This window comes from Haliotis rufescens, unplaced genomic scaffold (assembly GCF_023055435.1).
Source record: "Haliotis rufescens isolate VD_foot unplaced genomic scaffold, xgHalRufe1.0.p SCAF_1, whole genome shotgun sequence".
Classification (NCBI taxonomy): Eukaryota; Metazoa; Mollusca; class Gastropoda; order Lepetellida; family Haliotidae; genus Haliotis; species Haliotis rufescens.
Genome location: NW_025963779.1, coordinates 63,075,731 through 63,355,394, shown reverse-complemented (window position 1 = coordinate 63,355,394; position 279,664 = coordinate 63,075,731). Strand labels below are relative to the sequence as shown.

At 40.0% G+C, this 279,664-nt stretch overlaps 12 protein-coding genes across 26 annotated transcripts; 7 read left to right on the top strand and 5 right to left on the bottom strand.

Annotated features, from left to right (window-relative positions):
• Window positions 1–1,452: 1,452 nt before the first annotated feature.
• LOC124112556 (cephalotocin receptor 1-like) lies at window positions 1,453–14,538 on the bottom strand. The gene is made up of 11 exons (XM_046472706.2): window positions 14,085–14,538; window positions 13,282–13,465; window positions 12,798–12,899; window positions 11,709–11,772; window positions 10,408–10,502; window positions 8,802–10,273; window positions 8,245–8,422; window positions 5,493–5,585; window positions 5,084–5,138; window positions 4,311–4,399; window positions 1,453–2,776 (listed from the first exon to the last, which is right to left on the bottom strand). Exons 6-11 carry the CDS (start codon window positions 9,264–9,266, stop codon window positions 2,724–2,726), a joined length of 933 nt encoding a protein of 310 aa, XP_046328662.1. The 5' UTR covers window positions 9,267–10,273; window positions 10,408–10,502; window positions 11,709–11,772; window positions 12,798–12,899; window positions 13,282–13,465; window positions 14,085–14,538; the 3' UTR covers window positions 1,453–2,723.
• A 32,788-nt stretch (window positions 14,539–47,326) lies between these two features.
• LOC124112557 (synaptotagmin-4-like) lies at window positions 47,327–76,716 on the bottom strand. Its single transcript, XM_046472707.2, has 4 exons — window positions 76,509–76,716; window positions 64,311–65,110; window positions 52,883–53,006; window positions 47,327–52,060 (listed from the first exon to the last, which is right to left on the bottom strand). The coding sequence occupies exons 1-4, from the start codon at window positions 76,543–76,545 to the stop codon at window positions 51,753–51,755; spliced, it is 1,269 nt and encodes a 422-aa protein (XP_046328663.1). The 5' UTR covers window positions 76,546–76,716; the 3' UTR covers window positions 47,327–51,752.
• A 12,636-nt stretch (window positions 76,717–89,352) lies between these two features.
• On the bottom strand, window positions 89,353–104,339 carry LOC124112558 (zinc finger protein 564-like). 2 transcript variants are annotated; one of them, XM_046472709.2, is made up of 2 exons: window positions 104,300–104,339; window positions 89,353–98,674 (listed from the first exon to the last, which is right to left on the bottom strand). In XM_046472709.2, the coding sequence occupies exon 2, from the start codon at window positions 98,602–98,604 to the stop codon at window positions 96,322–96,324; it is 2,283 nt and encodes a 760-aa protein (XP_046328665.2). In that variant the 5' UTR covers window positions 98,605–98,674; window positions 104,300–104,339; the 3' UTR covers window positions 89,353–96,321. The 2 variants fall into 2 exon arrangements, with proteins under 2 accessions (XP_046328665.2, XP_046328666.2); XM_046472710.2 differs by lacking the exon at window positions 104,300–104,339 and adding an exon at window positions 104,034–104,293.
• A 3,357-nt stretch (window positions 104,340–107,696) lies between these two features.
• LOC125372014 (MAM and LDL-receptor class A domain-containing protein 1-like) lies at window positions 107,697–115,516 on the bottom strand. Its single transcript, XM_048380831.1, has 6 exons — window positions 115,420–115,516; window positions 114,349–114,519; window positions 111,956–112,224; window positions 111,014–111,086; window positions 110,278–110,331; window positions 107,697–109,472 (listed from the first exon to the last, which is right to left on the bottom strand). Exons 1-6 carry the CDS (start codon window positions 115,454–115,456, stop codon window positions 108,898–108,900), a joined length of 1,179 nt encoding a protein of 392 aa, XP_048236788.1. The 5' UTR covers window positions 115,457–115,516; the 3' UTR covers window positions 107,697–108,897.
• A 7,098-nt stretch (window positions 115,517–122,614) lies between these two features.
• Window positions 122,615–129,540, top strand: LOC124112585 (chymotrypsin-like elastase family member 2A). The gene is made up of 7 exons (XM_048382315.1): window positions 122,615–122,783; window positions 124,313–124,354; window positions 125,486–125,687; window positions 126,439–126,535; window positions 127,364–127,535; window positions 128,892–129,022; window positions 129,373–129,540. Exons 1-7 carry the CDS (start codon window positions 122,741–122,743, stop codon window positions 129,538–129,540), a joined length of 855 nt encoding a protein of 284 aa, XP_048238272.1. The 5' UTR covers window positions 122,615–122,740.
• Window positions 129,541–130,163: 623 nt separating this feature from the next.
• LOC124112559 (piRNA biogenesis protein EXD1-like) lies at window positions 130,164–141,785 on the top strand. The gene is made up of 7 exons (XM_046472711.2): window positions 130,164–130,248; window positions 133,724–133,868; window positions 134,530–134,657; window positions 136,615–136,695; window positions 137,345–137,458; window positions 138,770–138,888; window positions 139,368–141,785. The coding sequence occupies exons 2-7, from the start codon at window positions 133,751–133,753 to the stop codon at window positions 139,540–139,542; spliced, it is 735 nt and encodes a 244-aa protein (XP_046328667.2). The 5' UTR covers window positions 130,164–130,248; window positions 133,724–133,750; the 3' UTR covers window positions 139,543–141,785.
• An 8,188-nt stretch (window positions 141,786–149,973) lies between these two features.
• Window positions 149,974–213,007, top strand: LOC124112560 (SH2 domain-containing adapter protein F-like). 14 transcript variants are annotated; one of them, XM_046472714.2, is made up of 7 exons: window positions 149,974–150,189; window positions 175,472–175,554; window positions 199,284–199,386; window positions 201,298–202,017; window positions 202,388–202,541; window positions 203,940–204,059; window positions 205,021–213,007. In XM_046472714.2, exons 2-7 carry the CDS (start codon window positions 175,528–175,530, stop codon window positions 205,199–205,201), a joined length of 1,305 nt encoding a protein of 434 aa, XP_046328670.2. In that variant the 5' UTR covers window positions 149,974–150,189; window positions 175,472–175,527; the 3' UTR covers window positions 205,202–213,007. The 14 variants fall into 14 exon arrangements, 9 of the variants coding, with proteins under 9 accessions (XP_046328670.2, XP_046328675.2, XP_046328669.2 ...); XM_046472719.2 differs by lacking the exon at window positions 149,974–150,189 and adding an exon at window positions 152,376–152,517; XM_046472713.2 differs by lacking the exon at window positions 149,974–150,189 and adding an exon at window positions 158,464–158,645.
• Window positions 213,008–216,447: 3,440 nt separating this feature from the next.
• Window positions 216,448–226,349, bottom strand: LOC124112562 (transmembrane 6 superfamily member 1-like). Its single transcript, XM_046472720.2, has 8 exons — window positions 226,101–226,349; window positions 224,285–224,486; window positions 223,492–223,574; window positions 222,906–223,021; window positions 221,976–222,062; window positions 221,423–221,515; window positions 218,966–219,085; window positions 216,448–218,221 (listed from the first exon to the last, which is right to left on the bottom strand). Exons 1-8 carry the CDS (start codon window positions 226,297–226,299, stop codon window positions 217,991–217,993), a joined length of 1,131 nt encoding a protein of 376 aa, XP_046328676.2. The 5' UTR covers window positions 226,300–226,349; the 3' UTR covers window positions 216,448–217,990.
• Window positions 226,350–230,911: 4,562 nt separating this feature from the next.
• On the top strand, window positions 230,912–257,785 carry LOC124112563 (28S ribosomal protein S27, mitochondrial-like). The gene is made up of 10 exons (XM_048399247.1): window positions 230,912–230,988; window positions 232,976–233,065; window positions 234,007–234,077; window positions 244,120–244,184; window positions 245,405–245,519; window positions 246,332–246,410; window positions 246,727–246,875; window positions 247,881–248,132; window positions 251,879–252,028; window positions 255,732–257,785. The coding sequence occupies exons 1-10, from the start codon at window positions 230,916–230,918 to the stop codon at window positions 256,119–256,121; spliced, it is 1,434 nt and encodes a 477-aa protein (XP_048255204.1). The 5' UTR covers window positions 230,912–230,915; the 3' UTR covers window positions 256,122–257,785.
• Window positions 257,786–259,532: 1,747 nt separating this feature from the next.
• On the top strand, window positions 259,533–262,328 carry LOC124112565 (pyroglutamylated RF-amide peptide receptor-like). The gene is made up of 2 exons (XM_046472724.2): window positions 259,533–259,733; window positions 260,295–262,328. Exon 2 carries the CDS (start codon window positions 260,297–260,299, stop codon window positions 261,284–261,286), a length of 990 nt encoding a protein of 329 aa, XP_046328680.2. The 5' UTR covers window positions 259,533–259,733; window positions 260,295–260,296; the 3' UTR covers window positions 261,287–262,328.
• A 2,237-nt stretch (window positions 262,329–264,565) lies between these two features.
• On the top strand, window positions 264,566–266,883 carry LOC124112533. Its single transcript, XM_046472692.2, has 2 exons — window positions 264,566–264,636; window positions 265,310–266,883. Exons 1-2 carry the CDS (start codon window positions 264,573–264,575, stop codon window positions 265,873–265,875), a joined length of 630 nt encoding a protein of 209 aa, XP_046328648.2. The 5' UTR covers window positions 264,566–264,572; the 3' UTR covers window positions 265,876–266,883.
• Window positions 266,884–269,820: 2,937 nt separating this feature from the next.
• LOC125372399 (pyroglutamylated RF-amide peptide receptor-like) lies at window positions 269,821–272,490 on the top strand. Its single transcript, XM_048382309.1, has 2 exons — window positions 269,821–269,867; window positions 270,540–272,490. The coding sequence occupies exon 2, from the start codon at window positions 270,542–270,544 to the stop codon at window positions 271,550–271,552; it is 1,011 nt and encodes a 336-aa protein (XP_048238266.1). The 5' UTR covers window positions 269,821–269,867; window positions 270,540–270,541; the 3' UTR covers window positions 271,553–272,490.
• The last annotated feature ends 7,174 nt before the right edge of the window (window positions 272,491–279,664 follow it).

The following is a 279,664-nucleotide window of genomic DNA, read 5'->3' as shown; positions in this document are numbered from 1 at the left end:
ATGAGGGCATTATCAAGTTATAGTGATCCGCTCATTTCTGATAACATGCGGGTGGTTTAGTGATACATCTATCCATTTTAGCTATAACATCCGAAAGGGAGGAAACAGTGTACACCAGAATGTTTCAAGCCGTTAGAGACCAACTGCCAGCTGATCTACGACCCAGTTCCTTTTTTATGGACTACGAACATCTACTTGGAATAGTGTCAGAGCTATCGTTCACTCAAGATAGATAATAGATCACCCGAGTGTCCTGTTCGTGTTAAGTGTATTTATGTTTCTGAAAACATTTATAAGTATTGTTCATAAAATACATCTATAAAAATATAATCATGCAAAACTATGTCTGGTGTCTGCAATGGTCAGGAGATGGAACAGATTATACTATAATGCCCATTGTTCAGCCAATTAGTACCTGTGTAACAACTGACTGCATTTGAGCTCAAATGGGGGATTTTAAACCAACTGGAAACTCACCGTATTTAAATGTCCAAGAGAATGGTGTTCAAATACACACGCTCCGTAATCGGCTTCCAAACCAAACATATTCTAGGCCGTGGCCTGAAGGTACCGGTGGAGCAGTACAGCTGTGTCTGACAAAAGTTCACCATCTACTGTACATCTACTGTTCCTGCTATTTCTGTTACTTAAACTTAAATTTACTTAAACAACAACAACAATATTGCACTCATTGTTGCTTGCTGTGTTGTCTGTGTGGTTGCCTGTATCGTTGCCTGTCATATCTCCATCGGTGTTTACTCTGTTGGCAGCTGTGTCAGTGACTTCATGGGTCGCTGGGGTCGTGTCGTCTCTGTTACCTGTGTAATATCTGTTGTCTTATTTTAAGTTCTCTTCTTTGGAGGTGTATTGCTTCAGATGATGTGTTGGTAGAGTTTTGTATCTGACGCCTATTTCTTATGAGGTTGGCACCCTGTGGTGTCGTCAACATATAAGATCATGGTTCAATACATGTTGCACTGACTATGTCTGGATGCCACAGTTCTGTTGTGTGGTCTTGTACTCTTGTATGGGGTTTCAAGTCAACTGCATGTCTTACGTATAGGTCTTCTTGCCTCTATTCTAACCCGTCTACAATATTATCTCTTTCCATGGTACTAATGCAGTGATCATCAAAAAATATCGTTTTTAGTTATGTTCTAAGAATATACCTGGCATCTCTCACTCCCTTTTTGGACAGTCGACCGTGGGCAGTAAATATGATCTTGCCAGAGCAAATGCGTGTCACCCACCACCACCACCCCCCAAAAGTAATATCCAGCTCTGAATACAATTTGTAACAAATGACATTCCTGTTGAATTATTGATTAATCTCAGGCAATTTATACCGATAATTGGTTAACATTAAACATAAAATTGTATGTCAGTATAATTTGACCTCTCACATAAGCCATACATGAAAATAATATTCTGTGAAACATGAAAACACAGTTGTGCATTTAATCATGTTTATTTCTGAGAAGTAGAGGAAATAATAAACAATAAAGAGATATAAGAAATCTTGAGTAAAAGGACGTTATTCATTTGCATAATGAAACCAGACGACGCGTTATATTATGATACATTAAGTACAGACAAGGACGATACATTGCACAATGTATACCTATCAGTTCAAGGATGAAATGTGATTGTCAGGCTAACATACTTGCAACGAGAATACAATGATCAGACTTGACATGCATGTGTATACGACGAGTGGTTGCGGTGGACAGCACTGTATGCAGCTAGACTATTTCTCATCGATTAATTGTGTTTATAGAGTTTGGGTGAGACTAGCAAACCGGGTGTGTAGATGTATCAACAATAATGTAGTCAGCTATATAGGTTCTAGTGAGACGTTGTGGTTGTGACATCATATGCTGACATAGAGCATATCATTCATTACAGACATGCCAATAGGAAATATGTAGTGAGCGAGTGGCATGTCACGTCAACAACGTTTCCACATTCAAGTAAATACATATGTATATCAAGTAGGGCAGTTACAATAACCGTAGCTCTAAGCCTTGGCCTAGGATGCACTGACCACCATCTCCACCTAAGGATATTTCATCAACAAACAGGAAATAATACAATAATCTTAAAAAATAGTCAAATAAACACACATGAACAGATGTGTAAGGCGGAGACGTCTGAAAAAAAAACATGATTGTTTCACAATGTAAATCATACTTAATTGTTTGTTTCATAACAGATTGAAAACGTCATGGGGTTGTGAGTATTTGTTTATAGTACTACTTGACATCGTCGAAGCCCGTTAAGATCCGGGTTGGAACTGATCGTCAGCAAGCGTAGTTCGTAGTGAGAGGCGACTAATGGCTACCGGGTTGTAAGACTCGCTGATTTCGTTGAGGCATGTCATCATATTCTAAATGATGCTCATGATAGCCATCACTGGATTGTCTGGTCCAGACTAGATTAATTACATGACGCCGCTATATGGCTGGGGTATTGCTGAGTGCGGCTTTAAACAACAAACAAACTTTACTTCGTTCTTTTTGGGGACAAAAGAAACAATGTCTACATGTTTACAGAATGATAAAAATGTATGTACCCTGTGCCTGAATAGTTAATGTCCATGCGTGATTAAAACATATCGAGGTTATAGAATGAGTTCCACAAAGAGAAAAGAGAAGATTCTATCCATCAAAGATCAGTCTTCATTTTGTTCCGGCCATTGTTTGGGACTGAGACGATTCTGACTTCTACAGTCCAGGAGAAGACGTTTCCCTCCGTCGTCCAATGCAGTTGAATATGGCTGAAAATAGATCAGTATTCATTGAACTAAAAATACATTCGATATACAACACACTGATTGGTGTGTCAACGATTCGAAATACTCAGTATACTGACATAATTATTGTTGCAAAAAAACCATCTGCGCTGCCCAGTCAAACCCACCCTACTTTTCGGAGAATGTGAAGACATACTGGAAGGTACCAAACCTAAGGCACCGAGAACGGTGGGGAGTCGGACAACTTGGGATGCAAGCGTGACATTTCGAAAGCGACGTCTGCATATTTGCCATGTTTTTCCTCATTATTATTATTATTATTATTATTATTATTATTATTATGCAAAGAGGGTTTGGGTGATCCTGGCACAGTCAGGCTGGCTTGGCTCATCATCAGCTCGGGGCCCTCTACACGCAGCCCAGACAGCGAATTGGACTTCTCCCAGGAAGCTCTGTCGAGTCAAATCCACCCAGAACCTTTAGGTGAAAACTCTCCACACTGAAGCCTTCTGCATTACCCAGATTGTCAGAAGGGTTGTATTCCTGGTACCAAACCAGAGTACTCTCCCAAAGTATTTGCCATGTTTTTCCTCAATTTTGTCAATGACATTAGTGTCAAAAGGGACAAAAAAAAATCAATGATATAAATGATGTCATTGGATATATAAAAAAGGACAAGATCAGGTTTGTTGGCCTTGATATATACGTCTGATGCTGTATACGGGCCTTTTCCAAAGGATTTTGTATTTATCATTTTCCATGACGCCCTCTACATATTCAGGATCATACCTTGGATGGACCTCTGTGTCAAAACCACAAGCATGGCGAAGACGCTAATAAATTGATCGAGCCACTCCATCATGTCGCTTAAGATATGTTAAGTAGAATCAGTAACATCGACAGAAATAACGGTCCACAGGGATTAATCGGCCTTCCTTGAAAGGGTCAAAATCAGGAATGACACCCTATGCACGTGTGTGGCGCTACTGTGTGGGGCACGTGCAAACTATAGGATGTGTTTTAGTGTTTCTTGCATAGGATCTTTGTCGCCAACACTTATCTTTGTTCTAATACTTGGCATTTACATTTAGATTTCATTATCCCCCACATTTGTTTAAGAGTATATAATCAAAATGCGTGTATCCCTCTGATGAGACGGGGTGAGGTGAAATGGGGTTTAATGACGCGTCCAAGATTATTGCACTTCTATAGTCACGTGCATGCACGTGTGTGTTTGTTTGGCTGCTTGTACTAGTCCGGACTGAAGCCGATGGATAGTGCTACCTCACTGAGATACCATGCCGCAGTTTAACAAAAACTACCTCACTCAGACACTGGCCGTTCTGACTCCGAGCCGACCAGTCCAGTTTTAGCCCCTTGAGGCTGAGCGCTAGAAAAGATAACAACACGTATAATCTTTTAACGTCTTTTGGTATGACGGGGATCGAACCCCAGACATTTCGCTCTCCGGACGGACGCTCTACAACTAGACCAAGGAGGCGGTCTCATTGACTTGAGATTATTGGGTTACAGTACAATATCTATTTATATTTCGTACCATATATAAAGGGATTTAGACAGGCGTTTGCAGTCTCCAGGAAGAGTAAAGCTGTGTAGACGATAATTGTGCTCCGGGTATGATATGAACTGCGAAATAGAAAATAATTTTAATTTAATAGGACACGTGGAAAACATTTTTTTGGATGAAACGTGTATATGATGAATAACCAATTGGTCGTACCTTTTTCATCCATGAAGTTTACAAACAAAATCAAACCTGTAAGCGAATAATTCAATACCCGAACCCATTGTATTTACACCCGTGACCATATCTGTTGATCATGATACCTCCGGTGAGCACATGAACAGAGTAGTTTTCAGTGGTCACTCTTCGTGCAAAGGTTCCTCAGCACGATACCCGTGCTCGTAGTTTCACAAAAGTGGTAAACGTCTGAGACCTGCATAACTTCGGTCTTCCCTCCTACATTTACTGCTATAACTGGACAGCTGTTGATAGCGACGTCAAACCCAACTCACTCACTAATAACAACAGGGTGTGATGGTATGACACAGTGTGATTGGTTATTACACGTTGTTTGGGCGTCATACATTGATTCATGACGTGGAGAGTCCATGTCAGAATGTCATCTTGTCTGATAGCATATATTACAGATAACAGTCTGTACTCACATTGTCAATAAATACAAGGTTTGTTTGTTCGCAGATTTACGAGAGCTATGCCATCAGTGGTGCGCGGAATTTTCAGATTCAAAACCTAACCTCTACGTAATTAGTTCTGAATAACATATATATAACAAAACGTCACATTACCCAAGGACCCAATAGAATACCATGAACGGAGCACAGCAGAGGAAGAATACCACATCTGAAAAATAAATATATTTGCATATGCATTACAAACTCGCTCATATATGTGGGATATATTCTGGTCTAATAGCATGTTCTTTTAAACAGATTCTGTATCTTTCCATATTAAATCATGTTTGTAATTATACTCTAAAACACGCCGTGCAACTATAGATGTATATATCTGCAATACTGCTAAAAGTGGTGTTAACCCAAACCCACTCACTCACAATACAAATTCAAAACGATGTCAGGAATCTTTATGTTTGATCTATTCTAAGACAGCCTGATGAAAATCATTTCAGAGAGGCGAATATCAGCTGCATGAAATGATGCAACGATGCATATCTCGGACAAGGCCAGTTCATAATACCGTAAGCCAAAACTATTCCAATATCTCTGCCAAGAAATTGAAGGTCTGTGCAGGAGCCATCGTCACGTGTCATCTTCGTATAGGCGATTGTTCCTGAAGACATAATAACATTGAAACATTGTAAATTGTAAGTATTCAACAGTGTCGAAATGCATTTCAAGTTATCCTTGGTTCCAAACAAGTTGAGTTCCGATATTCGAGCATAGTGTCAGTACGATCCTTTTCGGTCCATAAAGTTACACCATCTTCAACGACAGTTCGAGATAACAAAGTTGCTTGTCCAATGCTTAATATCGATTGACTTGAATATAATCGATCAATCGCGTAATCGTGTGATATCAAGAATCAGCAAAACCAAACTCTGTATCCTGTATATCCTCTACATAATAAAGGGTAAGTAAAGTCATCATAGCAATTTAGTAGATTTTAATACTTTAGAACATAAGTAGTGACAAAGGATTGACCAAAATTAAATTTGAAAACGATCGGGCCGACATCTAGTCTGCCTGGTGGTTTATTGGGTGGTATTCCCACTTTTCCAGTACCTATTGTTGTAGGTACAAATTCACCCGAATCTGGTGATTGGTAAGGGAAATAAGGGGGGCATCTCACATATGACACAAGTAATTGGTGAAAATCTCACAAAATATTATGACACAATTAATTGCTGAACTATGTTCACATACACTGTGCTAAGTGAAAACAAAATAAAAAATTATGTCAATGCGTGGGTGAACATATTAATCATTTCATTCCCAATTGTAAGAGGGGTCGGCACTTGGCTTTTGCTGGATACAAGTTTATGATAAGACCGGACTTCCATTCATTGGAAATGTTACCGAAGAGGATGCCCAACTACCATTAACGCCAAAGATGACTTTGGCACGAAGCACAATAATGTTTCTGAGCAGTGGGTCGACGCCAACAAATCATCTCGAGGGTCGGCATCCAAATCTGTACAAATTCACTGAGATACTGCAGATTGAGCTGGATGATAATGCGATCACAATCCACAGTTAGTCCGAAGCCACCCAAGAAGAAGAACACACACACACGCACGCACACACACAAAGACACTGTCGAAACAAACACGATGGGGATTATCCTTGTCCAGGTATTTTTGTAGTATAAACAGAATAGCAGAAACAGAATGTGTATATCGTGCTGAGATAACACACATCATTCAATGAAAACCTTTATCACGCACCGCTGTACAGTCTATTTTTAATTTCAATACTTGTAGGCCACGGGCCTTTTTGTACAGACGAAATACAATTTAGGTGCAAACAGTATAAGATATAATACACATTTCTTTGGTTGATGCATGTCATCGTATCCCAATTGCGTGGATCGATGCTCATGATGTCAATCACTAGATTGTCTGGTCCAGACTCGATTATTTTCAGACCGCCGTCATATAGCTGGAATATTGCTGAGTGCGGCGTTAAACAACAAACAAATCAAATCAAAATTAAACTTCAGAATATTTGGAAAGATGTAAAATTTAGAGCTTATTTAACTTTGCCTAAGATGGCTATAAGCTGGACAAACTAGCAAAATGTTATATTCATTTTCGATATGGTTTAAGTTACAAACTTTACATTTTCACAATTCATGGGGAATATTATAATGTCGTCCACGTTCAATTTCTAAATTGTGAGAACTAAGCCGAAAACGAGTCAATGTGGTTCTGAATTTATTTACTGTATTACTACTCAAATAGTTCTCACATAAAATGGATATTTTAAACTGTGCATGGTAAGCTATTTTGGGGGCTTTCAGATATATCACTATGCCAAACCTAAAAAAAAAGTTGTCTTTTAACCGTTGACGTAACATATTTAAAAGTACGGTCTTATTACCACATGCTTGAAAGAACCAGACATCACCAAATCCTAAACTAAAAATAACAGTTTTAAGTTTCGTTACCCAATTTACATGACCTTGTTTATCGTACAAGCGCAACATCAACATATTGTAACATTTTTGGGGTAAGAGAGATTCCTGCATATTTAAAAGAGACAGCCAATATTTGACACATTTCAAAACAGCAAGCACCTGGATAGAGTATCTACCACACTCACCTAATAGTGGTTCTATGTCACTGAACCCCCAAATTTCGGCCCCCCTATGAAGGTATTGGTGTTATCTTTGCATCAAATAATTTGAAGTAAAAGTTCCAAGAACTAGGAAGACAATACCCATGGCTGTTAATCGAAACATCATGTTGGTCATCGGTGTCCTTGTTGACATTGGGTCGTACATGTCCAGTCTCACACCACGTAGAGACACTGGCTGTTTAAACACCCAAATGCGCCTTCTCCGGGTATGTATGTCCACCCCATGCTTTTCAAGCACTATTATGTCGTTGTTGGTTCAACACAGCTCCAAGTAAACGCAGTATATCTTGTTTTCGGAAAAACAGTCAGGAGCCTCACATACCCTTTCTGTGCCCGGGGGCCATTGTTAACGAACCCGGCTGTACAGGTACGTCGGTACCTTCAGGCCACGCCCCCGCGTATGTTGGAATCCCATTTCAGAGCGTGTGAATTCAACACTTTCACTTGGACATTTAAGTACTTTCTACTAATGTTAGGAATTCTTTTCCTTAGGATATTGACTTAATATAACGAATTACAATTGATATCCGCAAGAAATATTTTCCACTATATTTGCCCTTCAACGTTAAGAAACACAACAAAAAGTGTAAGAACACAGAAAAGGTACGCAAAAATTATTTTATAATATTTACCTTTTTTGCAGCACCATACAAACAATGATGGTAGACCGAAAAGTATCATCATTAGTAATGGAAGTACAAAATAGACAGCCATGTCCACAAGCGGCAGGACAATACTAGCTTCTGGATCCAAAACGCAGAAATATGCCTGGCTTACGTGTCCCATTGTTACCAGACGGAAGACGTAGAACTGAAATGAGACTAGAAGATAGAACCCCTGAACTGATTTCAAAATGCATATGGTGTACATTCTTTTCTGCCAATCAGTTCTATTCAAAATAACTAGAGGGCACTGGCCAATAGTACTGTCTAAGTATTTGAAAAAAAAAATTTAAGTTTCAAATCAACCAAAATAGTATCGCAGTGAAAACAGTTTAACATCAAATCAAATGCAGGTTGTTGTTGCCGGATGGTCAAAACGTCACTTCGATTAAAATGGGCTCGATTTTTAACTGTGGTACAATGTCTAAAACATATTCTTCCCCTACCTCGCATTGACATGGCTTGAATACTATGTTGCCAAGATCGGCTTATAATAAACGCACAACCTCATTCTCAACGTTGCTTACCTTGAGGCCACACGCGATGAAGGAAGCTACCAAGGAACACAGAAGGAAGACGATACGCAAAGCCTTGATGGAGCGACTGCAGGTGATGGTGAAAAGATTATCAATATTGAATCCTGCAAGGATCAGATGGGACACGGTGGGCCCAAACATCTGAAAACCTGCAAATATTTTACATCCATAATATCCACCTTTCCAGAATACGGTTGCATAAGACCCAATACTGATTCCGCTGCGGATGCACAAGCCCAGTACATCAGCGACACAAATGGCAAGGAGGTAAAAATACATCCTGTTGCCTGTCTTCCATGATTTGTAGAGAGATCTGATCATCCATATGTTGGTACAGACTCCGATATACAGTAGAACGCTGGATACTACTATTTCCGTTGTGTTCGATGGCGTCGTCAAGTCTGAATCATAATCGTATGTGTAGTCACTGAAGTTGTTGCCATATTCCATATCCATGTTTAAGAACGAGACGTATTTCTTTCACGCAAGTCCTCACACGTTGAGCTCTAATGGCGTGGAATGAGTATAGCAAACCAAATGACTAACAAATACTACAATGTAATTGTAGATTATTAAGGTCGTCAGGATACATGGGCGAGTTAAACATCACGAAATGTTACAAAGGTCAATAATTACTCGGGTGACATTTCCTTGACACGTATAAATTGCAGCTTAAAAGGTCATCATCATGGTTGTGCATGCCTATGGATGTTAGAAGTGTACGGTTTGAGTCCGTGAGTGTGATTTTAACACCAATTTGATAATGTTTCAGTTATATCACGGCATGTCAGCTTAATGTGGAAGGAAAGCCCGAAGTGATGCAGGTCTCAGACGTTGACCACAAAGGTAAAACCTATGAGCACAGGTATGTTGCTGACAGAACTAAAACATAAAAGGGGCGAACAAGGATTCGAACCCCAAGATGACAGGTTTCTGGCGTGACCAAGGGACCTTGTATGGCTGGATGGGAGTGAACGAAATCATTTCAGTTACATCATTATCAATGATAATATTATTACTTGGTTGACATTTCACTGCTACGTTTAAATTGCAACGTGAAAGGTCACCATCGCTGGTTCTGCATTCTTCTGGGTGTTAGAGTTGTATGGTTGGAATAGGTTCGTGAGTTGGTTTGGGTAAGCGATTGAGTTGGGTTTAACACCACTTTGCAGAGCATTCCAGTACTGGCATGGCGTGTCAGCACAGGTGTGGTGCTGACAGACCTAGAAACATGAACGGGGCAAACCGGGATTCGAACCCTATTGGCATAGGTTTCTGGCGTGACCAAAGACGTCAGGACCACCTGTGCACATTGTATGGCGTGAAGGGAGTGTACGGAATCATATTAGTTATATCATTATCAAGGACAATACTCCGATGAGTGTCCACTAATTGTCCAGCGAAGGTACCTCACTATATATGCACCGGACTTTGCTTTCTTCTTTGGAGTATGCAGAAAATACCTGTGGATAGGAAAGATATAATACAATGAGAAAGAAGTAAAAACATCATACGATTTGTCGAGGCGTTTTGATTTTAAGATTAAAGAAAGCTATAGATACAACAATTAACCAACTATGTGATAAAGGATACATACCGTATACAAGAGGGTTAACGCAGTGGTTTACCATAGACAGATATGTTAAAGCATCCAATATCTTCAAGTTAAGGTTCTTATCCCGGAACAGTCCACTGAAAATTTAATATATACAATTACATATATCATAAATACATTAACACAATGTTGTAATTTCAATTCCAAACGCACATTCTAATACTTATCACACTATATGAAGTGAGAAATAACATCAGGGCAACATTGTTCATTAACTATTTCATTTATTGACAAAGACCGTGTTCCCTTTATGTCGTGCAATATTCCTGCAGCTCAATCCTTTGGTCTCAACGTTTCACACATTTTGAGGTCAGTCGAGCATGCTCTTTCACACTGCGTCATACGGGTCTTGTTGAAAGGTCTGTTGATCAAGGTTGAACATTTAGTACATTTGTACAGCTCTCAAAAGTGTTATTGTAGACATTTGGAGGACAATCCCAAATTTCTAAAAAAAATATGTCTGAATGAATTCCCTATTTCGACTTCTTTTACATGTTCCCGTGTTTGTTCAGAACAGTTAACTTGTCTTTTGCATCTGTTGGGACAGGATATGCTCTCATGTTAGCGATCACTGGGGGGCATTACTATTTGGTCGTTTCGCCAAAATGGTAAACGTCATTAGTCGATGATTATTGCATATTTTAGAAATAAACGACTCGTGGTCGTTGTTTATCGTACAATAAAACACTTCAGGGGGATTAAACAATGAGGGGCGCAGCGATGATCATTGCTTGTTTTTTACCGGAGTTATCATTATTATATAGCGTTTCTTTAAGGATTTTACTAAAATGTACAAGGTCTAAAAATATTTACCACAATTCTAAAAATGAAAATTTTCGTTAAGTGCATTTTACGAACAGGTGGGTTAAGTTTGGTGATTCCCGCATATTCTCACAATCCTCAGGTCGATTATCTGTACATTTTCTCCCAACACCGATTGTCATATCTCTCCCACTTTTGGATGCGATCCTTCAGCCACTGTGTTTATATGTGTAGCCCAGTTACATCTATGGGTAACAACTTACAAGACACTTCCCTCTACAAAATAACGTCGTCCAATATATGACGTCATAAAGTTGCGAGTTCATATTCGACTCTCCGAAATGACGTCATGATAAAACAACACCTATTCATGAAAGGCGACCCAAAACATGATGATCATAAGCAATCTCCACGTATAGCTCCACAACAGAGACAATTGAACGATTCCCACAGAGACACGGACCCGTCACGCCACGTAATAGACATGCACACATGCATTGATGAGACTAAAGACAACACACCTGTGTATGACAAGAACAATCTTCATAATGCTGAATGGTAGCCAACACACAGTAAAAAGGCAGTCTGCAAAACAAAATATGAAACTGGCATCTGATATTATATTTCTGTGACTGTTCCATATTCTCTGAAATGTGAAGACTGGTCAGCTGAGAAAAACATGTTTTACTAAGTAGATCCTAGTACTAATTCAATTAGTTAGAAATAAATTATTATTGGCGCACTGCTATCAGCACCCTACCATTACTGTCATCTGAAAAAAGATTTGTCGATCAATGTTAAGAACGAAAAAAACACCAAAAGTCAGAATACGGGTATCAATATAAGTCAACTGGTCAAACAATCTCCCCTGAATATAATTCTGTATGTGTATGATTAGTATCTACAAATATACCAAAGTAACAGTCACAGTAGTGGATTTTGTGCACGTAGACGGAACCAAGTTGATGAAATGGCCACGAGAGGGGGAAAGTCGCCATTCAGCTTGTCCCGAAATGACACGAATAGTCACTAATAAGAAGGAAAGAGTTTCGTATGTAGTTGTATGCTGTTTTAACATTATTTCAGCAACATCTCGGCAGGCAACACCAAAAATGGGCTTCACATATTGTACCCATATTCTGGATAATGAATCCCCAGTCCTTACAAAGAACACGTTATAACGACAATTCGCCCTGACCGCAACTGGACGGAATGAACATATGTGAACATATGATGACTGCATAATTCCAATGCAATACATCTCCAGTTAATCAGTATATACATTATGCTTCCTTAAAACAAGCATGAAGGGTGGATTTGATAAGGAATACTAAAGTGAGTGAGTGAAAATTGTGTCACGCCGCATCAGCAATCTTGCAGCTAATGGCGACGAGCTTTAGCCAAACTGACTATTAGATACAAAACGAAAGAAAGTTAATATTTCAGCAATATCACGACGGGGACACCAGAAATTGACTTCAAACATTGTGGCCGCGTCACGAAATAGAAACCAGGCCATCTGCGTGATGAGAAAACACTTTAACCACAAGGCTAACACGTCGCCCTTAAAACGAAGAGCATAATCGTTAATATTAATACTTTCAATTTACCTAATGTTGTGGTATATAGGATATCAGATTTCAAACCCCAAAGGTCTCTCTTAGGGTCGTCTCCATCGTTTCGCTGTCGATCACCCTTGTCAGTAGGATGAACTGAAAAAATGAATTCAATCAATCCATGTCTATATTCACACCCACGTATGGCCCATCAAATAATGTAGAAAGTCATACTCTTTAAGGGATTATTATTGTTTCACGTCAATTAAATATTTAAAAAGTCGGTTATTTTGGGGTACCATTTTTCCAATACAGCACATTAAGCTCCGATTTATTGCGACCTACGCAATTGTGATACGGTGACATGCATCAACCGAGTCACCGAGCCTGCAACAATGTCATTTTGCTTCAAAGATTTTTCTTGGCCACTTTTTTCTTCACTAAAATTCCCCACTCCCAGCCCCAACATGATTAAAAACATGTAACATATGCTGTATTTCTACAGTAGCACTTGTGAGTCATCGTTACCAATAGTTACCATTGTGCCTGCAGATGAACGCAGGTGTACCACAGGCAGTCACAAGAAGCGCAGGTAACCAAAATACAGCGACGGCAATGACTACTTTATATATCAATTCTTGTTCCACCGTGGTTCTTCCAAATGGGGTGCACTGTCGAAGTGAGGCAAATATGGGGTGTATCTCAATGTGATATAGATACATCTGCAAGACGAAGAAAAGCATCCTATGAGACACAACAGAATGTACATTTTGCATACATTATGGTATATGTTACAAGGATGTATCTGCATCGACGGAAACATTTAAATACAAAACGCAGATGGCGCAATATGAATAAGGGGCGGGCCCCGTTGAGCTTCTTCACAGATCAACACTCTCACCACGGGGCATACATAAAGCTTTACGTATGAGATGTCAATATTCGCATTGAACTACAAAATCCCTTTAATGTCCAGAGCTGGCTAATTCAGTTATTGGGCATTTAAAAACTACCATAATGTATTCAATAGGAGTTATAATTAAAACAAAACGGAATGGGATTTATAATTTATATAAGTATAATATATATACTGATGGAAAGACCTAAGAAGACATACGACAATATTGCAGCTTAATGTTTACCGTTGCATTCAATACATAATTAATCTTATCAATACAACACATTGAATGTGATGTTTGTATATGATATGTTAAATAAATTGCCGAATAATTTCATGATTTCTATAAGTACATACAATATCACATGTCATACACACGCTTCACGTTTATCCGTTTCCTTCGATTTTCTTTCTCAGTTTATGATCATGATAAATACATGTACCTGTCCGCCGATGAACAGACCGGTCATTAGTGCAGCACACGCGAGTTGGCAGAGTCTTATTGATGATGGAGACTGTCTGTGAGTCACAGCTACAAGGTTGTCTATGTTGAAAGTAACAAGAACTAAATGTGCAAGGAAGGTTCCAGCCATTGAAACAGACATGATGATTTTGCAACCGATTTCCCCAGTGTTCCAGGACTCTGTTGTATGCAAACCGACTTCTACACACTGTCTCAAGATCAGCCCCAAACAATCTGCAACGCATAGAGCCAGGATGTAAAACTGCACTCGGTTACGGGAGATCCATGTCTTGTGTAGATGGATCAGAACACCCAAATTTGCAAATATCCCGGTGTAGAGAATGACACTATCACAAATGATATTGTTCTTTGTTGATTGGGAAAATTCCATCTTTGGTCAAATGCTTCAACATTAGTTTGTAAAGATAGCTGCAGGACATATGGAGTTGTATGATGTACGTGCCATGAAACCATTCAAGAGATACACCACTGGGTAATTGTGTTAATTGGCCTTATCAAAAGCTCTGTTGCCTGCCCAATTACAATCATGATATTATTGTGGAATGCGCATAATGTCCTTGTTTTCAGGAATTGCAGGAATGTACACAGTCAGGGGGTGTTATTTAGTTTCATCACGAATTATAGCTTTATGTGAAATGTAACCCCAGCAACTATTCTGAATGCTGACAATAAATAGCACAGATCGATTAAAGCAGGTTAAATGAGCATGTAAAAGACTGACGAATGTGCATCAAGGCAAGTTTCGTAATTCCGAATAGCATCCAGTATAAACGAAGCGGTTAGTGATACCTACACAGACAGACTAAAAGGGTTCGTGAGACGAAAAAGTCAAGGAAAGATTGAAGAGCGCATCACGGAACCGGGATTGGATTCAGAGTTTCCATACTCTCATCGGGGTTATTGGATTTGTATCTTGATGTGACAAGACATGTATCGGGATGGTGCATGTGATGAAAGAAAACGTGGATGTTTTTCAAATAGGAGGCAGTTATATTCTGCTGGTAACCATGGTGCTGTCGATTCTTTTGTCCGGAAAACCTGGCATATTTCTACATAGGTGACGTAGACCAGAACAAAAGAATGAAAACACTTTTGAATTATGTTAATATTATGAACAGCAAACGTCAAAGTTCGAATCTCAAGAACATCTTAAACAAAGCCCGCTGTGGCAACTGTGGGACATGTCAACATAGCTGTGTAACGTTTTGAAACAACGTTATTTTCCATGTTCGATGGGATTTAAATTGTTCTGCTAGAAATGTCATTTATGTGATTACCTTCATAGGGTACAAAGAACATAATATTGGACATACTGAATATTTGCGAGGTCGAATTCAAGTGCCCAAGTATCAAATAAAATACCCAGAACTACTGTTCATACCTTTAAATGCACATTTAAATTTACATTTTGTTTTCTTCTTATAAAAAGTCTACAACTGGTACACTAAAATGAACTCTAAAAGAACAATAGTTTATAGATAAATTCAATCATGTATTAAATAGAACATAAATATTGTATCAAACGTGCGCAGTCCCCTCCTATTGATGTACTGCCGACAAAAAATAAGGGAAGTGATGAACTGATAAAGTGAAGGTGGAATGACGATAAATGTTGTTAAAAAAATTCAGACGTGCAGATCAATATCTGGTGTGTTCACCATGGGCGACACCTGCATGGCACTTTTATGGCATACTGTATGTATACTTGCGTGTGGTTGCCCTTGATATAGCCTACTGTTCCGCCGTTCTTGTGATTTAGCCGGCCAGTCCAATGTCCGTTTGCCTTCTCGTCGGGGATAATCGGTGACGACCTGAGCACGATGTGGTCTGACATTGTCATCTTGCAGTTCAATAATTCTTCCGATAATTCCAGCGACTGTGACAACGACGGGAAGCTAAATTTCGTCAACATATCGCTAGTCAGTTAAATGTTCATTCACAAAAAAACAAATCAGTTCGCCTGTCAAGTCTGATACCGCCCTACACCATGACACTACCGGCCCAATACCGATCATGGGTAAGAGTTGTTGCCCTGGCATACCGTTCGCCACTACGTCACCAACAACGTTTTTTGCCATCCGTTAATCGGTTGATTCGTCGGTAAACATTTGATGTAACACGGGTGAATGGCGCACAACCCCTCCCTGGTGTTGACTACCCCACCCCAATCTTTGCCGCCTATGGTAATCTGTTATGTGACACCATTACGACGTAAATTGTAATAACGCGGTAAATTGTAATAACACTGCGGTAAAATGTAATACTGCGGTAAATTGAAATAACTTAAACTGCGGCAAATTGTAATAAAACTCCGGCAAATTGTAATAACCAATGCGCTAAATTGCAATAACTTCACAGTATAACATTTTACCGCAGTGTTATTACATTTTACCGCAGTTTATTACACTTTACCGCGTTATTACAATTCACGTCGTAACACACACCCATCACAGGACGCCTAATTGTCAGGCGGGCTGCATAGAAGCGGTTTGTAACGGTAGATGTTGATAATATTTCCAAGGTGAACATTGTCACACTACACAGCCCATTTGTATAACACATGTAACAAGATCATCATCCGATAAAGTGTAATCAAACCTTTAGTGGAGTGCTGATAAATCAACTATGTGATTGCTTCACAAGACCCTGATCTTGACTATAGTTGCCCTGTGTTTGTGTCTGCGTCTAAATGTCATGTTAATAACACTTGACCGTCTGGAGTCTAAAGCTTTGAGAACTCAGGGGCCAATGCGACAAATCCAATGTCAGCTGATTGTCCAGAGATGCCTCGTCGACAACAGGTATCTATATAATACTTCCTTTAAATGAAACCCAAGAGTAAGAACCATGCAGTCTCAGAGAGTGTTAATGGTTGTGTGGAATAGGTCATGTTTACTGATCTAACGGCAAATTTCCGTTTGGGTAAAACATACAGTGATCAGCTTCTCAGCATGGTCTTTGCAATAATGTTTTTAACCTAGTTTACTCCGGCTGTGACAACCACGTGGGTTCTCGATTGAGTTCTCAATTTAATTGTGAACAAGAAAATGGACCAAAACATAATGAAAGTAGTTTTGACTCAATACTTTCTGTCTGCACGGTATTCTAATTTCACACACATATAAACTGATGCATCAAAAGAGGCATCCCATGGTAGTACTGCTGGGGATTTTCGGATACGATTTCTCCATCTCTAAGGTGTTCCGATTCTGATTATCTTGGCAGCTGAACTTTTGGCCATTTTCAAACTCAGGGGTGCGTAAATGAACATGACCACAAAGCAGTTACCATTACAGACTCCATGGCAACAATTAGAGCCATAGAAGTTGGTTCAAATGGATCCAGAGATGACATTGTTTATGAGATGTTAAAATTGGATACGTTTCTAAACACGAAGTACATTGCATGTGTTATTGCTTGGGTTCCAACACATGTTGGATTACATGCGAATGAGATCGCAGATCATTTGGCCAAATCTGAATTATGCAATCCTGAAGTTTATGTATTAGATTATTTACCAAACTCTAAACATTTTTAAACTGTTTTAGCGAAATTTGTTACATAAGTTGGCAACAATTGTAGGATACCGGCACTACCGACCGACACATGTACAAACTTAGACCATCTGCAAAATCTGGTCATAAACTTCGCTGTCGTAAAGGGCGTGATAAGGTGAGTGAGCTTTTAGTGAGCTTTTAGCAATATTCCAGCAATATCACGGCGGGGGACACCAGAAATGGGCTTCACACAATGTACCCATGTCGGGAATCGAACCTGGGTCTTCGGCGTGACGAGCGAACGCTTTAACCAATAGGCTACCCGACCGCCCCCGTGATAAGGTAATTCTGACACGACTCCTATTCGGACACTGTGGGTTAAATGTAGGATTTGGTTGGTTGGTTTGTTGTTTAACGCCGCACTCAGCAATGTTCCAGCTATATGACGGCGGTCTGTAAATAATCGAGTCTGGACCAGACAATCCAGTGATTGACAGCATGAGCATCGATCCACGCAATCGGGATCGATGACATGTATCAACCAAGTCAGCGAGCCTGACCACCCGATCCCGTTAGTCGCCTTTTACGACAAGCATAGTCACCATCTCAAAAGTGCTGCGCTTTAAGTTGATGTTGCGCTTTCTTTGGCTACATTTTTGGGCCCAAACATCATGTATGGCAGCGGGTAGTTTTACATTTTGTCTCTTCATCTGAAAAATATTATGTAATTTCGATTGGGTTTCAAATGGTTCAAGCAGATTTAGTTCTGTGATTTGTAACCATTTCACAATTCTATCATGTTGATTATTGCAAGCATGCCCTATCCCGCCTCTAACAAAGTATGCCTGACAGCCCACAGCATGCTTCCTGACAGGCGACGGCGGCATGAAAACAAACCAGACAATCAATTGATGGACCATAATCCAGTCACAAGATTGCACATTTACCGATTTTGTTTAAACTAAAAACCTTATGTTACTTTTGAATTACGTCTGCTGTGAAGGAGTGCAGAGATTCTGCTACTCATAAGTAAAGAAAAAAACGTTTGAGAATACAATGTGTGAACAGACACAATACAACACTGTATTTATTGAAACTAAAAACCACATGTAACAGTTACTTTCTAAATACGTCTGCTGCATAAAAGTGTAACCAAGAATTTGTCGAAATGCAGATATGTACCGGATTTTGATTCAATGTAGAACTCAGATGCCCCCCATGATCAATTTTGTGATTAAATTCTCCGTGTAAACATACGATATTTAGATTTTTCTTAAAATACATGAAATAATGCTGTGAATGGTATTTTCGTAAAGTGTAATAAATTGCGATAATTTCAATGGTCCTTATTTTCAGAGGTGTCGTTTGCAGTAACTTCGCTTTGCCAAATATCACAGCGGGATATATCAGAAAATTCCCCGCAGAATTCAAAACGGTGAAGCGAATGTGCGTGCGTGGTGTATTTTTAGTTTTAAGCAAGCTGAAAGGTGTGGGCTGATGAGCTGGGACATATACGAGTATGTCCCTGTGACATCCAGGGGGTTAAGTGAGGCTGAGTGTGCTCGTCTCACGGATTGCTATGTTCGTGTTATTTGTCTATAATGGGCAACAAGGAAGGAATAGACTCACAGACTGAATGCGTGACGAGGTGGATAATCAGGTCTTGTATATCGATCGTATTGTACCGTCTAACTGCTGGGGTACTTTTGTGTTTAAGTCTGTGTCTGACTGAAATAGTTTTAACATGGCCATGGAAACAACTTTAAGTTATACGCCAGGATTGTGTTGGGTCCTAAACCTTCACAACTTTTGTCAATCATACATGCACTGTTATGGGGCGGAAACAACAATGATAGTAAATGGGAAAATCTAGGGTTCAAACCTGAGACAGGCGGATTCTAAGTGATGCAACACATTTCATTTTACCTTGATCTTGTCAATACTGCGGAAATATTAGGTGATATTTGAACTTATAGTTGTTATGAAGCAAGATATACAAATGTTTCTAAAACATACGTCAAAGCACGTAATGAACAATATTTAACATTCGAAGCGTTATCACCGAATTGCAGGAAAGAATTCGAACTAGAACTAACGAACAGCTGAAGAGAGTGTTTTTAGGGATGTGTTGAGGTTGAGGAACGGTTTACAGGGATACAGAGAGCGCGCAAGAACTAATATTTTAGCAAACATTTCAAACATGGGTGTGAAAAATAGCCGAGTTAAACATAAACCAGATGTCGATTGTTTACATGGCATGACTAACACGCTACTGCCAAGTGTTCCTTGGCTGAGTACACACCAACACAGTTTCAATTGCAAGCCTTTGTAAGGGTATGTTTACCCCCTATTGTTTAAATCCTGCACATGTGAACTTCCAACATCAATAAGAGCCTAAAGTACCCTGTGATGTTCCAGGAAACAATTATAGATACCGGATTTAATCTTTCCCAACCGATATGCCATTAACCCAAATGTTTCAGTTACGCTTGTCATCCCAAACAAGGCAAACAGTTTAAGCCAGAAATCGATGACGGTTTGTTAGTAGTCAAGCTCGCGGTATAAATCAATCCCAATGCTAAAGAAAGAGGCCACTTGAGAGGCCTCATATACTGAAATTAAAAGTAAACTGGTAATGGTCAGTTTGAGTCTGGCCAAACAGTGACCATTGAGATCTGATGTGATATACCACATACCAAGTGATTAGCTGCTCAGTCTGTAAGAGGCGTCGGGGAAGCGGACAGGTGAAATTGGCCGCGTTTGTTATGCGTGTGTGTATGTGTATTTTGGGCAATATATCATTGGTATCATTTGTTGGTCATAAATGAGTTTGTATAAGTACGTGGTTATTTGTCTTGCAGCATAATACCATGGTACCGAATCTGGTCCATGTATGAGCATATTGTATTACCACGATGTTTAAAATGTCGTATTGACTGCATTATTCTCCTTGGGTGACAATGACATCATGATTTATATCATTCTAGACCTGCACTAGCAATACCTGTAACGCCTTATCACCACCATCATCATCATAATCATAATCATCTCCCTCATCGTCATCATCCTTTACACCAACAATATTATGATCTAAGCGGTTGTATGTACTCACGGTTAATGGAGGAACGTTGTGTATACAGGCCTTGTCGATTTGAACACACATGATCATCAACAAACGAAACAATACATATAGCACAATCATATATTTCTTCTTGTCAAATAACATGGTTTTTTTTCTAATAGAGTGACCTGATAAAGTTGATATTTTGTCACGAGAGTCCCTTGATGGGATAAACATGTTATTTGTCGAACCAAAACAGAAATATTCTATTTTTTGTATTTTCTTACCAATCATAATCTTACGTTGAATCAAAGTGTTATTGACGCACTAATGTTGAACAAATGTTATGTCACTCGAGTGATATATCGATATCATAATTATAGATAAATACAGCATTTCAACACTAAATACATATTACATGCATGTACGCTCCTTCTATCAATATGGAATTATCGAATGTAGCGGCTGTATTGGCAATCCTCTTCAATCATTATTTTTTCTCATAAATATATCATTCTTGATCATTAATTTCTGAAGCCATAGCCATATGGTATTTGATCTTAATATAATTGACCTCATTATATGGTATTTTGAACCAGGTACAACAGTACTTTTAAGTTAAAAAAATACCATATAATGAGCTCACTGTTGTACCTGGTTAAAAATACCATATAATGAGGTTATTGTAGGAAATGCATTACTTTTTCGCTTTTCCCGCCATAACGTCTATCGTTCTGAACATGTGATCTACAAAGAAACTGCAAATGAAGGTTAATAATCGATAGGGATATATCAGAAAAAGTGTGTTTGACTTTGTAGCTCAGTATGGCAGCATTATATTATTGCAGGCAGAGATAAATACCACGTTGCCATGGAAACGTGCAGTTTTTAACCGATTATCTGCAGTAGCATTGTATGTTACAAGTTTACATGTATGTTACACTACAGTAGGTATATGCTCACAGTTTACAGTGTATATCTGTGTTTCTTAAGGAAGACGATATGCGGGTATGTCAATTTTCATAATTGTTTTCATAAATATAATATTTTATACCAGTATATCAACATCACATTTATAGTAGAACATTCTACATAAAAGTGTAATAGGAATGTTTTCTTTTATAAATAAACAGTGATAAGTCTACAATAAGCATTTGAGGTTCAAGGTCAACTATATTGATAAATACATTTTGATAATAACCTGCGAACAACGAGGCATTACGGAGTATCTGTCCCGAGGCAATTATTGTTGTAAATTTCAATTTTATTTAACGGGGGTAGATAATCGGTAATTCCGAGTTGCTTGTAGATTATTCTTAATATTACCCATAATCGTTTTTCTGAGAATATATAGAAAAAGGTAGGTTTCCTGATCTCAGATGGATACCTCAGCTTACTTACTCATAATATTTTTTTCAACGAGGTCACATGTCGTTATGAAAATTGGATGACGTCGTCCTCAATTATTTGCGACAATGCATTCATATGACAGCACTTGCTATGGGCCTCTTCCGAAACAATGAAAACAATTCAACAAGTGTGACAAACGCGCACTCACAACTCAGTACATTACAAAGTAGGTCAAAATATAGTTTGAATAAAGACTTTATTGGAAACATTTAGAAACAGTTGAACTTCAGTTAGATCTGGTAAGTTAAGATTAAAGTTGAACCAGGGAAATTGTTAGATATTGATCTATCATTGATGAATGAGCATAATTTCTTATCAATATTTGTTTGATGTTGTTATGTAAACCTTTCGGCCCAAAGCAGACAATCATCATGATTATATTCAAAATTCTTTTGTTACCAAAAACAAAAACAAAACATATGTACGAACATGGACATGTACATGCACAATGGAAGTGAGAAATGAGAATCCGTTGCAAATAATATATTGTTGCATTCTGATTTGGTTCCACTGCATGTGGCTTGTACACATGCTTGTTTTTGTATGTACTACAATGTGTAAAGTTCCACTGCATGTGGCTTGTAAACATGCTTGTTTTTGTATGTACTACAATGTGTAAAGTTCCACTGCATGTGACTTGTACACATGCTTGTTTTTGTATGTACTACAATGTGTAAAGTTCCACTGCATGTGGCTTGTACACATGCTTGTTTTTGTATGTACTACAGTGTGTAAAGTTCCACTGCATGTGGCTTGTACACATGTTTGTTTTTGTATGTACTACAATGTGTAAACGTTCCACTGTGTGTGTAAACTCACAACTGCCGCAGGGCATAGCCCTGTTTTAGTCAGGATTTAGTCTTCAAGTCCACGGATATGATTTTAGCAGACATATCGACTGGTATTCGAGCCGTGGTATACGTAAGGAATGCAATGTTTCGCCACCTTTAAGCCACAATGTTTCGCAAAGGTACCAAGGGTTTATAGATAGATATATGCGCCTAGATATATGAGCAACCCATGAAAAATTCATCTTGCGAAACATTAAAGGCAAACGTGCTGCTGGAGGTTGCAATGTATTTGCCCAGCCTCTATTTTTGCATGTATACAAAACACAATATAGCCCTTCGGCTTCGACCTGATGTTCCAGTTTTCCACTGGAAATGGATTTTCTGTCGACCTTTCCCCCAGGGTACGCTGCCCTGCTAGTTGTAATAAATATTAGATTTAGAAGAAATAGATGGAATATAATTTGATCTAATGTTGTCTTGCAGGATTTATGTATGCTATCTTTTTATGTATTTTACATCTCTCTCGTGATATAACTACTTGATAATACAGACGAATGGCTTTATCTCTCATACCGTGGGATTCCACCAGCAATCAAAGACTTTTCTCTTGATCTGAAATGACACGTTACCAAACTGATCCAGCTAAGTAATCCGATTTGCATGTATATGTAATAATGGTAATTTAAACAACACAGAGCATCATATACACGCTAGTGTGGTCTTTAAAGATGGATGAGCTTACTGCCAATAGCGCTCTCCGAGTCTTTGTTTCGACATTGGTTGTACATTTTGATTTAGGTAAATCACTTTTGGATAAAGGGGGGCATGGCGGGCCCAGTCGTCTATGGCGCCACGATTCGCCGTGCAGAGTTGCGTCCCTTGGGCACGCCAGAAACCTATGATTGTGGGTTTTAAATCCCGGTTCGCCCCAATTATGTTTCTAGGTTTGTCAGCACTATACCCGTGCTCGGGGGTTTCACCGAAGTGGTAAACGTCTGAGACCTGCATTTCCTCCCCGTTAAGCTGACACGCCGTGATATAACTGGAAAACTGTTAAAAGCGGCGTTAAACTTAACTCACTCACTCACTCTTTATAAAGACTGCAAAACTATACCCTGTTTCAGATGACTTCTTTTCGGGATAGAGATCTTTTTATAAATAACTCTTTTGGTTTTCAAATAAAAAGTATTGAATTTACACGTTTGTCATGTGCACCATATGAGAAACTATAGATTTGTTTGCCCTCTGCGTCAACAGTTTCCATTCGGAGTTAGTCGACTAGTCAAATGAAGGAAGCCAAGAACGCTTACTGACATTGATCGGTTATTGTGTATCTCAGTAAGATTAACATCTCAATTATTTTAGCTAACACGAAATCAATAGGTGCTTCTACAAGTTTCTGTATATATGTTTATTATGAAATTAACATTGTTCAAACACATATTAACTAAGGGCAAAAGAAACTATACCTCTCAGTTGATATTATCATACATGAATGTTTGATTTTCAATTGAAAATATCTGAAGCTAGCGATATCATATGCGACAAATGAACTGTGCTGTGGACAAGTCAGCTCTCAAAGAATACTTCTACAATGTTTTATTTGTTCAAATATAATTCTATTTAAAACCTTTCAAAACTACAAAAAACATAATTCTCATAATACATAACTGCTAATGGGTAGCTTAGACATTTTATCTTGGACAATCTAGAAATTTGCTTTTTTCGACACAAATTTACAACATTTTAAACATGGTAGGGGTCATGTTATTGCATTCATTGGCAACCGTGACGATCCGGGTTGGAACAGGTCTTCGGCAACCCATGCCTGCCGTAAAAGGCGATTATGCTTGTCGCAAGAGGCGACTATAGGGATCGGGTGGTCAGGATCGGTGATGCATGTCATCGTATCCCAATTGCATAGATCGATGCTCAAGATGTCAGTCACTGGTTTATCTGCTCCAGACTCCATTGTTTACAGACCGCTGTGATATAGCTGGAAATTGCTGAGTGCAGCGTTTATCAAACAACAAACAAACAGTCCTCATTTTTTACACAAATATACACAGTCACAGATTACGTGTTGCAAACTGTTTGCAGGAATGAGTGATGGTTAAATAGACATAAAACCAAATTTAACAACAGTTCTTTCAAATACATATTATTAAAACACAAAATAACTCTGTATACTTTCTTCTCCCTCAGTTGATGTCGAAGTAAAAATTACTACTTTAAAATTGTGTGTTTCGATAAAAAAAAATAGTTCTCAAGAAATACACCAACAAAATATGATTGCTTACTAGTGTAGGGAATTTGGTACAGCCAAATATGCTTTATTTTACATTAAAATTGAAATAACATTTCTTAAGAGATGGTATTTGAAGCCCCATTCCTTCTTGTCCCTACATCTGTGTGAACTCATACTGTAGAAATACATTATCGATCAAGTTGCAGACAGTAATGATAGACATAGAAGCTGTATGTGCTCGTTAGGGGCTGTTAGGCCAGATAACCTGCATCTCGTCATGAATACATAAGTGCCGTAATACGTCGCTAACTGTGTTAATGCAGCCAATTGAAAAATCCAGGGACCTTCATGAAATCCTCGAGGTTTCAATAAGGACATGTACACATATATTAAATATGGCTGGTGCATGAGAGTCATTAGCTGTGTCAGATCGTGTGGTCTAGATTTGTGTATTTATGTCTCGAACTGATAAGCATTGCACATATGACACTTGATTGTTGTCGTTACTTTTCCGCTCATTAGTAAAGGCATAGCATTCGGTGTGCACACGCATTCACCCAACCCCACCGGCATCTGACTGTCAACCTGCGCGAGACCTGTTCACTGGAGACTTGGGTAATGTTTCATTCCCCTTTCTACCACTACAACCCCTTCAGCCCTTCCCCTTGTAGCCGATAATCTTATTGCCATTACATCACATTCTCGTACAGGCATATTGGTGCTTATCTAACGGAAAAAAAGACAAGAACCAATTATTTCAACATAGGTGTCATCTTGACACCAATTACTCTTGCCAGCGCAAAAACAAAACGGTGCTTGATTTAAAAACAAAATTCATGACTTTATTAAATAATTGACTTAAATTGAAGTTTATATGTATATATCATCAAGGATATGTTACACGGTTATATATTTACAACAATAAATATCAGCTTTCCAAATATATAGGGGCCCGTACAGTGTTCACTAATAGACTGTGCGCACATCACAATTAATGTTGTCAAGTATAAGGTATTAGTAAGGATAACTTAAATTATATGATATTTCATTACCGTTTGTTCTCAGCTGCCTTCAGCTAGACATATTTATGATGACCTATTAGTCATGTGTCCGGCGTGTCATTGTCGGTAATTGTGTTTCCAGATTTGTCAATCCCGTCCGACACTTGTCTCCATGGAAACAGAAATCGTTCTGTCAACAACCACTCTGGCGAATCAACGGCTGTCTTCGTCTTGGTAATAAAACTCCCCAAATCAAAAACAAAATGACAGAGGCACACTGTGTGGCTTTAACTCATCCCTGTAAGTGCTCGAGCTCGTTACCATCATCGTTATGACCTTCACAACCACTCTCTAATGACCTTCACAGCCACTATATAATGACTTGCTGGACGATAACACGACATTTCCAGTAGACTATGACCTATACACAAGTGTCATGTGACTGATACTATAGCCATAAGAATTTGGAATATCTTGGTTTCTATATTTCAGAGTATGTGACAAAGTTTTATCGTCAGTATTCATCGGCTGAGGCTTCTGGTGGACGATGGTGTTTCGTCGTTGAATGGTTAACGTCGGACGAAGGAGCGGCTTGTGTCCTCTGCCGCTCCGATTGATATGGTGTCGCATGTTTGCCTCAAGGAAGCCGCAGTAAGATCGATTGTTTTCAGTGCAGAGAATCAAGTGTTTTCCCCTCGAGATGGTGGAATGTACACCATCACCATAGAAACCCGACCATGTTGACCTATTGGCGCCGAGCACACTTAAATGGTTCAACAAAATCATGGTCCTAAAACAGCGGGTATTGGAATGGCAGACAGCAATATTTCAGCTGCGTCATGACAGACAAACCAGTGACTGATAGGAAGAACAACCATCGACGCCATCGGAGTACGATGACACGCAATCAATAAGCAACGTTCACCAAGCCAGTGCCCCCGATAGGTCCACACGGGAAGAGGTAAGGTGAAATGGGTTTTACGTTGCGTGCAAGATTATTGCACTTACAATGCGACGTGTATGCACATGTGTGTTAGTGTGTTTGTATGCCTGCTTGTATAGTGTATGAATCAGGAATTATTCCGATATTATAGTGCTAGCCCACTGAGATACCATGCCGCAATTTAACATAGATACCCCACCCAGACACAGTACACGGATTCCGAGCCGATCAGTCCTTGTTTTATGAGCTTAATGTCGAGCGCCAGTCAGGGTAACAACAAGTACCATCTTTTAACATCTTTGGTATTGCGGGGCCGGGGATCGAACCACCGACCTGGACAGACGCTCTATCCACTAGACCACGGAAGCGGTCCCAAAAGGAAGAATGACTATAACAACTCTCATTGAATGAACAATGTGGGTGGAAGTTGTGCATTGCGCTGTAATCTGTACACGTGTGCTAATTAATCTATAAACAAAACCAAGTTCCATTTCCTTAATGACAAAACGCCGAATGGTCCTTAGCAACCAACCCAAATCATTCGACCTGCCTCACTTTGGACTTTCTACACGCGGTGATGTAACTTTCCCAAATATATAAATATACTCACTCACTCATTCGAAACATTCTTAATCCCTCTTTGAAAAATATTTCTCTCTCAACGTCGAAAGACTTTTCAAGGACTTTATTCACAAGCAAGTTATATTGTGAGTTGGTAACGACAAATATTCATTTCTCTGATATTTGCAGTTGGCGCTCTTTATCCTGACCTCGTCGCTCCAGATCACACACTTTGGCCTTGTGACTCTATGTGCCATGTCCGTGTCACGATTGACTAGAGTCGTGGATGCCGAGTGTGCACGGTATTTGGACGTTTGTCGGAGCTGACTGTAGCTGAAGGCGTCAAACCCTTTCGATTCATCAGTCATGAAAACCATTAAAAGGTATTCGTTGAAGGGTTCAGACAGGACTCGTTCAATTCAATTAGATAAAAACTGAAAAACACAATTGGATATCATTGCCAAACGTACTTTTGTTCCATTAAAAAACAATATGATGATTTATAACCTCTCAGAACGAACTTGCAGGTGTTTGTGACGGGTGCCAGCTGTGGGGCCGGATACGCTATCCTTTTCGCGAACACCTGGTATTATCACTAATTTGATAGTGATTAATGAACATGTGCTCATTATATAGTCGGAATCGTAAAATGGACTCTTATTTTCTAAGGATTACGAAAATATTATGTCTCTTCTATTCAGTTTGTAAGTTTGACACCCCACCGGCAATATTGCAGCCATTAAGCGATAGCTGAATCTTGAGTGGCATGAAGCAGGAATAGGTCAGCGGGGTATATAGGATCGACTGCTGTGTTCCAAATGAAAAAATGAATGATTTAGGGACATCCACAGATTACACATCAAGTCTGTGGGAAATTATGGTCTATACTAATCAGAAACCAATCTATACTTATATCTTTGATCGAGACGAATTAATCCCCTTATTGGTGTGGCAGAATCCTTCAGATTATGTATGGTAGTTTGACTAAATACATTTGTTTTCCATTTCTACCTGATTGCGTTGTTTTATTTTCGGAAAAAAACCCACCTGACCCCATATGCTGTCGCAACTTATTCACAACGTCAACACCTGAGAATAATGAGTCTCGAAGACCTGCCGAAACAGATTCCATAGGGCGTACAAGACTATAGAGTGATGAAAATAACTGGAATGGATCCCTGAAAATCAGTGATGACACCAGGTGTTCGCGGAAGAGCTGAGCATGTGCTACACCACCGGTAGCACCCACCACTAACACAATTTCCGTCAAACAATAGGTACCAATTGAATTGGGAGGTGTGAACACTCAAAGTAAAGGTCATCACACGGGATTTCATCGCACGTCATGTTGACAAGCGAGGTGTCACATGTAGTAATTCATATCGATCCATAAAAAAACAACCACTCAATCGATCTAATCAGTCTAACTCTTCCCATCATACGCACAGTTTCATTTGGTGCGATATCTATATCAAAGCTAACGACCGACAACATCAGACCGCAAGTTGTGTGAAAGAACATAGTAAGACACAAGAAACACCCTGACAAAGAAGTAATATACTGACTTGAAATCTCAAATCAAAGTTGCATATTGGTCACCAACAGAGAATTCGCAACGTGCTTGCGGACATTTCGGAATACACCTGGTCCTAGTAAAACATGGGCGTGCGTTTGTTGTTTGAATAAGGCGAAATATTGGTTTCTCATGTCACGATGTATTTATATTGCTCAACGGTGTAGTCGGTCGTTAATGACAACGCCTTAATGCCATCTACTAGCCTCTGCACTGCTGTTGCCATTTCCAAGGTTTACTCTTCCCAAAATAGCCGATAATAATGTGTTCGGGAGTGAGATAGATTAGTCGGTGTTATTGTCCGCCCTCTTCATGGTGTCTGCTGCCAGGGACGTTCGGGCGATAAGTTGGAAGGGTAGCACCTACGCTGTGAACATAAACATCTGGTTTTCGATGATAGGTGTTTCGAATTGTATTTGGATTTCTAACTTAGGATAAACTTGTCGTTCATTTAACGTACTGTATAGTTGTGTCATTACCCTTGATGAATGACATAACTGAATAACAATAATATCGATTTATAACTGTTAAGTGAAAATGTTTGATTTGGTCGCTAATAAACATTCGCGTATACGTCTTTCAAATAAAAACTCAATTGTACAAATTGTCATAATCATAAGCTATTTTACACTTTGGCGATCATCTAGAGAATTTCTGTGTGTTATCTGCAACAGATCACTAACATCAGTCACGTTTAACATAGTGTATGTGAAGAAACCAGAATAAATTTAACCGTGGTGTTAACTGATTGCATACTGACAAATGTATAAGTTACATATTCACTAATATAAAATGGACCACTGTACCTGTATTTATAGAAAGGGTTTTAATTCATTACAAAACACAAAAAATATTAATCTGCCGGCTCCTTGATAGAGGAGTTAACAAGCAAAGTTTACATAATTATGTATCACATGATCAGCTGAGGAAGGGACATAAGAATGGCAGTTAGTGAAAAGGAGTTAGTTGGAACCTCGCGTTGTTGGAATGTACTTTCTGGTAACGAAGTACAGCCTTTTATCCTTTCTCCCATCTTCGTAACACGTGTAACCAAGGATATAATTCCGTCTTGTTATGGAAATCAGTTATTGGGTAATTATGTATTAGGTGATATAACAATTCGGAACGCTGTTTTCACAGGCCGAGTTGTCCATTTTCTCATAACCTTATCCAACCTCGGAATAATATTTGATGAACAGCTTACATTCTGCTTGTAATCTAAGCTAGGCTGTGTTGGGTTTATATAAATAGACGCAATCATTTGCCATCGCCCAAAACATTATTATCCTTCCAAGCGCATGCGTGAATATCTGTTCGGTGACGTCTTAAAAGGTAATTGTGTGTAGGAAGGACGTGTTGGTCAGTATTGCTTGCATGATTAGTTGCTTCCAGATACTGATGGAGGAGGCAGTGTGAGTGACTGTGATATGACAAACCGACGACAACCGGCCAATGTATCACTGATGGGACAGGACCACATGGAACGATAACATGATACCTGTTTACTGTAAACCAACGATGTCCGAATGTATACAATACTTCACAGAAACTGTATTATAATACACTTGACCTGCACAACATTCACCGAACCTGTACAAAACTACGACGAACCTGTACAACACTACACTGAACCTGTACAACACTACACTGAACCTGTACAACACTACACTGAACCTGTACAACACTACACTGAACCTGTACAACACTACTCAACATCTACAACACTACACCGAACCTGTACAACACTACATCGAACCTGTACAACACTACACTGAACCTGTACAACACTACTCAACATCTACAACACTACACCGAACCTGTACAACACTACACCGAACCTGTACAACACTACACTGTACCTGTACAACACTACATCGAACCTGTACAACACTACACTGAACCTGTACAACACTTCTCAACATCTACAACACTACACTGAACCTGTACAACACTACACTGTACCTGTACAACACTACACCGAACCTGTACAACACTACACTGAACCTGTACAACACTACACTGAACCTGTACAACACTACACTGAACCTGTACAACACTACACTGAACCTGTACAACACTACACTGAACCTGTACAACACTACACCGAACCTGCACAACACAACACTGAACCTGTATAACACTACATTGATTCTGTACAATACTACACTGAACCTGTATAACACTACATTGATTCTGTACAATACTACACTGAACCTGTACAACACTACACTGAACCTGTACAACACTACTCAACATCTACAACACTACACCGAACCTGTACAACACTACACTGTACCTGTACAACACTACACCGAACCTGTACAACACTACACCGAACCTGTACATCACTACATCGAACCTGTAAAACACTACACTGAACCTGTACAACACTACACTGAACCTGTACAACACTACACTGAACCTGTACAACACTACACTGAACCTGTACAACACTACACTGTACCTGTACAACACTACACTGAACCTGTACAACACTACACCGAACCTGCACAACACAACACTGAACCTGTATAACACTACAATGAACCTGTACAACACTACACCGAACCTGCACAACACAACACTGAACCTGTATAACACTACATTGATTCTGTACAATACTACACTGAACCTGTACAACACTACACTGAACCTGTACAACACTACACTGAACCTGTACAACACTACACTGAACCTGTACAACACTACACCGAACCTGCACAACACTACACTGAACCTGTACAACACTACACTGAACCTGTACAACACTACACTGAACCTGTACAACACTACACTGAACCTGTACAACACTACACTGAACCTGTACAACACTACACCGAACCTGCACAACACAACACTGAACCTGTATAACACTACATTGATTCTGTACAATACTACACTGAAACTGTATAACACTACATTGATTCTGTACAATACTACACTGAACCTGTACAACACTACACTGAACCTGTATTGCACTACATCGTCCTTATAGCACTACTCGTAAGTTTTGCATCGCGGCATTGAAGCAGTATAACATTTCACTAGACCTGCGCATCACTCGACTGAACCTATAGAACACCACCACTATTCACCACACACGATTCCAGCAGACTTTTTTCCCCAGCATCAATGACTGCCTGTTTGGGAAGATACGCTGTGTTCATAAGAAAAATGCAATACAGAACCCAACCAGTGACACTTCCTGAGGTAAAATCTATTTGCATTGTAGAAGTAAGGTTTCCCTAGCCCAACACGTCCCCCTTGACGTGTCAAGAGGACCACGGCAAAGGCTTGTCATTCGCACCTAATTCAATAACATAGGCTTCAGCTTTCATGTCAAAAACATTATTCTGGCGTAAACCCAAATCGATGTGTTGGATAATGACAAGGTTCTATGGGTCCCCGGCAGCTGGGCGGTGTTTTTCGTCAAAGATATATCGATATTAGATCAAGTCTTACACTCACTTCTAGAGCTTCCAGCAAGAAAGTGGAGTCATCTGTCTTGCTGGCAGCTAATTCCGACACGGCATAAAACGTCTCCGCTGCTGCTTGGCTGTAGGATACAACCTTGGTATTTACTGTGCAATTATTGTTGTGTATTACTGAGAATTATCTAAGTGAGAGAGTGAGTGTGGTTTTGCGCTGCTTTTAGCAATATTCCATTAATATCGTGGCGGGGAACACCAGTATGTGGGGAATCGAACCCGGGTCTTTGGTACGACGAGCGAACGCTTTAACCACTAGGCTACCCCACCGCCCAGAATTATGGTATGTCAGAATGGATTTCCATAGACATTGTTCATGTAAACCTTCCACATATTCCATTCAAATGTTCCGGCTGTACTGTCCTCTAACTATAGAGAAAATGTATTTGTCTTATAAAATAAACCTTGTTTTCGTATTGAAGGCCTATTTAGCCCCTGAGTGAATGATGGTTTAGGTCGTAGTCAGCAATATTATATCTGATTTCAGAGATCAGTTCATAAAGTGCCTTTTATTGTGCCTCTTACGCCCAAAAGAATCTGTTTCGGAAGATCGTCGAGACCGATTATTCTCTGGCGTTAACCTTTTATGTTTATTATTTGAGTCTTGCCCAGTGTATGTATATTTGTACTTGCGGTTTATGTTAGCGACTCGTGATAGTAGAGAACCACGATAAGACGAGTACTATCACACTCAATTGCCTATATGGAATCAGTTAGATGTAAGATGAAGTACACTGTATAATGAAACCCTTAACACACGCATAAACCATTTTAATATCTCATGTTCCACAAGACTGACATGCAGTCGGCTTTATTTAAACTCTTTAAGGTGCTTCTAGTATTGATTTCATTAATAGTGATACTCTTATCGCATCCTGATTGAAATCATCAGCCACTTTAGAATGATCGATGTTGCGGAAAGCACTACACAGCAGCAAACGCGTCCCTGTCCTTGTAGCGCATTCCTTCCGAATGTATTAAAGGCTTGCTATGGTTGAATCTGTTTATGGGTGACGTATTTCCTCTCAGTGTGAATATGTCGCAATGCCCCAGTTGATAATTGGGAGCTGACACGTACGTCGTTCACTGATGTAAATTAATATATTATTTCTGTCTTTTTAACACCCAACCAGGTAACCTAGATGCAGTCTTGCAGTTCGTTTATGTTGGGAAGCTGAAATTCATGATGAAAACAGAACTCATTTGAAATTATAATAATTCAATGTTAATTCAATTACATATGGACATTAAAACAACATCCACGCAATTTCTTATTACAGTGATATATTTTCTGTGGCAGTAGAGGTCACTGGAATTTTGCAATGCACATAAAACCGTTCCATTGACTAAATAAACGTTTGCTATAAGTCCGTGGCTATTACCCAGGCAAAATTACCCAGGTGCATGCATAGGGCGTTGTGATCTCACCACGACCATACACTGTGAAGACTTCTAGTTGAGCCGTAATCGTTTGCAAACCTAATAGGTATAATAGCTGTTTTCCAAACAACCATTCAATGTAATCATGGTTGGCATTTGGCGATGTTGAGTCTATGCACTACGAGATTAGTTTTTCTGGAAGATACACAATCCAAAGTGTGGCCAAACATGCCCCAGGGACACGCAAGCTGAAACACATGGCACGGAACTCTTGGTAAAAAGAGCACCTGGATGATCTTGAAGTGGGTACAACTGTACGTCACATCGGACAGAACAGACAGTACTAGTGACAACGTGACTTTACCTTACCCCCTACAAGTGTATCTACCCGTGAAGATCCGGGTTAGAATGGGTCTTCAGCAACCCATGCTTGTCGTTAGAGGCGGCTTCGCTGGTCGTAAGAGGCGACTAAAGGGATTGGGTGGTCAGGCTCACTGACTTGGTTTGATGCATGTCAACGAGTCGGATGAGTAGATCGGTGCTCATGATGTCAGTCACAGGATTGTCTGGCCCAGACTCGATTACTTACAGACCGACGTCGTATAGCTGGAATATTGCTGTGTTAAATAATAAACAAACAAACAAAACGCAAGTGTATCCTAAACAGACTCACCTAAAACGGCACAATCCATTTGATGAAGTATATGTCATTATTCATGTCAGGGTTACCACAGTTTGTGTAACTACCATCTCAAAGAGGCAAAACCGATTTCTAATATATACGATGAGATGGAAGAGCACCAACCATATATATGACTGTTGACATTTTACCAAAGATAACTCTAAAAATACATATGTCCAAGATATAGGGCTTTGATGTCGTTTCCAGCAGGGATACATCTAGCATTCGTACACCATCCAGTGAAGCTATGTCCAAGAGTATCAAATGTATGAATGATATCCTTCATGTGATGATGCTACAGAAGTTGACAATGATGTCGTAAACAGTGTAAATATGACAGATATTGATGTTTTTGTCTATAGGAAAAATGCCGAGTTACAACATAATTTCCAGACTATTGATGTCAGTAAAGTAAACGAGCATAACTTGAATGTTGTAAGTGATATAAACAATGTTGGTGTGAATGTTGGTAATGATACTGGTGGTTTCAAACATTTGTTTCAAACATTAGTTTCAAATATCGGTTTCAGACCAGTTAATAATGATACTGGTGGTGATGTCAACTATAATGATGCTCAATATGATATCGATGGTGTTGTAAGTATTGGTTTTCAACATGTAGATAGGAACCTTTCATGAAATATTCTCTGATGTTATTATTATGGAGGATGTCAGCAATCTGGTCAGTTTCCTAACGTTAGATGTATGCGACCTGACAAATATGACCGTGGGGTCTCTACGTACCGGACTTGCGTAGAACTGGGATTTAAGTCAAGTTTAGATTTGAATCCACACATCTGTTCGGCGTACCTAAAGTGCAAGTCTCCCGTTATGGATAAAGAAGTTTTTCCTTCGCTGCGGCCACTGACTGGAACAATCTACCCACTGATTTCCGTGAATGTCCTACTTGATCTGCTTTTAGAACACCAACCAATACCTATATCTTCCTCCAAGCTGTCTACTGAAGTGACATCTCTGATCTGCGTTTTGATTATAATATTTGAAAATTGCGCATTATAAATGAACTACTATACTATAGACAACAGTCAAGAGAACACAGAAATTCGAATTACGTCCCTTGGAATCTCACGAGAATGTAGTTTACCAAGACTGTATTAAACTGATAAACCCAAACCATAATGTTTGCTTACAAGGGACAAAAACAGACAGTTTAGATGACTTGAAACTATATGAAAATATAATATTTACTTAAAACATAGAACAGGTGCTATCAGGCGAATTCATTGTGAAAATATGTGAAACATTATCTGGCATTGAGGGTTCAGAGATTTTTAATGCACGTGGTGACTCGTTTTGTTATACAACACAGTAATTAATGCAATGTCTGAATGGAACTGTGTCACCTTCGTGGGCGATTTTAATGTAAATACTGATCACTTATGTTGCTATAACTGTTTCATAAACAGTTTTGGAAAGACCTTTTATGATGTATGAATTAGAGATCGAAATTGTTTCAGACAAATTGCAATTTCCACACTTGAGAGGTACTTAAGACACTGGTAAAGTTAACAATGCAAGCTTATTATTATTGATATTTGCAAACAAATTAATATGTTATTATGTGACGGTAGATAAGGCAATGGTATGCTGATTGGTAAACAGGCAGTAAAGATAAAAGTGTTATTGAGTATATCTAAATATCACCATTTGTTAACCTCTTGTCACTGACTTTGAACGCGGGAACATAATCATTATTGTTTAACAGTGGGAATTTCATTGAGCATCATTATTGTCAATGATGCGTGGTTTTGTTTTAAATTTCTTCCACATGTCAACCATAAAAGTTTTTGAAAGCTGTATGAGGCCTTAAATAGTGTAACCCTGCTCAAACAACCCCTGAGTTCGAGTGTACCTCACAAGTTGTGAAATGAAGACACCTAAGGCTGGAACTGCTGGAATATTGCACAACCTAAAGGGAAAGTTGATGACGATATATAAGATGCCAGAAAAATGGTAATCAAATATTCAATCGAGAATAACAGACAATAGTGAGTGAGTATGGTTTCACGCCGGTTTTAGCAATACCCCAGCAACATCACGACGGAGGACACCAGAAATAGGCTTCACACATTCTAGCCATGTGGAAACAGACAACTAAGACAAAATTGTTATGGATGAGCAACTTCTTTATTACAATCCATAACAATTGCTCATCCATAACAATTTTGTCTTAGTTACCATTCCAACTTCTAAATGCCACTCAAAGAAGTTGGAAACAGACAGTAACGACAGTTAAAATCATACATGCCGCAAAGTAAGTTAAAAGAAACAAGGCCTTAGCTGAGAATGACCACATTGTTGAGAGTATCATCGAGAGACTGGTTACTAGTATTCTCTGAACTGGGTCCATATTTTTGCTGGAGGACTGAAGTCCGAAGTTTCATCTTAAGCTCAGTAGCATTTATGCTGAGTCAATTACAACGGAAATGTTTGAGCCGAGATAATAAATCTGCCCTGCAGCAGAATATCTGCACTTATACACAGAAGATGTAATTCAAAATTAACATATCGTTTTCAGTAAAATCAGTAAATGCGCTATAGCGTCACTGGATTGTCAGGCCGATCGCTTGATTGTGTGGACCGTTTTCAGGCAGTCGTCACATGGCAAACACTTTCTTTTATTTGCAAATTATCGATTTGAATAAATGGCGTTGAACCCTTTTGCCTCAAAGGGTTGTGATATCAAAGAGTGAATGAAAACGATATTCTGTTCTGGTTCCAACATATTGTTCTGCTTGACACAGAAGACACTATTCTTTTCGAATAGACTTCATGTTGATGACAAAAATCATAAGACATATTTCACGAATATTGCACGAAACGGAAGCCGTATTGTAAATATTTAGAAAACAAAATTAGTAAAATGTGGTGGAGGATCACGAAACAATCACAACTTATCAAAAACCTTATTATAAAGTAGATTGAAATGAATCCATGGCAAGAATGTGAACAACGGCTACTTGACAATGTTGATCTGACTGAAGTGTTCACTGATCCCCAAAGTGTAACACGAATTGAGTAGTCACAAAAGTTGAACATCATTTGGTATTCAAGAAGTGACATTCTTGCCTATAAAGTCAACGTCCTGTATCAGTGTGTCTCACAGATTGGTTTTTAAACAAAGTGTGGAAGGAAGACCAGAAAATAAAAAGGTTTGCATGGTTATAATTTGTAACAGTTCGTAGCATTGTTAATACTAATTATCTCATGCTGTATGTGTTCAAAATGTGGCATTAATCCTTTCCTACATTGTCTGTATATTACTTGTTTTGAGTACAATATTCAATGGGTTGTCGTGTTTGCCTTGAAATCCAAACAAAACATTTTCTCTGTTCAAATCAATGGTTCCTTCAACAATGGATTTTATCCAAATGTTCAGATTCTCCCAATTCTTTCTTACATGTTCACAATCATATAACATATGGATTATAGTTTCAGGTTGCTTTGTACTGAAAGTACACATAGGATAATGAACATATCCAATTTTGTATAAATATTTGTTAGTTGTAAGAATATAGCGAATACTTTTAGACTGAAACCATCTAAAATCCTGCATCTTTGTACCATCAATATATGTTCTTGCCAATCCGTTTCACTAAATGTCTTATTTGGTATACTTACCCATTTTTCAATGACATAAAATTTACCAAACTCCTGTGCTGATAAAGGAGGATAATATTATCAGCATTTGAAAAACAATTCATATTTTGAAAAGTATCTTGTGCTTCCGAAACAAATAACATCCATTAACTTTATTCTTCATCAGACCAGGAAGAGTTTAATTGCCTAGTCGGGTATACTCGAAAAATACTGTTGTTTTTCTCACCTCTAAACATTTGAATAATTATTATCTTCTAGAAAGGTAAACAAATACATAAAACAATTATCAAGGTTAATTATTTAGCTCTTTACGATACTTAGAAATATTATATTGTTACATGTAAAAATACTGTATGTAAATGCTCTCGTCCCTACGCTGTGAGGACGAAAACTGAACTAAACTGAACAAATGGCATGGCAAATCTCGTTACTGTGCCACGTGATGGAAAGATCTGATGATTGATTAATTAATTAATCTGGTTTGATTAATCGAATGAAACGCTCTCAGAGGGTATTAGTCGTGGAATTACACGATGAACGTGATAAGGAAAGCGTGATGATTATCAGAATCGGTGACACAGGGGCCTTGAAGCCGAGGATAGGATGTGGATGCCACGGAGAAGACACAGGACGCCACGACATGTGACAAGGATACTGGGTCATTTAACAGGAATCTACGAAGAGTAACATGAACCAATAGCGTGAACCAAGAAACCATTATGTGCCATAACCCAGAACATGTAACAAGAAACTGTTGTGTGTAAAAGGAACCAAGGACACGTACCAGGAAGCTATTATGTTCAACAGGAACCCCGAATATCTGACAGGTACCTTGTATGCGTAAACCCGCACATGCAACAAGAAACTGTCATCTGAATCAAGAACTCAGAACATGAGAGAAGAAACTGGATCATGTAACAGGAACTAAGAAAATGTAACAAGAAACTATTATGTGTAACAGGAAACTAGGTAATATAACAAAAAACTATAATGTGTAATAGGAAACTTGGCCGTATAACAAGAAACTATTATGTGTAATAGGAAACTATAACAGCAAAAGGAAGCTTGGCCATGTAAAAGGAAACAAAGAAACATTACTGACATGCGACGGAGTCTACGCAGTGTAGAAGGAAATTAGAACACGCACTAAAGGACTAGGACATGCAACATGAGGCATGGATTTGGAGACGAATACGAATTGGCTTACAGGAGAACGCAGCTCTAATTGCGTTTATATATTCTCATTTAAGTGCCCGTTATTCATAAGCCTAAATGTATTCTGACGTTCTTAATGATGGCGTTTATGTAAGCTATAACTATATAGCATTATAGGTGATTGTTTAAATGAATAACAAAGCGCGCTAACTGAGGCCGCCACATTGATATATTGCCTTCTCTATTTTGACATTATAAATCCCAGAGGCGGATACAGGATTTTGACAAAGAGGATGTGCACTCGACACGATCAGTATCAAGGGAACAACCATACTTGATAGGCATACATGTCAGGTGTCTGAAAGATGGGGCGGAATACGGACCTCTGCACCAGAAAGTGTATTTTGTCAGAAACAATGGATCTATTCATCTATACATCGGTACAATACTTACGTGAAATGTATACCAGTACATCACACTACCCCTTCTTCCGATCATGGTGTTTCCTCAAAACATCTACTAACCTTAATACTCAGGGTATGTGTACAACTACGTAGAGTACCAAAATGCGTGTGTCGTGGAGAGGTCCCTACAACTATCGGTGTTCCTTAGAATGGCATCGTACTTTGCTGCATACCAGTCTCATGTGTTGTGCAGACGATGGAAACGGCAGCAGGCAGCTATGACAACTATGCATGAAGTCACTTCGCATGTTGATTTGCAATCTCTTAACAGTTGTGGTTAGCGGAAGTGGTCGTTTCAACCTTCTGATCACCTACTCATGGTGGAACTATAGAGAATGCAAGAGTACGTTGTATTGAGTGAAATGAGGCCCTCGCTGTAATGGTATTGTGTACCATTCAAACGTATGACAGTTATATGTCATAGTCAGTGACCACTTATGCCAATGCATCAGTTCAGGAGGTCGGGTAGACAATGGAAATTGTCAAAGAACGACAGCTCTTGTGGCTACTAGCTGGGTAGAGATGGTATGGCACTATTTTCAAGTAGATCTGTCTTTGGAAACTAGAACATCACTTTTAATATGAAACCCGTTAATTTTCAAGTCGCGGTCATCTGTCAGGAATATGTCGCGTTTGAGCGAATTCCAGGAATATGCCAGGTAGTGTCAAATGACAGGAATATAACAGGTAGAGTCTTCTGTGAGGAATGTGTCGTGAACAGAATGTCAGGAATATGCCAGGTAGTGTCAAATGACAGGAATATACCAGGAAGTATAATTGTCAGGAATGTGCTAGGCAGCGTCAAATATTAGGCATATACCAGGTAGCGTCAAATGTCAGGAATATAACAGGTAGAGTCTTCTGTGAGGAATGTGTCGTGAACAGAATGTCAGGAATACGTCAGGTAGTGTCAAATGTCAGGAATATACCGGATAGCGTCAATTGTCAGGAATATGCCACGCAGTGTCATCTGTGAGAAATATATCATGGAGAGGCATCTGGAATGAATACGTTAGGCACTGTCAAATGTCGGAATATGTCAGGTAGCGTCAATTTTGAGGAATATACCATGTAGCGTCACCTATGAGCAGTATGTCAGACAGAGACATCAGCAAGGAATACGACAGGCACTGTCAAATGTCAGGCAGGAATACCAGTATACCGGGCTCTGTCAAATGCCACGAATATGTCAAGGAACGGTCATCCGTTAGGAATGCGTCAGGTAAAGTCAACAGGTGAGGAAGATATCTGATGGGTGAGCAATTTTTCAGCGATATACGTTGAATATATCAATGAAGAGAGAATCGAACCCATGGTTTCCACGTCACAAGAACAATCGCACTTATCATTGGTATAACCTGGCTGCCGAATACACTTCAATAAACAGATACGCTTCCCCATAGGGTATTTATACAGCCTTGCTGTATATCTTACAAAATAATCCAGGCCATATATTCATATATTTCTAGGTCCAGAATAAGCCAATAACATTATTTACCCATTTCCTCTTATATCTTCAGTACAATACATAGCTGTCAAATCGACGTGACATCTATGACGCCCTGTGTCCCTGGCAGATCTCGCATCGTTAGCTCAGCTGCTTCAGGCGAACGTGCTCAGTAGATGCTCCGTCTTGTGTGTCAGAGCATCGTCGACAGCGAGGCTGTTAACGTCATCCTGGGGAGATGGGAGATGGGAGATGGACACTCAGGTTTTCAGACAGTGTCTGTAAGAAGCTGGGAAAACTTACCTTGAGAGGAGAAATGACAACATTGAACAGTTATTGAATCGAAGAATGACTGATTAAAGTATGATTAAGATCCAACCATGCATTTAATTTCTAATTATCATTCGATGGATTTATGTTTTGGACTCTATTTTCAGACTCATCCAATTATTTAAATGTACCGAAGGGCAGTATAACCCATGATGTGTTGGCAGACCAATGATCACAACCGGGACCAATCTAGGACTCTTACGAAAGACCAGCGGATCCTGTCATGACTAAGGGACGCAACTCTCCACAGCTAGATGTGATGCTATATACTGCTACAGGCTACCAGTGTAACACATTCACGATTGACAGATTTTCTTATTTTAATTACACAAGCATATGTTCCTCCAGGTACGTGTGTAGGTATGCGATAATGTTTAAAAACCTTAGCATGTCATATTGATAACATTATTCCGAAGAATAATCGCAAAATAGTGTTACTTGGTATACATGTTTACACAGTGTCATACAAACATTGTATAAGAAACACACCTTACAAGGTCATCACAGGAGGACACATCACTGTCATAGAAGCTTGTTACTAAACATCAACATATCTTAATGCTTATGTTCGGCAGAGCAAAATGGTAAATGCAGAATTCTTTTCTTCTTATTCATACATTGAATAGCGATCCATAAACGCCTGGGGTTACTGGTGTAGTCAATAAATACATTCATGGCGGTCTCCATGTAGACACTTCTTATGGCCCCGCAGAGACGATAGCCTCTGGCCGAGCCTTTCATCTTGACACCATTGGTGCCAAGGAGATTCAGTTTGGAGAGAGTTTAATGGTCAGTGGTCACAAGAGACGCAAGGCATACCAGTGTGTGTTAAGTATTCTTAAGATCACCTGTGTCAAGATAGTCAAGTAGTTGAAATCTAATTTTGTTTGATGCAGGGGCAGATTTGTTTTGATATCCTGGGGATAAATCAGTCCAATGAAGCTGTCTATTTGACACGTGACCACTCACCATCTCACCTGCGCTCGATAAATCGATAGCAGAAGAAGACGAAGAATTGCTCTCAGACACTGCAACTCAAAAGGTCTCCAATAGAGTAATCTCACTGGTACACAAGTGGGTATTGTACAGAAAAGTAGGGTGAAATGGGGTTTTAGACATCATTGTGCATTGGGGTCATATACGTTGTGGTATTAAGACAGCAAAATCTGCGCTACCACCTGTCTTCAGCTCACTTGGACTGGTTTTTTCATTGCACAAGGCCAGCATTCAGATGTTTGTTTTATCATATTATTTACAAGCATTACAAGTTATATATAAACAAATGACACCACTGGAGAATACTTGTACAAATGTGTAAGACACTGACGTATTGCGATAAGGAAAAACGACACTTGGAGGGAATGAGGCATATACATCAGTTTACATATGTATATGGTATCTTCCCAAAAATCAAAATCAAATCTTGCGTACATGCAAAGTCTTGCGTATATATACGGTAATACAGTTATAATCAAATAAGTTGAGTAAGATTGAACACAGTTTTAATTGGCAAAACTTTTAATTTCAAAACTGTGTTCAATCTTACTCAGCTTATTTGATTATTACTATATATATATATATATTTGAGTACTCATTGAAAAGAGAAATTATTGTACTTAACAACGGATATATGTAGTGGTATTAAAAGTATCAGGGTTAAACAGGGATCACCACTGTCCAGGTTTTTTTCGACCCTGCATCCGTCTTTCACGTTACGCATGGTTATTTCCACCACACGTATCCACACGTAGCCCATGTTGAAGGCGTGCAAAAAGGTGACTCCATGGGGGTTCGCAATATTATGTGACGTCACAACAGGGGCTTTTCCATTCGCAGGGCGTATGTCATCGGTATCTGCAAAAATCGGTCTGGGATCGAAAAAAAGGCGGGACACGTATGTAAAATGTACGGATACCTATGCGGATAGGCGAAGCTGTCCCAGGGTAATTTCTATTTGATCAGTTTTTGAGTACCAGAGCATGCCAGCTTAAAGTCGGGGAATCCAAAGCGATGCGCACCAACGTACACCATGTTGGTGAATCCCACGTAAACGTTGACAAGTTCGTGGGTTGAACCTGATAGTATAACCCACGATCATCGGATCATGTCACCGTAAAGGGACACAACTCTGTACAGATGTTGAAGCTGATGAGCCATCAGTTCGCTCTATTAATACTACTGACAGTTCAACATATATGTCACCGTTATCAATTTTGAAAAATGATTTTTATCGATCTGTTAATTTATTCAGTGTACAGCATATATCATATCTTTATTTTCCTCATTTTAAAGTGTATAAAACAACAGCTCCCTCCATATACTCTGAAATTTCATATTCCATTGTTTGTCTTTCAACTACCTAAATGTCAACACATATTAATGTGTGTCGTTGTAAAGTGTGGCACATTTGTCTATTTCAGGACGTCAATTTCCTCTCACAGATTTCTGTAGATAAATAGGAGGTGATTTGGCCTGAGGGTGATTGGATGATGTTCCATGGCTGATCATCATTTATTTGTCAAAATCATAAAGGGATTCTACGTCAGGAATCTATGCCATTTCTTACGAACTCGTTTCAAGTCACAAAACACCTATTCGACATACGAATCCCGGCATGAAACTTAATACTGATATAGATCATTATCATTTGACAAATGAAATATGTCATTGCAATCCCTTGATGCGATGTGTCTTCCTGAATACGGTAACTGTCATGAATGGTACTATCACTGATGGGTAAATATGGGAACACGCGAGTCGGTGTACAACGATGGAATCAATGCCGGAAAGAAAACATTTATCTAGCTCGGAACATTTCAAATGCATTAAATCGTCAAGGCTCTGGGAAAGGCAACAGCTAAATGGCAACTCAAACTGACTCAATCGACTTCATTATCAGCTTGTCTTCAAATCTCATGACATCGATTATTTTCACGAAAAAGTGCATTTATACACAGGTGCTTATAAAAGTAATACCATTGGCACCCAGTGGTGTTGTCGAGTAAAGCGTGTTACTTTTCTCTATTTCTTCTAAACCTCTGGCTGTGCAGATCCTATCTAGTTTACTTTTTATCCAAATTCAAATTGATAAATGACATCAAGTCATCACGAAACGCGTGTTGATTTCTTTTGTACACACGTGATACTCGGTATAGAAAAAGTATGCAAATGCGAAACGAAGAATAAAAGAATTCGTGTTCAATAGAGGTCTCCGTTTATTTCAAGCCTAAGCTCATTCGAAATCGACTAAATATAGCTGCCACTTCTACGGAAGAGAAAAACAGATCTCTAAAATCGATGCTAAAGGAGTCTTCATATATAATGCCGTTTTCAATAAATCTATTCTGAGGGTAACATCGCACCAGGCGAACATGGCTGTGCAGTACACGTAATGAACAAACTAGTCTATACTGTTGAATTGTAACCTTAGTTGAAATGCCTGATATTGTATTGATGTTACAGTATTGTCAATTCTTCTTGTGTCAGATCGACTTTACTTCCAGATAACAGGGAGTCGTTAACCAAATCTATTATTCACACAAAGCAATTTGATAGAATTCATCTGAGGGCAAACCTAACCTTGCCAAGGGGTTTATGGCATAAGCTCCCATATGTAATTGTCGGGTCGCGCCAAGTTAATGAGACAATGAGTGGAATGGCAATTACTGCCTAATGATCGTCCATGCACAGATTGTCTCATCGAGACCCGTTGCCACAGTCAACATGTGAACCTGAAGGCTGACGTCAAAGATAGTAACCCTGACAACGTGGGGTCATCAATGGTAACCTTAGAAACGTATTTTCAAGTCTGTGAAGGTAATATTGGCTGCCCTCACATCCCACGCCATTCTCTTCTCGTTGTTTAACACAAAGTAAACATTCCGTCAGAATTCTCTGCAGGTATTTTCCTTGTATTGATTGTTAATAACTGTTCCAGCCAACGTCGGGGAAATGGAATTCTTAAAAATCATTTCTATGTTTTTTTAGACTCGTTTTTATGCATACATTTCTGAGGCTGAAAATTGAATTATAATGTCTGTAATGTCCTTTTCGTGTGCCTCACTTTGAAGGTGTATTCCCAAGACTTAACGCTACACACGCTGGACTATTTTAGTCCTCTCTACAAACAATGCAACGTTGAAGGCGAGAGAGAAAAGCCTTCAACAAAGTCTGCACTCCGATTGAGTAAACCAACTTCATCCGGATCTTTGATTCTGTATCAATGGAAGTCAAATTCCTAGAAAGAATGCTAGGGGCTTACGGAAGAGGAATGAGATACGGTTGAGCGGAAACTTATGAAAACAGGATCGGCTGACAATAAAGCTATTTTAATTAAATGTTCTCTCAGAACGTTACGACACTTCACTACAGTCAACATTAGGGTTGAAATCCTTCGAGAGGCTTTGCGATCCCGACAACACATTGGAATGAGTGAATGTTTTTTTGTGACGTTAACATCACAGTTGCAGCTAAATGACGCTGTGGGGTTAACTCCACTTTGTACAGTATTCCAGTTATGTCGTAGTGTATTATGGTAATGCAGGTCGTTTCCCTTTGATAAAATCCAAGAGCATGGTTATGGTGCTAAAAACCTGAGAAGCATAACCAGCCCCAAATTTTGTATATCATGCTTGTTCGAGGCAATCATGGCATGAGAGATCGGGTTTAGATTACACACGATTACATCGGGGTAATTATAATATTAGTTGCTTTCAGAAATTATTTTACACGTTTCTAGGAAAACCATTGTGTTTATTTGTTGAGTTCTTCCTACGGGTGCTGCTTTTTCGTGTTTCTTGAATACATTACACTAGGTGTCTTCGTGGAGATTTGTTGTCCGAAGAATTGTGGACTGATGAATCATTCGTGACCAACTCATGTTATTCCGGAACAAGTCGAATAGCGACTCGTGCCCCTCTCATGGCTATTTTTGCGACCAGGTTCCATCTTAGCGCAAACGGGCATGCCTAAAACAATTGTCAACTCGTTGCGTAATGGTTCACATATGTTTCACCATATATAATATATATTTCAGATGCAATTTAAAGCGCATCGGGACATGCGGATTTATACAGTATGGTTGGACACTTTTAACAATGTCTTGGGTATATTTTTAGATGCAAGACATATGTAAAATCAAAAATTATTCCTGAGGGATTCTTTGACCAAGACCTTGAAGTCATACGCGCATTCTGATTGGTTTGTCGTATTTTCGCACATAGCATTTATCGATAGGGGGACGAGTCTTCTTGCAGGCAACGGAAAGGGGCGAGTGGTGACGAATGCTGATGAAAAACAAAACTTCCGAGGTAATGTACAATGATGGCCAGGAATGTGAAAGAAACCCAGGTACGTACACATGTCTATTGCTCTGAACATTTCCAATGCATTCAACAGTTGGGAATCGGAGCAAATCCACAGTTAAATGGCAACTAAAACTGACTTCAACGACTTCGTCAGCAGCTAGATCTCAATTCAACAACACACCAAATCCATAGGCATAGGTGAGATCACTGTTCACTGATATGAAATGAAAACATAACTTGCGATTCAACAAGAATAGCTCTCTTTATTACACGGAATCGTTACCGCTGGATGACATACTAATGTAACTCCGGAGTAGCCACAAACCAGTTGTGTAACGGTCAGCTGACGTCCACCATGGATGCTATCTATCTGAACGTGATGAATAACCACAACCACACCATGCAGTGTTCAACATCAGCGTGGAGTTGGATACGAATGTCGGTGGCTTTTACAGTATTATAAGTATTTACAATTATGCCTGGTTCTAATAAACTCTTTCATAGGAATATAGAAGTGTTGATAGACATCTATCATTGTGATCGTCACATCTCTCGTCTAAGAATGTTTACAACCAGATGTTCTCAGGCAATTTTGTTTTAAAACATGTAATATAATTATTGGCATGTTTTAGTTCGAATAGTTGGGGTTTTATGTATATTTAACAAAACATTAGGGAATATGAACATTTTTTGGATATTTTAATGAAATTGTGTACCCTGTGTGCACTACAAAATGATATCCCTAAAAAAAATGCATGATCCCTAACATTTTTTGTTCTGTATATAAGACACGATATCGAGTTGTGTACCAGTTTGATCAACTTCTTTTATAGATGTTTTAAATCGGGATGTTAGTATCCAACTCCACAATACATGCTAAGAATACAACACTAAGAAGAAGTATTGTAAATTATGAAGATTGCAAAGTTTGGATGTTACCACCATGACAACAGTATTCGTACATGTACCCAATAGTATGACGCAGCTGTATAATTCTAAATGAGTGTTAGATAGCAAACATGGCACGGCATGGCCACAGTAATCTCCCCCTACAGTGCAGGTAGCTAGTCTGTTTGTGTTTGTATTGCATTGCTCTGTGGAAATGAAAGAGTATATTAAGAAACACCATTTCCTTCTACACAAATGAAGCTAACATGCTTTGATCTTCCCAAGAGCCCTGATCATATAGGCAAAGCATATAACGCATTTGACAAATGTGATCTCGATCGCAAAATTATCATCATTTTTCCTCCGTGGCAAAACATACCTTCCAACGTGTTGTTGTCTCGTTAATGACCCTTTAATATGCTAAGTGTTCCAACATATCTGCACGATAGATAAGCCATATAGACGTCACTATAACTAATGGAGATATGCCAAATAAACAGTTAATAATTAATGTATATCCACGAGAAATTTAAAGTATGTACTCTTGGTGTTATCAGAGTATTACATTTGGAGCCTATTCCTTATATTCACATTAAATTTATTTGGCATATCCCAACGATTGAAAATATACATAAATATATAATATATACAAAGATTTTATTTATATTTTTGACATGATTTTACATATGTTTTTCTTCTACGTGGTAATGACAGATACACAAAAGGTAACAAAATATAATCCGGGAGAGGGTAAATTAATTACATATACATGTACAGTAACTAAGAGGTCTGATCCTTGTACAATTATTTCTATGATAAAATATATTTATATAGTGTTCAGTCTATAAGAACAATGGCGTTACAGTACATGTGCATTTTCGATACGCTGTAACAGTGTCACCTTCGAAAAGGCTATTCTCTAGTGTACGTCACATTTGGTAACAGTGCACAACAGCATATGCAAAACGTATTTTCTATTGGTAATTATACTGTTTGAGTTCAACAAGTGAATGGTTTCACGAACAATCGTTAAGGATGATAGAGAGCAGGTATATAAGGAAGTAGTGGGAGACTTGGATAAACAGAAAATAATAATCGTAGAACATTGACCGTAACTAGGACCGATCACTATGGGAACAGAACACGTCAACATGTAATTTGTATATACAAACGGTGGGATTTCGTAGATCCGTGACAATTTTACAAAATAATCATCGAGGATCGTAGCTCATACAAAAAGTGACAAACATCTTCAATGCTAAATGAGCATGACATTGGTTTGTGCTTCCGGTCAAGAAGCACAATAAGTGTTGGTTTGTTTTGGGTTTTTTTTTGGAAAATCGTTTAATTTTAATCATTTTACTTTAATAGACTGAAATATTCAACTGCCTCGCTAAATTACCTGATATTTTACCCATGAGTTGGAAAGGCATATCATTGCGCATGCGCAGTGTACATGTTAGTCTATATACGGAAACCGGTAAACGTTGAAGTGACGGTTAAAAAACAGCAATAACATGTACTTCCGTCTCAGGTAAAAACAACAGAATATCACATATTCACAACAAATACCGGTGGTTATATTCATAGAACATCGGAATGGTGGTATCTTCAAAATCTCAGCTGGACATAATCCTACAGAGTGATCTCCCCTTGTTACGTGGGTAATTTGAAATTTCACCTCGTTATAAATAGGGGACATATGGTACGTTGTGAGGGTTTCTTTAGATGGGACAGCAGGTGGGGGAAGGGGTTGGGAGGGGAGAGAGAACAAGGGGGAGCGGATGTGGTGGAGGAAGAGGAGAGGGAGGAGAAGGGAAAGGGTTATGAGAAATTCTTATCTTGTATTGGGTTTGATTGAACTTTGTAGGATCATATATGCCCTTAGGTACGTACAATATCACAACATGTTTCTTTATCTACAGCGAATATATATAGCCTATACACAAGTGACATCTGCCAGTTGTCAAATTGAGCTATAACAACGATATGTAAGCGGTATGAACATGGAAACGTTAACAGACGAGCAACACAGCTGTAATAGAGCCACCTTACAAGAACCATGACACCGTACTGTTATGGTCACTTGTTGGAATACAATGCTGTAACAGATATATCCTGTTCCTTGAGCTTGGGTGATGGATACGATTGCTGCTGTCACACTGAGCTGACATTCAGAACCACTGTGACCAACTAGCAGGAACAGCGTTGGTCATTTGTAGTACATATATAGTTATAGCGGCTGCTTAATAATGTTTTTGTCACATTAATGTCCCGCTCAACACTTGCTTCATTCGTGATCATTCGTGCTGTTCCGGGACAAGCTGAGGAGACTCGTGCCTCTCTCGGGGCCATTTTATTCACTTGGTTCCGTCTCCGGGCAAAAGGGCATAGGGAAACATAAACTCAGTTTGTTGTACCACATCCGACTTTGTAATTTTACATGGAAATAAATATAACACGGATGCCATTGACAACCGCTTGTTATTTAGTGTGGTAAAACATTTTTTCTGTCATTTTGGTATACACCTAGATGCACATATACCTTTAAGCAAAATATTTAGAAGGGGTTATTTGACCAAAGTCATCATAGTCATACGCCGTTTCAGATTGGTTTGTCTTGACAATGACATTGATTGACAGGGGGACGAGTCTTCTTGCAAGAGACGGAAAGGGCCGACTGGTGACGAATGTGCTTAATCATAAGAACAACATATTCCCCACCCTCCAGTGAGAATAATGTGATTGATCACCGCAACAGGGGCGCGACGCTACATCTAACTCTGTATTTCCACTCACGTCAGACTGAGGGCTGTTTGATACAGCCACACTTCAACAGCATTCCTATTCGTTTTAAGCATTGTACAGGCATAATCATAACAAATATTTACATTATCAGAAATGTCTTGGTTTAAATTTCCAAAATGCAACAAAAGTGACGAGTCACTTCGAGAAATCATGTTTAATTTGTTTAAGATGCTTGATTTTGTTGGTAGTAGTACGTTTAAAGACGTTCCGTTAAGGACAAATATACAAAGGCTACTATATATCCTTAATACGTATTACTACTGTTGGGGTTGTGCTTAATTAAATACAAGCTGGTCCAGACTCGATCACTTACAGACCGCCGTCATATAGCTGGTATATTGCTGAGAACGGCGTTAAACAACAAGCAAACAAAACAAACAACATAATTAAATATAATTGACAGATTTAAATTAGCACGAATCGATAGATGAAAATATCATACAATTTGTTTGCACAATTCTGAAATATAACTTGTTACTACAAGACCACAAACTGATTTTCATAAGCACGGTTTGTAAACAACTGTGAAATTAAACATGATTTTTCATCAAAACAATTGATGTTGAACGTGTTTAGTTATGAGTTGAAAGTACTAATTGCTTTTGTATTTTCACAAGACATTCCACCCAAACGGGTCCGCCATGGATCCGATGCACGTTACTAAACTGTTCATCCACACCTGAACCGGAGATATTGTTCCGAGAAAAGTTCAAAGATTTGTAATTAAATAATACCTTTGAGAATGTTTTCATATGTTTCATATGAAATCGACATTACAAATGTAATAATAATTTGGATCAAACGTATGTTGCTGATCAGCAAAAAGCATGTCAGAGAATCTGTCAAGACGATTAAAAATTTAGCACTGTCTGAAGGTGGTTTTGTCCAATCCGTATAATAAATGAACCACAATCGCTTCCTTTCACAAATAAAATCTCAGTCTTTCATCCCGTCTTTCACATTGGCCCAGTCTCTATTCCTTCAGTTTATGCCACTCGGCAATCTGTTTCCGTGGGCAATTCATGACCTCGTTCCAATGATTGGCCTCTTGTCCTACGAGTTTGGCTCCAATTTCGAGGCGACCAATGACTTCGTTTTTCGTCATGCGATCCCAATCCAGTACCAGCAGCTCCAGGCTGATGTTTTGCAGGCCCTCGTTGTAGGGCACATCGAAAAGGAAGGATTCGTTGAAGACTGGGTTCAGTGTACGCTTCTTCACGTGGGTTTTCTTCTTGGCTATCCGTTGTCCGTTGTAGAGAAGGTAGATCTTCACGTATGGATCTGGAAATATATGTATCCAGTGTTACATGACATTCGCTGTATGTGCTACATGTTGACATTAGAGGGGCGTTAAGCTTAAGCAGTTGTGCAGTAACTTCTTAAAGGGGGACTTGACTTGGGTCATTTTGAAATTTGATTCAGGTTAATGCAAACAACACATAATTGCTCACTCAAATTCTTTTCCCGGCATCTGTCCACCAGTTACTGATTACACTGAAGACAATGTCTGAATTTCAAACATGTCTGGATTATAGATCTAAACTGGAAATAGGCACAAAAATGCCTTGAATGTTTTCCTCTAACATATCTATTTGACTATATAACTGCCTTTCTTTGCCTATCACAATATTTCTGTTCTTGTTTGTTGTTTAACGCCACACTAAGCAATATGCCAGATACATAACGGTGGTCTGTAAATGTTGACATCATGAGCATCGATCTGAGCATTTGTCAGCGAGCCTGGTGCCGTTAGTCGCCTCTTACGACAAGCATGGATTACTGAAGACCAATTCTAACCCGGATCTTCACGGGTCGTCTATCACAACACAACATAGACAGTTTGTCTCATCATAGAAAAGCATGACCTTAGAATCATAATATATTCGTATTCAGGGGACTCATTGACGTGCCTTTGCGTGTGTTTGTGATGGGTTACGCAGGTGGGACCGGATACTCTCGCCTTTTAGCGAACACCTGGTATCATCATTATTTGATAGTGATTCACAAACACGTGCTTCTGATGTAGTCAGAATCGTGTAATGGGGTCTGCTTTCAGCAGGGATTTCTCATCATAATGGAAAGGGTGATGTCGCTTTTATTTACCTGAGAGTCCAGTGATGTCCATCTTGGGGAGGTTCCTGGCTTTAAGGACGACCACTCCGAGTCTGTTGGCGGCTGGCTGGTAGCAGAGAGACACGAGCAGTTCACCGCGGCCTTGGCTCCGGAACTGAAACAGATCGGCATCCCATCATAAAAATGTCTACGTTTCGTACTCTTTCTCGACACATTATGTTGTTGAAACAAATAGGAAAGAATACCCACATGGATATCAAACTGTTATTTCAAATAGTGAAATGTATGACGTCAACACCTGGGAATAGACAGTCTCGAGTATAGGTTGAAACAGACTCCATAATAAAAATAATGTGAATGGATGACTGCAAATCAGTGATGACACCAGGCGTTTACGAAATGGGTAAATATGTTCTGTTCTGCCGGTAGAACTCGCTACTCACGCAATTGTTAAAGAAATGGCCGCAACAATATAGTATCTGTATTTCTACCTACAGAACCTTTACAGATAATGATGCCTCTCCACGTCGATGAATGTGGTATGTTTCAAGAAAATCATGTTCCCCTTTCCTAAACGCCCGTCCCAAACCCATCCTCACAGACCCAGCAGTGGGGATTCTTGGAGATAAGACACATGGCCAGAGTCTCCTTAGTTATCGAGAAAAGACTATCAGACCACTTATCCCAGAACGTCTTTCTCTCATCGAGTTTGGTTGACCTAAAGGCTCTCGTAAGGACGCTCGTGACGGAATGGGTAGTTTGCGGAACAAATTAAATAATTCAGGCTCAATCAATATGTCTGCGGTAACCTGGCCCCAATTCTCCCCACACATAAATCTTCCATTCGTGTTCTCAAAGCAACGATATCATTCTCAGGAAGGCGCCACGCTCTTGTGGTGTGTTACTTCACATTGGTAGGAGGCGGTAAACATCCGGGCAACTCAAAGATGCTCTGCTGCTACCTTGTTGTGCAGACGGCATCCTGACGTGAGGCAACTAACAAATACTGTACTGTAGATATATACTTACAACACAATAAAGGCAGAATGGCATTTCCGGTTATCAATATTCATATTTTTAATATATTCATATGTCAGTCAATGCGAAGTATGTTTACACTGATTGTTAAAGGGACACTCTGCTGCACGGTCTGCTGCTCATGTTCTCTCTAGTTCAGGACAAGGTGATAACACCATGTGAGAAGCTGAGACATTGTCTCTGTGTAAGTGTGATAATCAATTAACTGCTGAATTGATACAAACTTAATGAAACTAAAACTACCCAACACATGTGGTGTTTAAAGGGCAAGTAAAGTCAACATTGCAACATTGCAGATTTTAATACTTTTGGACAAACCTAATCACAAAAGCTTGACCAAACTTAAATTTGAAAAAACGTGAACAGCGTAAAACAGCGATAAAAACGACAAGCGAAATCGTCCCCCAAACGAAATTGTCCTCTATGGCAGGGATTCCCCATCCTTGAGGTCGCAAAAAATCACTTATTTTCACTTTACTTTACGAATTGTAATCTGATTGGACTGCCAAATAACCCGAGCTTATTCTACCAATCATACAAGCGTGACATTTTGAGGATATTGTACACAAACTCAGGTGTCTTTCTGTTGAATTACTGTTCCAGGAAAATGTAATGTTGCAGCAACCAACCCTAAATCTCCCCCAAATCCCACAACATCACGCTATTCAGTAGAGGTAACATTGCGCAGCTTTTGGCATTATTTAGGGTCAAAATCCAAGATGCACTGTCAAAATAGCACTGTTTTCAAACTGCTTTATTGATTTTCAATTGCCCCCTTCAGCAACACAGATATTCCGCTTGATCGTATATTCTGTCGGTAGTGTGATATAATTCAGACTTGAACACTAAATATGTTACGTTCATCGATAATACAACCACGGAATTGTATATCAGCCGTAAATACATACGGACACTTTGCGGTGAAGTCCCTAATTTTTAACCAACTAATTAAGCCTCTGTCTGGTTCCAGCTAAAAGTGATAACATTTGCATTGTAAAGACAGTATTTTCATTTCCTCCACTTGGAAGACATTCAGAGAAAATAATTTCTATTTTCCATGTGTGGACACGCCAATGTAACATGGCATCACGGCCGTGTCATTTACAAAACAATATCTGACCATAGCATCAGCAGCTAACACCAGAGCACAAATATCACATGTATCTCTCTCTCTCTCTCTCTCTCTCTGGTATGACAGGAGACATAATCGAATTGCCCTGGAATACTCCCAATATCCCATAGGGTTTAAACAAGACCGCGTCTGTGTGTGTGGTTATCCTCCCTTGGGGAACGGTTTAGATTTGTTGCAGAGTAAATGAAGAGATGGCACAAGAGTGGGTGTACAGAGCATAATTCAAGTCTTAATGCAATTGTGTTCCTTTGGGGCTCTCATAGTTTCCCATCGGGTCTTATTTCATGCGAAATGTCAGGCCTCTCCCAGACAACGATAGATCATAATACAATTACTGTGTCGGGGGTATGTATTTCATTTAAATGGTCAAACACTTGCAGTTTTTTAAACATGCCACATATTTGTTGCAATCTGAAAAACAATGCGTTGAACAGTCCTGAATATGTTTGCATTATACGTAAGTCCGCTTTTGTAACCCAGTAACATTGTATCATTTGAAAAATATGAATATTCATGGCGTGCCCCGATGTAATAAATGTTTACTACGTATAAGCCAGCTTGGAGATAAATCCTTCTCGGATTTTGGAGGAGAGACCCAATAAAGAAGACAATTCTATCTTATTCCGACGTTACCTCTCACTATCTTGTTTCTTTAAGAAGTAATACGTCACATTGGAGACGTCCTCGGTAGCCAGTGAACCTTTACAGGGACACCTCAGAGTCATGTGGCTGGTCTGTCCGAGTCAAATAGCTATATATAAAGATTTTATAACTTTATGTGCGATGCATAGACGAAAGGTAGTGATAGGGTAGCCAAAGGCGGTTGTTGCGATCCTTTAATGAAAGTGCACATAATCCCAGTCTCAGTGGAGCGCCATCGTTGTTGTCTCACAACATATCCTGCCCTGAAGCTACAGCTGGAGGTAAATGTTTGTCTCGATTAGGATGGTGCACGTTTTAAAATGTTAGTTACACTTAAAGTTTAGTTATATTCTCAGAATGCACGAAGCCCAGAGCCATGGAAAATGGATAAGTATTAATGATAAGTACGAAATACGGAAACACCAAATATCAAGATTGTTGCCACAGTTACGTATTGTGTATATATGCAGATGTAGATACTAACAGTTATCAATTCTAGGTTAGCACGGTTGTTGTTCTTTCCTTATAATAATTATTATAGACGACCCAGTCGTATAAGGCACCGCAGTTCTCTGTGCGAGAGAGACGTGCCAGAAACCTACAACCTTGGGTTTTAATCCCAGGTTTGCCCTTGTCAGCATATCCGTGTTCGTGGTTCACATCAATGTGGCCTGCATCACTTCGGGCTCTCCTCCCACATCAACGCGGCGCTGTACTCAATTCCTTCCCTCACTAACAGTCATATCCGGAAAGCAATTATTTTGTCGAAGCAACGAGACCCGGAATAACTAGTTTCAATCTTATGGTGTCCGTATTGGGCGACAGACACCCACATACTCATCACTATTGCATGAGAAATGCCAACAATTGTTTCCATTTTTCTAAACCCTATTATTACCAGTTGTGGCGATTGTAGAGTATTGTACCCTGCAGCACCGCCTCCATGTCGGGCATCAGAAATCAATGTTGTTTCATGTCGTGACGCTGACGGTACAATGGATTTAATCGACGCACTGGCTGTCCAATGTTCTACACCAACCAGACAGTTATAATGGCTACTTCACAATCTCCACATACACATGTAGCCGGGGGCTTGTACAGAAAGACATTCAAACGTGACGATAAACATCCTTATGTATTGATTTCCATCATGGTGTCCATTAAACACGTCATCAGTTTGCCTTTTCAGTGGCGTAAGAGCTCTATAGCGACTTTACATATACCATATACCATGAAAATTTAGCTCGTTTTCTTGATGTTAAAAGCCTGCAAATATTTAAAATCTTGATGAGGTTCCAGACGGAATGTGTCAGTATTTGTTATTACATTATTCATTATTCATTATTTCATCATAACTTTACAGCATATTTTGATTCAAAAACAATTTGGTTGAATAAGGAAACTGGTACGAATAATTAAGAATAGAGTTCTTAGTAATTCTTAGAAGATTTCGCGCTCGATAAGCCACTTTGAGACCCATTAGTTAGCCCAATACGTATGCTATCTGATGAAGATGTTCCCGGTGACACAAACGCCCACGGCCTCCTTACCACTGTCAGGGATCCCTTCTGCCCACAGAGATGAGAAATAGAGCAAGGTTCATCTTGCATTGGCAGAAGAGTTTATTGCGGAACACGCTGGTGCCAAGGTCGTTCCATGTCTGCAGTGTCACAGTAGGACCAGCATCACGGTATCACGTGTGATTATGAATTGTTAAACCCCAATCCTTCTCAAGGTATTGATTTTCCATTTTAATGTTTTCAGTTAATGGATTGTAATATATAGTATATGCCATCAAACCAATCTAAATGTAATGAGTTTTAAGAGTGCATTCTATGAGCATCAACCGATAGCTTCATTTCATATATCGAATATTCGCGTGGTATTATTCATGGACGGATATCTCCCTCCGTTGAATGATTCCTTCATGTCTTGTCCAGACTGAAACAGCTGCTCTCTATCCGATCAGGCAAGTGTGGAAGATGCTACGAAGAGGATGCTACTCTTTTATTTCATCCACGAATGACGTTGTCATTGATTTCATCCCACCTCTACCACATTAATTGAAAGTCAACATTTGCATATCTCCATATAACATTCTGCATGTCTCGCAAGGGAGTAGGGGTGTGAATATCGATCTTGCGCAGGAAATGGAACCCATGCTAGACTTGTGGTGGTAGTGGCAGCCTCAGGTTTTTGTCAATGAATATTTCATGAAAACATAACACCCATTTCCAAATTTTAATAATTGATTTCTTGTTTACCAGAATACAAGGATCAAGGTTTGACTTTCCGATGTTATTGGTGCACATGGCCCGAACATGACAATGGTGGACGCGTAAGTTGGTATGGTTCAGATACAGAGGATGTTCATTTCAACATTTCCAAGTCGTATATACGTTCTCGAATATTCCTACAACACACAAATCAACTGAAATGCGGTACGCTAATGCCACAACTTACCTCTGCGATAGAAGCGATGCATTTAGTGCAAAAAATGGTCATAAAAGTTGCAAACGCCGACAAAGCATTGATAGAAAATATGCTTTTTGTGTATCCCTGTCGCCAACAAACGCCCACGTTTACTTCATTTGAACAGTTCATCAACCCTCCCTTTGACAGACCATTGCAACACAATATACACAATGATTCAAATCCTAAGCCTAAGTATCTAGGTCCACCTACACCATTCATCACACTCACGGGTTCCCAGAGGGGATGACTGCCATTACTTCACGATATGAATAGAGGGAAATATAGCGACATGTTCTATTTTGAGTTTACTGATGTACACCAGCACACAGAAGAAGCCAAAGTTAATTTCGCTCTATCAAAAATGACGATCAGTTGATAGTTGTACGCAAGAATCCTTTCCCGATCCGCAGATGTGATTTGGGTATATTGATTGTTACAGCTCTGGGGAACATCGCGCCTAATCGAAAGTAAAGCAACATGGAACGGAACTTTTAAATAACACCAAAGGACAGCCTTAAAGAGTTGCCTACAGGGACAATTGGACGGAATTCTTTAAAAACATGAACAAAATTGACATGTATTTCAAATCTTTGATAGGCATTTAGTAGAAGTTGTGAAAATGGAAGACGAGATATTTTTCATGGACTACATACTGTTGTTATCTTTGTACAGTAAACCTACCATTTGTAAACATATTAGCATACACACTCAAACACACGCACACACACACACACGCGCGCGCGCGCACACACACTCACACACTTGATGAAAGGGACAAAACGTTGCCCTCAACCGTCGTTACAATATAAGCGACAAAAATCATTCCATAATTTTCATTGCACAATTCCGAAGCAGCCATCATAAGAATGTGTGATGATACCAGGTGTACTCGAAAGGTTGAGCGTCCCCTGTCCCACGCGTGGCACCCGTCACAAACACATGCAAGGGCAAGTCAAACAATAAAGGAGTTATCCATAAAAGTTTCATGTCTTAACTATGTATTTCCCACTGAATGAATGCGTTTAGTTGCATTAATTGCTTTTTCAGATAATGGTCACTGCCATGGCAGAATACATGGTAATTTACAAACTCAAGTGAATATTGTTTAAATACCCCATACTAGTTTCCAGAAGAGTAGCAGAACTTCTGCTCCTCAACGACTTAATCTATAGTCTATATACATTAACATTCTCTGTATGAAGGCACAGATCGACAACAAACCATAATTTTATCAATATGTCATTGGGCACTAATCCGTATTTACTTCAGGGAGCCGTGACAGATCAACGCACCGAAGAACCCTATTCTGAAGAGCGACAGCCGTAAAGGACAGAACAGATTATCCATATGACCTGGCCGTTGATATCTTCACTAGATGACCCGATTATGTACATGCTCCAAACAGACTGTGACGAACTCTAAGTAAAGATCAGAGACGTGGGAATATTATAAACTAAAGGACACAATCACAACTGTTGCTGGTAGGTTGTAGGGCAGTAGGTGCAGTGTTTCCCTGAGAGTGCGGTGACAATATGGTGGTCTGATAACCACCTTCGCCACAGGGATGAAGAGCAACATTCATTTTGTTCTCAGCAAAGCAGAAAATTGATCTGAATATGATGATGATGATGAAGATGATGATGACGATGAATTTGCAATCGGGTGAATCAGTTGGTTTACGGAGCCTTTTGCCGTAGCACAGCAACGTCACCGTATGGAACACAATTGTAGGCATTGGGGAATCGAACCAGAGTCTTGCTGTTTTGGTCGTGATCTTTAATATGTTACTGTATATTTAAGAGATAAATCTATGGTGTTTTCAACGTAGAGGTTTCTAACGTAGATAGATACCTGTAAACGTCATACGAAACCTAACGCGATAGCGTGAGGCTTCGAATTCGAAAAATATTACAGGTATCGAATCGATGTTCGAAACTTCTAATTTGTAATAAAAGTTGGGTTGTCGCTTTCTTACCATGGCACAATGACAAAACAAACCCGAACTCTTTGGCTATAGCGGAGATGATTAGTGGCGTGGCATCGGTTGATCCTAATATTTTCAGAAGGTTGAAAGGGGGAATTCAGACTTCAGTGATTATCGGTTGTAATCTGTATGTGTATGTGTACCCGAACCATAGTTTTATCAATTTAATGATAATGATAAAAAAAAACACGTAGGCAGTACGATTGTAAGCATTTTGATGTTGTTGAATTTTACCACACACTATCTTAGTATTTGTTCAATTTTTCCCCCTGAAATATATTGCAACACTTGCAGTGTCGGAACCACAACACATAAGATCGGTATTTGGAAATTGTCAAAAGGAGTGGGATTGGGAAAGAAGTGATTCTTATATAATGTTATCTCGTGGTTTTGCTGTCGCCAGGCGGATCAATCATAATGCAGTATTCTAAAATGCCATGATAGAATTGTAATTTACCGTATACGTTTTTCACTAAAATACTCGCGGCGCCAAACGAAACGTAATGCTATGTCTTCAGTGAAATTACAAAATGACATTCCATATATAAAACATAATCTCCTTATCAATATTCAATGCTGCTGAAATATAAACTGCCTTCAGAATAAAATATTCACATTTTCAAGTCGCTGAAAATCTGGTCATTATGTCACAAGACACATGATCAAACGACGTAATGTTAATACCGAAGAGATCTTTTCATTCCCGCGAATTGGAATGCTTTCAATGTGATATAATCCTCTGTCAGGTATTTAGATATGTAACGTAAATATAAACAAGACTGCCCATTCGTCAGTAATATCAATTGATTCCAACTGCGTAATTCGTTCCTTTCTTGAACGCGAATACCATCTTCTGATCAAAAGTAATCAAGGCAATAGACAGTGTGAATTATTTTTTCATCTTGAATTTTCTGTATAGCTAACCCTGGCCGTGGACGACCTTCAATGTCAAGAGTTTGTTCTCCTGCAATGTTTTCAGTGTGAGTCAGCGCGCTCCACAGGGAAAACATAACACCATGAGCCATGATCCCTGACACGACAAGGCGTCACGGTCAAATAACGAATCGGTCCAGGGTGGTTTGGTATAAATCATAGCATGTGTTTTCTGAAGAAGTTCACGTAAAATTGTGTCGTCTCAGAATCAACTACAACCTTGACTGAATGGTTGTATTGTCACAGAGAGACACATTCCCCCACTGACACATGACCATCAAGACACCGGATAAATAATTTCTGTTCTCTTCCTTCCAATGACCTTTGCGATATTATGAAATTCTAGTATTCACTGAAGCAATTACCATTAGTTTTTGAAACTTATATCTTGATGTTGAATTATTCACAACATATTCTGCTCCTATTCTGCTGATTATCATTGTACACATAATGTCAGGGACATTGCAATTGCAATGTATTCCTGAGACTACATTACGATCAGCTAACCATACTTATGAACAACCATCCATAATCATCCAACATATGAGATGCTGTAATGAGTACGCATGCAGATTCGCAACAATAATTATCTCCAAGCACAATACCCGTGCTCTTTGGTTTAACCAAATTGGTAAACGAACCTGCGCTATACTGTAATTTCCTCCCACAAGAAAGCATCACTTCTTAATGTAAAAGAAATACTGGCCACAGTGACGTAAACCCCACCTGCAGTTATACCTATTGACAGCTGTGTCTGTCTGCTCTTGATAAAAATCTATGATGGTAGCCATTCGAATGCGGAACACTATGACATTATCCGTAAAACAACTCTCGTAAATAAAATGCAATAAATATTCCCCTGTGAAATATTCATTACCACGGCAATCACCTCTGAGGCGTGATGTTTTTATCGACTTGTTTAGCTGGAAGGTCTCTACATTGTCACCCTGTTGCGCTGCGAGAAAGGTCACAGATCAATGGCGTTATCAGATCCGTCGATAGATTTAGCCTCCAGCTACAAGTTTTGGTAAGTGAGTTGTTGGAATCAACGATCTTCTACTTTCCGGATGGAAGGAGATATATGCCTACTCTAAGCCAAGGTCATGTGACTAGGGCTCCGCGAGTGGGTATTATATTGTCAGCCTTTGATGAGCTCGGGGTGGTATGGCAAATTTCATTACATTCGATGTACGGTATGTGTGGTTCACTGAAGGTGTTTACTCAGATTTCTATGCCTATTTGCGGCAATATTTATTTTGCTATGAGGTCGTGAAACAAGTCTGGGTCACTTAACTAGTTTGTATGCGTTTCCGATCGTCTTCTGAAACTGTTTGTGGTTCAACAACACTTGCTATGTTCATGATGTTAAATGTCACGAATTGATTTCTGCGGTTGAACAAGGTGACGTGCAGACATAATTGAACGAATGATAACATCCTGGCAAATTCCTGATACATGACCTCAAAAGCTATTTAAGGTTCAATAGAGCTAATAACGAAAACTGAAATTAAAATAACACTGAGTTTCCCAATTCCATTTAAGCATTTTATATCAAATTAAAATTCTTTCAAAGTTACTATATATTCAATTCAATCAAAAACACTTTATCCAAAAATGTTTCATTATTCAAAGAAATAGTGTATGTTCATTGAATGTCTAGTAGGCCTTTCTGAAAAGCTTATACGGACCAGTTCCTTTTCATTGCAATAAAGCTCCTCAAACGTGAACACTTAATCTATCTGCTCTTTTAGCAACCACACGTAGCCAAGTATTGGTTGCAGAGAGGATTGCGCCCTAACGTCACACGTGGTGCCACGGGAAGCGTGCTCCTTTGTCAGTCATGCTTCTAAAATGGCGGCCATTGGCTCTGTCAAGGAGATTAGTTGTGATGGAAGTAATATCGTTAAGTGCCTCCTTCGGAAGAACTTAAATGTAGGAATTAGAGAGAACTCGCTGGCTGGAGTATGAACGTGGCTGTCAATTATTGAATTAAACTTCTCCATGCAGTTCCGATCATGGGACTAGTTCCAGGGTTTTGCGTATACGATCTGATGAATGTGATATAGTTTAAGTGGATCTCAGAGGAAATAGTCACTTTCATCATTAAAAGCCGACTTGAGAACATAGGCAAGGGTCGGTTTACAGTTGTGCTACAGTAAACGCGTTACGCATGCGGAGAGAGAAACCCCAATGGAAATATGTTAATGTGCATTTGCTGCTTAAATCCTGTCCGGAAAACCAGAGCTTCATACATCCTGTTCCTTTTCACAACCCGCAATCCAGGACGTAACGGAATCGGGGTGGATTGGTATTCACCGTAAACAAACCCCTCTCTAACGTCATGCTACATGATTACATTATTTAAGCAAATCTGGCTTTGGACAAACCATATCCGGAAATTACAGTCTCAGGCTGATTAGGTTTCAGAACCAGGTGTGATGAGATGTGTGTGATTCAGCCAGAAGGTGTTGTTCTCATGTAGGGTTTCCTTGATTCGCGCCTTTCGTAACTGTTGGCATGGAAATCGAACTGTGTTATAAAATCTACACTTCTTGGTAAAATGTAAAGTGAAAGTAGGTGTTGAAATATCGCCCGCGTGAAAAGCAATTTACGAAGCCACGATTCCTATTTAATTACATGACTCGTGACATTACCCGATGGTGTGTGCCGCATGCGTGCCATTACTACAATTTAACATGGATTGTATGCATATCCTCTGACAGTTGAGTGTCTGTACATCATAGCCTAAATACACAGTGATGTGACACAGTGTGTTTGTAGAATCGCAGACCACCTAATCAGGTATATAGAAAGGCTTATAATATTTCCACAATGCAAGCTACTCAGACCTGTTCAACAATCCACAATCACTGACACCACTTTACCTCTCACAATAAACATCACCATGAGGACGCACAGATCGGTTCCATCAATAGGCAAATGTATGGAATCGATTCCGGGTCTCCCGACAACGAACAATTTAACAAGGTAACCCATAGACCCACTGAAGAAGAAGCCTACGTGGTGCCACGACTACTCGAGAAGCTCTTCTCCATCTAAGCATAACCTCCTCCCATTACAAGAATGTGGGCTGTCTATCAAAGTTAATCTTGTTCCATCCCACAAAATCCTAAATAAAACAGAGTTGCCCATCCCCGCACAATACACTGCCCAAATCCTAACGTCTAGACGAAGGCGGACGTTTTGAAGATAAATGCTTTTAATATTTGGTTTAAATGAATCAATATTCTTACCTTGAGATGGCGTGGAGAGATCTCCTTGCTAAGTGGCACCTCCTTCTCGCTCACGTCCACCCCAGCTAGCGGGTATATCACCTCCCCGATAATGTCATCCCGGGAGAAGCGGTCGAAACTAAGAACTACAAAGTGGAGGGTAATCCCAGGTATTTGGTTAAGGTTGATTCCATAGAAGGTGAAGGTCTCGTCATACACAGGGTTCAAGGTCTTCCTCAGAACCCTGGTCTTGCACTTGTGCTTCTTTTCCGGAAGTAGCTGCAGCTTTACATAGGGGTCACATCCGCCCAAACTCGGGTCACGTGGTGGCAGTTCAACCGCCTTGATCATTGTGACCAACAGTGCAGTCTTCTGCGCATCGTAGGTGACAGCGAAGTGAAGAGAACCTAGTTTGGTCGTCTTTTCTTCCAAATGATGCTCGCGCATGACGTCTTCTTTTTCGGGTGTAGCTCCATCCTTTTCGTTCTCCACGTACACTTCCGTTTTGATTGAACTTGGGTCACCACCAGTTGGCGAGAAGCCAGGAGGGGTTGTTCCTCTTTGAAAAGGATCTCTTTCTGGATCTGGAGGAGTTATTGGACTGGTGGCTTTAGACTTCATGATAACCTTGCCTCTGACCGGCGCACTCTTCTTCATGCTTCCCGAATTGCTTTCCTGGAGCCCCTTCTTGATAGCTGAAGAAAGCCTGTTCTGGGCATTGCGCATGACGCGGCGTCTGTAGCATTTGTAGGCCACCACCGACACTGTTATGACGAAGCCTACAGCTCCGATCACAAAACCGGTAATAGCGCCATTAGAAACTGCAACAAAAGAAATAAATATTACTTATTTTCATGTTTTATTAAATTAAATGTTTCAATGTGATTTAATCCACATCCAGTTAATAGTTTACCCAAGATAAATTTTAAAATATGAAAGGCTCATATGAATGACGAAAATCATATTGGCTATCCAACATGTAATTTGTGTCATCAGAAGTCTGTAATACGTGTCAAAGTGATGACCTATTAGAAATATCAGACGTCTTCGTAAACAATATAAATCAAGAGCATGGTGCTTTGTATGTGTATGTATTATGAAAGGCAAAACTGCGGGTTATAATAAGTCTTTCTTTTTACCGACATCTGAGCAGAACCTGGTTTTTGCACAATTATCTGACCATAGCCCTGCCGACTGTAGTGTAGGAGACCATAAGCTGATAACCCACATCAAAGTCGACCAAGAGTATATATCCTGTTTAATTTACCGTTTCCTGTTGTGTCAAGCAGAGCTAATTATATTTGTTACGTTGCCTGGCAACTAATTCTTGAACCTCTTTGAAGCTACGGCCTAGATGGACCGCGTTTTCAGAAACGCTATCAACTTTCTGTGGGGTAATCAGAGTTGTGATGAGATAGAACGCAGTCCTAGGAAGAGCCTTTATAGAACTTAATTTTCACTTGTGGTTGTTCAAATCAATGCCAATCATGACGGTGTTGCGGGATTGGTTTTCAGGCAAGGCACGAATAAACACCATTTCAAAATTGATTGACCTCTTAAGTTAGAGTGAACATGTCTTTTGAGAGCATGTTCTTCCGATGGAAACATCTTTTCAAAGAAACTTTAAAGGCGGGGTAGTGTTTTTTTCTTTGTTGCGCAGTAAATTGTTACTGGAAGAATTCCGCTGTTGATATAGGGCAACGACAGATAAAGTTTTCCCTGTTAATTTTAACAGGACGCAACAAACTTGATTGGAAACAACGTTTTATGTGGAGCGTCAAGATAAGCGTCAAGAGAGAACGTGTGCTGGATTTTCCACGTTCTCGCTTAAAGGGACGCGACTGTGTGAAAATAGTGTTCTTCCCTGCATGTGTATGTGTGAATATATATATTTAGACAGGGTGTTAAAAAGTCCAGGCCAGTATAATGGGGAGTTCATTTGTTGTTTTGTAGTTAACTTAGACAACTTTTCCCCACTTTGTAAATGTTAGAAAAAACCTGTTGTTTGTCGTGTGTACGAGGGGATGCCATATCCTGGTTGGGGACTATCGTTGCATTAGTATGGGTTATTCTGTAAACAACCGTTTAGTTCTGTTCGAGTCGAAGTTTTTACTTAATAAGAGTGAGTGAGTATGGTTTAACGCCGCTTTTGGCAATATTCCAACAATATCGCGGGAGGGGACACCAGAAATTGGCTTCACACATTGTACCCATGTGAGGCATCGAACCCGGGTCTTCGACGTAACGAGCGAACGCTTTGACCACTAGGCTACCCAGCCGAACTATTTACCTTAAACCTCTTGTTTTGCAAAACCTCCATTTCCAGAAAAAAACAAAGTTATCGTTTCCTATCTCGTCATATTATTTCAAACACGTCCGTTTACATAAAAGTACTCATATGCATATCGACAACAAAAAGGGGGGGATAACACTAATTTGTAAGGTCAGGCAATTTATCATGTTCAAAGTTTACTTCTTTGTTACTCCAAACTTTGTATATTTCGAAAACACCTGATGTCATCACAAATTGTCAGTGAAGTTTGCATTCAATACTAATGGAATCTGTTGCGATGGATAATCGAGACTGGTTCTATAGCGGTGACGTTTCTTTTACACACAGCACCCAGATAACGACCTCTCTGTATTCGTGTCCATGTCCAGACCAGTTCCTCGGTTCAGTGTTCCACAGAGAGTACAACGTTCACCAAGCTATTAACTACATGCTTGGCAAACCCATAGAGACAGTAGGGAATTCCTATCACTGACCCACAGACAGGAAGCTAGTTCGGCAGGGCAGCAAAATACTGTTTCCTTGCAAGGATTAATGTATATCGGTATATTCTAAATTATTTGTTTATATCGAACGGCTATTGTGTACATGAAGTGTGTTTGTGTGTGTTTGTGTGTGTGTGTGTGTGTGTGTGTGTGTGTGTGTGTGTGTGTGGTGTGTGTGCCACGATCTGGTAAAACAAGGTTGGAGGCTACAAACACCTTGTTTGCACTGGTGTTCCAGTTTTGGATAAAGGACTTCTCGGGGTGGTTTACCTGTAGTTGTATCTGGCTGACAGAGAATAGGCAAATACACTGCCGAGCAAAAGAAAGTATACACCCAAATGTGTACTAACAAAAACTTATTCGATGTGTTTGGAACGGGTATCAAAAGCGATACTACATGTAGAATATCAATGAGCATCCCACAACAGGTATGTTCAGTGTCGTTTTGATAACGTTTGTCAAATTTTTTGTCAAATCCAATTTTCAAGTGTATACTGTATTTTGGCTGGCAGATAGGCACCATGGCCGAAAATATGTCCATAGCTTTCTCCCGACCAGGGAATGTGTGTGTGCGTGTGCGTGTGCGCGTGCGCGTGCGTGTGTTGGAAGTGGAGGGGGCATCCTTAATGCCACATTGCAACGTGTACGTGTGTTGGGAGGGTGTGTTGGGCTGTCGACGTTAACTCGAAATCGAATCAACTGCAGGGGATAAGATTAATCGGATTGCTGTACCTACACTTCACGTTTGACAGGAACAATTATTTTGATGCCACGTTGAGTGACATTAGTCGTGTTACAGCTGAGAATTTGGGGTACCCCTCTCCGAACTTTATAGTCTTGGTGCAGCCTTAAAGGATACCCTTGTAGTCAATTGGTCGTGTTTCTGTTATGCCAAAATAACATAACACTGCATCGGACGCCAGATCTTCTAAATGCCACATCGCAACACCTATAGTAATTTCGAAACGTAAAATGTGAGTAATATGATTCCTCTGAACAAAACTCCAAGATGCGTGTGTCCACACAACACTAGGGTACCAAGAAACCATATTTGTTGGCATTTAACAATGAACAGATTTTTACATTGTTGCAAGATATTTAGACATCCCCGAATATCATACGGTAGGTGCCCTAGATGACAAGGCCGTCCAAGCTCCATTTATCAAACAGAATAATCTAGTTCCTGTGTGCGGCCATATTCTCGCCGGCTTCTAGTGTTACAATAAAGCTATTTGGGTGCGCGTGCATTTATTATTAACATGAGCAGTGACTCCCGTACAATGATCAAGCAGCACAACTGAGAATTTACGACGCAATTAACTGGCCGTGTCTGTTGGATACCCCGGACAATCGGCATGCGAATGAGGAAACTTTAATTATTCAGATCACTGTTTTAACAATCTAGAGGAGTCTTGAGTGCGCCTGAAACGACAGTTGATGCAGTGGTGTGGTAAATGTAGTCTTAATCATCTGCTGATGTTTCCATTACTGGTGACGCTGAGTTTCATAAATGTAATTTTGTCGATGACATGTGTATTAGAACTGCTGTTTCGCCACCTGTCATCTGACAATCAGTGAGTGAGTTGGGTTTAGCGCCGCTTTTAACAGTATTCAAGTTATATCACGGCGTGTCAGCTTAATGACGTTTTCCACTTCGGTGAAACCATCGAGCACGTGTATGGTGCTGACAAACCTAGAAACATAATCGGGGCGAACCGGGATTCGAACCCACAATCATAAGTTTGTAAAATGATAGGGAGTGATAAGAGGCATGGAATGTATAATGATAGGAAGTGATAAGAGACACGGAATGTATAATGATAGGGGGTGATAAGAGGAATGGAATGTATAATGATAGGGAGTGACAACGGACACGGAATTTATAATGATAGGGAGTGATAAGAGACACGGAATGTATAATGATAGGGAGTGATAAGAGGCATGGAATGTATAATGATAGGGAGTGATAAGGGACACGGAATGTATAATGATAGGGAGTGATAAGAGCCATGGAATGTATAACGATAGGGAGTGATAAGGAACACGGAATGTATAATGCTAGGGGGTGATAAGGGACTCGGAATGTATAATGATAAGGAGTGATAAGGGATACGGAATGTATAATGATAGGCAGTGATAAGGGACACGGAATGTATAATGATAGGGAGTGATAAGGGACACGGAATGTATAATGATAGGGGGTGATAAGGGACACGGAATGTATATAGATAGGGAGTGATAAGGGACACAGAATGTATAATGATAGGGAGTGATAAGGAACACGGAATGTATAATGATAGGGAGTGATAAGGGACACGGAATGTATAATGATAGGGAGTGATAAGGGACACGGAATGTATAATGATAGGGAGTGAAAGGGGCATGTAATGTATAATGATAGGGAGTGATAAGGAACACGGATTGTATAATGATAGGGAGTGATAAGAGACACGGAATGTATAATGGTAGGGAGTGATAAGAGACACGGAATGTATAATGATAGGGAGTGATAAGGGACACGGAATGTATAATGATAGGGAGTGATAAGGGACACGGAATGTATAATGATAGGGAGTGATAAGGGACACGGAATGTATAATAATAGGGAGTGATAAAGGACACGGAATGTATAATGATAGGGAGTGATAAGAGGCATGGAATGTATAATGATAGGGAGTGATAAGGGACACGGAATGTATAATGATAGGGAGTGATAAGAGGCATGGAATGTATAACGATAGGGAGTGATAAGGAACACGGAATGTATAATGATAGGGGGTGATAAGGGACTCGGAATGTATAATGATAAGGAGTGATAAGGGATACGGAATGTATAATGATAGGGAGTGATAAGGGATACGGAATGTATAATGATAGGCAGTGATAAGGGACACGGAATGTATAATGATAGGGAGTGATAAGGGACACGGAATGTATAATAATAGGGAGTGATAAGGGACACGGAATGCATAATGATAGGGAGTGATAAGGGACACGGAATGTATAATGATAGGGAGTGATAAGGGACACGGAATGTATAATGATAGGGAGTGAAAAGAGACACGGAATGTATAATGATAGGGGGTGATAAGGGACACGGAATGTATAATGATAGGGAGTGATAAGGGACACGGAATGTATAATGATAGGGAGTGATAAGGGATACGGAATGTATAATGATAGGGAGTGATAAGAGACATGGCATGTATAATGATATGGGGTGCTAAGGGACACGGAATGTATAATGATAGGGAGTGATAAGGGATACGGAATGTATAATGATAGGGAGTGATAAGGGACACGGAATGTATAATGATAGGGAGTGATAAGGAACACGGAATGTATAATGATAGGGAGTGATAAGGGACACGGAATGTATAATGATAAGGAGTGATAAGGGATACGGAATGTATAATGATAGGGAGTGATAAGAGACACGGAATGTATAATGATAGGGGGTGATAAGGGACACGGAATGTATAATGATAGGGAGTGATAAGGGATACGGAATGTATAATGATAGGGAGTGATAAGAGACACGGAATGTATAATGATAGGGGGTGATAAGGGACACGGAATGTATAATGATAGGGAGTGATAAGGGATACGGAATGTATAATGATAGGGAGTGATAAGGGACACGGAATGTATAATGATAGGGAGTGATAAGGGATACGGAATGTATAATGATAGGGAGTGATAAGGGACATGGAATGTATAATGATAGGGAGTGATAAGAGACACGGAATGTTTAATGATAGGGAGTGATAAGAGACACGGAATGTATGTGGAAGGGAAGGATGAGCCAAACTAATTGGTTTGTAAGGCATATTGTAACATAAGCTGTAGTCTATGTCACCATATTGTAAGATAAGCTGTTGCCTTTGTCATTATATTGTAACATATGCTGTTATCTTTGTCACCATATTGTAACATATGCTGTTGTCTTTGTCACCATATTGTAACATATGCTGTTGTCTTTGTCACCATATTGTAACATATGCTGTTGTCTTTGTCACCATATTGTAACATATGTTGTTGTCATTGTCACCATATTGTAACATATGCTGTTGTCTTTGTCACCATATTGTAACATATGCTGTTGTCTTTGTCACCATATTGTAACATATGTTGTTGTCTTTGTCACCATATTGTAACATATGCTGTTGTCTTTGTCACCATATTGTAACATATGTTGTTGTCTTTGTCACCATATTGTAACATATGCTGTTGTCTTTGTCACCATAATGTAACATATGCTGTTGTCTTTGTCACCATATTGTAACATATGTTGTTGTCTTTGTCACCATTTTGTAATATATGTTGTTGTCTTTGTCGCCATATTGTAACATATGCTGTTGTCTTTGTCACCATATTGTAACATATGCTGTTGTCTTTGTCACCATATTGTAACATATGTTGTTGTCTTTGTCACCATATTGTAACATATGCTGTTTTCTTTGTCGCCATCTTGTAACATATGCTGTTGTCTTTGTCACCATATTGTAACATATGCTGTTTTCTTTGTCGCCATATTGTAACATATGCTGTTGTCTTTGTCACCATATTGTAAGATAAGCTGTTGTCTTTGTCACCATATTGTAACGTAAGCATTTTCCGTTGTCCCAAAAATGTACGATAATCTATTTTCTGCTGCCCCTGTTTACATACTGTTTGCGTTGTCTACATATTGTAAGGTAAGCCATTGCTTCATGTAGTCCTGACGTGACACTCTAACACTCCCCCTCCAGGACGCGCCCAGTGTCTCCCAACACATAGCTTCACGTAATCCACGACAGCTAATTAAAACCACACCTGTTTCCTTGTTGAAAATATAGATCGAACTTGGCATGCAGTCTGCCAATACCTTTGTACAATGAGTTCTTCAGTAAGACCTTTAGTGACACTGAACCAGTGTCAGTGCATCATTGCGTGGACGTATTGAATGCCCCTACCCTGCGAACAACAGTGATAGCCAAACTCGGGCGAGAAGCTTCCGCGCGAGGAATTAGCAGCCTGCATTGATGGAATTGTTCTCCAAGACATTTTCCTATTTAGAAAGGACCAAACAGTATGAGACAATAGGGGGTCGATCGGTACGTTTTCCTTGTCGCTCAGCAAACGCATTTTACAGGTAAACACCATTGCTTATCGCAAGATGGCTGCATAACCCGGGAGAATAGGAAACAGAAGGGGTTAAACACTATCGTGCATATCAATATAGTTTTGTTTTCAAACGAAAACCCCTGCAGCAATTCAGGAAACTTGTTATTTGTTAATTGTTTATCGATCTCTGATTATTTGTAACGGGACATCGATCTGAACGCAAAGCCGATTTTCCACTAAAAATAGTACTGGTGGTGCTTCAGAATTCAGATACAGGACCCTTGTCTTTGAATCTGTGTCACTCCGAGCCTCCTGTCCTACCAAGCAGTACCGTAGTAACAGCGACAGTAACAACAGACACGCGGCAGCATCCGTAGCAGTGGCTAGTGACGGTAGTCAGATCAGTGTCAGAGCGTGCAGATGCTGACAATAATTCCCAACAAATGACACATATTCACATGGTACAGCTCATATTACGGCTAGATGGCATATCATGTCCTTAATGTGATTTCCGGTACTGTGATTTTTGTTTAAAAGTTTTCTTGCTTTAATAGAAGTTCTCGTGAATCGATCATCAGCAGAGGGAGTTGAATGAAGCTTGGTCCGGTTGTAACGTGACCGCGCGGCCGCGTGCTGGGCAGTATGCCCCGTGGGCACTATATAACAACCTCCCAGGGGACACACATGCACAGGTTGCCCCACACAATACAATTATAACACTCCTTGACAAAGGGTTGCCATGGAAATGACACGAATAGAATTATTATCCCATCGGGCGTAAGGCTTCACAGAGATCAAGTGCATGCGTTGCCTGGTGAAATACTTAATTATTCCTCTCGTCTACTTTTTGTTGTTAAAACGTAAAAAGTCAATAATGTAATGTTGTTTGTAATCGGTTAGATAACACTTGATTTATTTATTTGCGTGATTTTGATTATTGCATTATTTCCCATTTTGATTGCATATATGTTCATACAGTTGTGTATAGAGGCGAGACATTGGTTCATACAGTAGGGTATTGAGGCGAGACATTGGTTCATACAGTAGGGTATTGAGGCGAGACATTGGTTCGCACAGTTGGGTATAGAGGCGAGACATTGGTTTATACAGTTGTGTATAGAGGCGAGACATTGGTTCATACAGTTGGGTATAGAGGCGAGACATTGGTTCATACAGTAGGGTATTGAGGCGAGACATTGGTTCGCACAGTTGGGTATAGAGGCGAGACATTGGTTTATACAGTTGTGTATAGAGGCGAGACATTGGTTCATACAGTTGGGTATAGAGGCGAGACACTGGTTCATACAGTTGGGTATAGAGGCGAGACACTGGTTCATACAGTGGGTATAGAGGCGAGACATTGGTTCATACAGTTGGGTATAGAGGCGAGACATAGTTCATACAGTTGGGTATTGAGGCGAGACATTGGTTCATACCTATGGGTATTGAGGCGAGACATAGGTTCATACATTCGGGTATAGAGGCGAGACATTTGTTCACACATTTTGGTATAGAGGCGAGACGTAGGCTCACACAGATTTGTGCAGAAGCGAGACACAGGTTCATACAATTAGGTATAGAGGCGAGATATAGGTTCATACAGTTGAGTTATAGAGGCGACAAAGGTCCCCGGACAGTTGGGCTGTGTTTAGTCTGAACCAGTCGTCCAGGTCAGGATAGGCACACTGAAATTACATGACTTGAATCCACTTGAACGTTCTCACTAAAGGTCTGGGCAACCAGTGGCGATGAGTCTTGAGAAGATTGAAGGCATTTCTGAGCAATATGATGCTTAGTTTGTCGCAAGGAGAGAGGATGTGTTTCCGGGAGCGAGTTGGCACACTGCATCGCCAGTTTAGCTAATATGCCAGCATCGGAGGACATCCAAAGACGTTATGTTGACTTAAACAAGAGACAACGTGATTCTCATGTAATGGGGCTTCGTTTCTGAAGACGCGCTTTTTGGTCTGATTGCGGGATTATTTGCACTGCCCAGGAAATCAATAGGCAAGTCTGCTTTGGGGCAACTTTAAACAAGACTGGTTTGAGGCTAATTTTGCCGCGCAGCATTCCAGCAAATATAACTTCACATTCATAGGAACTACTAGCACTGATAGACAGACTGCAAAAAGTGCGATTGGATGATAAATATGTTGATGGGTTTCCTGCCAACTTTAATACAGCGGAGCAAGAGTTGAACCCAAAAATACAAATTAGTTGTGGTCGTAGCAGTGATGGTGGTGTCATGATTGGATCGTGATGGTGGTGGTGCTGAAGTGGTTGCGATGGGGCGGTGATGGTTTGAGGGATGTTAGTTATGGTGGTGGTGGTGATTGGAGAATTGTGGAGTGACAACAGTGATGCTGATGGAGATGAGATGTTCATGGTGTTGTGGAGATTTAATAGAGTAGTGTAATGGAGTAAAGTAATGAAAGAGTGGTGGTAGTGATGCTGTGGTGTTCATGTTCGTGGCGATGATGATGATGATGATGATGATGATGATGATGATGATGAATGTCTGTGCATGTGAACTAAGGTCTATTTAATTCAAAACACGTTTTTCGTTTCTGTAGAAAATAATAAAACTAATACAATTTACTTTCGCGATGATTTAAATGTCTGAGAATACTGCTTTCAATTGAATTAGAGTGTTCTGTATCTTATCACACAAGATTAACAACGCAACCTGCTATCTCTTGACATTTTCGCTGAATTCAGCATTCCCGCGTTCAAAGCCAGTCTGACCATTTTCGACACAAGGCGACATATTGATTTCAACATCGCAACAAATTCCTTCAAACAACACACGATATCTTTAAACGTTTTAAATCAATAAAACGGAGCTGCGCCAATAATAATGAAGCTGGTGGAACATCAAGGGGAAGACAATATCGACGGGGTTTAGTACTTTCACGGTACCATATGGAGAGTTTCGACCAAGGCCTTTCACCGTGGGCGTACTGCGTCTTGTTAATATATCCCCCAAACCGCCATGAGCTAGGTCGTGACAGGATGGAGGATGTTGTTACGACACACGACAGCAGTTGAGTTGTTATAATCTGCTATTGACGTCGTTAGATGAAATCTGACGAGTGCCACTTCGGCATAACGTGACATTATTTTTTATACAACAATTATTTATACAACAATCATATTCTATTCTAAATACAAGACTTAACATTTGAGTAACCGGACCTGAAAACATTAATTGAATTTTTCTGAATTTTGTAAATGAATGGATCACCCGAATATTCATATTATTGTTTTGATAACGATTTAAACCTTTTTGCTGAAAAAACGTTTAGAAAATGAATAAGAACAATTGGTCATTGGACTGTAAACTATGTATATATAGACTATCTAAGATGGTTTTCGCGAAACAACCGAATGAAAGTAAACTGCCGGGCGATAGACAGTATAGACACATGTGTGATCGGGGCTCAACATAAAACAAAGGAGAAATAGTTATTTGATGGTGATCTATTTCATACAGGTATCATAGGCGATATTACATGCACCATATCAATGAGTTTCTCACAACAGGCGACAGTTTTCAGCCGAGTACGTTTGTTATTTTTTGGTCAAATCTAATTTTCAAGTGGACGCCTTCTTTCAACAAAATGGGCATTATATATCACGAAAGCAGTAATTGTGATTTTCAAAGTGTTTCAGAGCGTATTTCAAAATCACACAAGACGGCAAGCGGACATCACCGGCTGCGTGGGAGTGTGCTGTAGATGATGGGTGTGACAAGCATCCGAGGGTGTTGCTGCTTCAATGTCGGGGGTACAGAACCCGCCGATTTCGACACGGGACAATTTTACAAAGACTCCCGATGTTGTTCTATAGACTTGATGACCTACTTCTATAGCTTTACTATGGCCACATCTCGATATTGATGAACGTTGGTAATCTGTTTTATTCGAATGTGCATAATGACGGTTAACCTTCCATTTAAAAAATTATCATGCATCAAAAATGGCACTTACATGAAAAAAAGAGTATTCATAACGATTTACAAAAATAACACCCATCCAAATACAATACGACCGCCACAGTTATGTTGAAATATGAACGACCATATCTGTTTCCCGCAAACCAATGTTAATCTCACATACCTACGTGTGTTAATTGTAATATAAGAACATATATCTTTTCCAATTCAAGTGGATGACATTAAATATACGTGTATTATTAATAAAGATTAAATATGTGTGACCATCCCTCCTAGATACAAATCCACACACAATCTGACACTCAAAACATTCGACAGTGGCAAGACATGAAAACATGGAACGGACATTCCGACACAACTGAGATACGACATGGAGGACTTACAATGTTGAAGAGGGTGTTCTCCTTGCTGAACTGGCATTGTGTAAATAGGGATTGAAATTCACAAAAATCTCTGCAATATTGGGATGTCACACAGCAAATATGGCTTCAGCCTGTTGAAATATTCACGCCATATTCTTTCCTTAACTTCCAAGATGGCGTCGTTTGGCCGTGCGCGGCAACAGTCGGGAACTAGTGACTAATTATGAAATCGGTCCGAATATCGATTCGAAATGCTTCTCCCGTCTTCGACAGTCGTGACGTCAACAGGGGCCTGGCTGCTGATTGGCTGCTTGTATCGTCTGCGTAAGCAAAGAACTTAGGTTGTTGATGTGACGCGATGAATAAATTATTGATTTTTGACAAATTCTCGATTCTAGACCGCTATAATGTTATTGACGAAACGCAGGGAAATTTATCAATGGCTCTGTGTTGCCAAATAAGGGAGGATTTCCGGTTTGTCATGGATACGAACAATGGGCGTGTGGGACCCAGCCGGTACTGGTTGTGATTCGTGCTGTTATTTCGGGCCTGATGTGAAAAATAGGGTTTTTCCTGATGATAAATGACTCTTTCAATGACAAAAGGAAGGGGATTTCAGCTCGTGAAAGACACATTTGCTTTTTAATCAACCTGTAATAATTGAGGATTATTTTATGTTATCGTTCTGTCGAATCGTGTTATCTTAAAACTGATCTAGAATAGAAAGACAAAACTACTGACGCATATGAGCTTTCTTCAGGTCTGACGTGAACTTTGCTATCGTATAAGACAAAATATGTCTTAATATATTTCAACTTGATTTTACGATTAGGGTGCCATGAAATGTATTTGTCATCTGTGTTTCACTTAAATAATTTGATATACTCTGAAACCCCGCTACGTTCGACCCATTAGTCAGGACAATTATGTTAAAAGGCTTTACATACAAAGGGACATTACTTTATGAATTTTAATCATTCAGACGATGTTACTGAAAATGATACTGTCTAGATTAGCGAGATTTCACTGTATGTATCTGGGGGCAAGGGGTGCACGGGTGGCCCAGTCTTCTAAGGCGTCCCTTTGGCACGCCAAAAACCTATGAGTGTGGGTTCGAATCACGGTTCGCCCCGATTATGTTTCTAGGTTTGTCAGCACCATACCTGTGCTCGTTGGTTTCACCGAAGCGGTAAACGTCTGAGACCTGCATCACTTCGGGTTTTCCTCCCACATTAAGCTGACACGCCGTGATATAGCTGCAATACTGTTAAAAGCGGCGGTAAACCCAACTCACTCACTCACTCACTCACTGTATGTATGTATCTGGTAGAGTATTAAGAGAGTGGAGAAGAGAATATGGCCAACTTTTACCACGTTCCAATCCCCTATTTACGCCAAGATTAGCAAAACCTCACTATCAGTAATCTTAACCTCACAATCTGCTGTCGCGGTTCAGATGTTCATATACCTTCACTAACTGTGATCGTTGTTCAGATACTCTGACCCTCACCATCTGATAAGGCTGTTCAGATCTGCTATAGCACTTCAGATACTATAACCTAACCACTTGCTATCACGGTTCAGATATTCTCAACTTAACCGTCTGGTATAGCGCTTCAGTTATCCATATAACCTAACTGTCATTTTGGTTTAGATAATCTTAACCTCACTATCTGCTATCGCCATTCAGATATTCTGAACCTTACCATCTGCCATAACGCTTCAGATATTCATCTATCCCAACTAATTGCCATCATGGTTCAGATCTTCTTAACACTACCAACTGATATCGTGGTTCAGATAATCTTAACCTCCCACCTGATCTCAGGGTTCAGATATTCATAAGCCCATACTAACTGCCATTTGGTTCAGAGAGTCTTATCGTCGCCGTCTGTCCTTACAGCAAACTATCTCTGTCAGTTATATCGGTTCAAATTGTCTTAACACACTATCATATTTCGCGTCTCAACAAACTGGTAAGTGCATAATTTGCCTGTTCCTACACGTACATCTAGGATGAGTCACCATAATCAGAAAAACACGTACATCAAGGATAAGCATAATTTGCCTGTCGTATATTTTCGGGTAATAATCGAATATTAGAATAGTTTTGTCTTTTGGCATTTTTTAAGAACCCATTTTTTCATGTAGTGATACGTTCACCATACTGAAACAATAAAACATTTTGAAAGTCTCCGTATGAGAGATTACTTTGACATTAGTTCGTGTTCATAGCCATAAGCCGTTCGGTTGTACTGGCTTGTACTCATATCAAATCCATACACACAGCACAACCAACTGTTCAAGGGCGGTGAAAGTACATACGGCATTTACTGCCAGGTACCGGGCCGCTCACTGCCGCGGTGTGGTGTTAATCAAGACTGTTAATCGCTTACCAGAAGAAGAAGATGTTTATTTCTCATGAATCACCGTGGTGACATAAAGAAGTTGACAAGAGAGACATATATACAAAGAAATAAGACAATACCTAGTGGAGAATACACAGTCCATATTTTACATACTGGGCTAGTCGTAAGAGGAGAGGTTTATAAGAACAAGTCATAAGTGAAACAAGTATTTGGATATTTACAATAATAGAATGGGAGATATTTATTTCTTAAATGATCCAATTCATGGCATTCTAGTATAAAATGGAATTCATCACCAATTTCATTTTTACAGAGAGAGCAAAGCCTATCTTCCCTATTGAGGTTATACCATCGGCCAGTCTCAACTGGGAGTCGGTGGTTGGTGGTTCTGAATTTAGTAAGCCAGATGCGTAAATTATGAGGTAAATACAATAAGTAGTCTTCTACTGAGAGGATATCTTTATACAGATTATAATAGCGATTACCAACCAGCACAATGTCACCAGCACGATGTGTTAATTTAGCTTTCAACCACATCAGAACTAACAGAAATGTTCTTAATGTGGGTTCTACATTATAACAGATGTCATGTTCGTCTCTTCTCGCGTGAAGCGGACACGATAAACTAAAACTACTGTGACACGGTGTCCACCACAGCTGAGTGTCTATTAGGTGTCGCGTCACCTCCATCTTTCATACACTCAAGGGGGCACGGGTGGCCCAGTCGTCTAAGGCGCCGCGATTCGCTGTGCAGAGTTGCGTCCTTTGGGCACGCCAGAAACTTACGATTGTGGGTTCGAATCCCGGTTCATCCTGATTATGTTTCTAGGTTTGTCAGCACCATACCCGTGCTCGTGGGTTTCACCGAAGCGGTAAACGTCTGAGACCTGCATCACTTCGGGTTTTCCTCCCACATTAAGCTGACACGCCGTGATATAACTGGAATACTGTTAAAAGCGGCGTTAAACCCAATTCACTCACTCACTCATACACTCAAGGCAGACAATCATACAATACCTATATTTTCTTCTTTCCCCATCGTATGAAAATTTACCCTTATGTTAATAACAACAGACTAAGCCGCATTTAACAGCAACCCAAACGCCGCCAAATATTCAGGAGAAGTTACATGGCCACGTTTGAATCACGTTCATTACGCAAGATACAAACATTAAACGATTTCTAATGCGTTCTTTTGTTTCACACAGTACTCATCTCTGCGAACACGCCAGTAACCTTTATTATTTGTTTCTACATCAAAGCGGACCGCCTCCGTGGTCTAGTGGTAGAGCGTCCGCCCAGAGAGCGGAAGGTCCGGGGTTCGATGCCCGGCCGCGTCATACCAAAGACGTTAAAAGATGGTACTTGTTGTTACCCTGTCTGGCGCTCGGCACTAAAGGGCTAAAACAAGGACTGGTCGGCTCGGAGTCAGTATACTGTGTCTGAGTGGGGTATCCATGTTTAACTGCGGCATGATATCTCAGTGTGCTAGCACTATAAATCGGCATCAGTCCGGACTAGAACAAGCAGCCACCCACACATACACGTGCATGAACGTCGCTGTGCAATAATCTTGGACGCGACGTTAAACCCATTTTCACCTCACCTCACCTACATCAAAGCATATAATTGTTATTCTGGACGGTGGGTGTAAACCAGGGGTTAACGAGTTCCGTCGAAAGACCCGGGTTCGATTTCAACAGTATGAAACCCATGCCTGGTATCTCCCACAGTAATATTGCTGGAATATTGATAAAAACGGCACCACTCAAATCACGGACTGTGCTTCTGTTATATGTGGCCACCTTTGTATTTGAAATAAACTGAATATGTAACTAAAATTGAGTGCAGTGTAGACAGATCAGTGAATACAAGTCAGCGAGTCCAGTGGCGATTATTCAACCATTTAACACGGGTTACAACCAGATATGTTGTGTGCTTTACCCAGCAGGCATTCGGCGCCAGACCTTCAGACAAATAAACTGAAAAAGGGTTATTTGCAAATGTATCTTTATTCCCGCCATTAAGACAAAATGCGACACTGTCCAGGTTCCGACACGCTGGCGCTCGGCTCGCTGTAGAATAACGATCTAAATACCAGGCAATGTACATTACAAGCCGCAAGACATACACTGCGCTGTACAAACTCCGCTTCAGTCACACACAGAGGGTAAATACGAACGCGCTTGTCAGCAAGTTAGAAATCCAACAAAATGAAAAGGGGACTTGGATGTTTGAAACATAAAGTTACAAATGAACAGATGTTGTCTAAATCATTATGACAAAGTTTTCTTTCTCACAATTTGATCGCATGTTTCGGACAAAAAGTTGAACATGGGTACAACCCCATTTATAGATTATAATCTATAAGTAAACTGTAATCTCGGGACCAAGAATGTCGTAACTCGTTATGCAGATTTGCGTCCCTTTGCCATGGTCAGGATCAGTAGGTGATTGACGCTAGTCACAGATCTACCCTAAATATGGCCATTGGTTTGTCAGCAACACACCCAGGCTCGTGGGACTAACCAATGTGACGTCACTTATGGTTTTCTTTGGAGAGGAAGCTCAGTTACTCGAGTGAGTGAGTGAGGTATTGTTTTACGCCGCTTTTAGTAATATTCCAGAAATATCACGGCGGGGAACACAAGAAATGGGGTTGTACCCATGTGGGGAATCGAACCCGGGTCATCGGTGTGACGAGCCAACGCATTAACCACTAGGCTACCCCACAGCCCACAGTTCCTCGAGACGTTAAAAGATGGTACTTACTGTGTATAATTGCAATAATCTGGAACGAGCCGTAAAGGCACCGACCATTTGAACATTTGATGGGGGGAGGGGGTATTTTTGGATTATGTTTGGAGACAAGATATTTTTCAGATACAACTGCAAAGCTACATATATTTTTTGTCGTAAAGCTATGAGCCTAAATATTACTTTTTTATATAAAACATATTGTAACAATGTATTAATGTAGCTGACACTTTCTTTTGTTTCAACAGTCTGAATCATAATTATTTATCAAGCATTTATTTTTTTTATAAAATCCCAGGAAGCCCAGAATAGTAAATGATCGGCCACTAAAAATTTGTTCACTTCACCTTCCGACTTCTCTTACATGCCTTGATAAATAAATAAATATATATATATATATATATTTATATATGGTCGGATCATAGGTTTTCGGGCATCATACTTTTTCGAACGGCCATGTTTATAACAGGGGGTGTAGTATCACAAAGACACTTTAAATACTCAGATGATGGCTTGTTTTTAAGAGAAATGTATCTTTTATGAGTGAATGGGATGTTCTACAGTTGTTGGTGTGATTAGAGAGACATCTAGGAATGTTTCTTAAACGCCCGAAAACCCATAACACGGGGATAATTCATATAACTATTGTCATGGAAGAGTTGTAGAGGATCGGTTCTGGTTTCTGTGTTATATTATGTGTATGTGAATGAACAAATATGTTTCGACTAATACGTTATACAGGATGCGATTTTGAAAAAAAGCTAATTTATATGAAAATACAAAGTAAGCTGTCCTTAACATTTTTCCAGCTGAAATATAGGAGTTTTACGCCGCTTTAAGCAATATTCCAGCCATATCACGAAGTGGACAGCCGGAATTGTATTCCACATTGCACAGACATAGTGTGACGAGACGGACGTTTTACCCACAAGGCTGCACCTCCTTCGTAGTACAACTGAAGTACTGAGTCGGGTTGGCATTTAGAAGTCTCCAAAGGTCATTTAGAAGTCTGTAAAGGTCATTGAGAAGTCCCCAAAGGCCATTTAGAAGTCTCCGAAGGTCATTTAGAAGCAGAAACAGGAATAACTTACTTACTTACTTACTTAATTAATTACTTACTTCAGATTCGATTATTACTCCAAACACCACCAACGGTGGTTGAGAGTATGAAATATAACACATAATATAAACAAACACGATCAAGAAGGCAGTTCAACAGTTCATACAAATGTGTGGACCCCTTCGAGGTCAGACGCCGACCTTTATATCGAGCTATATTTACTCAATATCAAATTGCATTTGACTGTTTTTCCTCTCAAGACAGAGCATGACATCATTCTCCCCTGTTTTGAAATACTGGGTTGTTGGGTACTTGGTTCTCCAAGAAGTACAGTGCACGGGTCCAAGGTCGGCGGTAATTGGACCTATGTTTACTGTTAATATAATGGCTGAAGGTTACTGGAAGGTGAATCAGATATTTTACAGACTCTTCGGACACAAGGACTTATTTTATGCTTAACAATGACGAATTTATCTGAGAGATTCTTGTATCTTACGTGCACATGAAGGGTCAATAACGTGTATTAGAATAACTCGTTCATCCAGGATAAGTCATGTTAATCAGAATAACACGTCCATCTAGGATAAGTCATGTTGATCAGAATAACACGTTCATCTAGAATAAGTCACGTTGATCAGAATAACACGTTCATCTAGGATAAGTCATGTTGATCAGAATAACACGTTCATCCAGTATAAGTCACGTTAATCAGAATAACAAGTACATCTAGAATTAGTCACGTTAATCAGAATAACACGTTCATCTAGAATTAGTCATGTTGATCAGAATAACACGTTCATCTAGGATAAGTCATGTTGATCAGAATAACACGTTAATCCAGTATAAGTCACGTTAATCAGAATAACAAGTACATATAGAATTAGTCACGTTAATCAGAATAACACGTTCATCTAGAATTAGTCATGTTGATCAGAATAACACGTTCATCTAGAATTAGTCATGTTGATCCGAATAACACGTTCATCTAGGATAAGTCATGTTGATCAGAATAACACGTTCATCTAGGATAAGTCACGTTAATCAGAATAACACGTTCATCCAGTATAAGTCACGTTAATCAGAATAACACGATCATCTAGGGTAAGTCATGTTAACCAGAATAACAAGTACATCTAGAATTAGTCACGTTAATAAGAATAACACGTACATCTAGAATAAGTCACGTTAATCAGGATAACACGTTCATCCAGAATAAGTCACGTTGATCAGAATAACACGTTCATCTAGGATAAGTCATGTTGATCAGAATAACACGTTCATCCAGTATAAGTCACGTTAATCAGAATAACAAGTACATCTAGAATTAGTCACGTTAATCAGAATAACAAGTACATCTAGAATTAGTCACGTTAATAAGAATAACACGTTCATCTAGGATAAGTCATGTTGATCAGGATAACACGTTCATCCAGAATAAGTCACGTTGATCCGAATAACACGTTCATCTAGGATAAGTCATGTTGATCAGAATAACACGTTCATCCAGTATAAGTCACGTTAATCAGAATAACAAGTACATCTAGAATTAGTCACGTTAATCAGAATAACAAGTACATCTAGAATTAGTCACGTTAATAAGAATAACACGTTCATCTAGGATAAGTCATGTTGATCAGAATAACACGTTCATCTAGGATAAGTCATATTGATCAGAATAACAAGTACACCTAGAATTAGTCACGTTGATCAGAATAACACGTTCATCTAGGATAAGTCACGTTAATCAGAATAACACGTCCATCTAGGATAAGTCATGTTGATCAGAATAAGACGTTCATCTAGGATAAGTCACGTTAATCAGAATAACACGTTCATCTAGGATAAGTCATGTTAATCAGAATAACACGTTCATCTTGGATGTTACGTTAATCAGAATAACACGTACATCTAGGATAAGTCATGTTGATCAGAATAACACGTTCATCTAGGATAAGTCATGTTAATCAGAATAACACGTTCATCTTGGATGTACGTTAATCAGAATAACACGTTCATCGAGGAAAAGTCACGTTACTCAGAATAACACGTTCATCTAGGGTAAGTCATGTTGATCAGAATAACACGTTCATCGAGGAAAAGTCACGTTACTCAGAATAACACGTTCATCTAGGGTAAGTCATGTTGATCAGAATAACACGTTCATCTAGGATAAGTCATGTTAATCAGAATAACACGTTCATCCAGGATAAGTCACGTTAATCAGAATAACACGTTCATCTAGAATTAGTCATGTTGATCAGAATAACACGTTCATTTAGGATAAGTCATGGTTAATCAGAATAACACGTTTATCTAGGATAAGTCACGTTAATCAGAATAGCACGTTCATCTAGAATAAGTCACGTTAATCAGAATAACAAGTACATCTAGAATTAGTCACGTTAATTAGAATAACACGTTCATCTAGGATAAGTCATGTTGATCAGAATAACACGTTCATCTAGGATAAGTCATGTTGATCAGAATAACACGTTCATCTAGGATAAGTCATGTTGATCAGAATAACACGTACATCTAGAATTAGTCACATTTATCAGAATAACACGTATTGCGATGACCAAACTACCCCTCTGTCAGCCACATCCCACTCAATGCATTGGAGGTGCTTTGTGCCTATTGTATTTACTAAAGTGAACAATGTCATTAATATATACATATATTATATATACATTATGTAATCGTCCATAATAGAGGTTGCAAGTAAACGCGACACATCGTCCAGTGTTGTCAGGCTGAATCAGGGGAAGTGCAGACCGAGGCCAAACAGCTCCACATCGATCAGCGAGACAGGGAAATTACTTTCCCCGCAGTGCCTAACATGTGAGTAATTATACAAAGGGATGCGCACGAGACACGGTAAGGAGCAGTTGTAAATGTCATCGCCGCTGTTAGACGCCGGTCAGGTGTCCGAACAATACCAGTAGGTCAACTAATTGCGGACTGACCCAGGAGCAAACACAGTCATCTAACACCTCAGTTTGGTCACCTTTGCCGCTCGACCTATCCGGAAAGACATGTGGTGACGAGTGATTTAAGGGTGAACACCATATCACTGATGTCACTTGCAGTGTCTGGGACAGACAAACCACAGTGGGGGTCTTCTCTGTTCTTAAGTCCAGGGACCATACTCTGTCCGTGAACAAGCACGTGATACTGAGACCTACTCGGAATTGCATCTCGAGACTAGGAGCCGATTTGAGTGCCCGTTTGTATTCCGCATCGCATAGGTCTTCTCTGCCCTTAAGTCCAGGGAACATATTCTGTCCGTGAACAAGCACGTGATACTGAGACCTACTCGGAATTGCATCTCGAGACTAGGAGACGATTTGAGTGCCCGTTTGCATTCCGGGTCGCATAGGTCTCCAGTAACCTATGAAGGTCGTAAGAGGCAAGTTTCATGTCTCTGTGACTTGGTGGATTGCGTGACCTCGTACCCACAATGGAGTGGTGTGATCCTCATAATATGAAATAGTGATGTCTCTGGTCCAGATTCCATTATTTACAGTCGCCGTGATTACTATTGTCGCGGTTTTAGATAACAAACATATGCTGCATGGGAAGAGAGGGCCGGAACACTGGGGACCTTGCCTGACATTGAGGTGAGGTGGGGTGAAACGCGGTTTAAACGTAGCGTCCAAGACAATTATTACACTTATACAGCGATGTGGATGCACGGTGCAGTGAGTGCGTGTGTGAGTGCGTGCGTGCGTGCGTGCGTGCGTGTGTGTGGAGAGAGAGAGACACAGGGTACTAGGGATCTGTTCTGACATTAAACTACGTGAGGTGAGAGACAGGGGTTCTGGGGATCTGTTCTGACATTAAACTACGTGGGAAGAGAGACTTGGGTACTAAGACCTGTTCTGACATTGAACTACGAGAGGTGAGAGACAAGGGTTCTGGGGACCTGTTCTGACATTAAACTACGTGAGGTGAGAGACAAGGGTTCTGGGGACCTGTTCTGACATTAAACTACGTGAAAAGAGAGACACGGGGTACTGGGGACCTGTTCTGACATTAAACTACGTGAAAAGAGAGACACGGGGTACTGGGGACCTGTTCTGACATTAAACTACGTGAAAAGAGAGACACGGGGTACTGGGGACCTGTTCTGACATTAAACTACGTGAAAAGAGAGACACGGGGTACTGGGGACCTGTTCTGACATTAAACTACGTGAAAAGAGAGACACGGGGTACTGGGGACCTGTTCTGACATTAAACTACGTGAAAAGAGAGACACGGGGTACTGGGGACATGTTCTGACGTTTTGGATGCATGTCATCGTATTCCAATTACGAAGATCGATGCTCATAATGTCAATCTGATCCAGACTCGATTATGTATAGACCGCCATCATAAAGATGCAATATGGCGCGGCGATAAACAACAAACAAACCTATTTTTCGGTAACATCAGGCAAGGTATTGATTACATTAAAACTGAGCGAACGTTCTCATGACATCAATACCCGGATCTTCCAATAGAATTTAAAGAAATGCATAGTGTATAATTGAGTGTTGTTTTACGCTGAAGTAAGCAATATTCTAGTCATACATGTAATACGTCGGCCTGTATATAATGAAGCCTTGGTTAGGCAAACAAGTGGTTATTAGTATGAGCAACGAGCAACATCGTCGTTACACAATGAGAAACATCAACCTTTCGATCCATATAAGTTGGCCCTTGCGACAAGCATTAGGAACTGGGGGCCTACTCTAACCCGACATCTCCACGGGTCAAATTAGGAAAGTAAGTACTAAGTAATAGAGGTATCTAGGCCATACCAATCAGTAGTCCATAGTCACGATATCTAAAGACCGATTCACGCCATAATTCCGGGCCCCGAAGAGCAGTGCTTGATACTACAGCAACGATCGACGCTATCAGGAAACGATGGCATACAATTAACCTAGCCACAGTTTGTAGCATCCGATCTTCATATTAAGTCTGGGATCTGGATAAACTACCCAGTAATCCCTGGTGAGATGCTTCTTCCCGATGCAAGGGAGTTAACTGACTGTAAAAGTTTCCACCCTTGCCGAACTTGGCTGCAATTATGGAGTTCAGATCAGATCGTCTTAACTGGGCGCCGCAATTTCGTTTGAAGCAAATGCAAGTGATAAGAGTGGTCTAATCTGATCGGTCAGTAGGAGGGTATAGAAGGGACACAACTCGTAATAGCCACTGGTGGCGCTACTGTCGAGTCCTGATATTCCAGCTTAGTTCGGCAAGGGTGGAGACTGGACTTTTACAGTCAGTTAACTCCCTTGTCTCGGGAAGATGGCGCAGATATGGCCTTCTAATCCCCATTTGACCTGGAACAATTTGGTTTAACACCACCCTTAGCACAGCATGTCACATTAATGTGCGAGGAAAGCCAATAATGACACGTTAAAGTTACAGATCCTCGTGTTGGTGTTCAAAGTTAGACAGGCCCAGCACCTCTCTTCCTCAAGGAGCTTATTCAGGCCTTAATTAAGCCTCAAGAACAAGTGTCCAACATCTACTGTGTACCCTCAATACGGTCCACAAAGTTTGGTGTCAGCTGTGTCTCAAGAGCAGGTCCCATGCTAAGGAACTCTCTCCCGCCCGACATCAGAGGTGTACAGGACGTCACAGCATTCAGGGCAAAATTAAAGGCTCACCGTTTTACAGTGACTTACATTATTTAAGAAATGAACGAGTGGGAATTGTTTATCGTACAATATACATGTAAGATAGCTAGGCGAAAAATCGCAAAGAACAATGAAGAACGAAGCGCGGTTTATTTCACGATAAAACATTGTTCTATCATGACGTTATGTCTGGAGATTCGAACATGCGCTCGCAACTTGATGACGTCATATATTGGACGACGTTATTTTGTGGAGGGAAGTGTCTAGAGTGAGTTGTCCCCCATAGATGTAGCTAGACAACGCAGATGAACGCAATGGCCGAACGATCGCACCCAAAATTGGGAGAGATGTCACAATCGGTATTGGGAGAAAAATTGCAGATAATTGACGTGAAAATTGTAGCATACCAAACTTAACCCCCCCTGTACATAAAATGGAGTTGTCCGACTTCGCCAAGGACGGATTGTATTCAGGAAGTCATCTTTATTTGAATACTGTTTAATGTTTTAAAAGGTTGTACAAACCATTGACATCCTTAAAAAGGATATAAAAATTGTTGATATTTCATAGATATAAGATATAAACGACTCGAGGTCGTTGTTTATCGTACAATAAAATCACATATCAGCCCCTCCTGGTGTATTCTCCATGCAGTGTATTATTGTACGATAAACAACTCCCACTCGCTTATTTCTTAAATAAAACACTGCAGGGAGAATAAGACATGGCGGGCGTATGAGATGGTGTCAATAGAGTTGACCCAAGTACTTTCAAGGTTATTCAAATATTACTAGGTCAGTATAAACTGGAAAGAGCAGATTTTAGAGGTGCCATAATTTGGTGAAACCCTCCAACACCTGTATGACACTGACAAACCAATGGTCATAGTGAGGGTGAATCAGGGAATGAAATACAGGATTATAAGATCCTGACCTCCCTAAGGGAGGCAACTCCATATAGATAAGTATGATGCTTCAGTGATGTGATGCTTTAACAGGCCATCTGGACCAATGATCACAAGAATAAACACAAGTACATCTCATGTACATCAAAATGTTTATTACATACGGATCTGTCTGTTTATCATGATCATGTTTGTTACATCAGACTGATGACCTGCACACACAGCGGATACTCTCCTAACAGAACCAAAACACCTAGTGTATAGAAACATGGTTTATATTACATATTTGTCCGTGGTCATGCTTGTTAGTTTTGTCTAAGTATTACAATTGACACGAAAATGTTGTCAGTTTACACCATCAAAACACTTTGTAATACAATCTTTATGGGAAATATACATGATATGAACATGATAAATACTGATGGACACTCCTCAGCCTTTTTCAACAGAAAATGGCATGACTACAAAAATAGTATGTACATGTACATCTACTGTTAAATGCTCTGGGATGAGAGGGACAGCTGAGATTGATTGGTTTGACAGTTTACCAAATTGGCCATTGTGTGAAGCAAAATTTTAAGTGAAACAAAACAATTAAGATATAAGGATCTTTGAATTTTAATGCTATGTATGAGTGTTGTAACTTTGTTTCACACACAGATTGAAAGCATACACACAAAAACCTTGTTTCCTGTACATGCAAGCATTAGCACAAATATATTCTTACAACAGATCCTAATGTGCACCAAAATATACTACTCAGCATTTAAGGGCCAAAATAGTCATTTTAGTCAAGAGTGTGGTCCTTAGCAAATGATGAGTAGTATAATTAATATTAGCATTAATATATAATTTCAATTTCTTTGAACTGAGAAAAATCTCTTGATAAAGCAAATGCAGTTATGTCTCAAGCATATCCTCACTTGAAAACAAAAGTGTAAAAAAGACAGTTAGACTGGCCATATGAATTGAACAAAACCCTATAAGAGTCTAAACCAAATTCAATTAGAAATTATAGACAGGAAAACATATTACAGTGATTAAGTAGTTTAATTAATGAACACAATGAAACAACAGCAATGGAGATAAGGGAATACAGTGCTACAGCCAGTACAAGCGTGTTGCAGTTCAATAAACATGACAGTGAATGTCCATGAGATTCAGTAATACTAGAACTCTGATACAGGAAGTAACTGTATCCATCTGACCGTTGTCAACCCACACAACTACACACTTGGATATTATTCTTGCAAATTATGACTTTCAGTGTTTCACTTGGCTGTTGAACAAGCAATGTTTTTTGTGGACCGCAGTTTCGGCAACTAAATAATATATGGATTATTACAATATATCAACAGGTAAACACAAGACAGGCATGCTAATATTGACTTTGAACAGTTATTTACAAGTAAACTTACAGAATGTAGTGGATATACCAAAATACATTGATAAAATTCAAGACTAACCTTCTTAAAATAGACGATTTATTGCACTTTTAACACTTCCACTTTCAACTTAATCGTTTTTCCTTATATTTGACATGTTACATCCTGCTCAGATGTTTACTTAAAATAAGTAAAAATGTTCATACACATGTTGTTAAATAAATTTAATTCACTGACAAATTTCAAATTCAAAATAATTTATGTAAATAAGCTATTTTCTTTTCATCTGTTTAAATCCCTAAAGGGGGACTAAGTTCCTGTTAATTTGAACTGACAAGTTTCATTTATGTCTTAAACCCCACATCGTTTATGATGCATTCTAGTTTATGAATACCTTAATTTCACAGGGATAATGTCTGAGGTTCCAACATGGCACTAATTACAACACACAGGGCTGGAGGAGGGACCTGCCCATGGTGCACACATATAAAAGCTTCTGGCCAGTGAGCTGACTCAGCTGAATTATACATCTATAAAGCAATACGTCATGGCAGTGAGCTATGTCTCAAGTAAGACTTGTTCACAGAAACATGGCTTTGCGATGATCACTGATAATCAGCTCAGATCTATTTCTACAGTTATGCCACAATAAACTGATTATTCTTTCATCGCAATTCCTGACAACTTTATACAATTTTCAATAAAATATTTGAAGATTTCATGTTATGACAAAGAATAGGTTCAGCTACCTTTATACCTATCATGACAGAAAAACATAAAATAACTCTCTGCTAAGACATAGCAAAAGAACACTAGATCAAAAATCTAATCTTAAATGATTGATATAAAATCAGTTCAAATGTTAACATTTGGCAAAATAAATATCCAAATCTATGATACTTATGTGGTCATTATAAAATAAATTGTACAAACAAACAGAAATTAAAACTTACAAGTAAAAATGTATTACCTGGCCGGAAACTGAATACACAGTACTTAAAAGATACTTATGAAAAAATAAAAGTAGCCTTACTCTACAGCTTCAGCTGTTCCAGATCCACCCGCTGAAAGCCACAGTGCCCAGATACTGGTGTTCACCAACTGGTCAATATCAATAAAACCTTAAACAGGTAAGAATTGTGTTAAGATATATTTGTCTTTCTAAACCAGAGACTTTCATCGTAAAAAACTCATTTGTTACTGACTCAATCAGAACTGGATATAACAGGATTAATACTCTTTGAAAACATCTGACTTAAACAAAAATATTTTTCTACAACAGTATAAAACAGATTCTGTATAGCACCTGTACATATATGCATGTTCAACACAAGCCATAAACTTGCACCACAAATGTATTCTTAGTTAAAGTTGTCTTAACCTATCATCAACCAAAACAATCATCGTTTACTCTCATACTTTCAGAAGGCAAATAAAACCAACACATTAATAAATAGAATAATATTTCTTTCAGGTAAATAACTTTTTGTGCCAAAGTAAAAAAAAGGATTGCAAAATTTACATCAAGCTAAACTGTCTCTTGTTAACAAAGGTTTGTGATATTGGTGGCAGATAACCTGTGGTTGTCTATGTGCAGAAGCTCTGCTACCTTGGCTTCTATTTGATTTAAGTCACCTCACTGTCCAGTTTCCAGATGTCATAGGAGTCAACACAACCATACACATGTACCTCTTACAGTTACATAACAGTACACAGTTCATGCTCACCATGCCCAGCCAGAAGTTTGGTTTCCACCATCCTTTGTAACATTTCAGCATTATCACGTGCCATTTGTGTGAACATTAGACAATATGAACAAATTTAAATCTAAATTTTCAGTATATTTAATAGCTATGATCCATTGCAAAGTCATCAATACAGGGCAGTTCGAGTCATGGACATCCTTCTTTTCAACACAAGTAGGTGTTGGAACCTGCTCGCTCTGAAAATCACGGGGAGAATAAATATTTTACTTTGACAGAATAATAAACAATGGTCAAATATAACTTATGCGATAAAAACTTCATTCCCTCCTCACAAAATCTCATTATCCTTTAGTACCTGCATATGCAGAATTACTGTTAGCTTCCTTCAATACTATCCGAGATGTACAGTTAAACAGTTTTAGCACACATTCATGTTTTATGTTGCTCACATCCATCAAAAAATTAGACAGAGAAACCTCAAAGAGTTCATAAAAACAATTAAAAAAAATAACAACACTAAAATGTCTCCTGCCTCACATTTTTGATAATTTGGATGAAACAATAATTAATTTGTGGCATTAATTATAATCATAATTTGATCACTTAAAATGTTGATAGTTTATGACTGCTCAACTTTAGTGCTACTTGAAATGTTCCCTCGGTTCATACAAATATAAATAGAACAAGTTAGACAGTGGATGATAACATGTTCATAGAACACAGACCTGTGCAACAAACACTTATGTCTGCAGCACTTTCCATGAATGATAGAATGCATGAAAACAGCATCTCACCAGGACATAGCAACATTGCTGAAATTCTGAACACAGGGGAAACGAACTGGGATCTCAAACAAGTTGTCATAATATTCACACGAACAACCTCTCTATCATAAACAGGGGAAATATGAAAGATCCTTGTGAACCAGCTGAAACAGATTCAAAATAAATATGTTCAAAATACATGGACAATGGCTAATACATATACTACCAATATTCATGCATATCTACTTCTATAGGCTACGGCTAAGCAAATAAGTACATGCAAACTTTCAGAAAAATATCTTTTTACACAAAAACATTCAAGCAGAAAGAGACTTCATAAATATCAGGATATTTTTAGACAGAACCAATTACCTTTAAATCTCTTCAAGGCTGATCAAAATGAACCTACAAATGTTATATTTGTGTCCATTTCATGTCTGTGTTATTTGTCAGAAGTATCAAAGTAATGACTGCAAGAATTCAGGTGAATAACATCTAAGTTTTACCATCATGTAAGAACTCCAATAATTCCGGACTTTTACTTCCAAACAGCAATAATCTACCAGTGTCACTAATATGCCATAGGTTAATCAGTTTACTGGTGTCAAAATTCAAATTCTAATCCACTTTAAATAAACACATCCTTCATAGCTTCAACTTAATACAAGTCAGAAGCATAAACTTATTAGGAATTTCAGAATGCATACAGAATATCATAATCCTAGCATAAACCAAAAAAGAACTCATAATGCCCACATATTGGAATCCTATCATATACGAAGCATTTAGAAGAAAACAATCAATTTTAAGCTATTCAAAATGCCCTAGATAGTTGGTTACTGGTCCAAGGGAGGTAACTCCTTGCTTATACGCCACTAAAACACATCATTAAACATTTTGGTATGAAAGTCAAAGCACTGAAGAAAAGTGGATGGACATAGGTTTTCATTTCAAAGTGCACACAAATAAAGTTTTGAGTTAAACAGAACAAGGTCCATACATGATGAAATAAGACGTGTTTATGTAAATGTACATCATTCAAAACCCTGGTTTGGTTTTGTAAAATACAAAATAAAATCAAGTAAATATTTTCGGACAGATAAAAAGAACAAAGTACAACGAAAAATCTAACTAATAATTATAGCTGGTTCACAACCATGCCCGTCGGCAAATGTGACTTCGATATTAACAAGTGATGCTGAGTGATCGGTCAGTGTACATTATGAAATGGGCATGCAACATAAAATACATGGTATGTGTACGAAAAAATTAAATGCTAAAGAATAATGTATATTAACAAACATACAACTGAACACTTAACACACCATAAAGTCAGTTACTGGCAAACAAAACATATTGCAGAAAAGTGTCTCTATTCACACAACTATTTTGATTGTTAGTATAGACATATGATTGATCTTCAGCAACATTTAAACGTAAGTACTGACACACTAAAAGTACCTTATATAAATCCATGGCTCATATTACTTCAATGAAAATACAGAAATGGATTTCAAAATGCAGGATGTGCAAGCACTAAAATCTTCATGGTTATTAGGGTTGGTACAGAATTACCATACTTGTTTTTTAGATAGCTTTGCTAAAAAATTAACTTTAAAATTATTTTCACTAAATAAATGTCTTCTTAAACATGCCTTGTGATCAGGAAAAATCAGAACAAAAATTAAAGAAACAGGCTATTTCCCTTCCGATATTGACCCATTTTTAAGTTTCAACACTGCAAAAATGTGCTTCATTATAGCCTTAGATAAAGGGATGTGGTTGCGATTACCCAACCAACTCTAATTCTTTGTGCCGACCCTGACCTTTTTCAGTGGTACTGAGTGTAAAAAAATAGTAGTTTACATAAAATATTTTCCACTCTAACTTTACACCATGTACACTGGTTCTTCAACATAGTTGCAGGGACTTGTTTTTGAAAAAAACAACCTACTTACCCTTAATTGAAAGTAAGTGTACTCAGCTCTACATTATTTATATTTGTTTCCAACAGCTGTGAAATTTGGTGTTGACAGATCCATAAACGAAAAACATTGCTTTAAAATTTATCTCAGCTTCTTTCTGTGGTCTTATATGTACAAAATAAAATATGACTTTTCTTGAATTCTTGTCGTCAACAACATTATCAAATAAACCTATTATTATCTTTAGGTTCATGAAGTAAGAAAATAATTGAATGTGTTGATGTGTCAAGTACATTTCCATAGAAAATTCTCAAGGGCCCAATATCATTACTAACTGCAAAATGTGCTGCTATGTATGTTTATGTTTTTAAGAAGACACCTCATCTCATATATCATGTCAATGCTCAGAACAATTTAATAAAATCTGCAAAATCAAATATTAAGAAATGAACACTATTAGAACAACAAGACTTGCCCAACCAGCATCACTGTCGGCTACAAACAACGCCATCAGTTTTTCAGGCAAGTTGAAGATTAAAACTAAATCATTTGGCACATAAACCTTATAAGCAGATTTAAACTATGCATATTTCTGATAGGACATTTCCTACACCACTCTACACAGCCTTAAGCAGCTTCAGAAAAAAACATGATATTAAAACATTTAACAAGATGCCATCCCACGTTCCAGTCCTCTGCCGGCGACTGAGACAAGTTGATCACTCCTGCCCCAACATGTAACATGCATCCACTACCCATGGTTCCATCTGAACTGTTGCATCTACTTGGGAGTGAGTACAGAAAAGTTCAGAAATAGAATATTATTTTCAAATGCTAAACTGGGGTGTACATGGCACCCTCTCCTTGGTCTCGTATTTATATTGTTGGAGTTCAGGATATCTGTAGACCTAATACTTCGAAAATATTCAAACAAAACCATGGCCAATTACCGAAACAAGTTCCATGATACTTTGCTGAATCATCAAAACAAAATCTAGCACTATGTGGAGACTGTTACCATGACAACAAAAATGCACACATGCTTAATACAAGATATGACAATTCACACCTCCATATTGTATGTCATTGGCGACATAAACATGATCAATGCCAAGCTGTTCAGCATGGCTCACAGTGACTCTGGTAGCCATCTACTAAGGATCATGCCTTCCAGCCTAGACTGTCTCAAGTCACTATTAACACTGCCCCCCACGGATGTTGGTCTACTAAAGTCTACTGGGAATCTAGGGGATGCATTGCACCACTAGAAGATGCATGTGCACCACAAGGGGATGTATGTGCACCACTAACTAAACAACACAGGTCTCCTTAACAAGAGTTCCCATAGTGGCTAACAGGCGTATGAGTCTGCCTCAGCATATTCAACATCTGACCTGGACCTAAGCTCCCGTCCATTGAGTGTCCATGCATCATGTGCTGACGGTCCTGAAGACCAGCAAGTCCTATGTTCTGACCAGGCATGTGCAGGCCTTGACCAATGGTCTGCAGAGCGATTGCTGGGGCAATGATCGTTGCCGGGGAAGAGCACACTAATGGGACCTTGATGGCGTTATTCATCATCTGGGCCTGACTGCAGTTGGGCACATTGATGCTCTGTGACAGCCGAACAGCTTGTTCCGCAGTGATGATTGGCGCCTGGGCAAGTGCAGGGCTGCTGCAAGCAGCCGCAAGCTCTGCATGGGTTGGAGCTTCGCCGTTGTTGCCGTTATTGTGATTATGATTCTGGTTGTTGGATGACAAGGAAGCTTGACTCATGCTCATGTCCGGGGAGTGAGAGAACTGCTGAGCACTAGAGACTTGAGGGTAGGACTGATTGGAAGGTTGTTGCTGTTGTTGTTGCTGTTGTTGTTGCTGTTGCTGTTGTTGTTGCTGTTGTTGTTGCTGTTGTTGTTGTTGCTGTTGTTGTTGGTTGACATCACCATTGGAGGACTGACTGGAGATGCTGGAGTTGGAGCTTGTTTGTCCTTCTCCGCCCGACGACGACCGTTTCATAGTCTGGCCCACCATCTCATTCATATTGAATGCACTGTTCATCAGCACATCCCGGACTTCCTTCTCATGGCTTCTCATGTGGTGTTGGAGGCGATCCTTACGAGAGTATTCTTTCTCACAAAGGTCACATTTGAAAGGCCGTTCCCCAGTGTGCATGCGATAGTGACGACGCAAATGCTCAGGTCGGCTGAAAAACTTGCCACACATGTCACATCCGCACATGACCGACTTGTCTGCCAAGTGCGTCATCACATGTCTCTTCAGGTGTTCCTTGCGAATGAATTTCATTCCACAGATGTCACACTTATGGGGCCGTTCCCCTGTGTGGATAATCCTGTGTCGCTGTAGATGATTCTGGGACATGAATTCCTTCCCACAAATGTCACAAACAGCCGGATCTCCGTGACTTTTCATGTGCCCCATCAAGTGAGCTTTGGCAGAAAAGATTTTCTCACAAACTTCACACTTGAAGGGAATCTGACCTTCAACCAGCTGAGCAGCACTTTTGCTCTCGCCAGTGTGTTTCTTCATGTGGGCCTGAAGGTGGCCCCAGACGTCGTACGACTTCTTGCATTCTGTGCATTTAAACTGCTTCTCCGTCTTGATCTTCGTTGTGTTCATGTTGGTGTTAAGCATGTGCGTTTTGATATGGTTTTGGAGGTTCATCATCACCTTAAATGTCTCCCCACAGAAATTACATTTGTAGGGGCATTCCTTGTCTGGTGTGTACATCATGTAGAGGGCAGCACGGTCATTCACATGACTCTTCATGTGGTCTTGAAACAACTCACGAGCAGAAAAAGTTCTGGCACAAAGATTACAGTCAAAAGAGATATCCATTGGATCAGTTCCTACGTTCATACAGGTGCCTTCCTTTCGACCATCCAGGTTGTGATTGTGCTGCTTTCCATGTTCCTGCAACTGTTCTCGTGTTTTGAATGTTTTCGTACACACATTACACATGAAAATTGACAATTTTTGCAAAATGTTTTCACCGTTAGAGAGGTTACCTAGGTTAGCATTCATTTTTGGTTCATTCTGAGACTTCTGACCATTGTCCCTATGCTCGAGGTTTTGAAGTTCGGGGTTTTGATTGGTATTCTGGTTCTGATTCTGAATATTGATGTGATTCTGCAAGTTCATGTGTCCTTTGTCCTTGTTGACATTTGTATGACTGCGAATGTGAGCTTGCAAGTGACCCCACACTTTGAACTTCTTCTCACAGAGATTGCAACCGAAAGTTGTCTCCCCTTCCTCATTGAACACTTGGGTCACATGACCAGTTGTAGCCCCACCCTCCCCAGCGTGAGTTCGCAAGTGTATTTCGAGTTCAGTCCATATCGAGAACGACTTGGCGCACAAATTACACCGGAACACCTTTCCATCTGGAGTATGCAAGACGCTGATCAGTGAGTTCTCACCAATGTGGTTCCTGATCTGAGTCTCCAGGTTTGGATTTACCTGGTTTTCTGCTAAATGGGCAAGAGCACTATTGGGATTTCTCATCATGTTCATGTAAGCGTAGTTGAGTGCTGGCACACCCATACACATCATGTTGCTACCCAGCTGCCCAGCAGCAGTGAAGGGACCGGAAGCCATTGTGACAGTTTTATAGACGAGGCTGGCAGGTCCAGATCACATCTTTGGCTGCTGTCAAATTGGTGAACTCCTGAAAAGAGAAACACATACAAAGTGAGAACTTTTATACTTTTAAAAATGTAGGCACTGGTTAGTGACAAACACTCAGTCTCCAGGGAAAGAGCTTAGCCTAACATGAGTTGGGTTATACGCAACCTTAACGGTATTTCAGTTATTCTGCAGCATGTCAGCTTGATGTGTGAAGTAGGCTAAAGATGCAGTTTTTACAACATTATTCACTTTGGGTTTAGTGAAACCCATGAATACAGGTGTGGTGCTGACAAACCTTGGACATAATAAGTCACAGGTTTCTTGCATGCCTAAGTGTACACAACTCTACACAGCAAATCTCAGTAGGGGGCTCCCTGTTCACCAGGTCTTCAGTATTCAGCCAGACGTTCTTAAGCATGAGAAAAGTATCGCTCTGACAAGTAGAAATCTGCTACTTTATCAGGGTGCCTGATACATATCATGTATATCAATATGTAATCTACATAATCTAAGGATGTTATCATTCATCGTGATATTGAGGCTTCAGTACATTTTTAATATTGATGCTGTATAAATACAAATCTCAGAATAACGGTACTAAAGTAATCAATGGCTGCCACAGAAACATTTACATTTAACATGATTACCATGGTTCCGATGGACATTGAGTGAGTGAGTGAGTTTGGTTTTACGCCGCGTTTAGCAATATTCCAGCAATGTCACGGCGGGGGACACCAGAAACGGGCTTTACACATTGTACCCATGTCGGGAATCGAACCTGTGTCTTCAGGGAGACGAGAGAATGTTTTAACCACAAGGCTACCCGACCGCCCCGTTGGACAGTGAGAAGGCACAATATTCAATTTTTAACATTCAAAGGCAAAGCCTGGTCCATATTTGGCATAAAGTTGATTTAATTGCAGGCAGAAATCGGTAACTTTTAACTATACACATACAGAATAATTCATATATATCAAGATAGTTTTGAGTCATTTGTAAAATTTCTATTAAATGATACCCCTAACGTAATGATTAATAGGAAGGTCTGGGGTAGAACAGGTCTTCAGCAACCCATGCTTGTCGTAAAAGGCGACTATGCCTGTTGTAAGATGAGACTAGTAGGATTGGGTGGTCAGGCTCGCTGACTTGGTTGATGCATGTCATCGTATCCCAGTTGTTTGGATAGATGCTCATGATGTCAATCACTGGATTGTCTGGTTCAGACCCAATTATTTACAGACCGCCGTCATATAGTTGGTATATTGCTGAGTGCATTGTTAAACAACTAACAAACAACAATGGGGAAGGTGCTGAGAAACTTAGCCACCATCAGTTAACGGCTAATCAATGGCCTAAACAAAACCCTTCAGTGCTTTTCTAACATATGGACTATTACCAATGGGAATACCCTGATTGTGAGCTAAAACCAGGGCCCACTTGCACAAAGCAATCTTAGCGCTAAGATGATCATAACTCCCACACTTTAACATAGACTTACGATAGTCTTAGCACTAAGATCGCTTTGTGCAAATGGGCCCAGGAGTTTAGTAATTCACCAAACATTTGGTGCACTGCGATACTCTATGCCACAATATGAGTTTTACAATAGTAAATCATTAACAAAAAACGAGACAAAGGTGACATGGAAAATGGCATGAACACAAACTGTAATATTCTCTTTGTACATGCACAAGATGTGTCAACATGCTGAAGATTGCTGCATGAATGATGCACAACCTAATTTTTCAGCCATAGCATATGATGTTTGTTTGTTTGTGGTGGGGCATTTTACAGCAGCCTGTAAATAATCGAGTCTGGACCAGACAATCCAGTGATTGACATCATAAGCATCAATCTACGCAATGGGATACGATGACATACATCAACCAAGTCACTGAGTCTGCCCACCCAATCCTGTTAGTCGCCTCTTACGACAAGCATAGTCGCCTTTTACAGCAAGTACAGGTTGCTGAAGACCTATTCTACCTCGGATCTTCATGGGTGCTACACCATATGAAGGGAGCCTGTAAATACATGACTTCATCAAATATGGAGCAGACAATCCAGTGATTGATATTGTTAACAATGATCGTGATATGATGACACATTATTTTCCAGGTCATTGAGCCTCGCCACCCGATCCATTTGTTCACCTCTGATGACTAGGTAGCTGCGGAGACCTATCCTAACCTGGCATCCCACAGGTACGGGCTGAAGACATTGTGTTTATAACTGACTTAAGTCAACTGGGAGGGCTACCTTTGGATTCCTAGAAATGTTTCTGTTAACATATCAGGCAGCATTTCTGATGGTGTATCATAATGTGACCCTAGTACATTACGAGATCGTAGTGCAGTGCATCGTTCAAGCCTCAGCTAACATGGCTAAGGCCACCAGACCTTTTTTCTTTTATTGTTTTAGACTTTTTATGTACAAAATGCTGGTGGGAAGGTAGAAGGAAAAAAAAGCCATTTCAGATACTTTTCTCATCTTTAAGAGATTATTTGAATATGTAGCCATATTTGCAGTGTTCAACTAGCCAGGTTTGTCAGGCCCAGAGTTATTGTCACTTAACATAATGTTTGCCAAATATTTGTGTTGTGAATATTGAAGATTGCAGCAGCAAAATAAAAATATCATTTCAAATTTCCCTCTTTTTCTCTCTCTACATATTTTTCGGGCTGGTAGATGCATAAACCAACTTTATAAAAGTATTGACTGAGCTTACGCAACTGAAATATATTTGACTTGGCTGAGGTCTCTAGACAAGTAACTGAAGACAAACTTTGAAAACTGCATAGCGTTTTCCTACAATTCCCCTGTGAGTGAGAATAATACTGATGGTACATGAAGAGTAAATATGTTTGCAGTCAACTCATAGCAATAACAAAACGCTTTCCAGTCTCCTGTGAAAGATATTAGCATCAGAATGTTCGCCTTAAATGGGTGAGTATCGAAAAGTATTTCAGTGTTATCATTTGTATTGATACACAACTCAAGTTTCGCAATATGTATCGATACAAGGCTAAGTACTGCAATATGTATAAAGACAAGCCTCAAGTATCACAATATCTATCGATACAAAACAAGTATCGCAATATATAGTTTTGTCAGGGGCATGGTTGCCCATTTGTCTAATGTTCTGCTTGCCGCTTGGAAGTATGATAAGCATACCTCGTGTATCAATACTTATTGTGATACTTCGCCTTGTATCAGTACATATTGTGATACTAAGGCTTGTATCAGTACATATTGTGATACTTCGCCTTGTATCAATACATATTGTGATACTTCGCCTTGTATCAATACATATTGTGATACTTCGCCTTGTATCAGTACATATTGTGATACTTAGGCTTGTATCAATTCATATTGTGATACTTAGGCTTGTATCAATACATATTGTTACACTTGGCCTTGTATCAATACATTACACTCAACATGGTGAAGGGACATCATCAAAACTGATTAAAGATAGATCTGACACGTGAGCATAGTACTACAGTTTCTCAATGTTCAAACTTAGAGGGGTTCAGAGATCCTTGAGGTTTGTTCCAAGAGTATTTGAAACTAGGGACCCCTAAAACTTAAAATTTTGACAAAAGGGTAATGATGAGGAATTCTTGACTACATGCTTTGTTTCAAACAAGTGTTTCTACATTACATAAGGAAACAACAGATAATTGAGTGTGAACTTTACTGGGCATATTTTAAATAAGTGCCATCCGCTCAAGTGCCCAAATTGTCCAAAATGGCAATAACCCTAAGATAGTTTGTTTACTGATTAATGACACACTCAGCAATATTCCAGCTATATGACTGCGGTCTGTAAATAATCAAGTCACTGATACATAGTGTTTATCATATAACCTCTTTATCATATAATGTCATTCTTTAATTCTGTACTTTAAAATCACTTTCCCTCTCTCACAAACATTACCGAAACATTGCGAGTTTTCCTGGAATGTGCGCATTAATATTTATTACGTCACAGGGTAAGTGATGTGTCAGTCGGACATCATGAGCATCAATCTACGCAATTGGGATACAATGACATGCATCAAGTCAGCGAGTCTGACCACCCAATCCCAGTCACCACTTACGACAAGCATTGGTTGCTGAAGATCAATTCTAACCTGGATCTTCACAGGTCCTAAGATAGTAAAGAGGTTTGAAAGCTAATAGTGAAGACTGTAATGATGGAAAATCCTTACATTCAAAATACAACTAACTGCACGAAACATGAAATTGTAATCAGATCTAAGTGCTAGCATCATAAATATTAAAATGGTGTTTGACAACGGTACCAGTGGAAAGAATTAAATGTGGGCTAGAACTCTAGAAGTGAAATTTTGAGGTATCTGTGCATGTCTATGTGAGGGTGATGTTGACCAGTTGACAAATAAGTATCAAACCCAAGAAGACGTAAGGATTTGTTGAATTCATTCTTACAAACAGTTATCATGGCTAAAGCTTTCATTCAAGGACAAGATTATTTCATTCAGCATAAACACAAATCCTGACAAAAGAAGGTTTAAATATATTCCATTATTGACATTGTGCCGACACTCATAATCATACAGTGATACCACATTGGGCACAGATCATGCAAAAGACTGAGTAATATTATGTATTATCCTTCAACATTTATGCCAGTCTAGATAACTAAATTGAAGAGGACACATAAATTTCATAAGAATCCACTGATCATAGTCCTCATTGACTAGAAGCATTTGGGGGCTCTAATCATAAGTCTGAACTCAGTCAATGCTTCCATTTTGCTGCAAATTGGAACTGTTTAAAACGCAGAGAAAATGTAAACATAGGAGATCTAAAACATTTTTGTCTTGTTCAAGCAGGACTACCTAAAAACTCTGAGGACTAGTGGAATTAAGGTTTACATTATTCATAAAGTAAAGAAACTATTTTCTGAGGCTGATTGTATATTGAGCTTATTCACATTATTCTTAAAGTAAAGAAACTATTTTCTGAGGCTGATTGTATATTGAGCTTATTCACAAAGTTTCTCTGTGGATGAATCTACATGTGCCACTCCAACACTAGACAAATAAACATATAGACAAGCCAGTGGTGATGGCTATAAGAATAATTCATGATAAAACAAAGCATAAACAATTCATTTTGAAATATTCCTGACTCGAAAAGAGGTAAACGCCCATAGGCACATAGGTATGCAAAGGGAGCAATGAAACAAATCATTATTTTACACTCATTAGTCATTAGCAATGAAATAATCTAATAAAACTTATGAAATGGTCGTGTGTACACTTTCACAATCGAAACTGGTCGTAAATCTAGGCGCGTTTTCCGAGCAGTCTGACTCCTGCAATATGCAATACACATCACAGAGTAATTGCGAGTTGACAACAATATCATACCTGGACTCTTCTTTTGAGAAAAGTTGGCATTAGTGAACTGGATTGACCCAAGCATGGAAACTTTTGTCTCAATTCAGATTTTCGACACACTTGTGACCCCCAACTGAGAAAAGAATTTTCGTCTATTTTCCTCAATTTTGCGATGATATACCCCTTCAATGTTTACATTATTGATTACAACACCGGCTTACGGAACTCCTTAAACAAAATATCGACACATGTAGCAATTAATGCGAGTTGATTTTGAACACAGGGAAGAAATTCACCTCTTCAGACAACTTCTTCCGCCATCAAAGTTCAAGGACGATAACTCAAGATGAGATAACTCTTGTTTGGCGCGGGACGATTGCGAAAAATCATCGTTGGGCACAGACGAAAGGTTCTCAGTTCGTATTGCCTCCAAAATACTATTTTCAAAGTACAGTGCAAATGTACATAATTTTTTTCGATAATATGTTGTTGTAAAAAATGATGATATGGTTTTGTATGGATTTTTGGAATTTTTTTTATGATTTCGTACTGACTTTTTCAATAAAGTGTTATAGAATCGATAAATATTTAAAAGCTCTGTTGTTAATGTTCAGTATGACTATTTGATTGTTGTTTCAAGACTACAAGAGGTCGCCTTCTGCCTTAGCAACCTTGGGTTGAATTGTTTATAGCCATTTGCCGAGCTTACTTGCGTCTCCAGTTTACTAAAGAGAATAGGCTTATCTCCACATTGTCTAGAGCAAGCTACGCCAGTGTGTCTGCTTTTTCGATTTGATTTAAGAATAAGGAATATATAATCACAATATTTTATGTTCGAAATCTTTTATTTAACTTGTTCTGGAATGTGGAGATGTGTCTTATAAAAACCTGAAGGTAGTGACCCCAAGTAATTTCAGGACCCTCTCATCCATTCGCCATTTTAATTGTAAATATTTCTTAATTGGTGTTAAAGTTCATTTCCCCCGTTAAACAGTCAGCAGTCAGACACATGGTCTGCATTCCAAGTCACTGGAGCACAACCGGGGACAACAGACGAGTGTTTAAACAGCGTAATTGTCGCAACAACCAATTTACAAAGCTTTTGTTTGTTAACACGTACGCATCGCTTCAAAAACTTTAATTCAAATAACCTGAAATTACAAAAACAAAACCTGTGATTCTTAACTCCAAACTGAGTCCTATGATTCGCAACACAGTTACACAAATCATTTGCAGAAACAACACTTTTAACTAACGGCGTCAGTATACAACCTGGTCGGCCAGCCAGGTGTTAAGGCCTTTCCAGTTGCTTTAACACATGGTAAAGTTAATACAATATACAATAGTATACTGTACTTTATATAACGATACTAATACTATATATCATTGATATCATTTTAAACGAATTACGAAAATTATTTCTGTTTTTTAAAACTTCACGAGAATGGTGATCTTATCTCATTTTTTATTATGCTTTAGTTTGTCTTTATGTTGTGTAAAATTGTGGTTCTTATATGTGAGGAATCACCTCGCCTGCTTCATAGACCTCGCTACAGGAAAGGATGCATCGGACATATTTTAGTTCGTCATATTTTAGATCTTGTTATCAACGATGACATGAAACTTGACTTTGTTTGCCAATGCACATCCCATTTAGTAAAATCTACCTAAAATAATTGGTAAAGAATATTCGTTTGAAAAGACATTCTATGATCGATTGTTAATAATCGATCTTGAATGATGAAAGGAAATACCAGAAAGGATTTTTGTAGCCTTTATATTAATTTTTTTTTAGAGAAAATAACAAAACTAAACCTTGTTTTTGCTGGGCAAAAGAAGGGAGTCACCTATTTTTGATTCTGGCTATGAAAGGAAACAAACACGAAATGGTTATTCGATGGTAATGTATTCGATACTGGCACCATAGTTGTGTTTCGGACCTAAAATGTGCAGTGTTTCGGCGACTTTTTTTCAGCCAAGTAATGCTTTGATAACGATTGTAATTCTTTAGCCAAATCCAAATTCACGCATATACTTCCTTTTGTCGGCGCAGTTTATATCCACTTCCACTTAGACACCTTCTCTGAAACATTACACAGCAAATGGCCTTGGTACCTATGTGCTTATACCAGAAGTGTACCAAATGTCAGCGTCCTCGTCTAGATATTCGAACCAGCCTCTGTGGCTTCCCAGGGCTCCGGCCCTGCCTCACACTAAAGTACACGCTATGTGTGGGGTCTCCTCAGGCAAGTGACTTTGTTCGGGATATGCCGCTGTTCACCCATCAGTGAATGGGTACCCGGTAGGGTGGGATGGTAATGTGGCCGTTTACCTTTTTAGTGCTTCACAGGCAGTTTGAGCTGCATACTCCCCAGGGAGATGATCCACTGACCTGGTACTACCAATGTAGCGCTTTTAGCATACTTGAGCAGGTTGTTGTTGTTGTTGTTGTTATTATTATTATTGTTGTTAGTGTTGTTGTTGCCGTCTATGTTAAATTACTTCTTATATTGATCATCTGTACAAATCATCTATCATACATTGTATGTATATGGGTTAGCTATATTTGGTACAAAGAAGTTTATGACAAACACAAGTTTATTTTAAAAAAACATCGATTATTTATCACATCTGATCCATAACCGCTTTAAGTTTATCTAATATTTAAGTGTATTAAATGTGAAAAGATTTATTGCATATCAGAGAATCTATCAAATCATCATATATAGCATTACTCGACACAGTTGCTCAGCATGAATATATTTATGAATGTGTCACATCCTACATAAGGACCCGCCTCATTCACGGAATCACTGATTGTTCTCTTCCACTAGTATTTGTCATGTCAGCAGATTTACAGCTGTATCGTTTCAACCAGGATGTCTATATTAGATGACGTCACTCTCCGTGGTATTGCTTCATTATTGTTAAAAACGACGTAAAGCTATACCGAGGAATGTCTTTATTGAGAACAAAGCTATGTACAACATTTACAGACAATCTGTTACCACGAATCTCTGAAGAAAACTTACAAAACACCCTCTAGGTATTCATCCGACACGAATGTCTACCCTTGACTCGTCAAGATCCATTCGGTAAAGGAAATGTTCACCCACCCCGAATATCTATCCTTACTTTGTCAAGATCTATTCGGTAAGTGGTATATTCATCACAAGAGAAAGGAGATATAATACCCCTTATAATCGAGGATGTCACAATTCAGGCTATTCCTATACACGGGAAAACGTAAAGTACTATCACTTTATATTTGAAATGTCATTTTATGAAATCATATCCTGTATTCATGCTCTGATGAAACACATCTTTTGTTTAAAAAAAACATACTTTAATTTACAGAAACACGTAAGGACACGTTTTGTTACATGGCAGCAGTAGTAGTTTTATTTACTTCCCGGGTAAAGAATAGGTCTTCAGCAACCCTTGCTTACCGTAAAAGGCGACTATGCTCGTAAAAGGCGGACCCGTGAAGATTCCGGGGTAGAATAGGTATTCAGCAACCCATGCTTGCCGTAAAAGGCGACTATGCTTGTCGTAAAAGGCGACTAACGGGATCGGGTGGTCAGGCTCGCTGACTTGGTTGATGCATGTCATCGATCCCAATTGCGTGGATCGATGCTCATGATGTCAATCACTGGATTGTCTAGTCCAGACTCGATTATTTACAGACCGCCGTCATATAGCTGGAATATTGCTGAGTGCGGTGTTAAACAACACACGAACGAACGAACGAATGAACGTAAAAGGCGACTAACGGCACCTGACTAACGGCGTTAAACAAACAAACAAACATTCCATGCGACCAAGTACTTGCGACCACCAGGAGAAATTCTTACACGCACTGTTCTTGTACCAAGTTGTCAGCAGTTATTTGTGGTATCCTATATATTAAATCAACGTGATATGTAAATATTTCTAAAAGACAAATGGAAGTTCGGGATATGTGAAAATACAGAATGCATGGTGACACTTCTTCCGGGTGCACATTTCAAACAGTTTCTGAAACACGTCACTCGGCAGTTCTCTTCCAACGCGTCCGTCAACCAGAGTTATGTATGTAACTATGTAGTTATTACACAAAGCACACCATAGGCGATATAAATAAACAGGTAATATTAGTTTCTATTAGGATATCGAATATAGGCACTTTAGAAGAGCATTAGTATGGTAGTCTCTCGTCTCTTTTCAAATGACGATTTTACGACGCTTTAATCAATAATCAAAATATTGAAGGTCTCGCGGTAATGGTCCCACCCACCAACCGTGTTGTACAATATCATACAGTGAAACCCCGGTACTCCGGACCTCTTTGATAAGGAAACTCAGGTTTCCGGACGACTTGTATTAAATACTGAAACGACACCATATTTATCAAAACCATATCTAAAATACTACCAAGGGGCTTTGAATGGCCCTTGTATTCAAAGCACAGCTTAGAATAGCACCCAAATAAATCAGCCAGCTCGTAAAAGAGCCCATTCTGTCCCGGTCTCTAAGATCAGCTACTCAGCGTATGTAGTCTGTGCCCAAATCACACATCAGCATCTTTGGGGATGGAGCCTTTGCCAAAGCTGCAACATTATTGTCATACAAGCCTCCAGGCTGTCTCCGAATCTATCTTCCTTTATGACTCAGCTTAAGACTTCATTAGACAGGCATACCACCGAATCACATGTCAGCGCTGTTCCTTCTCAAGGGCATATCACTGACTTGAAACGGGCACTCTACAAATGACAAATATGTTTTTTTTTAAATATTACCACATGGTTCTTTTATCTAGAAATTTGTCAATCCTGTTCACTGAGAACGGGACAGTCTGGATTAACGGGGTTTGTATTAGGGTTTGTATTAGCAGCAAATGACGGTATTGTCCTGGTCATGATATAGTAGCGTAGTCGTGGATGGGGGAACACTGGGCGTATCGTGGCTGTGACGTGTCGGGATCAGAGGTAAGGGCGTCATAGTTAAACACACAAGGTATCTGGTTGTTATACACTGGCAGATCCTTCTCTACACAGAGCTGGTCTGGTGGTCTGTAGCTCCTGCAGACCGGGTGTGGAGCCAGGTAGTTCTCCATGTAGATCTGGTCTGGCGATTTGTAGTCATCTGGTGTTACTTGGTCTGATACCTTGTAGATCTTTATTTCCTGCGATTGTTTCGGAGCATACTTCACCTCAAGGGCATTGTCTTTACTGTTCATCGTTTGTAGTTTTTTATTGACATTATCATTTTCATGCAATACTCTGTTTTTCGATTTCCGTGATTTCCTGCACGTGAAAAATGTGATTAACAACAGGACTCCTATCCAAAATATCACCCCACCGGAAGCCGCAATGATCAGTGGGATTGTTTCTAGATCAAATATGCCCGGATCAGCTGTGATGGTCTGTGTCGTTCTTGTGACGCCGTCGTGCCCGACAGATGTTGTCAGTGTCGTTGATGTCGTTAAATCTGAAAGTATGGAATAGTGCATAACATCATAATTTTGAATGACTAATTCTGTGTTTATGATGTAGAGATATGAAATCTCATCTTCGGTTATCCGGGTGTTTTTGTCTGTCATATTATTATCTAAAATATCGTTGCCGATATAATTATATATGTGTTTTTAAGTTTATAAATATTGCTATGACACAGAAGAAACATAGCGATAAATAGAAAGTTGAAACTGTGTCAGCAATACGTTACCGTATTGGTTCCCCGCGGTCCAAACGAAGAATGATTGAGTTGATTTTTACGCCGTCATGAACAGTATTTCAGATACATCACGGCGTTTACCTCTTTGGTTAAATCCTATAAAAGAGTGGCGCTACGGACCAAGGATCAGAACTTGATCGACAACCAGGATTCGATCAAGGAAAAGCTGATCCTACACGACTAAGGGATGTAACTCTACACAACGAGAGAGGGCGCCTTACGCCACAAGATATCCCAGTCAGTGGATATGATCACAACTGGCCGTGGTTCACTTTGATATAGGGCAGTAGTAGGGCAGTAGTCTTGCCTTAAATAGGCAAAGTTAAGCAAGGGAAGAGAGCGTGTCACTAGCCTGTGACGATGACTGTTATCAAGCTCCTCTACAGCACCGAACACGTACCGACTGAGAAGTCAGCAGTTTACATTGTCTACACTAATGTGTCTCATCACACCACTAAACACGTATATGTGTGTGGATGCGTAATGAGGGTATTAGTACTACTCGCATGTCGTGATACTAAGTTAACATGTTGTAGGAACACTTCAAACAACTCCGTACTTGTATTTCCCAAGGACGGTGGAGCTGGTGCCGTCTTTCCATCCGTCAGGACATCTGAGAACAAAATAAAATCCACTTGTTTAGGACATTCCATCAGTTCCACAGTGGAAAGGATGCTTACATGGCTGTTTTGGTATGGTATACAGAGAGAATAAGGTGGGACCTATTAGGTAGACCCATAAAATGAGGGACAGTAAAATATTTTGATATCTCTCCGTTAATGTTCTTCCAATAACCTTTTTCATACATATCCCACATTATACATTGCTTATTATGTGCACATATTATTTTATTCTACACGGATGTCTTTGCTATAAACAATTCATGTTAGGGTGGTCATTGGAAGTATTTTATTACACTGTATATGACTTTTCAGATCCTTACAATAAACGACAAGCGTTCCCACAAAACTAGTCTCTCTCATAGTCCCTGAAACATATATAATTACTTTTCCTCCCGCCCAGCCTTTACTGTAATGCCATAACCTAAGCAAGTTTAGATTTTCCACAGGTTCAGGGGACCCTTTTTAGTTTTAATGTAGTTGCTTGTTTCTGCCAAAATTATATATTTTCAGAGACCGTGCCTTAGTCTTCCACTAAACCTCTGAGTCGATAAGGTGTTATAGCCTGTAAATATACCGCATAGCATATGCCTCTATGTATGCTGCATGTCTCTTTACTACAGTAAAACAGAAGATCAGATACTGAGCTACAGAATGCGTGGATGCTTTGCGTACCTGCATCGTTTATGAGGATGTCATCCACGGCAATGGCTGCTGATCCCTTCCCCACCTTCCCCTGGAAGATCACCTGAACAGAAACATAGTGTGAGTGAGTAGGTGTGGCTGCACCTTGTGCACTATTCCTGGCACATCACTGCAGAGATATTGACAAGTATATAGAAACACACATAGACAAATAGACAGAGATATTGACAAGTATAAAGAAACACACGTAGACGAATTGACAGAGATATTGACAAGTATATAGGAACACACATAGACAAATAGACAGATATATTGACAAGTATATAGGAACACACATAGACGAATAGACATAGATATTGACAAGTATATAGGAACACACATAGACGAAAAGACAGAGATATTGACAAGTATATAGGAACACACATAGACGAAAAGACAGAGATATTGACAAATATATAGGCACATACACAGACGAATAGACAGAGAGTTACAAATATATAGGCACATACACAGACGAATAGACAGAGAGTGACAAATATATAGGCACATACACAGACGAATAGACAGAGAGTGACAAATATATAGGCACATACACAGACGAATAGACAGAGAGTGACAAATATATAAGCACATACACAGACGAATAGACAGAGAGTGACAAATATATAAGCACATACACAGACGAATAGACAGAGTGACAAATATGTAGGCACATACACAGACGAATAGACAGAGAGTGACAAATTTATAAAATAGGCACATACACAGACGAATAGACAGAGAGTGTGACAAATATGTAGGCACATACACAGACGAAAAGACAGAGGGTGACAAAGATATAGGCACATACACAGACGAATAGACAGAGGGTGACAAATATACATGAAAATATATAGGCGAATAGAATTTTTTTTATTTTATTTATGTTGATTATTTAAAGATGTATAGTTTAAAGACGCATGTCGTTCTCACCCTGAAAGGACCTGTAACATTTGCGTGTTCAGTGACTGATGTCCATACGTCCGCATCCTTCCCGTCACGTGACCAAATCTCGGACTCGTACGAGACTAAAGACATATCTTTGATGAAGACACTAAGGCTTTGGGTGTGGTCCCCGAACATACAGTAGAGGAACGTGATGTTCACGTGACCGTCTGGTGACGTCATGACAGGGGTTGCAAATACTGCTCTGTGATTGGGCGACCGGTCAGTTGTGGCCATGTAGAAGAAATAGTCCCCGACTGAAGGATAAAGTACCAGTAAAAATAATATCTTGAAGACGTTTCATTGTTTGGTAGACATATGTTGTGTCTCTACAAAAAAGAATGAGTGGATGAGTTAGGTTTAGGGTCCATTGTGTGAGGAAACTGACCACATGGTTCGAACCCTCGTCAAAACAACTCCTGACAAAACAAGAGAGGTAACTCTGCATGGCGAATTACTGCGCTTTGGAAAACTTGACAACTCCTGCCTCACACGATGAAGATATAAAATATAAGTACTGATGATGACGACGACAATAATGTTGACAATAATTATAATGATATACATGTAGATAATTAACAATGTATTGATAATACCCGCAGGCAGCTCAAAGTTGCCTGCTGCGCTGGATGTAAGTGCACATGTATATGAAACTGCTGTTTCTGGTGCCAGACAACTTCCTTCATGCCTGAAGACTACTTAAGAATTGACCTTCACTTTGTGTGAGTTCATTGGAGTATGAACCTTCATAGAGTGAGAGCCAAACTGTATGGAAAATGGAAATGCCGTATATCGTGTAAACTTCAAATTAAAAAATTATATGAGTTTAGCGTGATGCCATGGGATGGTTCATCACAAGGCCACATTTCGTGGATGGCCTGTTTAACATCCTATTCAGGTAAAATACATCGCGTTGAATGTCTTAACTCCTATTTTTTCTATATTGGTTTAATTAATACAATTGGATTTCAAGTTACGCAAATATGCTCGATAAAAAGTTACGCAAATATGCAAGATACAAAAATCACGAGACATGGTTTGGACAAGTAGTTCAGTGCGAACACATTGTGCTGACAACAGAATCACAGTATTCTCCTCGTCATTCATGAACGACACGTTGACACAGCTTTTGTTCTGCTATAGATCCGATTTGACAAACTACGTGCTGATTCGTATCCCGCGCCGATCTCAACTCATTTTCAATACAGTTAAGTCTAAGTCTAAACAAAGAACATAAATACCTCACTGACACTACATCCGTTCACAAGATACATCATTCAAATAAACACCAGAAGCATTTTGTTTATAAAATCATGAATTTAAGTATTTGGTGTTGGAATTTTGCTTCACGCGGCTTAAACTCTACTCACCAGCTCATCAACAATGTGATGTAATTTGTTAATGATTTTTATGAACTAAACTGTCGGGACAGCAACGTATACACCGATATTTGATAGTAGCTAACACGAAACAAACAGGATATAGTTATTCGATGTGATGTAGTTGAATGGCTATCATAGTCTTGTTTTGAACAGTACTAGGGTTGTAATGTTTCGCCGATTGTTTTCAGCCAAGTAGTGTTTTGATAACATTTGTATTTTATTGGTCAAACCAAATGTTTAAGTTTATATTTTCTTTTGCCCGGCAGTTTGCATACGGGGGTTCAGAGTCTGCCAATTGTGTGCGCAAACCTTCATATTTACTTGGATCATCTAATAAACACTTTAAAGGTTAAATATTAGGGGTTATTATTATATATATGTGCCCTCCGACATGAAATATTTCGTTTTCATCCCAAATACACTTTAATTGAAGAGGCTTTTAGGTTACTATTAACATTCTTTTATACCTCATATTTTGTATCAACCAATAATCAGAAGTAACCTCCACCCCACTCTCATTAGATTCCAAGCGGTCTGCCGAATGTTGGACAACCCCTTGTTCTGTGTAAGCATGTTGACTAGCTGATGCAAAGATAAAACGTCAAACGACGGATAATAACCAGTCTCGATTATCTGCCGAAACAGATTTCATATGGCGCAAACGGCGAAATAGCCGGGTAAACTATGTGAATGGATCACTGAAAATCAGTGACGCCACCAAAGGGTAAGCATGTCCTGCTCTAACGGTTGCTACAAGTAACTCTTCATTGTAAAAAGGAAACGGTGTTCATATGAAACTATCGCAATAGTGATTGCTACAGTCATCCCTTATCTATCAATAACATGTAATCGTTCTTTAATCGTCACGGTAATCTTGACGGGTGCCCCCGGCAGGGCAGACTCGTGACACGCTCACTATGATGAGTCGGAAATGTACAGTGGTTTTAGCAGATATTTCCTATGATTATGCCCAGAAGTTTGGCACTTATATTTACATACTTTGCGTTATGTTTGTGGAGTTGGAGTCGGAGTCAGACAGTTGACCTCGGCTGAATCCAACTGACCAGTCGAATTCGTCGATGATGTTGTCGATGCCCTGTTTCCAGCCCTGACACAGTTTGCCGTCGTTGAAGTCGCACTCGACGGTGGCGTCACAGACTATGGCAAGTCCTACAAATATATACTATAATTGTACAACACAGAACATCAAATCAAATTATTGTATAATAACTGTCTCGAATGTTCAAATAAATAGATATCAGTTCCCTGTATTTCTCCATTGATTGAACACAGGAAGGGAAATGGTGAAATGTAAACTCATGTTTAGTTCGTGGCCACGAGTGAGTGAGTATGGTTTTACGCCGCTTTTAGCAATATTCCTGCAATATCACGACAGGGGACACCAGAGATGGGCTTCACACATTGTACCCTTGTCGGGAATCGAACCCGGGTCTTCGGCGTGACGAGCGAACGCTTTAACCACTAGGCTACCCGACCGCCCCTCGTGGCCAGGAGATGCCATCGGGAGGCCCTGATATAAATGTTGACCACTACTTAATATGTTCATAAATAAACAAACACAACAACAAACAATCAAACAAACAAACAGAGATGTATACTGGGCAAGATAAGGGACATCATTGGCCTACATCATCTGTATAAAATTAGTAAATGAGCAAAACCTTTTGACTTATTTATTAATATCTTTCAGATATGTTCGTATGAATGGGAATTAGACTGATTACAACATTTGAATGTTTTGGACAGTATATGTACAGGTAATGTTAATATGTGGCTGATGTTAGAGCTTTCCGGAGGATTTTCTAATATTTGAACTTGAGCAAGTCTTGGACAGAAGGTTTTCATAGGAGATGTAGATAAAGACAGCAGAAACGTGTAAAATCGTTTTTTTGGTAACGGACATCCTTACACATCAATGTTCTTAAAATTATAACTGCTTTTTCATCCATTTCAGTTATACTTATATTGATCATGTAAGACATTTGAAACTTGCACATGTAAGAACAAAAAAAGGTAAGATGTCAGTCATTTGAGCATAAATTCTCTTACCTGTAATCACGATTATTCCAATTGATGACGTCAGCATCCTGCACGTTCTCACGTGCTGCCACAACACACTTCCACGAGATGAAGTAAGACAAAGAGTATCCTGTAACCTGTACAGCCAAACATCAACTGCCTTGCTAGGTATGTAGAATCACAGGGAACTATGTGTCCAATCACCAGGCCAAGACAGTACACAGATCTGTTTCCTGCATCCCCATCTCTTGCTGAACGTTTACAACTGCGGAGACATGGACCTATAACTTCCCCGCGCCATGTCACATGATTAATCCATTATCCTCTAATTTGAACATCAATATGTATGTATGCAATCCCAGTGTTTCCAAAAACAGCGTAGGAAAAAACCTTACATATATAATTATTCTTTTCGCAACACCTATCATCATTATTTGATAGCAATTCTTAGTCACATGTCCATGACACAGTCGGAATCGTACAATCGACTCTAAACTGACTTTGATAAGATATTCTGAGAGTCCTGGTGTTGCTTAATGTCACTGAGAGGAAATGCATACGAATAGTATTCAATAGTGTCATGGGACACATTCAAAGCTGTTCATCGGTATCCCTAACCAAGTTCTATTTATAAACCAGAAGTGTCTACAAAGACCACATTACATCACCGTGGAACTGTACAACGAACAGCTGATAGAAATTACTGACTGTTGTAAGCAGTATGTAAAGTTTAGGATAATGTCTGCATAGGAATACTAAACAATGAAAATGACAAGGATCTAGAGAACCTCGTGTTTAACTTGTGTTTGCCTAAACCAATACTCGCCATCACGTCCTTCTCACGGGGCCAGCGATGTTAACGACGTTGTCCATCAGTGTTGGTCATAACCTGTAAAGAACCTTGTGTGGACATTGCGTGTTTAACACCGAATACTCGAGTCTTAACAGAAATAATCCCCGACCAGCGTTTCATTACGTCTCACTGGGAATACTGTCATGGAAGTCTCAAAATGCAGGGGATTTACTAATTCGGGAGACTCCAACATTTTTTCATCAGTTAAATGACCTATGTCAGTCGTTCAATATGTGTTTAAAGATAAACATTTTACTTTGAAGATAAGATAAGTATCATGCCTACAATGTTATTTAGAATACAATTACATACATACTTAAGGGAATATGTTGGATGTTGAAAATGCCATAAACGACGAAGAAAATTCAACCTCTGCATGCATATATATATATACAAAAATGAGGTAAATGTTCACTCAGTGTACATGTAATATATAATAAAATAATAAAGTCCACGTTAGTCCATCATCATTAGTCCAACTGATATAAAGAAGATGATGGACTAACGTGGACTTTATTATTTTATAATATGTATAGATATCAGTGTTTATCCTGTATTTATATCAGTGATGGTGCGCACATATTTATGCTTGTTTACAACTTCTATTACCTCATTTTCAATAACAAACTGGATTAAGACATATTATCTCTGTATCGTCATGTTTGGTGAGATAGGTTGAGGTGAAATTGGGGTAAACGTGTCCAAGGTTATTACACTTATATAGGGACGCGCATGCTCGTGTTTGTGTGGCGGGAGGGAGGGGGATGACTGTGTGTGTGTGTGTGTGTGGGGGGGGGGGGGGGGGGGGGGAGTCCAGACTGATGCTGATTTTATAGTGCTAGTCCTCTGAAATACCATGCCGCAGTTTAACATGAATACCCCTTCAAGACATAGTATACAGACTCCGAGCCGACCGCCAGAGGGTAACAACAAGTATCATTTAACGTCTCTTGGTATGACGCGGCCGGGGATCGAAACCCGGACCTTCCGCTCTCCGGGCGGACTCCGGCAATGTGTCGAAGGTTTATGACTTGCCGATACTAGAGAATAGGGTCATGTCATGTAAATATCAATACAAATTGTCAACGCAAGATCATAGATACTTTGTAGCTCATGTAAATATCACATCGTTAGGCGCAGGTTGTGTACTGGTGACTGTTTTATAACCAAGTAGAAATAATACATGCAAATGTGTCATTATCTGATTAAAACTTGCATAATGGTATTAAATTACAATGTTATGTTTACAGTTATTACACTGTAATGTTCCAACAACCTATCTAGCCCTCGCCGAAAATATAAATGTAAAAAGAATTGGACGCAAAAGTGAAAAAATATATAATAATATATTTATTTATGAAACAAATAATATAATAAGAAATCAAAACAATTCGACAATATATATTTTAAGAGTACATACAGTATGAGAGAATAGACTATGTTTATACATGCTTTTCAAAAAATGTTTTGTGGTTGACGACCATGATAGTTGTGCTCAGAAAAATCCTCAGCGAGCCTGTCAGTGCATTCTACAAATGTATTTAAAATGTAGGATAGAGGTGCAGTCCATAGCTGAGCGCTAAATTGGGATATGCCAGGCTTAGAAACATCTTGTTAGTTTTATAGTTTCAGCGACGGAAGTCGTATCCGGAACTGGCCAGAGCTTGTTTCGACTCAATACACAGTCCTACGTGTTCAAACCTTTCTTCATGTTATGAGGAGGCGATTTTCTTTTATACAAGTAAAACGCTTCTGTCACATTGCCCTTTAATCATCTTACAAATGTATTACGTCTGTCTAGATTGGCTTCTATGACGTCCGCCAGAGTAATTGCTTTCTATGACGTCCGCGCAAACGGATTTGATGTGACAGGTTAATATGGTTAGTTTTAAGTGGAAGTTTATCCGTTTGAATAGTTGAAATATTTGAAATGCATGTAATGGTTCTATTATACAGATAGCATTTGTAATTGTGTTGGTTTTTGTTACATTGATTGCTTTGTTTAAGATATAAGTAATGGCGAATGAAACTGTGACACATTGATTAAGCAATATACGACCAATACTTACCAACAGGTTTTATGCGCATGCTGTTACGAAACAATATGTCCACCAAGAAATCAGTACGTCAGAGAATTTAGTGTGAAACCGACAAACACACAAACAAACACACAAGTGTCAGTATTATATAAAAGGAAAGGGATGTAACAAGGACGAATTCAACAATGTTCACTGTAAATACCCCAATAAAACTATACTCTCATTTCAAGCCAATACATTGAGCTACACAATCTGTGGTATCAGATACAAAAAATACAGTAGCGGCGACAGTGGGTAAGCTTCCGACATGGGCTAGGCAGGGAATAAGGGATGATCCTCACATGAAAGCTGGTTCCGAGGCGATGACAAGCGTGAGAGACGAAATGTATGTGAGATTCGTAAACACACTCTTGTTCCACAATATATACATAGCACTAGAACATAACATAACTTTCCATATGTTTCCATAACATGCGGTATACCGAACCGAAAGTTCCACACCACACTAGCATCTAAATATAGTAACTTCCTGACGACTGGTCACTGCCTAAAAAATAATAAAACGAGCGTCTACCGAATCTCAGTAGAAATACTGTTAAACAATAGAATAACATGCCATATAACAATTCATACTGAAATAATCAGACAAGGTTCTAAATAACACTTATATACACACAAATGAGGTAATGTTAAGAACACGGTGACATCAGCTTTTGATAGATCGATACATTTATGATTTTTGTCCAGAACATTATTTTTCTAGGGAAAGCTTCCAATCCTCTTTAATTCAAACTTATTCAACTTAACCATGCCCACATCTGCATTTGAAATTGTATTATTTGGAATGACTGTGTTCAGACTGTTCATACCACAAACAAAGCGATCTGAACGCCAAACTCATTGTGACCAAATTGTCCATCACGATAATTTTTGTTGATGGATATATTTCTTGACCGTTTCTTAAGCCAACATACAACAGAATATAGTAGGAATCGTAAATTATTGTGCCTATCAGTTTGAAAGTTCATACAAGTCTGAGATGTGGACGCTTAAAGTATGTTCGTCAGTTCAAGAATTCGAACGATTGTTAATAAATGTCGAACATAATCTCTGTCGAAACATTTGAATAAACATGCATTTAAACCAAGCATCCTGTACAAACGGTCTCAACATATAATGCCTGAGTCACGACGAAAATAACGACTTTTATATAAATATAATTATATACTTCTTCTGTAAGTATCAAAGATAGCTGCAAAAAGAATCCCAACAAGATCACTGTTCGTCAACCAAGCACGAGACACTTGTGATAAATCGAGGAAGATGTGGCTTTCGCGTTGTGCTTCAATTATGGTGTCGAAGATGACGCTCGTGCCATACTGTTATGTAATACTTAATACGATTTAAATTACGTGTTTATATACCATGACGGTATCAGACTGAGTGTATTCCATATAACAAAAAACGTCGTTACCATATAATCACATGCTTGTGTGGGAATATACATACGACGGGTGGCTGAAAAGTTCTGAGCCAAATTATGATAGACTGCGTTGATGAAGTTGACTGCTAATTAGTTTAGGACATACTCCCCTCCGAGGCCCACATACTTCTGTCATCGGTGTAGAAGGGTTTCTCCTGGTGGTGTCAAATTCCCCCAGAGCAGAACTGACGTCATCCTCATTTGCCTGAGCTGATCAGAATAATATTGTCCATTAATGGTCTGACCTTTCTGAAGTCGACCAGTTGGATTCCTTTCAGAGTCCCAGAAAACCGAAGCCATCTCATTGGAACAGACTTCGCTTTCTTCGGAGGAGGGGGAGGATATGTGAAATGGTTCTGGCTGTTTGTGGTGAACCTAAGACTCATCCATGGTTACAAATCGTTTAACAAATTCACCTGGATCTGCTTCAAACCGGCGCAACTTCTCACGAGAGATGATGAGCCTCGAGCGGTTCCGAATAGATTCTTGCGAACCCAGCGTGCTGATTCCTTTGTCATGTCCAGTTCGTTCCTCAAAATGTTTTCAACTCATTCCTGACAGATGCCTACTGCATTGGCAATGTGACGTGTGGTGGGTCGTCGATCATCTATAATCACATCATGTATTTTATCAACAGTTTCGTTGATGGTAGCAGTTGAAGGACTTCCTAATCTTGGATCATCCCTCCCCTTCTTGAACTCTCCTGCCCACCTCTTCACAATGGCAAAGGAAGAAGCATCCGTTGACGCCTGGATAGGAGTTAGCCCTTTTAAAACTTAAAGACAGTGCTGTTAGAAATTTTTTCCATTATCAAAAGAGAATACCGAGTCACTTGATGACTGCAGATATCTCAAAAATGAGATTACTCGCTATAGAGGTTATTAATTTTAGTCGTTTGTTTGTTGTTTAACGCCGCACTCAGCAATATGCCAGTTGTAAGACAATCCGGGTGATGACATCATGAGCTTAGATCCACGGTTTGAATACCATGACATGCAATCAACCACGTCCTCTAGCCTGACAGCCCGATCCGTTAGTCGTCTAGTGTCGGGTCCCAAGCATCAAACAGGATACCAAAGGTACCCCAATAAGCGGAAGTATCTGTTATCAAAGATTGCTGTGATTTCAGTCATTATAGTAATTAAAACATCAAAATTTTATGTAGATAATTGGTGTCATGTGTAGTGCAAGAAGCACTTACATATGAAAAGTGCAAAAGTCCTACTCTATGTTCAGTTGCAGTTATCTACTGGAAATATACAGTTCAACCACTATTTGACAAGTCACTACTTGATCTTACACCACTTTATATGCCACAGTGTACATTCACCCTCAGAAGTTGAAATGGTATGACTATGTTGGAACAGAGAGTAAAAACAATATTGCATGATGACAGGACATTCTTGGTGTATTGTAAGGTATTGGTGGCGATGTGATAACGTTCCTCGTGGCGATTTGAATGCTCGCACAGCCACTGACAGGGACCATGTAGGTCACAATGCATTCATGTCAAATGTCAACTGTCCGCATATCTCAAGGACTTTCTCTCTATGCATTAGTGAGGAAAATAACTGTATATAATTACTTCATATGCATCTTTGAAACTGACCATTGATATTACATTTTATCATATGAACTACATAGTTGTTGAGATGAAACGTGACCCTGATTTGTCATTCATCAAACTTTTGTACAGCCGAATACCTGTCCAATTAGTACATATCCTTTGAAGTTATTTTGGGATAACACAAACGTTCACCTGTATCATTTTCTTTTTCGTTCGTACTACTACACATATCAAATGAAACAAGTCAATAATAACCAGTCATGTACCTAATAATAATGCATTGAACATAAAAGACACTTGACATCAAGAAATAAATAATATTTATTTGTTTGTACACCAATACGGTTGAAGCATGTTTCAAAAGGTAGGGAAACGTATCATTCTATCATACCTCCATAACAACTGACTTTACAGAAAGAGGAGAACGTTGGTCTTGTCTCCTTCTGAAAAATAAAGTATGATAAATAAGGGGTTATTACAAAATACATTTATTTATTTCTTCATTGTAAATCTTGTATGTAATCATTTGAGAGATTTCCATCGTGGAATTGGACTACATGTATATTCCATAGCCAGGAACGCAGATACATCCTGGAACTAGACACCGTAATGTGGGCCATGTGAGAAACTGAATCACTGCCTGTGTCTAATCAAGGTGATCATTCATACTTTTGAGTTTGCAGGCAAATTAAGTATACTTTGAACGACTTCAACAAACCTTGCTTTTTTGGTTGACAATCTGTACGTATCCAGCCTGCCCATTAAAACATGTGAGGGTACGTTGAACCGATTGATGTATTACTCAAGCCTACACTACAGTGTGGGCCTTTAAGCAAGATTTAAACTTTAAATCGTCACCAGAATATATTCATTTAATGGTAATTTAAAAATGATCAAACATATATTTTCCGTTTGCAACATCACGACAGGCAGAGCACAACACAAGATAATGACAGTTTACCTTTAACAAAAACCACAATGTTTGATTCAAGATATATTTTGCAAAAAACAATAGATCACTTATCCTGTCAAAGAATAGTTTTAGTGATATACACCTATCAACCTTCAGTATCAAACACATTTTCAAGTTTCACCTCTGAATCTCGCCATCCGTCTTGCGGTCGTTTAGATTTCAAAGCCTTTTGTCCATGTATGGTGGATTACATGGTGTGTTTTTTCTTGGGTCTGTGTTTATCATAATCTATGTGTTTAGATAAACAGCACGCGGCCTGCTCAGATGCACTGTCGTCAGCTGAGAACCTGCTGAGAAACGTGTTGTGTCCTCTTCATATTTAATGACGCGTGTTTAATTCCCGACATCATATTTCATAATTTATAAACACATGTAACATTACGGAGGATGAGTGTGTGTTAGGAGTCAGCGTGAAACGTCATATTGTTCAGAGAAAATGTTCATTGTCATCGGAGTGATACTTATTGTGTTCATACAAGGTAACTATTATTATTTATCATTGTGTATTTCTAAAATTCGTTTTTTTCTGTAAATATTTTTATGAGTTGACGTAAAACACGAATACTTTTGTTTTTAGTTTGTGTTTTTTAATAAGTGATATTGAATCATTTTATTAGGTTTGAAAGTGATCTTAAAACATTTTATTGTTTGGGTATAAAATGTGTTCATGTGAAAGTAAACTTTGTGTAAATTTGGTGTCATTGTTCCACATCAAGAGCAACCATTCCGCGACAGTATTCATAAGAGAGCGTTTACGTAATTCGGTTGCATTCTGAAATTTTTGAAGGCATCAGGCTTACATTTTTTCGTCTATGAAATCCACAACGATGATGATGATGATGATGCGTATTCGAGTAAGAAAATAACGAATTGTAAATAATCCCGAAAGGCTGTTGATTGATTTCTCATTCGACCACATATATATTTATCAACATAATTTGAAAATATGGAACTGAAGAACATTACCAAGTGAAGAAGTATAACAGGGAGCACACATATATCCCGTATATATCCTGGATATTGAATCTGTCTAGTAACACATCATTTAAAAATTAAGCAATAATATCTAACACAGAAGTGAGCTCTATTTCGACATATTACGATGTGTCACTTTGAGTTAGAATGTAATATACTAACGATATGCTATAATACTCTTACCCATAATGTGACTGAGCTTCAGTGGCGCTCAACATGGAATTCAGGTATGTCAAGACGGTCAATGTTACCATGGAAGGAACGGTCAAAGTAACTCAGGTCGTAGACGTTTACCAATTTCAACACACGAGCATGTGTACGATGCTGACACTCCAGGGAGCATTATTTTGTCGACTCAGGATTCGAACCCCCGACTGGAAGATACTGTAATGACGACGATATCAGCAACTACCGGCACGACAGCACTGATGCTGATTTTAGTATTGTAGCGGCCGCAAACCTTCCTAGTCTCCAGGAGGGATTCGAACCATGGACCTTCTAATCCGAGGTCTGACGCCTTGTCCACATGACCAAAGGGTTGACCCCGTCAGCAAGCTGACAGGATATCCTTCAACACGGCATGCATATTTTCTTAGACATTCGCACGAGGGATGATTTTTTTCAGTTGTGAAGTTCGTCATACTTTTGACAGTATGAGATAAATATTTTTCTTGATATTCTCTCCACGACATGTTAGACCATAACGAAACGTGATTTTTACAGTTATTGTTTTTTTTTGTCATATAGACCTTCTCCAACTTTGTGGTTTAGGGCACGTGTTTGGGCTCTGTTGCGGTTCTTAATTAATCCAGGATCCGCTGATCGGGCCCATACTTGCCCCGATTATGACAATTGGTTTGTCAGCGATATACAGGTGCTCGTTTCACAATGATTTACGTTACTTTTTTTCTCTGAAATATTGTTTATCGTGGCCTTACACCTAGTTCAGGCACTACTACTCTACAACAAGTGGAACATGAAAACGATCTGTTTACCATCTGTATTGTGACAATGTTATGTTCTCCCTGTATAGTCGAGGGGCACCTGCCGTTCTCAAGTTGTCCACAAGGCGGTGGTGAGTGTGTGGCTTTGCGCCGGTGTCGGGGGTGGGTGTTCGGTTGGGACCGATACTGTGGGCGGGGCGACGTCTGCTGCTTACCCTTCCCCCGGAACGACACGGTGGGCGACGACGACGATGACGACGACGATGCTGCTGCTGATGGGAAGGATAGTGGAAAGGAAGGTTTGGAAATATGCTTGTGCATGTGCTTTGCTTGGCTGTCATTATTTATAGTTTTGACTTCTAGTCCCGCTAAACACATTAGTTTAAAGATGCTTAGAAAATATATTAACCTGCTAACAAAAGGTATTGCCTAATGGCGAATTAAAGCATTGTAGACGCAGTGAAAGGGCCGCTTTGCAATTTAAACTGACTTGCTAAAGAAAGTGTGCACTCATGTTTGATGGTATTAAAAATAAAACAAACACGAAATGGTTATTCGATGGTGATGTATATGATACGGGTACAATAGTTGTGTTTGAGACCTTAAGTTTGCAGTGTTTCCGCGACTATTTTCAACCTAAAACCGTTTGGATAATAGTTGTAATTTATGGTCAAATAAATGTGTACACTTTCTTTTACCCGACATGTGCCTATAACTTTAATCGGATGACATATAGAGCCGTTGGTTGTAATCGGATGACGATAACAAATGAGAAAATTCTTTGAAAAGGCGTTGGATGTTTTGAAATGAGTTTTTCTGTTTTCAGACCTTTAACAATGGCTAATTTGTTTCTACTTTCGAATCACAACACAGGCTAATTCCTTTCCACTTTCGAATTCGAAAGTGTCACACTTGCCCATATTGTGTTATTATTCAGTCATATGTACACGTTAAAATTTAGCGGAACGAAAAGAAGGCAATTCTGTCCTCTAGATACACCTTAAATGAGAGTAGACACGATAACGTATATCTTTATATGGGGCGGTCGGGTAGCCTAGTGGTTAAAGCGTTAGTTCGTCACTCCGAAGACCCGGGTTCGATACCCGAGATGGGCACAATGTGTGAAGCCCATTTCTGGTGTCCCCCGCCGTGATATTGCTGGAATATTGCTAAAAGCGGCGTAAAACCATACTCACTCACTCACTATATCTTTATATAAGGGGAATAATATCTGTGATCCCCGGATCTCCCCCTGTCTATAGTTCCAGGATTCTCGGACTGCGGATTCATCCCCCGACTACAGAAAGGGAAGTGGGGACGAGTGGCCCGAGTCGTGGGTGGAGACCCAGCTGTGATAGGGGAGTGGCCGTGGCAGGTGGCGCTGGAGTCGCGGGGGAGACACTTCTGTGGGGGGTCCCTCATCAACCGCCGCTGGGTCGTCACAGCCGCTCATTGTTTCAGGAGGTAAGTACATCCGTATGTATCTATTTGACAGCATCCACATATATCTAGTTGTCAGCATATCGCCTTATATATGTCATAATACGTGGTCAGTGCATTGAATTCGCCGATTTTGAAAGTAGTTTTGTTTAATTTGAGAGGAAAGTCCGGTGACTGTCTATTGTGGTTCAACCCAAGAACACGAACATGGTGCTAAAGGACACCAGCGTATGTTGCTGGGTGACTGTGGACTTCACGGCTAAAAGAATCAACCAATCACAGCGAGTTTCCGCTTTTTATAAGTCGCTGCGCAACCCTGTGCCCATTAATACATTGTGGACACTTGGCCGTACATCAACCAAGAGAGATTAAAAACAAACTATTTCATTATCTGAATGAATAATTTGTTTCAAAGGCCACTCAGACTACAATTTCAAATGAAATCGTTATTGTACAACACGTGAACCTCTGTTTTATAACACCAACATACCAACCATGGCGCCGCTTAAAGGGGAATGATTTATTATTTCCTAGCAGGCTGCCACAAACCATGATTCGGGACCAAATAGTTACATACAGACTTTCTACACGAACATTATACTAACGCATTGTTGATTAACACAATATTCTTTTATCAAACACATATAAACACATGACAAGTTATAAACACGTAGATGATATAATAAGTGTATTTGAAATATGAAACGTGGTATGGTCTTTCTGTTGCAACGATATTAACAACGTGTAAAAATGGGTTCTTTGTCTGGTACTTCAGGTACTCCCCACGCAGGATGACGGTCATTCTGGGTCAGCACCACAAGTCTAGGAAGACCGGACACGAGCAGTACCGACGTATTAGCCAGGTCATCAAGGTGACACAATACTTCAACGTTTGCTGAGATTGAAATTGTTTGAAAACATCTGAAAAAACGTGTTCTTTTCAAGTAAGATTCTATTAATTGAAACTGGCTTTTTAGGTTCTTCATTCCGATGATCGCCTTTCTGATTTGTTTTCTTTTGTTTGTTCGTTATTTAACGCCGCACACAGCAATATTCCAGCTATATGGCGATCGTCTGTAAAATAATCGAGTCTGGACCAGACAAACCAGTGATTGACATCATGAGCATCGATCCACGCAATTGGAATCGATGACATGTATCGACCAAGTCAGCGAGCCTGACCACCCGATCCCGTTAGTCGCCTTTTACGGCAAGTATGGGTTGCTGAAGACCTATTCTACCCCGGATCTTCACGGGTCTCGCCTTTCTGAAGGATAACATGAAACGTTAGTGCACAAGAACAACCAGTCTTGATTCTCCGCCGAAACAGATTCCATTTGGCGTAAAGGTAAAACTAGCGGGGGAAATTATATGAATAACCCCTGAAAACCGGTGATGACACCAGGTGTTCGCGAAAGGGGAAAGCATGTCCAGCATGCACTTTTGGTAGCACCCACCCAGTGGACAAACTTCTAGACAATCGACAATTGGATGGAAACGAGACTGATACTTTTGAAGTTTAAATTCTACAGTGTGTGTTTGTTTGTCCATTGTCTCGCGGCAGTATTCCGGTTCTGTGACGGCGGTCTGTAAAAAATCGAGTCTGGTCCAGACAATCCAGGGATCGATAATGTGATTCGTGACATGCCAAAATGCTGCTTACAACAGCGTCAAACCCACTCACTCACCCTCTGTTGCAGCATTCTAAGTTCGACCTCGGGTTTGGTAATCCGTATGACATCGCCTTGATAAAGCTTAACCGTCCAGTGGACACCAGTGGACACTACATCCGGACAATCTGTCTCCCTAGCCACGATTCCGTGTTCAATAAGTCTGACCGGTGCTACGTCACTGGATGGGGATTTACAAGAAGTAAGTCTGGTCCCTTGTGTCATGTTCTCAAGATGTAGGTCACGCCCCTTGTGTCATGTTCTCAAGATGTAGGTCACGCCCCTTGTGTCATGTTCTCAAGATGTAGGTCACGTCCCTTGTGTCATGTTCTCAAGGCGCATCATTCAACGCTTTGCGCTAGCGTACACTAGAGGATGTAACTCTCTACAACACGTATGTTTAGCTACCATAACACAATTATGTGTATATAGTACGTCATGTCATATGCAAATGAGGTCACTCCATTTATCTCGAAATATAAGATAGCTACGCGATAAATCGCAAAGAACAATAAAGAAGGAAGCGTGGTTTATTTCACAATAAAACATTGTTCTACCATGTCGTCATTTCATGAGATTCAAACATGCGCTCGCAACTTGATGACGTCGTATGTTTGACGACGTTATTTTTGATTGGGGAGTGCCTATTAGTTTTTCCCTATAGATGTAGCTAGGTTACGCAGATAAACGAGATGGCCGAACGATCGCATTCAATAGTGGGAGAGATAGGACAATCAGTATTTGGAGAAAAGGTACAGATTATCGACGTGAGGATTGTGAGAATATGCGGGATTTACCCACTTGTGAATAAAATGGACATGTCCGACGTTGCCGAGGTCGGATTCTATTCAGGGAGTCATCATTATTTAAATAGGTGTTAATAATTTTAAAGCTTGTACATTTTATCAACATCATCCAAAGAGGCTGTACATAATGTTGATATAAACGACTCGTGGTCTTTGTTTATCATACTATAAAACACTGCTTCGCCCCTCATGTTTTATTCTCCATGCAGTGTTTTATTGTACGATAAACAACTCCCATTTTATTGTACGATAAACAACTCCCACTCGTCGTTTATTTCTTAAATATAATACCTCACTCGAAGTGATGCAAGTTTCAACTTCAGCAATACTTCCTTATTAATACGTACTAATGAATTAGTCGAAATTCTGACAATCAAAGGTTCTCTCTGCGTCATAATAAATCAGCAGCTATTCTGTATTACCCAGACCTGTACGTATGTGTTCTATAATGATTAATATCCTGGACCTATTCGCCACCAGAGTTTTCCGATAGGAAATATATGATGGCAAATTGCTCCAGGATATTTATCATAATAGAATGGAAATCCAAAAGACATCAGACAATAACATCACTTTTGTTCGTTATTTCCAATACTTAATTAACTTTTTTCTTGTTATACGACATTGTTTGTATGCAGCACAAAGTTCATGTTTAGCCGACACTATTTTAGATATTTGGCTACATTCGGAATTGCGTGGATGATTCTGTACACAGACATGTGTATCACGTCACTCCCATGTTGGTCCTGCAGATACTGGGGACTCGCGGATACTGCGCCACCTACAGGTGGATATCGTCCCTGTCGCCGCCTGTAATCAGTCATGGCGGGTCATTAAGGAAGAAAATATCTGTGCCGGGAATGGAATAAGAGGCGCGTGCAAGGTGAGTTTGTAGACATTTGTCAATACCTCATGATGCAGCCAGGACAACGAAGGTCCCATTTTTCTTGCTGTGCTGAGTAGCGTCCCTTTGTCGGCCCAGGGCCAATTAGTGGGTTTGAATCCGAGATTGACACGAGTATAATCCTTGATCTCTGCTTTGAGGCCTTCCGTTTATCATTAGTCAATATTCCGTCATAGTTTTATCAGTTTTTAGTGCACAATTGTACCCTGATTTAAATGATTGCATCATACTTTAGCTGTGTATTTTATTACTTTTCGTTGCATGAAAGTGAATTTATCTTTACACCTATGTGTATCGTTATAACACAACGCTTTGATTTTCTCCTCCAGGGAGATTCTGGCGGACCTCTTGTGTGTTTCAAACACGGACGATATACACTAGCAGGCGTGACGTCATGGGGCAGTACCACGTGCCGGAAGCCTGGTTTCCCGGATGTATATACACGTGTTTCGTCATTCTTAGATTGGATATATGGGATTATATACAGACATAAATAAAATGTTATACCATGGATTTTTCTTGTATTTTATAGATTTATCTTATACAGACCTATAATGTATTATGTATAATGTATAATGTATATGTATAAAGTTGTTAGCATTCGTGACCAACTCGTGTCTTTCCATGACAAGCCGGCTACGGATAGGGTCAAGTGGCGACGAATGAACATACACACATTTCCAGCTAAACATACAAAGGATCATCAACGCCGCAAATTTGGTATTCGAACCAACGATCAGTTTATCCTGGTACAACTAAGGGAAGTAATTGCACGATGAATTCCTACCCTAGAGTGCCGTACGAATTGGTCACAGTCCACACATAATGTATGTTATCGTCTCATCAACAACTCTAAAGGGGATGCTCTTTTATCCTTCATACATATCCTATTTATTGATAATTTTTTTGCAAAATAGCAACCCGTTACGAATTTTGATAGGCGATATTTGGAAAAAATAAACGAAATATAAATCAGGAAAAGCGTATAAGCCTATCGTTAAATTACAGCAACAAAACAGCAGTAAGAAATCTCATAACCGTTATAACAATAGCCCCCACAGTAATGGACACCCGAGAAACAAGACTGTACACGCACCCGGGTCGGTGACGGTGATTATCTCCCTTCTTTAACCTCTCCTGTCAATGAGGCAATAAACATCGATACCATAACGACCAGCGACGCTTGAGAAGAATCTTCAACACCTGTAAGTAAACAGCCTGTCCATAATAGCTACCATTAACTGTATAAAGAGCCCGCTGTGCTATGAATCAATTGTAGGAGACGACATTATAGCAGATATACCCACCATACACCCTCACTACCGACTATACGATATGTCGAGGTATTAGGTGACACGACAGGTGTTAATGCATTACCAATGATCTCCGAAGTCTGACCTGTAGCGTACAACATTTATTATTGATGTCTGTGCATCGAGTATTGATTTACATATCTATAAGTATATATATCGGGAGAATACGATCTGTATGTGGTCGCACCCCGCTGTCCAGTTAGGTAGCTTAGCTTATAAATAGTCAATAATGACCACCACATGCGGTAATCTTGCTCATGTAATATTTATGTACTGGGTTTGTTTACACTCTTCACTGGTCGATATTGGCAAAATGGTCGACATAGTGGCTGCAACCTCGGACAAGGCGTTAATCAAAGTCCTCATGGTAAATTTATACACCACAAAGTCTACATGTCACTCTGACATACAAATAGTAGACCGCCTCCGTGGTCTATTGGTAGAGTGTCCGCCCGGAGAGCGGGAGGTCCGGGGTTCGATCCCCAGCCGCGTCATACCAAAATACGTTAAAAGATGGTACTTGTTGTTACCCTGTCTGGCGCTCGGCATTAAGGGGCAAAAACAAGGACTGGTCGGCTCGGAGTCAGTATACTGTGTCTGAGTGGGGTATTCATGTTAAACTGCGGCATGGTATCTAAGTGTGCTAGCACTATAAATCGGCATCAGTCCGGACTAGTACAAGCAGCCACACACACACACACACATACACGTGCATGCACGTCGCTATATAAGTGCAATAATCTTGGACGCGACGTTAAACTCCATTTCACCTCAGCCCACCTCACAGGAAATAGTACTTTAGTCTGGTTGATTGTTTGAAGTGTGTTTAATTATATTAAAAGTTTTATAATTATAAAATAAAATTATTTTTGCTTATATTTAGATAATTTTCTCCCTGATAGTAGAGGGAGAGACGTCTTAATCTGCAATGATAGTTTTCGAAAAGATACTATTTTTGTATTTCTTGGTTGGTATGTAGTTACCAGTGGAGTATGAACGCTAACTTATTATTGATTTTAGACTTTGATTTTATTACAGTCACTAAGCCCCAACAAAGAGTTGGCCAGACATTGCTAGGCAAGGTGGGAGATTAAGAAGCTAAATATAGCAGTCTGTTGGGCGCAAATAGGCCAGCCTGTTGTCTCTTTTTCCATGTACTATAGTCTTTTCTGATACGAAAAGCGCTGCTCGCAATATTTTAAGTTCTTTTCTCCAAAAACGATTAAAGATCTTTCTAAAACGTTCTTACCACTTTTGTGTAATCATCAATTATAACTATAATGTACAGGTGAAAATATAGATACTTTCTGCTAGCCTCATTTATTTTCAAGAACAAAGGTGGAGTAATATGAGCCTGCCTCGTTATCTTTCATGTGTACTTGTGTTGCGTTTGGTCGATGCTAGGTTACACTACGCGCCTGAGAAGGTGTTATTTATCATAGCCTATCACTCTTATAACGATCCTCTAAAGGCAGGTTTTCTGTACTAGAGAACATTAGATGTCGCACGTTACCCAAGTGTGCATGTAAACAATCTAAAAATCGTATAGACGACCCTCATTAGTCCACACCTTCCGGGCGATAACTACTGGGAGTGTCTGCTTATGTAAGGGTGTAGGTGGGGTGAAATGGGGTTCAACGTAACGTTCAAGCTTTAATGCTCTTACATAGCGACGTGTGTGTGTGTGAGTGGCTGTGGCTGTGTGTGGCTTAGTCTGTCATACAGACACTGGAACCAATGTATTCAACACAGCTCATGCAGGTCTATAATATTTGACAAGTCTAGATGACTGCAGTTTCAAGACAATGCCTCTTGGCTCCCTTTTATTATATTTTTAAAGATACTTTAATAACTAGCTAAACGTGTGTGTGTGTGTGTGTGTGTGTGTGCGTGTGTGCGTACGTGCGTGCGTGCGTGTGTGTGTGTGTTGAACATGGATACCGCATTCAGACACAGTGTACTGACTCCGAGCCGACCAGTCGTTGTTTTATCCCCTTAATGCTGAGCGTCAGGCAGGGTAGCAACAACTACAATCTTTTAACGCATTTTGGTAAAACGCGGCCGGGGATCGAACCATAGATTTATCGGGACGATTTCACCTGGAACACTACTGTCCGTATTAACGGGATTTCACTGTACATAGAGCGTATTGTTTCTGTATATTTTCATGTGATAATGTTTTATTTATTTATTTATTTATTTATTTGTTTGTTTGTTTGTTTGTTTGTTGGTTTGTTGGTTGGTTGTTGTTGTTGTTGTTGTTGTTGTTATTATTATTATTATTATTATTATCTCAGCTGCCTTTGATGGGCTAGAAAGGTTAACAGATTAACATTCATATCACCATCTCATCACCCTATTGAAATACAGAAATGGATTATCTTATTATATGTTTTGTACTTCCTTGTCAATTGCTTCAAATCACCATGTCAGTATACTCGTCTGCCTGATAGGAGAGGAAAACCTGAAGTTATGCAGGTGTTAGCCGTTCGCCAGCACAGGTAATACGCCAACAAACATAATCTGGGTGAATCTAGGATTCGAACTCAAAGGCATAAGTTCCTGGTACGCATAAGGGAAGCAACTCTGCACAGCAATCACAAGTTATAACCCAGCATGGTTTTGTGTATCGGCGGTGTATCATAGACCTTCAATGTCAAAATGAGAACAACATCGCATGGAGATATGTACCAAAGTTTGATGGAGGTTAGGGGTATATGAAAATAGAGAATGGGTGTTCTTCCGGGTGTATGGCGGGCGCCAGCAGGAATAAACACATTCGTGTGGGATCTCTACTTACGAGGGGTACTTTAATAAAATGTATGTAACATTCATGATAAGATATCATTTGGGGGAATAACTTACGAGCAACGAGGAATTACGGATAACGGATTCCGAGCCTTGGCGAGGATGTTTCAACATTAATTCACCATGGACAGATAATATGTAATTCTGCGAGTAGGCTTGACTTCACATCACCCATAATCCTTTCTTTTGAGAAAATATAGAAAAATGTAGGTTTCCTGATATCAGGTTTAGACAGCTGAATTGTTCGAATGTTGAAACGACGTCACATACAATCGTGATATGAAAAATGGATGACGTCATGTTCACGTCACGTTGCTATGGGCATATTCGCAAACAATGAGAAAATGGAACAATTGTTATTTTTCTCAGCAATTACTGAAAAAGTTGTCAACTACATCCCCGTGAGCATGGTTCATGTGGTATACTGACATATGCTGAACATGATACTTATGGTGTTGGAGCTGGAATTCATCACAAATAACACAGCGGCGTTTTTTCACCTTCCCTTTCATCGAAGTCTCTCCCTGATATTTTGACACTGTCTTGTCACCTCCCCCAGGACGTGCTGTGACGCCCTGACGCCAAGATGCCGCGGATCCACCTTGTGTCATCTGCGCAGGCGTCCGAGAAGGCAGTGCACGACATCCTCGTCTCATCCCCCGTGGTCGGCGTCAGCTGCAAGGGGGCTAACGCTGGGGGTAAAGGTAACTGCGGGACCTATATATAGTCACGTCCATTTTCATCAGAATGACTGACATAAACGTAATAATAATATTCTTTGTATTTAACAAATTCCGATGAACCTTTTTACAGTAATTTAAACTTGCATAAACTCGAACTTTGAAGGGAGTTTGGATTTTGTACGGTTAACTTCGATACAACATACTTTCTGTTTTGACCAAGTTCGTTTTATCAGGTCTTTATTTTTTATTTACTATGTTTACTGTATACATTAGGCAGGGCGTATTCGCTTTAATTAATGAGATTCTTCGTGGGCACGGAATAATCGTACGATCGTGGGTTCGAATCCAGCTTCGCCCCGATTATGTTTCTAGTTTTGTCAGCACTATACCCGTGCACTAGGGTTTCAAAGTGGTAAACGTTTATGACCTGTTTCACTTCTGGCTTTCCTTCTACATCTACAGCTGACAGGCTGTGATATAACTGAAATACTGTTCAAAGCGGCGTTAAACCAAACTCACTCACTCACTCTATTTTTGCACATGAACTTTCTTCAAATTTTCAAGTATAGTATTTGAAACGTTTCAGTTTATATATAGCGTTCATTTGAACAAATATTAATTGAATCACGCAATCTATTTGTACCATTTCTTCTCAAATATGTGATATCATTTTCTTTCATAGGTACCATTTATCTGGTTGCCGTGGCAACGCTGCAGGGTGACGTGTACGCCTTCGACGTGAGACGAGACAAGAACATTATCCTGGACGGGGGCCTGGTCAGACTGTTCCAGAGTACTGACGTCATCAAGGTGATGACAACACAGCCTGACATCATCCGGCGAACCACTCAACCACTTGTTGCCACAACATTAGTCTTCTTACCTCTGTGTGTGGGAGGGAGGGGGCAGGGGGGGGGGGGGGGGGGAAGCTATTCGCTGTGCAGAGTTGCGTCCTTTGAGCACGCCGGAAACCTATCATGATGGGGATCGAATCCTGGTTCGCCCGAATTATGTTTCTAGGTTTGTCAGCACCATACCCGTGCTTGTGGGTTTCACCTAAGTTGAAAACGTCTGGGACCTGCATCACGTCGGGCTTTCCTCCCACATTAAGCTGACACGCCGTGATATAACTGGAATACTGTTTAAAGCGACGTTAAATACCACTCACTCACTCACTCACTCTTATCTGTGGCTAGTAAACACTCAATCTCAATGAAATAAGTTCCGTCAGAAAGACATCAGTTCAGTCTCAGTGGAAATAGTGTAATCTACAGATAAATTAGTGCAGAATGTGTTCAATTCCAAAGACAACAGTTCAATTTCCCACAATTAGTTCAGTTTCAAATAAAAAAGTTCAATCTCGAACACGTACTTCAATCCCATATTAACAATATAGCATAATATCACAGAAATTGGGTAAGTTCCAAAGAAATCAGTTCAAACTGAAACAAAACGCCAATGCAAGATTAATAATTAATAAGTCTTGATTATCCGCCAAAACAGATTGCATGATGCGCAAGGGCAAAATAGTTGGAACATTATGTGAATGGACCACTGAAAATCAGTGATGACACCATGTGTTTGCGAAAAGAAATTAGTTTACTTTCACAGAAAGATAAACCCCTGATGTTATTTCAGCACTACTCTTCGGTCACGAGTGTACATAGTGACGACTTGTCACAGCCCAAATCCTATACCAGTCACTTTTAAATAACACCAATCACCCAAATCCTATATCACTCACTTTTAAATAACACCAATCACCCAAATCCTATACCACTCACTTTCAAAGAACACGAATCACCCAAATCCTATACCAGTCATTTTAAATAACACTAATCACCCAAATCCTATACCACTCACTTTCAAAGAACACCAATCACCCAAATCCTATGCCATTCACTTTTAAATAACACCAATCACCCAAATCCAATAACAAATAGATTGTTGTGATGAGACGGTCGCAGTATTGAAGTTTCAGATTTCAAACAGTTGAATTTATAAGACTGACGGTAGGGACTAAACCGACAAAATATTCCAGATCTGGAAACCGAATCCCTTAGCATCCTACACTTAAGAAATCTTGATTCCTTCTCAGCGTATATGGTGTTCCATGCAATGGCTGTTGCATCTTCCCGATGCAAGGGCGTTAACTGACTATCAAAGTCCAGTTGTCACCCTTGCCGAACTAGGCTGGAATTTCCAGGCTCTATCGTAGCGCCACCGGTGGCTATTACGAGTTATGTCCTTTCTATGTCCCTCCCATTGACAAATAACATTCCACCTCTTCTGTCACTTGCAATTGTTTCAAACAAAATGGCGTCGTCCAGTCAAGACCATCTGATCGAAAGTCAAGATCTATATTGTAATAAAACGGGCTTTACCTCGCGAAGTGCATCAACTCACGCACCTTGATTAAAAACATGAAAAGATGCGCAAAGTATCTGTCGACGCCCAGTTGGCGGTACACATGCTTTGCAAATCCTTCAGTCGACAGAAATCTGCACGTTGAAATCCATGTTGTTCACGAACCAGATGTCGAGCTCGTTACGCGATTTTGATTGGACTACGCAGAGACTCGTTAGTCCAGCCAACGTGTAACTCCAGAATTCCATCCTAGATCGGCAAGGATGGAAACTGGACTTTTATGGCCAGTAGACCCCTCTTGCCCCGGGAAGATGTGGCTGTTGTCACCACATGTCGCTGTCGTTTTCGTCATTGCTAATGTTGATCAACTTCAGCCAGAAGTATGTACCGTGTTCCTCAGGTTATACACGACTGTGCTGCCGACGCCGCGGCCCTCCATCGTGGATTCGGTGTGACTCTGAGCAACGTCTTCGACACGCAGGTACGTCCACACAGCTGACCAAACCCTACACATACAGAAAAACAGTATTACTGAGGGTTAATCAATCACATTAAAATCAGATCTTAGTGATCGCTACTGCTAAACAAAGATCTGAGGACATCCCATTACGGGTCACGTCAGACCGACCTTTCGCGAACTTTGACCGACCAATGGAATGACTGACAAGAAGTCGACATTAGCCAATCAGAATCCAGCTTTCTCGTGCTTTACGGCACTAATTTCAAATTGGCGACTACGCTTCGAAATATATTTTGACAAATAGTCGATTAAAAAGTTGAAACCTGAACAAAAGAGCATTCTGGAATGGCTAATAGATGGTCTAGATTTTATGGATTCAGTCGTTTAGCCTGTAACTATCGCCCGGAATACCCCATGTTAAGGTTTTCGACGTTGCATGAAATGAAATCACATTCCGACTGTCACTTTCATGATCTAGTAAGCGACGCTCTGATTGATCAGATGAAAGGTCGTTCTGACGTGACCCCTAATGGGATGTCCTCAGATCTTTGTTTTGCGGTAGCGAGTACTAAGATCTGATTTTAATGAGTTGAGGGTTAATGACCCTACGCACGAGTGTACAAAAACAAGTGTATCCTAACCAGTTACCCGTATCCGTTTCTCTCGCTAGGTGGCGCAACGAGTTCAAATGGAGGAGCATGGACTCCCGCCTAGGATGATCAACAAAAGCTCCTTATTTGCTAAATATGACATCGTCGGATATACACCCTCGCCATCACTTGAGGTATGTGTGTAGTAATGCATGTTTTTTAGAATGAACGAACGTTTGATGTATGATATACAACTGTGTCTTGTGGATAAAAAGAAACCTGCATATCGTGGTATATATGTGCACAGACTACCGTGGGGTTTACAAATTGATACACGTTTTACCTTCGGAGCGTTAGTTGTTTAGCGCCACTCTAAACAATATTCCAGCTGTGAAAAACAAACAGCTTGGCAAAACAAACCAGTGGTTGATATCATGAGCAACGCCAGATGCCGTCGGGGTACGATGACACCTGCGATAAAAAAATGTCTCCTAGCCTGGCTGGCCGATCTAGTTTAGACGCAGGGGACGTATTCAAACCAGATGAAAAGTGAGTGAGTATAGTTTTACGCCGCTTTTAACGATATTCCTGCAATATCACGGCGGGGGACACCAGAAATGGGCTTCACACATTGTACCCATGCCGGGAATCGAACCCAGGTCTTTGGCGTGACGAGCGAACGCTTTAACCATTAGGCTACCCGACCGCCCCTGGGTGAAGCGTGGTTTATTTCACGATAAAACCTTGTTATAGCATGACGTCATTTCTGGAGATTCGAACATGCGCTCGCAACTTGATGACGTAAATTGGACGATGTTATTTTTAAGAGGGAAATGTCTATAGCTAGTGAGTTGCTCCCCATAGATGTAGCTGGACAGCGCAGATGAACGAAATGGCCGATCGATCGCACCCAAAAGTGGGAGAGATATGACAATCGGTTTTGGGAGAAAAAGATACGGATAATCGACGTGAAAGTTGTGAGAATATGCGGGAAAGACCACATTTAACCCCCTGTTCATAAATTGGATGTGTCCGACATTGCCCCTCATGGTTTATTCTCCCTGTTTTAGGGGGCACGGGTGGCCCAGTCGTCTAAGGCGCCGCGATTCGCTGTGCGGAATTGCGTCCCCTGGACACGCCAGAAACCTATGATTGTGGGTTCGAATCCCGGTTCACCCCGATTATGTTTCTAGGTTTGTCAGCACCATACCCGTGCTCGTGGGTTTCACCGAAGTGGTAAACGTCTAAGACCTGCATCATTTCGGGCTTTCCTCCCACATTAAGCTGACACGCCGTGATATGACTGGAATAATGTTAAAAGCGGCGTTAAACCCAACTCACTCACTCACTCACTCACTCACTCCCTGTTTTATTGTACGATAAACAGCTCCCACTCGTCGTTTATTTCTCAAATCGTCGTTATCATATTCACTTGTTGTTTGCACCACCGTTACCTACCACTGACAGTGTGACAATACAACGGCTGTCTCATCATCTGTCTACAGCGTCTACTACGAGAGGACCAGCACGTCTGGGCGCGACGACCACTCAACAAGGACATGCTCAACACCGCCGCGGCCGACGTCGTCCCCCTCGTCACCGTCCTGTACGACAGACTCAAGAGGTACGTTATCAGAAATATCCCGAGAAACATTGTGACAGCTATAGTTCGATATAAATGCAAATACCTTAATTCCAATATTACCCATGAAGAGCCGGGGTAGAATAGGTCTTCAGCAACCAATGCTTGCCTTAAATGGCGACTATGCTTGTCGTAAGAGGCGACTAACGGGATGGGGTGGTCAGGTTCGCTGACTTGGTTGATGCATGTCATAGTTTCCCAATTGCGTGGATCCATGTTCATGATGTCAATCACTGGATTGTCTGGTCCAGACTCGACTATTTACAGACCGCTGTCACATAGTTGGAATATGCTGATTGAGGCGTTAAACATCAACAAACGAACAAACAAATCACTCCGATATGGTGAGTTGTTTAGTCCCTTTTATTATTTTTTATCTCAGGCTCACATTGCCGATGCCACGTTCATTAATTACTCACTCAGCCTTTTTAAAACTTTATTTATGCCTATTTTTTTTCAAGCGTTCTGAATCCGGAGACTGCTGATTGGTTCGAGTATCTCTGCAAAAAACATCGCCGCAGTCAGCTTGGAGGCAAGAAGAAGACAGCAATAAAGGGAGATAATCAACCCCGGCGATCAGTCAATGAGGCATTCGAAATGAGTGTTGTCAAAGTTAGAGAACCCAAAGAAGACTAGTCCTATCAAACAACAGTGAAACCTCGTTTGTCCGGACAATGTCTATAACGTCTTCATATACACATGGATATCACTCTCCAAAACCGTTTCATTAATCCGGACATTTGTTCATTCAGGCGGTTTCAGTGCGTAAATACTGTCCGGATAAATGGGGTTTTACTGTACGTAGATTGTTTTGCTTTTAAATGCTATAAATGTGTTAGATAAGCCAAGTTATAAGCAAGGCCGACACGTGTATATACGCGTTTCGTTAGTAATGACCTGATCTCTGCTTCAATGTTTATACATCATATTTCTCACTCGCATCATTGTTTAAGTTTAGTCGGTATTCCGATTTCTTTGCGCTTGCGACACTGAAACGATGTAAAGCTGGAGCCAAGTTTTGCCGTTGTGGTCTCTTCGTGATTTATTTACAGGCCTTGTTATCTGTAGGGCGCCAGGCAACAAACATACTTTATATGCAGATTGTGTGAGTGGCAGGTATTACCGGTAGGGCAGGACATCCTTACCCTTTTCGCGAACACCTGGTGTCATCACTGATTTTCAGCTCTCCATTCATATAATTTTCACCCCAATTTTACCTTTCACGCCAAATTGATTCTATTTGGTCGGATGTTGGAAACTGGTTGTTCTCTGGCGGTAACGTTTCATATTGAATATTAGAGAGTTATGAGAGTTATGATGATGCTTATTACTACTACGGGCGCTCGGGTAGCCCAGCGTTTAAATCGTTCGCTCGTCACGCCGAAGACCCAGGTTCGATTCCCGACATGGGTACAATGTGTGAAGCCCATTTCTGGTGTTCCCCGCCGTGACAGTGCTGGAATATTGCTAAAAGCGGCGTAAAACTATACTCACTCACTCACTCACTTATTACCACTACATATTGTTTAGTGTTGCCTTAATCAGAAGTCATGTTGACAGATGTATGTTTGTATCTGTGATATATGGTTACACTACAGCAATATCATTGAGAAATGCCGCAAAGGGGGGTGAAGAGAAATGTACTAATATATTATGTATGTAATCGCCGTACACTACCATTGTACAAGAGAAATGACCTTTTACCTACATTCTTAAATGTTTTCCACAAGACATTTTCACAGATTGGTTCATAGATTAACGTGCTCCAGAGAACAAAAGGAGATTTTCTTTCAAGCACAGGGGACACAAAACTTGGTATTTGTCAGATTTCGGCAGTTGACAGTATTTAGTATCAATATTTTGATATGTATTGGTATTTGGTGTTTGGTATTTGTCGATCTATGTTCTAAGGTGACGGTCATACAGTTTGGTGACGTCTTAGTGTCTGTACCATATTATCTATGCTACGACATATGGTACTGTGTAAATACCTGGCCTTTATTGTACGTGTTTGTCTCATCCTGGTGCTGACGTTTCTTCTATTGTTGTCAACTTCCAGATATCCTGAAGCAATTGTGTCTTTCATGTTTCGCCCTTCAAGTATTTCTGACGAAAGGGATTCCAGTGGTGGTATGAGGGCATTCATTTGTCACTACCATCATACACCCAGAGTTAAATAATGTGAGTGATCGGTCTGTATTCATGGAACAAAAGGTTTAGGTGAAATGGAAATGAATTTCCTCAAAAGACTATCTTCCTCAGGAACGCGTTCTTGTTTGTAGGCGTGTGTCTGTGTGGACGAGGTTGGTGTGCTGGTGATGTGGATGTTATGAGGTCGTCCATGCGACGTCTCGGATTATTTTAAGAAAGACATTTCACAGACATTTGCACCTGCTCAAGAGAACAAAAGGGGGGTTTCTTTCAAGAAAATGGGAGACTATCAAATCTTGGTATTTGTCAGAATTCGGTATTTGTCAGTATTTGGTATTAATATTTGGATATTTATTAGTAGATGGTATTTAGTATCTTGAACGGGTGGTTGTGGTTAGATCTGATGGTCTTTAACCACCAACTGTTGAAAGCAGAAAGACGTCTTAGTCTGATCTCACTTGGGTATTAGGATTGTCTCCCCTCTTTTAGTTGTAGGACTGTTGATAAGCCATTAAGTAATAATCCACAACTCATCGACTTCCTGCTGCATGCTTATACAGAGATGTCGACTATAGACGAAAACACGTTTACAAGTTGTGTAATTCAATGATGTGTATTGTTGTCATCATGATGTTACAGCACTGTTACCGAACAGTATTAAACCTGCCTTTACAATTTTCCATGACTTTGAAGGAATGACATAAATGTATTGGATTAATTAAAAGTAGCTGTTTGTTGATCAATGTTTGAGTTTTACTATTTTGTTGATGTGGATATTACCCCGTTTCCGCCATTACGACTTGTTTTGACAGACAGGCGGTACCCAATGTGGAAAGACACCGCAATGTTAGGGTGACACAGGCAGCCGGTGCCCCATGTGGAAAGACACCGCAATGTTAGGGTGACACAGACTGTCGGTACCCCATGTGGAAAGACACCGACGTGTTAGGGTGACACAGACTGTCGATACCCCATGTGGAAAGACACCGCAATGTTAGGGTGACACAGGCAGCCGGTGCCCCATGTGGAAAGACACCGCAATGTTAGGGTGACACAGACTGTCGGTACCCCATGTGGAAAGACACCGCAATGTTAGGGTGACACAGGCAGCCGGTGCCCCATGTGGAAAGACACCGCAATGTTAGAGTGACACAGACTGTCGGTACCCCATGTGGAAAGACACCGAAGTGTTAGGGTGACACAGACTGTCGGTACCCCACGTGGAAAGACACCGCAATGTTCGGGTGACACAGACTGTCGGTACCCCATGTGGAAAGACACCGCAATGTTAGGGTGACACAGGCAGCCGGTGCCCCATGTGGAAAGACACCGCAATGTTAGAGTGACACAGACTGTCGGTACCCCATGTGGAAAGACACCGAAGTGTTAGGGTGACACAGACTGTCGGTACCCCACGTGGAAAGACACCGCAATGTTCGGGTGACACAGACTGTCGGTACCCCATGTGGAAAGACACCGCAATGTTAGGGTGACACAGGCAGCCGGTGCCCCATGTGGAAAGACACCGCAATGTTAGAGTGACACAGACTGTCGGTACCCCATGTGGAAAGACACCGAAGTGTTAGGGTGACACAGACTGTCGGTACCCCACGTGGAAAGACACCGCAATGTTACGGTGACACAGGCAGGCAGTACCCCATGTGGAAAGACACCGCAATGTTCGGGTGACACAGACAGGCAGTACCCCATGTGGAAAGACACCGCAATGTTAGGATGGCACAGACAGGCAGTACCCCATGTGGAAAGACACCGCAATGTTTGGGTGACAACAGACAGGCAGTACCCCATGTGGAAAGACACCGCAATGTTAGGGTGACACAGACTATCGGTACCCCATGTGGAAAGACACCGCAATGTTCGGGTGACACAGGCAGGCAGTACCCCATGTAGAAAAACACCGCAATGTTAGGATGACACAGACAGGCAGTACCCCATGTGGAAAGACACCGCAATGTTACGGTGACACAGGCAGGCAGTACCCCATGTGGAAAGACACCGACGTGTTAGGATGACACAGACAGGCAGTACTCCACGTGGAAAGACACCGCAATGTTCGGGTGACACAGGCAGGCAGTACCCCATGTGGAAAAACACCGCAATGTTAGGGTGACACAGACAGGCAGTACCCCATATGGAAAGACACCGCAATGTTACGGTGACACAGGCAGGCAGTACCCCATGTGGAAAGACACCGCAATGTTTGGGTGACACAGGCAGTCGGTACCCAATGTGGAAAAACACCGCAATGTTTGGGTGACACAGGCAGTCGGTACCCCATGTGGAAAGACACCGACGTGTTAGGGTGACACAGACTGTCGATACCCCATGTGGAAAGACACCGCAATGTTAGGGTGACACAGGTAGTCGGTACCCCATGTGGAAAGACACCGCAATGTTAGGGTGACACAGACAGGCAGTACCCCATGTGGAAAGACACCGAAGTGTTAGGGTGACACAGGTAGTCGGTACCCCATGTGGAAAGACACCGCAATGTTAGGGTGACACAGACAGGCAGTAACCCATGTGGAAAGACACCGAAGTGTTAGGGTGACACAGGTAGTCGGTACCCCATGTGGAAAGACACCCAAGTGTTAGGGTGACACAGGTAGTCGGTACCCCATGTCGAAAGACACCGAAGTGTTAGGGTGACACAGGTAGTCGGTACCCCATGTGGAAAGACACCGAAGTGTTAGGGTGACACAGGTAGTCGGTACCCCATGTCGAAAGACACCGCAATGTTAGGGTGACACAGACAGGCGGTAACCCATGTGGAAAGACACCGCAATGTTAGGGTGACACAGACTGTCGGTACCCCATGTGGAAAGACACGGCAATGTTCGGGTGACACAGGCAGTCGGTACCCCATGTGGAAAGACACCGCAATGTTAGGGTGACACAGGCAGGCAGTGCCCCATGTGGAAAGACACCGCAATGTTACGGTGACACAGACTGCCGGTACCCCATGTGGAAAGACACCGCAATGTTAGGGTGACACAGACTGTCAGTACCCCATGTGGAAAGACACCGCAATGTTAGGGTGACAACAGACAGGCAGTGCCCCATGTGGAAAGACACCTCAATGTTTGGGTGACACAGGCAGTCGTTACCCCATGTGGAAAGACACGGCAATGATCCCTGGTATCCAATATAGGAAGAGATCAAAATGACAGGGTGACAGAGAACCTGGTGTCCAAATAGAGGAAGAGATCGAAATGTCAGGGTGACAGAGAACCTGGTGTCCAAATGTAGGAGGAGATCGAAATGTCAGGGTGACAGAGAACCTGGTGTCCAAATGTAGGAGGAGATCATTATTTTAGTCGAATACAAGCCCCCTGCAGCTGCTGGGAAGAGGTTGGGCACGTTTCCTATAGTTTTAGAAGCGCACGTAATATACTCGTGTTACGGGGAAAACATTCACGCAAATGCATTTCTTCATCCAAGGTTTGTATTCTTCATGTTGCAAATATATTTCTCATACCTGTAAAAACATCCTTTCTGTCTTCGTCAAATTAAGATATCTGGTCACATGACGAGGACTTGGTGAGTGGCGGGGCTTGATATTTTCACGGATGAATTTGAAAAGTTTTAAAAATTAATAATGCGCTTGGTGGGATAATAACATTACTTAGAATGATAAGTACCAAAATATCATGGGGTACAGTTTTGACAGGGGGGTCAAATATTTATACAAGTATAACTTGTCCCCTGAACTTGTATTTTCATGATTCAAATAAAACCGTCTTCTATATATGCTACGGCACTGAAGTCTATTTTTTTTAATAAATCTAAATTTTCCTTACGTTTGCTTTTCGCATTATGTGTATAATATCCGTGACGTCATGCATTACAGATATTTGAAGATCCGGGGTAGAATAGGTCTTCAGCAACCCATGCTTGCTGTAAAAGGCAACTATGCTTGTCGTAAGAGGCGACTAACGGGTTCGGGCGGTCAGGCTCGATGACTTGGTTGATGCATGTCATCGTATCCCAATTGCGTGGATCGATGCTCATGATGTCAATCACTGGATTGTCTGGTCCAGACTCGATTATTTACAGACCGCCATGTTCTAACTGGACTATTGCTGAGTGTTAAACAACAAACACACATGATGTTTAACAGTGGTGTTAAGAAATAGATTAATGTTAAACGCTGATGTTCTGTGGAGCTTTAATGTTGAACAGTGCTGTTGAATAGAGATTTAATGCACTGATGCTCGGTAGGGTTTTGCTATTGCACACTGACGTTCATTTTATTTAATGGAGAATGATTTTCAGTAGGACATTGCTAATATTTATCCTCTGAAATTGTGCAGCTCTCTCTTCAGCTTTTAAATAGTTTTCTTCTTCTTCCTGTGATCGCCAGTTTAGGTGCAGCCTGCGTCACTGGATGTGACATCTCCCACGACAATAGATAATGGCAGGATGTGCTTCTCCACCCTGTGGGATATGTACGTCCGCTGACGCCAACCAGGAAGACATATACATGTAGTCGTTTTTTACAACAACGCTTCTCCACAGGCTGCGTAAAACACTGGACACTCTATTAATTAACTGGAGACCCTGCCTGACCTCGGCAATTTAATTAGTGTCGGCATTACACTGCAATACAGACTTGAGTAACGGTTTGCTTCCAGACTGCATGACATCGTTTAACTTAAGTTAACACAAGGGTTGACGTGAATTAACATGCACGGTGTTTGGCAATACCCACCCTTCTACAGTATTTCAAGTGATTATCGTTTGAACAAACGGGACTGTTGTGACACTGAATATGATGTTATACCTTACTCATGCCGTGCATATTGTTATGTGCTGGACTGTAATCGTATACTTGACTAGTACGGTGCATAGCGTTATGTTATCCACTGGTATACAATATTATACTTTACTGATACAGTACATGTTATTATGCACTGGTATATAATGTTATACTTTACTGATACAGTACATGTTGTTATGTGCTGGACTGTAATGGTATACTTGACTCGTACCGTGCACGACGTTATGTTATCCACTGGTAGAGGTTATCACGCGAGTGTGTTTGGGGATGGTAAATATCCTGCATTAGGATTAAACATTGTATTAAGCGAGCCTTGGTGAGCTAAATACATAGTGTTTATAATATAACCTCTTTATCATATAATGTCATTCTTTAATTCTGTGCATTAAAATCGCTTTCCCTCTCTCACAAACATTACCGAAACACTGCGAGTTTTCCTGGAATGCGCGCCTTAATATTTATTACGTCACAGGGAAAGTGATGTGTCAGTCGGACAGTGACAGTAGCAAATATAGTTCCAACTGAAATCTGTTTCTTATACAGTGGCGAAGCAACATATACGCAAAACAACAGCTGTTTTTAATTGCCTTTCGCGGGAATCTATCGGTCTGTCCGCTAGAGTAACTGCCCTTTGTCAAAGGGAAGCTACTCTAACCTTAGTCTATGAGACGTCACGGCCACGGTCAGACGTTGTTGACAGTCGGTCTGTCCTGTCATAACGTTAAAAAGTGTAGTCAGATGTACACACAGCGACAAAACGAAACAAGATAACAATTCAAACATATTTCGGCCAAATCAAACTATTTTGATTTGTGGAGGAGGTTTCAAGCCGCAGAGGTCTACGGGCACAGATATGGCTACTGATCCCGCTTGGCTAGGCCTCGTGCCCTCGCAAAATTGTTTCGAAATTTATATCTCCAAAGTTGCCAAAACTTATAAAATGCCTTAGCTACGTCACAGTTAGACACTGATTTTCGGTATATTAGACTGTTCTTTTGATAATGATAGCAATTATCCCTGTAGTTTATCCAGATTCCCGATGGTTAATTCTGACTCGATCGCCGAATGACGAGGGCGACGCCATGTTTGTTTATAAACAGTGAAAGTAGTCCTACTTGACCTTTGATATTTGCATCTCTATCCGCATATGACCCCAACGGATATCGTTTTTATCCGTTGGCTTTATCCTGCCGAGAAACCTACCCATTATATGATAAACGCTGTTATGCTTTACTGATGTGTATCTGTTATTTATATATATATGTTATTATGCACTGCAATTAAGGTCAAACTTTATTGATACATATATGTTATTATGCACTGGTATATAATGTCATACTTGACTTTTATGGACATGCTGTTATCCATTGGTATATAATGCCACACTTTACCTTTACTTACATGTTGTTATCCACTTGCATATAATGCCATACTTAACTTTTACGGACATGTTGTTATCCACTGGTATATAATGCCATACTTAACTTTTACGGACATGTTGTTATCCACTGGTATATAATGCCACACTTTTTCTTTTGCGGACATGTTGTTATCCACTGGTATATAATGCCATACTTTTCTTTTACGGACATGTTGTTATCCACTGGCATATAATGCCATACTTTTTCTTTTGCGGACATGTTGTTATCCACTGGCATATAATGCAATACTTTTCTTTTACGGACATGTTGTTATCCACTGGTATATAAGATCATACTTTACTTTTACGGACATATGTTGTTATCCACTGGTATATAATGCCATACTTTTCTTTTACGGACATGTTGTTATCCACTGGTATATAAGATCATACTTTACTTTTACGGACATATGTTGTTATCCACTGGTATATAATACCATACTTTTCTTTTGCGGACATGTTATCCACTGGTATATAATGCCATACTTAACTTTTACGGACATGTTGTTATCCACTGGTATATAATGTCATACTTTTTTCTTTTACGGACATGTTATCCACTGGTATATAATGTTATGCTTTACTAATACTGCGTATCGTGTTAAGGCATACTTTCTTACCTCAAAGGACCGCCTCCGTGGTCTAATGGTAGAGCGTCCGCCCGGAGAGCGGAAGGTCCGGGGTTCGATCCCCGACCGCGTCATACCAAAAGACGTTAAAAGATGGTACTTGTTGTTACCCTGTCTGGCGCTCGGTATTAAGGGGCTTAAACAAGAACTGGTCGGCTCGGAGTCAGTATACTGTGTCTGAGTGGGGTATTCATGTTAAACTGCGGCTTGGTATCTCAGTGAGCTAGCACTATAAATCGGCATCAGTCCGAAATAGTACAAGCAGCCACACACACATACACGTGCATGCACGTCGCTATATAAGTGCAATAATCTTGGACGCGACGTTAAACCCTATTTCACCTCACCTCACCTCTTACTTCAAAGGATGTAGGCCAAGATCTAAACACAATTTTTAGTTCGTGTGACTTCTTGTTTACACTGACAGCCAAGCAACAACCAGCTATAAAATAGTTCCTCAAAAGGTGACATGAGCGTAAGGATGCACATCTTGCTCTTCAGAAACATCTTACGCAACATATGTATTCAAATAATATCACCATTAAATGAGAAAGTACTGTTAAGTCAGTCACGATGACAGCGCGTCGTAAAACATTTACATCAAGTACAAGACGTCAAAATAGCCGACACGATAAACGTGACGGGAGAGATTTCGAGAGTTGCTAATGAACCAATGGCGGTTCAATTTGGCCGATCATTGAAAGGTGATTAAAGATGTGTCAAACAGACACTAAGGTAAACTCATAGATTGCTGGAGACGGTCACTTTCACTGTCACGGATCGAGTCGATACTACAATAGTTTCGATGTGCATTTCTTCGTTTTGTTCACTAGGATAGGTCGTAGCAAGGATATTCGTGAGCGATCGTGCAGTCAACTCTCTGACGTTTCTCAATGTATACTAAAACGCTGAGTTCAAGATTAAAGGGATCAGGAAGAAGGCTTCTGTACATACTCGTGCTAGGGAATTCCCAGGGGCTTCCCCAGGAATGCTGAAGTATTCCGTCAGTGTTTACGTCATTTCAAGAACACGGTCTCGTGAAAAACGTATGAACGTCATTTTCGCGGTCAGGTAACCGATCTCCCGTCCAATTTAAATGCCGTAAAACGTGTAAACTTCAAATCAAAAAATTATATTTTGTTAATCTTCAGGTAAATTGTTTGATAGGCATTACTTAGAAGTTGACGGATGACAAGATAGACACAATTGCTTGACAACGGTATAAGGATCTATACCGAAACGTCGCTTTTCACAGTATTAAAGAAGTTGTTATCCATAAAATTGTGTCTATCTTGTAATCTTCAGGTGTATCAATAATCTGATATTGTTCAATAATGGTCACATAGCCAATTCCCGTCCAATGATTTACCCACCTGGGCTAGAAATATCAGAGACTTGTGAACCTGACTCGTCTAATTGTTATTAAGATGTATGCATAAAGATTCAGGGTGACATAAAACTCTCAAAAGACAAGAGGGATGCCTTCAACCTTTCAATCGTCAACCTGCCCTTCATGTCGAGCAATATCTCTGCAGCTCTAACCCCTGGTGCCCACATTTCACAACTTTTGAGGTACAGTCGAGCTTACTCGTTTTACCCTGGCTACAACATTCAATGCCTCAGTAAAGTTTTCAAAATGTTGTCTGGTAAACATGTAAAGGGCATTCCCAAGTTCGAAGCGTCAGTGACAAAACTTATGTCGGATGCAATGCCCTCTATTGATTTGGACCACATCGTCCCAGGCGAACAGTTGACTTGCCTTTGTATGTGTTTGTGACGGGTACCACCGGTAGGGCAGGTAATCTTTTCACGAACACCTGCATCATCACTATTTGATAGTGACTCATAAGCAACTACTCATAATATAGTCGAAATCGTACAATCTACTCTGCTTTTAGCAGAGATTTTTATGATTATGGCAAGGGTTTTGAATTGTCGCTTTTATTAGACACTGTGTGCTGTGTGCGTCCTAGTTGTGATTGTCACCCCTGTCGCTATCCGTGGGAGTATATATAGCCGTCGGCCTTGACTTGGGGCTGTGCTGTACCCACCCCTACAACAAAAGACGAGAGTGACGTATACTTCCCGAGGCGAGACGGTTGTCATTCCGAGACACGGTGGGCACACTTCAATGCGGACATGGTTTTCTCGGAAGTGGCGACTTTATGCGGGAGTACGTACTTGTAGACGTCGGGAGCTCGCGTTTCATTTCTCGGCCCTTGCTGCACACTGCAATTGACTGAAGCAATCTGATTGTTACTTCTCTGGCTGGCCGTTATGGGGTAAGTTTTCATTACTTCTTAATAAGCATTGTACGCGTACCTCTTGCGTCAAGTACATCGCCAGTTCCGCTCTCTGAGTATCGGGGGTGAAGGAGTGGGTGCTCAAAATAGAACATCATGACACGAATCTGTTGACTTCGCACACGTGATGCTTCTACCAATACAGACTTATGTTGTTCATATATCTATGCACTTTAGGAAACTATTGACAACTCCTTTGTTAAAGTGTATTGTAAACAAACGTAATTCCAAAATGTACTATGGTTACATTTGTAAGTATAAAACAATGTATATTCTCTTCCAATGGCCTCATTCACTTGCTGTTCAAGACTCGGTTGTTTAAAGGCAGTCGTGATATTGCTTGAATATTCATGACTGCGGCATTAAATAACTTTCAATCACACACTTACTCCTAAGTAAGACCAGCGTGTTGTGGAATGTTCCTTGAAGGCCCAATACAGTGTTAAAACCTACATACAGACAGTATGGACAATACGATTTACAGGAAATACTGCAGGATGAGATTAGTCGCCTGTTGCCCCTGGTTACATCTGTCTACACGTGTTTATTTCCTGCTAATGGAAGTTGCAACCATAACCATAACCACAATGTTGAATATATCAAATATCTATCAATAAGCAGATGCTAAGGGTAGGTCAGGACATACCTACCCTTTTCGCGAACACCTGGTGTCATCACAATTTTCAGTTATCCATTCATATAATTTTCACCCTCGTTTGTCTTTTACGCCCTATGGAATCTGTTTCGTCGGTTAATCGAGGTTATTCTCTGACGTTGACGTTTTATATAACCAGTACACGGACTGTATCAATCCTATATCCTTGGTCTTGATTTAAGGGTACAGTGCGTTGTACTATACTGGATACTGCACTGAGTAAGAGTTTGGATCTGGACAGTATTTCAGTACTATCACGACATGATAGCTTATTCTGGTATGAAGCACAGATCTATGCTGGTCTTAGACGTGTACCGCTTTGGCGAAATGGGTAGGGTGCTGACAGTATCTACCTTAAAGGGTCAGAGTTTGTTTGTTTGTTTGTTGTTTAACGCCGCACTCAGCAATATTCCAGCTATATGACGGCGGTCTGTAAATAATCGAGTCTGGGCCAGACCATCCAGTGATTGGCATCATGAGCATCGATCCACGCAATTGGGATACGATGACCTGCATCAACCAAGTCAGCGAGCCTGAACACTTGATCCCGTTTGTCGCCTCTTACGACAAGCATAGTCGCCTTTTACGGCAAGTATGGGTTGCTGAAGACCTATTCTACCCCGGATCTTCACGGGTCTAAAGGACTAAAAGGACAGGTGGTGATTAAAACGTACATCTCATATATCCCACAGGCCTTGATTCTGATATCCAGTTCTAAATTTAAGTCTTTCATTTCTTAAAAGAAATGACATGCGGCTTGTCATTTCGCGAAGGAACTGTCTTTCTTGTCAATTAATATGAATGTCTGTTTTACATTACTTGACTGATGTCATTCAGTCAAAGAAGCTAAACCATGATCAAACAACACTCGCTAACAATCTGTTGCCTCCTCTCACTTGAAATCACATTTTGTGGATTATTAATTAATATGATCCAGTTACATTGGCAAATTTTCTCAGCCACTGATGAAAAGCTAACTAAACTATATAGGGTATCTGCAACTTTAATGGTGATGGAGCGCCTAGTGGGTAAAGCACTCGTTCATTGTGCCAAAGATCCCTGTTCGAATCCCAAAATTGTTTGTGTGTATGAAAGGAATTCTGGGTGTCCAGGATCGTGATATAAAAGCCAGGCTAGGATGGTGCTATTTGTATCTGTTGAGCAACTTGATCATGGACGTTCGTACAGTAGCTTCAGTCAGCGACTGTAGCCCCCTGTCCGACCTCCAACTCTAGTGTAATAATGTTCGGTCTAGTAAGCTCCTAGTTTATAAGATAACACTAGTCGGGTCAAGCAGACCAAACGTTGTTGACACAGACTGCAACATTCTGCCCGACTGAGCTCCACCGCCTAGGGTCCTTTCGAGGTCGAGACAAACCGAGACACCTATATTGAAGTTGTGTATTAACATCGTCCCAGTTAACAATAGGAATGATGCGCATCAGAACATTTTGTTTTCAATGACTAGAATGAAGCTTGATACTTTCCAAGGCTGGTTTAACTTGTCGCCTGATAATGCCGACAGTACTGTATGTTCATTTCTCACTTCAACTCACGACGGCGTCTCCCTACTTGTCAGACAATCAGCTATGGTTGAGTGGATTACAAATCAATCTGATACCTTTCCAACGTAATAGACTCACCAAAACAAGGTAGGACACGTCATGCATTCCTTGTTTGGAGAGGGTAGTGTGGTGTCGTGTATGCATCGGACTGGGACGGTCGCACCGTGTGTAATAATGGCGTCTTTAGTGTCGGATGACCCTCGTGCTTACTGATCTTGTATAACGACAATATCTATTTCTCCCTCGGGCATTTAAATTGTCATCTATATGTAAGCTAAAGAAATGGCATTCCTGAACGAATAACACCACTTCCTGGTAGGTCACGCATAATGGCTGCTGGTCATCTTTGTTACGTGTACAGCCTGGGATGTGTTTTATGTCCACATACACTAAGTCTTTACGACTACACATAGACTTCCTGGTTATGCTTGGCTATTCACGTTTGAGTGAATATCTAGAGCACTACATATGTAATTCTGTCTTCCCTCCCCCTCCCTCCCTGAATACATACATACATACGCACATACGCACATACGCACATACAGGCTTGCTGACTTGGTTGATGCATGTCATCGTATCCCAATTGCACGGATCGATGCTCATGATGTCAATCACAGGATTGTCTGGTCCAGACTCGATTATTTACAGACCGCCGTCATATAGCTGGAACATTGCTTAGTGCGGCGTTCAACAACAAACAAGATGTCAATCACTGGATTGCTTGGTCCAGACTCAATTATTATTTACAGACCGCCGTCATATAGCTGGAATACTGCTGAGTGCGGCGTTAAACAACAAACAAACATGATGTCAGTCACTGGATTGTTTGGTCCAGACTCAATTATTATTTACAGACCGCCGTCATATAGCTGGAATATTGCTGTGTGCGGCGTTCAACTACAAACAAACAAACATCATGTCAATCACTGGATTGTTTGGTCCAGACTCAGTTATTATTTACAGACCGCCGTCATATAGCTGGAATATTGCTTAGTGCGGCGTTCAACAACAAACAAACAAACATCATGTCAATCACTGGATTGTTTGGTCCAGACTCAATTATTATTTACAGACCGTCGTCATATAGCTGGAATATTGCTGAATGCGGCGTTAAACAACAGACAAACAAACATCGTGTCAATCACTGGATTGTTTGGTCCAGACTCAATTATTATTTACAGACCGCCGTCATATAGCTGGAATATTGCTGAGTGCGGCGTTAAACAACAGACAAACAAACATCATGTCAATCACTGGATTGTTTGGTCCAGACTCAGTTATTATTTACAGACCGCCGTCATATAGCTGGAATATTGCTGAGTGCGGCGTTCAACAACAAACAAACAAACATCATGTCAATCACTGGATTGTTTGGTCCAGACTCAATTATTATTTACAGACCGTCGTCATATAGCTGGAATATTGCTGAATGCGGCGTTAAACAACAGACAAACAAACATCGTGTCAATCACTGGATTGTTTGGCCCAGACTCAATTATTATTTACAGACCGCCGTCATATAGCTGGAATATTGCTGAGTGCGGCGTTAAACAACAAACAAACAAAGATGCCTGGGAGTTTACTTCTTTACACCAGACACTACGCATGGTTTCCTTGAAAAATGACGCGCCTGTGCTTTGTCCCAGATACAATTCAGAATATTCAGCGGGAAGAGAATCGTGACTGACGCGAAAGTTTTCATATTTCCCAGAATAGAATGGTCTACACAAGGGTCAGTCAATGGAACGGAGGACTAAGTCCGTTATGGTGAACCCAGGAGTATATGCATGACGCTTGTCCTCGTGTCCCGCCGTGATGTAGTCTGGTTGTTGCTAAAAACGGAAATCCAATATCACCCACACACTCACTCAAACTGGCGTACGCCCACCGCGACGAAAACCTACAGTGTCAGCTACCTCAGTCTAGGTGCCCCTCGCCGCCAGTGGATGGCAGATTAGTTAATGCATCCCTTACTCCCGACTTCCTAAATACCCCGTGGGAGTCCGGCTAAGAGCAAGTCACCAGTAACCTATTTATGTCATATAAGGCGAGTAAATGGATCGGGTGGCCAGGTGATGGCGTGGGTGATGCTCACAATATCAGTACCTGGTTTGACGTGTCCAGACTCGATGAGTTACTGGCCGCAGAGATATAGCGGACCCTTTACCCACAAGTGACCCGTGAAGATCCAGGGAAGAATAGGTCTTCAGCAAACCATGCTTGCCGTAAAAGGCGACTATGCTTGTCGTAAAAGGCGACTAACGGGATCGGGTGGTCAGGCTCGCTGACTTGGTTGATGCAGGTCATCGATCCCAATTGCGGGGATCGATGCTCATGATATCAATCACTGGATGGTCTGGTCAAGACTCAATTATTATTTACAGACCGCCGTCATATAGCTGGAATATTGCTGAGTGCGGCGTAAAACAACCAACCAACCAACAAGATGGTCTTTAACAATTGTGTTACTGCACTGCCTAGTGTGATGTGCAATCCTGACAAAAACCGAGGGGCAGAAGAAAGTAAACCGAGTGTGTTTGCTATGTATTTGAACAATTGAAAGGACTTTGGTTAAATCTGATTTCGTCTATTTAACCATCACTCATTCCAGGGCAATTTTGTGTAACAATAAATTGGGTCAATGAAGACTAGGGTAAGAATCGAATTTGTAACCACATGACAACTAACATGTTTGAAATGCTGTACACCTGTAGAAAAAAAGCAAATGTATTGATTTCCAAAGATAAGATATCTAGCATAACCATCAGCAGCTGTGTGTTATGCGAGAAAATGTTTTTTGAAAGTTTTGAATAAGAAAATTAAACCATGTAGAGTTATTCTAGAGTAGAGTGGTGACTAAGCGCTAGTACATTTATTTTTTTTCAATATAATATGGCTAACTTATGATGACGATCCATTATAGGTGTGTCGGATTTGGTATCAAACGTCTTAGAATTTCAAGAGCTTTCCAAAGAGCCATCATGCACTAAAATCGCTTAATATTTAAGAAAAATGTGTTTTTCACCTCTCCAGCCAAAGGACTTCCAAGTCAGCAAAACATATGATAAAATCAACTTAGAGGTTTAGTTACTTTTGCTCCTCACTTTAGTTTCAAGGTCGCAGTGCTGAAATATTGCTGACTTCAGCATTGTGCAACAAACAACAAATCAATTGTTCCTAATATCGAAATATCGTGCTCCTTCATCCGTGTTTATTCGACAACTTATATTCACAATTAAGACATGTTAGGCCCACCAAGGAGTATGATTTATATGTGCAGTAAATATTATTCTCATTCTTTGCGCCGCTTTTAAGAAACAGGATCAGATGTGGTTTTGTTAAAACTGTGTCAAGAACGTGAAGGCAGAAACAGTCTGTAGGAAAGCCCTATATCGACAAGACGGAAGTATCCTTATCATGCTGGTTAAAACAGCCGGAAACTGGCGGCCAGTGATCGACTGGAAGGCAGACAGGACATTGTGTAGTCTGTGTTACTCCATACAATGGCCACAGACCAACTTATTAACACGTCATGATAAACAAAGTGCTCTTTGTTTAGTTGATATTAACATATATTGCAACGACGCAATGGTGGCATAGGGTAATAATTACGAAACTAAATGTAACAGAATTGGCGGTAATAGATCTAACAATAAGAATTTCTGTTATACGATAGTGTGTCAGCTTCATGTGGGAGGAAAGCCCGAAGGGATGCAGGTATTACACGTTTAACGTTTTCATGACACCCTCGAGCACGGGTATGTGCTGGCAAATCTTGAAACATAATCGGGGCGAACCTGGATTCGAACCCATGGTCATAGGAAGAAGAAGATATTTTATTAAAAAAGTGTCACACACATGTAAATGTGTCCGGCCAGATTTAGTCTATGAGACACGACAATTCAATAAATGTCTGAGTGTTAAAATATAGTTTAAGATATAGGTTTGTGGCGTGCCCAAGGGACGCGTCTCGGCAAAGCGAACTGCGGTGCCTTCGACGGCTGGGCCACCCGTAAGTTGTAATTGGTCCTCAGTTTTGACACACCTAACGTTTATTTTTCGCTGGATACGTTGGGTGTCCTGGAAACAAATTGTCGTGAAAACTTTTGAATTTGTTCGACCGGGCCTTCCACAGATTAAAATGACTGTTTTAAAGCAGTGACCAAAATATATGTCCTGTCTGAAACTATACCCTCCCTTGGGTATGTTTGCAAGATTTGTCAGCACCATACCCGTACTCGTGTGTTTCACTAAAGTGGTAAACGTCTGATGCCTGCATCACTTCGGGCTTCCCACCCACAGTTAGCTGACGCGCCGTGATGTAACTGGAATACTTTTAAAAGCGGCGTTAAACCCAACTCACTCACTCACTTTGTAAGGTCATGTAAAGGTCATATCATGTCCACGTAAACACGACGCTCTATTAGTTAAGCACTACAGTTTGTTTTGCTCATCCGTGAATAGATCACCCGTTTAAGAAGACAACACCTATAGTAAACAGTTTTTAATAACAGCATGTACGAACGGTACTATTTTTGGCTCCATCTGGTCATTCGAATGGTGCGTCGGTAGACCGTGGAACTGTACCCGGCAACGTATATCCAGCTCCTAGACGGACGATCTACCCCTGATAGACGCCACTTTTTTCACAAAACACCAGAGATTCAAAGAAAAAGCATACATGCATCTGAAAACCCGCTGTACTACTGAGTGATACTACTTGAATTTATCAAGTCCGTGAGTTTTTGCAGTCGCCAAATATCTATCGCAGGTCTCGCGAACAAATGCGTTAGAAAAAAGAAAGTATTTGAACTATCCCTGTTATTGTAGTAGTGCAAGTATCATGGCATTATAAAGGTTCAGAGCATCACTGATGAACAAACTATTATGTTCAGCAGCATCACAACACCCTTGGTTGCATAGGAAGTTGTTCATACTATCAATCACCGGCTTGTATGCCCCAGGTGCGATATTTGCAGGCCGCTGTGATATAGCGGGAATATTGGCGTTCAACCGTAACCATCATTCACTTACACATCATCGCTGCTGCTGGGGGTCGTGTAACGTGATTACAGAAATCAAACAAAACACAATGAACAAACCAAAGAGGTACATTTACATGCCAATCGCAAAATAACTCGCGGACAAGGAAGTTGGTTATTTAAATCAATGCCGCTCCAGCCCTCTTCTTCTACTGTGTCTGCACCAGTGTGTGGCCGAAGGGAGATAACTGTGACCACGGAAAAGCCGTCGTTTTAGTTCACTTGACTCAAATAAACTGCCGAGCAGTGAGTGAGTTGGGTTAACGCCGCTTTTGACAGTATTCCAGTCATATCGCGGCGTGTCAGCTTAATGTGGGAGGAAAGCCCGAAGTGATGCAGGTTTCAGACGTTTACCACTTCGGTGAAACCCACGAGCACGGGTATGGTGCTGACAAACCTAGAAACATAATTGGGGCGAACCGGGATTCGAACCCACAATCATAGGTTTCTGGCGTGCCCAAGGGACGCAACTCTGCACAGCGAACCGCGGCGCCTTGGACGACTGGGCCACCCGTGCCCCCCTGCCGAGCAGAATAAGGTATACACTCATGTTTGAAAAAAGAAACGAACAAGAAATGATGTACTAGTATTTGATACGGATATCATAACTTGCGTTTTGGACCTCAAGTTTGCAGTCTTTGTCCCGGCCTAGTAACGATTTGATAATGTGTGTATTCTTTGTTGAAATCCGAATTTCAAGTGTATACTTTCTTTCCCTGGCAGGTTATGCTGTTGTTGATCACGATGTTCACCGTTAAAGGGTGTTATATTGTGGGTATCTGTAAAAATATTTTGTGACAATTTAGTGATAACGACTAATAAATTCCATATTTTGAAAACAACATTTTCTGTTATCTCACTGGCCCAGTTGTATCACCAGATTAAGCAGGCGTCACGTTACACAAACGTACTTCCCTATTCAGTTTAGACACTTTACAAATAGAACGTTGTAATATATGTTGACACACGGACGTATATTCTATACACGTCTTTGGTTGAATAATTAATAGTTTGCTTATCAACTCCTATATAGCCTAGCCCATACATAGCTGCAGTTCCCCGGTCACGGGAGTGACGGGCCTCCATAGTACCCCCTTTGTGTCTGTATAAGGTGGCTGGAGTAACGGTCGTGATTAATATACCTCCGCACCGTGGTGTTGGATAGATCTACAGGTAAGCAACTGATTGTTTGAATTGGTTTTTATTTGTTCAAATTCAAATTACACTAATATACCGTGGATCTGTACTCATACGAATATTGCTGAATAGTGGCGAGGAAAGTATCGTTTCATTAGACATTCGGATCCACTCGGGTTAATCCGTTTCTTACATACTGCTCAAAAGAAGTTACAGAACACCCGAATTTCTTCACATGACTAAAGTCTATACCTTTGTCATATGAAAATATCGAGTGTTCTTTAACTTCTTTTGAGTAGTATGCATATCTCGGGCACATGTGACTATAGTCATAGGAAAAATTCGGATGTTCTTTAACTTCTCTCAGATATCGTGTAGTGATATTGCATGACGTCACTGTAAACTGTCTACCGATCAAAACCCTCCGCATATCCGTTTGCACAACAGGAATGTCTATTTTTAGAAAGCTATAACCTATAACTTATCACTAATAGATTTTAGAAATTGGTTTGCTAGCTTTATACTTGGACCGCCTCCGTAGTCTAGCGGATAGGGTGTCTTCTCGGAACGCGGAATGTCGATGTATGGGTCGATCTCCGGTCGCGTCATGCCAAATGACGTTAAAAGATGGCACTGTCACCTGCCTGGCGCTCGGCAGTAAGGGGCTAACACAAGGACTGGTCGACTCATCATTAAAATGAAATCATTGATATAAGTAAATGTCAAATATATTTTGTTATTAAATCGATCCAAAATATCAGAAAAGGTCTTGACTGATATAATTAAATTGATTTATATATTTCCATCATGAATTATGACAGATCCCCGTTTGGGTACAAAGTAAACAATATTATTAGTCAGTACGTTGTTTCCGACATCTTCTATTCAACATTTAACGTTCACTATAAAAAACATAATGATGCAAAGCTAAATATATGTAACAATATAAGTCGATATTTTAAAAGAGTAAAATACTACAATGCAGGAACTATTTCCTGTCTGCTCTAGTTATTTGGTTTTCAGAATAGGATCGGTTAGAAACTACATAATAAACAGATCATTTGGCTTTCATTGCCAAATAGCAGGTTTATCCCAAGACAAATGTGTCATTTGGACAATTATACCCATACGCCAAATATCTCTCAGAAATATCGGGAAATTGAAGTAGGATCAATCTTTGTTTTAGTATAATTTTATTTTTTTATTTTTTTATTTATATCATCTTTTAATAAATATTTCAAATATTTAAAAATAAACAGTACAGCGGCATCTCATATTTAAGATTGTCTGCATGAAACATTGTGCTGGTAACAATATGTAACCCTTGCATGCATTTCGCGTGTTCAGTGGTCACGTGGTATTGATGTTTTATTCAGTCTAGGCACGCTGCCATAATTGGTTTATAGACCAATCTTTACTTAAAGAAGGGGCATGTAAAGAGCATACCAATTTAAGAAACTGATTCAATTTTCATACATCAGTCTTTCAATACGATGGAGAAATTGCATTTACATCGATAGATGCTGAGCAATAACATTCAAATCAGGTTAAATGACAGTCTGATATGTTCAGGTCTGGTCTTGAACGACACAAGATTTTTTACGTCTACTCTGCTGTACCATGTCGACGAATATAACTTCTTCACACATCACGTTTCGATTTTCTGTCTCGTGCTTTGAAGAAATTAACAAATAGGACCATTTCACGCAGAATTCACCAATTTCCGGTGTTGTCCGAGACAGTGCGGAAACTGCCGAGAGGATGGTTCAAACGCCGGTTAAAATCACCTGTTTCCCATCAGCGATGAACGCCTAAAAATAACCATCTGTTCGGAAAAGTTGGACTGAACTCTCATCCTCGCTTCTTTCACAGCTGAGTGTTAAATGAGAAAGTTATAAGTGTGATCCCTTCTCCCCCGCCAGCCTGGAAACACGACTTGACTGCCGACCGACTGACTCTATTTATAGTTAACCCCTCCAACTTCTTCAAGCATCGTGGTTGGCAAGAAAACCCTGAATCAATTTGCTCCAAATGAACTTCTTTCTCTTTCTTGTCGAAATGTTTTGATAGCGATGTATCTTCTGCTGCAAACCCCGTCGGTCGTCTGCTTCGCACGTGCGGCTGCGTCAGCTGGTTTTGTTTTGTAAATAATCGCCATTGGCCGTGTTTTGTTCTGGAGAAATGGAGACTCCGTGACCGCCATTGGACGTAGAATGTTCGGAAAAGAATGGTTCCAGATGTCGTTTCTGATGTTATGTTTTGTCTGTCTCCGAAATGCCAGCACTGTCACGCTCCTCGTGATAACAGTTATGTGTCGGTCTCAGGTACGTAACTTCCATATCGTCTGCTCGGGCTGCATGCAAGATATCTCACCAGCTTCATTTATGTACATATCCTTGTCTCTATACAATATTTATATTCGCATTTTGTTGTAATGATTTAAAAATATGATTGTTATTCAAATGCATCTTGTAAATATTGATTATGTTATGTTATGAGAGATGTTGCCGTTGAGATACCACAGTGCGTTCCATTGCAAAGTCTAATAACCATATGGAATACCTCAATGTAATTATGTAGTGGAGAAGCCCTTGAAGTTTAGATTGACCTAATTTGAATGTCAATTAGAGTCCATATAAAGCGTCCATTTCATTTCTGTTGTATGAATTATGCATGAAGACCAACAACGCAGTAGAAAACCAGGACATTTTCCTGCTTCCTCTCCCACAACGCTGGTTGTTGTAGCAAACTATATATTATGTTCAACGATGTTGGTATTTATCAAGGTTGTGCTCGCACAATTGCAAATTACTGCTTTCAAATAGAATCATTACCATAGGTTATGCATTCGTGGATTTTGTCGCGATCAACCTTGACAGGCTTTAATAAGGTTTTCTGAAACGGGAATTAAACAAAGTCTAGGACCAAGTGAGAGAAAGAACCCGCATTAAGGTTAAGTAGATTTGCAAATGTTCTGTTCAAGTTTTTAGGCATTAAATTTGTATAGGAACCACATGCTGCGCTGGGGTTTAAAATCTGTTTGGGAAATTTGGCACCTTGCGCACTGTTTTTGTGATCCTCTGGATTGAGCTGGAATGTAGCACCTGTATGTTGAGGAAGGTAGGGATATTGTGTAACTAGTAGCGAAAACACCCTTACAACGCATCACATGCTGTCTGCGTGAAATTAAATCCAACAAAGTTATCCTCATAGGAAATAATGATTGATACAAGGCCAGCACTTCTCAATGTGTTGGTAACTTGAGAGAGAGGCGGAGATTCACTCAACCAGGAGATACCGTAGTTATTATAGCAAAACTGTTTACGATAATGAAGTATGACTAAAGATATGCTTATATACTGACTCATTCAACTCGTGATTACCGTACATATCTTAAAAGAATTATTCAATGAATAAGTTATGGTAATGACGTTTGTCGACTTGCGTCGCCCAACACCTCTCCTAAAGTGGGTTATTTATTAGGGCGATTACGGTAAGAATGTTTGTCTACAAGCGTCACCCTCAAACTCTGTTACAGTGGTCCGTTTATTAAGGTAGTTACGGTAATAACGTTTGTAGGCAAGTGTTACCTTCCACCCCCTCCTTCAGTGGGCTATTTATTAAGGTAGTTACGGTAATAACGTTTGTCGACAAGCGTCGCCCTCCACTTCTCCTAGAGTGTGTTTATTATTAAGGTAGTTACGGTAATAACGTTTGTCGACAAGCGTCACCCCACACCTCTCCATGCAGTCGGCTGACTGCCAGTGTTTGCATAGATGTGCATCTTTGAAGCCAGGTCGAGGCACGCCGATGAGTGCACGTCTGCATCTGATAAAATTGATTTTTGACAAGGGAAGTGTGGGTTTGGGCGATCTGTGTAAAGTCCATCTGTATACAGAGAGGCTGCATGGTCCGCACAGACAGGGTATGTACTCGTACATTTCACAGACTATTACTGCATGCCTAATATATGTGTGGTTACTTACTCCCAAGGAATAGGTTAAACTTGTTTTAATATAAGTGTTGAAACCTACCTATAACGATGGAATTGTATTTGCGCTAATGTTTCCCTGCAGTAAGTTTCAGGTTGTAGTGTACGTGATAAAAATAATCTGAAATAAATAATAAGGAGCATTAGGTCTCTTTCAATCAAGCCCATTACGTTGTATCAAAATTATATCCCAATACATAAACTGCCGGGCAAAAGAAAGTATACATCCATGATTGATGTTGGCTAAAAATGAAACAAACAAGAAATGGTTATTCGAGGTTAATGTATTTGAGACGAGTGTCATAGTTGTGTTTGGGAATGTAGTAGCTTTTTGATAACGTTTGTTATTTTTTGGCAAAATACAATTTTTAAGTGTATACTTTCTTTTGCATGGCAGTTCATATGCTTATAATGAACGAAAGCCATTAATCATATTCCTGTCTTTGGTTATTGATTAATATTTTTTATGGCGCTGTACACAAAATCACAGTCATTTGAGAATAAATACCCACAGTACATATAAGTCTTGTAGAATTAGGGGAATACTATTTATATGTATACATAGGAAGTTGATGAAGGCGAGAACATCCTGGTAAGACGTCGAGGCATGCAAGTGTACATGTGCAGATAATGGAAACACGCATGCTTAAAGTAACGTCCGCATACCGATCCAGCACTTGGATGAGCACAGCTTCTATAGCTCTACCAGTTTACTTTAAGGAAGCTCGGTTTAATCCAAATCGATATGCACGATGCTATATTCATATACGTATGGAAGCGTATTTGTACCAAAGTCTAAAAACGTATCTACGGGGATATAAGTATCATCTACGAAGATAAGAGAATATATTTAGACTGTGACACAAATATATATACGCCAAACCACGTTTCTGTGTAGAAATGTAGATGTGTGGCATAGCTGTGTGTTCACTTATTCCTTGTTCGATGCCTTGAGGATGCCAATCTCAATGTAGGGGGCAAGGGTGACCCACTCGTCTGAGGCGCTGCATTTCCCTGTGCACAGTTGTCTCCCTTATGCGTGCCAGAAACCTATGATCGATGGCTCGCTAGACCCTTGTTTCTCCGACACCATGCCGTGTTCGGGGATTTCACCAAAATGGTTTGTACCCATCAAGATGGCACGACGTGATAAAACTCCACTATTGTTCAAAGCGACATTAAACCCGGAACTCCCTTACTTGCAATGCCCCCCACACAGATATGGATGCGATACCCATTCACTGAAACGTTTAGCCCCATGATGAGGATTCCGGGCTAGAATGGTCCATCCAAGATTTGCTTGTCTTAGAGGCGACTTGATTGCCTGGCTAGAAGACTTAACACGCCAAACTGATGACTTGTGGTATATTCAGTAGGGATTCTGACTTAGAATAGGTTCTAGGAATCGTTGCTGGTCGTAAGAAGCATCTTAATGGTTTGGGGGGTCAGACTCGGTAATTGATTAATTGTTTGTCATCGTACCCAACGGGGCGTTGCTTATACCATGATTCACTGGTTTGTGTGGTCCAAACATCATTTACAGGCCGCCGTCACCCAACTGTTTAAACTGCAGTGTTGAACAGCAAACAAATACCCATTATACTGTATTTCAGTGTATATCATGAACAAGTTTCAATATATTGATATTATATTGGTTAGAAAACATATTCAGTGTCAATTATGCAAATCCCGCATGATCACTTGTAGCACAAGACCCGTTAAGATCCGGGGTAGAATAGGTCTTCAGAAACTAATGCTTGCCGTAAAAAAGCGACTATGCTTGTGGTAAGAGGCGACTAACGGGATCGGGTGGTCAGGCTCGCGGACTTGGTTGATGCATGTCATCGTATTCCAGTTGTGTAGATCGATGTTCATGGTATCTATTACTGGATTGTATAGTCTAGACTCGACTATTTACAGACCAACGTCATATAGCTGAAATATTGCGGCGTTAAACAAACAAACAAACATTCCATGCGACCCAGTACGTGCGACAACCCAGAGAAACTTACACACGCACTGTTCTTGTACCAAGTTGTCAGCAGTTTTTTGTGGTATCCTATCTATTAAAACAACGTGATATGTAAATATTTCTAAAAGACAAATGGAAGTTCGGGATATGTGAAATACAGAATGGATGGTGACACTTCTTCTGGGTGCACATTTCAAACAGTTTCTGAAACATGTCACACGGCAGTTCTCTTCCAACGCGACCGCCAGCCAGTGTTATGTATGTAACTATGTACACAAAGCACACCATAGGCGATATAATAAACAGGTAATATTAGTTTATATTGCGTGGATCGATGCTCATGATGTCATTCACTGAAATTGTCTGGTTCAGAATCGATTTTGTACAGACCACCGTCATATAGCTGGGATATTACTGACTGCGGTGTTAAATACACCAGTCATCACGCGGATGGAAGCTACCGCACTTGGTATTAGACAAACAGGGTATAGGGAAGTCAAAAATGCTAGTCATCGTCACGAACAATACAATCTGAAACCAACATTTATAAAATTGTAATGAAAAAAGGCCATGACATATTTCCGATTCGTCTCCACTTAAAACTAAGTGGATAGGTCGGAAAATGTGATGAGTAGGCTTCCTGATAACAATTGACGCCATATTCGAAAGTGGACTGATGTAATTAATATATAAAAATTATATATTGGCATTAATGTATAATTATATATTTACAGTAAACACACATAAGTCTCTTCTTAATCAACTTTTCTATCTCTTTCCTAACAACGGCCCCACAAAATCAGGTTCTTGTGAAGACCATGTAACATAGCACCCTTAAGCACATTTGCACTTTCACACTACAGACAGACAGTTTTGTGCAGTAAACGGCCTCCGGCCCAAAATACATAAAAAAGCATGATCATGCATGCGTTTTTTATATCAAATGTACAATTGGGTGTATGTTTTTTTTTCTATTCACATGATATATGAATAGACATTTCTGATGCTATCATATATGCAATAAATATTATTATTAATTTACATATTTTACAATTAAATTCTCCTGAATTCAGATTAGGAATCACAGACATCCAAGAAGTGCAATTCATCTTCAACGTCAAAATAACCTTTACGCCCCATGAAATAAAATTCTTTCACAATAAATGATATTGTCACATGTGCCAGTTTCAACAGAAAGCTTACAATTGCAACATCTAAATCAAGAATTAGGATGTTCTTAAATGGTGAGGAATGTTGTCACACTTACAATAGCTTCTGTAACTGATTTTCAAAGTTGCCCGAGATTTTTACTTGGGATTCTAGAGGACTAACTAAGTGGTAACGGCCCTCATCAATTCTGTTCTAGTATAGTCTTCATGACACCACGAGTGTTATGTCTGGTCCGAGGTGTACTTCCTCCGTAGGGTAGCCTACTGACTATCGCGTTAGTTCGTTCGAAATTATATTTTCCTTCCATGTATAATGAATTGGAAAGTGCCCCTAAAGGTGATAACTGAGAGCACGTAGGCGCCGCAATTCCTGTGTAGAGTTGCGTCCCTTGGGCACGCCACAATCCTGTGATCGTTGGTTTGAATGCCGGTTTGCCCGATTATGTTTCTAGAATTGGCGGCACCATACCCCTGCTGGTAGGAAAACGTCCGAGACATGCATAACTTCGGGCGTTCCTCCTATATCAAACTGAAACGCCGTGATATAACTGGAATACTGTTCAAAGCGGCGTTGAACCCAAGTCACTCACTAACTCACTCGCTTAAGGTGATAATTATATATGATACATATGTACGTACGACAGATTGAACACGCTCGACATCTCGAGATAAATTCACATCAATAGATGAGAGACATCTGGCATACATTAATAAGGACTTTAGTTCCCTGTGCATTGAATCTCCTGTTACTGTCTACAACATGAAATAGGCTTGACAATCATTACTGGATCAGCTGATGCCAAACATCTTAATATGATTTGCCATTTGTCAATGACTGAACTAATTTACGCCAGAATGTAGCACCTAAATAATGCATGTTACGGGAGAAGCAACCGCACAATGCACATACATATAATGCTGCTAAGCGAGCAGTTGGCGATGGGGTGGAGGCCTGATTCGGAACAACCCTTACTTTATATTTTGTTTCATGCTTCAAATTATTGTCACACGTGATATACCAAATTTGCGAGATTCCAATTCTACCATGTAATTTTACTGTGAGGTTGACTCCATGTTCAGGTCTCCATATTTGAAGTCGGTAAACAAGGGAGATGGGGCGAAGAAGGGCTTATCGTCGCTTTCACGATTATTGCAGTTTAATAGTGCTAAATCGCCCACTGAAATACACCATCCACAGTTTAACATGACTACCAAACTCAGACACAGTGTACTGACTCCGAGCTGACCAGTTACTGCGTTACGCCTCCAAGGCCGAGCGCCGGGCAGGTACAACTAGTACCATCTGATAACGTCTCTTGCTACAACGCGGCCGGTGATCGAACCATCGACCTTCCACACTCCGGACAGACGCTCCGTCCACTTTACCACGGAGGAGGTCAGAAAGCAAGGAAGGATCGTTACTCATTTCTAACTCTCAATGGAAGCTATTAGCGTCTGTCATAGGAAACGCTTGTTTGTTACACAAGCGTGAAGACTTTGTACATTAGGGCTGATGAAATAGTCCACCAGGTTTTATTACTCAGTTGTCGCCGAATCATCGTCCCTTGAGTATTCTCGACAGGCGAATGCTAACATACTTTATTGCAAAGGCTTGCGTGCATCACAAGATTTGCACGGGCCAATCACGTGCGAAAAGAACACACAAGGATATCAGATTAGTTTGCTAAAATCTGAAGAAAGATAATCCATCCCCAGCGACAAATAGATAAAAACGATATGGCGCCAGTTCGAAATAAATTGTCAGAAGAAAGTAAGTGATATTAATGTATTATCTATGCCTAGTAAAACATTCCAGTCACTTAAGTATTGTTATGGTTTGAAAAAGATGGCTTTAATTTGAAAGGAATTGACCCCCAAACTCCCCCAAACATACAAACACCCCTAAGAAGGAAACATCCAACCATTAGGCGGTTATCGCTACTTTCATCAGGGAGCGTTGTCGTTATACTCTAGTCTTGCAGTGAAAAATGTTTGAATTCGAGGAGTTATAACAGCCTTGATGTGCCTTTCAATCCGGAAACGCTCGCGTTATAGCTGGTAGTTCTTTATATTCACATTTGATTTTACTCTGTGAAAACAGTAGCGTTGTAAGCATTACCCGAGGCATAGGTGATTTGTTATGAGAAATCCCACATCCACCTAGCAATTCAAGTCCAGTTCCACCTTCCTAAAACTGAAAGCTCCGTTATGGGTGTATTAACAAATATGTATTGCCACGTGTTCAATTGTGACCTTGACCTTCACTCACTTCCGGTAGAGCCGGACATGCCCACCCGTTTCGTGTCAGTGTTTGTACCCTGCAGCCTGACAATGTCCCCACTTAACCCTTCAGTCAGTAATTTCATGGTGATTAAGACTGTTAGAGTTTACCACAGATAGATAAGATACGTCTTCCCCCAGGCGTCTGTCTCAGATTCGGTACGGCACCAGATAAACAGCGAGAATTAAATCTCTCGGCCACCTGGCCGAGTTAACACCAAATTGAAACACCGAACACCTCTGTCTAAAGTAAACATTCCAGAAAGCAATTGAAAGTGAAACATGATCAGATAATAGCTTTAGGGACAGCACGCATCCTCAACAGTTCTGCTCCATTAGGTACACATCAGCCTTGCACACTTGCAGGAGACGACACAACGAGCCCGATCACAGAGATTGCTTGCATGTAAGACGAGACCTTTATTGGAGAATCTGCAGTAACTCAGTCAGGACACGTTCCCAAGTTTTACGGTATTTAGTCCAATAGCTCTTGGATCTGATTCTACCTCTGTTCTGAACGCTGGGCATGTTCTGCATCCGTATATTTCAAACCGGTTGAGACCCATGAAGGGTAAGCCATGATTCAGCATATTATGTCACTCGGTCGATAGTGAAGTGTTCTCGATAAACGGTGTTAACCCGTGCTTGAAAAACGAGTAAGAACGAGTTATATTATGTTTTTAAGTTCTGTTGCAACTTCTAGAAAAAGCACGATAAACGAAATTGATGTGTGAACCGCCAGGTGGTATTTCCACAGCACCTATGTTTGTGAGAGTAGACTAATGTGTCTATTGAAACAAATTTAATGTGTCATTGTGCCCCGACAATGTGGATCGTTGTTTATGCTATCAACCAGTGGATCGTTGTTTATGCTATCAACCACTGGTACCGTTTGCTCAAAGGCATCTAAGTGTTACCACTAATATTTTAGCATACAAAACACTTTATATGTTTGATAGCTCGCTGTGATTCAGAATTCACATCCCTCGTTTGTGAATAACTAAATATATGACGTGTGTAATACATAGATAAAACCAGTTAGATTAATGCTTGTTTTCTGAAAATATTAGCAAGAGCTGGACGGAAGTGAAAATAATATGGTTCCGGGACTGTGATAAAACAATCAGCTTCGTTGTTCACGTAATCAATAACGTCATCTTGTATTTTATACTATCAATGTTTTACCCTGCATGGTAACAAACTGATGTCACAAACGGAAGTTTCATCATTCCAGTTCTGCAATATTTACGTAAATAGCCGAGCGGCATAGATGAATTGATACCCATAAGCCAGACGGCGGTACTGGTCTGCGTCATGTGATGAACCGTATCTCTTTGCTCCCAACAGCGGTACTGTATCACATACATGCTGTAGGAGCCCATTATCGAGGTATGTCTCACATTATTTTACTTACATGTAGTATTCTATTTTTATTCTGTCAATGACATTTTGATAAATGTACTCCACACAGCGAAGTAGAACTGGAAAAAATACAGTAGTTCACGCAGGCTCCTTACAGCGAAAAGGCGTCGCGTAATTTATATTAACACTGACTGTAGATGTACGTGTTTCACAGAGTCCTGTTTCACATAAACCTGGCATCGGGTGAATAAAGGAGTAGGTATATACTCCGAAACGCTGTGTTCCCCATAATGAAAACGTTGACATCAATAAAGTCTATTCCTGATATATTACTTATTGCTAAGTTGGTGCCATACATATAGATATAGATATGTATACGATACATATACAGCGATAGTGTTGTTTTGAAGTGCCAGTTCAATCGTTTACCTAGCACGTACCAAATTATTGTTATAAATGCATCATAATTGTTTCATTTGGATATATACGCAGCGTCATTGAGGGGTCACGTAGATAATAAGACATATAACGTGGTATTTCCAACTTCCAGGAGTGCAGTTCATTTGCATCTGGAATGAACCATTTTAAACCCACATCGACTGTTACATGTCATGTATTGAACGTGCATGGGTAAAACCACTGGTTGTGTTCGGGCGTGTGTATGGGGTAGTTTTTTCATCACCTTCAATCCTGCACCTTTCATTGTTGTTGTAGTCGTCTCCATGCATTTTCCCAGTTTCATAAAAGTATCAGATCAGTGTTACATACATTAGGCATAAACAACATGTCCTTTAACTGTTATTCATATTGTCAACATACTGAGACCTATGACGCTTGTTGACATATCTTTTAATGTTTTACACCCTACAGACCAAGGTGACACCTCAATCATGACGCTGAACACATGACGAAATGATTCGTTCGTTATATCTGTGTTCTACTGTCATACGTGTATTGCGATGTGACGCACTGTTTACAATACTGATACATGAATCGCCCCACCCCTTCTATGTTACGGGCGTTTCGAACGACAAACAGTTTATGACGAATGTCATTCTTTATAAAAAGTGGTACACAACCACTTTCTGTGTCAGTGACAGCACTCTGTAGTCTATGACGTATATTTTACCACAATCTACCCCAGAGTAAACTTCAAGAGTATGCTAACGGTTCTCTTGAAAAGAGACCTTAAATGTCTTTGCGAATTTATGACAGTAAAATAAGACTTAATTGCGTAGCTCTTTATATGTAACTGGGACTTTAAGTAGTTCAAACCGATACGTCCTGAAAGTATGCCCACAGTGTACACATTATAACAAATAACTTCTCAAACATTTATTGAATATGTTTATCCCCGTAAGGTGCTGAGAGGGAAGTTAATTTAGTCAAACATGCCCTTCCTGCGACCTCCGCGTATAAAGAGCTCCATTGAAATGATAAACTACCCACGTCACAATCTCGTACGAGTGTTATTTCCTCCAGGATAAAACACATGCATACGGCTGCTTTTACGCATGTACGTATCTATGGTGCCCAGTTAACCATGGATGAACCGGAAGGGAAATCAGTGTTGCCTTGCGTCAGCATCCCTCTCAGATACTTCATTGTCTTATATTGTACACACCGAAGAGCTAGGATCTGTTACCCGGATGTAAGGGACACGTTCTGTTGGTCGCGACACTGTAAGATATATGTAATGAGTTTAATGTTAGAACGTATTAATGTAGCCCTACCAACGTGCGGAGATTCAAAGTCTTCTTATTCCACATTGTTGCCTGAGCGTCAAGTGTCCGTTTGAATAATAGTGAGTATTTGAATCAGATGTATTATTCAATACAATATCAATAATCTATATCCATATACCCACATGTTTTAACTAAATGGTCTTCATGTATCACGAAATTTAATTAATGCCAAGTCATGGATGAAACACATGTACATTTGTATCGGGTTTTTTTATTACGCCAACTGATAAGTGTCATGTAGTGCGCTTATAACTTCATCACAATCATTCTGTATGCACGTGTTTGTAAAATGATTCTTCGTGCGTCACAAATGTTTTTTAATTAGTCATAAACTTTTTATGGACTTACGCATTTGCAAATCATCTCAACGCGACCTTGTTTTCTGGGAACCGAAGCAGAGAGGTTAGCAAGGGCGGACTCAGCTCAATACGCTTTTTTTTTAGAGGAGTGTTTGTGTGATTAACTGCGAGATCGCTTTTCCAAACCGCCCTTCACCACGATGGGGGCCGAGAAGTTATGATTTTGGGACCTGATCGAGCCTTTCTTAAATAGCTATCGGATCCGTTCGTTTAGTGGGGAAACATTACACCCAAGTATCTCACACAGGAACAAAACATTTTACTCAAGGACTGAGCTCACATGGCATATTCCGATATAGCTTTCTATGACTGTCAATTACGCAGTGGAGATAAACGCAACGTTGCATTTCCACAGACCATTTTACGAGGTCGTTATTTTAGAAAAAAACGATTACCTTGCTGAGATATTTTCTAGCAGGAACCTGTGGAGAAATATTAGATATGACGCATTACGGAGACAGATCGTTATAAAATGGAACTGTCGGGAGGCAATCAAATGTTAAACTACTCGTTCAAAATGTATTGCATCTAGAAAAAAGGGTGTAAATATAGATCATGGAGTTTTGCAAGCAGATATAAGACACCTGTTCACCCGCATCATGTAGCCTTCTTGAAACACTCTCTTCTTTACAACCTTCCACATAGCCCATATACAGCACAATTGTAAACAGTACCAGTGATTTGATATTCCAGGGTCGAGGCAATTTGTTTTTTATAAAATGTGTAATGGTTAGTCCTTAAAGTGTATAACGCGTTAACTGTTTTCTTTGACGAACATATATATATATACACTACAAATGTGTTGGGGTAGCCCGATTATTTCATATTACGATTGTTTATATGACATGGCATGACAGATTAACTATAGTAATGTGAAAGAATCGGGTGATCCTGAACTTTTTGTTTATATAGTACATATTCAATTGAATTTGTATTGTATTTTAGTAGTCTTGCTGAGAACAAATTTAGGAAACATTAGTAGTTCTGATTTTAAACAAAATAGTAATTTTCTATTATACGACCAAATATAAATTAATATAAAATGGTACGGTGAGGTAGCCAAGTGGGTAAAGCGTTCGCTCGTCAAGCCAAGGACCCGGGTTCTAATCCCCATATGGGTACATAGAAACTGTTTGGGTGATAAACATAAATGCGTCTAAGTCTAAGGAATTCAATTCAACATGTGGTGCATCAATGCAAGTTGTTGTTTTTCTTGCAATGTCGCGCTCCAAATAGAAATATCAAGCTCAACTGAATATTTCCAACGAAAAGTGGGAATGTTGAAATGTTACAACTGCTGTGAGATTTTCACACTGTTGAAACAGCGTATGAATGCTTCACATTTCACCATGCAGTAAAACCCCATTAATCTGCACTGTGCCATTCAAGTGAAATGTTTTCACAATAAGACCTGGTGTCCAGATTTACACGTTTCCAGGTTAACAAGTCATGGGTACGCAATAATACATGTTGTGCATAGGTAGACGTCCCTTACAATAACCACCACAACACTAGGTGTCCAGATAAGCAGCGTCCGGACAAACCGGGTTTTACTTTAATAAACAGGACACCACAGCACACTACGATAAGACACTGACGTAACTGCACAGTCATAAGGCGGAACAACCACCTCCCATCACACCTCTGTACGTGACGAGCTATCTTTGCATAGGCTTGTAAGTAAATATGAAACGAGTATGATGTACAACTTGTTGAATACAGGGTGTATTGAAGCTATCTGCGTTTACCTTGTGAGCAACACTGTGGTGTAACATTGAATGATTTCGAGGTGTATAGTGGGCCTATCATCTGTGTTGTATAGTGTGTTCAAAGGGATTACATGGGCGTGTATGGTCACAGCTGATGACTGACGGCGTCTCACCAGTGTCATTAAGTTACTGGTATTTAAGTTTTATACATGCGGAAGGTAAGTTGAGACTCCGACAAGTGAACTGATAATTGTGTTAACGAGTTACAAAACTGCATTACGGCAATATCATAGTTAATAGAGTATTATATACGCTCGCAAATGTTACTATATCCATCGTGTGTTTGTTGGGAGCAAATCTCGTATGATCTTGGGATCATTAGCATCTTCCCGAGGCAAGAGAGTTAACTGACTTTAAACGTGGAAACTGGACTTTTATAGTCAGTTAACTCTCTTGCCTCGGGAAGATGCTACAGTGGCTGCTAAGACGTTCTCTGGTTTATCAGTCGATTGTAATTCTTGATGTAACTTCAATAGTTTTCGCGGATACCTGTTCATCAATATTTGATAGTGATTCAGAGATAGAAGTTTATGATACAGTCGGATTCGTATGTAATGGTTTGGGAAGAGATTTCTTGTGATTATGGAAATGTGTTGTGTCGCTTCTATATCATGTATGTACACACTTAACCAGTATGCAATATGTCTAGGCTTGGTCTAGATATGATTGGATTTAGGTTGACATATTTGGTAATGGTCACCAGAGGTCACCACAAACCGCTGACGTAGTGTATAATTGTCATGTCAAAATGCAGGTAGAATAAACCATGAGGGGCGCAGCCCAGAGTTGTTTACTTTCCCTGCAGTGTTTTATTGTACAATAAACAACGACCACAAGTCGTTTATTTCTTATATGAAATTTCAACATAACGTACAGCGTCCCGAAGAATATTAATAAAATGTACAAGCTTTAAAAATATTTCTTTATTTCTTATATGAGATATTAACATTAGGTACAGCCTCTTTAAGGATGTAAGTAAAAGGTACACGCTTTAAACATATTTACCCGTCTTTGAATAATCTGTCCCTGAATACAATCCGACCTCAGCAATGTCCGATAAGTACAATTTATGAACAGGGGGTATTTCCCAGATATCCTCACAATTTTAACGTCGATTATGTGTACCATTTCTCCCAATACCGATTGTCATATCTCTTCCACTTTGGGATGCGATCGTTCGAGCATTGCGTTTATCTACGTTGCCCAGCTACATCTATGGGGAACAACTCACTAGACACCTCACTATCAAAAACAACGGTGTCCGGTTTACAACGTCGTCAAGTTGCTAGGGCATGTTCGTATATCCAGAAATGACGTCATGATAGAACAATGTTTTATCGTGAAATAAACCACGCTTTGCTATTCATTGGTTTTTGCGATTTATCGCGTAGCTATCTTATATTTGTCAATGAATATGACCCTCTCACATGAGCAACACAAACTTGTGCATATTGTGCATATGCGTTAACGGTGCACAAACGTCTGTCGGGATACAATAACCGGGGCTGAGCCCAGTCTCTCCATCCTCAATGAAGCTCCATGCATAAACATATTGTCTGCAAACACTGTTTCCCCATGTTCGTTCAAGGTTGCAGCGAGGTCTCACTGATGATGCAGTGTTTATTTCTATTCTGACCTGATAGACCATTAAAAGGTTGTCAGCTTCCAAACCATACGTTCACGTGCCAGTCTATGTTTCCGTGTATACATATAACAATGCGTCGCAGTGGATGTGTGGACACGTGCTGATGTTCAATTACGCATTATTGACTGTATGTTTCGTTTGGTACTATATTTTATTTCTTTTGGTATATTTTGTATCCAAAATGGAAGCGGTCTCGTAAACTAATATTAGCTCTTTCTTGCAAAATGTCAGCAAAGTTGCAATCTAAGCTGTTTAATACTACAATAGCAGTTATATGTGTAATAAGTCAGTATAACAATATCACCGAACGTCTGAATAATATTGACCATAATATACATCCATTTTATCCCAACACGAAACCTTTTAGTGAAACCAGCAGCCGTACTTCCTAATCAATGCGAGCACTGATGTCTCTGAGTGTTCGTCTGATTTCACTTCTGCTGCAGACGACAAGTGTCAATACTTTGAAAATGGACGATTCCTGAAGGGACGTGGCGTGAAGCGGTACACACAACGCTAGTTACTGTTTGATTGCCTCGGCCAATGTATTTTCGATTTTCCATTGAACAGGTCGAGACGGGAACATCGTAATTTTAGCCAGGAGCTGATCCAAACCACCAACGACCATGTTCAGACTACTGGGCCGAAAGCAGGTAGGCAGTCGATTCCTCTCCATGTCTTTTTTCGTCATTTCGCCTTCTAACATTGTGTTAAATAGAATTCTGTGCTCGTGTTTTTTCATGGTTAAGTTAAAGTTTGGTGTAATGTTATATACGTTGATAACATTGTCTGTGTGTTAATGCGCTATTTAATCTGTTATAAAAAGTCTGGTGTCGCGACCTGGCACTTCTGCCAAGAGTAGGTATAGATAGGGAGAGCTGTGCACACTGTGACAAACTGGCCCCAATCCATGTAGCTCCTCTTAAACAGATCATTGCTATATATAGGGCTTATAACATCAGTCTGCGGGAATTATTGAATGCTTGGAGTTAAGTTGTGTTTATGACTCCCCTGGTGTAAAAATAATACCTCAATTACAGCAGAAGTATGTTTCTCAACTGTTTTTCGTAGTTATTAAGTATAGTGAGCATTTGGGGTTTGTTATTGTGTTGGTGGTATTTGAGAGTCTAGTTAGAATTGGAGAGATGAAATAGGGCTTAACGTCGTGTTCACGATTATTGCACTTATAAAGGTGTGTGTGTGCGTGCGTGTGTGTGTGCGTGTGTGCTAGCCCGCACTAATGCCTGTTTAATAGTGTTAGCCCACTGAGATACCATGCCACATGGATACCCCAGTATAATGACTCCGAGCTGGCCAGTCCTTGTTTCCCCCGTAATACCGAGGGCCAGGCGAAGGTTACAACACGTACCATCTTTTAACGTCTTTTGGTATATCGCGGCGGGGATCGAACTACCGACATTCCGCTCTCCTGCAGACGATCCATCCACTAGACCTATTAAACGGTCAATCTCGTGGGAAACACAGCATATCTATGCATGTACAACGCCTTGCCTTGGGTTTGTTTACTGCTTGAAATCAATATCGTTTAATGATCCCTATCCGTGTGGTCGTCACTGATTGGCACGAGTATCATACAGTCGTACAGACAGCACGCCGTTAAAAGAGACACACAATGATTCACGATTGCCAAGGGAACCATACGGGGAAAGTGTAAGAGTCATAAGAGGCAAAGGTAATGTCTTCTTTCTTTGCAAATATCAAAAACGTCTCTTGATACTTCAGGAACGGATTAGAACCGTCTGCCAGGCTGTACTGTTTAGGTGTAAAAAATGCTGGTGAGAATGTCGACAGACTACAACAACGGTACGACTCTTCTTAGCCAAACGTTACAAGGCGTTCTCGACGTGGTTAGCCTCTGGAGATGTGTTTCTGATCACGAGAGCCACATTAATATGTTTTGGTTGATGTACCCCTTAGGGTACTGCAATCTAAGGCAGAAAGTTGGGCAGACATCTTAAAAAGACGAAAATAATAGCTTACTTAACCAAGTGGTTTTCAATTTTCTTATTTTGTGCAGAAATATAATTCACCCATTTATTTCAAAGGGGCTTTATTCGTAAGTAATATTAGTAATACTGGCTTTCTGTTTTTATCCGACTCCAGTTTAGTCAATTTGTATAATGACCCAATTGTAAACACGTTATTGATAGAATCCCCTGACTATTAAAATATTTCCTTTGAAAATGTTATTATCCCCCTTTACGAAGTGTGGAACGGGGTTCGTCCGTCCGTCCGTCCGTCCGTCCGTCCTCTTGTCAACGGGGACAGATCTTCTCAAAAACTATTTCAGTTAGAGAAATGTAATTTAACACGCTAAAGTTACTGGTCAAGACCCCAAATAAGTTCGAAAATTGGTGCAGTTACTTTTTGTTATGGCCCTTGCTCCGTGCTTATCAACTTAGTGCTTACTGCATAATAAAGGGACAAGTCTTCTAAAAAACAACTGAAGTTACATCAATGAAAGTTAGCATGCTTATCTAAAAGGTACTTGTCAAGACTGAGTTCGAACATAGGTGCTGTAAAAACATTTGGTAGAGTTACTTCCCTTGATCAATTTTATTGAACTTAGTGTATAGTGTATGCAATGGGGACAAGGTTTCTCAGAAGCTTCTGAAATTACATGAAATTATCAAAAGTAAGTTCGAAAGTCCGATATTTTCATGACAAAGCTACTCTAGAAACATCAAAACCTTTTCCATAATACACGTCCTACTTTCCAAACATAGAGTAGAAGTATACACAGAGCCCAACATGTCTAATAATGTATACCTTCACATAATGGCGTCATTTTGTAATTGTTTGGTGTTGATAGTTCTTATCTTGTTTTTATTCCTGTCGACTAAATTTGTCTCACTCAACAACTCTGACATTGCGAATAAGTAACAGCAAGCAAGTAAGAGTTATGTCCCTTTGAAGGTGACTCGCCTGCGCTCAGTTCGTCCACAGATATCCTTGCCTTATGCGTTACCCCATTGCAAGTGATAGAAAACTGCAAAGTCACAAGGTACAACAGTTTCCTGTTTGTATAACCGAATGTTGAACAGATTATCTTAACCCAAAGGTCTCATGAAACATAAACATTAGACATACAAAAGCAATCGCTCGCCAAACGGTAGGCCGAGTTATTGACTGCACAGAACATCGCGAGACCTACCACTTCGGTCCGAAGGCGCTCGTGTCGCTGTTCTGTTGTAAATGGCAGGACCTATATCTACCTTAGATTAAGGTAATGACAAGACCTACCTACATTAAGCCGTATTCCAAGCCGAAAGGCGTTAGATAGAACAAAACAACTGGTACATGCAACTTAGACGAAAATGTTTGAAATACGAGATAATGGGATCAGAACATATGAACAGCTGTCCAAAGCGCTCATAAAATGTCTGCATAGCATCGCGGATGTGCGGGTGATGTCCGTGTTGTTGGCGGGACTCGGTTATATAAGAAGTATTATTCATCAAACAAGCACATGACGCTTACATAATAAGATGTCTATTTGTTTCCACTTTCATCAGCACACATATGGTTCCAAAGTGGTTAGTAACTGCACTGTGTGTATTTATACAGTGGAACCCCGATACTATGGACACCGTTAATCCCAACGTTGTTCCTCTTTACAGAAACAAACCCGTGAAGATCCCGGTTAGAATAGGTCTTCAGCAACCCATGCTTGCCGTAAAAGGTGAATATGCTTGTCCTAAGAGGCGACTAGCGAGATCGGGTGGTCAGGCTCGCTGACTTGGTTGATACATGTCATCGTATCCAAATTGCGTGGACCAATGCTCATGATGTCAATCGCTGCATTGTCTGGTCCAGATTCGATTATTTACAGACCACCATCATATAGCTGGAATATTGCTGATTGCAGCGAAAAACAACAAATAAAGAAACAAACAAACTGTATAGGAACAACGTATAAAACAAAAGAACATGTAAACCCATAACTCGTTAATCCGGAAATGTGTTGATCCGGGTGATTTCACTGGGAACAGGTCCGTCCGAGATAACGAGGTTTCACTGTAGGATTCTGACAGAAGAAATTTTTATGACTCGTAAGCCTAGCCGAGAGCCACTCTGCTGCAGAAATTCACTCTCACATACAATATTGATGAGGCGAACAGGACGTTAGTAGAGCATCCAATATTCATGAACATACACGATGAGCGATGGTGACTCACAAAAGCAAACACGGATTTTTTGTTTTGTTTGTTTGTTGTTTTGTGTGTTGTTTTGGGGGTACACTTAAAATATGAACTTAACGGACGACAAATTCGGGAAACAATTTGCGTTTATTTGGCAAAGATTATTCACCAGATGTCATTTTTGTTGAAAACATGTCACCAAATGATTTTGTTATATAGTTTTTATACGTTATCTTGAAGCTGGGGTTATGAAAAGTCTCTGTAGGGTAACTGTCAACTGACAAAAATAGATGGCATGAGGAAAATATATATAATATATATATATATTGGCACTTTTATCATGCATGTCCACACCACCCATCATTTTTCCATTCACGGCATTTTAACAATTGGTTAACATTTTAAATGTATGATCACGTCGATGAATGTGTGTTTAAAGTTGTGCAAGCGTCATTTGGGCGTGGAGGTGCATTCCGTCTGTATTTGAATACAGAACAAATCGTCAAAAAATGTTAATACATGTAATACTGGATGCAGAGTTCTGGGTCATATATGGCTATGATAAAAAAAAATACATATTACGACAGTCATGTGACCCCTAGATAAATACTGATAAAAAGGGCTTATCTTAATCGTATGGATTCCATGAAACAAACCATAGATTAGGTACACCAGTATACCAAACTTGTCGTAATATGTGACTAACGGGATCGGGTGGTCATGCTCGCTGACTTGTTTAATGCATGTCATCGTATCCCAATTGCGTGGATCGATGCTCATGACATCAATCACTGGATTGTCTGTCTCGATTATTTACAGACCGCCGTCATATAGCTGGCATATTGCAGAGTGCGGCATTGGACAACAAACAAACAAACCAAAGTACCCACTAATTATTTCCACTTCGTCACCGCTTTGTGAAACCATGTTTAAATTATCCTTATGATTAATAAACATATCGCAGCACGTGATATTCATTAATACTTTATGATTGTTACAAAATATGATGGTTTTCCGCAACATTAAACCCGCCAGAAACGTATAACACATAAAGGGAAGGTAAAAGACTGATCCGCGTGATTAAGTTACCCCCTTTCTTATTCCTGATTAGAGTCGCATGGAGTCAATGCAATACGAAGTCATCCTTAGCAACGAACACAAAACAAACATTGCTTGGTAATTTTGTTACAAATGGAGGAACATGTTTTGTGTAGTTTGTTTACGCTCACGTACCGGTTTTTGTCGCGGACAGAGTTCCTTGATTATAAGTGGGAATGAGTTCACCTCGGTAGACATTTCTGGGAGCAGATAGGTTGTGGATTTGACTTCCGTGAATATTAAGTTGAGCTTAACATGTAAGAATATATTTAAAAAACCACTTAAATTTGAAGTCGGCGTTAAACAACAAACACACACACTGCTGCAGCGAGTGTAAATATACGCAGTTTCAATTTCTAGTGTTATATTTCAAATGTACGCATGTATCATGTTGGTTTGAAATTAAACGTAAACAAGGAAGAAGATGTCTTGAGAAATCAATAGCCATTAAATTCGTATGCTCCAAACACGACGAAAAATATCCTTCCTTATAACTTTTTGACATAAACAATGTTTGTTGAGTTTGACGTCAACGCATGTATTAATTGAAATCCATCATAAAACTGCTTTGGCGTTCTGTCAAGCATATGGAAGTACCGAAATGACTTGAGGAATACTTGACCCCTTAAAACATACTTTCCTCAATGTTGAATGAGTTGAAATATCAGCCTGTACCTATTCAAGAGAAAACAGTCCCCCCAACACTCTATTGCCTTCAAGCGGCGACGAACGGATGTACAGGCTAGTTGAGTAGGCTGATTACGTGTCAGCGTACGTTGGAAATATAACAAACAGTGGTTTGTCGAGTCCAGACTCGATTCTTTACAGGCAGTCGTGATGTGTTTGGAGACTTGACGGTGGCGTAACACTGGATGCAGGCTAAAACGGCACCTCAGCAAAACGGCACCGCATTTGGCCAAAACGGCTACAATGTGTCGGGCGAAAACGGAACCTCTATTTTTAATAACGATAACAACGATTTTTGTAGTAATATATATGGTTCATTTACATGGTATTTGATGTAACACCAAACCAAACAAATAATCCAAAATAAAACAGAAGATACTGGTCATGTTAGATCTAAACAGCTGCATTTTTTTACTCGGGGTTTACTTATATTCCAACACAGCAAGATTGTCCTTTTCAGAAAATGCTGCTTGTTTGGCATATGTTAATCTAAACATCCTTTGTACGTTCAATTAACAGTGAAAATTACCCAACTTTTATGTGAGTGAGTTGAGTTAACATCGATTTGAACAATATTCCAGTTATGTCACGGCGTTTCAGCTTAATGTGGGAGGGAAGCCTGAAGTGATGTAGGACTCAGACTTTGGAGAAACCTACGAGCACGGGTGTGGTGCTGACTAAAGTGGAAACATAATCGGGACGAACCGGAATGCGAACTCAAAATCATATGTTTCTGGGGTGCCCAAGGGACGCAACTCAGTACATCGATTGGCGGCTCCTCAGAAGACTGGGCTTTCCCCAACTCTTGAGCTTGAGATTGCAAAACAATGCTTAATCTTCTTTAACATGTCTGTAACATATTTTGAAGAACCACATTTAAAACAGTCCTTCTATTAATAAAATATTAGCAAAGGCATCGGGCTTCATAAGTTTCTGCTTGTGTGCTTTCTCATTTATATGATTTAACGTGAAGATGTATAATTTGATAAACATTGTGTTCCTGTGATGTGTAAGTTGAATTGAAACGAGTTGTTTGTGTCAATTATTCTCACTTTCATACAAATAAGTTCATGTTCTTTCAATAACAAATTTACTTCCTTAACAACTTTCTCCCGCTAGCAACAAATGTAAACATACCCACGTGTAGCATATTCATTTTACCCAATCAAAAGTAAGGATGGTTTCACTCCGTAATGGTGTAAATATTTTTATCCAATCAAAGAGCTGACTTCCGCGAAACCCGAAATCAAGGAAGAGCAAAAACATGGACCAGACAGGAAGATCGGTTGCGAGGGAACGAGCTCTATCTCCGCCCTTCTCAAAAACGACTGGCCACCTTGGGCTAAATCGACCCAGCGGAGCCATACGGGAAGAATATTACTCAGATGTATACACGCTTGAGAAAGAGCGATCCCTTTCAGCGCCGAAATTTCACAGTGACAACTCCCTCGGAAAGTGGCCCCCTGACAGAGTCTGGGCACAAGACAATGTTCGAGACAAACATCACTTGTATGATGAAATTAAGGAAGATGTTCCAAACAGTGACAGTCTCCATGATTACGAGCTAGCGAAGGACATGGGCGTCAGTCAGTCAAAATCATATTCCTTTTTAAAGGAAAATGGCCCAGGTCGGAACATTCGCTTGCTGTCAAGTAGCAGGAACAAGGACAACCGCCCTCCGGCTAAGGTCCCCATCGTGATAAAGAAAAATAGCGCAACCGTGTTGAGTAATAATAATGACATTGAAAAAAAACCGCCTGGGGATGAAGAAGGATTTTCGATCGCCCATCCAAAGGATTCGTTACCGAACAGGGTACGGAATATGATTAATCTTCTTCTTCTATACACGATGCAGTGTCTAGTTATCACAGTAGGTACCGGCTACACGACACAAAGATAACACATGATGTCATTGATATCGTAATAATTTATCATTTATTTATATCATTTTTTTATAGATATGTTGGTGAATGAAGTGATAGTTTTCTTTTAAAAGTTTACATTCAGGAGTATGATTGTGTTACTTAACAATACATGAGAAACGTCAAACCAAACTAAAACTAATATTCCACCAATATGTATATGGATTTTGGAACATTGCTGCATGCCTCTTTCATATAGAAACACCAAAACGAATTTCACAAAAACGTCTAGTTTTTATGCTTCCACAAATCCACTCCACACCCTGCATGTCTGTAATGATGCAATGTATTGCATTGCACTATACCATGTATACTAACATAGCTAGAAACTTACCATATTATTCAACATAAGGGATTTGTCAAATACTATAGGGACAGCATCCCTCTCCCCATTTTATGTAACATTAATTCATAGCCAACCAACCCTCCATCCCCTACATGTAATGTTAATATCTATAATAAAAACAAATATTTGAAAAAAATATATCACTTTGTTAGTTTTTATTTTTTTATGCCCTCCTCCCCCCTTTGTAGTTGTGATAAATATTGGGGACCTCCTTGTCGTTTTCTTTTCACACACTCCCCGCCTCCCTTGGATCTCACCAGCCCCCCTCCCCTATAATAAATTACATATACAGCTCACAGCTAGAAACCTACCATATTAACAAATTGCTCAGATCGATGCTCATGGTGTCAATCACTGGATTGTCTGGTCCAGACTCTATTATTTACAGACTGCCATCATATAGCTGGACTATCGCTGAGTTGGTTACAAACAAACCATATCATCATCACTGACGTTGTTCATTGAACATAAGGTGCAGTGAGAAACTTAATCTGTTAAACTCTTATAACAAAGTGAGTGAGTGAGTGAGTATGGTTTTACGCCGCTTTTAGCAATATTCCAGCAATATCATGGCGGGGGTCACCAGAAATGGGCTTCACACATTGTACCCATGTCGGGAATCAAACCCAGGTCTTCGGTGTGACGAGTGAAAGCTTTAACCACTAGGCTACCCGACCGCCCCCTTATAACAAAGAGTATGCAGTTCCAATTCCCATTCTAGCCCCCTTGAATATTGTTAAAAGAGCAGCACTTCACCATGTACACCCACTGAATGTGACTGACTCTTTTTTCCAAAATCATTCGTCCAGTATTGCAATATATTGGAAATAGTCAACAATATCAAAATCCATTTTAAAATCATATTTTTGAAAATGCATATGACACTTGAGTTTACTGACTCGTCTTCACATTGACTGAATTGGTTGGTCACAACACAACATCACCTTTTGATAAGGAAATGGAGAGTTATTTTATATACTCAAACAGAAACTGAATAAAAACCCAGGCAGCTAGTGCAGGGGGAATCGCAAGTTTCAGGAAGTTGAATTCTTTGGGTTTTTTTGTCGAATGTTACTTTGTTGGTATTATGTCAGAACATGTTACCATTGATACTTTGTATTATGTTACACAGCTTGAAAAAAGGGCTCCTGAGTGATGTTTCTGCCCCTTTATTATGTTCATGAATCTTGTCCATATTCCCTGATCAACAGGAATTACATTCATGTTGCTGACAATGGGAAAGTGACACTTTGTGGATGTTTTCAATGTTTGAATACTTCAAGTAGATCTCAGACCGATATGTTTGATGAATACTTGCAAGTTCATATGAAACCAACATGTTTGATGCATACTTGTTGGTAGATCTGAGACTGATAAAAAGATGGTTCCATCAATGTGTAAACACTTGTGAGCTGTGACACTGACAGCAGAATATTTGATGAAAGGATACACTAAGAAAGTGTATGTCAAGTAATAAATAAATGAACATGAATCTAGCATTTCTGACATGTTTAATCCTAGACTAACATTTAGTTTCTGAGCATGCTGAAATGAATATTTTGTTGTTGTTAAATTGTCTCTCAAAACATGACACAAAAGAGCCCAGAGAATCCGATTTTAAGCTGAAGAGTGAGTGAGTGAGTCCGGTTTTAAGCCACACTTAGCAATTTTCCAGCAATATTATGGCAGGGGACACCAGAAATGGGCTTCACACATTGTACCCATGTTGGGAATCGAACCCGGGTCTTCTGCATGACGAGCGAACGCTATAACCACTCGGCTCCATGACAATCTAGATATGTATACAAATGCAAGTCTAGCCAGCTCTAGCTAGCTCTATTCCATCAGCATCGGGAAAATTATTTGTTTAATTTTAGAGCCGAGGAGGGTATTGTGTAATATAAGATATCAAAGCCTAAATGTTAGTCTAGATAGGTTTCTTGCTGTGTTTGCATGAAAGACAAGATTAGTCCCCACATACTCTCTACTATTAACATCTAAGACAGATAAGAATAGGCAGGGCAGGGTATGGATGTACAGAGGGAGGGTAGCCAGCTAATGAAACAGATGGCCAGGTTATGTAATGTGCCTCCAGGCTGACACCTGTGCCTCCACATGACCTCTCCTGACCCCATGTTCATTAACAAGTGGGCTCTACGGCTTACCCTGAAGCTTCTGCATTGATCCGGTACACATGGTACATGGCTACACAGTCCTGTTGAATAGATCTTGCTGTACGTACCTATGGAGGGTTTTGTTCTTTTTCATGACATATGGTAACTGGGTAAACAGAAGAGGGGGAACATCTGTTACTGGTAAAAAACCTGATTCAGTCCACCTTGACCCTGAACATTTTATAATATCTGTGTTATCCATTAATCATGTCAAAACTCATATTGAGAATTTGTGATTTCAATTTATCGTTACATGTGTAAATTGACATTTTTTAATGGTTTGGAGCATTTATTTCAACATTAAATATAGTAACTTGTGAAATAGTCAAAACGTTAAATTGGTTCCTTTCTTTGTACATTATTTTGAGACTAATACAAAACTACACAAAAGCATAGAAAAAGTAGTACTTTGTTTGCATAATTGCCATTGAGGTTAAACAAAATATTATGGTTGTATGTTATGTGAAGTACTTGAGGCAATTTTGAGAATATTTCATACGGCCATGTGTCTTTCCTTACATGTGTATATATATTTCCATATCCAGCTTACACAGTATTCAAATTTCTGAGAAACTGTTACAAAATACCAGGATATCAGCAGCCATTGTTAATGTGTCAACATATTACCCCCAGTCCGGTTGTCACCACGTATGTCTTTGTGTGTCTCTGTGTACGTCTACTTTATAGAAATGAGCTTCTGAGGATAGCACTGTGACCTAGTGAGTAGTTGGCATTCCAGACTGCATAGTGTGCTAGTCGTACCTACTTTCAACTGCAATTCATGTAAGTGTGTACACTCTTAACATGGTACTGATTTACAAAATGTCTGTTGAAATATGTTTGGTTTCATAAGAACTTAATTGACATATAGCTTATCCTTATCCATAAACAGCCCTTTACCTCGCAGAGATTCATCAACAGCTTCAAGTGTGATACGGGATGGTCGGGTAGCCTAGTGGTTAAAGCGTTCGCTTATCATGCCTGAAGAACCAGGTTCGATTCCTGACATGGGTACAATGTGTAAAGCCCATTTCTGGTGTCCCCCACCATGATATTGCTGGAATATTGCTAAAAGTGGCATAAAACCATACTCACTCACTGAAGTGTGATCCCACATTGTACGAAGTTAAGGTCAAATGGTGTGCTTTTCAGGGTTAAAATACCACAATACCACAGCCAACAACCACTTTGACTCCAAATATCTCTGGTGTATAGGGGCGGTCGGGTAGCCTGGTGGTTAAAGCGTTCGCTCGTCACGCCGAAGACCCGGGTTCGATTCCCGACATGGGCACAATGTGTGAAGCCCATTTCTGGTGTCCCCCGCCGTGATATTGCTGGAGTATTGCTAAAAGCGGCGTAAAACCAAACTCACTCACTCTGGTGTATAACACTGATCTATTACTTACAACATTCATATTATTATTTGATCTGTCTTCTGTAAAGAGTTTCGAACTATCTTATAAACATATTTAGTATAATATGGATGACATATTTGTTTATAACAAATTAATAATATATCAAAGTGGAGAGCTATTTTTATAAATTGAATTCACAAGACAGTTGTTGGAGTTGGAAAGAAATAGGCAACAAGAAATTGTTTTGATAAGACAGTTCCTTTCTATCCATGTTTTAAATATTGAAGTGACATCTGCACAGTGTTTATTTATAAACATGTATGTATGATGTAAACAAGTTTTGACACATCAGCCTGACAATCCCACAACAGTCATGTAAACATGAGCACCTACAAAGGTCATCCTTAGTACACTGAACTCCGGTAGATAGACCAAGTGAAAGGGTATAGTTTACATCAGTAGTGGTTTCTTGAGGCAATGTACGCATGATTAATTTGATTGCTACCTGTACCTAACAACTTCCTGTATGGCAGGGTAGCTGAATGATGCTGTGTGTCCCCAGGGATATAGATAGTCCCGCAGGAACACCAGGTATAGGATATCTGATACTGCATACAGTCAACCCTGGGTATGTGTTGATCTTGTTGTTCTAACGGTCAGTGTGAAGGCCAGTACGACTCTGGTTTCAATATGTTAATTTACGTTTCAATCTTAGTGATTGGCTGATCAGTATGGTCAGGGTAAATGTTGATTTTCATGTTGTTTACTGTTGAACAACATCAGTGTCAAGTCAGACTGACTAGACATTTTATAATCAGGAAGCATTTCAGTATTTGCATAACATTTTTAGACAGCCGATGTTTCTCAAAGCTCTCAATTTTGTTGACATTTAAGCCAACATATGATATAATCAGAATACGTTGGGTTTTTGTTGCTGCATTCTGATATATATTAATCAATATTCAGAACATGCAGAATCTTCTGTACCGGTACATATTTCTAAGATGGATCATTGCCAATATTTATGTGAAACGTACAGTTTCTGTGTCATGTATGAGTTGATATTGAAGACTTATATGAATAACTTTGTTGATAATTTGTGAATGTTATTTTATTCAGTATGAATCAGTGTGTTCACAGTATGTAACTTATGGTAACAATGTTGCCAGTCATACAATACAGAAAGTCATGAAACATGATCATTACACCATGTACACCCTGTTACAAATGGTAACAACTGATAAAGAAGATGTGATATATCACAGCCTCTGTGTGCAGCAATACATTGTTTAACTACCCGAAACTATGTTCAACATGTCTTAAAAACGTATATATATTTATAATCTATTATGCACATTTTTTCAGATTCTGTTGTTTATGTGGGAACGTCTACAAATTCAGGGAACTAAGTTTTAGATAAGGCCATTGACAGATGGATTAATGAAGCGTTAAAAGTTCACCCTGCCCACCTCACTGCCAAACACCTTTCGAAACACAATTGTATTGGCCTCATGCATTTCCAGACAAAAAAAATGAATATGTGTTGTCTTCATTCCTTAACACAATCTCATCTCGCTTCTTCCCCACCACCACACACCCGCATGCACGCATCCACACACACACACACGCGCGCACGCATGCATGCATGCATGCATCTACACACACACACACACACACACACACACACCCGCATGCACACATCCACACACACACACACACACCCGCATGCACGCATCCCCACACACACACACACACACACACACACACACACACACACACACACACACGCACGCATGCACGCATCCACACACACACACACACACACACACCATTGCTTGTAGTTTTGGAAAATATTCGATGAAAATATTTTTTGATCCTATTTCATTTGATGTGATCTAGTTATTTTTCTGTTTCCATTCTGTCAATACTATTTTTTCTCATAGGATTTTCAAGGTAGCCTGGTTGCTATATCATTTTCTTGTGGAAACCCCGGGTCTGATGACCCACATAGGTACTAAATGTGTTTAAGCCCATTTTTTGTGTTCCCTTTCTCTATGTGGCTGGTAAATGGGTATTTTAATGCCATATAAGCATTATACTAGTTATACAATGGCACATCAAGCAAATAATTGGGCCAGACAGACCAGTGGTCGATATTATGAACATTGCCCCATGCCGTCACAATCTCACCCTGAGGTTGCAATATATATTCAGACATGTAAGTTGAAACAAATCATGAGCGTGATGGATGTCAAAACAATCCTAAATATGATTAACTTTGTTGTGTCTGGTTGATTATATCTGTTCAGAGTGACTGCCTATGTCTAAAAGTAAAACAGTACTTTGCATGTCTTGTTATGCTGATTCAAAAATAAGTAATTGCATGTGGACTAAAACAAATTTTCAGATATGTGTTCTGATGTTTAACGCTAAGTAGTCATAGATAAGTATTAACAGATTTTGTACAATGATTCATTGAAGATTTTAAATTAAAAATTGGAAAAAATTCCTTCAATACTCAGGATGTGGAAACAATGATATTAGCAGTAAGAAACAAAGTTCAAGTGTACCAATGACTAATAGGCATGATAAACACACAGTTTGCCATATGGTGCAACAATGTCAGATAACCACTTAAACCAAGTACTTCACACAACCATCAACTCATATACATTATCATGAATATGACTCCATAAATATGAGGACTGTTCTTCATGTTCTTAGTTGAAACTAAAGTTTCTAAAATTCCCGGTGTCTAAAATTACTCGGACAACATGATGTTTTTTTCAAGCAGTTCCTGTTTGTTGAAACACAAACACATGGTGTGTGCTGTGTGGGTCAAAGGCTACTCTCTCTGTTTAGGAAGTGCCTTGACTGAATCACCTCATCAGGAAAGCATTGTCTGTGGTTTTGTCATGTACTGGTGGTGGCACCTCCCTGTCAAGGTTGTGGTGGGCGGAGGCGGGATTACTCATCACTCCTCCACATTTCTTCGTGCCAGGGTTCAGATGCTTCATTTGATACGATTCCTGGGATATTTAGAATCCTGCTTGTTCCTTAACCCTTTTTTTTCGCGAACACCTGGTGTCTTTAATGATTTTCAGTGATCAAATATAATCATTTTCTTTGTCTTTTGTTTCCCAATGGAATCTGTTTCGGCTGATTATTCTCTGATGTTCATAGTCACTTGCAATGGCATTACAGTGTAAGAATGAATTAGTCAATACCAGTCTGTCAGATCCGGTTTGGTTGGTAGACATATCTAATTTTCTTCTTTCCATTTTGATAGTTATTCTGGCTTCAAAATTCGAAGCTTCTTCGTCGAATACTTTACTAGGTCCATGGAGTGTACATCTTTTTTTTTTACCAAGCAAACAGGATGTTTTATAGAAACAGAGTTCATCCTTCCACCTTCCATCCATCCGTCCACTTCTCAAAGTTAGAGAAATGAAATTTTGCATGCTGATATTAGTGGTCATGAGTTCGAAAATTGCTTCATACTGCATGAAAAGGGGACAAGTTTTCTCAGAAACTACTGAAGTTACATGAGTGAAACTTTGTATGCTTATATATATGAGGTACTTGTCAAGACTGTTATTTTTATCCCGAGTTCCTTCCCTTGCTTCATGGTTTTAGATTTTGAGCAGAGAATGGGCCTTTTGTGTGTGTTAATTGCACATTATTCATTTTTTATGTTGACATAAAGCGACCCATATGCCTATTTCTCTTTAAGGCTTTATAGGGCTTTTTGTTCATGTTGTTTGTGGTTTATATTCACGACTATATGAACAAACAAAATTCTTAGAATGAATGTGCCCCATGGTAGGGGTAGTGAAAACGCTGTCTTCTTCTTATTATTTCATATTAATTGAATTTGTTTTTTCTCTTCTTCAAATATTTTAGAGCTGATCCATGCACCAAGAAATACATATATCTGCCAAAAGAAAACAACATTATTTATATTTGCCTAAAACAGGGACAGTCTCTCACCTTTCTAATTTTTTTATTCTGGTGTATTATTCTACAACTAAATATAGAAAAACTTTAGTCCAGTTGACCCCCAGTACCCCTCGCCAACAGGATGTGCCCTTTAAAGATAAAGTAGAAAATGAAATACATTTCCTCATAGAATGTGATATTTACACTGACTTACACTATGACATGTTTACAGAAATGATGTCAAACAACATGATCCCATCTTTTAACTCCTCATCAGTCGAAAAGTTCATGCACCTCTTTGATATGCCAAACATTATTTATGAACATTGTAATACTGTTTTAACCTGATGTATCAACTATGTCAAATGTTGTCTTGACCGTTTCACATATACATGTTCTTGTTCCTGTTGGAATACATGTTACAGCATAGTGCATGATGGAACTGATAGTATTATGTGTTTACCTCTGTCTGTCTGTCTGTCTGTCTGTCTGTCTGTGCGTGCGTGTGTTTACATGTGTTTATGTGTGTTTGTGATAGCATGTGTAAGTATGATCGTGTGGGATCATGTGCTATTGTACTATACTGTACAGTACCATACTGTGTTGTGTGCATTTGAATGATATTTATACCAAACTCACAGTTACCATTGATTTTACTAGTCTCTCATAACCTCTGGGGTTTTTTCAGTACATTTTGCTATTTACTGTAATATCAACCTGTTTTAATTCCAAGAAGGATGTAATCTGCAGGATATGACTGTACAGAAAGTGAGACCTCAATAAACAACTTTTCTCTCTTTGTAGTGATGCAACTGTTGATTAACCAGTTTCCTTGACTCATCTATCCTCTTAGGTAACAATAGCATAATGTTTGATGTCCTAATATGGTGAAAGCTTCCTCGTGGTTATGAAAATGTATCTGAATTCATATTTATCATGTTTATAAACCTATTCATTGGGATCGCTATTAAGTAAGAGACTTCTTTCTATAGGCATTAAAACCTATTGTGAGGTTTTACTTTCCAATCTCATAAACAGGGACGTTGTAATGTCCCTGGGATTTTATATAATGTCCTGGGTATTTTATTAATATAAGTTCCGTTCAGATTGTAACATGTAATGAAATGTAAAATCAAATGACAAATGTTTTCTTTATATTCCCGAGGATCGAACTCGCAACCTTCATATCTGTAGCCCAGTGAGTGTACCACGAGGCTACAGAGGTGTTGATAAGCCTCACTGGTTTTTAGAATGTCCTTTTCAAGATCCGTACGCCAGCAACAGATATTTTACGCGTGTTTCCTAAGGTTCATGGAAAGTATGTTCGAAAGATAAAAATGTTGATAAATGTTTTCGGTTTATAAGCATGGAAAAACACTTTCCCTCGGTTTTGGTAGACAGAGCATGCCCTGGGGGTCGGGAAAAACCGCGGGGGCTTTGCCCCCTTGGTTTTTCCCTCTCCCCAGGGCAGGCTCTGTCTACCGTAACCTCGTGAGCGTGTTTTCTCCAATACTTATTACCTCTTGCTGAGATGTTAATTTCAATATTTGACCGCCTGCGTGGTCTAGTGGTAGATGGCCCTCCTGGAAAGCAGAAGGGGTTCGATCCCCGGCTGCGTCATACAAAAAGACGTTAAAAGATGGTACTTGTTGTTACCCTGTCTGGCGCTCGGCATTAAGGGGCTAAATCAAGGACTGGTCGGCTCGGAGTCAGTAAACTGTGTCTGAGTGGGGTATTCATGTTACACTGCGGCATGGTACCTCAGTGAGCTAGCACTATAAATTGGCTTAGTCCGGACTAGTACAAGCAGCCACACACATACACACACGTCGCTATGTAAGTGCAATAATCTTAGACGCGACGTTAAACCCCATTTCACCTCACCTCATGTTTATTTGAATATTTATTTGTGAAAAGTATTTGCTGCAGATATAGATCTGAAACATCCTGAACTTATCATCTTTGTGGAATTTGTTACACATGTCCCTGACTACAACTAAGTAGATTTTTCAAATATTCAAAATGTCCACCACCACAGAACATTTTAGTAGAGAATACAGCCAGCCACCAGGCTCTTCTCCTTAAAAAATTATTCAGCACACTGCTTTTGAGTGTGTGGAGACTATTCATAACATCCTTGAGTACAAAGAGGTCAGGTTTACCGTATTCAACGTATTAGCGCCTGGGACGCTCTCAAAATTAGAAATAGGGGCTCTAAATGTCTTATTAGAATATAATTTTGGTGAGAGAAAAAACAGAGTTGAAAGGTCGTAAATTTGTGGTTATGCTAACAGCCTGAAATGATACAAAGGAAAAGTATGTGCGTATCATACACGGCAGATATATTTTCCAGAATTTAATTGCCCATAATAAAGGGTGCTTATAACACACGAGTGCGTATTAAACACGAAAAAATAAGTCTTGTGTACATTGATCAGTCGGAAGGGGTGCTAATTGGGATTGTTCACTAGCCAATATATTAGCAAATATCACGTGGGCGCTTATTAGAACGGGGCGCTTATTACGTAGAATATGGTATCTGAAATTACCACCATAGCAGTTATCAAAAATAGGGTGTTTGAAATCAGTTGAATATCAAGGTCTTGTCTTCAACATGCTCAGTGTACTTTTAGGAGTTATCATGATGGACAGATATTTTTGGCTTGTTTAAGTGATGTATCTGGCATAATCATTGGCTGAATCTGAAGGTCAAGGTTGCTACTCACACAATAAGCAGTGCAAACAGCTTACTACCCAATATAACCCAAATAGTTTGAGTCTTATGACAGGGTTTTCACCAAATTATGCATTCATGAGCAATGAGGTATCACTCTTTATCAGTATATTAAAATACTTTTTGAGGTTTTTCATACTTAAAAGACCTAGACCATAATGTTTTATCTCACCTTATATTAAAATACTAGCTTCTTATTGGTTAAGGATCAGGCAATTATTTTCCATGTACCGGTAGCTTGCTGTGAAATAAATCATAACACACCTTAGGTAACTTGCTTATCTTGCATAGTATCGTTGAACTGAAATGAACGAATGTACCTATATGCTCACACACAGGGTGTAAATCCTACTTGGGAGCCATGCAGGTAGCAAAAGTAATGTAAGTCCCCTCGGTCCCTTGTTAGGTGGCCTAACTTTGGTTGCTGGTGATCTATAGCCCATTTTTATATTGTCTATAATTGACATATTAATTATAAATGTATTGTTTTAACTGTTATCAACTAGTTTTACAATTGAACCTGTGATATTCTAGTTATCTTACTGTCCATCGTTGACAGCCTTTTATTAATTCAAAATGTAATTATTATAACTGTTTCGTCGCGATATGGCTGAAATACTGCCGATGTGACGATAATTTTCACTCACTCACTCACTCACACACAGGGTACATCTCAAGATCAGTTGACAACTTATAATGTTTGATGACAAGCATCAAGTTTGGCACATCCTCATTTATTTTTGACTACTGTCTTTTGGATAACCGATAATGTACACTTTCTAACCAGAAGCCACAACTGTGAAAGAGGAAGTGTATGTTATACACATAGACAATGAGTTTTCATTTGTTTCCAAAACATGCAGAAGTGAAAACATCACTGCAAGGTCACATGACACGTCTGCTTGTCAACACATCTGAAGGACACACAGCACACCAATACCTAACATACTGGAGCTGGGACAAGTCCAAATTTACTACCCGGGGACCCACCCCCCTATTGCCCGACTCTACCCGGGGACCCACCCCCCTATTGCCCGACTCTACCCGGGTACCCACCTCCCTATTGCCCGACTCTACCCGGGTACCTGCTGTACTGGTCTCAAGAGAGAGATAGTTACAAAATGTCGATTGGGAATTTTTAGTTTGACCGTAGCCCTGGCAAAATGTATTTAGATACACATATAAAACAATCTGATCATGCATACACTGAATTTGATTGAAGCTTTATCTTTATTCAAACATATAAGATATAGGAATGTGTGCATAGTCAGAGAAAAATGCTAACATTAGTGACTTGTAGTGTAACCATAGAGTTTTAGATAATTTTTGGCATTAAATCGTATATCCTGTGACTAACCACGGGTCTGGGTAGTCCTGTGGGTACCTGGGTCCTTTACTCAGAACCCACCCGACCCAGGGACCCAAGTTACCCATCCCAGTCCTATAACAAACATATTTAATTTCAAGTTAAATATTATGGTCATATATCACTGAGTGTCAAGCCTGCTTGGTGTCATGTTCAAGAGGAGGCACAGTATTTCAGAGTCAGTGTAGTGTTGCATCGAGAGCAGCCCTGATTGAAGGAAGGATGCATCATTCATCATAGCAATGTTGATACTTAGATAAGTGTTCGTATTACACACTGTCACTGTCGCTCCCCACTGCAGGCAGGTGCCTGTCAGGCCCAAAACAGATCATATTCCGTTCCATGTGGTGTACATGTGGTAGGACTGACTCTGTGGGACTAAGTTCCGTTCGGTTGGTAGAAAATTGATCTGAAAGGAATAATGAGGCCATATTCATGTTATGCTTGCAATGTTGATCACCGCCTTCATCGAGCAAATCTCATTGGTCTTGTCATGATTCTAGTTCATGCTTCTAGCTTCTAGTTCATATTGTATATGCAGTTTATTTGGTGTGCCAGTGGAATTTTTCATTTGCCTGAATAAAACCATATATTGCTTTTTAGATTATTTTTTAACTTTTGGTATATTTTTGGTCGGTGTATAATCTGTGTAAACAGCCTGTTCAGGTTTCTGCTTTGATGCAGGTATTTAGTAAAACTGTCAGGGAAGGTAATTATGTAGAGGGGAATATCAGTCAGTAACTGTCCATTCCTATAAAAATAATGGAGGAGAGGCATTGTTAAGGAATGGAGAGTTACGAGGTTATTCCCCAACTTAAAACTCATCCCTTCTTTTAAACTTTGACAAAATATTCTGTTGTTGAAAATTATTTGAAAAATAAACCAGAACTCTTTGTTGTCTGTATGTAAACTGCGTGAGTCGCCTTTGCGTGATGCACAAGGAATGTGTTCTCTACAGATATTGCACATGGGCCAAGCTCCGGGGCGAGCTGACATTAAAAAAACAATATAATGTACACCGCTCTTCTTAATTTCATTGGGTCCTAAACTAGTATTTATCAATCGCTTGCACATTGTTAGTACATGTTGATGAGAATAATAGGAAATATAGAGCCCTGAACAAGAATATATATATATATTATCTGATTTGCTTTTTCTCGTCAAAGGTTTATATGAACATCGTTGAACCTGCTCTAACACAAATTATATACATATTATTTTGAGCTTTTAAGCATTATGCAAAATTATGAAAATATTTAATGGTTAATTTCACACCATACATTCATGTGCCACCGTAGCTGAGGTTGACAATTACATGTTCTCAAAACAAACATGTTTTCGGGAAACAAAATGAAATTATTCACTTGTAAATAAATGTAAAAAATAGTTCTGTCTATTCCAAGTGGAAATTAATTCAAATGTTGGTTCAAGATCATGTATAGTTGACAAACAACTCCAAAAATAATGGAGTGTTCAAACAATAGAATGATGTCACAGATGTTTTTTAATTTCATATATTTTTAGATTTTCACAAAATAATTTTAATGTATGAATTATGTTTTAAATATTCATGTTAACATGGTTAATGTTTATTTCATGTACAGCTGATGTATATAAGGAAGAGAATTTATGGATGTCAACTTCTCTATTGTGAGGAACATGTTAATAAAGAAGTTGACATCCATAAATTCTCTTCCTTGTGAGTATCTCTTCTAAATGCCATTCAAAAACTTGAGCTGGTGTATAGATTCCATAAAATTTAGAATCATGTCAAACTGAAAAATGCTATATCTGGAAATTCATGAAACACACAATAAAATGATACTTTCTTTTGATATTCTTCATAAGGTAGGATGCTGACATATTTTAATCATTCAACTCATTTCTGTACATGCTGTATGGCACAATCTCCCTACAGCTAGCCACTGCATGAGAGAGACAAAGACAAAGAGAAAATACTGAAATTACAGAAGTTTATTATTAATTCAAACTGTTCAGTGCTAGAGACTGACCTTGCTAGGATCCTATTCTAAAGGCCTATCCTTTTACAGGCTTGGTTAGATTACGTCATACTTGAAACATAATTAATTGATTTCAAGACGGAGAATGGGTAACGAGGCAGTGTTTCATCGATAACGTGGATAAACTTGCATCTGCCTCAGAAACCAGACTGAATAAATGTATTATCACGTTTATCATGTATCTCTCCTTGTCCTGAAGTTGTGGTTATGTTTATTTGTTTATTTGTTTGTGTTTTGTTTGACGCCGCACTCAGCAATATTCCAGCTATGTGATGGTGGGCTGTAAATAATCGAGTCTGGACCAGACAATCCAGTGATTGACATCACGAGCATCGATCAATGCAATTGGGATACGATGACAATGCATCAACCAAGTCAGCGAGTCTGACCACCCGATCCCTTTACTCGCGTCTTACGACAAGCATAGTCGCCTTTGTGGTTATGATCACATGATGAAAGTGATACAATACTTGATCATCTTCAGGTTTATTGCAGTGTCCCTGGGCCAAATTCACTGGAAATTTGACACATTCCAACTTGCACATGATGCACATGACAACATGTCGAAATGTTTTGTAATCCCTAGGAAATAAAGTTTGAAAATATTGTTAACTTATAAAAAGTTGTTTGTAAGTTGAAATGTTATTTTATGAATTTTATGAAACTTGTTAACATACATCATGTATGTTGCAGATAGACAAACTGCTGTACAGTTTGAGTGTGTGTTGATCATGTTGATGCAGCTTTGTGTTAGCATGTAATGTGTAATGCTGACACTTTAGCTTTACATTTGTTATACAGGAATTACCAGATGCGAAATTCTGCATCCTGTTCACATGAATTATGAAAACTGAAACAGACAGTAAAAACTACAAAGTGCATCCTCTGGGATGCAGAAGCTTCATATGTGTGTTGAGGAAACAATACTGCTTCTTCCTGATTTGGCGCCACTTAAAAAATTGATAATTTAATAATTCAATACACAGTCGGGTGCTTCACAATTTTCTAGCGCTAGAACTTTTAACTTACTTCTTCTGAGCATGCACAATCTTATGTCAGTTGTGGTTGAATACTGTTGTAGCATGTGGTATCTCCTCAGGCAAATGGCTTTGTTTGAAAATGCCTCTGTAAACCCAGAAGTGAGTGGGTACCCGGTAGGATGAGATGGTAATGTGACTCTTAAGCTTCTAACACCTAACAGGCAGCTTGGATTGTATACTTCCTAGTGGGCGCACACTGTACCATAGCCCAGAACAATGATAATGTAGCACCAGAAATAGGCTTCACACATTGTACTTATGTGGGAATCAAACCCGGACCGTCGGCATGAAGAGAGAGCTTTTTACCACAAGGCCACCCCACTGCCCCACTCTGAATAGACAAATCTGATGATAAGATATTTATGAGGAGAAGAAGGAAGCTAAGTTGTTTTTATAGTAGTTTTTGTGATCGTAACCACTCAGTGGACTATTCATTCCTCATGTTCTTCATCTTCTTTACACATATTCCCGAGGCAAGTGAGTTAACTGACTATAAAAGTCCAGTTTCCACCCATGCCTAACTAGGCTGGTATTATGGAGTTACATTTTGGCTACATCAAAATCGCGCACCAAAATCGAAATCGGGTTCGTAAAGTGTCATGCAGATTTCGGTCGACTGCAGGATTTGCAAAGCATGTTCACCGCTAGCTCATTGTCAACAGATATTTTCTAAATCTTTTCATGTTTTAAATCAAGGTGCTCACGTGATTTGATGCACTTCGCGATGTAAGACTCGTTTTATCACAATATAGATCTTGATTATCGATCAGTTTGTCTTGACTGGGCGCCACCGTTTTGTTTGAAGCAAATGCAAGTGATACGAGAGGTTAAATCTGATTGGTCAATAGGAGAGGCATAGAAAGGACATAACTCGTAATAACCACTGGTGGCGCTACGATCGAGTCTAGTTCGGCAAGGGTGGAAACTGGACTTTTAAAGTCAGTTAACTCTCTTGCCTCAGGAAGATGTCTTTACATGACTTCCTGGAGGACTGTTTGGAAGAGAATTTCTGCTTTTTCAAAAGGGATTAAAATATGGAATGTTTAACTGACCCAGTTCATCAATGCAAAGAGAATCATACCAAAATACATGATACAATCCTGATGATATAAGCCTGTCACGTCAAATTAGATAAGATGACACATCTGCTTACCAAGACTTACACCTGAATTATGCCTCCCAAAGTTGTCATGACATAGGGTCAGGGTTTTACTTTGACTTACAACGACGTACAACACTGGGGCCCAGGGGACCACCAATAATGAAGAATTAATTTCAATTGTAGCACTACGACTATTATAAGTCTATGTTAAGGTACAGGAGTTACAATCATCTAAGCACAAAGTTTGTTCTATGGAATTGGGTGCAGTACTGGACGATTTGATAATTGCTTTAATTGGAGGACCTTTATATTTTTTGTCAAGAATTTAGTACAGAGACTACATATAATTTCTGCGTTCATTTTTTGTTTTTGTGTATTGGACGCACATTTCGGCGGCGTGTAAATCCAGTTGTTACTTACTGATGTTTGTTCCAGGTGCGTCTTGGTGACTACACTCAACCAGTGGATGCTACCAACTTTACGTGGGGTCGAAACGACGAATACTGCGAACCCTACGTTGCAGAACAACTTATCAAAGGTTTGAGAAATTTATGATTCAAGACTTCTGCCATCATTACCATAACATATCATTTAGAACCAAAATCAAAGGACTTGAATGACAAGGATACAACAAACTCCAGGGGATAATAAAACTCAGTTCATTATATCAATAGTTCGTTACTAGACAAATGTGTCCACCATCTTGGATTGAAATGAGAATTGAAAATGTGAACTAAAATATCACAAATTATTTAAATCTGTTCCATTAATTATATTCGAAAGTTAATTCAATAGTTTTTACAATAGTTTTGGCGAAATCGTGTGTGAACTTGTCGGCAGATCGCACCAACCCACCTTTGTTGACAATAGCTATGATCAGATTATGCTGTGCTGACACCTTGAAACAAATTTCAGTTGTCAGAGAAAGGGTACTGATATCATAACCGAGACATAAGTCATTGATGTGTTTTTTAACTATTGTATGTCAATATTTTTTATTCATGATACAACAAGTCCGCTGGAAGCCTTCATGTCACTGATCACTGCTGATTGGTTGATCTCAAACGGTGACTCATCCATGTTCCACACATACAAAATTACCTCAAATAAAAGAAATGGTTCTTAGGCAATGACTTTTGAAAATATAGTCTGGGGTTTTTTTTGGCTTGTTCAAACTAGTCACCAGATAAACAGTTGTGTACCGTCAACCTGGGAAAGGGCCTCCCTACATAAACAAGCATACTAACTCCTATTGCTACCATAACACGAGATGCACAGTTAAGCAGTGCACATGTAAAGGGAAGTAACCACATGCTATAATGCATCAAACAAAACATGCGACAGACTTTATGATGCGGGAGGTGCTCGAGAACCAAGACTATTATTTTTTTAGCTTAATGTAGGAAACTGCTCACTCATGCTTATGATCATGTTCATTTAAAATATATGTAGCAAAAGCAGCAAGTGACATTACAAATAAAACAATGTAGATTTAAGTATTCATGGTTCTATCATAGTTTTGGATCTCATTTCTTACCATTATTGCATTCAAATTCTTTTCAGTGATTATTATTATATATACAATTGTGTATTTTTTAACTGAATCAGCTCAGCATTCAGAATCAGCTTTGCTAATACTGTCACATTTGTCAACAATGTCTTGAACCATTTCGTCATTCATGCTGACAGAAATCAATATTGTCTGCATAGATGAATTCCTCAAGCATAACGTTGCTATTGTTTTCCTATGTTGACAAGGTTGTTACTCCACTGATAATGTTTGTTTGCTGGTAATTGAGGCAAGTATTTGTTCATTGCTGGTGACTCTAAGTGACACTGATTGAGTTATACATGAGTGACATTTGGGTATGTGGGGGATTAAATAACTGTTCACTATATCTGCTAGCTCGCTGTACAGAGTTTGCTATACACACAGCTTCTATAGGAAAATATGTAGAGCGGCAGTCAGGACCTTTTTAACAGTTTGTTAGATCTGTTTGTTAAACATGACCTAACGTAATGGTATGATTCGTATAGCCCACTTATAGCCTAGGGCTGGGAGGAGGCCAAATGTACTACCCAGATACGCAACTCGCTGTAAGCCTCAGGAGTTGGGTACAGATAGCCCAACTGGGAATTGTTTACTGGAGCCCTGGCAAAAACTATTCAGATGCACGCATAATTCGATGTGATCATTGAATTTGACAGAAGCTTTGGGTGATATTCCTCAAGTAGATTTGAGGAAGGGAAGTAACTCTGCCCATAGCCTTTCCTCTTTTTTAAAGCACTTTTGCTTATGGATATAACAAAATATTAGTGCTGCGAGTTGTGAGCATATAGTATCTGCACATATCTTATGCAACAGAGAACTTATCAGTTGTAATCTCATACAAAGACCACTGTGTCTGTTGTTTCAATGCATTCAATGATATACTTTGTGCATCTTCAGAGGCAGCTAAGAGAAGACAGTCCGACAATAAAGTGTCAGACAACATGGACGTCAATTCAGAAAGTACAGATTATAACCGAATCAATCGAAAGGCACCCAGAGAATCTGGCCAGTCCCAGACCAAACCCATCTCATCGGGTTCTGGTATCCATCTTGGAAGCGATGGCTACAACCACGCCAGTAGCTGGACAAGTATCGCTAATAAGAGTTCGGACTCGAGCCACGATACATATGAAGAACCATGGGATTCACGCACAAGACAGAGGGATTTACAAAGTAAGCTGAATCGAGCTCAAAGTGAAGAAATTCCAAAACAGTTTCCTCTTCCTGACTCTAGACGAAGTTCTCAAGATCCAGCTGCTGTGAGACGTAAACCACAGCCGGCAGACATGTACGAAGACGCATGGGACACTCCGCTAAAACAAAAACTGTTAGAAGAGAAACTGAACGCTGCTAAGAGAGGTGGAGGAGCCGCTTCACGGTCCCCCACATCCCCCCTCCCATCTTCCCCACCCTCCACCTACGAGGAACCATGGGATATCAAGAAGAGACAGATGGAGTTGGAAGGCAGATTAGAAGCTACCCACATTCACAAGTCCCCTATTGGAACCCCTATTAGTCCCTCACGTCGCAGTCCTCAGCCCCGCCCTGGACTGGATACCTACGAGGAGGCCTGGGACCTCAAGTCTGGGGCCAAGGCTGTCAGCTATCTCAGAAGCAGTGAGTCATGTTTTATCCTACACTGTTGGTAGTATCATGACTGACCGAAGGATGTTGATTGAAACAAGAGGGACGGGTGAATGCTCCACGAATACTTAAGAAATAGTGTATGATATCACTTGGTGAATATGACAGATGGGCCGTGGGATGACCACAAGTTTATAAAAAGATTACAAAAAAGGCTATTCAATGTAAGACCAGACTAAGTAAAATTCTTGTTTATTATATTTGCTTTAAGCACGGTGCAGGTACAATAGTGTTGTGGTCAGAGGTTAATTTCCTAAATGTAAACCTGACATATCAAGCTGTATGTGACTTGTATGTCATGTCCATGGTGACACTTGTTGAACAGTGATGTGTATTTTTTCAGCTTCCCAGCAGGACCGAGACCTGGCTCCCAGCTCCCCCCAGTCCCCCAACTCCGGCTCCCCAACCAACAAGCAGCTTCCTCGTCTGGTCACCCCAGCCACAGCATGCACCATCGGGGAGAGAATCAACCCCATCATTCCCTTACACAAGCAGAGGTAAGATCAGTCACACTTCTCCTGTAAAGGCCAAAGGGGATTGTGAGATATTTCTGTCATTGAAGTCCCACTGACATTTGTTTTAATTGCTGTGAATGTCAAACGTGGATGTAGAAGTGACGACATATTTGAATGTTTCTGTTATTATTTGGTGGTATGTCCTAGTTTATCTTTGATGTTTGTTTGTTGTTTAATGCTGTACTCCACAATATTCCTGCTATATGACGAAGACCTATAAATAATCAAATCTGGACGAGACAGTCCAGTGATTGATATTATGAGCATTAATCTACATAATCGGGATTCAATGACATACATCAACCAAGTCCCCCAGCCTGACCACCAGATTCTGATGAGTTGCTGGAGACCAATACTAACCCAGATATTCACAGGGGCCTTGTTTCTGTGATCATGGAGTCTTGTTTCTAAGGTGCTGCATCCCTTAATGAGACCATGATTTGTTGATGCAGGGTTTGTCTCCCAGATTGCTCCTATTATCATCTTTGATAATCATATTGGCCAAAAACTCATACATGATGGTTTAAACAAAGTGGTAAACCTCTTTCACCTAGGTGTTCCACCATCGTCAAGCTGACTTGCCATGATGTAACTGAAATACCTTTCAAAGTGGTGTCAAAACCAACTACTGTAAAACGTGAAATTAAAGCGAGCGTGAATTAGATGCGAAAAATGCGAGTGGTCTTTGCTCGCATTATTAAACATCGCAGTTATATCACCAATAAGACATTTTGGATAGCAGAAATACCAATTTAGACATACGCTGAAAACAAACAACTATGTATTCCACATCAATGTTTATTGAGCAGCACTTGTAACAAGTACATAAACAATGTCATTCAAACACTAATTACATCCTGTCAATTGATACTGCTGGGGTGAAGAGTGCGCACGTATTGTTTTAGCTGAAGTACTCTACTCAGCGCTAATAAGCGGTGCTATTTGGAGTGTGATTGGATTAATGTAAGGTTGGATTGAGGTGAGGATTCTCCTGTAAACCTGACAGAGGACATTTTGTTTAGATATAAATCCACTGATGCCTGAGAGGAGGGGGTGTCCCATTCATATTGAGTCGCATTTTTGGCTAGGGGCATTCTTTTGGAGACGCATTAATTTCACGTTTTACAGTATCTCACATCCTTGTGTTATTAAGTTATGCCAGTGTGTTACATGTTCCGACATGACACGTAATGGGATGTCCTCAGATCTTTGTTTAGCGACAGCGATAACTTAGATCTGATTTTAATGAGATTGACAACCAGACAATCTTTTTCTATTGACAGTCACATGTACAGTGAATTATCAAATAATCAACAACAAAAAATAGCAGTTGACCATGTGTAATGTGTGAGTTTTACCATGACCTGCTTCTGTTGTCAGCTGGTACCAGGGCCGTATTTCCCGAGCCGATGCTGAGAACACGCTGCGTGTGTGCAAGGAGGGGAGCTACCTGGTCCGCGAGTCTGAGTCCGAGAGGGGCCAGTACTCTCTCTCCATCAAGTATGTAACCCAGATTATAATACCACAAGGACGGTACTCAAACCCTGCATGCCCTAAAATTTGACATACAATTTCCTAGATAGCCTAGCTGCATTTACCATGCCCCCATCCATTCATCGTTTGGTATGAGTCTTTCTTGGTGTCTTTGCTCCATCATATCCCCACTCAATGCATATGGATATGCTGATATTGACTGATGAATGATTGAGGGGATATAGTAACTACTAGTGCTGGGACAGTAACTAAGGTAGGACGTGGGTACCAACAGGACTTCCAAGACCCAAGGTTACTCACATGATATTTTGTTTAATGACAGTACCAACAAGGGCAAAAGTGAGCTTGGCTCATTAATACCCCCGACCCGCCTAGTGTGTCAGTAGTTTCAAATTAAATAGCTAGGATAGGGTTAGGGTTTGAAAAATTCATAAAAAAATGGAAAAATAAAAACATTTTTTTTCTTTTGACTGCCCCTCTCCATATGACACAGATTATATGTATTAAGTTTGAGATGAATCCACTGAATAGTTTTAAGAGAAATCGCGCGGACAAAGTTTTCAGACGGACGGATGGACAGAACCTTGGTATAACTATATACCTATAATAAAGCTCCATGGTTACACTACAAGTCGCTTATGTTCGCATTTCTTTCTCCCTATGCACACATTTCTCCTGACATTTATATGTGTGAGTAAAGATAATCATGCGTGCATGATTAGATATCCCCCCCCCCCCCCCCCCAGTAGGTAGTTTTTGCAAAGGTTCTGGTAAGACATGTCTCACTCAGACATCATTTTTTATAATAGGGGATCAGGTACCCTGGTAGTAAATTTGGACTCGTACCAGCCCCAGTAACCACAGCTATAAACAATTGACAAAATATTCATGTCTAACTGTGTCAATTATTTCAGAAGTTTCTTTGGGGTAGATCTCATGTTTGACATAAATATTTCTTTCATTTCAGGAGCCGTATAATGAACATCCATCTGAGGATTACTAAGCGCTCAAATGGACAGTTTATTCTTGGTGAAAACAGTGCATTATTTGATACGATCCCTGAAATGATTGATTACTACACCCAGCACCAGGTTCCTCTAAAGGGCACAGAGCACCTCACACTCTTGCACCCTGTGGATCGCCACTGAGGTGCAGAGCTACACTGAATTGTGGATCTCCACTGAGGTGCAGAGCTACACTGAATTGTGGATCTCCACTGAGGTGCAGAGCTACACTGAATTGTGGATCGCCACTGAGGTGCAGAGCTACACTGAATTGGGGAGCTACACTGAGGTGCAGAGCTACACTGAATTGGGGAGCTACACTGAGGTGCAGATCTACACTGAATTGTAGATCGCCACTGAGGTGCAGAGCTACACTGAATTGGGGAGCTACACTGAGGTGCAGAGCTACACTGAGGTGCAGAGCTACACTGAATTGTGGATCGCCACTGAGGTGCAGAGCTAAACTGAATTGGGGAGCTACACTGAGGTGCAGAGCTACATTGAATTGTGGAGCTTCACTGAGGTGCAGAGCTACACTAAGGTGCAGAGCTACACTGAATTCTGGAGCTACACTAAGGTGCAGAGCTACACTGAATTCTGGAGCTACACTGAGGTGCAGAGCTACATTGAATTGTGGAGCTACACTGAGGTGCAGAGCTACACTAAGGTGCAGAGCTACACTGATTTTTTTAGCTACACTAAGGTGCAGAGCTACACTGAATTCTGGAGCTACACTTAGGTGCAGAGCTACATTGAATTGTGGAGCTACACTGAGGTGCAGATCTACATTGAATTGTGGATCTCCACTAAGGTGTGGAGCCAGACTGGACCAAGTTTAGTTACGCTCTCCACAGTGTTGACAGGATGTGTGCTGAGAGCATAAGGACTTCAAGGATCAATGTGAATGTGCTAGAATGCTATTAGAGATTTAGAGATTTCAGAGTGATATCTTTCTGATGACGACAATTGGGTGTTAAAATATGGATACAGTGGGGTAATCTTAAGTATGATACAAACTGTGATACTGTTGACAAAAGATGAAACCCTGATGAAAAGTGATGAAGGAAGATGACACAGTGATGAATAGTTTTGACGAAAGATAACACTGTGCTTAAAACTGTTGAAGAAAGAAGACTTCGTGATGAATATAGTTGAAGAAAGATGACACAGTGATGAATAGTGTTGACAAAAATAACACTGTGCTTAAAACTGTTGAAGAAAGAAGACTCAGTGATGAATATAGTTGAAGAAAGATGACACAGTGATGAATAGTGTTGACGAGAGAAGATTGAGGTCAGAAAGGATACCATCATGATGATATTATGTTTAGAACATCATGCTATTTTCCTGAGGAGAATCGACTTCTGGATGGCAAGAGAATTATTACAATTATTTGCTGACTATGTGTTTGTGTTGCCTGAAGCTGTGTCTGTCCTATGACACTCGCTGTTACTGAGACATGGCTTTATGCAGTGAATATGTGTCCTTCTCATATTAAACACTGAGTACTCTTTCTATATCATGTATACTGAACAAAACAAGTTAGGGATCATGAAAACTTTAGCAATATATTTTTGTAGTGTAGACTGAGCACCCAGTTTCATAAAAATATCGGTAAATATATTCATGATCCCTTACATTTTTGGTTCAGTATAGATATCGTGCATGGAGGTGAAACTTCCGCAAGAACATTCAGATCTTTCCTTTGAACAATTTTCCTGTTTTAATGTATAACCGATTTGTTGAACAGTATTACAGACCACAGCATTTCAGCTTCTTTACTGTACAAAAAAAGTATGCTGAATTATTTACATATCATTTGCTTGTTGAAATGATGGTGGTCTAAAGGACCAGCCATTTGATATTTGGTGATGGGTGGAGTGGGGTAAATTGTCCCAGAAAATGCTTTTAAAAATTAATTATGCTTCAGACTGTTGAAAAAATAGATCATATAAAATACATTATTGTAAGGTTTTTATTGTAACAAAAAAGTATTTAGGCTTATAGATTTAATTAAAACAATATCTGGTTTTGCAGATATCAGTTGAAAAGATCATGTCTCTATACAAAATCCTCCCCCCTGCCTCCACCGAATTTCAAATGGCAAGTCCCTTATGACCTCATTTGTCAGCTAGCAAGTAACTCCCAGCAATATGGTATTTGTTATTGCACACTAGAACCCACCGACGTGATCAGCAATTCCATTATTTTGCTTCACTTTATTACACTAAAAGTCATCTATTACATAATGCCAATACCATGTATACAGGGAGGCCTGAGGTGTGGAGGTGTGGAGTCACCTGTACTACACAGGCTTTGTGGTCAGCCACATCATCGACCTGCAACAGTGTCATTGGAGATTATGTCGTGAATATCAATGTCTGTTTGTATTTGAAGCAGTTTTCACTTTGGTGGCTCTTGTGGCCTCAAAGGTATTATAATATTGGTTATTGTGGCTACGTTTTGAAGCTCTTTTTCCATCATTTCTCATTGTTAATGAGTAAAATTCATCAAAACTGTGTATTACCGTTAATTTTTTTTCAAAAGTACATTAATACAAACATAATGAATGTATGTTACTATTTCTTCATGTAAGGTAATACTTTTTTTATAACAAAAAGGGGAAAAATGTAAAAACAGGCCAAATTGAATTTATTGTGTTATGGGAATTGAATTGCCATGTAGGCAAGAGGCCACCCTGACTGGATACATGGGATTTTGTTTTGAACAAAATGGACGATTATTTTCATTAAAAAACACATCAGTTAAGTGAAATAGATCCAAATGGAGACATGCATCCAAATGTTGTTTTGTTGAGGATATGTTGTTGCATGTATGTAGAAGCAACTGAATCAATTTTTTGTTTTTTTGTTTTTTTTTGTTTTTGTATTTTTCTTCTTGTTTTTTGTTGTTTAACGCCGCACTCAGCAATATTCCAGCTATATGATGGGGCAGTCTGTCAATAATCAAGTCTAGTCAAGACAATCCAGTGACTGACATCATAAGCATCAATCCACGCAATTGGGATACAATGACATGCATCAAGCAAGTCAGCGAGCCTGACCACCCGATCCCTTGGTCGCCTCTTACGACAAGCATAGTCGCCTTTCATGGCAAACATGGGTTGCTGAAAACCTATTCTACCCCGGATTTTCACGGAATCAGTTAGTACATCATTTTGATGCATATTCTTCAAATGATGAAAATCTTGAAAAGTAGGAAATATCATTGTGGCAGTGGTGTGTTAGCATGGACAGAAGTAATTCGAATAGTGAACACATGTTACATGAGGTCCTGGTTAGTGGACTGATTAGCATAAATGACTCAATCTTGTGATATTAGTCTTAGTTTTATCACATATGTTATTACATTAAATGGTGATGAAATAATGTCTAATGAAAACAAAACATCACTGCTTATTATAAAAGTGAAATCCGACTTGTCGGTCCCACTAGGAGTTTTACAATATATTTATCAATAAATCCGTGTTCAGTCATGTACTGGACTACTTGGAAGCAATACAATGTGGTTACCATCGTTACAGTGATTTATGCAAAGTCCCTTCAATCAGTGGTTCAATAGGCATTTCATTAACCATTGAACAGCTGCTTGATTGACCTTTACACACACTTATGTATAATCAGGTGTGCAATACCTCATAAGTGAGGTGTAGAGGGTCAAGCAATCATGTGAGTACTGCCTGTTTCATCTGCTTGATTTCCATGCTAATAAGTATTCTTTGGCGAAACAGTTCTAGTTCACCAAAGAAAACAATGTGATATTATTTATGACCGATGGTTGGGGGTTAACTGTAGGTTGATATGTTTGGGAATATTCACTGACATTTACTTTTCTTTGCACTGGTTCACTTGTATTGGTATATGTGTACATTTGTACATTTTGATAATATTATGATCATGATATCTTATGATTGTGTTTCATTAGTATATGTCCTCTCTCTAGCATTATCCATTTGTGCTTGTTAATAACAATAAGTATGTCTCATATCTCCTCCAGCAATGTCCATTTGGTGCTTACTAACTGATGTGTCCCTGAAGTACTCAAAATGTTCTCTGCTCTTTTCCTAACAGGTTTGGATGAGGAATATAGCATCAAATGATTGATCTTGATTTCTGAAAGCTAAACAATTAAAACATGTAAAAGAAAGGAATAGATTTGATTTTATGTATTGATATATATAATACATTTTGTACAAGTCTACCAAATTGAAAGGCAGTGCAATGGCTATAGTTAACTGCATGTTACCATGGTTACAGCCCATATTATCATGCTCTTTAGGGCGATCTTTGTATTAGACGGCAATATTTTAAAAGTACACCTCAAGATCATTGGCCAACAAGCAATGGACATGTAATATTATGTCATTGGAAGTGTTATCATCTCATAAACCTTCTCCTCTAACTATACCATGTATTCTATGCTAATACATACATGTGTTATGATCCTTGCCTTGCTTCATTGTGGTACTATAGTGTTTTCAGTGTGTGTGACTTACACTGCAGCAGTATTTTAAACACATTCCAAACTGTGTGTCTGTTGTGTATTTGATTCAGGGGAGACAACTCCTGTGCATGATTGTGAAATGGTGTACATATTTTCTTTCCATGCAGTAGTGCTTTTGTACTGAAATATATTTCATACTACAAAAAGCAGGGTTTTTCAGGCTGTTTCGTTTAATGTTCATTAAAGAGTTTATCATTGAAATGATGATCGTTTTTTAATCAGTCACGCTATTATAAATGTTTCCGTTATTTATGATATAAACCCAAACAATGGCTGTTAATTACAGAATATTTGTGCTAAAAATCAAACTTTAATGTGGAACACTGTATGATATTATGGGAAAATATATTTTAGTTGAATATTACAATATTTGTGTATGTTTTATGGAGTTGTTCAAGAAGATATTCAATGGTGCTTTTATGCTGTTACTGAGTAAATAGGATGCTGTCATATCATACCGATCAAAATATGTGCTCTGTGAGCTTCCGTCTTGTTGAAACTGTTCGTATGGTGACAGTCACTTAGCATGTGAGGGAAGAAAGCACTAACACATTGATTTTCATGCCTTATGTGTTAAACATGTTTAAAGATCAAATACTATATATATCTGAAAATATAATGAGTGGATGTTATTTCAAGTGAATATATAATAATATGACTATTTTCAGTCTGCCTCATTGACTGTAATTTTCAGACCATCAGGTAGAAAATACTTGATATATCACGTATATAGGACATGTGTCAAACAACGTTATTAAAACATGTTTATCTCATTTTGTGACCTGAAAAGGTGACATTTTCGCCACTTACTCTGCCACTCATAATAATATCAATTTTGTCAGGTTACTTGATGAGATAAACATGTTATTTGACAAACAATGTCAATATCCCCTACATGTTCGATGTACAGAAGGTTGATGTTATTTTGATGGTCCATGCATGTTTATATGGTACTGAAAGTACAGTTGTATAACGTGTTGCCATGCTGTGTGTGTATTCTGTAGTTGAGCACAAGGACATGCCTTACATGGATGCTAGTTTAACACAACAAAATTCAAAACAAGCTTTATTTTCATAGGTAGTACTTTTACAGTGGCAGATCTTTTTGAAGGGGGAGGTGGGGGGTTGCATAATGTGGAATTCTTAACTTGTCATACTAAAGGACCAAACAGTTGGTATTCTGAAAGGGGTCTTGCATTTTCGAAAAATAATAATTGTCCGAGTATTGCTGACAATGGTAATTATGCTTCACACTTGGGAAAAAAAGAAATTTTCTAAAACAAAACATACATTGTTGCAAGTTGTTTCTCGAAAAAACATAGTTCGGCTCATAGTTCAATGGTTAATTTAAAGAATATCTGGCTTTGCAACTGAAGCTGAAAAACTATCTAGTCTCCATACAAAATCCCTGACCCCACCAGGTTCTCAAATGGACGGTCCCTATGGAGCAAATTTGTATTATGAAAGGGAATAACTCCTTCTAGGCCTTCATGTGCATTTGGGTAGCCTAGTTGATCAAGTGTTTGCACGTCACACCCAGGACCATGTTTGATTCCCCATGTGGGTACTGTATGTGAAACCCACAATTGGTTTTCTTCACCACATTACTTGAATGTGCCTATAAGCCTATTCACACTTCACTCTGCACTGGTTGAGGTCATCCTGCAGAGTGCACATCACTTCGTGTCACCACTTGACAATGATGCTCCTTCAAAAGGGGTGACACATAATTGCGAGTACTTGTAAAGTGCTGGAAATGTTTTGTGTCAGGATTTGTTTGAAATCTTCTAGAGCAGATATGGAAGAGCAAGTATGACAACCATTTCATATATTTGAGATTATGAAGTAACTTGATTAGAGTAGTGTCTAAAGCTATCATTTGTTGTCCACAAAACCACAAGATTCGTCCTAAATATCCTATAAGGAATATTCTCATAACTGTAGTAGGTAGTCATATTTGTTTTACAAACAAGCAAATCTACTACATTGCTTTCCTTATTTTGTCTTGTGCACAATGAGGGGCGTCTGTGGTCCAGGCATCAAAGACGCCACAATTCACTGTGCAGAGGTTTCTGGCAAGCCACTGGGATAGAACCTCTGCAAAGTGAATTATGGCATTTCATCCTGGTGGCTTGCCAGAAACCTACAATCATGGATCAGAGTCCCAAGTTTCCACTGATCATGATTCTAGGTTTGTCAGCATCCATAATCATGGGTTTCACCAAATTTGTCATGTCGAAGACCTGCATCACTTTGGGCTTTCCTCCCACATCAAGCTGATACTATCAGGCAGCAGGTTTCCCTGTAAAACAGTGGTATTAAAATGGGATGTTTTCTCTGATACAGGTATCTGCAAGGAGGGTATCATGTCGGAGTAAATGATCTGGTTTCAGTGATGTAGACCTGGAAAGACTTTTGTCATCAGTACACTAATCTACGGCTCTGATAGGTAGAAACAAATGGACTTCAGTACCCATGTCTCAAATCCTGACCCAATTCGGACTCCAGTCAAAATGCATCCAGAAACAGTACCATTTCTCTACCATGTATACAACACCTGTGTTGGAGAAGTGAAAATGTGAGTTTTCTACCCAGATAAGGGGCGGTCGGGTAGCCTAGTGGTTAAAGCGTTCGCTCGTCACACCGAAGACCCGGGTTCGATTCCCGACATGGGTACAATGTGTGAAGCCCATTTGTGGTATACCCCCGCCGTGATATTGCTGGAATATTGCTAAAAGCGGCGTAAAACCAAACTCACTCACTCACTCTCCCCAGGATGGGTCATGAAGTCATTGACATAGGATTAAATCCCATCTAAACACTTCTCTTACTTAGTTCCCCAAGAGCCAATCAGGACACTGACATATTCTTTGCAATTACACTGGAAAAGGGGGCTGGGGACTAAGGCACCGGAATTTGATATGCGGTGTTGCATCCCTTGTCAGCCAGAAACCTGTGATTGTGTTCAAACCCCTATTCACCCTGATTATGTTTCTCGGTTTGTAAGCACCATACCCATGCCAAGGGGTTGCACCAAAATCGTAAACGTCCGAGACCTGCACCACTTTGGGCTTTCCTCCCACACTTGGCTTACACAATAATGATATAACTGGAATACTGGTTAAAGCAGCATTAAACCCAACTCACTCATTCTTGACTTGAACCCTCAGCTGTGCATTGAATAAGTTTTATAGAGTAAAGAGTTTTAAGAGTAAACATTGATATCAGGTTGTCTTGTTCATTTCAATTTTCTTTTATTCCTGGATAGACTCTATTTAAATTCTTCTGTTCTTGTAGAACTATTGCTTATTATATGTGCTTATGTACGCAACCTTTAACCATATTCTCAATGTGTCAAAATGGTTATAACCTTTGTCTTCCTTAAGACTGTTATTGTTTATATGAAATAAAATCATATCTCAAACATATTATTCTTGTGTTGTGCTCTCACAGATGGCCAAAGCAGTATATATAGAAGCATCATAAGCATCCATGAGCCATGTAAAACATGCCTGATGTTGGCTTTGATGCCAGTCTTTTCTCTTGGCTACCATGAAGGGTTATTCTAACATAACTCCAGTTACAGTCTTGTTGCCATGGTTTCTATTGTTCAAATTGTAAATGTATTGATGTGATCAAAGGAAACTCATTATCCCCTCAGCATATAATGCAGGGGTTTATAGCTATGGGCATATCCGTCCGTCCGTCTGTCTGAATCGTTTCCGGAGCAGAACTCGAAAACCGTTAAATGTTTATTCATCAATCTGCATTTGCATTTATATCACTTAAGTGGTGAAGTTGTGCCTTTTGCTATTTAGAAATTTTAGAAATTTTTATTTTTTTACGTTTCCATGACAACAAGATGGACTTAGGTTCTGTGAGGGTAGGTTTCGTTTCAGGAGCATAACTCATAAACCGTTCAATATGTTTTCATGAAACTTTGCAGGTCTGTCAGCTACATGCTGAACTGGTGCCTTTTGCTATTAAGATATTTTAGGAATTTTTTTATTTTTTTTGTTGTTCCAAGGCAACAAGATGAACTTGGGTTCTGTGAGGGTAGGGTTCGTTTCCGGAGCATAACTCATAAACCGTTCAATATTTTCCCATGAAACTTTGCAGGTCTGTCAGCTACATGCTGAACTGGTGCCTTTTGCTATTTAGAAATTTTAGAAACTTTTATTTTTTATGTTTCCAGGGCAACAAGATGGACTTAGGTTCTGTGAGGGTTGGGTTCGTTTCCGGAAAATAACTCATAAACTGTTCAATATTTTTATCCCCCGGGGACATAATGCGGGGGGATATAGCTATGGGCATGTCTGTCCATCCGTCCGTCTGCCTTAATCATTTCCGGAGCAGAACTCGAAAACCGTTAAATGTTTCTTCAATCTTTGCATTTATATCACTTAAGTGGTGAAGTTGTCCCTTTTGCTATTTTGCAATTTTTTCATCTCAAATTTTCATGTGAACATGTTGGACATAGGCTCACTATGTGAGTGATGCTAGTTTCCAAAGCAGAACTCAAAAACTGTTGAATATTTCTCCATGTTACTTTTCATAGGTTTAAACTACATACTGAACTGGTGCCTTTAGCTATTTTAGGATTTAAATTTGTTTCTGTTTTCAGTCTCCATGGAAGCAAATTCGACTTAGGTTCAATTTGGGATGGGGTTCATTTCTTGAACAGAACTGAGAAACTGTGTGATAGTTCTCCACAAAACTTTGCACAAGCATCATCTAGTTTGCATAATAAAAAAAACACCGAAACACACTTGTTTTACTCTCCATTTCATATGGATGCGACCATTGTGGATCTTTTGTGGGTAAACAATGTATGCTTCTTCAAGAACATTCAACTCTTGACTCATTACATACAGAATTGCACATTTACTTGTGGTTACTTTACAGACAGCTGCCGGGGGGGAGATGTCATCTTTCTGATGACTCTTGTTACTTAGGCTACAATACACTGAACCTTCTGATTGTCAAACCACTGACAATATCACACTGCTACTTGAGGAAGAGGCATTTCACAACTGCTGCAGAATGATTTTGTAAATATCTATGCCTAATATAGTCACTGACAGATGTGACAAATTAAGATCAACTTACATAGAACAAGGAACATAAATGTTTACTGGCAGAGAGTTTGCTTGTGTCACACTTCACTTCACTTTTGTGGCTCGAATGTATCCAAACCATTATAGTGATTCCCTAGAAGTGTTCCACCTGCCCTGCATTGCCCATGGTCCAGTCGTCAAACATTACCTTCTCCATTTTCAACATCTCTGGAACTATACAGCCTATGGAGTTGAAACTTTGTATGAATGACCCAGCTATGGTGTTCCTAAAACTTGTTCATAGAAATCCAATCCAATTTTAAAAGCCTATTCAAAATGTCATTATTGCCCATTATTCTGCCATTTCTGCATGTATAGTAATGAAATTTATTACGCAAAATAACATGCAACAAGCTGGGTGACCTTCATGTACCCCTGATTTTTCTAGTGTTTCTGCATTACCATTGTGTCTGAAGAAACCATAAGTCTATGAAACTGAAACGTAACTATGTATGCCAGTTGTTTCTCTAACAGCTGTTCCCAGAATTCTGATCGGATTTTAAACATGGCCGACATTTTTCATAATTCAGGTGAGCTCCAGGGGAAGCTTCTGGCTTTCTCTTTTACTTTTATATATCATTGATGAAAATTTTAACGTTTTTATTTTCAAGACTTTTTGTTTATATGACTCAATCATGAAGGATGTTGAAGTGAAAATAATGGTAAACCTGTTGTTTCAGCTGGCTACACTGGTGTAGTAAACTCTCAACCAAGTAACTGAAAATTAAAAGTCTGAAATCAAATACATGAGAGCATTCTATGGACCTATAGCAATTGAATATATTGAACAGATAAACCAACAAGCAACGATGTAAAGCATTTAATATATCATAAATATATGTCTAATATGGTCACAACATTATAGTTCGCCTTATCAAGGATAAGGAATGGCAACAGGGATTATGATGATAATATAACATGCTACTACATTACATATACCAGTCTACTTCCAATTATAAATACAACACATGAATATGACGGACAACGAAAAATAGATGAAAACAAACCTAAGTGATGGACAAGTTTACATTTTGGTGGACCCATGAAGACCTGGGTTAGAATAGGTCTTCAGCAACCCATGCTTGTAAGAGGCAACTAACAGGGTTAGGGGTCAGACTTGCTGACTTGGTTGATGCATGTCATCGCATCCAAATTGTGTGGATCGATGCTCATGATATAAATTACAGGATTGTCTGGTCCAGACTCGATTATTTACAGACCATTGTCATATAGCTGGAATACTGCTGAAGGCAGTTCTAAATAACAAACAAACATTTTGGTGACCTTAAGTCTTCAAATATGCCCTGCTTTTAGAGGTGCATGTACTTCTGTGTAAACCCATAAACATACAGAAATGTCAAGTTGAGGAAATGTCAAGTCTACAAAATATGAAAACAATGTGCAACAAACAGAAACTGAGTTTTGTCATGTCTATATCACCACTCTCTGATAACTGCCCAGCATGAAACTGAGCTTCATGTCGTGATCAATTATTACTGGGTCAGTGAGGCATTTTCTGTAACTTGTAACCATGGTAGCCTACTCCATGACACAAAATGGTAAGCAAACTTTTGATGCATCACAAGGTGTTGGATTGACCCCATATGAGTTGATTGTATGACAGCCTGACCCAAACAACATGTCTACCCATTCCCCAAGGTGGTGGTGTTTTACCTCCTCGCCTGGGGACAGTATGAAAAACTACTTGTAGGTAGTGAATATAACTGTTATCATATACCTGTTGATAAACAGATAATTTACATACAGACCCATTCAAACAACTGATGTATACTACTTATGGACCTACTACTGTAACAGACACCTCTTGAGTAGAGTGACATTTGGATTCAAGCAACAGACACCTCCTAGTTGAGTGACATTTTGATTCAAGCAACAGACACCTCCTAGTTGAGTGACATTTTGATTCAAGCAACAGACACCTTTTCAGTAGAGTGACATTTTGATTCAAGCATATTATTTTACCAGTTTGTTAATTAACAGGAAAACTCATGGTAACAAATAACATCATAATGATCTGCAAAGCATTGTGATGTAATTTTATTGATGTGATATCTCCAAGGAGACAATGTTTGATCTCACACAAGCAATATCTCGTGTGGAAGCCAGTTTTGTATGATAAAATAATAGCCCAAGAAATATTCTTTGTTTGTCATATTGCTTTCCTTTATGACTGAAATAATAAATATGTAAATATTCAAGATTCACAAACCACATACCTTTAAATATATCACACATTCATGCATCACAAATACAACAAGACATTTTCACTGACATCTACTATGGAGCGTTCACTCCTGTGTTGCTGCCTGATGTTACCCCTCAGGTATTATGTGGGATGACTTTGAATCCGACAATGACAGCAAAAGCTGTGTGTAAAATGTAAAAGTAGCAAATAAACATACATATATTTATACAAAATATATCTGAGTATAAAATAAATGGGAGATGTATATCCATAAGTATGCATCTCTGACATCATATCTCATGTTAGTGAATCATGTTAGCCTTGTCACGATATGTATCATATTTACCTCTTAATACAATGTGTCTGATGTACAACATGACAACACTATAACACTGGATTCAGATACCAGAGATATCACTAATCTATTACAATGTTTAAAGTACCCATGTCCGAGATGGTCTATTTTGCTGACGGATGATCAGTTTTGAAAAGTTGCATGCCCGATGGTCAAAAGTTACTAAGTTGAAAATTCACCAGTTTATTGTTAGTTTCTGAGAACTAACATTAAACAGTAAAATTGTTATGTTTACCCTTTTGATGCTTTTGTTTGTTAGTCTAGAAAATTCTGGACAGGCAACATTTTAACTTTGCAATGTTGCCACTCCGATTGTCTGTCTGACACTGTCTTTTACCTTCTACCAATTCTACAATTACTGAAACAATGAATTATTATGGAAATCTGTAGAACATGTAGAAAAATGACTTTCTAGACTTAAGTCAATAGTATGAGGTGAGGTACCGGTATTATTCTAACACCATCTGAAATCAATGTATTTGACAAATGTAATTCTGCCAATTTGGCCAAAAAGTTCATCCTTCTTTCTTCACCAAGGTAATGTAAAATATTAGAGTAAAAGTACAATCTTTTTCAATCACTTTAAAATAGTTAGCAATGACTCAACATTATCTTTTCATCTGGTGTAACAACTATCTTTGTTAAACACTGTTCACATTCATTTTTAGCAGTATCGTTTCACCGATGAAACACCTATCTTTGTTAAAACTTTGTTTACAACATTTTGGAATTTACTCCCTCTTTCGGTGGGAAGAGACAGTGATTGGTTCGGCTGTGTTTACAGTGTAAGTCTCCCCAAACAGGTCAGGTCTTCTCACGCACCGCCAGGCAAACAGGTGAGGACCAATCAGAAGTGCTAGATTCACTCCCCAGAAGAGGGCGCCACTGCTTCCTTCCATGGCTGCATGGTAGCACTCAGCTGTGCGATGGTGCAGTGATGAAGTGATGTGCACAAACTGTGCCTGGTGAAGAACAGGACAGTGGATATATCAGCATTGGGAATCACTTTAAAAGTTATGACTGAACATCACTATAGGGCAAGATAATTATTATCATAGTTTTTTAGCACTTATAAAGACATCAGTAATGTGATAGCTATCATTGTAGGACATGTGTGACATCACAGACTTAATTTAAGTTTATTTGTTTCTTTGTTGTTTAACACCACACTAAGCAATATGCCAGCTATATGATGGCGGTCTGTAAATAATCTAGTCTGGAAAAGACAGTCCAGTGATTGATATCATGAGCATCGATCCATGCAATTGGGATACGATGATGTGCATTAACCAAGTCAGCGAGCCTGACCACCCAATCCTATTAGTCGCCTCTTATGACAAGCATAGTTGCCATTTACGGCAAGCATGGGTTGCTGAAGACCTATTCTACTCCAGATCTTCACAGGTCTTTATTTAAGTACATGTTGAAATTGATTAATGGTTGACTGGTCAGCAGGATTGAGAATGTGACACCAGTCATGCCAATGATAATAACAATTGCCAACTCTCTTGCTATAGAACTACATCCTTTCCCTTTCATGAGATTTCTTAAATTTTCAAATAAAAATTTAGAAACTGCTTTCCTGTATTAATTGTTAAACAAAACACATTTGTCTTTGGTTACAAAGTGACTGACTCATATTGAATTACTTGAAGCATATTAGCTAATGACAAGTTTTGATGAAGGTAAAAGAAAAAGAAGAATACCTGAGCTGCTGCACCTGCATGTATGAGAGCCACGTCTGCCATCCAGGACTGTGCCGGACAGGTGAGGCCATAGACAGCAGTCAGGTAGTAGAACAGGTAGTAGTACAGGTAGACGAGCATCTGAAACAGTCAGGTAGTACAGATAGAAGAGCATCTGAAACAGTCAGGTAGTACAGATAGAAGAGCATCTGAAACAGTCAGGTAGTACAGGTAGACGAGCATCTGAAACAGTCAGGTAGTACAGGTAGACAAGGATCTGAAACAGTCAGGTAGTACAGGTAGACGAGCATCTGAAACAGTCAGGTAGTACAGATAGAAGAGCATCTGAAACAGTCAGGTAGTACAGATAGAAGAGCATCTGAAACAGTCAGGTAGTACAGGTAGACGAGCATCTGAAACAGTCAGGTAGTACAGGTAGACGAGCATCTGAAATAGTCAGGTAGTACAGATAGAAGAGCATCTGAAACAGTCAGGTAGTACAGATAGAAGAGCATCTGAAACAGTCAGGTAGTACAGGTAGACGAGCATCTGAAACAGTCAGGTAGTACAGATAGAAGAGCATCTGAAACAGTCAGGTAGTACAGATAGAAGAGCATCTGAAACTGTCTGGTAGTACAGGTAGACGAGCATCTGAAACAGTCAGGTAGTACAGGTAGACAAGGATCTGAAACAGTCAGGTAGTACAGGTAGACGAGCATCTGAAACAGTCAGGTAGTACAGGTAGACGAGCATCTGAAACAGTCAGGTAGTACAGATAGAAGAGCATCTGAAACAGTCAGGAAGTACAGATAGAAGAGCATCTGAAACAGTCAGGTAGTACAGGTAGACGAGCATCTGAAACAGTCAGGTAGTACAGGTAGACGAGCATCTGAAACAGTCAGGTAGTACAGATAGAAGAGCATCTGAAACAGTCAGGTAGTACAGATAGAAGAGCATCTGAAACAGTCAGGTAGTACAGGTATACGAGCATCTGAAACAGTCAGGTAGTACGGATAGAAGAGCATCTGAAACAGTCAGGTAGTACAGATAGAAGAGCATCTGAAACAGTCAGGTAGTACAGATAGAAGAGCATCTGAAACAGTCAGGTAGTACAGACACAAGAGCATCTGAAACAGTCAGGTAATACAGATAGAAGAGCATCTGAAACAGTCAGGTCGTTCAGGTAGACGAGCATCTGAAACAGTCAGGTAGTACAGGTAGACGAGCATCTGAAACAGTCAGGTAGTACTGGTAGACGAACATCTGAAACAGTCAGGTAGTACGGGTAGACAAGGATCTGAAACAGTCAGGTAGTACAGATAGAAGAGCATCTGAAACAGTCAGGTCGTACAGGTAGATGAGCATCTGAAATAGTCAGGTAGTACAGGTAGACGAGCATCTGAAACAGGTCGTACAGGTAGACGAGCATCTGGAACAGTCAGGTAGTACAGGTAGACGAGCATCTGAAACAGTCAGGTAGTACAGGTAGACAAGGATTTGAAACAGTCAGGTAGTACAGACAGAAGAGCATCTGAAACAGTCAGGTCGTACAGGTAGACAAGGATCTGAAACAGTCAGGTAGTACAGATAGAAGAGCATCTGAAACAGTCAGGTCGTACAGGTAGACGAGCATCTGAAATAGTCAGGTAGTACAGGTAGACAAGAATCTGAAACAGGTAGTACAGGTAGACGAGCATCTGAAACAGTCAGGTTGTACAGGTAGACAAGGATCTGAAACAGTCAGGTAGTACAGGTAGATGAGCATCTGAAACAGTCAGGTAGAGCAGGTAGACGAGTATCTGAAACAAATCAGGTAGTACAGGTAGACAAGCATCTGAAACAGTCAGGTAGTACGGGCAGACAAGCACCTGAAACAGTCAGGTAGTACAGGTAGATGAGGATCTGAAACTGTCAGGTAGTAGAACAGGTAGTTTCACTTGCATCAATGATGCATTAGCCCTCATATTTTTTCATTTCCTTTGGTCAAATCACTATGATCTTGTTTATTCGTACAAAATAGCACAATTTTGTGTAGTCTGAATGTCGATTTAGTGAATTTGTTCGTATATTGAAAATTTATATTTACAAGAGAAACTCAATTCATTTTTTACATTGAGCACTGATTCCATTGCATCTCCACAAAATGAAAGGATGTTGTTTTAAGGCACCATCTGCATCAATGATACCCTTTGTGAAAGCCTGCATGTTATTTCTGCAATTGAAAAATAATCTTGCCTGATTTTTTTATTTTTAAATTTTTTATTCTTATATCTGTGGAAATACTACATTTTATTACATTATAAACTGACATTTCCATGAAAGTTGCAGTGATTGGCTGCAAGCTAAAATACATTTTTTTTAAATCTGACACCAATTTAATGGAAAAACATTCCTGGTACCAACTTATTACCCGAGAACTATGTGCTTCATGTTTTTACAGAATCTGTGGATATAATTCTTAAATCTGAAATGAATTACCTGCATCTTTGGATATATGTTTGGATCATTGAGGTAGGGTTCAACATTCGACAGGTAGGTGTGCATCATGTCAGACTTGGCTCCCAGCACAGCCTGCAAGTCAAGAAGCAACCATGAGAAGTGGATCTGTACTGTGTTATAGTTAAAACAAACACATTTAAAAAAATATATAACAAATTACTCCTGCTAGGGCTTAAAAATAAAAGAATTGGTTTCAGGCAATGATGTTTGAAGATATAGTGGCGGGGGTGGGTTTGCTTGTTCAAATATATATGTAACCAAATAAACAGTTGTGTACCATCAACCTGGGAAAGGGCCTTCCTACAAAAACAAGCATAGGGAAGTAACTGCATCATATATTGGATCGCATTGTTTTTAAGTATCAGATGGATCTATTTTGAAAAGTATACTTGTTAGGGCAATGTCAATTTGTTCAGTGCCAAATATGATAACACATTGTGCTTGATAATAAGTGTCTTAATTAAAAATATTCAAAACCTTTTGCAAGCCTGATTTTGCACCTTGGTATTATTCATTATAAACTCATTCTCACCATACCTCTAAACACTGCCACCATGGAGCACAACATAAAGAACACTGCAAACAGCAGGTCAACTGGTCTCTCCAGCAGACTGGGAATCTAGGAAAGCACAAAGGAAGACATTTACACGATCCATGTAAACACTATTCATACACTGCAACCTGTAATACCAGTTGCAAATCTTGGTGGGTTCTTGCGAGCAACTGGCTGTTATTTGCCGTAAGAAGCTGCATGGGTGCTTAGAAAATTGACAGAGGGGAAAGCTTAGTAAAACCATACACAACGAGTTAGATGTGTATTCAATGAGAGAGCGGTACTGAACAAAGTTAGTTCAAACATTGGTGAAGCTTTCATTTTTTAATAACAGTTAATCGGCAAGCATACACTCCTTCTACACTGCTGTTTTTAGTACTGTCATGTAGGGTTGCTTATAAAAGTTACATACAGTATGGTCTAGAAGTTGAACAGGTTGAGCTTATTGGATCAAAATTAATATAGCGAATACCTTCAGTGCCATGTTGTACACTGAGGGGCTGGGGTTTATATCTTTCAATATGCACTTTTTTTCATCTGTCCAAACACACCAACATGTCCTTACTATATTATGAAGGCTAAGAGTTTTGCATTAATTACATGTCTGGTGTTGAATTTGGAAATGGATAGTCTAGGGGAGACAACTCTTTGAGTACTTGAAATTTGATACCACAACAAAACACAATATAACCAATACATGTGAGTATAAGTTTTTTCTTAACACATTTTCTTATTTTTATGTATTAATATCTTTATGTACCTAAAGTCTCCATTCCAAATAGCAATATCATTCATAAAAGTATTTTGAGATACTCATGATATTTCTGGTTCTGGTAATTCATTTATCAACATTCAATGTCAGCTTAGCCATGTAAGATACAGTATAACAATTATTTCTTTCATACATACCCTGAGGTAGGACCTGACAAACAAAGGCCTCTGCTTGATAAACTTGAAGCCAGCAACTATAGGTATTAGCAAGTAAGGTACATTGAGCAAGTACGACCACTTGATACCAAACTTTCCTGTGAACAAAATTTTCAGTGGCATTAAACATATAAAAACAAGCTTTGCAGATGACATTTCAAGAATAAATCTCATTAAGTTTCATCAAGTGAAAACAAGGCAAGGCAAGTCTTTGAATGTAGCATGTGTAATAGCATCTTCCCGAACTAGGCTGAAATTACTGGGCTCGATCGTAGCGCCATCAGTGGCTAGTACGAGTTATGTCCCTTCTAAGCCTCTCCTATGGACCAATCAGATTCCACCTGTCATATCACTTGCATTTGCTTCAAACAAAACTGCGGCGCCCAGTCAAGACGGTATGATTAATAATCAAGATCGATATATTGTGATAAAACGAATAATATATATATAATATAAACGAATAATAATATAATTTGAAACCTATGACTAGAGGATCCACCTGAAGTGCCTCAAAGCATATGTCCCCAAGACAATGAATTCTGGGTTAGTAAGTCTGAGAGAGGTTTACCTGCGACATTTCCAGGCAGAAACACGATCATACTGTTCATGATGGAGCCCACCCAGTACAGTCCCACCTCGCGATAACTCTCCCTGAAACAATTGAACATAGTACATACTTACAGTACACACAGTCCTAGACATTCAGTGGGGGGTTTACACTATAAGCAACAATCCAACCATATCACACTGCTGGAGGCTGCTGCATTGAATGTTACTATTGATGAATGTCTCAGCCACCTGATATTGGTATAAACTTGTCACTGATCACTGACAATCAACAAAAGGAAGAGGGATAACTTTTTAAGTTTTATTTTTCTGGAAAAGGTGGACAATTTGTTGTCTGTAAGTGCACAACATGGCACACAACAATGTTATACATATGGGCCTATATGTGTCCAATCCCCTTGAGTGTCATACATGCTAATGGCTGGTAGCTTTAAATCCACATTAATGACACATTTTGATGTATTCCTTTCAAGAAAATTTCCATTCACTGTACCACTCTTACATTCTTATGCTCAAAACAAAAAGAAGAATCATAAAAAAACTATTTTTTAATAAAAAAACATTTACTAAGATCATTTGTCAAACAATATCTTTTCCTAGCCCATACGCACCTATGTAGACTTGCATAAGTCTCTCAGAAAATTACAATTACCTGAAAAATACCATTTCATGTTCATAACAAATCATCAACATATTTTGTTCCTTTACTTCAAATAGCTAACTACCAAGATTCAATAACCATAGTGACATGGGTTTGGCCTTGAGTACAGCCTTGGAGCAAGTCTAGCACCTACCCAGTGCAGTACAGTGTGATGATGGCCAGATACAGAGCCAGGTGAGCTGTGCCGTCCCAGTAGTTGATCATGGTGCCGTAGGCAGTCTTCAGGTAGGGCTCCCCCTCCAGGAAATAGAAACCCATGTAGCCCGACACATAGCCATCCAGTTCTAGTCCAATAAACAGGTCGATCACTGAACTCCACGAGAAACATGCACAGGCTGGAAGTCAAATAATCAGTCCGCATGAAACTACTTATAATTAATTCCATTTGATAACATATGTCATGACTATGAAAAATGTTTATTCAGTTGTTTCTTTATCAATGGAATTGATAGTATGACAGGTTCAGAAGCTCACCTGAATTGGATGTTTTGTGCAACATCATACTTCTTCCTATTATGTGATTCCATTTGATAAGGCAAAGCAATTACAGTTTATTACAAACAAACTTATTACCTTGCTCAGTGCAAAAGTAAACATATAAAAAAGTGGGAAAACATAACAAGGACATTGACAACAAGTATATTTCCTGGGCGGACAGGTTGTCATCAAATTTATGTACTAAATGTTTAAATCTGTAAAAAAAAAAGTGTGAGCGAAAAAAAAGAAAATTGTGTCAGATAATTATAAATACTTGACAACTGGTATAAAAAAGGCAAATAGGCTATTTAATCTTTTGAACAAGGAAGCAAGACTTTCAGATACAATGAATCCATTTGGTGTCATAAACAAATGAGAGGAAAAGATTTGATGTCACCAATCAATGCATCAATAAGTGAAGAATGTGAAAATATCTAGTTTTTAAGGCGACATGAGTGCTTCTTTCAATATTTAGCTGATCCTGCACATTCTGTTTCTGAGTCCTGCCTCCCTCTTGTGGGCAGAATGTTTCATCTCTCTACCAGAATACCAGAATATTGGCATTTCCTGATACACTTGTAAACACCTTATCAACAGCCTATAACAATCAAATATTCTGTTGGCTCCAAGCTGTCCTGGCAATTCTTTACTGCAGAGAAGATTCTTAATAAACCTACAAGACAGAACATTACATTCAGAGATGTTTACATGACTTAAGGTGTCGTTTCAGAGAAACAAAGGGCTGTAGTTGGTTGAAGCAAGACACATTTGGAATGTGTATTGCCAAAGTGATATTTTTTATTTTAGAGGTCGTGAATTGCTGCTCTAGTGATGGACCAGACAAGTGATAGCCAGAGCACATGACATAAGTGAAAAGTGACGATGAGAAGGTAATACCCAAAGGAACTTTGAAAAGTTTGGTGGCTTAAGAACTATTTTTTTTAATACATTATTAATTATATTATTTACCAAAGGATTGATTGTTATAAACATATTCTTTTGACAAATGGTCAATGGGATTAGGCAAAAGTTATCCAAAAGTTCAATGACACTAATGTCCTCACATTTATCACCAAATGTGGAAACAAAAAAAATCCTTTTAATTGATATCTGTCCTAGCTAAGTCGAAAAATAAACTTTTGCTAAAAAGAGGAATTCATGAAAGAATTAAGTACTTGCAGCTAAATATTTCATACTGACACGTAGTTTTATTCTTAGTTGTACAACAACGTAGTAATAATTCTTACTTCTGCTACAAGGTAGGAATACAGATGAGCACGTTTGGTATTCTAGGAAGTACACAGTTGTCTCCCCTAGTGGGCTGACCTGTAGTGAACTTGAATGACTGACTAATTTAAATATATACAATTAAACTTAAACTAAATGCAGCGTCAAATCTGTGATAAAAAATATTTCAAATGGGCAAAATATGTGGTTTGTGGTTCAGATATCCATTGGTCAAAGAAACTTACCATAGATGACTGGGTCGATATTTCTGAAGAACCGCCTCATGAAAAGTGCTGGTAGAACTGTTGCTCCCAATAAACTTAACATCCCTGCTCCGAAAACAAGTCGCTGATCTTTCATTGCATCTGTTTTGTTCAAATAAAATGCAATCGGAAGGGAAGTCAGTGAAGTCAAAATGACTACCAAGACAACAGACAACGACATGTTAAAGCTGGTACGTACGCAACTGTCAGAGAGATCAAAGAAGCCGCCACACTGTGGGAGGCAGGTGTACGAGTGACGTGTACTACTAAGGGACAACTAGTTTCAGTAATAATAAAATAATGATATTTGTCACATGATTACTCTGAATAGCATATTTGGACAACACACCAAACTTCATTATATATTCCTTATGTATTTTAATATTTCGCCACAGCCAATGTATCTTGAATTAAAACTTTTAAAACATATTTACAGCTGTTATTACGAATTACGTGAAAATAGCCGTACTACTAATATCATCGTGCTAAATTCGTCTGCTAGTTTACTAGTGATACCTGATTATATTTTAATTTTGTTTTAAGGGGATTACATTTATTGCATTTGAACACACGAGAATATTGATCTATTTAGATGGTTTGGGGGATTAATGTTTACATCAACAAACATTTTTTGACGCGGGAAACATCCATACAATATTTTGAATATGCGCCTGTCACAGTTAGATTCGCGCGAGAAGGCTCAGAAACAAAGACATGGATCTATTTTTAGACCGTATTGCACATCTGCTTTCTCTTAATTGTCGGGTTGCGTGTGCATCTCTCTTTTTTATCAGATTGTTTACAGAAGACCGCCGAATTTGTAGCAGACATGCACGCGAAATGAACACGAAAGCGATGGAGATCAATTGTACATTGTACTTAATTAAGCATATTGAGATATTGAATAGGTTATTGCGAATCATTTCCCAGTATTATTTAATATCATAGCATTGTACTGTTTCCAAACAATAAATACCAGAATGATTTGTTTTAGATTTATTCAATCATTATTCTATAAAAGTAGAATATGCATACTTATTATCATTTTAGTTTATTAACACATTCAAAACGCTATATCCCAATGAAAACAGCTAAGCGGGTATAATACTGTTGTTAAAGCTACAAATTGTGTTTAAATATCCTTAGTTAGGGCTCGCAAGCGAAGCAGCACAAGCCGCATACAGGTTATTCACCACCTGAAGTATTCATTGCAATATGTTTGTCTGGAAGGCCCCGGCGTGACTGTTCCCACTGGACGCTATCGTGACCCACGGAATCTCGCTGTGCCGTACTAATCAAATAAATTCCGGTGCACAGGAAATAGGTAAACACCGACACTAAAAACTAATAAGAGTTTGGATGATTTTAGCACAGTCGGACTATTTTCAGCAGGGCGTGACCTAAAAAATACCTGACGTCATTGTATGTATAGCCTGAGCGGAATAGGCCCAGCAAGGGTACAACAAAGTACAGGGCCTGTCATCGCCCTGGAAACCCCCGAGGCGACCAACATAAGGCACGCGCGTGTTTTGTACAATATATAATATAAGATGGCTGAATTTCTACAAGTAGCCAAAATGTTAGATACAATCACAGGCAATACACTTATGTCCCTGAAGATATATAGTGTAATATATGTGGTATATAACTGCACAACTCCCAATATATAGCCCTATATAGTCTGTCATACAGACCCTGAAACAAATATATCCAATACAGCCCATGGAAGTCTATAATATTTGGCAAGTCTAGATTATTGCAGTGTCATGAAAATAAGGAAGGTCTCTAGCTCCTTTTTATTATATTTTATAACTATAATTTAACAACTGTTTTTTTCTGAAAAATAGTTCATTTCAGAGGCAAGATGTCAGTCTAATCTCTGTACGATATTGATCGGTAGAGGCCTGTGCGTGGATCTGCTTTATATGAAGACCATCTATCTGTATTCAATTCAATGGGAGGCGTATTTTCTTTCCGAGATGTATGCGTGTGTTGCGAATGATTTAAATAGCCTTGCATTTCATGATTCTTGTCAGTGCTAAAAGTATCCCCCATACCATACTTGTTGTTTTCATTAAACAAAAAATGTGATATGTCATGATATGTTTGTGTCTGCTGGAACTTTCTGTTTATAAGCTGCCTGCATGCGAATTTTAAATGTTATTAACACTCATTTTTAATTACACAGTCCTTTCATTGGTCGACAATAGTAAGAACATTAAATAATGAGAGTGAGTTAGGTTAACGCCGATTTTACCCGTATTTCAGTTAAATCTCGGTGTGTCAGCTTGATGGGTGAGAAGACCGGGATAGAATGCAGAGTGAGTGAGTGAGTGAGTTAGGTTAATGCCGATTTTACCAGTATTTCAGTTATATATCGGTGTGTCAGATTGATGTGTGAGAGGGCCGGGGTAGAATGTAGAGTGAGTGAGTGAGTGAGTGAGTGAGTAAGTTAGGTTAATGCAGATTTTAGTAGTATTTCAGTTATATCTCGGTGTGTCAGATTGATATGTGAGAAGACCGGAGCAGAATGTAGAGTGAATGAGGGAGTTAGGTTAATGCCGATTTTACCAGTATTTCAGTTATATCTCGGTGTGTCAGATTGATGTGTGAGAGGGCCGGGGTAGAATTTAGAATGAGTGAGTGAGTTAGGTTAACGTCGATTTTACCAGTATTTAAGTTATACCTCGGTGTGTCAGATTGATGTGTGAGAGGGCCGGGGTAGAATTTAGAGTGAGTGAGTGAGTTAGGTTAACGTCGATTTTACCAGTATTTCAGTTATATCTCGGTGTGTCAGCTTGATGTGTGAGAAGACCGGAGTAGAATGTAGAGTGAGTGAGTGAGTTAGGTTAACACCGAATTTACCCGTATTTCAGTTATATCTCGGTGTGTCAGCTTGATGTGTGAGAAGACCGGGGTAGAATTTAGTGTGAGTGAGTGAGTTAGGTTTACGTCGATTTTACCAGTATTTCAGTTATATCTCGGTGTGTCAGCTTGATGTGTGAGAAGACCGGAGTAGAATGTAGAGTGAGTGAGTGAGTTAGGTTAACACCGAATTTACCCGTATTTCAGTTATATCTCGGTGTGTCAGCTTGATGTGTGAGAAGACCGGGGTAGAATGTAGTGTGAGTGAGTGAGTTAGGTTAATACCGAATTTACCAGTATTTCAGTTATATCTCGTTGTGTCAGCTTGATGTGTGAGAAGACCGGAGTAGAATGTAGTGTGAGTGAGTGAGTTAGGTTAACACCGAATTTACCCGTATTTCAGTTATTCATCTCGGTGTGTCAGCTTGATGTGTGAGAAGACCGGGATAGAATGCAGAGTGAGTGAGTGAGTGAGTGAGGTTATTGCCGATTTTACCAGTATTTCAGTTATATATCGGTGTGTCAGATTGATGTGTGAGAGGGCCGGGGTAGAATGTAGAGTGAGTGAGTGAGTGAGTAAGTTAGGTTAATGCAGATTTTAGTAGTATTTCAGTTATATCTCGGTGTGTCAGCTTGATGTGTGAGAAGACCGGAGTAGAATGTAGAGTGAGTGAGTGAGTTAGGTTAACACCGAATTTACCCGTATTTCAGTTATATCTCGGTGTGTCAGCTTGATGTGTGAGAAGACCGGGGTAGAATTTAGTGTGAGTGAGTGAGTTAGGTTAATACCGAATTTACCAGTATTTCAGTTATATCTCGTTGTGTCAGCTTGATGTGTGAGAAGACCGGAGTAGAATGTAGTGTGAGTGAGTGAGTTAGGTTAACACCGAATTTACCAGTATTTCAGTTATATCTCGGTGTGTCAGCTTGATGTGTGAGAAGACCGGAGTAGAATGTAGATTGAGTGAGTGAGTTAGGTTAATGCCGATTTTACCAGTATATCAGTTATATCTCGGTGTGTCAGATTGATGCGTGAGAGGGCCGGAGTAGAGTGTAGTGTGAGTGAGTGAGTAAGTTAGGTCAATGCCGATTTTACCAGTATTTCAGTTATATCTCGGTGTGTCAGTTTGATGTGTGAGAAGACCGGAGTAGAATGTAGAGTGAGTGAGTGAGTAAGTTAGGTCAATGCCGATTTTACCAGTATTTCAGTTATATCTCGGTGTGTCAGCTTGATGTGTGAGAAGACCGGAGTAGAATGTAGAGTGAGTGAGTGAGTTAGGTTAACACCGAATTTACCCGTATTTCAGTTATATCTCGGTGTGTCAGTTTGATGTGTGAGAAGACCGGAGTAGAATGTAGAGTGAGTGAGTGAGTAAGTTAGGTCAATGCCGATTTTACCAGTATTTCAGTTATATCTCGGTGTGTCAGATTGATGTGTGAGAAGACCGGAGTAGAATGTAGAGTGAGTGAGTGATTTAGGATTTAACCCTGATTTTACTGTGATATAATTTGAATACTGTTCAAAGCGGCGTCATACCCAACTCACTCACTCACTTCTAATAAAAGAAGCTGTGCATTGTGGGAACAAAATACATATGTACATGCATGAACTTATAAATAAATGATAATAAATAACTGAAGACAGTTTTTGGTCTTCGTTGATCTTATTTCCTTGTTCCTTAAAATCAAATATATCTCAGAACATCGATGTATATTGCCAGTGCACCAACCCCTTGGTTACTGCCTAATCAATCTAATTAAAATCAGATCTTAGTTCTCGCTTTCGCTTTGTTTAGCGGCAGCGAGAACTCAGATCTGATTTTAATGAGATTGCTGCCTTATAGAAACAATAACGAAGAAGGAGTCACGCCCACTTTCGACAAATGTGGTGAAGGGGAGGTAAGTTTCAAATTAGCTCCCTTTGTAATAAAAATGGCGACTTCCATGTGCAGGGCATGGGTGTCGAGAAACATCAAAGTTTTCAGTAGAGGAATTTCATTTTCAGGTGCAATATGTTTTTGATTTTTACACTACATTACTGTAAATTACATTACATTAATTTGTCTGTGAGAAGCATGCATTATTGGTATCTTTGCTTGTTGTTGGCAGGCAAGTATGTTTGTTTGCATCGCCGGTGCTGTGTCTGTGCAGCTGTGGCTGTCAGTGCCCAGCCAAGGTCGTCTTTCTGAATCCCCATTAATATACCAAGATGTTTACCCGTTGTATTTCATTGTGGCAGTTTACGATCACTTGGTAAACGAGAACGAATTATTTCTGATAGTGACTGAGGTCTTGTGAAACTAAAATGCGGTCACCCGGCAAATTAAACTGTTTGCCAATTAACAATGACTTAATTAACTCATTAGCTTCAAGCTGTCATTGTCAGTTCGATCCTCCACGCTGCTCAAAGTCTCATTTTGTAACCTGCACTGACAGCCTTAAAACAAATACTTCTTAGAAAGACAAATTGAAAACATTAAGAATTGAATTTCTTGGTAAAATGTCGGAATGATCCCAACCACACTCGATCACCACTCTTACCAAGAAGAATATACAGTCAAGTCTCGTTAATCCGACATCGTTGGTTGCACATGATTGTGTCCGATTAACGAGTATGTCGGATTAACGAAATTAAGTGATTTGTGATCGAAAGTCAGACGTCTTCACGATAGATAATAACCGTGTGTACCTTGCAATAAAATCATTAAAAACGAAATATTAATATTGTTATGTTGTTTATTCATTCATTCCTTAATTTATAATTAATGAATGTGCAAAAATAATAATAATTTTCCCATTTATACATAACGATAGAGACATTACTCACTGAATTAATCACATCAACGACACACGTTTCCTCGTGTAAATGCAAGTGCTACTGTCTTGACAACTTGCTTCATCTACTTAAAATAGTCTTTCAGTGTTGAATGTGCGCTGTTGTATTTGGTGGCAAAAAGTGACATTTCACATTGGTCGTGTCGACAGGTTTGAATAGCTTTTCCTGTTAATTGTTAAGTTAATCTCTGCAGCCAGTGCGTGTCAAAACACGGGGTTGTGTACTCGCGGTCAGATGACCACGGAGTACGCTGATCACTGTGTCGGATTAACGAGACTGATTAATGAGTGATTTCGGCAATTCGTTGCAAATTAGGTGTGTCGGAGTCGGAGTGCGAGAATGTCGGATTAACAGGACTAAATAGCACTGAATCAATCGGTTCCCATCATTTGTGTCGGATAAAGCCGAGTGTCGGATTAACGAGTGTCGGATTAACGAGACTTGACTGTATAGTCACGGTTTCACACCTAATATCCCCAATCACTATTGTTATGATAAACACCTATTACCACAGGTTAAGGGACTGACCATATGATGTTCTGGGATGTGTGGGGGATTTTGTATGTAGACCAGATATGTTTTCAGCTGCAGCTGCAAAACCAGTTATTTTTTTACTTGACACTATAAGCCTGCATACCTTTAAAACAGAACACATCTCGTGACAATGTTATTTTTCATGGGAGAAAGTTGAGTTTGTTTTTAACAGTCTGAAGCATGATCATGATAAGAATTGTTGTAAATCAGCTTTAAATGACACAAGACTAAAACAACATCCAATCAAAATATATTCATGATTGAGAGAAATTAAGTCTGAATTAGTCCGAAATAAGTCACAAACCAGAGAGATGGACCCTTCCTAAAATTGATGATTGTAGTGTGTACGTGTCGGCCACAAAAAATTAACTTATTTATTAATATTGTCTTCGGGTCGATCATCCAATATGTTTGCGAATTCTATTCCTTATTTGATCTTTCATTAGGTGTAATCGCCTTGACAGGCTGAAATACTGTTCAATATGTTCAATGCAGTGTTATTACTCTTTAAGGAAAATTAACCCTTGTGCATGTTGTAAGTACCCTTTATATTTTAGGTCAGGTGGGCTACAAAGCCCCAATTGTGCTTTGATGTTTCAGTATGTTCCTACTTATATTTCAGCTCGCAGACACCTACTGTCAGAAGCATACAGTTGTCAAGATGCCTGGCAAAAGCGATTACAGTCCCCTATTCTTTCAAATGTTTCATTAAGTAAGTCCTAGTTTGTGCACGTCGCTATATAAGTGCAATAATCTTGGACGCGACGTTAAACCCAATTTCACCTCACCTCACCTAGTTTGTGGATACAGAATCACTTAGGAATTTCCGGGCATTGAATCCTCAATAACACCTGCAAATTACTTTCTGAAGTACTGTCTCTCTATGTGAACTCTTGCAGTTGAAAGAGAGACACAACATCACCCTGGAATGCGATGATGTCATGACACAGTAGATGATGTCACTGCTGTAGCCAAATGGCATGTTTTTCAGATGTCATTCTCCTTAAGATCAGATCTTGGCTCTCGCTACTGCTAAACAAAGATCTGAAGACAGGTCACAAATCAGAGCGTTGCTTACCATATCGGCAAAGTGACTTCACTCCCTCTCCCTCTCCCTCTCCACCTTCTCCTTCTCCCTCTTCCCCCCCAACCCCCCCACTCCCACTCCCTCTCCACCTTCTCCTTCTCCCTCTTCCCCCCCAACCCCCCCACTCCCACTCCCTCTCCACCTTCTCCTTCTCCCTCTCCCGCCCCACTCCCAATCCCTCTCCCACTCCCTCTCCCTCTCCCTCTCCCTCTCCTTCTCCTTCTCCCTCTCCCTCTCCCTCTCCTTCTCCCTCTCCCTCTCCCTCTCCTTCTCCCTCTCCTTCTCCCTCTCCACCTTCTCCTTCTCCCTCTTCCCCCCCCCCCCCCCCCCCCCCCCCACACACACACACTCCCAATCCCTCTCCCACTCCCTCTCCCTCTCCCTCTCACATGATTTTTAACCAATCACATTGCAGCACACACTCCCATGTGCTTCAGATTTATGTGATATAATTGATTCAGCATCAGGCAATATTCTCCACTCAATCCCATGTTTAATATGTTTAATGTGATGCTAAATTCTCTAGCTTGAGCTTGGTTCTTCCTACATTTGTATTTTTGTTACAGATGAATTTGCTGTCCAGTTGCGTGACCGGTTTGAGAAACAGAAAAGAGCCAGTGTGATTGATGTTGATATTGTAAGTGTTCCTCATCATGTACACTGTTGGTAAACTAGACATGATTGTAGTTTGTTTGTTAGTTTATTGTTTAACGCCACACTCAGCAATATTCCAGCTAGATGAGGGCGGTCTGTAAATAATCGAGTCTGGACATACAGTTCAGTGATTGACATCATGAGCATTGATCCACGCAATTGGCATACGATAACATGGATCAACCAAGTCAGCGTCCCAATCAGATTCAAATGATACAATACAATACACTATTGTCTCGTGACATGATGTGACCCTCGGGCACATATGATATTTATGAATCAAGATATGTTTGCCCTCCTAGGTAATAAATCTGGAATATTGCTTAGTGCTGTGTTAATTAACAAGCAAACCTATGTAACAGGGTGGGCAATATCAATGACTTTGTCCTGTTTTCAAAATAAGGGGCACTGGTGGCCTTGTTGTCTCTTATGCAGCAATTCCATACTCAAGAGTTGTGTCCCTTGGGCTTGTCAGAAACCTATGATCATTGGTTCATATACCGGTTGACCCTGATTATTTTATAGGTTTGTCACTGTCATATCCATGCTCTTGGGGTTCACAAAAGTAGTAGATGATGAGGACCTGTGTCACTTTGGGTTGTATGTCTATGTGCGTAAAGTACACTGCAATACTTTGGCTGCTATAACTAGTGTTGTGTCTATGTGCGTAAACTACACTGCAATAGTTTGGCTGCTATAACTAGTGTTGTGTCTATGTGCGTAAAGTACACTGCAATACTTTGGCTGCTATAACTAGTGTTGTGTCTATGTGCGTAAACTACACTGCAATACTTTGGCTGCTATAACTAGTGTTGTGTCTATATGCGTAAACTACACTGCAATAGTTTGGCTGCTATAACTAGTGTTGTGTCTATGTCCGTAAACTACACTGCAATACTTTGGCTGCTATAACTAGTGTTGTGTCTATGTGCGTAAACTACACTGCAATACTTTGGCTGCTATAACTAGTGTTGTGTCTATGTGCGTAAATTACACTGCAATAGTTTGGCTGCTATAACTAGTGTTGTGTCTATGTCCGTAAACTACACTGCAATAGTTTGGCTGCTATAACCAGTGTTGTGTCTATGTCCGTAAACTACACTGCAATAGTTTGGCTGCTATAACCAGTGTTGTGTCTGTCCGTAAAGTACACTGCAATAGTTTGGCTGCTATAACTAGTGTTGTGTCTATGTCCGTAAACTACACTGCAATACTTTGGCTGCTATAACTAGTGTTGTGTCTATGTGCGTAAACTACACTGCAATACTTTGGCTGCTATAACTAGTGTTGTGTCTATGTGCGTAAATTACACTGCAATAGTTTGGCTGCTATAACTAGTGTTGTGTCTATGTCCGTAAACTACACTGCAATAGTTTGGCTGCTATAACCAGTGTTGTGTCTATGTCCGTAAACTACACTGCAATAGTTTGGCTGCTATAACCAGTGTTGTGTCTGTCCGTAAACTACACTGCAATAGTTTGGCTGCTATAACCAGTGTTGTGTCTATGTCCGTAAACTACACTGCAATAGTTTGGCTGCTATAACTAGTGTTGTGTCTATGTCCGTTAACTACACTGCAATAGTTTGGCTGCTATAACTAGTGTTGTGTCTATGTCCGTAAACTACACTGCAATAGTTTGGCTGCTATAACTAGTGTTGTGTCTATGTCCGTAAACTACACTGCAATACTTTGGCTGCTATAACTAGTGCTGTGTCTATGTCCGTAAACTACACTGCAATACTTTGGCTGCTATAACTAGTGTTGTGGCTATGTGCGTAAACTAGACTGCAATAGTTTGGCTGCTATAACCAGTGTTGTGTCTATGTGCGTAAACTACACTGCAATAGTTTGGCTGCTATAACTAGTGTTGTGTCTATGTCCGTAAACTACACTTCAATAGTTTGGCTGCTATAACCAGTGTTGTGTCTATGTCCGTAAACTACACTGCAATAGTTTGGCTGCTATAACTAGTGTTGTGTCTATGTGCGTAAACTACACTGCAATAGTTTGGCTGCTATAACTAGTGTTGTGTCTATGTCCGTAAAGTACACTGCAATACTTTGGCTGCTATGACTTGTGTTGTGTCTATGTGCGTAAACTACACTGCAATACTTTGGCTGCTATAACTAGTGTTGTGTCTATGTGCGTAAACTACACTGCAATAGTTTGGCTGCTATAACTAGTGTTGGGTCTATGTCCGTAAAGTACACTGCAATACTTTGGCTGCTATGACTTGTGTTGTGTCTATGTGCGTAAACTATTCTGCAATACTTTGGCTGCTATAACTAGTGTTGTGTCTATGTGCGTAAACTACACTGCAATAGTTTGGCTGCTATAACTAGTGTTGTGTCTATGTCCGTAAACTACACTGCAATACTTTGGCTACTATAACTAGTGTTGTGTCTATGTGCGTAAACTACACTGCAATAGTTTGGCTGCTATAACTAGTGTTGTGTCTATGTCCGTAAAGTACACTGCAATAGTTTGGCTGCTATAACTAGTGTTGTGTCTATGTCTGTAAACTACTCTGCAATAGTTTGACTGCTATAACTTGTGTTGTGTCTATGTCCGTAAAGTACACTGCAATAGTTTGCCTGCTATAACTAGTGTTGTGTCTATGTGCGTAAACTACACTGCAATAGTTTGGCTGCTATAACTAGTGTTGTGTCTATGTCCGTAAAGTACACTGCAATAGTTTGACTGCTATAACTAGTGTTGTGTCTGTGTGCGTAAACTTCACTGCAATACTTTGGCTGCTATAACTAGTGTTGTGTCTATGTCCGTAAACTACACTGCAATACTTTGGCTGCTATAACTAGTGTTGTGTCTGTGTGCGTAAACTACACTGCAATAGTTTGGCTGCTATAACTAGTGTTGTGTCTATGTCCGTAAACTACACTGCAATACTTTGGCTGCTATAACTAGTGTTGTGTCTATGTCCGTAAACTACACTGCAATACTTTGGCTGCTATAACTAGTGTTGTGTCTATGTGCGTAAACTACACTGCAATAGTTTGCCTGCTATAACTAGTGTTGTGTCTATGTCCGTAAAGTACACTGCAATAGTTTGGCTGCTATAACTAGTGTTGTGTCTATGTGCGTAAAGTACACTGCAATACTTTGGCTGCTATAACTAGTGTTGTGTCTATGTCCGTAAACTACACTGCAATACTTTGGCTGCTATAACTAGTGTTGCGTCTATGTGCGTAAACTACACTGCAATAGTTTGGCTGCTATAACTAGTGTTGTGTCTATGTGCGTAAAGTACACTGCAATAGTTTGGCTGCTATAACTAGTGTTGTGTCTATGTCTGTAAACTACACTGCAATAGTTTGGCTGCTATAACTAGTGTTGTGTCTATGTGCGTAAACTACACTGCAATAGTGTGGCTGCTATAACTAGTGTTGCGTCTATGTCCATAAAGTACACTGCAATAGTTTGGCTGCTATAACTAGTGTTGTGTCTATGTCCGTAAAGTACACTGCAATAGTTTGGCTGCTTTAACTAGTGTTGTGTCTATGTCTGTAAAGTACACTGCAATAGTTTGACTGCTATAACTAGTGTTGTGTCTATGTCCGTAAAGTACACTGCAATAGTTTGACTGCTATAACTAGTGTTGTGTCTATGTGCGTAAACTACACTGCAATAGTTTGGCTGCTATAACTAGTGTTGTGTCTATGTCCGTAAAGTACACTGCAATACTTTGACTGCTATAACTAGTGTTGTGTCTGTGTGCGTAAACTACACTGCAATAGTTTGGCTGCTATAACTAGTGTTGTGTCTATGTCCGTAAACTACACTGCAATAGTTTGGCTGCTATAACTAGTGTTGTGTCTGTGTGCGTAAACTACACTGCAATAGTTTGGCTGCTATAACTAGTGTTGTGTCTATGTCCGTAAACTACACTGCAATACTTTGGCTGCTATAACAAGAGTTGTGTCTGTGTGCGTAAACTACACTGCAATACTTTGGCTGCTATAACTAGTGTTGTGTCTATGTCCGTAAACTACACTGCAATAGTTTGGCTGCTATAACTAGTGTTGTGTCTATGTGCGTAAACTACACTGCAATAGTTTGGCTGCTATAACTAGTGTTGTGTCTGTGTGCGTAAACTACACAGCAATAGTTTGGCTGCTATAACTAGTGTTGTGTCTTTGTCCTTAAAGTACACTGCAATAGTTTGGCTGCTATAACTAGTGTTGTGTCTTTGTCCTTAAAGTACACTGCAATAGTTTGGCTGCTATAACTAGTGTTGTGTCTATGTGCGTAAAGAACACTGCAATAGTTTGGCTGCTATAACTAGTGTTGTGTCTGTGTGCGTAAACTACACTGCAATAGTTTGGCTGCTATAACTAGTGTTGTGTCTGTGTGCGTAAACTACACTGCAATACTTTGACTGCTATAACTAGTGTTGTGTCTGTGTGCGTAAACTACACTGCAATAGTTTGGCTGCTATAACTAGTGTTGTGTCTTTGTCCTTAAAGTACACTGCAATAGTTTGGCTGCTATAACTAGTGTTGTGTCTTTGTCCTTAAACTACACTGCAATACTTTGGCTGCTATAACTAGTGTTGTGTCTATGTCCGTAAACTACACTGCAATAGTTTGGCTGCTATAACTAGTGTTGTGTCTATGTGCGTAAAGTACACTGCAATAGTTTGGCTGCTATAACTAGTGTTGTGTCTTTGTCCTTAAACTACACTGCAATACTTTGGCTGCTATAACTAGTGTTGTGTCTATGTCTGTAAACTACACTGCAATAGTTTGGCTGCTATAACTAGTGTTGTGTCTATGTGCGTAAAGTACACTGCAATACTTTGGCTGCTATAACTAGTGTTGTGTCTATGTGCGTAAACTACACTGCAATAGTTTGGCTGCTATAACTAGTGTTATGTCTATGTCCGTAAACTACACTGCAATAGTTTGGCTGCTATAACTAGTGTTGTGTCTACGTCAATAAACTACACTGCAATAGTTTGGCTGCTATAACTAGTGTTGTGTCTATGTCCATAAAGTACACTGCAATACTTTGGCTGCTATGACTAGTGTTGTGTCTATGTGCGTAAACTATACTGCAATAGTTTGGCTGCTATAACTAGTGTTGTGTCTATGTGCGTAAACTACACTGCAATACTTTGGCTGCTATAACCAGTGTTGTGTCTATGTCCGTAAACTACACTGCAATACTTTGGCTGCTATAACTAGTGTTGTGTCTATGTGCGTAAACTACACTGCAATAGTTTGGCTGCTATAACTAGTGTTGTGTCTATGTCCGTAAACTACACTGCAATAGTTTGGCTGCTATAACTAGTGTTGTGTCTATGTCCGTAAACTACACTGCAGTACTTTGGCTGCTATAACTAGTGTTGTGTCTATGTGCGTAAACTACACTGCAATAGTTTGGCTGCTATAACTAGTGTTGTGTCTATGTCCGTAAACTACACTGCAATAGTTTGGCTGCTATAACTAGTGTTGTGTCTATGTCCGTAAACTACACTGCAATACTTTGGCTGCTATAACTAGTGTTGTGTCTATGTGCGTAAACTACACTGCAATAGTTTGGCTGCTATAACTAGTGTTGTGTCTATGTCCGTAAAGTACACTGCAATAGTTTGGCTGCTATAACTAGTGTTGTGTCTATGTGCGTAAAGTACACTGCAATACTTTGGCTGCTATAACTAGTGTTGTGTCTATGTCCGTAAACTACACTGCAATACTTTGGCTGCTATAACTAGTGTTGCGTCTATGTGCGTAAACTACACTGCAATAGTTTGGCTGCTATAACTAGTGTTGTGTCTATGTGCGTAAAGTACACTGCAATAGTTTGGCTGCTATAACTAGTGTTGTGTCTATGTCTGTAAACTACACTGCAATACTTTGGCTGCTATAACTAGTGTTGTGTCTATGTGCCTAAACTACACTGCAATAGTGTGGCTGCTATAACTAGTGTTGCGTCTATGTCCATAAAGTACACTGCAATAGTTTGGCTGCTATAACTAGTGTTGTGTCTATGTCCGTAAAGTACACTGCAATAGTTTGGCTGCTTTAACTAGTGTTGTGTCTATGTCTGTAAAGTACACTGCAATAGTTTGACTGCTATAACTAGTGTTGTGTCTATGTCCGTAAAGTACACTGCAATAGTTTGACTGCTATAACTAGTGTTGTGTCTATGTGCGTAAACTACACTGCAATAGTTTGGCTGCTATAACTAGTGTTGTGTCTATGTCCGTAAAGTACACTGCAATACTTTGACTGCTATAACTAGTGTTGTGTCTGTGTGCGTAAACTACACTGCAATAGTTTGGCTGCTATAACTAGTGTTGTGTCTATGTCCGTAAACTACACTGCAATACTTTGGCTGCTATAACTAGTGTTGTGTCTGTGTGCGTAAACTACACTGCAATAGTTTGGCTGCTATAACTAGTGTTGTGTCTATGTCCGTAAACTACACTGCAATACTTTGGCTGCTATAACAAGAGTTGTGTCTGTGTGCGTAAACTACACTGCAATACTTTGGCTGCTATAACTAGTGTTGTGTCTATGTCCGTAAACTACACTGCAATAGTTTGGCTGCTATAACTAGTGTTGTGTCTATGTGCGTAAACTACACTGCAATAGTTTGGCTGCTATAACTAGTGTTGTGTCTGTGTGCGTAAACTACACTGCAATAGTTTGGCTGCTATAACTAGTGTTGTGTCTTTGTCCTTAAAGTACACTGCAATAGTTTGGCTGCTATAACTAGTGTTGTGTCTATGTGCGTAAAGAACACTGCAATAGTTTGGCTGCTATAACTAGTGTTGTGTCTGTGTGCGTAAACTACACTGCAATAGTTTGGCTGCTATAACTAGTGTTGTGTCTTTGTCCTTAAAGTACACTGCAATAGTTTGGCTGCTATAACTAGTGTTGTGTCTATGTGCGTAAAGAACACTGCAATAGTTTGGCTGCTATAACTAGTGTTGTGTCTGTGTGCGTAAACTACACTGCAATAGTTTGGCTGCTATAACTAGTGTTGTGTCTGTGTGCGTAAACTACACTGCAATAGTTTGGCTGCTATAACTAGTGTTGTGTCTTTGTCCTTAAACTACACTGCAATACTTTGGCTGCTATAACTAGTGTTGTGCCTATGTCCGTAAACTACACTGCAATACTTTGGCTGCTATAACTAGTGTTGTGTTTTTGTCCTTAAACTACACTGCAATAGTTTGGCTGCTATAACTAGTGTTGTGTCTATGTCCATAAAGTACACTGCAATACTTTGGCTGCTATGACTAGTGTTGTGTCTATGTGCGTAAACTATACTGCAATAGTTTGGCTGCTATAACTAGTGTTGTGTCTATGTGCGTAAACTACACTGCAATACTTTGGCTGCTATAACCAGTGTTGTGTCTATGTCCGTAAACTACACTGCAATACTTTGGCTGCTATAACTAGTGTTGTGTCTATGTCCGTAAACTACACTGCAATAGTTTGGCTGCTATAACTAGTGTTGTGTCTATGTCCGTAAACTACACTGCAATACTTTGGCTGCTATAACTAGTGTTGTGTCTATGTGCGTAAACTACACTGCAATAGTTTGGCTGCTATAACTAGTGCTGTGTCTATGTCCGTAAACTACACTGCAATAGTTTGGCTGCTATAACAAGTGTTGTGTCTATGTCCGTAAACTACACTGCAATACTTTGGCTGCTATAACTAGTGCTGTGTCTATGTCCGTAAACTACACTGCAATAGTTTGGCTGCTATAACAAGTGTTGTGTCTATGTCCGTAAACTACACTGCAATAGTTTGGCTGCTATAACTAGTGCTGTGTCTATGTGCGTAAACTACACTGCAATACTTTGGCTGCTATGACTAGTGTTGTGTCTATGTCCGTAAACTACACTGCAATACTTTGGCTGCTATGACTAGTGTTGTGTCTATGTCCGTAAACTACACTGCAATAGTTTGGCTGCTATAACTAGTGCTGTGTCTATGTCCGTAAACTACACTGCAATACTTTGGCTGCTATGACTAGTGTTGTGTCTATGTGCGTAAACTATACTGCAATAGTTTGGCTGCTATAACTAGTGTTGTGTCTATGTGCGTAAAGTACACTGCAATACTTTGGCTGCTATAACCAGTGTTGTGTCTATGTCCGTAAACTACACTGCAATACTTTGGCTGCTATAACTAGTGTTGTGTCTATGTGCGTAAACTACACTGCAATAGTTTGGCTGCTATAACTAGTGTTGTGTCTATGTCCGTAAACTACACTGCAATAGTTTGACTGCTATAACTAGTGTTGTGTCTATGTCCGTAAACTACACTGCAGTACTTTGGCTGCTATAACTAGTGTTGTGTCTATGTGCGTAAACTACACTGCAATAGTTTGGCTGCTATAACTAGTGCTGTGTCTATGTCCGTAAACTACACTGCAATAGTTTGGCTGCTATAACAAGTGTTGTGTCTATGTCCGTAAACTACACTGCAATACTTTGGCTGCTATAACTAGTGCTGTGTCTATGTCCGTAAACTACACTGCAATACTTTGGCTGCTATAACTAGTGCTGTGTCTATGTCCGTAAACTACACTGCAATAGTTTGGCTGCTATAACAAGTGTTGTGTCTATGTCCGTAAACTACACTGCAATAGTTTGGCTGCTATAACTAGTGCTGTGTCTATGTCCGTAAACTACACTGCAATACTTTGGCTGCTATAACTAGTGCTGTGTCTATGTCCGTAAACTACACTGCAATAGTTTGGCTGCTATAACAAGTGTTGTGTCTATGTCCGTAAACTACACTGCAATACTTTGGCTGCTATAACTAGTGTTGTGTCTATGTCCGTAAACTACACTGCAATAGTTTGGCTGCTATAACTAGTGTTGTGTCTATGTCCGTAAACTACATTGCAGTACTTTGGCTGCTATAACTAGTGTTGTGTCTATGTGCGTAAACTACACTGCAATAGTTTGGCTTCTATAACTAGTGCTGTGTCTATGTCCGTAAACTACACTGCAATAGTTTGGCTGCTATAACAAGTGTTGTGTCTATGTCCGTAAACTACACTGCAATACTTTGGCTGCCATAACTAGTGTTGTGTCTATGTGCGTAAACTACACTGCAATAGTTTGGCTGCTATAACTAGTGTTGTGTCTATGTCCGTAAAGTACACTGCAATAGTTTGGCTGCTATAACTAGTGTTGTGTCTATATCCATAAAGTACACTGCAATACTTTGGCTGCTATGACTAGTGTTGTGTCTATGTGCGTAAACTATACTGCAATAGTTTGGCTGCTATAACTAGTGTTGTGTCTATGTCCGTAAACTACACTGCAATAGTTTGGCTGCTATAACTAGTGTTGTGTCTATGTCCGTAAACTACACTGCAGTACTTTGGCTGCTATAACTAGTGCTGTGTCTATGTCCGTAAACTACACTGCAATAGTTTGGCTGCTATAACTAGTGTTGTGTCTATGTCCATAAAGTACACTGCAATACTTTGGCTGCTATGACTAGTGTTGTGTCTATGTGCGTAAAGTACACTGCAATACTTTGGCTGCTATAACTAGTGTTGTGTCTATGTGCGTAAAGTACACTGCAATAGTTTGGCTGCTATAACTAGTGTTGTGTCTATGTGCGTAAACTACACTGCAATAGTTTGGCTGCTATAACTAGTGTTGTGTCTTTGACTCTTTGTCCGTAAACTACTCTGGTTGCTGTTACTACCGTTGTGTCTATGTCCGTAAACTACTCTGGTTGCTGTAACTACCGTTGTGTCTATGTCCGTAAACTACTCTGGTTGCTGTAACTACCGTTGTGTCTATGTCCGTAAACTACTCTGGTTGCTGTAACTGCCGTTGTGTCTATGTCCGTAAACTACTCTGGTTGCTGTAACTACCGTTGTGTCTATGTCCGTAAACTACTCTGGTTGCTGTAACTACCGTTGTGTCTATGTCCGTAAACTACTCTGGTTGCTGTAACTATCGTTGTGTCTATGTCCGTAAACTACTCTGGTTGCTGTAACTACTGTTGTGTGTGTACAGCTGGTCAACAAGATGCACGAGATGGATGTCTCGGACGCCGACTACATGGAGGACCTCATACACAGGTAACCTGTCACCTTACACTGTTACTACCTGTATCCTTTACATAACCTTTCAATTAAATTGTGTCCTTTGAGGCGGTCGGGTAGCCTAGTGTTAAAAGCATTTGCTTGCCCACCTGAAGATCTGGGTATGATTACAAACGTGGGTACAATGTATGAAGCCCATTTCTGGTGTCCCCAGCTGTGATATTACTTGCATATTGCTAAAAGCGGCGTAAGACCATACTCAATCACTCACTTGTGTCCTGTACATTGACGACTTTATATGCAGGTAATCTGTCACCTTACTTTTGGAGGCGGTGGTGTAGCCTAGTGGTTAAAGCATTTGCTTGCCACGCCAAAGACCAGGGTTTGATTCCCCATATGGGTACAATGTGTGGAGCCCTTTTTTGGTGTCCCCTGCCGTGAAATTGCTGGAATATTACTATGAGTTATAAAACAATACTCACTCACTCACTTTGCTGGTGTCCTATATACGTTGATGACTTTATACACATCACCTTACTTGTGTTGTTTAGATTGACAAACTTGCTAAAAGATGGGGTTTGGATGATTGCTACCTAGGTTGTGATGGCTGGTACCATACCGTGATTGTGGGCATTAAGGTTAAAGCTATGAACCACTTGTTGGTGTGGTCCAGTTTTGGTGATTAACATTTCTGAAGACCTCAGTAATCATGATGGTGTCTCCTTAAATAATCCTGTGATAATGACATATGATACTATAATCCTGGTCATGAAGCGGTATGTGATAATGACATATGATACTATAATCCTGGTCATGAAGCAGTATGTGATAATGACATATGATACTATAATCCTGGTCATGAAGTGGTATGTGATAATGACATATGATAATATAATCCTGGTCATGAAGCAGTATGTGATAATGACATGTGATACTACAATTCTGGTCATGAAGCGGAATGTGATAATGACATATGATGCTATAATCCTGGTCATGAAGCAGTATGTGATAATGACATGTGATACTATAATCCTGGTCATGAAGCGGTATCTGATAATGACATATGATAATATAATCCTGGTCATGAAGCAGTATGTGATAATGACATATGATACTATAATTCTGGTCATGAAGCAGTATGTGATAATGACATATGAAACTATAATATTCAAGTCAAGTACATAGATCTAGACATTGTGTGTCTCTATTAACTTGTTGCTCTTGTAATTGAAAATTCATGGATTTTTTCACTACAGATTTCGAAATAGTGAGGATGCCATCCCAGTCAGAGACTCAATAGTCCATGCCATCGTCCGTGCGTACATCGATCTCGGGCTGACGGACAGACTCCTGGACATGATGAGAAATAGGGTAACTACATGACTTTATAGGAGAATGGGATACATCAAGACCTGTGATCTGAATTCACTGCAGAGCTGTATCCCTTAGCAACACCAGGATATGCTGGTGGTTGGTTTATATTCCAAGCATGATTCTTGGTACGTCAGCATGATGCCAGGCTAGTAGGTCATTGTCTATGAACTGTGTCACTTTGGGCTTTTCTCCACATAAAGATACATACAACTGAAGTATTTTTTAGGACTACCCTCTCTCTCTCTCTCACTCTCACTCTCACTCTCACTCGGGGCGGTTGGGTAGCCTAGTGGTTAAAGCGTTCACTCGTCACGCCGAAGACCCGGGTTCGAATCCCGACATGGGTACAATGTGTGAAGCCCATTTCTGGTGTCCCCCGCCGTGATATTGCTGGAATATTGCTAAAGGCGGCGTAAACCAAACTCACTCACTCACTCACTCACCCTGGCACTCACTCACCCTGGCACTCACCCAGGCACTCAGCATTTAGTAGCTAAAACAGAGATTTGTCGGCTTTGAGTCAGTATACTGTGTCTGAGTGGGGTATTCATGTTAAACTGAGGCATAGTATCTCAGTGGACCAGCACTATAAATCAGCATCAGTCCGGACTGGTACAAGCAGCCTCCGACACCCACACACACAAACACACATGTGAACACAACGTTGAACCCCATTTCACCTCACCTCACCTACATGACCTATGAGTGCAATGTTAAACAACAAACAATAATAAGTATCTGAGGTCATTTCTCATGTCCTCAGGAGCCTTATTTAGCTGATGACACAAACCTCCTTTGCTTGATTCCAGAGGGACTATGGTATTTTCCCTGACAGCTACGCCACAAACATCCTCATGGATCACTTCATCAAGGGAGACAATTATGCAGGTACGCCCCATATAGATCATCACATATACAAACATGCCAGCAACATCGTCTTCGGGGAAATGTTTGGATCCTTTGCATCAGAATTGATATGGAATACAAAGAATATATTGTGGACATCAGATAATGTCTTTGCTTCGCACTTACTGATGCCTTATGTGACATGTCAGATGTCAGTCAGTATAGAATATCTTCTAGTTATTAATAAACACTGTATGACTGAGATATTGTTGATAAGATGTATAATTCTGAATCTCTTATTCACTCGCTAATCACTGAAATGTACATCAGATGAAATGTGTTAATGTTGTGTGATCAGATGCGGCAAGGGTGTCATACGAGGTGATGCTGCAGGAGGACTTCAGCCACCCCATCTCCTTCAGACTGTCGCTCCTGGCAGCCGTCAAGCACCTGCTCACCTCTAACATGGCTGACCTAGCACTGCAACCAACACCTGACAATCCTGAGGTGGGTCATGGTCTAAGGGAGATAACTCAGTCAGCTTGACAGACTAGTGTCTGGAATATCTGCCTTCCCCAATTCTCGTGTCCTGTTTGTTTAGTAATATACCCTCACTCTCACCCTCACCTTCACCCTCATCCCACACCCTCACCCTCACCACACCCTCACCCTCACCACACCCTCACCCTCACCCACACCCTCACCCTCACCACACCCTCACCCTCACCCTCACCCACAACCTCACCCACACCCTCATCCACACCCTCACCACACCCTCACCCTCACCCACACCCTCACCCTCACCCACAGCCACACCCACACCCACTCCCACACCCTTACCACACCCTTACCCACACCCTCACCCACACCCACACCCTCACCACACCCACACCCTCAACTCACCCACACCCTCACCCTCACCCACACCCTCACCCACACCCTCACCCTCACCCTCACCCACACCCTCACCCTCACCCTCACCCACACCCTCACCCTCACCCTCACCCTCACCCACACCCTCACCCTCACCCACACCCTCACCCACACCCACACCCACACCCACACCCTCACCCTCACCCACACCCTCACCCTCACCCACACCCACACCCTCACCCAGACCCACACCCTCACCCTCACCCTCACCCTCACCCACACACGCATCCTCACCCTCACCTTCACCCACACCCTCACCCACACCCACACCCTCACCCACACCCTCACCCACACCCTCACCCACACCCTCACCCTCACCCACACCCTCACCCACACCCTCACCCTCACCCACACCCACACCCACACCCTCACCCTCACCCACACCCTCACCCTCACCCACACCCTCACCCAGACCCACACCCTCACCCTCACCCTCACCCTCACCCACACACGCATCCTCACCCTCACCCTCACCCTCACCCTCACCCTCACCCTTGCCCTCACCCACACCCACACCCACACCCACACCCACACCCTCACCCTCACACCCAGATAACTGTTGAGCATTTTATGTTACAGGAGGAGGAAGATTGGGTGAAGGTCAAGGTCATCAGATTTCCTTACTATGATGACCACTTTGATATCAAGGACGAGCGCTTTCTACTTGGCAAGACCCTCTACATGCTTGGTGGCTGTGTTCAGAACAATGACAGGCTCAGTAGCTCCCTGAAGGTGATGGGCCTGGGCTTGTACCAAAAGTTTGACAAGGGCTTGCATCTCCTTGAGGAAATTGCCAACACCAACAAGAAGGATGCTATCCATGAAGAGGCTGTGAGTTTACTGATAAAATAGTTCAATAGAACAGAAGTGTCACTGTCTCTAGTGGACAATAGTCATGTCAATATTGAATACAACTTACTGATGAGTTTACTGATAAAATAGTTCAATGGAACAGAAGTGTCACTGTCTCTAGTGGACAATAGTCATGTCAATATTGAATACAACTTACTGATGAGTTTACTGATAAAACAGTTCAATGGAACAGAAGTGTCACTGTCTCTAGTGGACAATAGTCATGTCAATATTGAATACAACTTACTGATGAGTTTACTGATAGCACATAGTTCAATAGAACAGAAGTGTCACTCACTAGAAGACAATAGTCATATAGATATTGAATACAACTTACTGATGAGTTTACTGATAGCAAATAGTTCAATAGAACAGAAGTGTCACTCACTAGAAGACAATAGTCATATAGATATTGAATACAACTTACTGATGAGTTTACTGATAGCTAATAGTTAATAATACAATAGAACATGATGAAACAAAGTGACATTGTCACCATGGTCACTAGAGGCATGTGAATGTTAAATACGTGGTACAATTTTTACTGTAGAATACGAATGTGGGCTCGTACTGTCTGTCTAATGTTTTTGACAACAATATGGGGTGGCTATTACCTGCAACTGACCCTCTGCCAACACAGCCTATAGTCTGGTCATGTGCTTCTTGACAGTGTGTCTATGGACACAATATGTATGTTCAGGGCTCGGTTTAGCTATATATGTATAACATGCACCAATGCAGCCTATTATTGAAAAGTGCACCCTTATATTTGTCTACATGCCAAAAATTTCAAATTTGTGTCCAACCTTTTCTTGTCCACACAAATTGATATTTAACACACTCAATACCTGCATGCTTTATTTACGATACTATTTCACTCACCTTGTACTGTGTGTAATTTTTCATGCTTTCATGGGCTTGACGTAATCAAACTGTTGGGCAGGAGTATGTATACATGTTCCTATTGCATTTCACAGCAATGCATCATTAATGTATGAGACACTGGCAGCAGACTGGCCTGCTTGGATAAATTTATGGGACCCGGGTGCAACCTGGCTTTGTCTGGTTCAACTATGTTTTCATGTCAACATGCATCTGGTGAAGTTCAATCAAGTCCCTTATTTCGAGCCCATGGGCCCACTTGCACAAAGCGATCTTAGCACTAAGACTATCGTAAGCCTATGTACAGTATGGTAGTTACGATCCTCTTAGAGCTAAGATAGCTTTGTGTAAGTGGGCCCTGATGTATTTGTTTGCACATTAACTTTTAGATATCCATCAACAAAATGATCTGGGTTTTTTTTCAGTCTTGGTATTGCTTGTTTTGGGGATATTTTTTCATTATGCAAGTGAAGTGATATACAATACATAGGTTTTAATGACTTATCCACAAAAACCCATTATCATATCTTGATACAGTGAATTTGGTGTTTGATGTTAAAGTGTCTTGTGTCTATCCTGGGCTCACACCAGTGTCTTTTAGAAAGAAGCGGAACCATCCAGGTTTTGATAAGACTTTCAGTTATAAGACTGCATGTTATGACATTTGTCTGCAGTGGGGTGTACAGGATTGTACAAGCTGAATGGTTGCAGGGTGTACACAAACTACACCCTGTTACTCCTGAATCTGTCATGATGATTTCAAAAGTCCTAAAGACTTATGTTGTTTGAAGTGTATTTGTGTGGCGTTAAGCTCTACCTTCTTGCCTACCCTCCGGAACTCAGTCTCAGTATGACAACTCAAAGTGCATACAGTCAAGTCCCGTTAATCCGACATTGTTGGTTGCATATGATTATGTCGGATTACCGAGTATGTCGGATAAACAAAATTAGGTAGTATCAACGTTCGTGATCGAAAATCGGACATCTACACGTTAGAGAACGATACGAACACGTAGGAAAATGAAAAATGAAATATTCATATTGTTGTGTTACATTGTCAGCAGAATTTGTTTTCTAATCAACACTTTTTCTACAACCACTAAAGTTTAACACAAAACTACTGTTACGGACTGTATGACTGATTTTTAAAGCATAGTCTGGAATGGAAGTCGCTAATTTGAAACTGGTGCCGCAATGCTTAAGAAAGCTGCTTTCTGAGTGGCTAATGTCGACATCCTGTTAGTAATTTCATTGGTCGGTCAAAGTTCGTGAAAGGACGTTCTGATGTGACCTGTAATGGGATGTCCTCAGCAGAAGCGAGAACTTGTATCCGATTTTAATGAGATTGAGGTAATCTAGGCATGTGATTAATCCTGTTTTGTATATTTAAAGCAGTAATTGTTTATTGTTAAGCAAGTTTATCTCTGCAGCCGTTGAAATATACAGCTACTTGCCGACTCGTCTCGCATCAAAACACGGGGCTGTGTACTCGCGGGCAGATGACCACGGAGTCTGCTGATGACTGTATCGGATTAACGAGACTGATTAATGAGTGATTTCAGTATTTCGTTGCGAATTAGCTGTGTCGGAGTGAGAGACGGGTCTAAATAGCACCGATATAATCGGTTCCCATCATTAGTGTCGGATAAAGCCGATTGTCGGATTAACGAGACTTGACTGTATAAGATCATGTGTGATGAGGCAATCAAAAGTTTCATCTTATCCAACTCAGTCACACAATGATGTCAGTCCGACCAGCTGACTTTGGGGTTTTACAAACTGGTTACTGTCCAAATGGATTGTAATGGAATACAAGTTAAGATAAGATCTTGGGTGACGAAGGCTTAAAGGTACATAGATATGGGCTGTTATCACATTGTTGAAACCATGGATTATAGTTATGTCAGCAATTTGTCAACGGAATCATAATTAGGGCAAATCTGGTATTTGAACCTATCATAAACGGCCTATTGTTTCCTGCTGGTGTTCTCTAGGTACACATACACAACTTTAGTTCCACATGAGTTTATTCTTTAAAGGGTACAACATGTACAAAGTGGAGACTGCCATCATTTCTGGGAGACTGTTCAGTATCAGTGAAGTAACATGGAAATCAGGATTAACTTTCAGTGACTGATCGGAATAGAATTAATCGAATACAAATTGTATCATTATTGTTGGAGATCCTTGCATGGCTAGGGGAAGCACCCATACCTCCTTTTATGGATTTATTAATTTATGAATATCAAATGAAAAGTGTTTTTTTGTCCCACTATGATATCAATTCATCTGTGCCTTGTGTGGAATCTAGATCAGAATAGGTCCCCAGTATGTCATGCTTGTTGCTAGGGCTGGGACAAGTCCAAATTTACTACCCGGGTACCAGGCCTCCTATTACTCTACCCTACCTGGATACACTGTAGGTCTCAAGAGTTGGGAACAAAATACCTGATTACTGCAGCCCTGTCCAAATTAATTTACATACATGTATTGAACGATCAAATCATTCGTACACTGAAGTTAAATAAAGCTTACCCAGACATATACAAGTCAAAAGGAATGTGTGCATCGTCAGAAAGAAATGTGAACATTAGCGACTTGTAGTGTAACCACTGAGCTACAGTGAGTTTTTGTCATTAAACAATATATCACGTGATTCACCAAGGGTCTGGGTAGTCCTGTGGGTACCCGGGCCCTACTCATGACACCCACGACCCGAGTACCCAAGTACCAGAGTTACCCGTCCAAGCCCTTCTTGTTGCATTCCTGTAACACAGTCTAGTGTCATGCACGATGATGGCAGTGACTGACAGCATCTCATGAAATAACATTATGTCTTTCAGTTGAAGATATTTGACGAGAGCATTAAGAATGCAGAAACACGTGACCCGAACTTGGAGGAGAAGGATTTTGGTCTGCGGACAATCGATGACGAGGTGTTTAAGTTGCGGCTCACTCCTGATGGCAAGGAAGAGGTGACTCAAAGATTTGAGGTGAGATAACATGTCAGTGTCTATACTGTTTTTAACACCAAGCAAGTGATGCCAGCCAGGGAAGAAGAAGCCCCATGTTCTGGAGATGTGGGCATGAGGTTTATGGTTGTCAATATCTGTCAATGAAATACCCCCTCATGAAGATCTGGGTTAGAACTGATCTTCAGCAATCCATGCTTGTCGTAAGAGGTGACTGACGGGATCGGGTGGTCAGGTTGGCTAAATTTGTTGATGCACGTCATCGATCCTAATTGTACAGATGGATGCTAATGATGTCAAACACTGGATTGTCTGGTCCAGGCTCGATTCTTTACAGACCGCTGTCATATAGCTGGAATATTGCTGAGTGCAGCATTTAACAACAAACAGACAATGAAATATCTCTCTTCTGAAGCAAATGTGTGCCATTCAGGTGAAATTACCTTCTTCCATTATGGAAAAATAGTAATTAGTGGAAGGGTGATGTATACCTCTGTGCAGAGTTGCGTCCCTTGGCTGTGCAGGAACCAGTTGGTCGTGGCCTTCAATCCCTGACTTGACCTGATTCTCATCTTGGGGCAGCACCTTGCCAATGCACATGTGTTCTACCAACTGACACACATTTCGAACCTGTGTCAAAACAAGCTGTCCTTGTACATTATGCTGACATGGTGTAAAATATAACCTAAGAATCACTCAAACTGGTGTCAATAGACTTGGTTTTTTAGTTTCTTCATTTGTTGTTTAACGCCACACTCAACAATATTCCAGCTTATGATGGCGGTCTGTAAATATTCAAGTCTAGATCAGCCAATCCATTGATTGACTTCATGAGCATCTGTCTACGCAACTTATTATGAGACTCGTTCTATGTTTTATGGAGAAATTATTCAAATAAAAAAAGGAGTTGTATAGCTTGCAAGTGAAGTTGTCATGTGACTTGAAAGGACACCCGTGGTGGCATGTCCCATCTTTAGAGCCAGTGTTTGAGCAGATGTTGTAAATAGATCTATCGTTATTGTGAGTTTCACAAACTTAGGGCTTGCATCTGTGCAAGAACCAGAGCATGCGTTTAGTGAAGCTATAGTTGTAAAATAGTGTGGAAAACAGATATGGTGTGTCAGGTGTGCACATTCTGCTCAACAATGGCCAGGACAGTACTTTCATAGGTGACCCCTAGGGAAGGATTACCCTCAGATACCATCCCGCGGTTTAACTTGAATACCCCACTCAAACACAGTATACTGACTATGAGCCGACCAGTCCTTGTTTTAGCCCCTCAATGCCGAGCGCCAGACAGGGTAACAACAAGTACCATCTTTTAACATCTTTTGGTATGATGTGGCCGGGGATCGAACCTCGGTCCTTCCACTCTCAGAGGTGATTAAAGTTTCTGATATGTTGGTTTAGGGATACTATTTTAAATGTAGTGCTTGGATAGCTGTAGATTTACCAGTACTAACTTGAATTTAGTTTCAAATGTTAAATTTGATATGGTTAAATCTATAATATTTCCATTCTACCATGACTAAAAAAAAAGTGAAGTCCATGTTATCATCAAATATACTGAGTGAAGTCCAGTGAGTGAGTCCAGTGTTTTAAGTGGGTTGTCGATCTGAATTATGGAATTACTGACAACAGCCTTGAAAGAAAATATGGTGCTGTATATGATCAAGCAGTTTTTTACACCTTAGTACTTCACTCAAACAGGTAATGAAAGCATTTAGCACAGCAACCTTGTGTTCTAAAATAAAAAGGGCACCCCTTACGTATACTAAGCAAGCCTTAAGCAGGGTAACAACAAGTACCATCTTTTGACGTCTATGGGTATGACGCAGCCGGGGATTGAACCCCAACCTTATGCTCTCTGGTGGACGCTCTACCACTAGACCATGGAGGTGGTCCCGCGTAACCTTAGAAAAGAAAAATGTTCAGCTAAAATATCTTGTCTGGCTATATTTGTGAACTGCGTAACTGTAGAGGTGAGGTGAGGTGAGGTGAGGTGAGGTGAGGTGAGGTGAAATCGGGTGAGAGGGTGTCTCATGCCGTATTGTTATGAATTATTTCAGACTGCAGTGTGGATGACTTTAAATATCCCAAAGCTAGTGAAAATTACAAGGACAAATAAAAAGCAGACACAATGCAAAATGATTAAATATTTGTAGTCATACTTTTTCTAGGATAAGGTCAAGAGCATATGAAAATGAAAACAGGGAAACAGATCTTGAAGCAAGGTCGAACTGAAAATTCTTTTTCACTGATCTTTGAAACTCATATTAAAATTACAATACGACTTTGTAAATATCCTGTTTGTATGTGCCTTGTTATATGCTTACGATTTCCTTGTTGATTTCATATCTTTTAAACTATCTGCTAAAACTGTCACAATCTGGGATCTCACATCTGGAGACGGGGAAACAGATGTACCATGTCGACCAGGACCAGGAATATGTACATTGTGGTATATTATCTGGTATTTTGTGCGAAATATATGTATTATTGTATCAAATTAACTGTCACAAAGTAGCAGAGTATTTGATTTTCAGGGAAATAGACTGAAATTAGAAAATATATTTCATGATAAAGCTTCCAAGAAAATTAGCCTATTTGGGTAAATCTGTTAAATCTTCCCATGTAATGATTCTAGTGGTTTTAACACTCCTCAAGATACGAGAAACAATAAACAATGCATATCATGCTTATGATATTGCAGTTGCATTCTTATCAATTAAACTTAGTTAAACTTGCACTATATTCAAAATGGAAATATATTTTGACTATATTGATTGATGTGTATCATTGTTGTGAATAATTGCTTTAGAATCATATGAATTTATGCAAATGGATGAGTGTCGCAAGGAAAGCCTGGGTCGACAATCCAAGAATAATGACCAGGGCAAATCAGGGATTCAAACCATTCATAGGAATTATAAGTGTTTGTCATGCGGGGTTCGTTTAACATGACGACTGACTCCGTGGTCTAGTGGTAGAGTGTCTGCCCGGAGAGCGGAAGGTCAGGGGTTCGATCCCCGGGTGCGTCATACCAAAAGACATTTCAAGATGGAACTTGTTGTGGTGCTTGGCATTAAGGGGCTAAAACAAGGACTGGTTGGCTGGGAGTCAGTATTCTGGGTCTGAGTGCGTATTCATGTTAAACTGCGGCATGGTGGGCTAACACTATAAAAATCTGCATTAGTCCAGACTGGTACAAGCAGACACACACACTTGCATCGCAAAACAATCGTGAACTTGATATTAAACCCCATTTCACCTCACCTCACCTCACCTCACCTCACCTCACCTCACCTCACCTCACCTCACCTGTAACATTCCGATTAAGTTAGAAATCATGAAATTTAAATTACCTTTACTTTAAAACAACAAAGCACGCTGACGTAATTCCAACAAGTTCAGGTAAATTTCCCAGATTGTCCGCATTATGCTATGGTTGCATCCTAAATAAAATAAGGTTTGTATCCCCAAACAACATCAGAGTGGAACATTGTGATGTTGTTTATCCACGTGTCTCTGATCACACATTATAACTATCTGATCCCCATTTTAGTCGGCTGTTACAGCTAGCATGGGCTGCTGGGGACCTTTCTGACCCAGAATCCTCATGGGGTCCTTGTAAGTAGGGTACCCTTACAATTTAAGAAAATATTTAAATCTTTCCAGGGTGACTGGTGTGAGAGTTGTAATACTTTTTGGTCTATTTATTCAGGAGATTGCCCTCAAGCTGCGAAGGAACAACCAGACTGTGGAGGACAGTATGCTGCCTGTGGTAGAGTCTCTAGCAGTGTCGGAACTCCCAACACATGAAGCTGCCGACATGACTGCCCAGAGGGCGATGTTGGAGAGGTGGGAGAAGGAGCGGAGTGAGTTGGTGGAGGCACAGATGAAGCAGTACATGAAGCAGCAGCGGGAGGAGGAGATCAAGCAGCAGCTGAAGGAGCTTCAGGAGAAGGAGGAATTGCTGCGTTACTTTGAGTTGCGAGATCAGATCATCCTGGCGAAGTCACGTGCACCAGAAATAAAGCCTCCCATTGTGGATGATGACGAAACACTGAGGGAGAAGAGAATCAAACGGAGGAAATATCGCCACCATATATAGACTGAAGTGCAGCCTAGAATGGGTTGATGGTGTTTGCATAACGGACATGTCGGCAGCCTTTGAAATCCATGCTCATCTGCTAGCCCGGAACTACTAAATTGTGCTGAGGAAAAGAAAACATCCTATGATGGTAGTCTTCAATGATTTGTAGCATTTGAGGGCTATAATTCTGAAGCAGTTCTCAATGCTTCAATTTCCTACAAATTGGAACTGAATAAACCTGACAGAAAATGTAAACATAGTAAACGTTTGGTCTTGATCAATCTGGACTAGCTACAAACTCTGAAGACCAGAGAAATAAAGAATTTCTAGGGCTGGTCACAGTTTGAAAGTAAGTGGGTCCTGGGTGCCCCCTGTTTTTCTCACTGTAGTATCTTTATCTGGAAACCCCAAGCATCTTTGGACATCAACATTAGGGTGTTAGGGACTCCTTGGATTTGTGCTTAGTTTTGAACACTGAAATCAAATGATTGGTAATTGGTGTCATTTCAGAAGTAGTGTCAGTAATTCTGACTCATGATACCAATATGTAGACTATGCATGACATGTGGAATAGGAATCGATGACAGATGGGTACACAGAGTGACATGGGTTCATAGCTGGAAAGTAACAGCCGGAATGGCCAGTGACATTTGCAACTGCTGAGTTTATATTAGTCTACTCACAACTGACTGACCGTTTTGTGAACTTTGACCGGCTACTGAAATGACTAACAAGATATGGACATCAGCCAATTAGAAAGCAGCTTTCTCGAGCTTTACGGCACTCGTTTCAACCTGGCGACTTTCATTTCAGACTACGCTTGAAAAATATGTTGACACATTTGTCGATTAAAATTTTGAAAAATGAAGAAACAAACATTCCGGAATGTCTAATATATGGCTGAGATTGACAGACTGTGCAGCGCCTCTTACGTTCAAATGTTTCTCCCACGGAAGCGAGAGAAAGACGATAATTTTGACAGAATCAGACGTACGGGCCGTAACTGTCGTTCGGAAAACCCCGTGTTAACCTTTTTCGAGTTTGCATGATCAGAAAACACATTCCGACTGTCACTTTCATGATCTGGTAAGCGACGCTTTGATTGGTTGGATGAAAGGTTGTTCTGACGTGACCCATAATGGGATGTCCTCAGATCTTTGTTTAGCGATAGCGAGAACTAAGATCTGATTTTAATGAAATTGTACCATTGTGAGAAGGCACAAAAAGCCCATTGTCATCTGATGTTATGAGCACGTTTTTTCAAATGTTAGGCAAAGGTTACTATGGTAACATCTGATTAGATCACTGTAAAATTACTGATTTTATGTGTGTGATAAAAGAGTCACAAAGTAATACAAGTATGTAAAGAATACATTGAAGAATGTGTGAGGAATACATCAATGAATACAAGTATTGTTAGAAGATCATTGTTTCATGGATGTTTGGTACTGCAGCTGGCATATTAGTGCTGATTGTACTGACGAACATGGTGATGTTCATGTAGATTATGTTCATGGATATGTTTTAGACTGTTTGATTTTTGAAGAGTGATGTATTATGAAAATAAAGTAACTGATTCATGTTACTGTTGTCAGATCATAATGACCAAAAGAGCTGATAAATGTGTCTGTTTATACAGCCCAAAATAGCAATATTGAAAAAAAGTAAAAATATAAAGCACATATGTTGTTTTCGTTATATATTACAAGGTAATTTGTCATACATAAATAATGAATCCCAAATTCACAACCAAGCACTCGCTCAATACAGAGACCATATCAGAATATGTTCTCTGTTCAAAGCAAACAAGGTATGTCACATTGTGACCTGTCTAGTGTGATGATGTAACTACTGTTGTATGGTTTTACCTGAAAGGTTACCTGTTCATTGATATGTGCCTTGCCATTCCTATGATCGTGGGGTTGAATCCCGGATTTGCCTTGGTTATGATTCTTGGACTTTCGACACACTGGGTTTCATCCCTGTTGTAAAATATACGACCTGCATTACTAATGACTTTCCACCTGCACATTAATGATTGAAATACTGTTCAAAGTGTGATAAACCTGTTCTTTGAAGGACATGTTGGAACAACATGACTCTTTGACGATATTCATCATTTGTAATAACGTCTCAAGGCCACTCCTTGCACCTTCAGCAGGTGACGATGGAGCATCTGCCCAGGAATCAACATACGTAGGGCTGTCGGGTAGCCTAGTGGTTAAAGCGTTCGCTCGAAACGCCGAAGACCCTGGTTTGATTCCCAACATGGGTACAATGTGTGAGGGGTGGTCGGGTAGCCTAGTGGTTAAAGCATTCGCTTGTCACGCCAAAGACCCTGGTTCGGTTCCCGACGTGGGTACAATATGTGAGGGGTGGTCGGGTAGCCTAGTGGTTAAAGCGTTCCCTCGTCACGCCGAAGACCCTGGTTCGATTCCCGACGTTGGTACAATGTGTGAGAGGTGGTCAGGTAGCCTAGTGGTTAAAGCGTTCGCTTGTCACGCCAAAGACCCTGGTTCGATTCCCGACGTTGGTACAATGTGTGAGGGGCGGTCGGGTAGCCTAGTGGTTAAAGCGTTCGCTCGTCACGCCGAAGGCCCTGGTTCGATTCCCGACGTGGGTACAATGTGTGAGGGGCGGTCGGGTAGCCTAGTGGTTAAAGCATTCGCTTGTCACGCGGAAGACCTGGATTCAATTCCGGACATGGGTACAATGAGTGAAGCCCATTTCTGGTGTCCCCCGCCGTGATGTTGCTGTAATATTGCTGAAAGCAGCGTAAAACATACTCAGTCACTTACTAGTGTAACAACACTATGTCAGTATGTGTCATCGTGTAGTTAGAACCACTCACCAACATACGTTTGTGCGTGGTACTTGCTGGTACCCAGCCCTTAGGCTTTAAGGAGATGACACAAGGACTGGTCAGTAGACAGTGTCTGAGAGTGGGTAACTGTGGCATCGTATTGCAGTGGGTTTAACCAAGAGTGAGTGAGTTGTGTTTAACGCCGCTTTTAACAGTATTCCAGTTCCAGTTTCAGTGATGCAGGACTCAGACGTTTACCACTTCGGTGAAACCCACGAGCACGGGTATGGTGCTGACAAACCTAGAAACTTAATCGGGACGAACCGGGATTCGAACCCACAACCATAGGTTTCTGGCGTGTCCAGGGACGCAACTCTGCACAGCGAATTGCGGCGCCTTAGACGACTGGGCCACCCGTGCCCCCGATTTAACCAAGAGGGAGAGGGAGGCTCATCCCTATTTAAGTGTAATGATTTTCAACACGCTGTACACGCCTTTCCAACCCATCTCCTGTTTCGGACATTTCTGACAATGAAGACAGACATTTGAAGCCAGAGAGGCTGAGACACCTCAAGTCAGGAAGACTGGGAAATCCCAAATACACACATCACCTTTGCAGGACTTTAGAACATTCACTAAACTATAGTTTCGCATTTCACACGGAAGGCGGAGTGAAAGGAAATTATTACCGCATAAACACATTTTCTTAGGGAGTACTAAACCAGAGGACGTTGATTGTGTGTTCACTGCGCTGTTAGACACCTACACCCGAGTTGTGACGGTACTGTAAGCTGTGCTGACGTGTTTTCTACTTTGAACAAAATTAGGTAATTATGTGTCGTGTTCTGTTTTAAATTACGTTTGTGAAATGTGATAGGTTAGTGGCACCTTGGAGGTGTTTACCCTGTTGTTGAGACAGTTGCTGCTAGTTGTGTGTTTGACTTGCTTGCTATATACAGGCCCACACATCGATAACGGATAGTTTGCCCTTTGCCACATAGAATATTTAAACTTAATGAATAAGGATGATTGTGGAATTAAGATTTGGAAGATCAAACGTTTGGTGAAGTGAGCCAAATACACACATCTGTTTTAGAAAACAGACTTGACAAAATAGAAACCCCTTTCGAATCAGATATAATTGAAATCCGTTTCATTCTGAAGTTATTAACTATGGTTTGAGATTTTAAGTGGTTAATTATCAATGTATTGTGAGCATCTGTACTTGTATTATTATAGTTTGTTTGATGAGAGAGAGAGAGAGAGAGAGAGAGAGAGAGAGAGAGAGAGAGAGAGAGAGAGAGCTCTATAAAGTCACACGTAATCTCTACCTCATCCACATTATGGAACCTTCCAAGCCAAATTATTCACTTTGCCTTTCATTTCAGAAATGTCGAATTTAAATTGTACGGAAACGGCACTTGTCAAATTCATCCGGGTTCATCCTTCCCTCGTCTTCTTCTGTGTGCTGGTGGTGGTTGTAGGGATCCCAGGGAACTGCCTCATCTTCTACATCTACACCAAGAAGATCAACATCCATATCATCAGCTTCTTCATCAAGATCCTTGCTATTCTCAATCTCGTTAGCACGTTATGTCTGTTGCCGGCACATGTGTTATTAAAAATTAATCCCGAGACAGCATTTTTCTGCCAATGGTTTTCTGTTGGGCAAAATTTCTTTGTTACCAACACGGGCCTGTTTTACGTGACCATTGCTGTTCAAAGATACAGGAAAATGTGTAGAGTTCATCAATCACAGGTTAATGCATCTACGGCCAAGAAGATAATGCTCGGGTGTGTCCTGTTTTCTGCTGTGTCATGTTCTCCGCATGCGTTTCTGCTTGGAGTAACGCGGGCAAATGTAACTTTCCCTTGTGTGACACGCATTCCTTACTGTGGCTTTGCGCAAATCTATCTGTTCACTCATATATACATAACGTGGATGTTACTTGGGATGAGTGCTGTCGTTGTTACTCTCGTTGTGCTGTATTCGTTAATTGGAAAGCACATAGCAGCTCACAAACGTCAAATGTCAAGGTACTCTGTGTCAGGTCAAGGTCACACGAAGCTTTCCAACCCCACCGCCATGTTCTTCACGCTGACCATGATATTCCTCCTGAGTGTTGCTCCGAGGTTGGCGCTTGCTATATATACACTACAAACCATCAACAATTCTCATTACTCGCAATTAATTCACCATGTGAGGGATGTGATATTCATGTTGCCCTTCATCAACTGTATAGTCAACCCTTTCGTCTATGGATTCACATCAAAGGTGTTCCGACAGCACCTTGTGTCTCTCTTTTGTGCTTGCAATGGTAGGAAAGAGTCGACACCACCACCATCGCAAACCGAGCGAACACAAGAATCCGTGTTGTAGAGTACCGATGAGACTTTGTGAAAAGCAAACCAAGTTGAGGACAAATGTAAAGCCGCGTCAGAACTCGCCCGTCCAGAGTGGGATGTTGGAGGTGCGAGGCTAGTTGCTGGAGGCATAAGTGAATCAGTACGTAACGCATCAGCGACAACAGGAGATCAAGCAGCAGCTGAAGCAGCTCCAGAAAGAGGAAATGTTTCGAAAAGAAGGAGGTCTTGATTCGCTGGAACATAATATGGCTAAGTTACCTTCAGCGAGGCTATCTGTTTACCCCCTTTAGATTCCTATACTTATTATATGGACTACCTTTCTTGGATATAAAACGTCAACGTCAGAGAATAACCAGTTTCGATTATTCCATTGGGTGTAAAAGGCAAATAGCAATGAAAATTCTATGAATGGATCACTGAAAATCACTGACGACACCTGGTGTTGGCAAAGGGTAAAGACATTCACACAGTCACTCAATGGTTCCAGACACTCATGTGTGTCCATAATGTGTTGTCAAACATGTAAGTCAAACAAAGGGAGATGCGATCAACATCAAAACATCATAGAACAGGAAGACATAAAATGTAATGTTTGCTTGACCTACGTTTGCTCTAGCCGGAAGTAAAACGTGAATAGACAGCGGTTTGATTTCCCGACCTTGTTAATAATTAATTGTTTGCATCAGGCACATACACGTGGTAACAGAATTTTACATATATTTGTTGTCGAACATAAGCTATAAATCGAGTCGAAACACCACAGGATCTGAAATGTTTATTAACTGGAGCTCGAAAGTACGGTCACCTATTTGTTATTTCCTACATTTCCTATTTAAATCGGTCCCTTGTGGGGTATAAGCGCTGTGCAGAGTTGCGCACCTTAGATGTGCCAGAACGCTATGATTGTGGGTTCGAATGTCGTTCACACATGTTATATATCTCCAGACACATATGATACTGATGGTAGTGGTTGGCTTTCAGGCTCAGCATGAAGCGGTTAAGCAGGTTCCTCTTCCATTCCGACTTCAGTCTGCAACAAGTTTTCAGAATTTATATTAAAAAGATCTTCTGTACTTTTAATTTTTTGTCTCTGAATAAAATAATCATAGACTATATCATTGTTGTTTTTCAGTTAAAGAAGTGTTTTCAAGGAATTTGTAATTTAAAAATGTATGCTTCTTTCATTTTTTAGGCTAATAATAAGTTCTCAAACATTTAGTTTAAAGAACTAATATTCATAAATTGAGACAAAACATTAGATAAAAAGGAATAAATTTACGTTTGACGCACATGCCACTGTCAGTCTAGTAAAAACCTGAAGCCCAGTTTCATCATGGTAAGGCAGGTACCTGAACCTGGGAGCTAGGGCTGTTGCCTCCTGCTGAAACTGGTTGAGATCTAGAACAGTGTATCTGTCCCTTAGGTCTTTGGAAATAGCAGTTTTCACACTTCTGATGAAAATCTGAATCAGATTCCACAACATCCATAGCTTTCAAAATCAGTTCCTTGAGTGGAAGAATCAGTAACACGGTGGGTGTCTTCTCACTGCACAGGATAGTTGTGATGGTTTTCAACGGCTTCAGGACACGTGTAGCATCCCCCACACAGCTGTGGCGGTGGGGTAGCCTAGTGGTTAAAGCGTTCGCTCGTCACGCCGAAGACCCGTTGATTCCCCACATGGGTACTATGTGTGAAGCCCATTTCTTGTGTCCCCTGTCGTGATATCGCTGGAATATTGCGAAAAGCGGCGTAAAAAAAACATACTCACTCACTCAACACAGCTGACAACCTCATCCGACAGTGTGACAAGTGAATCTACATTTTATCTGACGTCCTTGACTGTTAGTGAAGCAAAAATTGTGGCTTCCTGCTCAAGACAACGTTCCAGCATGTCATAGCTCGAATTCATCTTGTGCAAACATCTTGTATGAGTGTCTGACAGGGGAGTTCAAGAAGTAACTATTTGCTTCTAAGGACAGATGCAGCATGCGAGCTTCTTGGAAAGAATGACACGACTCGTCTAACTCTCCCCCAAATCCTGATCATCTGACTGACTTGCATTGCCCTTTGACTTGCCAAGTTTACAGTGTGTGCCAAACATCTAATGTGAGTGTTGAGACTTGGTGACTGCTGGACAGCACTAACAATGCTGCTTGCATTGTCAGTAGATATAACAATATTTTCATACCTGTCAATATTCCATTCTGATGAAGCAGATGTCAGAACATTAGCTAGATTTGTTGCAGTATGGTGCTCGTGAAGGGGCCGTGTTTGCAACACAGGGTTTACCATTTGCCATTCTTCACTGACAAAAAGTGCAGTTCTTGTAAAGTAGCTCTCGGTGGAGGCACGTGAGGACCACCTATCAGTTGTAATAGCAACAGACGAAGTACTTTCAATTTCTTTCAAGACATCACGTTTCGTGTTCTCGTACGGTTTAGGCATAACAGTATTTGTAAAATGTGTACGGGTGGGAATCTGATACCTTGGCTCGAGTTTGTTGACAAGGTGCCTAAATCCAACATTCTCCACAACGGAATATGGTCGCATATCCAAAGCAATGAAAACACCAGTGCTATTTATGATCGACCTAGCACGAGACGTTGTAGCAGGTAATTTGGAATTAATTACATCATTGACTAGGTTGACTTGGTTGACTGCCTGGCAAGGTCTGCTGAAATCAACAACGCGTTGCTGCGTATCTTGAGTAGAAGACGGAACTTTGGTACCGCCAAAATCTATGTCTGAGTGATGGCGACGTAGATGAGTGGACATATTTGTGGTACTACTCGTGTATTTCACACGGGTATATCAATGGCGACAGGCCGTTTCTTCCTTATTGACAGTTCGCACTCCATCCTGATATGATGCGGGAAATCCAAATCGTCCCACACAGCTGACTTTAATGAACTGTGTTTAATGCATTCACATCACTGAAGCTATCGTGAGGGTAATCGTCATATTAAAGGTTCAATTTGTTACATTTTTGTAATGTTTTTGGGATGGATTTTCTTCTACATTTTATTTCAACAGTACAATGTGTGAAGCCAATTTTTCGTAAAAAAAATACTCACTCTCTCACCGCGGGTTTGAATCCTGGATTCAACCTGAATATGATTCAGCTCCTGTGGTAATAGATGTGGGCAGCCAGCCACCCACCTACCCAGTTACCTAACCACTCTCTCTCTCATCAGCCAACACTTCCGACCACTGACTATCCGCTTCAGATACCCTGCTGTAGTTTCGCATGAAACCAATACATTTAAACAAGGAACTGTGACCGTGTATTGTGTTCATTCATGCGAAACTCCTTGCGCGCAGTTGTCATCTGGATATTTGGAGGCCATCAACCCTATCCTAACGGTAATGTACTGATCACATCACAATCACTATAAACAAACTTTAATTAACACATTACCGAATGAGTCGGATAATTCCAACGTTAACATTGTCCAGCTCAATCCTAGAAACAAGGACGCATGTTTGTAGTGGTCATGTTATTGTGGTCCTTTGCAGAACGTATTGTCAATGTCGTTTTAAATGTACTGATTTTAAAAGACAGTACTTGTTGTTACACTCTCTGGCGCTCGGTATTAAGTGGATAAAACTGGTCTGCTCGGAGTCAGTACACTGTGTGTAAGTGGTGTATCCATACGTCATGGTACCTCAGTACCCTAGCACTGTAAAAAAGGAACTGATTTTTAGAAGCGCACATAAACGCCGCTATATAAGTAAAATAATGTTGAATAGGTCAAGCTCCATTTAACCTCACTTCCTTTTTAAAGTACAATCGTGTTGATACTTGTTGAATTTGAAGATTGTACATATCTATGCAGTGTTAAGACGGGGATTGTTCGCCCACTGTTGACTGGTCAGAGTTTATGTCATACTTACACTTGCTATTCTGGCATTATTTAGAAGGTCCACGTCAACACTACAAGGGTATAATAAACTGTAACATTTTACCATCACCCTGGTAACAACGGAAGTGGTATAAGTAAGGTGACGTCTAACTATTTATTGTATTGGCTTTCAGCAATGCAGGACAATTGTCCAGAGACGACCAGCTTCATCCGGGTTCATCCCTCCATCGTCTTCTTCTGTGTGCTGCTAGTGGTTGTAGGGATCCCAGGGAACTGTCTCATCCTCTTCATCTACACCAAGAAGATCAACATCCATATCATCAGCTTCTTCATCAAGATCCTTGCTATTCTCAACCTTGTGAGCACGTTATGTCTGTTACCCGCTCTTGTGTTATTCAAAATGAATATCGAAGAAGCATTTTTCTCCAAATGGTTTTCTGTTGGGCAAAGTTTCTTTGTTTTCAACACGGGCCTGTTTTACGTGACCATTGCTATTCAAAGATACAAAAAGATTTTTAAAGATCAGCAGTCACAGATTAATGCCTCTGTGGCAAAGAAGATACTTTTGGGTTGTGTCCTCATTTCTGTTCTTTCATGCACGACACATGCGTTGCTAATAAAGGTCAACTATACTGTTGCGAACGCAACAGTTGGAATAACTGACTGTTTGATAAACATTACGTATAATGACTTCACTGAATATGCAAAAACATATTACCTTGCCACAATATACGCATAATGGTTACTACTCGAGCTCACTGCCATTGTTGTGTCTCTCACAGTGCTGTATTCGTTAATTGGAAAGCACATAGCAGCTCACAAACGTCAAATGTCAAGGTACTCTGTGTCAAGTCAAGGTCACACGAAGCTTTCCAACCCCACCGCCATGTTCTTCACGCTGACCATGATATTCCTCCTGAGTGTTGCTCCGAGGTTGGCGCTTGCTATATATACACTACAAACCACCAACCATTCTCATTACTCGCAATCAGTTCACCATGTGAGGGACGTGATACTCATGTTGCCCTTCAGCAGTTGTATAGTCAACCCTTTCGTCTATGGTTTCACATCAAAGGTGTTCCGACAGCACCTTGTGTCTCTCTTTTGTGCTTGCAATGGTAGGAAAGAGTCGACACCACCACCATCGCCAACCGAGCGAACACAAGAATCCGTGTTGTAGAGTACCGATGAGACTTTGTGAAAAGCAAACCAAGTTAAGGACAAATGTAAAGCCGCGTCAGAACTCGCCCGTCCAGAGTGGGATGTTGGAGGTGCGAGGCTAGTTGCTGGAGGCATAAGTGAATCAGTGCGTGACGCATCAGCGACAACAGGAGATCAAGCAGCAGCTGAAGCAGCTCCAGAAAGAGGAAATGTTTCGAAAAGAAGGAGGTCTTGATTCGCTGGAACATAATATGGCTAAGTTACCTTCAGCGAGGCTATCGGTTTACCCCCTTTAGATTCCTATAACTATTATATGGGCCACCTTTCTTGGATATAAAACGTCAACGTCAGAGAATAACCAGTTTCGATTATTCCATTGGGCGTTAAAGGCAAATAGCAATGAAAATTCTATGAATGGATCACTGAAAATCACTGACGACACCTGGTGTTGGCAAAGGGTAAAGACATTCACACAGTCACTCAATGGTTCCAGACACTCAGTTATGTCCATAATGTGTTGTCAAACATGTAAGTCAAACAAAGGGAGATGCGACCAACATCAAAACATCATAGACCACGAATGCATTCAATGTAATATTTGCTGGACCTACGTTTGCTCTAGCCGGAAGGAAAACATGAATAGACAGCGGTTTGCTCTGCGTGCTGACATTGATTTCCCGACCTTGTTAATAATTAATTGTTTGCATCAGGCACATACACGTGGTAACAGAATTTTACATATATTTGTCGTCGAACATAAGCTATAAATCGAGTCGAAACACCACAGGATCTGAAATGTTTATTAACTGGAGCTTGAAGGTATGGTCACCTATTTGTTATATCCTACATTTTTTATTTAAATCGGTCCCTTGTGGGGTATAAGGCGCTGTGCAGAATTGCGCCCCTTAGATGTGCCAGAACGCTATGATTGTGGGTTCGAATGTCGTTCACACATGTTATATATCTCCAGACACATGATACAGATGGTAGTGGATGGCTTTCAGGCTCAACATGAAGCGGTTAAGCAGGTTCCTCTTTCACTCTGACTTCAGACTGCAACATGTTTTCAGAATTTATATTAAAAAGATCTTCTATACTTTTAATTTTTGTCTCTGAATAAAACAATCATTGACTATATCATTGTTTTCAGTTAAAGAAGTGTTTTCAAGGAATTTGTAATTTGAAAATGTTTGCTTCTTTCATTTTTTAGGCTAATAATAAGTTCTCAAACATTTAGTTTAATGAACTAATATTTAAAAATTGAGACAAAACATTAGATAAAAAGGAATAAATTTACGTTTGACGCACATGCCACTGTCAGTCTAGTAAAAACCTGAAGCCCAGTTTCATCATGGTAAGGCAGGGACCTGAACCTGGGAGCTAGGGCTGTTGCCTCCTGCAGAAACTGGTTGAGATCTGGAACAGTGTATCTGTCCCTTAGGTCTTTGGAAATAGCAGTTTTCACACTTCTGATGAAGATCTGAATCAGATTCCACAACATCCATAGCTTTCAAAATCAGTTCCTTGAGTGGAAGAATCAGTAACACGGTGGGTGTCTTCTCACTGCACAGGATAGTTGTGATGGTTTTCAACGGCTTCAGGACACGTGTAGCATCCCCCACACAGCTGTGGCGGTGGGGTAGCCTAGTGGTTAAAGCGTTCGCTCGTCAGGCCGAAGACCCGTCGATTCCCCACATGGGTACAATGTGTGAAGCCCATTTCTGGTGTCCCCTGTTGTGATATCGCTGGAATATTGCGAAAAGCGGCGTAAAAAAAACATGCTCACTCACTCCACACAACTGACATCCTTATCCGACAGTGTGACAAGTGAGTCTGCATATTATCTGACGTCCTTGGCTGTTAGTGAAGCAAATATTGTGGCTTGCTGCTCAAGACAACGTTCCAGCATGTTATATCTCGAATTCATCTTGTGCAAACATCTTGTATGAGTGTCTGACAGGGAAGTTCAAGAAGTAACTATTTGCTTCTAAGGACAGATGCAGCATGCGAGCTTCTTGGAAAGAATGACACGACTCGTCTAACTCTCCCCCAAATCCTGATCATCTGACTGACTTGCATTGCCCTTTGACTTGCCAAGTTTACAGTGTGTGCCAAACATCTAATGTGAGTGTTGAGACTTGGTGACTGCTGGACAGCACTAACAATGCTGCTTGCATTGTCAGTAGATATAGCAATATTTTCATACCTGTCAATCTTCCATTCTGATAAAGCAGATGTCAGAACATAAGCTAGATTTGTTGCAGTATGGTGCTCGTGAAGGGGCCGTGTTTGCAACACAGGGTTTTCCATTTGCCATTCTTCACTGACAAAAAGTGCTGTTCTTGTGAATTAGCTCTCGGTGGAGGCACGTGAGGACCACCTATCAGTTGTAATAGCAACAGACGAAGTACTTTCAATTTCTTTCAAGACATCACGTTTCGTGTTCTCGTACGGTTTAGGCATAACAGTATTTGTAAAATGTGTACGGGTGGGAATCTGATACCTTGGCTCGAGTTTGTTGACAAGGTGCCTAAATCCAACATTCTCCACAACGGAATATGGTCGCATATCCAAAGCAATGAAAACACCAGTGCTATTTATGATCGACCTAGCACGAGACGTTGTAGCAGGTAATTTGGAATTAATTACATCATTGACTAGGTTGACTTGGTTGACTGCCTGGCAAGGTCTGCTGAAATCAACAACGCGTTGCTGCGTATCTTGAGTAGAAGACGGAACTTTGGTACCGCCAAAATCTATGTCTGAGTGATGGCGACGTAGATGAGTGGACATATTTGTGGTACTACTCGTGTATTTCACACGGGTATATCAATGGCGACAGGCCGTTTCTTCCTTATGGACAGTTCGCACTCCATCCTGATATGATGCGGGAAATCCAAGTGGTCCCACACAGCTGACTTTAATGAACTGTGTATAATGCAATCACATCATTGAAGCTATCGCAACGGTAATCGTCATATTAAAGGTTCAATTTGTTACATTTTTGTAATGTTTTTGGGATGGATTTTATTCTACATTTTATTTCAACAGTACAATGTGTGAAGCCCATTTCCAGTAAAAACTATACTCACTCACTCACCGCGGGTTTGAATCCTGGATTCAAACTGATTATGATTCAGCTCCTGTGGTAATAGATGTGGGCAGCCAGCCACCCACCTACCCAGTTACCTAACCACTCTCTCTCTCACCAGCCAGGGGGCACGGGTGGCCCAGTCGTCTAAGGCGCTTGCTCGTGCTCGTGGGTTTCACCGAAGTGGTAAACGTCTGAAACCTGCATCACTTCGGGCTTTCCTCCAACATTGAGCTGACACACCGTGATATAACTGGAATACTGTTAAAAGCGGCGTTAAACCCAACTCACTCACTCACTCACTCAACAGCCAACCCTTCCGCCCAATCACTATCCTCTTCAGATACCCTGCTGTAGTTTCGCATGAAACCAATACATTTAAACAAGGAAGGGTGACCGTGTATTGCGTTCATTCATGCAAAACTCCTTGAGCGCAGTTGTCATCTGGATATTTGGAGGCCATCAACCCTATCCTAACGGTAATGTACTGATCACATCTTTATCACTTTAAACTCACTTTATTCACACATTACCGAACGAGTCGGATAATTCCAACGTTAACATTGTCCAGCTCAATCCTAGAAACAAGGACGCATGTTTGTAGTGGTCATGTTTTTGTGGTTCTTTGCAGAACGTATTGTCAAGGTCGTTTTTAATGTACTGATTTTAAAAGACAGTACTTGTTGTTACCCTGCCTGGCCCTCGATATTAAGTGGATAAAACTGGTCTGCTCGAAGTCAGTACACTGTGTGTAAGTGGTGTATCCATGTGCCATGGTACCTCAGTGCCCTAGCACTGTAAAACAAGCACTGATTTTTACAAGCGCACATAAACGTCGCCATATAAGTAAAATATTCTTGAATAGGTCAAGCTCCATTTCACCTCACTACCTTTTTAAAGTACGGTCGTGTTGACACTTGTTGAATTTGAAGATTGTACATATCTATGCAGTGTTAAGACGGGGATTGTTCGCCAACTGTTGGCTGGTCAGAGTTTATGACATACTTACACTTGCTATTCTGGCATCATTTAGAAGGTCCACGTCAACACTACAAGGGTATAATACACCTTTACATGTTACCATCACCCTGGTAACAACGGAAGTGGTATATGTAAGATGACGTCTAACAACTTATTGTATTGGCTTTCAGCAATGCAGGACAATTGTCCAGAGACGACCAGCTTCATCCGGGTTCATCCCTCCATCGTCTTCTTCTGTGTGCTGCTAGTGGTTGTAGGGATCCCAGGGAACTGTCTCATCCTCTTCATCTACACCAAGAAGATCAACATCCATATCATCAGCTTCTTTACTAAGACCCAAGCTTTTCTCAACCTTGTGAGCACGTTATGTCTGTTACCCGCACTTGTGTTATTCAAAATGAATGTCGAAGAAGCATTTTTCTCCAAATGGTTTTCTGTTGGGCAACATTTCTTTGTTTTCAACACGGGCCTGTTTTACGTGACCATTGCCGTTCAAAGATACAAAAAGATGTGTAAAGATCAGCAGTCACAGATTAATGCCTCTTTGGCAAAGAAGATACTTTTGGGTTGTGTCCTCATTTCTGTTCTTTCATGCACGCCACATGCGTTGCTAATAGACGTCAACTATACTGTTGTGAACGCAACAAATGGAATAACTACTAGTTACTCTTTGATAAACATAACCTATATTGACTTCACTGAATATGCAAAAACATATCACCTTGCTACAATATACGTATCATGGTTACTACTCGAGCTCACTGCCATTGTTGTGTCTCTCACAGTGCTGTATTCGTTAATTGGAAAGCACATAGCAGCTCACAAACGTCAAATGTCAAGGTACTCTGTGTCAGGTCAAGGTCACACGAAGCTTTCCAACCCCACAGCCATGTTCTTCACGCTGACCATGATATTCCTCCTGAGTGTTGCACCGAGGATGGGGCTTGCTATATTTGTACAACAAAGTATCAACCATTCTCATTACTCGCAATCAGTTCACCATGTGAGGGATGTGATACTCATGTTGCCCTTCATCAACTGTATAGTCAACCCTTTCGTCTATGGATTCACATCAAAGGTGTTCCGACAGCACCTTGTGTCTCTCTTTTGTGCTTGCAATGGTAGGAAAGAGTCGACACCACCACCATCGCAAACCGAGCGAACACAAGAATCCGTGTTGTAGAGTACCGATGAGACTTTGTGAAAAGCAAAGTTTTAACCAAGTTGAGACAAATGTAAAGCCACGTCAGAACTCGACCGTCCAGAGTGGGATGTTGGAGGTGCGAGGCTAGTTGCTGGAGGCATAAGTGAATCAGTACGTGACGCATCAGCGACAACAGGAGATCAAGCAGCAGCTGAAGCAGCTCCAGAAAGAGGAAATGTTTTGAAAAGAAGGAGGTCTTGATTCGCTGGTACATAATATGGCTAAGTTACCTTCAGCGAGGCTATCGGTTTACCCCCTTTAGATTCCTATAACTATTATATGGGCCACCTTTCTTGGATATAAAACGTCAACGTCAGAGAATAACCAGTTTCGATTATACTCATGTTGCCCTTCATCAACTGTATAGTCAACCCTTTCGTCTATGGATTCACATCAAAGGTGTTCCGACAGCACCTTGTGTCTCTCGTGTGCCCTTGCAGAGTTAGAACTGAACTGACAAACTCATCAGCAACCACAAAAAGATCACTTGAATCTGTTCTGTGACTTGTTAACGTACCCTGACCTGCCGATCACAAGACCCAGTGCATTAAACAGCTGGCCCTGGAGAAATATATGCAAAGTAACCACTGTCCACATGCCGTGTTACAGACAACATGTTTTGAACTGAGCTGAGTGGCGAGTGAGTGAGCGAGTGAATTTTATATTTTGGCCATGATTAGCAATGTTCCATCCATATCACAGGGGCACGGAAATATGTCAGGGCAGGTCTGACCAACATGTAATCGGGACTCGCTATCAGCCACACTACACATTGACCACGCGATCCCCACTGGTCACCTGTTACAGCACTGAGGACTACAGGGGACCTACTCTGCCTCAGACTTCCCATGGAGGGACAAACAAGGGGTACTGGGACCAATTCTGCTAATTCAGATGTAGCATGGACATAGGGAAGATGTAGCAGCTGGGGAAGATTCAAGAGAAGAAAAACCTGATGTGAAACTCAGAGAGGGGAAATAAGATTATGATTCAACAAATAAAGGTCAAATTGGCAAAGGTGTTGTTCTCACTTTTAAGGATGCACACACAAAACAATCACACGTGTTTGGTTAGTTTGACACAAAAAGAAAAAAATAATTATTCTAACTTGATATCTGATCCAACCGAAAACTTTAGCTGCAGTGAACTTTACATAACTGATGTAAGAAACCAAGTAGATGTGTCGTTTGAGTAAGTGTTGTTGTATATAATCATACACGTGTGTCGTTTGAGTAAATCTTGGTGTATCATACACGTGTGTCGTTTGAGTAAGTGTTGATGTATAATACACGTGTGTCGTTTGAGTAAGTCTTGGTGTATCATACACGTGTGTCGTTTGAGTAAGTGTTGATGTATAATACACGTGTGTCGTTTGAGTAAGTGTTGATGTATAATACACGTGTGTCGTTTGAGTAAGTGTTGATGTATAATACACCTGTGTCGTTTGAGTAAGTCTTGGTGTATCATACACGTGTGTCGTTTGAGTAAGTCTTGGTGTATAATACACGTGTGTCGTTTGAGTAAGTGTTGATGTATAATACACATGTGTCGTTTGAGTAAGTGTTGATGTATAATACACGTGTGTCGTTTGAGTAAGTCTTGGTGTATCATACACGTGTGTCGTTTGAGTAAGTCATGGTGTGTCATACACGTGTGTCGTTTGAGTAAGTGTTGATGTATAATACACGTGTGTCGTTTGAGTAAGTCATGGTGTGTCATACACGTGTGTCGTTTGAGAAAGTGTCGTTGTATATAATGATACACGTGCGTCGTTTGAGTAAGTCGTGGTGTATAATACACGTGTGTCGTTTAAGTAAGTCTTGGTGTATGATACACGTGCGTCGTTTGAGTAAGTCTTGGTGTATAATACACGTGTGTCGTTTGAGTAAGTCTTGGTGTATAATACACGTGTGTTGTTTGAGTAAGACTTGGTGTATAATACACGTGTGTCGTTTGAGTAAGTGTTGGTGTATAATACACGTGTGTCGTTTGAGTAAGTCTTGGTGTATAATACACGTGCGTCGTTTGAGTAAGTGTTGGTGTATAATACACCTGTGTCGTTTGAGTAAGACTTGGTGTATAATACACGTGCGTCGTTTGAGTAAGTGTTGGTGTATAATACACGTGTGACGTTTGAGTAAGTGTTGGTGTATAATACACGTGTGTCGTTTGAGTAAGTGTTGTTGTATAATACACATGTGTCGTTTGAGTAAGTCTTGGTGTATAATACACGTGTGTCTTTTGAGTAAGTGTTGGTGTATAATACACGTGTGTCGTTTGAGTAAGTGTTGGTGTATATAATGATACACATGTGTCGTTTGAGTAAGTGTTGGTGTATCATACACGCGTGTCGTTTGAGTAAGTGTTGGTGTATAATACCGAATCCGAAGTCTCCATAAATTTGTCAACGCAGTTTTTGGGATACACATGGGAATTCCGGGTAAGAATATAGATCCCGAGCAGCCTATGATTGTCATAAAAGGCGAGGAAATGGAGGTCGGGCGGTCATACTTTCTGACTTGGTTGATGCATGTCATCACATCCCAATTACGTAGGATTATCTACACTGGATTGTGTAGTCCAGACTCGATTATTGCCAGACCGTCCTCATACAGCTGGAATATTGTTGGGTGCGGCCTTAAACAACAAACAAACAAATTAGTTTTCGGAAACGTCTACTTTTGGTTTTCTGTCAATGTTCTGCTCCAGCCCGTCACTATCACAATGACTAGATTTAAACACTTCGCGGTAAAGTCGTATTTATAAAGTTGGTTTCTCTGTTATGTAATATGTTAGTCAGCACAGAATCATCAAATGAGTGGAATAAAACATCATCGTGATAAAGTCGAACATTTTTATCATCAAACTCAGAATGCGTATTTTGTTCCCAACGAACCATAAGCACTGCCCAAGGAAACATGTCTGAACATATACTCTTCAAAAAAGGAAACGCAAAGCCAGATTTGGCTGAGGTAGGAAAATACATTTATAAGAGGAACCGTACAAGGTATTGAGCCAAACTTTTGTGGAGAGAACACTTGGTGATTGTAGTCATCTCAGTTATCGGTACATATGTGAAGGTCATCTACCATCAATATGTCCCCCGTTAGAATCGATACCTGACATATCCTGCCCATGGAAGAGACGAATATGCGAATCACATCCTTGTGAATGGTAGCTCACTCGGCCTGCAACGTAAAAGCCAACTGCTGCAACGTCTGGGGTCGTGGTTGACGTCGGCGTAGCCATCTATCCAATTCATCCCAGAGGTGCTCTATCGGGTTCAAATCCGGGGATCTGGAGGGCTAGGGGAAAACATCAACGTTTTTGTTGTGTAGACAGGCTCTTGTAATCCGTGCTGTATGCGATCGAGCGTTGTCCTGCTGGAATACACCGTTGCCGTTGGCTGCAATTGGGAGGACGTGTGGTAGGCGAATTTCGTTGATGTATCGTTGAGCCGTAAGATTGCTCTGGATATGGACCAAACATGTCCTGCCATGGTGAGAGATAGCCACCCAGATCATAACACTACCCCCACCAAACCTGTCCACTTCCTGAACGCAGTTTCCGGCGTAACGTTCTCCCCGACGTCTGTAGACCCGCGCTCTTCCATCCCCTCGACGGAGGGGAAATCTTGATTCGTCGCTGAATCATCCCTCCATCGCAGTTGAGGCCAAACCCTATGTTGACGGCACCAATGCAGTCGTTGTTGACGATGTTGTCGACTCAATATGACGCGTCGAACAGGACGTCTTGCTCGTAGACCTGCTGCTCTTAAACGGTTTCATACGGTCTGGTCGGAGATCCTGCGCAGGCCGGGTATTTGGGATGAGGTTGAGGTGGCTGTGGTCGTCCTTTCGTGTAGGTGGCACAGTCGGATGTAGCGATCTTGGGCGGGGGTGGTTACTCTTGGTCGTCCCGACCTTGGCCGATCGCATGTTGACCCATGCTGTTGAAACCGATCCCATAGCCTTGTGATTGTGCTTGGCGCTACATTGAAAGCCCTGGTTACAGCTGATCGGGACTCCCCTGCCTGCAAGCGGCCTATGACGTTGTTTCTTTTCACTTCTGTTCATCTTGGCATGTTGTTGAACTGTCACTGTTCGATTGACGCAGATGCAAGGCAGTCAAAAACCTTGCACTTTAATACCGTTCATTGTGCAGCTCCATGGCCATTTTGTTAATGCACTGGGTGCGGTTTTTTCCGAATCGTAGCCATATTATGTTCGATTTCAAAATAGCTAATCAACACTTCCTTTTATGAACTATTTCCTCCTTCTTCTGGAGTTGCTTCAGCTGCTTCCTGATCTCCTGCTCTCGCTGCATCTTCCTGTACTGCTTCATCAATGCCTTCATCTATGTCAGAGTACCTTGACAATTGGCGGTTGTGAGCAGCTATGTGCTTTCCAATTAACGAACACAGCGCAAAAAGAATCACAACAATGACGAAGAGCTCCTGTAGTAATTATGATACATAATTATATTTCTGAAAGGTGACACGTATTTGCATGTTTCAGGAAGTCACGAAATGTTTAGCAAAAAGTGAGTTATTCCATCAGTTGCGTTCACAACAGTATAGATGACATTTATTAGCTACCGTTATGAACAGCATATGCATTTATCATTTTAATACAATACAGTTTCCAATGTTCGTATCCTAAGTTTCCATTGAAATTCATTACTGCATAGCGCAAACGCATCCGTATGCTGGCAATGCAACAGACAAAAGACGAGCAATAATCGATACTTGTATGTTATATCATACGAGAAAGTCGGCAATACCGCTTATATGGCGTCGCGCCTACTTTCTCCTACTGTGCATTTCGACGTGATCTGACATATTCAAGAAATGTCTAGATGATTTTTGTAAAACTGTAAATGAACATATGCAATGTTTTCCACATTCCTCGGTCCGATACAAGGATGCCAGCTCGGCAGAACCTCGCGTGTCCTTGTATCGTACCGAGGAGGAAACATTTTCCTTTGTTTCTATTCACAAACCTCGAAATGTGCGTTTTTAAAGCTAATAGAAATAACGGCCAACACATCCTACAGATACATGTCAAACGAGGGACCTGTTGTATGTTGTATGTGAAATAAGTGGATGACTCCAGTGTAGGTCATTATTTCAACCATAATGTTTTTGCGATGTTTTTGAAAAAGTAACTGTGATTCATATCAAGCTGTGTAAATGGTGCGTTGTCGCGCTTTGTAAATGTTTTGCAACTTAGCAGTAGTTAATATAAGCGCGACATGTCAAAGCAACCTTTGGAGGATATCACATTGTCGCATTAGTTAATCCGGAGACTAAACCAGGCTGCCTACAGTATGTAAATAGATTGCAACTTCCTGCTTTACGGTCAATAAACAATGTTATGTTTTCACATTTTGACATGTTTCGATGCTTGGTCTGATAACCCGACATTAATACTACACATGTTCTTTCTTATTCCTAAACGAAGTACTATGACAGCAGATTCGATAAAGGCAAGTTTCTCTAGAATTAGGAGGAGGTCGATACCACGGAAAGTTCGTGATAGCGCACATGGCAATGTTGAGCAGTTGCAATACAACGTTTCTCCTGGCTTCTACTTCATTGTTGTGACATGGTGTACATAAGCAGTAGCAACATGACATTACCTCATGTGTAGCAACATGACATTACCTCATGTGTAGCAACATGGCATTACCTCATGTGTAGCAACATGACATTACCTCATGTATAGCAACATGACATTACCTCATGTGTAGCAACATGACATTACCTCATGTATAGCAACATGACATTACCTCATGTGTAGCAACATGGCATTACCTCATGTGTAGCAACATGACATTACCTCATGTGTAGCAACATGGCGCTATACATGAGATAATGTCATGTTGCTACAATGAGATTATGTCATGCTGCTACACCGGAGATAATGTCATGTTGCTACACCCGAGATAATGTCATCCTGCTACACCGGAGATAATGTCATGTTGCTATACATGAGATAATGTCTTGTTGCTACACATGAGATAATGTCATGTTGCAACAAATAGATGTCATGTTGCTACTAATAAGATAATGTCATGCTGCTACACATGAAATAATGTCAGCATCATACCCGTGCTCGTGGGTTTCACATGACCTTATCTTATTAGTAGCAACATGGCATTATCTAATTAGTAGCAACATGACATCTAGTTTGTAGCAAAATGACATTATCTAATGTGTAGCAACATGACATCTAATTGGTAGCAACATGACATTATATCATTGGTAGCAACATGACATTATCTCATGTGTAGCAGCATGATATTATCTAATTAGTAGCTGCATGACATTATCTAATTAGTAGCAACATGACATTATCTAATTAGTAGCAATATGACATTATTGAACTAGTAACAACATGACATTATTGAACTAGTAGCAACATGACATTATTGAACTAGTAGCAACATGACATCTATTTGGTAGCAACGTGGCATTATCTAGCGAACAACATGACATTACTTTTTTACGATAAGGCATATAAATCACTTTCTAAACAATTGTGATTCTTCTGAATGACCATTACTCTAAACTAACGTTAATTCAAATGCGAGTGATTCTTGTATTTAAATAAGAAGATGCTCAATTTTCCTGTCATGGACATTAATATCTTTAATAAGTTCTTAATTCGTTGCGAAATTGATTGTGCACATGTAACGATAGTCTCTCTAACTTCAGATTTACTTAAGTGCCCAATCCTCGTCGAAGTCACAGTTTGTGATGAAAATTCACGTGAGACACCCGGACATCTAGGTGAGCTCCCGTGATAAAGCCCCGATACACAGTGACAGGTTGACGAGTGTAAACGATCAGAACATCTACGGTCATTGTGAAGTGCCGGTTTGCGAATAAAGCAGCCAGGGCTTAGAAGGTTGGTGTTGAATCGACTTTTTCACTTGTCTTTCCCTTTCGCTTTGCACAATGTGGCTTTGGCTACAACAAAAACCACCAGTGGTTTACTCTTGTGATAATATGACTACAGTGCGGAGCGGCGGGTAGGGTGAAGCGTTCGCCGGTAAGGTTCAGTTCCATGCCCCATGCGGGTATAACATATAAACCTCATTCCTGGTGTCTCTCTTTGCGATATTGCTGGAATATTTGACAAAGTGGCGTAAAACATAACTCACATTGTTGTAAAAGCGACAAGTCCACTTGTTGACTGATTTTAAGATTTGTACGTTAGAATGCCATGTTTCTGTGATGAATATGTTATACCAATGAAACATTCGTTAGAAAAGGCAAATTCATCTATAATCATCCTAAAAGACATATCCGAGTGGTTCGTATATTATAATTAAAAATGAACTAACAGAAAAATGGTGCATGTTCATAGATGCAGATCGATTACTTTCTTGATACAACACGTGAGTGAGTGAGTGAGTTTGGTTTAACGCCGCTTTTAACAGTATCTTAGTAATATCACGTCGTGTCAGCTTAATTAGGAGGAAAGCCCCAAGTGATGCAGGCTTCAGACGTTTACCTCTTCGGTGAAACCCACGAGCACAGGTATGGTGCTGACAAACCTAATAACATATTCGGGTATGGTGCTGACAAACCTAGAAACATAATCGGGTATGGTGCTGACAAACCTAAACACATAATCGGGTATGGTGCTCACAAACCTAGAAACATAATCGGGTATGGTGCTAACAAGCCTAGAAACATAATCGGGTATGGTGCTGACAAACCTAGAAACATAATCGGTACGAACCTGGATTCGAACCCACAATAATAGGTTTCGGGCGTGCCAGAGGCACGCAACTCTGCACAGCAAATCGCGGCGCCTTAGACGACTGGGCCACCCGTGCCCCCTACAACGAATGAATAATGGCATAGTTCTGTTGATGTCAGATGTGAGATGACATCGCCTATAACTCACATCGTGTATGTTGGGCGTACGTTTTATTGTGTATAAGTTTAAGAAATAGAATGCAAACGTCGAAATGATAAAAATAGTTTCCCAAACCGGATTCAAAAACTTCATTTGACTTTGAAAGATCACAGACTCCTTGACACTCAAGAACACGAAAAGTCAAACATATATGAAACCA

What these genes read in the sequence shown, in the direction of transcription:
- LOC124112560 (XM_048399256.1), top strand. Translation starts at nt 182,114, where the DNA reads ATGGACCAGACAGGAAGATCGGTTGCGAGGGAACGAGCTCTATCTCCG. An exon ending in TGTCAGCTATCTCAGAAGCA is followed by an intron (nt 202,018 to 202,387) that starts GTGAGTCATGTT and finishes GTATTTTTTCAG; the next exon opens with CTTCCCAGCAGGACCGAGAC. An exon ending in ATTCCCTTACACAAGCAGAG is followed by an intron (nt 202,542 to 203,939) that starts GTAAGATCAGTC and finishes TTCTGTTGTCAG; the next exon opens with CTGGTACCAGGGCCGTATTT.
- LOC124112585 (XM_048382315.1), top strand. Translation starts at nt 122,741, where the DNA reads ATGTTCATTGTCATCGGAGTGATACTTATTGTGTTCATACAAG. An exon ending in ACTTATTGTGTTCATACAAG is followed by an intron (nt 122,784 to 124,312) that starts GTAACTATTATT and finishes CTCCCTGTATAG; the next exon opens with TCGAGGGGCACCTGCCGTTC. An exon ending in GAATAAGAGGCGCGTGCAAG is followed by an intron (nt 129,023 to 129,372) that starts GTGAGTTTGTAG and finishes TTTCTCCTCCAG; the next exon opens with GGAGATTCTGGCGGACCTCT.
- LOC124112557 (XM_046472707.2), bottom strand. Translation starts at nt 76,545, where the DNA reads ATGCCAGTTCAGCAAGGAGAACACCCTCTTCAACATT. An exon ending in AGAACACCCTCTTCAACATT is followed by an intron (nt 65,111 to 76,508) that starts GTAAGTCCTCCA and finishes CTTTTGTTGCAG; the next exon opens with TTTCTAATGGCGCTATTACC. An exon ending in GGACATCACTGGACTCTCAG is followed by an intron (nt 52,061 to 52,882) that starts GTAAATAAAAGC and finishes ATATATTTCCAG; the next exon opens with ATCCATACGTGAAGATCTAC.
- LOC124112559 (XM_046472711.2), top strand. Translation starts at nt 133,751, where the DNA reads ATGCCGCGGATCCACCTTGTGTCATCTGCGCAGGCGTCCGAGAAGGCA. An exon ending in AGAGTACTGACGTCATCAAG is followed by an intron (nt 134,658 to 136,614) that starts GTGATGACAACA and finishes CGTGTTCCTCAG; the next exon opens with GTTATACACGACTGTGCTGC. An exon ending in CTGTACGACAGACTCAAGAG is followed by an intron (nt 138,889 to 139,367) that starts GTACGTTATCAG and finishes TTTTTTTTCAAG; the next exon opens with CGTTCTGAATCCGGAGACTG.
- LOC124112565 (XM_046472724.2), top strand. Translation starts at nt 260,297, where the DNA reads ATGTCGAATTTAAATTGTACGGAAACGGCACTTGTCAAATTCATCCGG.
- LOC125372399 (XM_048382309.1), top strand. Translation starts at nt 270,542, where the DNA reads ATGCAGGACAATTGTCCAGAGACGACCAGCTTCATCCGGGTTCATCCC.
- LOC124112563 (XM_048399247.1), top strand. Translation starts at nt 230,916, where the DNA reads ATGGCGACTTCCATGTGCAGGGCATGGGTGTCGAGAAACATCAAAGTT. An exon ending in TAGAGGAATTTCATTTTCAG is followed by an intron (nt 230,989 to 232,975) that starts GTGCAATATGTT and finishes CTTATATTTCAG; the next exon opens with CTCGCAGACACCTACTGTCA. An exon ending in GTGTGATTGATGTTGATATT is followed by an intron (nt 234,078 to 244,119) that starts GTAAGTGTTCCT and finishes GTGTGTGTACAG; the next exon opens with CTGGTCAACAAGATGCACGA.
- LOC124112533 (XM_046472692.2), top strand. Translation starts at nt 264,573, where the DNA reads ATGCGAAACTCCTTGCGCGCAGTTGTCATCTGGATATTTGGAGGCCAT. An exon ending in CCATCAACCCTATCCTAACG is followed by an intron (nt 264,637 to 265,309) that starts GTAATGTACTGA and finishes ATTGGCTTTCAG; the next exon opens with CAATGCAGGACAATTGTCCA.
- LOC125372014 (XM_048380831.1), bottom strand. Translation starts at nt 115,456, where the DNA reads ATGCTGACGTCATCAATTGGAATAATCGTGATTACAG. An exon ending in CTCCACAAACATAACGCAAA is followed by an intron (nt 112,225 to 114,348) that starts GTATGTAAATAT and finishes TTTATCCTTCAG; the next exon opens with TCGGGGACTATTTCTTCTAC. An exon ending in ACCGTCCTTGGGAAATACAA is followed by an intron (nt 109,473 to 110,277) that starts GTACGGAGTTGT and finishes CCATACTTTCAG; the next exon opens with ATTTAACGACATCAACGACA.
- LOC124112556 (XM_046472706.2), bottom strand. Translation starts at nt 9,266, where the DNA reads ATGGATATGGAATATGGCAACAACTTCAGTGACTACACATACGATTAT. An exon ending in TGTATGGTGCTGCAAAAAAG is followed by an intron (nt 5,586 to 8,244) that starts GTAAATATTATA and finishes TTATGTCTTCAG; the next exon opens with GAACAATCGCCTATACGAAG. An exon ending in TCTAAATCCCTTTATATATG is followed by an intron (nt 2,777 to 4,310) that starts GTACGAAATATA and finishes ATCTATTTTCAG; the next exon opens with CCATATTCAACTGCATTGGA.
- LOC124112562 (XM_046472720.2), bottom strand. Translation starts at nt 226,299, where the DNA reads ATGTCGTTGTCTGTTGTCTTGGTAGTCATTTTGACTTCACTGACTTCC. An exon ending in TCTGCCTGGAAATGTCGCAG is followed by an intron (nt 223,022 to 223,491) that starts GTAAACCTCTCT and finishes TTTTGTTCACAG; the next exon opens with GAAAGTTTGGTATCAAGTGG. An exon ending in TGGCAGTGTTTAGAGGTATG is followed by an intron (nt 221,516 to 221,975) that starts GTGAGAATGAGT and finishes CTTGACTTGCAG; the next exon opens with GCTGTGCTGGGAGCCAAGTC.
- LOC124112558 (XM_046472709.2), bottom strand. Translation starts at nt 98,604, where the DNA reads ATGGCTTCCGGTCCCTTCACTGCTGCTGGGCAGCTGGGTAGCAACATG.